Source organism: Tamandua tetradactyla, chromosome 9, assembly GCF_023851605.1.
Source record: "Tamandua tetradactyla isolate mTamTet1 chromosome 9, mTamTet1.pri, whole genome shotgun sequence".
Lineage (NCBI taxonomy): Eukaryota > Metazoa > Chordata > Mammalia > Pilosa > Myrmecophagidae > Tamandua > Tamandua tetradactyla.
Window position 1 is genome coordinate 80,575,646 of NC_135335.1, and position 288,358 is coordinate 80,864,003.

At 37.8% G+C, this 288,358-nt stretch overlaps 1 protein-coding gene, 1 long non-coding RNA gene, 1 other non-coding gene and 1 pseudogene across 4 annotated transcripts; 2 read left to right on the forward strand and 2 right to left on the reverse strand.

Moving 5' to 3' along the window:
• The first annotated feature begins 90,582 nt into the window (after positions 1–90,582).
• CDH6 (cadherin 6) lies at positions 90,583–224,406 on the forward strand. 2 transcript variants are annotated; one of them, XM_077116888.1, is made up of 12 exons: positions 90,583–90,742; positions 164,005–164,362; positions 186,912–187,206; positions 196,348–196,467; positions 199,944–200,111; positions 201,954–202,141; positions 204,110–204,363; positions 209,197–209,333; positions 210,632–210,753; positions 211,955–212,072; positions 212,195–212,446; positions 218,268–224,406. In XM_077116888.1, the coding sequence occupies exons 2-12, from the start codon at positions 164,135–164,137 to the stop codon at positions 218,756–218,758; spliced, it is 2,373 nt and encodes a 790-aa protein (XP_076973003.1). In that variant the 5' UTR covers positions 90,583–90,742; positions 164,005–164,134; the 3' UTR covers positions 218,759–224,406. The 2 variants fall into 2 exon arrangements, with proteins under 2 accessions (XP_076973003.1, XP_076973004.1); XM_077116889.1 differs by lacking the exon at positions 90,583–90,742 and adding an exon at positions 90,967–91,035.
• Positions 194,539–194,677, reverse strand: LOC143647532 (U2 spliceosomal RNA; annotated as a pseudogene).
• Positions 200,660–218,872, reverse strand: LOC143647185 (uncharacterized). Its single transcript, XR_013157900.1, has 4 exons — positions 218,684–218,872; positions 204,191–204,277; positions 202,468–202,542; positions 200,660–200,990 (listed from the first exon to the last, which is right to left on the reverse strand). It is a non-coding gene; the product is annotated as an uncharacterized LOC143647185 (long non-coding RNA).
• Positions 224,407–230,255: 5,849 nt separating the features above from the next.
• Positions 230,256–230,362, forward strand: LOC143647556 (U6 spliceosomal RNA). Its single transcript, XR_013158168.1, has one exon. It is a non-coding gene; the product is annotated as a U6 spliceosomal RNA (small nuclear RNA).
• Positions 230,363–288,358: the final 57,996 nt, after the last annotated feature.

The following is a 288,358-nucleotide window of genomic DNA, read 5'->3' on the forward strand; positions in this document are numbered from 1 at the left end:
TTGTTACAACTGAGGTAATGATATAGTTATAATTATGCAATAAAATAAAGTATATAGTTTATCTTAGGGTTTGATATTTGGTTGTACGATCCTATGTTTGTTTTTTCTAACTTTTATTCTAGTAACATATATATATATATGCAGTCATCCCCCCCTTTTTTTCATTTCCCCCTTTTAACCACATCCAAATACATAAAGCTGTGCTGTTAATTATAATCATATGTTGTGTTTTCATCACCACCATCTATTACCAAAACTTTTCCATCACTGCAAACAGAAACTCTATACCAATTAAGTATTTACTCATTATTTGCCCCAACCCTGTCCTCTGGTAACCTATATTCTAGTTTCTAATGCCAATAATTTGCTTATGCTAATTATTTTATATCACTGAGATCATGCAATATTTGTCCTTTTGTATCTGGCTTATTTTATTCAACTTGTCTTCAAAGTTCATTCATGTTGTTGCATGTATCAAAACTTCATTATCATGGCTGTATAGTGCCCTTTCCTTTCAGTCAGAAGAACTGCCTTTAACATTGTATGGCGGGTCTAATGTTGATGAACTCCCTCAGCTTTTGTCTCTCCCTCCCTCTTTTTTTTTTTTTTTTTTTTTTTGCATATGCTGTATGATGAGGGCCAAATTTCATCATTTTTGTCCATGTGACTATCCCATTATTACATCACCATTTGTTGAATTCGGGGGGAGGAGGTTGGGAATGCATGGGCCTGGAATTGGGCCTGGGTCTCCCACATGGCAGGCAAGAATTCTAACACTGAACTACCCTTGCACCCACTCTCCCTCATTTTTGAAAAATAGTTTTGGCAGATATAATTGTTTTCTTTTTTTTACTATTTTTTATTTTAATTATAACATATATGCAAAGAAAAGAAAAAAAAAGCATGGTGATTTTCAAAATACACTTCAATAAGTAGTTTAATTGTTTTCTTTAGGCACTTTAAATATTTTGTACCACTGTCTGCTTGCCTCCATAGTTTCTAATGTGCAACTGAAACTTAATCTTATTGAGACTCCTGTTTATATAACATGTTGCTTTTCTGTTGCAGTTTCCAAAACTCTTTCTTTGTCCTTTGCAATACATACTTTGACTACTATGTGCCTGATAAAAATCTCTTCGAATTTATCCTATTTTGTGTATACTGGGCTTCTTTAAAATGCACAGTCATATCTTTCACTTAATTTGAGAAATTTTCTGACATTATTTCTTTACATATTCCTTCTGCCCTTTTCTCTCTTCTCTTTTTGATACTCCAATAATACACATATTGATAGGTTTGATGGTATCCCATTGCTCTCTCAGGCTGTGTTCATTTTTTCCATTCTTTTTTCCTTTCTGCTCCTAAGCCTGAATCATTTCCATTTTTTTTGTCTTCGAGATCACTGATATTTTCTTCTGCCAATTCCAATGGACTATTGAAACCCTCTAGAAAATTTCTCAGTTACTGTGGCTGTTTTAGTTTCCCAACCTGTAAAACAACACCATTAAATAAGTTGGCTTACACAAAGAGAATTTATTGGCTCATAGTTTTGAGGCCAGGATAAATCTAAAACTAAGATGTCAGCAAGGCGATGCTTTCTCCCAGAAGACTGGAGTTCTGGGGTTGGTTGCTGGCAATCCTTGGTCCTTGGCGTTTTTGTCATAACAATGTACAGGGAAGCATCTCTACCTTTCTCTTCCAGATTCCATTTACTTTCAACTTTTGGCTGCTCTGTCTGGCTTCTCTCTCTATTTTTCACTCTACTTTTAAAGGACTCCAGTAGTCCAGACTAAAGTCCAACCTGATTCATTTTGAGCCACATCTTAGCTGATGTAACATCTTGAAGAGGTTTTATTTTTAATAAGTCAATGCCTACCAGACAGCAGATCATGATAAGAAAAGGCTTAAATGGGTCTACGATTCAGTCTGTCACTGTGGTCTTCATTTTCATATTTCTTCTTGGTTCCTTTTAAAATTTCTGTCTTTGTATTGGAATTCTCAAATTATTCATTCATTGTTTTCCTGATATCCTTTAGTCTTTCTCTGTTTTCCTTTATCTCCTTGAACATATTGGGGCTCTTCTTTTTTTTTTTAAGTGTGTGTCCAGCACGTCCAAATCCTGGGCATTTGTGTTAGTGGTTTCTTGTTCCTTTGATGGGCCATCATTTTCTGGTTCTTTCTTTGTTCTGTAATCTTTTGTTGCACACTGCACACACTAATATTTTAAAGTGTTAACTCTGGAATTTAGTTCCTGAGCTGACTTCTTAAGTTTCTGTTTAGCTAGTGATGTATGACAGAGATTTCCTTGAGTGGTGGGAGCTAACTAAACCAAGCCAATGCAAAAACAACTTTCATAGTCTTTGCAAATTGGCTTTTCACTGACTGGTGCTTCCCTGCAGAGTTTAGCCTTCTTATCAGGAAGATCAACCTGATGCAAATGTGAAGCGCAGGCTTCTCTCCCTCTTTTCTGAGCTCTGTGCTTGTGCTTGCTCCTATACTTAAGAATTCCCCTTTTACCAGAATCCAAATGCCCCCTCAACTCTCTATAAAATAAACTTTCTCCCCTGCCAAGTAGTCTATTGTCTAACTTAAAGAAAATAATCCTTTGTCCTGGGCCACTTTAACTTAATAGTTTCTTATACTGTTTTAGCAGTCTGCAAGCTGCTTCTGTCTGCAGGGCAAGTTCTTTGCAGGCAGGCCCCAGATAAGATTCCTAGATCAATCTTTCAGGCGGCCACCACATAGATTGGTACTGATATACAGGTACCCCAATATGTGCAAATGGGTTACTCTTCTCCCTCTGGTACAGGGTCAAGAAACCACAATAGAAGCACAGGATGGCGCCATAAGGCTCCGGGGAAGGAGGTGGTGGTGGGGAAGCTGCAGAAAGGGCATCACAAGTTTCTCCTTATTTTTTTAAAGCTGAATTTTCTTGATTCTGCACTGGCCTAGCTATGGCCAACCTTTTTTTGTCTCATCCATCTTCACCTGTAAGAGTTAGAGTACACAAAAGATTCCTTTTTTTTTTTTTTTTTTGGAGAATTATGATTCTTTTTTATCTAATGGTGCTGTCAGTTGCCTATAGGGAACAAACAAATGATTGGAAATGCCAGAGTTACCCATACTGCAAGCGAATTTTTTTTATTGTGATGAAATGACTTTATTTTACATGTGGAAAGAACGTGTCTTTTGGGGGTCCAGAGGGAGGAGTGTGCTGCTTTGAAGCTGTTATATACTCCAGAAAAGGCCATGTTCTTTTAATTCATTCCTGTGAGACCTATTGTAGATGGGACTTTTTTTTTTTACTTTTTTATGGTATAATATAACATATATACAAAGCAAAGAAATAAAAAAGCAATAGCTTACAAAGCACTCTTCAACAAGTAGTTACAGGACAGATTCCAGAGTTTGTCATGGGCTACCACATGGTCCTCTCATATTTTTCTTTCTAGCTGCCCCATAATATAGGAAGCTAGAGGGTTTAAATATTTTTTTATCACCACAACAACTTTTTTCTTTCTTTTTTGTGAAAAATAACATATATACAAAAAAGGCAATAAATTTCAAAGCTCAGCACTACAATTAGTTGTAGAACATATTTCAGAGTATGATATGGGTTACAATTCCACAATTTGAGGTTTTTTACTTCTAGCTGCTCTAAGATACTGGAGACTAAGAAAGATATCAATTTAATGATTCAGCATTCATATTCATTTGTTAAATCCTATCTTCTCTGCATAACTCCACCATCACCTTTGATCTTTCTATCCCTTTCTTTAGCGGTGTTTGGGCTATGGCCATTCTAACTTTTTCATATTGGAAGGGTCTGTCACTAATATGGGGTAGGGAGGTGGAACTATCTGATGATCTGGAGAGGTTGGGCACTCTAGGTTTCAGAGCTTATCTGGTCTAAGGACTCACCTGGAGGTTGGAGGTTTCTGGAAAGTTACTCAAGTTCATGGAACCCTTGTGGAATCTTATATATTGCCCTACGTGTTCTTCAGGATTGGCTGGAATAGTCCTGGTTGGGGGTTGGCAGGTTATGATAGGTAGCAAGGTCTAACTGAGGCTTGCATAAGAAAAACCTCCAGAGTAGCCTCTAGACTCTATTTGAACTCTCTCTGCCACTGATACTTTATTAATTACATTTCTTTTCCCCCTTTTGGTCAGGATAGAGTTGGTAATCCCATGGTGCCAGGGCCAGATTCATCCCTGGGAGTCATCTCTCATGTCCCCAGGAAGACTTTCACCCCTGGATGTCATGTCCCACATAGTGGGAAAGGCAATGGTTTCACTTCCACAAAGGAAATTTGACAATTAGAAGCAAGTTAATTTTTCTTTCTATAGTAAATTCATACATTGGTGCCAGGTAGAATTATCTCTGCATGCCAATCTATTCCAAAGTAGTAGAATAACCAGAGCTGACCTCAGCTGATGAACGCTCAGATGAAGAGTGTCGCTTACCTGGAGGGAGCAATTTCATCTGTCATTTTCCTAGTTTCAAATGCTATTTTATTGACAGTGGGAAAGCCTGGGACTTGTTCAATGAGGAGAATGATCCAAAGGACTGATCTACTCTGTTCATTTTGGCCCTTATCTTGTTTCCTTCAATGGAACAAATGTGGCTCGGGTTGGACTTACTGGTGCACCATATGATAGAAATAAAAGAGCTCTGGCTACTCAACTACAAAAAAATCTAGGAGCCCCATATGAGGCAGAAGCTGAGAGTTCTATAAGATATCACAAGCATCACATAAGAGGCTGCCTTAAATCAGAGAATGAGTTCATGCACTACACAGCAGTAATGGTACATACAGCCTGACATAGTCACTGCTCTTGGGCTCATCAGAGTTGAAGGAGAGGGGCATGATGTATCCTGGGTTTCCCAATCTGAGCCATCTCTGATTAAAGGACCTGCATCTGCTGTGATGGTTTGAAGCTGTATGGATTTCAGAAGATCATGGTCATAAAGCTAATCCGTTCCTGTGGGTGGAACCTTTTGATTAGGTTATTGTGGTCGAGGCATGCCCCAGATGAGTCTTAATCTTCTTACTGGAGTCCTATATGAGAGAGAAAAAAAGACACAGAAAAAGTAAGAAAAGATGAAAGAGAACAGCCAGAAAAGCTAAGAGAGAAGGGCACTCAGAAGCAGAGAAACCACAGAAACAGAGGGGAAGTCACTGAAGCCAAAAGCTGGACACAAAAAAAAACCTATGAGAGAAGGAAGAGACCACCAAACATTGCCATGTACCTTGAAGAAGAAAGCATTGCCTATTGATGCCTTGATTTGGACATTTTCACATTCTCAGAACTGTAAACTTGTAAGTTAATAATAATAATAATGGTTTGCAAAAGCCAAACCACTTCTCATACATTGTATTCCATCAGCTTTCGCAAAGTAAAACACCTGCCCAGACATAAGAGACTGAATTGAGAAAATGGGAATTATCCCATAAAGCAAAACTGCCATGATTGACCCCAACTCTCACTGACCTCCCTCAAAAAAGTGCAATACTACATCATTTAGAATTTTATGTTTTTTCAGTGGTTACAGTTATTTGATGATGTTTTGCAGAAAAAATTCCCCTATTGTTAGATAGAGAAATGAGTCCAAGGCAAGAGGCGGGACAAGATGCAACCCAATTCTGAGTACAGTTATCAGAAATGTGTAATTTTGATTCAGTTTCATTGGGAGGAAGGGAAGCCCAACATATGGAAAACAGGAATAGTGACCTTAAACATTAAATCTCTGATGGCTCTAAGGAAGTTACAATGTACAGATCTTAAAAACCCAACAGAAAAAAAAATCTCTTATCTTAGAGAAATTCTCCCTGAACTCCTTGTGGAAATAAATTAGAAAGAACATTGGGGATGTGACATATTCAGAAAGTGTCTTCTGCAAAAGCAGTGCAAATTTGCAGTGAAGGGAGCCATGAATCACAGAGTTCACATCACAACTGTTGTTATTTTAACCAGGGAGCTCAGCCCCTTTTAATTGTTCCAGTCAGAACCTTACTATTGACACTCCTAGAGTGCACCAAAATGGAAAGGAAACATGGAGATTTGCCTTGCTGCCTCCTGGTGGGTTAATTTTGGAGGCGCTGGCACAACAACTAACAATGCATTGGGACATAATAGAAACCTGGGCCCTTTTGCATAATCACACGAGTACAGAAATGTTTGATGAAACATTATTGATAATAACTCAAAACTGGTAACAGGCTAAATGTCTAATTCACTGGCCAAATGGATTGTATGAATATGCAATGGAACACAACATAGGACTCAAAATTATTAAATTTGAGTCACATGAGCCATATCCAAAATCACGATATTGAGCAAATAAAGCAATTACAGAATAGTACCTCATAAAATACCACTTGGGTCTCATCATATGCCTTATTTATGGATACATGCACTTACTAATAGTTGAAAACATACCTGGGGATGATACATAATAAATTTAAGATTGTCTTTACTTGGAAAAAGCCAGGAGGTAAATGTGAAGAGACAGCAGCAGGTACATAGGTGATTATTTTTTTTAACTGTTTTGCAGTGATTTATTCCTTCAAAATAACTGAAGCAGGTTTGGAGAAATGTCAAAATTTGATTGAACTTTGTTGGTGAACAGGCATTCACTGATATTTTCTACACCATTCTGCATGTTTGAAATATGCCATAAAAAAGTAATACCAGAAAACAGTGTATGTTAGGAGGAGAGAGAATTGCAACATACTTTAAAAATGGACGAAAAGAAACATAGCAAACTTACTTTTGATAATCAAAAGATGCTGTTTCTGGATTTTGTCACTGGGCCTGGTAAAGAGAACATCACTTTTAGAAGAAGGGACTAGAAGAACTGAAATGTCATAATAAAGAATAGTATGATTCTTTTAGTATTGCATTGTAAGATGCGTCATAAAATGTGAAAAAGAAAATAAGGGCTGAACCACCCGCAAAAAATATTGCTAATGGAATTCATTTTATAGAGCAAGCAACTTTGGAAAGGCGTCTGTAAAAGTTACAAGACTATTTCATAGGTGTATTGATCAGAGAGGAAATTTGGGTTAGAGGAGGAAAATTCATTAGAATTACTAGAAAGAGTGTGTGTGAAGTTAGTGACTTTAGATGAATGAGTTTAGGCCACTGTACCTGTTTGAAAGTATTATGTATCCCAGAAAAGCCACATTTTCATCCTGATTCAATCTTGTGGGGGCAGCCATTTCTTTTCATTCTGATTCAATACTGCAATGTGGAAACTTTGATTAGATTACCACCATAGAGATATGACAATTGGGTGTGACTTTTTGATTAGCTGGAGATGTGACTCCACCCATTCTAGGTGGGCCTTGATTAGTTTGTTGGAGTCCTTTAAAAGAGGAAACATTTTGGAGAGAGAGCTTAGAACAGAGACACTGATGTTTGGAGATGCTTGGAGCCCAGCACATGTCACCGTGAGATGATAAGCAAGCCAGAACCTGGAGAGAGCCAAGGGAAGCCGAGAGATGAAAGCCAGCCCTGGAGAAGCAAAGTGAAGAACCCTCACAGGAACAAAGGCTGAAAGCAGTGGAGCCCAAGAGCAAGGGACTAGCAGATGCCAGCCACATGCCTTCCCAGCTGAAAGAGATATTCCGAACCCATCAGTCTTTCTTGAGCCAAGGTATCTTTCCCTGGAAGTCTTCATTTGGACATTTTTGTATGGTCTTGGAGCTGTAAACTTGTAACTTATTAAATTCCCTTTTTAAAAACATTCTGTTTCTGGTATATTACATTCTGGCAGTTTAATAAACTAATACAGCCTCCAAGACCATTTAGAAAAGACAAAAAACTTCTATATATGGCAAGAAAAAGGAAGCAGAAACATACAAGTTTTGCATTTTTGCAACCAAAAAAAAGATGAGACATGAAAGCTGAACAGGAAAATAGACATTGTTTTGGTTTGCTAAAGCTGCTGGGAATACAAGAAATAGAATGGCTTTAAAAAGGAAATTTATTACATTAGAAGCTTACAGTTCTAAGGCCATAAGAATGTCCAAACTAAGGCATCCAGGGACAGACACCCTGACTCAAGAAAGGCCAATGGGTCCAGATCATTTCTTTCAGCTGAGAAGGCATGTGGCTGACATCTGCTGGTCCTTTGGTTTCTCATTTCAAACAGCTTCCCCTGGGGGCATTTTCTTTTTGCATCTTCAAATATCTGGGTCTCACGTTGGCTCTGCCAGCTCTGCCGGTTCTGTGGGCTGTTTGCAAAATAGCTCCCTCTTAAAAGCCTCCAGTAAGTGACCCCACCTTAAGTGGGAGAAACACATCTCCATAGAAGCCACCTAATTAAAAGGTCCCACCCACAATTGGGCGGGTCACATCTCCATGGAAACAATTCAATCAGAAAGATCCCACCCAGCAATACTGAATGAGGATTAAAGAACACGGTTTTTCTGGAGTGCGCAACAATTTCAAACCGGCACAGATGTTTAGCCAAATAGGTACCATTTTTCCTAAAGGCTGCACTGTGCTTCCCACCTCCTGCTTGCATTGGCTGGGCCTCTCTTCGGGTCAATGGCATTTTTCTAAGAAACCACCTGAAAGGAAGTAACTCCTACTAACTGACTCCACCAAAGAGGAAAGCTGGGGAAACAATTAGTAGGGATTGTGATGTAACAAAAGGTCTTAGGGAACAGAGAGAGGAGGAGTCCTGCTTGTGGCCCCTGGTCACCTGTTCTGCCCATCAGCGTCACTAAACGGAAAGAACCTTGACCTGGCAAACAGCCACAGTTCATCTCCTAGTGTCCTGTATAAAGCAGCTGGTGACCAGAGCAGAACAGAGAGTTGACATTCATCTTTACATGCAAACTCACACATGTACACACTCAGGAATAGCTGTTGTGGTGGTTTGAAGCTATATATACCCCCAAAATACATGTTCTTAGATGTAATCCATTACTGTGGGTGTCTTCCCATTGTAAGGAGGACATTTTGATGAGGTTCCCTCAGTTAAGGTGTGGCCCACCTCAAACAGGATGGGTCTTAATCTATTACTGGAGTCCTTTATAAGCAGAATGAAATCCAGACAGAGAGAGAGAAAGCCACAGACGGAGCAGCCAGAAGCTAAAATCAACCTGGCAGATGGGGGAGAGACCAGGAAACGCTGCCATGTGCCTTGCCTTGGGACAAGCTAAGGACCAAGGGTTGCTGGTGATCAGTCTTCAGGAAGAAAGCATGGCCTTGATGATGCTTGATTTGGACATTTTCCTGGTCTCAAAACCATGAGTGAAGAAATTCCCATTGCTTAACCCCACCCATTTCATGGTATTTTCTTTGAAGAGCCTAGGAAACTAAAACAGTTGCCTAGAGAAAAGTTTAGAAATCCTACTAGTCTCCTAAGGATCCAATTTAAGTTGTCCCTGCCTCCTTTTCAAGCCCCGTGGTTCACATGGCTCTTTTCCGAAGTAGCAGACAGAGTACAGTAGAAATAACCCCTGAGTCAGAGATGGTCAACCCAGCTCTGCCACTCTGTGACCTGAGACCCGGAAAGGCTGAGTGACTTGATCAAAATCCCACAGGCAGTTCACGGTGAGCCTCTTGTCAACATTTCTGTTTATACATCACGACCTCTGGAAAGGACATTGATTTTGTTTCGGGAATAAACTGATAATAACTGATTGTTCTCCTTCTTTTCTTTTTTTTGTTAGTTTAACTAACTAAACAAAATTTTAGTTAGATTTTTAGATTTTTGTTTGTTTGCTTGCTTATCAATCTAAGAAAGCATCTATGGGTATATTTTGCAGTTTTTTGCTCTGATGAAAAAATTCTATAACACACATACCAAAAAAAAAAAAAAACCCTATTCTAGAGCACAAATATCTACTATATTATAAATGAAAGAAAGGCTTTCCTGAAAATAGCCAAAATGTTTTAATTGCATTCAACAGAGTTCATACATAGTATGTTATCACATGGCAAAGGGCAAAAGTAATTGGGGTTGAATAAAACAGTATACTTGCTCTATTCTTTCATCAGAAGTTACATATGTTAAGAGCATTTAAAGGGCTAGAATATTTGAGTCCAATGCTCTGATAACAAAAATCTATCCTCTGGTAGAATTTGTTTACTTGTGTTTCTCAATGCTGATTATACATGGGAAACACCTAGGGAGCTTTTAAAATATTCTCATGCCGGGGTACCACTCCAGGCCAATTAAAGCAGAATCTCAGGTGGCGAGGACTAGGCATCAGCACATTTTAAAAGCTCCCTAGATAATTCTAATATGCAGTCAGGGTTGAGAACCACTGATTTAGACATTGCTATCCCAATTAATATTTAAATAGTCACAGTCTGTTGGCTCCACTAATCCAGTTGCATTACCACTGGCATATAAAAGATTATTTTTTAAAGACCATATGAAAAGGAAGATCAATGGGCTCATGAGACGTGAGTTGCTCTGTAATCCTCCTGTGTGCTGTCCATGCTGGTAGTCCTCTTGTGTTTTAACTCATCACACATGCTTTTGTAGAACTGAAAGTGTTAATCCTTTTCACAGACTCTAGGGCAAACCTTGATACTGAATAATCCACCGAGTTGTGTGTTTAAGATCTTTGCTTTATTAAGTCACCAGATATTCCTGGCAGCAAAAGAGTGGCAAGATGTCAACCTGAGCTTTGCTGAGCCAAACGAATTGGCTTTTACCGTACTTCTAAAGACGAATGTGCTCTTAGAGTATGTCCATTAGTCCCGATACTTTAACGAATGTACAGCTTGACAGACACAATAATTGGCATAGTTCAGAGTGTAAGAGAATCAATTTGATGACTCAGAATAAGGTCAAGTGAAAGAAGAAACAAGGATTTAGGTTGCACGCATTTCTAACCATAGCGATAAGAAAGATTACATTGTAAAAAAAAAAAACAAGATTAGGTAGACTTTGATAATCTATCAATGCAGGGGCCCTCTCCTCTCATTAACACTGATCAATAGAAAAGTGGTTGTGCTATAAAAGCGTCACTCAAGTTCCAGAGGAGTCACTGTGTATCCTAGCAATGTCTTTTCTCTTTAGAAATCTGGGAATCCACTCTATTGTAGCTAATCTCTGGAATTTCTGGCCTTATCTCCTGATTATTACCCAGTGAAATAGTTCACTTAGGCTAGGTTAGGGTTTTATTTTCCCAGGGTTTTGTCATCAAAATATTCCTGAGTCTTGACATTAAATGTATCAGAACTTTCTCTGTTGACTCTGGAAACATTCTTAGGGCTTAGGCATAATTCTTCTGATTGAAATGTGTTTTGCTCTTACTCTTCAGTGAGACAATAAAGGTAGATTGCAGAGAAAGCTCTTTTATTCCTCCTAAAAGACCTGCTGAGAACTACAAAAGACAAATACAAAAGTAAGTCGCTTAAAACTAATATGAGCCCTCTCCCTCATGCTGGGTCACAACTAAAAGAGACTTTCTTCTGGTCCCCCAATAACTAAGGGAAATCTAATTTTTAACCAAGCTTGACATGTGTCTTAGACAAGACTTTAGTCATGCTTGGCTTCACTTCTCAGGAATCTCTTGTTTAATTTAACTAAAGGAGTTTGGATTGTGAAGGAGGAGCTGACCCTAAACCTGATTTAGACAAAGGGAATCTAAACAGAAACCTGAAGCTATTTCTACCTCCTCTGGGTTCTGACCTTACCATAATGAAGAGAAACAAATCAAGCTAGGAGAAGGTGATATCTTTCCCTGACAGAAACACAGGTTTGAGGGTTTAAAAAGTGGAACTGATTGTGATAAGCTATTTGGAGGTTTTGATATTTGATAACTATTTTATGGCCTTTTTTGGGGCAGGGGGAGTGTATGTGCTGGGAATCAAACTCAGGTCTCCCACGTGGCAGGCGAGAATTCTACCACTGAACTACCCTCGCACCCGCTGTGGCCTCTTTTTAATAAATTCAAAGCAAATTTGACCTGAAAAGCACATGCAGATAGAAAGTCAATAAATATGTTACTACAGGAATAGTGGAAAAATGAATGCTGGGCCAGTTAAAACAATGCAACTATATTTGATCTTCTTTACCCATTTCTTTATTTTTTCAATTTTTCAGTTAGCAAAAATATTTTGTGTGTCTGCTATGTTCTCAGTATTTTAAGACACCCAGAAGAGGGATATGGCTTCTTCTACTTCAAGAGGCTAAACCTCTGATTGTGTAAATCAAAACACTATTAAACAATTTATGGATCATTAATTGTTAAAGCATTTGGGGCTGTGTAAAAAGGAATTGCAAATCATGTATTCTGATACCTTATCTTAGTACTTCAGCAGTTTTCTACTTGACAGAGTTCAGTGGCAATTTGACTTTGCCCTTATTTGGGGACTGGTCCTCTTACCCTTGAGAAAATTCTCTCTGTAAATTATTCTTCACTTTATGTTAGACAAACACAATCTAATCCAATCCAATAGTCTTTGGAGGCTTTCATGGATTTTTGACCCTGGTCACAATAAGAAATATATTTTACATCCTGATGCAACACATACTTCAGTCATATAACAGATAAAAAAGTTTGATGAAACTCTTCTAACAAAATGTGATACCCACTGATACTCCTATTTGATTCAATTCTTCTATTTTCCTTTTTTAGAAAAACTGCTGAACATGACCCACTGAATTGATTTTATAACCCACTAATGGTCATCCTGCTTCAGTTTGAAAAATATTACTCCAGAGTCTCCGGATCTTTATTTTGAATGAGCTTAGTGAAATGGGTCATGGATTTAAGGATCCCACACTCCATAAATCATTTTTTAGCCATCTCACAACTCATTTTCCAGTAGAGGCTTTAAAAGCTTGAGTTGACTTCATATGCACCTGTAAGCATGGGTGATAGATATTTGCTGGTTAGCCCCAAGAGCTCAGGGCCCTGTGCTTTCAGTTCACGTGGGTCAGAAATCTGTTTTCCCAAACTTGCCACCCTCTGCACACCACTTCCAATTTCTGACATTAAAACTGCAGCCTCATCAAACAAAATCTGTTTTGATATCTGCCCCCAACCCAGCCCTAGTGTTGGGACTTACTGTCAATATGGACAAAGTGCCCTAGCTCATGAATGATCTCTGCTGGGCATCCTCTACTGTTCAAGGGCAGACCTCTTCCATACATGGCAAAGGAAGTATGACAGTCATGAAAACATCGGGTCTTAGATTACTAAAATTGTGGCTCTCTCAGATTGGGACTAAACTCAGAGAGATGCAAGGGAACAGTCAGACAATGCTTTGATGCTGAAGATTGAATGCAACATTCAAGTTCAATGCAGAAAATTCATAATGAGCAAGATAAATTACTTTCAGTTCAAGGGAAGTAGAAACCCATTTTTTTAAATGACGAATATTATGTGCTATTACAAAAAAGACACATTTTATCTTACTTGTTACATAGGGTACACAATTAACCACCTGAATTGCTGGTAGAACCAGATTTTTCATAATTTGTTTACCTTCTTACATCCCAGGTGGAAAATGTAAAGAAGGATATTATTCATGCAATAAATATTACCGAGCACCTACCTACCATATATCAAACACTATCCTAGGCTCTGAGGAAACAGAAATTAACAAGCCAGTCAAGATCCTCATGTGTAAGGCCTTATATTTCATTGGGTGAAAGCAGTCAAAACACAAGTAAAGGATTTGAAGTTCAGAGGTGGTGAATGTATGCAAAAAATGAAGGGCTGGTGTGATGGTACTGTGTACTTCTGAAAGATTGGTTGGTTAGAATCTCTCTGCAATGCAGACGTATCTGACAGCTGAGTGGCACTGGAAGCAGCTCTGGAATGATTGGCAGAAAAAGCACTGCTCACTGAGTCACTGGCTCACTGGAAGAATAAAAGAAAGCTCATGATCCTGGAGTGTGGCATGCAAGAAGAAGGGTGGCAAGAGATGAGGTCAACCAGGAGGTGGGAACCAAATAATGTTTGAATTTTATTTTAAATAGGATAGAAAGCCTTTAAAATATTTCAGGCAAATCAGACTCATTCTTTTAAAAGACCACTCTGACTGCCATATGGATAATGAATTGCAGGGAAATAAGTAGACCAATTAGAAAGCTACCTTGAGAGCTGGAAGTGAGATGCCATTAGTTTAGTCTAGGGTGACAGTGGTGATAGGGTGACAGTTTGATTACTTGGTGATAAAGGAAATAGCCAGTTTGAGATTGAAGGTAAAAAGATTCTATATAAATAGCATTATGTGCAGCATGTCCTACTTCGTGCAAAAGCATCAAGAATAAAGCCGAAAACAAACATAGAGAGAAAGGAGATTTAACCTCTCATTCCTGTGTACATTTCCAAGTTTCAAACAATTGAAATTCAGGAATTGTCTTCACACTGAAAGTCTCAGAAACTACCACTGTTCTCAGAATCCTTTTTAAAATGGGGTATTGTACATGATGTGACTCAGAAACAATTGCAACATTAGGAGACTTTCATGAAAGAGACAATTCCATAAGAACTCACCCACAAAAAATGGAAAAAGAAGTTAAAATGCTGTGAAGAAAATGGGAAAGCCAAAGAGAGAAACAGGTAAAAACAACCAAAAGTTTCTAGAAAGTCAAGAAAAAAAGGGGGGTAGAGAGTAAAAAATTTAAAACGCATCCAAATTCTCCTTGAGCAAGTGGGAGACAATAGCTCCCCATGACTTCCACAATTCAGAATGTGGAAGGCACCCTAGATTTAATCTGACCCTTAGAAAGAATTTGTGGAATGAAATTGAATTGAACTGAATTTTATGGAGAAGGAAAGGGTTATTATGGTTATCCAACAATCTTAATGTTTCTCCTCATTAAGAACTTTATTGGCCATTTCAGGTTCATTCTAACCAAAAAATTTGAACCGTAAAAAAAAATCTGATGTCAAAAGTTGCTAGTAATAAATATCTGCCATTCGTTTCTCTATGGATTTATGCTCTGGAAATTTCTTTCTTTGTGAACTTCTTTTGTTAATCTATATTGGGGGAGTCTCTATGCCTCTACTTTTTTGTTATAAATTAAAATTCATAGAGAGTTAAATGTCCACAGCTGGAGAGTTTTGCACCTTAGGATACTTTAGAAACCATTAGTTAGATTACGTTAAAGTTTCATTACTGAGTTAAATAAATCATCCCAATTCCCTCCTCTTCTAGACTCTCGATTTTATAGTCTAAGACTGCTCTTCCTTAAAGCATCTTGCCCCTACCTTGGCTGGCTGCCTTTTACCTTCACAGTAACAGGAATTAATTTTAATCATCATTCTCCTTCTAAGAGTTGCCATAAATATCAACATTGTAGTAATAAAGCTTTTTATTCCAAGAAAGAATATGAAGATTCCTTAGGCCAGGATGTGTATAATCTCCTAAAATATGCTTTTATAAAAGGCAAGATACTCTATGTGTCTTTTGTCAGTACTTGATCAGATTTTATAATAGCTTTCAGATATAATGCCACTGATATAACCATGTATGCCTTAACTTCAACCTACTTTGTCACTCTTTGTTCCTAGGACTAAACTCAAAAGAGGCTAAACCCATAAAAACTAGTAAACTGTTGGAAAAAGCTTCTTGTAATATCAAAAGCCAATTCCTGTTTCTCCTCAATTACACCAAGATGTTCTCAAACAGGATTTAATTAATTGAATACACTAGTTATAGCTCTATCCATCTAATCATCCGTAGAAAATTTTTTCTCCACCCATTCTCTATGATTGGATCTTCAAAAGGTAAAGTTAACTAGGTAAAGGTTCATCTTACATGAGTACTTTAGAATAGAAGGGCTTTGAGACCTAAGGTTCTCCAATTAATTGTTTAATTGTTCGCTTTCAATTGAGAGGGGATAAAAGACAAAGGGGATAAAAGGGGAAATTCCTATAAATAAAACACAATTTGTTGGAAATCCTGACAGAATAGTTCCAAAAATAAATCCAAATTTCTTAACTGCTTCTACATTTTTCCAAGAGGGCAACCCCAAACAAAAACTTTTGAAAAAGATATCCTAGCTACCCCACTGCCACTCACCCCCATTTCATGGCCAATCGGATTTTATTATCTTTTCACAGTTCACCAATGCCAGGCAAAAAATAAAGTAATTGAATGAAATTAATTTAATAAACAAACAAAAATTATTGGGAAAAATCTAAGTCTCTTGTGTGCTACAGTTTCAAAGTTAGAACACATAAATGACCTTTTAACCTTTTTTTATTTTTTAAACTGAACAAGACTCTTTGCTTCTGCCATCTACAGAAGGGTAATAGATTCAGATCATGGGGGAATAACTCACCAGGGCTTCTATCACCTTACAGAGAGTAGATGAGGGGAGACTGGTGAGAACCAGAACAGAAGGTCCATTGTCAAGGGCAAGGTATCAGCAAGTTTGCTGATATGCTGACCAAGATTTCAGAGAGACCTAGATAGTTCCCCTTAATAAATTGGGAGATCTGTATTTCCAGGGGCCAAGAGGAAGGAGAGAGATTGGGTAAGAAACAGGTGGGTAAATGGCAGGCTAGAGACACAGAGAAGAATCATTAAAGTATTGTAGAGAATATATTTATTATCTAACAATCAGTTATAAGGTATTTGTGTTACAATGTCTCTTACATCTTGGTAAACCATCAGCAAAGTCCACTATATACAAATGCCTTGTTAATATGATGGGGAGGCTGGGACATAACAAGAAACCAGATCACACAGGAGACCAAGGCAGAGAGTAGGGCAGCATACTTGGAATGGTGGAACGATCACTTAAAATTCACTGCCAGAGGTGACTAAAGAAACAAAAACCAACCCTCTGGCCCCCAAATCTCCCAGGGCCTGAAAAGAATGCTAGAGTCCCATGACATGTAAAACAGGGGTCATAAAACCAATTCCACCTGAATCTATACAGAGGCAAGGGAGGTAAGCGGGGAGGGAGGGAGGGAAGATTTCCTTACTGACTTCTGGATTACATTTGTCCCTGGAATTTTAGATAAAGCTAGTTCAATTTGTAAAATATTAATTTTCTGGCATGTCCATTTTTCTAATCCTTCACACACCTTCTGTCCAGAGGTTGAGAGGTAAGGTCTTTTTTTTTTTTTTTAATTGACCACACTTTAATAAGGACGATTTAAACAGATAGTATAACTATGATTTGAAATTGTTTTCCATATGCCATTAATGCATATCTATTTCTTTTCATTGAGTCACTGGTTTCATAAATAATCTTGTTCTTGCTAGCTGATGTTTCTCACTCTTCACTAAACACTTTATTGGGCTTTATAAAATACATTAAACACAAAGTCACTTTCTTCATTCAGCTGGTTTATTGCAATAACTTATTTGAAATGACGAAAAAAATAAAATTCAGAAACACTGCTGCAGGATTATTTTAATTTTCAAGCCTAGATATACTATATACAAATGCCTTGTTAATATGATGGGGAGGCTGGGACATAACAAGAAACCAGATCACACAGGAGACCAAATAATGTTTGAATTTTATTTTAAATAGGATAGAAAGCTTTTAAAATATTTCAGGCAAATCAGACTCAATCTTTTAAAAGACCACTCTGACTGCCATATGGATAATGAATTGCAGGGAAATAAGTAGACCAATTAGAAAGCTACCTTGAGAGCTGGAAGTGAGATGCCATTAGTTTAGTCTAGGGTGACAGTGGTGATAGGGTGACAGTTTGATTACTTGGTGATACTTACTCTAATACCTAAAACAATTGAAAGCAGGGACTTGAACAGATATGTGTGTACACCAATGTTCAGATCAGCATTATTCACAATTGCCAGAATATGGAAGCAACCAAGTATCCACCAACCAATGAATGGATAAATAAAATGCTGTATATACACACAATGAAATATTACTTGACCGTAGAAAGGATTAAAGTTCTGATACCTGTGACAACATGGAGGAACTTGAAGACGTGTATTGAATGACACAGGCCAGACCCAAAGGACAAATATTCTATGATCTCACTTATATGAAATAATTAGAATAAGCAAATTCACAGGCACCAGAAGCTAGTTAGGGGATGGGGAGTTAATGGTCAAATTCTACAAACTTTCTATTTGGGACAATGGAAAAGTTTTGGTAAAGGGTGATGGTGATGGTAACATAATATTATGAATGTAATTAACAGCACTGATATATATATTTGAATATGGTTAAAAGGGAAAATTTTAGGTTGTATCTATATGTTACTAGAATAAATTTCTTTTACAAAAAAGTTCATGAAACTGTACAACACAAACAGTGAATGTTAAGGCAAACCATGAATTACAACTAACAGTACAGTTGTAAAATATGTTTTCATCAATTGTAACAAATGTCCACACTAATGCAAGATGTTAATAATAGGATGGTATATGGGAATCCTGTATTTTATGCATGATAAATTCAATTTTAAAAAGAAAGAATGGAACTTGCTCTATATTCTGGCTGGTTTGTTGGATAAATTTGTGGGGTAGGCGTGGGGAGCAAAGACTTGGCATCATTTAGTATGCAGTGTGTGGGGTTTTGTGTTTTCCTGGAGCAGAGGGATTGGCAAACTACAGCCTATGGGCAGAAAAAAAAAAGTTGTATTGGAACTCAGCTACCCTCATTCATTTGCACTACACAGAAAAGTTGTACGGTTCTGACAGAGGCCTATGGCCCACAGAGGCTAAAATATTTATTAGATAGTCCTTTACAGAAAAAGTTTGCCAAGTCACATTGCAGCACATTACTACCAGTCTGTGTAGGTGCTCAAAAACATTTCATAAAATCTCTTAATTATATAAAGGTTTATAATGGTTGAAGTGAGCAGGATATTCTTCCCTCTGCCCCCCAGATCCTCTCTCCTCTCTTCTCCACCCAGCTCTGAGCCCTAGTTGCTGACTTCTATGGATCCAGCAGCAATGGGCTCCTTGGCCTAGGGTTTCCTACTGGGTAGGAGGTAGGATATGCTTTGAGGCATTTTCTCTCCAGGTGCCTTCCTTGCCTGGCAGCTATTGAGAAGGCTATACCCCTCCATGCGCCTGTCTGGGAGACCTCCCTAAAGCAACAGCTACCCTTTCTAGGTTATGGTCCTACTTGCCCCCCTTGCTCCTCAGACCTAGCATGAGGTCTGGCAACTCTTGTTTGCATGAGGGGCTGTACTTCTCCTCATTGATTTTCCTGCCCTCCTATGTAAATATGCCCTTCATTAAGGTGTCATCCATCCTCCCATTTGGAGTGTGCCTCTTCCTGCAGGACCCTAGCTGATTCGTACTCATTATGACCTTGGCAAGTCATTTTACCTGTGGGAGCCTTCCCTGAAAAATGAGGATTAAAACACCAACTTCAAAGAGGTGCTAAAAGAATTTGATGGTATGTTGATAAATATTGTTTAGCACAATGTCTGGCACTTAACAAATCCTTACCAAATGTCAACTAGTCATGTTTTTACTTCTAAGCATATTTCAGATTCACATACCAACAAACAAATGTTTCCAGAATTAAGTAAAGGATGCATAGGAGTGTTAATGCTATTTTAATAACAAGCCAATTCTACCAACATCATTTTCTCCAAGCTTATTGTTTCAAATTGGCACACGGTGTTCTATTAGAGCAGAACCCAGGGCAATTATGCCCCCCAGAAAACATTGGCAATACCAAGACACATTTTTTATTTTACAACATGGCAGAGAGTTAGTGTGCTACCAGCCATCTACTGGGTAGAGACCAGGGATGCTGCTAAACATTGTAGAGTCCCCCTAAACAAAGAGTTTTCCAGTCCAAAACATTGCTGGTGCCAAGATTAAGGAGCCCTGCATTCGAGAATGATTTTAAACTAACATTTTGGAGGACCAAATAATTGAGGGATCTAGCCAGCCATAAGGTTGAATATAAATTCCTGCACACTCTCCAGTTTAGAATAGACATGCATGCTGTGGAGGGGGTGGAAATAAGTCTTTTCCCTACCATCTCAATGCTAACAGGAAAGATTTGCATAGATAGGCAAATCCCTAAAAAACAAGCATCGAAAGAAAAAGCCAGTAAAATCTTTAAGAGTCTCACCTCCCATTAAATATGAAAGAGGACAAATGATACTAACACCTATTTTAACAATGCAAAAGTGGAGGAGAGCAATTAGGCACTTCATAAAAATTCAACACAATACAAATGGCCTTAAGGCTTCATTTTATCTTGTTCCCCATCCTCCCCTCACTCTCAGTGGCCTCCTCTCCTAAATCCTATAACTAAGGTGATGATGCATTTCTGCTGAGCTACCTTACTCCCTACTTTGTCCTGCAACCTCACACACTGCAGATACACAGGCCCTTGTGCGGTCAAAGCAGCAGGGTTTGTTGTTGGTAGGTTTTTTTTTTTCCCCAAAGCAAGCAGATCACCCTCTTCCCACTTTCTGTGTTACATCTGTAAGTAGTAGTACCAAAACAATGCCTTAGAGAATCCCTAGTCAACCAGCTCTTTCAGTTTTATTTAAAGTCCCTCTTGCTCTCACGCTCACCCACTCTCCTTACATACACACTTCACAGAACTCAGAATCCACAGGAAGCAGTCCCCAGGGGTCTAGACTGGAAGACAAATCTGAGCTGTGAACAACAAGACTTCATGCTGAACTCAAAATCCGTGCTTCCGTCTGAAGATTAAGTCTTTGTGGCGGGTCAAGCTTAGCGGCCTCCCTCCTCCTTTCCTCAAAAGGCATTTTCTCCCCCAGGAAACTTTCTCCACTATTCATGCAAAGAGTGGGCAGTGCCTGGCAGGGTTGCAAACAGGACCAGACATATCTGCATGCAAGTGTTTGGCTCAAGCAAGACCCTCACTTGATCACTATTTACAGTACTTTCACCTGACAGGTGATAAAAATCATTCGCTGCGACTCTCCCTGACTTAGGTTAGTAGACCAACTCGTTGCTTATCCAACTCTTTGCTAACTCCAATTCTTAACAAATAATCAGTTGCATACATTTAATTTGATTTAAAAAATTAATAATAAAAGGATAGAAATCTCCGGAGTGGACATTTTCAATAGACACTATGGAAAATATACTCATAGAAACAAGTATTTGGATAAATTTGCAGGTCAGTGTCTTTATGCAAGCTAAAAATGTGTATCCAGCTTCAAGGAAAAATATAATAAAACCCTTATGAGGTGCTTTCCTATACCACCAATCCAATTATATGGTAGGACAAAATCGTATTTTGATATAAATCAAAATATATTTTATTTCTCCTTTAATGATTTAGAAAAAATATTGAGCTATTTTCCTTGCTAAGAGTGATTTGATGGTAATGAATCACACTTGATTACCTTAAAATTAATTCCTGATATATTTCATTATTTTTAAATATGTGAAATAAGTACAAAACCCTATTTTTTTGTACAGAAAAATTCCTATGGCTTATCACTGTGTTAATGTGCAGAGTGAGAGCAGTTCCTGTATTATAAATACATCTTTTTCTCTCTAGATTCATCAGAGGATATGCTAAGCTTTAGAACCTCAAATTAAAAGCCCTTTGAATAGGTTTTGAACTGCTAAAATGGAATGCAAGATTGAATATAAAGGGGTAATACTTAGGCTATTTCTTGGCTTTGTCTCATGGGAATCCCTTCCAATGGTGGCAAGCAATATACTGCACCCAAAAGCAGATAAGGGTCTATGATCATGGAATCTTTGAGAAAGTGTGTTGCCAAGGTTCAAGGAATGCAGAAAGAGGACTGTTTAATGGCTTATATTCTAAGAAAGACCGTTCCACTATATAAGTGTGAATTCAAGAAAAAGTGGTATTTTAGCAATTTTATGAAAATGAAAGGTATTTAATAAATTGAGCCCCTGTTCTTCCCAGGGTCAGTTGTCATTCCAAAAACCATTATTCTCAGTTGAGCATACATGAAGAAGTCATATTTTGTGTAAATGTACACCACAGTATGACTAGAGTTCTCTCAAGGAGATGCCTTATTGAATAACTTTTCCAACTTCACATGTTCACATTCTTGAAAGACGAATGGATCCTTCATTAAAGAGATCACAGCTTTTCACGTGTCATGCTTGAAGACACACAATGAATTGGTCATTAAGGAAGTTCAGCCACGCAGAAAGGACAGGAGAGCCACTGGATGACTCTCGTAATGACTCAGACAATGTTGGCAATGCTGCTTTCGCTTACAGGATGGTTTATAGTTGCAGAACAAGCATTAATTTTCCAGACGTAACAAATTGGTGAAGGAATCAACCACCTTAGGACCGAATGTCCACCTCCTGAAAAAAAAATAGCTTCTAACTAACGTTTTTCATCCAAATATATCTCTTCCCACAATATTGCTATCCCATCATATTTCTTTTGGCTATAAAAAATTATGCATCTTAGATATAAGTCAAGGTAGTTGTACTTAAGCAACTAATCTTTTTCTCATTAGATCATGTCCATTCAAGGGAATACACCTTTAAGATTATATGTTTTGAAATAGAAAAGCAAGTCAGACTATCTCAATTGCTTCATGTGGATTTGTTTACCATAGGCTGAGTCAGTTTTGATTTGCTTACTAGTAATGAAAGACATTTTATTTACCCATTGTGTCCAGCTAATCAGGCTTCACCATGGAACTCGAAGGAATGAATAGATCTAAATCCTTTCATTTGATAGTATCCAAATATTTGAACTCAAGATTTTTCTGTGTCCGGCTGAAATGTGTTCAAGAATTAGGGAGGAAACTCTTGTCTTCAGCAGCAGCCTCCCAATCCCCTCCCTTCCCCTTTGTCGGTGTGACAGGGGAAAAAAATCTGGCATAGGTCGTTCTTTCAAGGATAAACCGTAAATTTGTAAGCCTGTGCAAAAGCACTCTTTAGTAACTTTCTGATTAATTTTGAAACTTTTTCACCTTGTAGTGCTTCAAGGCCAAATGAGCCTTCAAGGAGGTCATAGGAACATGAGAATATAAGAGATGCCATAATAGGTCAAATTAATGAGCCAGTTAGTTTGATACACTTTCTCAGAGAGTGGCAACAAGGCACATTTTGTGCATGCTGTCAACTCAACATGTTTGAGGCCATAAGCAGGCATATATTTCTTGGATCAGCTATCTATTTCAAATGTCCATGATTTCCTGGACATTTTCCTATAATGCAGTTTCACCCATAAATTCATTTATACTGATCTGATGATATTTTAATCAAGTACTACTCTGTAAACCTGGTACCTTTAGCTTGACCTAAACTACATGTTCCACATTTCCAAAGGCATCTCGGTTAAATTAAACTGGGCGTTAGTACAGTGACTGTTTGTGAGCTTGTACACTTCATCCAATTACAATCTCTGTATTCAGAAGAGTAAATGTTATAAGCCTCCCAAACAGGTGGTTACCAATTGTCCATCTATGACTCCCAGCACTTCATGCCAGATTTTCTTATTGCCCCAGGAACAATATGCTCTTTCTAACAGTCCACTTAAATGTTTCCAGTGGTTAGCCTATTTCCTTCTCTTTACCAGAAAAAGCCAATGATCAGAAGTTTACACACAGAGGAATACACACACACACACAAACGTGCAATCTTAAGCATTGTTTGTTAAGGCTTAGCAACAGGAGCTTGACCATTTGGCAAGCAAGTTATGCGATTGACCTGGGCCCATGAACAGCCATGATAGGGATGACATTTTAAATAACCACCACAACAAAAAAATTAGCAATCCCTAAATTCATTTTATGAGTCAAGAAGGGGAACTGTAGTGTGTTATTTTATCCACAACAATAAAATAACTTTGGTACAATATCTGAGGCATGTTACACATAAACGGAAACACAATGGAACAACATGGCATTTTATCAGTTTGAGAGGAAGCAAACGTGTGATATAAAAAAAAAGGTGGGGGAAGGCAGGCCACAGTGGCTCAGAAGGCAGAGTTCTCGCCTGTCATGCCAGAGACCCTGGTTTGATTCCTGGTGCCTGCCCATGCGACAGAAAAAAGAAGGGGAATCTTCCATTTCCTGAGTTGGTCTCTCAGCTCTTGCTTCATTCCTGTAATAATTTTTGGCGGGTTTAGAAGAGAATGGTTCAATCTTAGACTCTGAAAGTTCCTTGTTTTATAGATACAGAAACTGGATCCCAGAGAGTTGGAATGGTATTTCGAAGGTCAGCCAGCTGATTTTTGGCAGAGGTAGATCTCAGAGGCAAGTGTGGTGGCCGCCAGACAGCCGTGATGAGGAGAGCATGGGCGGGGTCTCTTCTCTCTTGGGACCACTTGACGTCACTACCAGGATAATAGCTTCTTTTCAGTAAGACTTTGTTTTCTTCTAAACTCACACAACACAAGCACTTCTTTTGTGAGTAATTAAAAAGAGAAAGGCAAAACAAATACACCCAAATCCTACCCTCATTTCTCAATCTACCAAGTAATCCTATAAATTATTTACTTTAGGATGACTTGGGTTAAACAGCATTCTCTGCATACTGCATGAGGTGTCTTTGATTTTGAGCTTGTTTTAAATAAATAGTTCCATCAAAATAGAATGGCCTTAACTCCCAGCCCTGGGAATAAACAAATCGTCTCAATCAATGATGCTGAGACAATGATTTAACATTTTTCAAGAGGCTAAGAAAAGAAATATTTTCATGCCTGTAGCACTAAGTCAGAAATAGCCTTTGGCACATATTTAGTTTTGGTCTTTTCAAAGGTTGTGGGAAAATAGGGGGAAAAATTATAAACAAAATTAGCTAGGCTACCATGACAACAGCAAGTACTCAGAGGCAGAACTTAAACTCTATGGAAATCTCAGAGGAAAGGAGAGGAGGGACCCTGGGACAGTTCTTCAGAGAAGAGGCATCAACTGTAAAGAGAATGATTGCTAAGTGGACAGACACTGAAACAGATACCTATGGTAATGGATTTCTGGGGTGTGAAATGTTATCAAATGGGCATTGTTACTGGACAGAGATTATTTGCTTGAAATTGTATGTTTTGTGCTATATCGAACTCAAGGTGGAAATATATGTCCTAAATTTTTCCTACTGTTAACTGTCATTTATTTTTGCTTAAGGGATACAAGAAAAGGCTGCAGGTTTGGGAGTAAGCAAAAAATATTTGAGAATTTTCTTTTGCAAATTGAGTTTGCCAGAGTGGTTGAGTCACAACTCAGGAGTAGACATTAAGCCTCCTAGTGCTCTTTCAATCACAGCGTGATATTTTTTTCTATTTAAATTGTAAATCTTCAATATCTAAATTATTTTATCCAATCAGCAAGTAAATTCATTCAATCAGTAATATAAGTAATTACCTGGGTATTGGCCTTCTGTAACAGTTGGGAATACATTGGTGAACCGGAAAGATTATTTGTTTCATTTTAGTTGAGGGGAACAAGTAAAAGGACAATAAACAAACTGATAAATAAACCAGAATGTCTAGACAGTAAGAACAACAAGGAAAAAGGTCTTGAGTCAGTAAAGAGTTTGGCATGAGTCAAGCGCAGGAAGGAGGCAACTATGTCTAGAACATAGTGGACAAAAGGGAATGTAGTTTGAGATGATGTTTGTGGCTGAGGCTGGGAGGTGAGCATGGAAGGAGTGCATGGGAAGCTTCCACTTATGTCCCCAACTGGCTATTTTTCACACATCTCTGAGAGTGATCTAAAAGCATAAATAACCTCCTACCTGGATTGTTATAGTTCAAAGAGTCTCTATTCACATTGAGTATTGAAGGTAAAACTGATATGACACGATGATGGTTTCGATGTGGAATATACAGGAAAGGAAGCACGAGCAAATCCTAGGTTTTTAGCCTGAGGCAGTGAGTGAATGTTGTCATTTACTGAGAAGGGCATGACAAGGGGAGCCGGTTTGAAGGAAAACTGCCTTATGAATATTTTCACTTTGAGGTATCCATTAGCTATCCAAACAGCATTGCCAGATAGAGAATTGCACATATAGTCTAAGCTGCAGGGAGAAGTCTGGGCTGGTAATGTAAACTTGAGTGTCATTAACCTATAGAAGACACAAAGCAATGAACCCAACTGAGGTCACCTGAAGTACAGAGAAAAGACAACGTTCATGGCCTATTCCTGGGTCACATCAATGTAGAGGTCAGGGAGCAGAGAAGGAATCAACAAGGAGCCTGAGAAGGACATATCACCAGGAAAAGAAGCTTGCTGTGTGTCACAGAAACCAAGAAAGAAGTGTATTTCCGAAAGAATGGTGAATCATCTGGCTCATACTGAAAATGTTCAGTAAAAAGAGAAAGAAAAGTTTATGTAAGACATGGTGATGGAGAGGTCCTTGGGGATAATTTAAGACTAGATTCTTGGGTTGGTAAGGGTGATCATAGTTTTGAGGGAGTTGGGCTACGAACGAGAGATGTGAAAGTGAAACAGTGAATCTAAGCAAACATATGTTCTACACAGAAACAGAATTTTGTTCTACAAGGAAACAGAATTTTAAAAAGGTACCTACCAGAAGGAAATATAGAGAAGTGGATAAAATTTGAAATCATTAGTTGACCAAAAAAAATTTAGATGTAATCATGATCAAGTTTATGTTACCTCCCAGTCTTCTTACAAACTCTATTCAGAGATTATGTTCTCTTCTTCTTCTGGATGAAAACATGGGCAACCTCATGAGTTTTCTAATAACTCTTAGTAATTCCAAACTATTACAGTAACCTTAAGTCAAAAACATGATCTCAATTTGGTAATTAGAATGTCCAGTACCATATTAAAAGTCAAAGCTTCCAATTTCATTCTTAGCAAAAGCTTATATAATATATATACATATATATATAAGCATATATATATATGAGGGTTTATGAAAAACTTTTAGACAGATTCTTAATTTTAAACCCAACAATGCCCACAGAAATACCCTGCAGATGCCCTCATCCAAGAGTAGGTGATTTGCTTCCCTCTTTCTTATTCACCATCTCTTCCCTGGCTAGCTGCTTTTTCTCATTCCCTCTGGGACTGGAAGACAGCGGAAGCAAAAAGAAAGAGATAAGGAGAGCAGGAATGTTCTCACCTGAATGACTGTTTTGTTTAGCTGCCTTTTGTGCTCTTTGACTTGGTTGATGTTTAAAGTTGTCTCTTTCGTGGGATTTTTTTTCATAGGTTCCTTGGAGATCCCACAATGCCAGTGGCCTCTTACCTGCAATTCTCTTGACCAAATCATTATGCTCTTCTATATCAGTTTTCTTAATCTCTCTGCCTGCCATCTCCACTTTCTCCTCTGCTGAGGCCTTTTCAATCTCCAAAGATGAGCCTAATCAGGCAAATCAACAGTGACCCCCACAGTAGGACTTTCTGCCTCGTAGCTCTTAACAAATCCACCAGAAACACTCAGGCATGCTCTGCCCAAACAGACATGGGAATATAGCTAGACTTAAGGCAACATCAGTTCTTCTCCACTTTAGTTTTCAGAACCATTCCATCTCTGCCTTTTAAGTTTTTCAGAACAAGGTGAGGCACTTGCATCCATTAACCACCTTCACACTCTCCAAGGGGTCACGTTGCAGGCACTTCCACAAACCTGAGATGAGAGGCAGGCACCAAAAACTCCTCCACCTTGGGGTGGGGGAACAGTCCTCATACATGGGCTGCTCTGTTCAAAGAAATTCCCCCCCAAGTATTGTTTTAAATCTGACATTTTCAAACCCACAGTGTGTGCACAGACTTCGAGGATCATGCAACCATTTGTCTAAAACTCTTTTGGAAATTTTGCATAGAGTTTAGCACCTACTCTGTAATGCAGCATCTATTTTAGGATGATACTCAGCTGAAATTGCAAATTTATATCCTACTGCAGATTTTTTAATGGAATACTCTAGAGTAATCACATAGGTTGCTATGAGTGATCAAGAGGAAAAAATGGACCATCTGAGAAAGAAACGGAGTAATTGGAGAAGGAAAGTTCCTGGAGTAGGAAAGAAAGGATGCAACCCAGAGAACTGGAGGGGAGATGTGATTATGTGTAACTCAAGCATATCAAATGTTCAATATTTCCAGTGAAATTTTTCAAAATTTAAATTTGTAATTTGATCTCATTTTTATAACTCTGAAGCCAGTACAGATGCTTGTGTGATAAACTAGTTATCAGTAATATTTTACTGTCTTTATGTCAATAATACTATGATAGCATGTTTCCACCTATTTTGAAGCTATTGTAATCATTTTGTTAAATATTTTAAAACAATTTTACTATTCTCCATTTTCCTGATAAACATTTAAAAGTTTATCTTCTTCACAAAATCTGCCAAATCATAGTAGAAAAACAACATTAGTACAGATTCCTAATCCCTTATCCAAAATTCCAAAATCCAAAAAAGCTCTGGAAAATTTCAAGGCTTTTCATAAATTTTGGTGACAAATCTGACTTAGAGGATACTCACGGTCTCTACTTGTCCTTCTTATTATCTGTTAGCTGGAAAAAAATGTATTGATCTGTTTGATTGTGGGGTTCTGTCCCAGATCTTGCTGAAAGCATACGACCATATAGAGTAAGTGCACAATATTACTTTTTAAAATCTGGACAGGAGTGGGAGGTGGGAATCTGAATATTCTTAAGCATTTCTGGCCTCTAAGAGTTATGGATGGAAGGTTGCAAAAATTTTTAATAGAATATTTTGTGAATTTAAGACAACTGAAGCATTTGACAAAGCCCAATTTTACAGAATTCAGCAGAAAGTGTAGCTTAGAGAAATCGCAGAAAGAGCTTTTTGTAAACCTGCCTTACCTATATCACCAATAGCTTGCAAGGACTCCAAAGAGCAAATTAAAGCAAGATACAGTACATTGTCTCCAAAGAAAGCTGGCCTTTTCTGCTGGCTTCCTTATTTCACGTGGCTTACAATGTTAAGCATGTTATTAACCAGAGCACTCTTGGAAGTCTTTTGACCAAGCCAGCCTTCAAATCCCCGGAGTTTATGTAGAACTGCACAGTAAATCTATTACAGTAATTTTGAAGGGAGTATTAAATATATTACAAATACAAAGAGAAACTACATTTAATCTAGCTTTTAAAAATCGTACTTTAAAGTCATTGGGTAGGAGGATAAAGTTTATGGTGCATAATCTTATCCTCATGGAATTTTGGCAGACCATCAAAATACCTTCTGATACCACAAAACTGTTTGAAGGTTTAAGAAGTTCTGCATCAGACCAAAGAGCTTTTTGAAAGTGATAGTACTGAAACTTTGTGTGCGGTCAACCATTGTGTTTAGGCCCTACATCACTCACTAAGCTATCACCTAAGAAGAATAAAGCATTCTATCATTTGGGAATCATGACCACGCCAATGTCTGATTTCTCATGTGTTAAAGCTGACTCACAACTAAAAGAGAGTAAACATAGACATGGGTAAATACTAGATAATATTTTTCAACCTGAATTGTGGACAACAAAAAAAATTGAGAAAAACACTATTAATGCCAAATAACATATTAAAAGTGCTGAAAAATGTGTATGTTGCAAGTTAAGGCTGCATTATTCATTCCTTTGGAAGAATGACTGGTAAAAACAGGAAAAAAAATAATGTTCAGTAATTAAGATGGGGATTTAGCTCAGAAATTGATATGTCTTCTAAATTTTATTAGAACCCAGCCAAAGCATCAAACGCCCAGTGGTCAGCCTGCTTTCTGAAATGGTATAAGTACAGAGTTAAAATACAAGTTTAATAGAAGGCTATGATACAGATACTAGTTAGATTTAAAAAAGAAAGGCAGTGTCACAAAAAGAGTTTTCCATGAGAATATTTTGTGACGACTGCTTATCTCTACTGTGTCCAATATTATTTTCTTTAAAGATGATTATTATGTGTTTAGCTTTAGTTCAACTACTTTCTTTTCTGCATGAATTTCTAGTAATGATCATTATGGAGAAGAAAGAGAAAGGGGAAAAGATGGAGCAGAAGAGGCCAGGACGAAGAAAGCCAGCGCTACAAGAGACTCTGACATTTATGAGCACTAATGGACAGATGTCAAGATTAATGACTGCTGTATTCTGAGATGCTGAGGGCTTTTTGTATGATGTTCCCCTCAGCTCCACATTCTGTCTGTCTTGCGTGTGCTGTTGTTTAGTCTGTGCTTTACCTTCATTACAGACCCTCCTCTTATGGAAGGGTAAGAACCGCATCTTGTTTTTTTGCATTTCCAGTATTCAGAATCAATAAAAGTAAACATCCAAAGAGACTCTGCAAATAACTGAAACCAAACATACTTAACAAACATGGAAAAAGAAAACACTGAGTTCACGGAACAAGAGGATGTGTAGTTGGCGTTGAGTTTTTGACTTTCAAATCCCGATTCATAACAAAAAGGTCTAAAATGACCAAAGGCACAACCGTGACACAAAGAAGATAAGCAGAAGCGATTGTTTGGAGGTTTGGTTTTGTTTTTCCGGGAGATGAAATTTGCTTTTTCTAGTTCCCTTCCAACATTTTGACAAAATAATGATGTGATTTAAGAGCATAAACCTTGCAGCTCAATTGTAGCAATTTCTATTTTCATAAACCTGATGTTAGATCATAAGCTGCCCAGGCTTGCGCTGCATATTATAAAGGATAGTGCCTTGGGGTGATAGCTACTTTTACAGTTTCGCTTCCCAAATTTTTAAGTAGGAAATACTTTTTTTCAGCAGAGTTCACTAATTTTGGTTTTCAATATTCTGTACTTCCTTCCTATTTTTTTTTTTAAAGACAGAACCACTGGAAGTAACGAAAACATCTATGCAATGGTCATGTCCCTTAGACTTTGACGTGACTGTACAGAAACTTCAAGTCATTTGGAGGAACTGCACATCCACAATGGGCAAAAGGGTAAGCAACTTCACATATCCTTTCCCCTTTTTCTCTGACTATAACGCATTCCCATTTTATTTAGGAGTGCGTCTAGCTCACTTTTCCAACTCAGCCAGACTAGCACAGAGACGTTTCCTATTTCCCCTCTCCTGTGCACAGAGACACATTCTCTAGAGAGGTCCTTTTGGTGTCAACCATTACCTCCTAGGACTGAGCATGCTCAGAATCAGCCGCATGTGTCAGGGAGAAAATCTGCTCAGCTAGAAACCAGCCTTGAAAGAGCTGTAGTAAACAAGGAAGGTAACATATTCACAAAGGAGGTTAACTCCCACGCCAAGGAAGCCTAGCTTCAAAGCCCCTGAAAAATAAAGGCAGCATTATGAGGCTGTCTTGTTTGAATTTATGGGGTTTTTTTTAGACTTTTTCATGACATTTTGTAAAACAGAAGCTAGCTAAGTGCTTTTGCTTGTTGTTCAAAAATCATTATTGTTGAAATTAAAATAAATTAGAGAACAAGGTCTGTTCCTCTTTAGTAAGAAAATTTAGGCTACATCCCTTCTTGACCTCACTGCTCAATATATTTCCACTGAAGGTATTACTTTCCACTTGACATTTTTGTCACTTTAATGTTAAACTTTGGCTCAAAAAAATACCTATGTTTTATTTTTTAATTCATACTAATGACAATTATTTTATTTTTGTTTCTATTTCCTTAAATAGGTTTTGGAAATAACCTCCCTGATGTGTATTTAGGCCAATAAAACCTGAAAAGAAAATCACCATTTGATTGTCTTAACCCATGCACATCTAAATAAAAGCAAACGTTCACCTGATGTGCACAAAAAATTTGCCCTGCATGCAGTAATTCATGTCTTTCCCTGTGTTTTAATTTTCTGGCCACTAAAGCAAATACCATGCAATGGGTTGGCTTAAACAATGGCAATTTATTAGTTCACTGTTTTGAGGCTAGGAAAAGTCCAAAATCAAGTTAGCATCAAGGCAATGCATCCTCCCAGAAGACTGTGGCACTCTGGGACTGGCGGCTGGCGGTCCCTGGTTCCTGCCTTCGGCAGTGCGCATGGCAGCCTTTCCTGGCGGTCCGGGTTCCACTGGCAGTCAGCTTCTCCCTGCTCCCTCTGACTTTTTCCCTGGGACCTTCCCTATAAATAAACCCTCCAGGATAAGGGTTAAGACCCATCCTGCTGCAGTTGTATCACAACTTAACTGAAGTAATCTCATCAAAAGATCCTTTCATAGGGGGGTTCATATCCCAAGAATGGATTAAGTTCAAAAATATCTTTTTCTGGGGTACCTAGCTCCAAGCCACCACACCCTGCAAACAGAGTTCACATATGTGCACACTGCCTGAAGTACACACACAGGGGAGCCAAAGGGGTCGCTTGCAACAGCTAGCTTCTCTCAACAGTCCCCACCTGTTCCCCCCAATTGAAAACCAGTCCACAAAAGCATAAAATCAAAGAAAAAAAATTGTGTTTGACAAGCATAGCTTAGGGAAACAGCCCCTAACTTACCTTTCTATTTACATTTCCAGTTATCACTCACACGGAGCCCAGCTCTCTCTTCAGATGATGGAAAGGTTGTACTTCCAGCTAATCTGAAGTTTGTTGTGTCGTATGACTTGCTTTGGCTAGTGACATGTGAAACACAGGAAATATTTCACTTCTCGGGAGACCTTTTAAGAACTGCTTTCTCTTTTCCCTGGGAAACTCAGGTGGAGGTGGAGTCTCCATCTGCTTGGATTATGGAGAAAATGAGCAGTGCCTCCCCTCTGCCAATCTACAATGAAAATGTAGCTTGTACAAAAAAATAAACTTTTGTGGTGTCAAACCGCTGATGTGTTTGGATTTTTATTATTATTATCGTTATTATTGCAACCGAATTCAGCCTACCCTAACTAACATACCATCTCATAAGAAGCACGCATTCCCCCACAGGAGACCACAAAAGTTAGCGAACATCATAACAAGTTCATTCAAATCAACACATTCAAATGTTCTTACAAATCTACCAAAAGCCACTTGCTCTTTAATTTTAAAATCCAAGCCTTTTTATTTTAAAATATGCATTGTTTTGTGTTTTAAAAATTGTCCTTTTAACTATCATGATGGTCTCAGCAGCTATAGGAGTTTAAAATAGCATTTAATAGTAATATTAACAACATTTACATTTGCATAGCCCCCGAAAAGAGTTTAAATCCTGTTTTATGTTTATTTCATTATGATTCAGGGAGGTTTGATTAAGGGTTTCTCAGTTTTATCATGTATATTGTTTGGAGAATAATGTAGCAACTCTTATGTCACACTGAAATGTACTTACAGAAATAATAGATTAAATGAAAATATTTAATGTTTATAAGGAAATTAAATACTATTGCTATTGAAAAGAGAATATATTCTAAACACACAAATACATTATCTACATGAGGAAAAGAAAACAGCTCCATGTTTGACTACTTGTCAGTATCCTAAAAATGTCTTCAAGAAATCATTTGGAAGTTAAAGAGCATTAGCGCAAGGTCTCAGTATACACTCTCAAGAGATGACAGGGTTGCAAATCCCTGCTGAATGGTGTGGCTTCATCAGGGCTCACAGGAAAGTAAAATCACAAAGAAAGTCACCAAGCTATCACTTAGGAACTACTAGATATGACAGTGTCATAAAGTGACTGACCGAACATTCCACAAAGCAGGGAGAGCGACACTTCTGATGGTTTCAGGCAAAGCAATTAACAAAGAAATGTATGAAGTTGAGGAAATACTAAGACCCAGGGTCATTCACTACTATTTAAAAACTCAGTAGAGAAAAAGAACATACTTTTTGGCAAATACACACACATACACACATGCACAAATTTTATATATATATAAAATGCTTTAACAAAAATAATAGATTATTCAACAATGATTTTTCAACAACATTGTCTAAAAATTGTGAACTTGGCACCCTGGACAGTACAAAGATATTTGAATAACAACCCCTAGTCATCAAAATTTGCAACCTGGGCCCTACAAATCCAAACAGTCTAAGCCTTGAAGGCTTAGTAACCCAGCCCACACTTGATTATAGTAGAGATTTAAATATTTACTTGAATGAATAAATAATGGTTAAGAGTGGATATCTGTAATTTATTTCTTATACATAAACTTGCTTCTGGAAACTTGCCTTTCTTCATTTGAGGTATTCACAAGGCTCACTGCAAATTAAATTCTCTCTACCCCACAGCATGATGAATTTGTTACAAAAATATGGTAACGCTTTTATAATTTCATGATCCTATAGTTTAAGCATTAATCAATGCTCTATGTAAAACAAAAGTGAATAGTTCTTTTACAAGTAGTCAAGAACTAAGAGTTAAGGAAATAATGATTCTAGGCAAGAATATTGAAATAAAATATTGGATAAGGGAAGGGTTTTAATTTAAGTCATTTTATTCCTAATTTGGATAAATACTTGATAGTATAGTCTTTAACTGGTACAGTCTTTCTATATCTAAAAACATAATCGGGAAAAGTAATGTTTATCGAGGTTCAACCATATAACACATGGTATGTAGAGATATGTGTACATGATTATGTATATATTTTTCTCATTTATGCCTCATACCAACCTTATTAAAAATATAACACACGATCGGGATATTTTAAACTGCAAATAATTCACTAGCAGGCAAAATCTACTCAAACAATTATTAACTCACATATCAAGAAGGCTTGTTTGGTTAATTCCCATGTCCACCAATGTCTTAAAAAACCGAGGTTCTGTTCAAATTTTCTTTAAGCCATACCCAGGCTATCAGCTTTGTCATCATGGTAGCAGAGAGCATCCCTGTTGTCCATCGTCACAGGAACAACTTTGAGCAAAAAAGGAAGGTATTTTTTTACCTGCAAGAAAATCTTTTACACACTCTGCCTCCCCCCACAGGCTAGCCTGGGTCACATCCTTACCCCTAAACCTTTTACTGGCAAAGGGAAAGGTGTATCCATGATTTGGTTAGGTGATTATAAGTTAGCAAGAGCCCAGGTCATCTTCTCTGAGCACACTGCTACACAGAAAACAGTGGACACAGGCTGTTCAAAATTAGAAGTCTTCTGACACAGAAGAAGGTGACATGTAGCATGGGAAACCAAGAGTATCTGCTATGGGCATATTCTGTACATATATAACGAAGCTAAGATGCAACAAGGTCAAACCACACAGCCGTAAATAGCAGACCAGACTAAATCATATTGTCCTTGTCAAGGATTTTGGACTTCAACCTGAGTACAAAGGTAAGACAATGAAAGATTTTAAGTTAGGGGGAAACACGAAAAGATCTGCATTTCTGGAAGATCATTCTGGATGCGATCTGGAGGACGAATCAAAAAGAGGTAAGATTGGTTTCAGGAAAGGCAGATAAGAGGGCTGGTGCTGTAGTCCAGACAAGAAATGGTGACAGAGGGTGACAGTGGAGAAGGAAGCCATAGACAACGTATCATATGTTTCCCTCTGTGACAACAGAAACAGAATCCCTCAAAGATGTAAATACTGGACAGTGAGGGAGGATGAAAGAGGAATATAGAAAAATGGAATGGTGAAGTTTGAGAAGGGAAGGGTGCATTTGAAATGGTGATGGATTCACCTAATTTTTAAACATTGCTGGGTTCCACTCAATCTGGCCCCGTACCTGATTATCATCTGAAAATCTTAGCAAAAACTTAATTCACCACCTCTGTTAATATTAGAACATTAAATTTTCATAAGTGGAAAAAATGAAATTCATAAGCTTTCTCAGTTGGATCCAGTGGGGAGTTGACCAGTCATTTGTGATTTTTACACTTCTCTTGGTTGAAACAGAGTTACAAATACACAGCTGCACATTGGGATATATCATGAAAATGTGTGACTCTCCCTGGAGGACTTTCAGTCCCTAAAGAAATTACTGAATTACAAATTAGTACTCAAATTTTGAGTTATAAATATCATAGCTCTACCTGTGATCAAGATAAAAACTATTCCTGATCACATACTTAAAATAAAAATACATCCCAAATTTATAAAAGCCTGTAGAACTATTGCACTTTTGAATGTAGGTGAGCAAGATGAGAATTATGAGTTGTAATTTTTATTATCATGTAACATTTCAGTTGGAACATTTGGAATTTAGAGTCTTGTCAAGATTGCATGGAATCGTATGACAGAAGTAAAGAGATGGGAGGAGGACTGTGGGAGACAGTAAAGAAGGAAGATACAAGATTCAGTCCTTCCAGCAAAACAACTACTGAACAAGCAGGAACTGTCTTAAACAACTGTTTTGAAACTCCAGAGGCCCAGAAGAATACTGTAAAGCATCCAGGGAAGAGTGGGAGGAAGAGGCCGATACATTATCATAAAGAACAGTAAATTGCTCTCTCTACATGGTAGCTACCAGCACCCATCCTGCACCCTCACAGCAGGTTGCTTGGGGGTCTAGCCCCTGGCTAGCTTGCTGTGACAGAAAAGTGTAAAAATCCTCTTCCTTAAGAACAGGAATGGGCACTGTCAATCATCAATCATAGCTTTTGATTACCAACTTCAGATCACAGGGACCCAGCTCTGAGGGTAGCCATTGCTTCAACCTACCTCAGAAAAAAAGGTGGCGAGAGCCATTTTTTCAACCTGCCCTAGTCAAAGGTGGTGGCAGCCATTATTCCAACCCAACTGAACAAGGGCAGCTGCAGCCATTTTGCAGCCTGCCCCAGATAGGGACAGTAGCAGTAGAGACTTAAAGATGCTGCATTTCCAAAGGACTGCAGGGGACAATTAGCTGAAGGGATTCATTCCCTGGGCAGGCCAAGAAAGCAGGTTCCCCAAAGCTGGGGAACCATACAAGAAGCTCTTGGCGTCTTTCCTAACACCCTTCACAGGGCACTTTGGAGCTGGCCTGTACCCCCTTGTGGTCCTTGGCCCTGTTACAGTTGGAAAAACTGATCTGGGAAGTTCTCTCCCATGTTCCCTCATCCCAAAACTTTGGTCTCCATGCAAAAGAATCTTGAGACAAAGAAAGTAGTGTTAAAACTATAGAGGGGGAAAGTTTGGGGCAAAGGCTTGCCAGCTTCAAACACACAGGACAGAGAGGCGTGTCTCTTGGGAAACAGAGGGGACAACCAAACTCCTGTAAATGGGAACTCCAAAATAACTACCGAGCAAAATCCCAGGACAAGACACAACCCAGAATGACAGGGTTAACCCTTCATTCACCATGGACAGACCTTCCTGGCCTGGAGCTCAAGAAAATCTTTATTACCAGTTGGCTAAAAAATCAGAAAACAGACATCTCAGGGAATAAATCCCAGAGTTATCATCTGAAAATATTAAAATGTACCGTGTGCAACAAAATAGTAAAAAGCAAACAAAGAAACAGGAAATGATAGCCCATACACAGGAAGAAGATAAAAATCCACAAAATACCAATGAAGAAAACCAGAATGTGGTCCAGTAAAAAAATCTTTTAAAAAATTATCTTAAAAATGCCAAAGGGGGGGGGTATTAGGGGAAAAAAATTAATGAGCAATATGAGAATCTTAGTAAAGAGACAGAAATTTTAAAAAGGAACCAAACAAAACCACTGGAGTCAAAGACCATGATAACTGAAATGAAAAATGCCTGGAAGGATTTGAGGAGTATATTAGAGCTGAGAAGAAAGAATCAGTGAACTTGAAACCAAGGCACTCGAAATGAGTCAGGCTGAAGAGCAAAAAAGGAAAAAATTGTAAAAAGTGAAAATAGCCTAAGAAACTTCAAGTGCACCAATATATGCATTATGACAGTTTCATAAGGAGAAGAAAGAGAGAAGGGGGTAGAAAGAATATTCAAAGAAATAATGACAAAAAACTTCCCAAACTTAGCAAAAGATGTAACCTAGAGAACACCAAATAAGATAAACATGAAGAACAACACACCCCTTAATATATTTATCATGTTTTAAATGCAAAGGCCAAGGAGAGAGTTATGAAAGCTATAAGAGAAAATCAACGTGTTACGCAAAGAGAGTTCAAATAAAATGAGTATGGATTTCTAATAAAAAACTGTGGAAGCAAGAAGGCTGTGGTTGAAATATTTAAAGTGCTGACAGAAAACAGTTGCTGCCCAAGAAATATTCCCAGATAAATGAAAATTGAGGGAGTTCATCACCAGGAGAACTGCCCTATTAGCAATGCTACAGGGAATTCTTCAGACTGAAAGGAAAGAACATTACACAGTGGTTTAAAGTAGCATAAATAAATAAAAATCTATAGTAATGGTAACAATTTAGGTAATTATAAATTCTAGTACAAAAAAAAAAAGGCAGGGGAGAGAGGTATAGGGAAAGTATATGTGCATGTCATTGAAGTTGAGTTATCAAACCAAATATGATTATTATACATATGGGATGTTAAATTTTAACACCATTGTAACCACAAGGAAAATAGATGGAAAATATATCCAGAAAGAAAAGAGAAGGCATCCAATAGGGTACAACACACACAAAAATCAAATATAAAATAGACACTAGGGAAGAATTGAGGGACAAAAAGGGTATAACATACATAAAGGTTAAATAGCAAAATGGCAGAAGATAGGCCTCCATTATCAGTAGTGACTTTAAATATAAATGGATAAAATTCTCCAATCAAAAGGCAGAGATTGACAGAACAGATTAAAAAGCATGACCCAACCATATACTGTCTGCATAAGAATCACCTTAAATTCAAAGATATAAGAAGGTTGAAAGTGAAAGGATGGAAAAATATAAGCCATGAAATCGTGACCAAAAGAGAGCAGGGATAGCTATGCTAATATCAGATCAAATAGACCTTATGTTCAAAAGAGTTACAAGGGACAAAGATGGTCATTATATACTGGTAAAGAGGACAATTCAACAAGAAGTTTTAAAATTATAAACATATCTGCATATAACAGCAGAGCCCCAAATATATGAAGCTAATACTGACAGATCTGAAGAAAGAAATACGATTGTTCTACATTATAATAGACTTTAACACAACACTTTCAGTGATGGATAGAACATAAGTCAGAAGATCAATAAGGAAATACAAGACTTGAATGATACTCTAAACCAAATAGACCTTATAGACATACATAGAACACTTTGCCCAACAAAAACAGAATGCACGTTCTTCTTAAATGCACGTGGATCATTTTCCAGGATAGACCATATGTTGAGTCACAAACAAGTCTCAATAAATTCCAAAATATTGAAATCGCACATGTACATTCTTCAGCCACAAGAGAATGAAACCAGAAACCAAAAACAGAGGGAGAAATAGAAAATACACAAATATGTGGAAACTAAACAACATACTCTTAAACAACCAATGGGTTAAAGAAGAAATCAGAAATGAAATTAGGAAATATCTTGAGGCTAAAGAAAATGAAAATATAGCATACCAAAACTTCTGAGATGCAGCGAAGACAATACTAAAAGGGAAATTTATCAATTAAATGTTTACATTAAAAAGAAGAAAGACATCATATCAGAAACCAAACCTTGCTACTAGAAGAAACAGAAATAGAGAAACAAACTACACTCAAAAAGAGAAGGAAGGAAATATCAAAGATTGGACCAAAATTAAATGAAATTTAATTGAAATTTCTGTTGCGCCCACTGAAATAAAAAAAGACTATAAGTATACTATGAAGAACTATATGCCAATAAATTAGATAATCTAGATGAAATGGGCAAATTCTTAGAAACACACAAACTACCAACATTGGTTCAAAAAGAAATAGAAGATCACAATAAGCCAATTACTAGTAAAGGATTGAATCAGTTAGCAAAAGCCACCCAACAGAGAAAAGCTCAGGACCAGCTGCTTCACAGAGGAATTCTATCAAACATTCCAAGAAGACTTCATTGTATTCTGCTCAAACTCTTCTAAAAAAGTTGAAGAGGAGGGAACACTCCCTACTTCATTTTATGAAGTCAAATTACTTTCATATTAAAGCCAGTTAAGTGTACCACAAAAAAAAAGAAAAATGAAGTCCAAGATATTTTATGAATACAGATAAAAAAATAATAAATAAAATACTAGTCAACTAAATCCAACAGCATATTTTAAAAGTTATACACCATGATAAAGTGAGGCTTACTCCCAGCATGTAAGGTTGATTCAACATAAAAAAATAAAGTAATGTTATATATCTCATTAAGACAATGAAGGGGGAAAAATCACATGACCGTCTCCACTGATACAGAAAAAGCATTTGACAAAAACCTGGCACCCCTTAATAAAAGCACTTAAACACTAGGAACAGCAGTAAATTTCCTCAATAGGGACAGAAGGAAATTTCCTCAACATGATAAAAGATATATATGAAAACCCACAGCTAATATCCTACTTAATGGTGAAAGACTAAAAGCTTTACCACTAAGATCAGAAAGAAGAAAAGGATGCCCTCTGTCATCACTTTATTCAGCATTGCTCTAGAAATTCTTGCCAGAGAAATTAGGCATCCAAATTGGAAAGGAAGACATAAAACTTTTCCCTATTTGCATATGACGTTATCCTATATACAGAAAATCCTGAAAAACCTACAACAAAGCTCCTAGAGCTAATAAATGAATCAAACAAAAGTGGCGGGGTGTAAGATCAACATCCCCAAAGCAGTATTGTTTATATAGAAAGATGATAAACAGAAGAGGAAATCAAGAAAAATATACATGCACAATAGCAAATAAAAGAATCAAATATTTAAGAATAAATCTAACCAAGGATGTAAAGTATTTATACAAAGAAAACTACAAAACACCTACCAATAAAAAAATCAAGGAAGACCTAAATAAAAAGAAGAGCATTCCATGTTCACAGATCAGAAGACTAAATATCATTAAGATGTCAATCCTACCCAAAGCAATTTATAGATTCAATGCAATTCTATACAAAATTTAGCAACCTTCTTTGCAGAAGTGGAAAAGTCGGTCATCAAATTTATATGGAAGGATAAAGGATCCTAAATAGTTGAAACCATCTTGGAAATGAAGAAAGAAGTTGGAGGACTCATACTTCCCCATCTTAAAACTTATTACAAAGCCATAGTAATCAAAATAGCATGGTACTGGAACAAGACAATCAGACCAATGGAATTGAAATAAGGGCTCAGAAATAACCCCCGATATTTATGGCCAACTGATTTTTGAGAAGGGGAAAAAGACCATACAATTAGGAAAGAAGAGTCTTTTACACATGGTGCTGGGAAAAAACTGGACCTCCATTTGCAAAAAGAAAAGAAAGAGAATCTTATCCGACCCCTTATACCAAAAGAAAAAAAAAAAAACTCAGAAAGAATCAACAACCTAAATATAAGAGCCCAAACTATTGAACTCCTAGAAGAAAATGTAGGGAAGCTTCTTTAGGACCTTGTGATAAGCAGTGGTTTCTTAGACTTTATACCCAAAGCACAAACAACAAAAGAAAAAATAGATAAATGGGACCTCATCAAAATTAAAATCTTTTGTACCTTCAAGGACTTTATCATGAAAGTAAAATGACCACCTACACAATGAAAAAAAGTATTTTGAAACCACATACCCAATAAAAGTTATCCAGCATATATAAAGAAATCTTTCAACTTAACTACAAAAAGGCAAGCAATCCAATTTAAAAAGAGGCAAATAACTTCAATAAACATCTTTCCAAAGAAGATAAACAAATGGCAGGAAGCACATGAAAAGATGCTCAACATCATTAGCTATCTGGGAAGTGCAAATTAAAACCACAATAAAAAAAAAAAACCCAATGAGATACTATTTCACATCATTAGTATGGTTGCTATTTAAAAAAAAAAAGAAAGGAAAATATGTGTTAGAGGGGGACACTCACTCATTGCTGATGTCAATGTAAAATGGTGTAGCCCCTATGAAAGACGATTTGGCACTTCTCAGAAACCGAACTGTAGAACTACTCTATGACCTGGCGGTCCCACTACTAGGTGTATACCCAAAGAATTGAAAGCAGATACTCAAACAGATATTTGCACACCAATGTTCATAGCAGTATTATACACAATTGCCAAAAGATAGAAGCAACCCAAATGTGCATCAACTGATGAGTGGATAAATAAGATGTGGTATATATATATATTTTTTTTTCCAATGGAATATTATTTGCCCATAAAAAAGAATGAAGTCCTGATATATGTGACCACACAGGTGAACCCTGAAGACATCATGTTGAGTGAAATAAGCCAGACATGAAAGGATAAATATTGTGTGAGCTCACTGATTTGAAATGTTTAAAATAAACAAACTCATAGAGTTAGATACTAGTATAACGGTTACCGAGGCAAGGTGGGGATAGGGTGTGGGAAGTTAAGGCTTAAAATGCACAGGGTTCCAACTTGGAATGATGGAAACATTTTGGTAATGGATGGTGGTGATGGTAGCACCACATCGTGAACACAGTTAACAACCCTGAAATATACATATGAATATCATAAAAATGGGAAATGTTATATTGCATATATGGTAATAGGATAAAACATTTAAAAATCCTTGGAAATGGGTGGTGTGATGGTGGCTCAGTGGCAGAATTCTCTCCTGTCTTGCTGGAGACCCGGGTTCGATTCCCAGTGCCTGCCAAAAAGAAAAAAGGCCTTGGAAGCACACTGCACAGTGACCCTAAGTTAGACCATGAACTATAGTTCTTACTATGATTATAAAAATGTGCTTTCAACAATTGTAACAAATGTTCCATATCAATGCAAGGTGTTGATGATAGGATCGCATATGGGTATTTTGTGCATAATGGTTCTGTAAACCCACAACTTCTCTAATCAAGATTTTTTTAATATTTTAAAAAGCAGTAAAGAGTAAGGAGAGAGAAAAATGCTCCAGCCAAAAAATGGTAAACTTTAGAAGATTGTAGTGTTAAATTTTTTTCTTTATCAAAAGCATTGCTGTTCCTAGTTCTTATAACTTAGGAATAATCATTTTTTTCTCTTTACTTTTTATTTTGAAATAATTTCAAACCTACAGGAGACTTGAAAAAATAGTACAAAAGCCAACAGAGAACTACTGCTTACTCTCATCCCCCACCACAGATACCCAGATCTACCAATTTTAACATTTTGCCACCAGAAGAATTTTAGTTGCTCTTAATTAAGAGCTGTGCAATTTCCAAAACATTAATGCTAATATATGGCCACCAGCAAACCTTTACATGCCATGCATTTGAACGATGTGCTAGATATATTCCATTTATGATAAGTACACTCATGGATAACCCATTGTATAATAATCCTTTGAAGTAAATTGTCCTTTGAAACTCTTACCTTTTCAGACAGCTCATTAAAATCTTTCAAATAATACTATCATAAAGATGATCAGTGAAATCAGAAATAGGGGAATGATTTCAGAGTATTCTCCAAGTGGTGCAATTTAAAAGAGGCACACAGTAAGTATGTGTTCAGTTTGATTCCTCCTACCATTTACAATTCTGCCCATTGTTTGTGTTTTGTCTCATAATTAGAGTATGCTACTATTCATATTTTACTTATCAAAGTAAATGTTAGCTGCTATAGCAGAGAAGCCCCAACTCCTTTGTGGCTCACCACAATAAATGTTAACTTCTCAAATCAGAACTAATTTGGTTCTTGGTTGGGCAGTCTTCTGTATGGTCATTCAGTGCCCAGGCTCTTTCCTCCTTAAGCTCCCCTCTCCTAGGTCCTGGGAGGCCCCTTCATTCAGCTGGTAAATGTGAAAGACATAAGGAAAAAGCCCACCTCTACCTTAATTACCCTAGTCTGAGACTCCCTTCTTTTCATACTTCATTATGAAAACTAGTCATATTGCCCCACCCAACAGGGCGAGGAGTGGTTGGGAAATGCAGTTTCTGGTTGAACAGCTGCTGTCCAACAACCGCTCTATACTGACCAGGCTCAATGTCTGGTCAGTGTCAGCCAGGTGTCTCTGCCACACATGTCATTTCCATCAGTCTCTTCCCTTTAAAGATCTAAAAATAGGTTGCAGAGGGGGTCAAATCATCACATACATTCCATACACAATGAATCTTTTTTGTAGTGGAACAAAGAATATGTTATTCTTCTTCCATAATACAAATGCTAATCTTTATATTAAATGGTGCCACTAATAATAATGTTAATTTTAAATGGGAGTGACAAAATTTACAGCATATGCAGGAAAATATTCTTCCTTCATCATGTTACTCATTCCGCTTGAAAAAAATTTTTCATGACGAGACATATTTCGCTATTTCCAAACAGAAAGCACAGAAATGTTGGTGCTGCTGAAGGAATCATTCATCCATCAAGCCATCAGTTAGTATTTGTGCTGTTTTGAAACTTTTATGTACCCATGAAAAGACATGTTCTTCTTTTGTTAATGTAATTTTGTAGAGATAGATTATATATTCGCACACCATATAGTCATCCAAAGTGTACAGTCAGTGGTTCACAGTATCTGTGCATTTGTCATCACAGTTTTTTTTAACAGTTTCACTACTCCAAAAACAAGAATCCCATTTAAAATGAGACAGAGAATTTATAGAGGCATAACCGAAGAAACACGCTTTTGCACTCAAAAGAAAGTACGTCAAACTTCAATAATGGGATCAGAAAAAAAAAATACAAGAATGTTTATGATCAGATTGCCATGGCTTTAGAAAGGGTGATTAATGGACAAAATAATTATTCTTTTAGAAGTCTGATAATGCTGCATTGGAGTAACAGAATGTTTCTCGTGAGTACTTTTTAAGAGGCAGCTGTAGATGATATCATATATGGGTTCTTCTAGGGCCACTCAAATACAAATAGAAAGAAAACATAAAATGCAAGGAGAATGAAACAAATTATTTTCATCCCAGCATGAATGTTTATCTATAGTTCAAATGTCACCTTGGAAGTTAAATTTGCCAGAAGTTCAAGATCAACCTATTTTGCCTGTTTCACATTATTTCAAATTTATTTATTTAAATAATAATATTATTTAAATATTAAAAATATTTAAAATTATTTCAAACCTTAATTAGAAAATCTGAAAAATAATGTTTATGCAAAATAAAGAGTTCTCCTCTCCAATCTGTTCTTTTCAGTTTGTCCACCCCAAATTTGAGTCTCATGCTGTCCCCAACTATTGTACAACATGCATCGAATAGCGTGCTTTCAGGCTAAAAATGGCCTTTTGTTGACAAGCCTTTCTTTTCAGCTCAATTTAGCATGCATTTGTTTTTACTTTCAAATGAATTTAAATTAATTTTGCCTTAAAAATTTCATGCCCCTTTCTGGAATGACTGGAGTTACCCTGGAGGGTGATGAAACTGGGGTTGGGAACCTCAGTTTTAATCTTCAGAGAGAAAAAACAATTTCCATAATTTTAAAAAGATTTCATTAGTGCATACAATCTGAATTTTCAAATCTAGGGAGCTGACCATATGCTCCCTCTCCTCTGAAATAGTGGCAAATTGCCACCATCCAACCAAGAAAGAGTTAGAGATCTCTAGCAACAAGAAATTATAAAAATGATTATAAGGATACATCATTATGCATATCACTTAATATAAATGTCTGGTCTCTGTATTAATTGTAAAGATTTTTGTTTGTTTGTTTGTTTTCGCTAAAGTTAGAGAGTAATGGAGCCTATGCTAGAGTTGCTAACAGGTCAGCAAAAAGTTGAATACAATTCACGAGGGGATGACTGAGAAAGAAAAATGTGTTGTGAAGTCGGCACTATAATCTATTGGAGAGTTGATCTACCATAAAGTGTCATTACCTGCGATTTCCATTTTGTGGATTGCTAATAGGACATCTGGTTGCAGTGGTACTATTATTCACTGGGGACCATATTCTCTCCCTAGGTTCAAATTAACAGCACAGTCTTGCAGGCTTCTCAAGAAAGATACATAACACTGTCAAAAACACAGCATATTGTTAAATCATGTGTTAAAATAACATCCAGAAGTCACACTAAAAAATTTCAAAAGCTGTGCTATGGAAATATTATTTCTAAAAAGCATGCATTGTTTGCCAAAACAAAATATGCTGCTTAACATTTTTGTATTAAGCCATTTAGAAAGCATCCTTTCTCCAACTTCACCGAATCCAAAGCAACTTCCACACTTGATCTGAAAGTTCACAGCGTCCCTGGGAGTTCAGAAAGGCAAAATTATACTCTTTGTACCATTTTATTTAAAAAAGGAGGCAGTGAGCAGATAAATTGTGTGGGTTACCTGAAACACAAGGCAGAAAAGCAGCAGACCCAGAACCAAATTCTATCGTAGAAAGGGGCAGCCAAGCTTATGTGTGCTCTAGCATGAAGCATTGCCATCCAGCATGTCTAAAACACATTTGGTCCAGCCAAACAGAGCCCAAATTCATTCTTACACTCACAAGGTAAAATGTCTAAAATGAATTGAAAGGCATATCATGCCATGGCCTTGGGAAAAAAAAAAAAAAACATCCTCTCTCGTTGCCATTACAGAGAGAGATGAAATCATATCAAAATAAGTTAGACAGTTAAAAGGGAATAGGAAATAAAAAGCAAGTGGCCAAGCAGTGTTGGTGGCAGCTGTCTGAAAGAGAACATCAGCAGGATCAAATAAAAGAACTTTCTTAGTTGATTCTTAAAAACACAAAATAAGAAAGAAAAAAAAAGAAGTCATGGACACACCATTACACTGAATCTAAATACATAGCTATATGTTCCACATACTCTCAGTTTAGCTTTAGGAAGTATAATGGTGAGCCTCTCATGGGCAGACCAGATTAAGCTCCAAAATCAAATATCTTTGAAGCTGGCATAGCCAGTCCCTGACATAGCCTAGTTTGAGCTGAGCTGAGAGCTCGCATCTCTTCATACCTGGCATGGGGCCTGAAATCTCCTCTAATAAAACCATTTCTGAGGATTCATGCTCAAATGCAAATATGTGACAAGGGAGGGATCAGTTTAATCTAGAGCTAGCCATTATTGCAATAGTTTGTCAGGCTATCTGCAAAAGAATTGTGCATTTTAAAAAGCACAGAGAAGCAAGGGTAAGGAGAGGTCCAAAGGAATTTACTGCACCTAGAAAGGGTAAGCCCTGCTATTAGAAGGCTCAGCAAATGGCTCTATTTGGTTGAAAGCCTTTCAGTTTATGAGTCCAGGAGAGTAGCCTGCTGGGTGGTACAATAATGAATTCTAAAGATCTCAATGGGCTCCAAAGCAGCATGTTAAGTAGTTGGTCTAACCATGTGCAATTGGTAACCTGTTTAAAATCTTTTGGAGATTGTCTTCCTACGCCCATTCCACTTTATCCCGTGAAAATGCCTTGCCATGCCAATTTACAGCTGCACCCTTCCTAGCTGTGTGACTTCATCCCCCATCTCTCTCCTTTGCCCAGTGCTCTTCTCTGATACACATACACTTCACATTGCAGCTGCACTAAATTTTTGAAGGACTGTGAATATACTATGTTGTCTTATCTCTGAAACTTTCACTCATAGCTCCTTCTGCCTGGAATTCACGTGCAATGAAAAGGAAATTGTCAGGTCATAATGCCTGTTCCTGACTCAGTTCACGTCATTTCTCCAGAAAACCATCCCCAGACTCCCAGACTAGCTGAGGTGGCCCTTCTATGTGTTCCAAGTGCATCGTATGCAAACGGATCCCAATTACAGTCTTACTATGCAGAGTACTTCAGAAAATTGGACAAAATCACTGCAGTCCAGTTCTACTCTGAATCATTGCAGCAATTGACTACTATAGCTCAAAATGCACAAAGCCAACCAAAGGAAGATTCACAAATAAATCACCACAGCATCTCATAATTCACATAATCAAAGTAAAAGTGTTCAGCCTTCAAAACAGAGCCAAGGAGCTTTTAAGGATCCATGTACACAAGACCCTTCATTGATTGTTTTTTTTATCTATTTCCAGAACTCTCAATCTTGAGTTGTTAAAATAAAGTATGGTGAAGATAAAGGGGCCTTTTAATACTTCACATACCAGGACCAACGAGATTAGAAAGAACACTGCAAAAATGTACCTTAAAGTTGATAAAAAGAAAGAATTCTTCATTCATTGTGCAAAATTTTTCTTCTCTAGAAGGGCATATTTAGCCCACTAGATCCTCAAAAAGGGATGGGGAAAGGATTATTTTGATTTTTGAAATGAACACAATGGCTTTAAGCTGAGCCTCTAACTTGGAAATAAATAAACCAATGGAGTCAAGAGCAAATAGCAATTCACTTTGAAAATAATTAGTAGAGCAGCTGGACTATCAGAGTGACCCTTTCTGTAATAATAGTACAAATCAGTATAAAATATTGTAAATTGCTTAATTGGGCTTTTGTTCCTCTAAATAATTAATTGCATTTTTGTCTTCCAGTTATGCTGCTTCCATGAGCATTGCTTGATTTTCTATACTTCATAGAGCAACCTATGTACGTAGGGAAAGAAAGTTATTTGGAAATTAGTGAACAGATAATTGTGATTTGTTCATTATAATTGATTCTGATTACAGAGTGTGAGGTAGAGAGGGAAAATGAAGATAAAATGGCCTGACTTTTATTTCTGACTGTGAATTTGACTGTGAACAGTCTTTTGATAAATCTAGAGTTCTTATTAACTTGTTTTTTTGAAATATTGCTTGGATGGATCATGGACTGTAAACAACCATTGAAATAACACTGTCGAGTGTACAAAAACTTCCTGATAGTCACAATATTTGGAACACGAGAGTAAGCATTAGGTTTATCTATTATTGTGTCTATTTTATAAAGTATCAATAGAGCCTTTATTGAAATAAAACATTTTATTTCCTCTTGACTGATCATAAGTAGAACTGCCAACACATAGGAGAAGGAAAGCTTCCCCCAATTTTTTTATGCAGGCCATTGAAAGAGAGTTAAATATTGGATGACTTTCTCCCATTGGGGAATCTGAATATCCCTGCTTCTCAGGTAATATTCTGAAGCTAAAGATACCATCCAAGCTGGGATTAATAGCCTGTACTTAGGCATGATTTAATCAAAATGCCCCTGGTGCTTAGTCCAGCATTTCAATTTAAGAATTGAAATCCACTTTCTGCATTTTAAAAATCAAATTCATTCTCTATGGAAAAAAGTTTTAGAAAACATCTTGGCACCTGCAATGCCCAAAATAGATCCAGCTCTATTTAAGAGAAAGTAACAGCAAATCGGGGATTTGCACAATGGCAGTAAAATGCAGTTAAGTGTGGTAGTGCTGGGTTTTAGTCCAGAGACGGGTGGGTTTTATAGCACATTACAAACTCCTGAAATGGGAGGTTATTAGAGGATCAGTTCCCTAACTGTGTGGTTCTAGCAGGCTCCGCTCTGTTGCACTCTTTATTTTCCCGCTGGGAATTCGTTCTTCTGAGGTACAAAGCACATCCATCAGCCTTTTTCAGCTAAAGTACTTCATTTATTCTAGTGCTCCCTTCATCTCATCCCCTTATCCCTGCCCCGATGGACCTCATAGATCTACAGTTCTCTTTGGCCTCTTAACAGGCATAATAGATTACCAGCTGAACCATCATCACACATGCCTTCTGCTAGGAAATTATTTCTCTCTTGCTTCAGATGTTTTTCCCTTTCTCTTAGTGAATCCATTTGCTTTTGTTCTTGTTCTGTAGTTGCCTATATGCAAAAATATAAAACTTTGGCAGGAATGCTGACTTGCCTTTTTAAGTTGTCTCAAGTCTTGGTCCTTTGATCTTTTCCAACTGACAGAGCTTATATATAGAATCACCAACCTGAAAATGCTTGCTTAAAAATAATGATTGTTATTATTGTAGGGTCTCTATCATTTGGGCCCCAATAGATAATTTTTCAATTATTTTTGGAAAAAACTTCTATTGTCTTATTAATATTAAAGTTTTCACATGTTGAAAGGCACTTTCTTACATATGACATTGTGTTTTAGAGAAAAAGAGCGCTATTAAATTTTTTGAATAATCAGGGGGAAAAAACAGGTACCAAATTCCCAGAACTGAAACCTTAAGACTGTTTTCATCTTGTTTATACTAATGTCTATATCATTCCACACTATTTTCTTTAGCTAATAATTATATGGCTGGTCTAATATCTCGTGGAAGAACTCAGATGTGTGCTGGTGGAGAAACCACTGGGCTGGTGGACAGAAGACCTGGAATCCAGTCTCAGATCCCCATTAATTGATCTAATGGCTTTAGGCAAATCACCTAAATTCTTGGGGTCTCAGTTTCCTCATCTCTGTTAAGAGCCAGTTGGAGGAGATCACTCTGATCCAAATTTGGTAAGCTGAGTGTATATTTAAACTAGCTCTTCCTCTTTTCATCAACTCTGTCCTTTGTTTCCCTATATCCTCTGTTTTCTGTTCTTCTCTATATGTGTTCTTTCCTTTCGCTTTTGTCCTCATTTACTTCTTCCTTTTGAGTCATTGTCTTCCTCCTCTCTATTCACAGCTTATCCATTATTTTAAAGGTCCTCTTTATCAGTTCAGTTTCAGAAGAGCCTTGAGTAGAGATGTCACTTAGTTCCCAGGTAGAGATCTGTTGGCTCCCAGAGGTCCATTTTGGCATCAAATTTAACCTATCATATAGAGTGGCCTCTGTGAATTAAGATCTCAAGTTAGAAGATCCCAAGAATACCTTGAGCCTCCTAAGTTTTGTCCCTATCTGGGATTATATAATGGAAAGAAAGTTTAAAAAGAATAGTTTGCTAACTCCTATTGAAAACATGGGAACAACATAATTAATCTCCAGGAAAGATGGCTCTTTCATTTAGGAAAATACCTTAAGGTCCTTTTTGGATAAGAAGGATGAATTCCCCTCACCCAGTCCACCATTAAATAGAGAACTAAATTGTCTTTGGAAGGGAGTTTTGAGTTTCTGCCCCTGAAAGGAAGGGGTGAAATTCTCAGAAGAGGAGATAAGTTAAGGCAGCTAGAAAAAAGGGAAGATTTCTAAACACCAATTTTAAGAAATATTTAGACATTTTATTGAATGTGTCATAATGATTTACCCACTTTAACCATCTCCATCTCCTGCTGAGATATTTACTGTAACTTTACCCCTAGTAGGCTTGTGTTGGTGATACCTTAGGCAGAAAAAGAGAGATCGTGTCCAGTATGGAGTGAGATAGTAGGAAAAGGGAGGTTCAGGAGCTTCAGATTGCAGCACGTGCCAACAAAGTGTGAGTGTATGACACACAGGCTGGAGTCACTTTAATCAAATACTAAAGAATAGAGTGACCCCTGAAGTCTGAAGATGAAAGGTTTTACCATTTCCTTAACCCTTTCCAACTATCCTTCTACAATGTCTCATTTTATTCTATTTTATCAAGTACTATTCTCCTGATCCACCAAGAGTGAACATGTATCTAAGTAAATCAGTTCAATATCCAAGGATCAAAGAGATGATTAGCCAACATCGGGCTTGTGCACGTCCCTCTTCCTACTTTGTACAAATAAGCAATCTTCAGATGAGGTAGACGGAGGGAATAGCTGACTATAACCCACACCTAAATCCTGTGTGTTACCCAGAGCTGGTCCCAATCTCGTTTACAGCTTTACAGTCATCTGATATATAATATAAGAATATCATTCTCATATGCATTCTTCCCTGGCCCTCTCTCCTACAACAGTGCTGATGCTTGTGAATAGACTACTAGAACAATGACATGAGATTAAACATCTGTTTTCAGAATATTTCCTTTCTATTTGCCTTCTCCCTTTACTCTTCTCCACCCTGCGCTGTCTACCAAAAGGCTGACCTATAGTAGACTACACCAATGAACTCTCTTATCCTTTGGCTTCCAATTGAGTTCAACCAATAGAAAGGCCCAGCATGAGATGCTGTGGAGAAAGGATGGAAAGAAACTATTTATCCCCCAGCTCTCTTTAAAGGATTGCTGTTCACTGGATATCCTGCCAATGAGTTAGAGCTCCTGAAAAGCAGTCCTCTCTCTCTGAGTTGATTTGTCCCTCGGGGTCATGAAAGCATTCTGTTCTTACTAGCCCTGAGGGAACGTGTTAATTTCCCGTACTTTTCCTACACTATGTTTACACTTTTAAAAATTGTCCTATTATTGTATTCTTTCCAGATTCTCTATTTTTACTCTGCTTTCTGTTTCTTTTTGGGATCCCAATATGCAAGTAAAAGCTCCTAGTACAGTGTCTGGATTATCAGAAGGCTCCGGTGTGAATGAGTGAAAACATCAAATGTATTCCTTCCTTCCTCTCCTTTTATGTGGTAATGTAAGAGACATGTGAATGAGGTAAGAGTGAAGCTTTATGTACACCTGCATCTCTCTGGTGTTTTCAAGCAAAGGTCAGTGGAACGCTCTTCCTCCCTAGCCTGAACGCAACCAGTCTAGAAGCATGTCCCTCAAATAGAAAATTGCCCACTTTATCATGCTCAAAGGACACTTAGTGTCAAATCTCTTGAACCATTGCTCATTCCATTCAGACACACGCCAGTCAGAGTACGCACACGTACATACAAATGCCACTGCCGCCACCTTCACCTAGGACCTCCCCTTCTCTGCTCCACCCAACTCTCAAATTCAATAGGTAGCTGTTCTACCAATCAAGATCCACCTCCATTCCACCCACCAGTGCTCAGGTCTGCTTTTGTATGGCTCACAGCACTCTATGTGCAAGTTTTTGCAGACTCTTTGGAGAAGCAAACCATTCCCTTCAACCAGAATTCTGAAGATGCTACTCCTCCGTCCAGTTTTTTCTCTCAATAGATGAGTGTGAAATGCAATTAGCCATTGAAATAAAATTGATAATGAATGCTAATTACTTCATTCTATTGGGGTTTGGGGTAATGTATTCCAAGGCTTTCCTCATTACTTTGAGAAATTGAGAGGTGGCTCTATAGCGATCTATGGAAATTCTGAAAAGTACTTAAAGCCGCAGACATTAGCTGGAGTTCTGTATAATTGGATCTCTTCTGCACCCCTTGCATATAAGTTTTCTTGATGCAGAGCCCTGAATGCATAAAGAAAGGAGAAGATGGAGAGAAGAGCAGCTTCAATCTGCTTTGCTGTCATTTGGGTCTTTTGAATTCTGAATTCTTTTGGCAGCTCTAATACAGCAGAAGAGCTTTTCCTTAGGTGACTATAAAATCCCCATTTGGTATGTTTTTCTCACACATTTATGTGAACAGTGCCAATGGCTGCTTTTCTAAAAATTAATTCTCACCCTTGATAATGATTTACAGGCGTTTACTGAAGTGCTGATATTAGATACCAGGACTATAAAGCAGTTATCTTTGTCACAGAAGGAAAGTGCTTACTCTATGCATTCACGTATTTAAGAATCAAACACAGTTTCATTAGATTCTGAAATAAATTTAGAAAAAATATCATTCCTTAACTTTACCCTGTGTTATCAATGATCACCTTCCATAGTCAGAAAAAAAGTAAAATGAAATCGCTCTATGAGGACAAAAAATCCCTGTCATAAAGAGGACACTGGCTGTTGGGAAAACAAAAACTTCTTAATTTCTATCAGGAATTTTCTACAACTGAAGTAATGATTTAGGCTTTCTACTAACTGACTTAAAAAAAATCACTTGAGGGCAGGCCACGGTGGCTCAGCAGGCAAGAACACTTGCCTGCCATGCCAGAGGACCCGGGTTTGATTCCCGGTGCCTGCCCATGTATTTAAAAAAAAAAACAAAACACTTGACTTCCCTTGATCTTCATTATCTGGAAAATGAGTAAATTCACCGAAGTCATTGCAAAGAGCCCCTTCTGGCACCGTTTTTTGTAATTCCCTAGAAATTATAAATGTCCAGTAATTTCCACCAACAAAGAATCAAACTAGTCAAATTTAACCTATCCCATTCCTTAGTAGTAGTGATTTTTTGAGAATTCACTTTATTTGATGGCTCTTTTCAACTTCTAAGAAACTAATTTTGACTATGTTTAAATGTGAAAGCCCTTGTCAGAAATCAGTTTGCATCAGGCAATACGTGTTTTGCTTTTGTGCCGAGTGTCTGTTTTAGCACAGGTAAGAAAATACTTCTTAACAGATTGCAACTTCCTCCGTGATGTGCAATCTCCAGCAGGGATGGCCTGAAAATAAAGGTCACATTTTCTTAAGTCTTGTTCTGATCACAGGATGTGAAACTCAGGTTCTTGCCTCCTGCCTCAGAGCTGCAACGTTCAGATGGATCCTCCCAGAAGGGCTGCGGCATGATACCAGCATCCTCACCAGTGTCCTGCCTCCCATGACTTTGACTCTGGAGTGCCCCGGGCTGTGGATGAGAGAGTGTAGAGAACATAACATGAGCCCCTTCCACAGCGTGGGGCACCAGCACAACTAGCCACCTGCTCTGGTCTTCAGGATCGCCAGCAGATGAATAGTGCTATGTGGAGTCATAGTCTGCTCTATTCTAGTCCATTTATTTCTGATGAGCTCAGGAGCAAGTGGACTGAATGCATGAAGGTCAGCCAGCACTGTGGCAGGGAGAGCAAGATGAGAGAGCTGAACTACAGGCTCCCAGCCCTAGTGCATGGAGATAATAGACCTAGAAAAGATCAGTAACCTTTTGCAATGAATGGCCCCCCACTACAAACCACAGAAATGCTTCCATTTCATTCATTTTCAACTCCTACTATTGATGGGAGACCTTGAATGGACTCACCAATCTACTGATCTGTCTTTCTTTTTTAAGAACCAAAACATGCATAGGACAAGATTAATTTATCTTCTCTCCCTCTCTTTCCATTCTCTTTCTCTCTCAAAACAGCATCCAACAGGAGCAGTAGTGGAAAGGCAAAGGAAATTTGGTGCAGAATAAGTTGACTGTGCTGAAACATTTGTAATTAAGCATGATAACCAATTATAGAAATACCTGGGATACTTCAGTGATCCGCTGTCCCACATCAGAGGTCTTCTAATCAATTCGAAATAGCCAGACGCCTCTATGGAAAATAAGCAAGATCACAGCATTTGCTAATGAGGCTCAAAAATGGATTTCACTGAATGAAAATGTTCATTGTCAAGAGAAAAGACTGTTTTCAGAATCTTGCCAGTCATTTGCATTTGCACTGGATTGGAGAAAAGTCCTTTGTTCTCTTCTCCCTTCTCACATGCCTTACAACACTGCTGATATTTTTCTGGTGATTTAATATTATTGTATCTGTATGTTGTACCAGCCGTAAAAATACACCAAAATAAAACCATTTGTGCTGAAGTAGCTAGCATTTACTTCAATTATTACTTAATCCCACTGTGTTGAATGGGTTTCCCTGAATTTAAATTTGCAGATATATGACTTTGGGAGAAGTTGCTTGCCAGAAGTTGTAATGGTGGAACTCTGGAAGCAACATGAGAGCCAGATCATGTATCACACACAATACCATTCAAGCATTTCTCCTACGTAAAACCACAGCAACCTACCCTTCACATAGTTGGGATGTAATGAGCAAGAGTTTTGAGAACCACAAATCAAGGAAAATTGATAGAGCTTTAATAATAAGTGACACAAGCCTAATGGGGAGTTGTGATTTTCTGGAAAAGAAGCACAGGGAGAAGAGAGGCATATACCACAACCTGGGGAGAACATGACACTTTCAATTTCTTGAAGATACCTTCAATTAAGACATTGACAGGTTTGCAATGGTCAGTGATAGATCATGTCTGATACTTTCACAACTCTTTTAATAAATTTATGCTTTAATATTTATTCTTTTTGAAATCATATTACAAAGTACTCAGTTTGTTCCTCTTCTCTGCCTCCTTCTCTTCTATCCTATCCATCCTACTGTCATCTTCTCTATTGCCCCCATTTGCTCTCCCTCTATTCTCTGTTCTCATTTCTTCCTTTCCACTTAGCTGTTCTAGTTCTCTGTGTATATCTGCAAAGCCTAGATGACTGAACGTGTTTTATCTCTTCATAGCTCCCTCTGGAACACAACAAGCCAAAGACACGTGCTCCTAGTGTGCTCAGCTTGGAAATTTTCACACTGATCCTAACCATCCCCTTTTTCCTGTCACCTGTTTTAACAGAAAAAAAAAATGCCATGCTCACAAATGGAGGTATGCAAGTGTGCTGCCTTATTTACTCCTCAAAATTCTTAAATTCTAGAGTATAAGAAATTTTTATCCCAAACTAATAGTGCAACCCTTGCTTATTTTTCTAATTTGACAAAGTAATCAAACTTTTCCAGGTGAGTTAAACAACTATTCTTCACTAATAAAAGAAAAATGATCTAATTTCATTCTCATACCTTTCTAAAAATCTTTTGCAAAATTCTTGGGTCTAATCCTTTAAATAGTTTTGGTTTCTATACTTATATGTTCTTCTTTACTTTCTAATGACTTCTCTTTCCACACTTACTACCCACATAATACATACAACCGCAAAGACAACTAATAGAATACTAACGATTACATAGAAAAACGCATTATTCCTTTGGCTTTTCTTATGGCAGCTTTCTTTGTGTCTTTCAGGTGTCAGCTCAAGCGTCTCTTCCACAGAAGCCTGGCCTGAGTCCCTGGGTAAAGTTAACCTCCTCCATGAACCCTGTCACTATCCATTTCCATCACACTGATCTGCTTTATTTTCTTAATACCTCCTGTCAGTATCTAAAATTCTCCTATTTATTTGTGCTTATGTGTATATGTATATACATATATGTGTATATGTATATGTAACTATATATACAAGTGTGTGTATGTAGCATCCTCAAGAAATAATCCCCCAGTTTCCTGTTCAGGGACAAGAAATTTATGGCCAACAAGACCAGATGCCTTTGAACCAGCTGGCACAAGAGTCCTGCAACCACAACAACTTGCTATGCATTCATTTTCCATCTTGAAAGCTTTAGGCTCATATTGCCTTATACTCCACCTTGTAAACTCCTCTAGAGAATTGCAACTCCTGTCTGTGGTCTCACAATGCCCTCTGCACCTGACACTTGCTATTGCTCCTATGTTGCTAAAGTCAGCTCTCTTCCTCCAGTATAATCTATGCTGGTCTTTCCTAGATCCTACAGAAGAAACCCCAGCCCAGTGGACCCCAGCTTCTCTGCTCTACCGCATCACTAGTTCATGCAACTTTTTTTTCTTACTGGATTCCCCACCCCCCCCTCTTGGAAGGAGATTAGATCAGTCAGTGTTTTCCTGGGAAACCCACAGCTTAATTAGGAAATGACGATTGAAAGTTTTTCCCATACAGTTAGCCAAAGTTGTTCTTCCGATAACTTCCAGATACTAATGCTGGCTCAAACTTTTGAGACCATACAGTTCCAGATGAATCTCTTCTTTTCATGGCAGGACTCCCTCTATTTCAAAAACGCCAGTGTATATCCTCTGAGCTTTCACTGATCATAGCAAATTATTCCTCTCACAGAACAGATTCTTTGACTCTCCAATGTAAATACATTCCAATTTGTTGTTGTTCCTCTGAAAATGTAGAACTCAGAACTGTACACAAGATTTCAAACTCTAACCAGTGCCAAGGAAGAGACTCTTATCTCCTTCCTTCTATTCTCTAAATAAGTCTAAGGCTCCACCGGCCAGTGTGGCAGCCTGACCAGGATGACCTATCTTGAGATTTTGTTACATCTAGTAGCTAAGCAAGAATATTGTGGGGGGTGGGGGGTGGAGGGTTTGAGGTAGGACTTTGTGTCTTTACTCTATTTTCATCCTGTTAAATGAAACTTGTTAAAATGTTTTCAGATTCTGATTTTTTCATCTATTTGCTTTCCATTCTAGCCTCGGCTCATTTGCAAATGTGATGGGTATCCATTCCAGGTATTCATGCACATATGATGTATGAATTTAACAAGGCGCAGTCAAAAACATAGCTCAGCAGCCCACGGCTAGAATCACCTTCAGGTTGACATCTTTCTGTTAATCAGCATCCACTGAGTAATGCTACACAAGGCACCATGCTAGACACTGCAACAGAGCGAAGTGATCCAAGCAGTAGGGAGGTTTTGAAGGACTCTGAGCAAAGAAGAGACATAATGGAAGAAACCTTCCTAAAGAGGAACCTGATTATGGAATCTACTAAGAATTGAAGTACCAGGAATATGATTTTAGAAAACTATTGTAATATTACAAATAGGAAAGGAAAGAGCCTGGGATACAATCTTTCTTTAAGAGAAATTATGGTTCATGAAAGAGATAATTGTATACATTTATCTTCCATGTTCCTGTTTAAATTAAGCAATCTTACTAAGTTTTCAGATGAGCTTAGGAACGACTTTCATTCAATTCAACAAGCAATGGATAATAGGTGTCCTCTGTACCAAGTACTAGGCTAAATGAAGGATACACCAAAATACAAACACAACTTTCTTTTTTCCCCCCAAATTGCTCAAAGGCCAGACACATACAGAGCATATTTGCAATCAACCATAATAAGTGTGCAGTTATTCCCAGCAGTCAAAGAATACTTCTAAGAAAATATGATTATTGAATCAGATACTGGAAGGGTAAAATTTGGCTTAATGGAATTAAGATTTTGTGAGGTAGGATATACAAATCAAGCATAATTCAATAATCTCTAACATATGTGGTCTTGCCTACAGTTCCATATAGTAAAAACTTCAAGCAGATAAGCTGAACAAGTTGTTTCCCATTTAGTTTAAGGATTTTTTGCCTTAAATTTGGCCAATGCTCAAAAGCTTTAGGGAAAGAGTCAAAAGCAATTTTGTACTCACACCAAAATAAAACCCTGAATTACTAACATTCTTAGGAAGAATTAAACATGGAAATGACAGCTGCTTGGTTAAAAATAGGAACCTAATGGAAATGAGAGAGTACTCCCTTTTCCTGTATTATATGGTCTTCTTGGAATCTCTTTTTAATGCCTTGCCTTAGGCTAATTTGTCTAGAGCAAAGTTCACTTAGGATATGTACAAAAGAACAAAGGATGTGATCACCAAGCAGGAAGCTTCTGAATACATTCCCTGTGTCCATAAAGTCCAAAAGCTCTGGAATGTCTGTTAAGACATGTTGTAACTTTCACTTCCTGGGGTGTACATTCAGAAGAAATGAGAAGAAAAACAAGGGAAGGTGAGCCTTGCAGCCCAGCATTAAAGCAGTACTCAAGAGTTGAAAATTACCAAGAAAAGCATGCCATTGGGTCACCACGGATTCAGAGACAATCTTGTTATTACTGATGCCATTCATAGATTATTCACTGCTTATTCTCAACAACTCCTCTCTTCTTGTACTGCCTGAACAAAATTTCTCTAAGGTGCATCAGCATTCAAACTAGAGTACCAGAGCCCTTTACCTGCTGTAGTCCAAATTCACCACAAAGTACTTGAGCAAAGCTTTAAGAAACATTAAAAAAAATGAAAATTGTATTTCACTCTTTTGTTTATATTAACAAACTTGTCATTCATCTCAGGCAGGAACTTTGAAATTTATTCTGATTTTTTTTTTTGCTTTAATGAACCTAATTTGATAAGCATAATTAAGACCAAAAAATTAAAACAATCCAATCAAATAATTCTATAGATAGCTGCTAAATGTCAAAATATTGCTAAGTAGTTTATTGCAATGAAGAAGAAAAAAAAGAAACATACATTAAACTTCTAGACATTTATTGAATTTTTTTCTGAAGCCATAAACAATCAGAGCATTTTTGAAGAAACATGCAATATTTATCCCAAAACCTATTGTTTTCTCCACAAATAACTAATAAATAATTTCCTTTTAATCAGATTCTGTTCCTCCTTTTACACAATGAACAGTTAATTTGAGTAGTATTGTCCTTGTCCATTTTTCATCTTTGAGTCCTGGTCAAAAACTATTTTTTGAGAGCTTTCTACAGTTTCAGATACTCCTCTAGACACTAGAAAAACAAAGGCAAAAAGTTAAAATTCCTTCCCTTAAAACCTCATTATTTTATAGGAAAAAGAAACATGTAGAGAGATAGCGGCTATTCAGTATGACTAAAGAAATATAAAACATTGGCATGATACAAAGTAAGGACTAATTAACCCTGGGAACAATCAAGACCAAAGGGTAGGGGAAGTTATGTAAACTTATTTTGAAACTTCAGAATTACTCTGATCATTCCTGAGCATGATGCATCATCCTTTCCCCAACAGTAGGTCCAAGCTCATCTGGTTGGTTCAGTCTCTGGGTACAGCTCGATCAAAAGAAGTCTTAGGGAATTCAAACCCAATTCCAGCTCAGCTGCTTGTGAAATCAACATGGTCTTAAATTGTAAGTTAATAACCACTTGATTGAGTACATTATTCTCCAAGTTCTTCTACAATGGTTCAGTGGACTAAGGTTGGGACATCATGCGTCTCTGTAAATTTTATAATGATATTCTGTCCCCTTTACACCTGACCTTTCTGAATGAAATCAACTTGAATGTTAATAGGGGATGATTGGAAAAAGTTAAAGTTAAAATTATTTGAATAAAAAACACCAATTTTTTGATGGTGGAGGGAGAGCAACAACCCAGGCTTCTGAAAAGGGAATATGTGAGACCCTGAGAGGTTCAGCAAAAGGAGAGGATTCATACCTGGAACCTTCCTCACAGACGAAAATGTCCTGATGCAGCGCTCCCAAAATGTTTCCAGCTCCTTAAATCTAACTGATTACAGAATCTGCCATCCCACCAGTTGGCTCTGGTCACAATTTGAATAACATTCTCCTTAACCTCACTGAAAAGTCTATGAAGCAGGGAATTTTCCCTGCCCTCCCATGCAAAATGGCTGTTAACACCACTGAATGTCTTTCCCAAACTTCCCAGTCTTAGTCATTTGATGGAACAGAAAAAGGGTACTTGTCTGGTGGGTAGACTAAGAGGAAAGACTATGCTGACATTCCACAGTCACTTCTTCCAGAATCAAGGACGACACTCAAATATTGGAACCAAACTGGGATGTCTAAGTTCTACCAGCCCACCAAGAGGTCACATTGGCATCACTGTCAACCTGTGTTCCTGACTGATATAGATCCCTCTTGGGAGGACCAAAACAACTGGAAACAGCACTTTCTTTTCAAAGGCACTATGTACACTCCCAGGATGGTACTCGTAGGAGGCCAACTTGTCTCCCTCCTCAAAACATGTTGACCTGTACCTTAAGGGTAGGTATAAGAGACCTGGAAATAGTAAGAAACACTAGTAGATCATATAGCCCTGACATGATGGCAAAGATCTTTCCAAAATGAGGACACCTTTGGTTACCCAGGGAAAGTTCCTAGAAAATTTGTTATTTATGTGCAGATTGTGGGCAGTTGTTCCTATGATAGGATTCAACCATTAGAAAAGGTTATATGAAATTTGTCCCTGACTTAACTGAAGTGGTCAATGATACTCTATGTCAGCCATGGGAGGCATTCACATCAGCCCCAACTCACTGACCAGGGCTGTCACAAATGGCAGAATTGTCCTAGACATCTTCTGTAAGGGCTATTATGGATTGAATTCAGTCCCCCCAAAAGATGTCAAATCCTAACCCTAAGTCTGTGCATGTGAACTTCTTTTTAAATAGGATCTCTGAAGATATTATTAGTTAAGATGAGTCCAAATTGGGTGAGGGTGGTTCCTAAATCAATATGCAAGGTGTCTTTGTAAAGTGATGAAATTCGGACATATTAAGTAGGTAGGAGACAGAGGAATGATGCAGAGAGAAGGGGTGGGGAGAACCAGAGAGATGGCCATGTTACAGAGGCAGATTTTGAATTATAGATTGCCAGTAAGCCGCCAGAACCTTATAGACTTCAGAGAAAACATGCTTTGCCAACACCATGATTGTAGACAACTAGCCTCCAGAACCATGAGACAATAAATTCCTGCTGTTTAAGCCAAACAAGTCTCTGGTACAATGTTTCAGCAGACCTGCAAACTAACACAAGTGTCAAGATGGAATATGTGCAATCACTAATACATCCTGCTATATCTGGTTTATTAATTCAGGCCCAATGGTAAGTCAATACAGTAACATAAGGAGAAAGTACCTGACTTTTCTAAAATAGACTATGATGTGGGTTCTGAGCCCCAGAAGGGCAGGGGGCATTGTTAAGTCAATACTGCAAGTTGACCTCATCCTGCTATTTAGTTTTGTTGAGAAAAGCCTTAATTAAATGCCATATGAGATGAATTGAACTACTCCCTGTCAGTCATTAATTAATCAGAGAAGCCAATGCAATGGCAGACTTGTGAGAAAATTTGCCAGAAGCCAAGACAGCATAGAACCCAGATGTGGATATTGTTGGGAGAGAATATTCATGGGTTTTGTTATAGGGTACTCCAGAGAAGCATAACTGACATATATTATCTATAAATATTAAGAGATTGAGTAACAACTATTGGGATTAGCAATCCAAATTCTTTAGGCCAGGTCACAGGTTGGAAACTGATGAAGTTAAATTTGAAATCTCTTGGAGAAGCTGGCTGTCTGAGGTAAAGACAGAAATTCTCCTTTCTGACTGCTGAAATCCTCAGTTCTGGCTTTAAGACCTCCAACTGATTTGATGGGGACACTTCCCTCGTTGCTGAAGTCAATCTCATATTTTGGCTGTAGATGCAATCAGCAATAAATGCAATCAACTGACTATAACACAAATTCTTCTATGCTATACCTTCACACTAACAATCAGGCCAGAGCTTGCTTGACTAAACAACTGGACATCATAACTAGCCAAGATGATACTGAATTTAACCATCACAGATCTCTCATGTTTACGCACATTTTGTGAGTAGTGGAGCTAACAGTCTTTTCTTCTCATCTGTCTTTTCAAGAATGTCTATGTAATGAACAGCTTTGGAGAACAGAGATAGTGCTTCCCTCTGGAATAGAAGGCAGGTTTATTTGCTATCCAGTACAAAAAAAAGATAATGTTTACCTCCAAAGCAAAATTCAGACAGCCCACTATAAAAGTTTGTGGTTTCTTAAGCTTAGGGTTCCTCTTCTGTAATGCGATCCACTGTAGTGTGTGTGTGTGTGTGTGTGTGTGTGTGTGTGTGTAAGGTATTATCTGATGTTCATTATGTTGTCTTGGAATTGGGAAACTGGCACAAGAAAATGGTGGCACTCTGGCTATTGCTGTCACTGTAGTAATAAACTGTCCTTTGGATCTGACCCAGGAGTCTCATGCCTTCTGTCAACATCCTTGACTCTGTGGCAGGCTAACTTGTTATTCTGCAAGTAGGGTAAAATCTCAAGTTTTTCACAGTTCTTGACAAAGAACACTCTGGAAGGAATGTGGGAAATAAATTTCAGCAAGATAATTTTGGAGGCAAGAATAGCAATTAGGAAAGTTTCAAGATTCCATGAGTGAGAAGATAAAGACCTAAATTGGAGTAGAGATAGTGGAGAAGTGCAACAAAATGTAATACAAATTTATGAAGTAAATAGACTGGATTTTGTAATTGATTAAATTTGGGAAGAGAGTGAGAGGATGAAACTTTGGTTTCTAACCAAAAGGTTTCTAACCTTGATGCTTGGAACTGGAACTGTGAGAGAGGATTCTTGGTAGAGAATATTTAGCTCTGTTTATGTATGCTGGGTTTGGGAGTCTATGAAAGATCTAGGTGCAGATATACAAAAGTTTGTTGACTTTGAGTGAAAGGGATGGAGTTAGTTTAACATTTCTTGATACCACTCACTCTTCTACTCTACTATTCTCACTTTCTCTGAGAAAGCATTTTCCTCTTTGAATTAGTTTCCATAATTAGCTCCTTTTGTAACCCTTTTACCACTTTTACTTTATTTCTAAACTATTCAAATGTCATTGCACATGCACACCCACACATACGAAAACATACATTCATTTAATACAGTAATTCCTGTCCTTGCTACTCCAAGTGTTGTCCACAGGCCAGCAGCGTTGATATCACCTGGGACTTGGTTAGAAATGCAGAATCTCAGGCCTTACCTGGGACTCTAAATAAAGAATCTAAATAAGAATCTGCATTTTAACAAAATCCCCAGATGATTCACGTGCCCATTAAAGTTTGAAAAGCACTATCCTAGACTGTCTGTTATGATAGGCACCTAGAGTTAGCAAGTGCATATTGAAATAAATACACATTATTTAAGTGCATCTTAACCTAAATATATCCTTTCTGATACTTTTATAAAATATATACTCAATGTAATAACATAAATTAAATTCTCAAACTCAAAGAGAAGGAGACGTTTATGATGCTGTGCACATGGCTAGTGATGAATATATATTTAATAAACAGTAGTTAAGCAGATGATCTGTAAAATCCCTTCCAATTCAAAGAACTCTGTAAGTGATTATGTTACAGTAGAAAGAGCCTCTGAGTTAATGTCAGGAGCTGCGGATTGAAGTCAGGCGTTAGTCTGCTATGTGATCTTGAGAATTTCTGACCCAGTTTCCTTTGTACAGAGAAAAGTCTTCTGTATTTACCCCCATGGTGGTGTTGTCAGAATGAAAAACAATATTACAAAAAAAAATAAATAATACTACACCGCAAGACAGTAGTTGCAAATCATAAAGCGAAAGTGAGGTAGTATTGCTTTACGCTAGCTTCAATATATGTAGCTATGTAGCGACGGGCATTATTGTTCATTCATTTATCAAATACGTATTTTTAAATTCTGTATTTATATATCTAGTGGTGTTAACTGTAGATACTTCACATACTACAAATTGGTTTCAGATGAGTGGAAAATATAACAATATAATGCATTTATTGAATGCTCACTACGGAAATGCCCTAAATGCTTTACATGAATTAGTAGGTTTAATCATCAAATCAAACAGATGAGGCTGGAACTATTGTTTATCAGGCCCAGCTTACAGATAAGGAAACCAAGGAATAGAAAGTTTGTATAGCTTTCACACAGCTAGTGGGTATGGCAGAGCCAGGATTCATCTGGCCATTCTGGTTCCAGATCCCGTGTTCCTAACTCCAGTGCAGCCCTTCCTCAGCCTTCACTCATTCAACCTTAATGAAACACCTCCCATCTGTAGGCACTGTCCAAGGTACTGATGGAGAGAAATGAACAAATATATACTCATGTTATCATGGGGGATAGTCCTGATGGTAGAAGAAGAGAAGAGACAAGTATGCAAATAACTATATAATAACTTAAACCCTGTGAAGTAATCCCATGAATGGGATGTAGTGAGAAAGAAAACAGGATAGGATGGTTCTTAGATTTGGAAAGACTTTGATGAGGCAGCACTTAAGACTCAAATAATTTTTCTAATGATAAAAAAAAGCAAAATCGTATTACAAACATTGTCAAAGCAACCCTAATCAATTTGCTCATTGATAATAGGTATTAGAAGGTTCATGGATTTTAGCCTTTTCATTTTGACACAAAAGTTATGCCAAAAAACTATTATCAAACAAAACTATTATCGAGTACCCAGAAGAATTCAAAGAGGAAATCTCCCCCATCTTTCTTTAATTCTTTATCTGCCACTAAAACATGGAAAAATAATTCATTTACTTACACTGACATTTTACTCCCCATGTCTCTTACCCATCCTATCCTCTCTAAAATAACAGATCTCTGTTGGAAAAATAGGAATATGACCGTCCCTCTCTCAAGAACAAAAAGGATACTTAACATAAAGCCACTTCCTAGCAAAGAATCTTTGCCTCTTTCACAGTCATAAAGATTTTGGTTTTTAGATATGCAAAAGAGAGTCCTCCAAGCTCCTTGATGTGGGCGGTTATGGTGTCTGTGTTCATGTGGATATGGGAGAGTGAATTACGTAACCCAATTTAGCCATGTTCTTGATCTGCATTTCTGCGGAAGCGAACCCATCATAAATAAGACCTGCTGAGGATGTTATTTTTCATTAAAGTGTGGCCCAACTGAATGAGGATGGATCTTAATCCAGATTACTGGAGGCATCAAAAGAAAGAGGAGCAGGAGGAGGTCAAAGGGAACCCAGCAGAAAAAGAAGAGGACACCACCGTGTGACATGAAGCAGAGATGGAAGCCAAAAAAGGAGGACTGCAACAAGCCAGCACCAGAATGCCACAATCTTCAGAGACAAAGCAGCCTCTAGCCTCCAAAACCAGGAGACAATACATTCCTTTTGTTAAACGAACCCACTGTTTGGTAATTGTGATAACAGCTCAGGCAAACTAAAACATGTGAAATTTTAAAACTTTTAAATCAAAGATGGGTGATTGCTTTTGTCCATGGAGGCAATGATGTGTTCTTTTAAATGGTTTTAGCATAGGGATCTTTAAAATACATACACACGCAAAGAAAGACACAGATGCACAAATATCGTATGCATATGTGTGCCTGTGTCTGTGTATACTATACGTATTTATCTTTCTATAATTGTGTACATCCTGAAATAAGACCATGGACACGATGGTGCGATGGAGAAGTTAAACTTATTTCTTGTTTTATTCACTCATTTTAAAAAGCTGTTTCCCCTATATAAATGAACTTGACAGAATATTGTTGTCTCCAAAGGTGGTAAAGCTGTTGTAGCAGGAGATGCTAAGAGGGAAAAATCACCAAACAGACTGTGGGGAAAGGGGTTAGGTGGGTACAGTGGTTAATTTTGAAATCTTATTTTGAAGCAATTAGGTTTATGCATAGACATAAACATAAAATACATATACAATATATACAAAAATATACAATATATACAAAAATATAAAAGCATAAAAATGTATTTATGTACTTATATGTGTGTGTGTGTGTGTGTGTGTGTGTGTGTGTGTGTGTGTGTGATATTTGGAAGGAGCAGGGCTGCTTTCCTTTTCCAGTGGGGTGCTATATGACCAGCATTCATAGTAGCTTTAATGTTGTGAGTTGAAAGTTTCTATTTCAGACCCTCATTTTGAGAGAGAATTTTTAAGTCTCTCTCTCTAACCCTCCTATCTAAGGATCTTAGTTTTCTTGAAAAAAAAAAACACCTAATGGAAAGACCTCTAGAGTAGTGTTGTTGCTCTTATATTTTAAAAATTGGCAAAGAAAAATACCAGGAACTTTTAATAGTGACCTAGCTTTCACAGGTGCAAAAATTTATTTTAATTTTGAACTAATACTGAGAAACAAGAGTATGTTAAGCTTAATTGATTCTATCTGAATTTTATTAGCTTGCCTGAGCAACTTGTATTTCTTTCCTTCTTGGGAAATTTATAGTATGTCCATAAACTGACAAAAAAGTGTGTCATGTGTACATGGGCTCATATGTCAAATATATATGTATGTGTGTGCAGTTATTCTGTTCACTAATGGGAAAGGCATTTCCTTGAACATTCTACCTATTTGTAAAAAATAATGATAAAACATGCTTGAATTATCACACTCAGATTGCCACTTTTAATGAATTAATTAATACTATCGAATTTTGATGTTCAAGTTAACAACCCTACATCACTGGAATTTTGCTTGTAATCTATTAATAATCTCATTCTTTGTTCAAGGAAGTTCAAACTAAGACCTCATTAGTTGATAGCTGCCAATAAGTTAATGTTCTTTTATAAGTCTTCAATTTATTTTTTCTTAGCCCAATAGCAATTGTATTGAAAATACAAGTTCTATACTAAACAGACAGATCATTTTCTGCCCAATAAACATGCAAACAAGACAAGGGAAGCCTAATTACTGAATATGCATAGGAAAGTGGATGGCATGTGCCTTTGCTCCTTGTCCACAGCAGGTACCCAGCCTTCTCTGCTGGGCTTGTCATGGCTGGGGCTCTCCTCCAAACACCTGAGCCACTTGAGCTCACTGCGCAAGCCCTAGACAGCCGGCTTCGGGCTGCCCCTACACATCAGTGTTTGTCACCCCTGGCCCCACCGGGATGAGTAATTTCACTAAGCCTTCATTTGTCACAGGCCACGCCACGTGCACATCCTCTCAGCCTGGATCTAAATGCTTTCCTAAACTTTATTTTATCACCTAAAATAATATAATGTCATTTCATTGTTAACCACAGATAAATCACCTGTCCCAGATCCACGCAGTGGTGTCACTTTAATTCTATCCTGACTTCGTGCTTCTTTCCCCATCTTGCTTTCTAGCCAAATAAAGCAGTACTTCTTCAAAGCTGACATCAAGGACCTTCCCTATACCTGAACCTTGAATTTCCATTACTAAATCTCCTGAACATATCCCCAAAGTGGGTGTTTTAAAATAGCTAATTGTATTCCCATGTATAAAATTCTTATGCAAATATCCACTTATGTGTCTCTTGTCTTTGGAAATCTGCCTTGATTTTGACTTCGCTTTTGGTAGTTTTTATGTCAGTTTTTGTCCCCTCTTTTTGTTATTTTCTTTTCTTTTTTTTTTTTCCTTGTTGTGTCCCCTCTTTTGTAGAGAAAAGATTAAGAATATTATTGATGGTTGCAAAAAGTTTTCCTTGCAACTTTTTCCTGAACAAGAGGTGAGCTCTTTCAAGATCTGCTGTCCTGCCACCACGTAAGTACTACTTTCAACCACTCGCCATCACTTGCAGGTACGAAGGGATAGCTACAGATTGTAGAAAAGGTTAAAAGTGTTTTATTTTATCTTATGAAAGCCGAGAGGTACTAATGATTAAAATATTAAAGAATCTGCAATAACATATTGGCAAGTTGAAAGCAGCATTTTGGGGAAATTGATCTCCATAATTCTCTCTAGATTTTGTTACTAGCTTAGTATTGGGCAAACCCCATAATTACCCATTGCCATTCATTCCTTCAGTTAAGATTTCACTTAAGATAATCCTTTATAATAGCAACAGTGTCTCGAGAAATGACAATAGGAATCTGTGATACATATGTATGTGAAGAAAAGTTCACATGCAGTCTGGCAGTAAGTTCTCTCCCATGAGGGAGACAGATATCACTATGATATCATAACTATAAATTGAAGTACTTGCCACGGTAGAAAAAATTTTATTTAAATACAAAAATAAAAATTGGCTAATTTTGCATGTGCTGCATAAAAGCAAAGAACAAACTCGTTCCAACAGCATCTAACTGAAAAAGTGTTATATCAAAGACAGAAAAAGGAGTAAGAGTGGAAAAGAGAAAGTGATTTTAAAAGCAATCTGGTACTTTAAAAACTAATTCCTTGCTCTAAGAAATCAGAAGACAGATTTCCATACCATGTTATAAAAACACAAGTAGGGAGGACAAGTTTTACATTTTAGTAATTGGAAATTTTGCCACACTCTTTGTTTGAGGGGGCCACAGATTCTTTCCTTGATTCAAATGTCAATTGGATAACATGAACTACTAAGGCTATTTACAGAAGAAACTTGGATCTATAAAAGTACATTAAAAAAATTCACAGTGCTCCCATTTTTAAAACCTTCACGAATTATTAAAAAATTGAATTAAAAACCCAAAAGTTTAAAAAATGTTTTCCAATTGACAGTCACTTCACAAAGTTGATATTTGCTGAGAGCTTTTTTTATGGTAGATACCATATGCAAACAAGGCAAGAAGCCAAAGGCAATTAACTCTGGAATGAAGCATCAGCGACAGGAAGGCAAGCATTCTTCCAACAGACATTGAATGGTCAGCTTGCTTTTACTGAGTGAAGCATGTTGGAACTTTGAACATTCACAGCACCTTCTCAGCCAGATCTGAATTGTTGCTTTAATAAGCAGTTTAAGCCTAATGATCACTCATGCTTTGATCTTTTTGGAAAAATGGGAACAGACAAGGATACGCATGGTGCATGATCATGAGGCAAAAACGTATCTCACTGGGAAGCTCAAAATTTCAAGTCCAAACAATTACCCACATCCCCATCCTTTAAAAGAAATTATTTATAGAGTAAAAGTGCCACCTTGGCTTCTCCAATCACACTCACGCAGGAAACTCCTTTCAACAATTGGGAGCAGATATTTCTAAATATTTTCCTAAGTTTAAATAAAAATATATACAAACACATATACATATGGTAAAGAACTGTCATCACTCTACACATTTTTTCACTCTATAATTTAGCACAATATTTTTCACATTATTGCATATAACCTTATTTTATAATGGTTACATAGAATCCACCCTATAGATGTGATTTAATGTATTTTACCATTTTCTTCTTAATGGGCACTGATGTTTTTGGTGAACACAAGCATATATGTTTTTGAACACAGAGTGGTAGGTTAGATTTCTCAAAATATTTCCAGGTTATAGGGAATGTACATTTAAAATTCTAATAGCTATGGGTAAACTAATCTCCAAAGGTTTTACAAATTCACTTCATCACAGAGTATATGAGAATGGCATTTGCATCATGCCAGAACAGTCTAACATATCACAACAATGAACGTTATCAATTTTCCTTGTATTTTCACAATTTGAGCCATAAACAGGTGTCCTATTTTAACTTTAATCCCTTTAATTAGGAATGAAGATGAACAAAGTTTTATATGTTTATCGACCATTTCTAGTCTTCATCTCTGAATTATCTATTCATGTCCTTTATCCATTTGTCTACTGTGGTAAATATTTTTTCTCATTATTTTTAAACATTGAGAATATTTATTATATATATGTATATATATATATGTAATCTTTTATGTGTGATTCAAACAGTTTCTTATTAGTTACTTGTATCATAATTTTATATTTGCTGTCCTGTACTTTATAGAATTTGGAATTTTAATGTAGCCAAATCTGCCAGTGGTGTTTCATTCATAGGCTCTGGTATCCATGTCTTACATAAGAATGCTACTCAAAACATATAAACATTTTCTTCTAATACTTTTATAGTTTTCATATTTCGATTTTTTTATTCATTTATAATTTATCCTTTGTATATGGTGTGAGGGAGGGATATGATGTTATGTTTACATTTGGATGCACAACTGTCTAAATATCTCACTGACTTGATATGTTATGCTTAGCAAATATTAAGTTCCTATATATGGGCAAGTTGTTTTGGTCACTGTTCAGTTAGGCCTCACTGATATGATTGTTTATTTATCTGCCAGTCCCAGCAGATTTTTTATTTTATTGCAGATGCTCTTTTATCTCTTTCAATATCCCTGTGCATATCTCATTATTATTAATTCTCTTGAAATGTTTATTCATATGGCCTTTAATATCCATTTTCTGGATTCTAATTGGGAGTGAGTTAAGTTTTCACATTAATTTAGTGAAGATACTAATATCACACTACAATTCTTCTCATCCAGGGAAGATTCTTCTGGACGTTATTTTACGTAGGACAAAACGTTTAAAACATTCTAATGGGTCCTGAAGGACACATGTTAATGAGAATAAATTTTAAGTCAACGTTCTAAAAGAAGATATTTAATTTTGAAGAAATTTATTAATCTAATTCCATGATCTTTTCAATCTGGACTTTGCTCTAGTTGAGGAGAAGCATCTGTCATTTGAAAGGAGACTTTTTCCTTTTCTGATATGGCTTTATGCTTTTGTACCCCCAAAGGTGAAAATGTTGCACTAAATTTGGCATGTATAAAGACTTGGTCACGGAGATAATCAAGAGAATTGAAGACATGTCACTTAAGATAGGCTCAGTTTAACTCGGGTTGCAACAATGACTGGTTCCCTCCTTACTGCTTAACCGCTAGGATGACCTGCTGCACTGGGCTCCATAAATGAGCAATGGTGTAAAGACAGAGCATTTCTTCACCCTTCCTTATGACCTCTTTAACCCTATTTCTGAAACTATCAGCCAAGGAGACAATTAGTACCAGTTACATTCTGAGCTTGTGACATGGACAGCTATTCACTAGGAAAGAGACCGATTCATTTCATCCAGGTCGCTGAACAATCACTGGATCATGAAGGCTGTTAGTCACTGCCAAACTGAACTACATTTGAACCATGGGACCTAGTGGTGTGAGTCCATTTATCACTGCCAAGCCAGCTGGTCACCCATATAGACACCGCATTAAAGCTATGTCCAATAGCCTCCAAAATGATGTATAAGTTCTCCTGTAAATAAAAGTCCATGTCATGGATATGGAAAAAATTACACAGAAGGGATGCAGAGATGTTTTTGCACATTTCCTGCCTCCTTGTTCTAGCCTGTCTTGTTGACAGATCATTACTTACTACGTGCAGCTATGAAGCACAAGTCAAAGACAGTCCTTACTTTCCTCACTCTCAATTTCTCTTGGACTTTGCACTGCTAACTTCACATAAATAGGACACAGCGGAAAAAAAAAAAGGATTCAGAGTTAAAAAGCATATCACATCTGTCTTACAAAAGACAGAAGGTTGTAATGTCCAAAGGTCTAAGTTACAAACGCTTTATAACTGCCCCTTTTTCTCTTCTTCAGACCTAGATAAAAGTTCAGTGAAGTGGTTAATTGTCCATCCAGAGTGGACAGTAAAAGATGGAGGGTGTATAAAGTAACAGAAACCCAAGGAGTTTCCCACATCGGGCAGTGTTGGCAAAGAGCACACACACACACATTGGATACTGGCTATGTCGTCTAAATAAGATAGAACACCCGAATGGAATATATTTCTGAGCCATTCTGAGGAATGTCTACCAATGTTTTTCTTTCTGGCTATTGGATATTAGAAAAAAATCTTCTAATTTTCTTTTGTTTGTTTTTTTGGTAGCCAGAGTCAATCTTGAATGGAGAGTAGGTTCTCAATTAGAGAATAAACATTTATCATGTGTCTTCATTATCACATCCTCAGGTGAATTATGTGTTTTAAATCTGAATTTCATTTTCTGGTTAAATAAAAGAGATTACTCCATTTAGTACAAGTTTTAAGTGTAACCAAAATTAGCAGTGCCCTGGGCTCCCCCAGTGGATGCTATAATAGACATGGCCAAAGGGCGTGTATGTCAGATGTCCACGTACCTTCCAAAGCAGCCATACAGATGCACCCCAGAGGTTCTGATTCTGAGTCTCCTACTTAATACACAGAATTGGAACCAGTACAGTCCAGGACACAGAAAAGAAGGCGATCTTCAAGCCTCCACCAGCAAGCAAAACCCTGATGAAATTCAGTATGCAGCCATGCCTCAGGAGAGCTGATAGCATTTTCTGCATTATGGCCCTTGTCTTATAACAAATCACCCATTTAAAAATGTACAATCATGTTTATTATTTTCTCCAGAGCAGTCCTCTGAGATGACTGATATAATGCAATTAATCTTCCAAGAGAAAAAAATCATCTGCTAGGGACAAGAAAGCCCAAATTTGAGATTAGAAAGAATCATGAAAAACTAACTCAAGCATTTGATATTTTTATGTGGTGAAGTTCAAAGAAATAACTGAAAGTTACTTTGTTCAGGTAGAATATTTTTAAAGACGCTACAAATAAACAATGCCATGTATAAACCTGGGATTTTCAAGGCTTTAAAATACTGTTCCATGTTGTGGCTATGAAAGGAGAGAGGCAGGCTAATTGAAAGAAAGCTTTTGGTTTGAGTATCAAGAACATACTACCCGGGGAGTGAAAAATAGTCTCTAGTAACCATTGCTCAGTACAGGGAGCAACACCTACCGAAAAGAGCATAGAATTTATGCTATAAATAGGGTACAAAGCCCCAAATGCAAGGCTATGGGAATAAGAAAATAATTTTACCTGCTTAATGGGAAATATATTCAGGACATTTATTGTTTTTACTCTTGCTTTCTTTCTATAGAATGCATTACTCGAGCCTGTGTTCCTGTCCCAGAAGAAAGCGATGACCCTCCTCTTAGTGTGCTTTACCATTTAGTTCTCATCTTCGATAATATAAGAACAAGTGCATGAAATGGAAATGGACTTGAATATGTCACACTATTGAAAGGAATGATTGGAACTGCATGACAGAAGAAAAAATGTAATAAAACGTGAAATCATCTTTTAATGATCATTGTGGTAGGAACCATATCTAGAAAACCTCAATTTAAACACACACACACACACACAAACACACGGGGTTTTAAAAATTATGCCTAGATGAAAATAAAGCTTAAGCAATAATTCTAGTTACAAAAATGGCATGTAAGGACAGTATAACAGAAAACAAGTGGTTTTCTTTTTTCAGACAAAAACAAGCCAGAGAGTAATTTGACAAACATTTATTAGTAATCTATACCACGCAAGCCCAATCACTGTGTTAGGTGTTGTGGTACGAAGACAGTGAATCAAGGTAATCAAGGAGAGAAGGCAGGGAAAAGTTGCACTATCAGAAAGCATACAAAGAGTGGATTGGGAGACATTTTCTTTAAAAACTGTCCTGTCAATGGCACCCAACAGATTAGTACTTGAAAGCATGCTAATGATTTATTTCTCAACTGGATCATAAGCTCCTTGAAGACTGACACCATGTCTTATAGGGCCATTATTCCCAACATGGTCTTAGAAACATCGCTACTGGAAAGTAGAAGAGACTTGCATACTCGAATAATCCATGCTCACGATATGTTAAATTAAAGAAGATAACCAGGAGGAATTTCAGACATCACACTTTTAGGGTATGATTTCAATGAAATAGGACAATACACCCTGCTGAGGGCTAATTCCATTCATGAGAACACAATCACAGTGTCCTCTTGTCCCAAAGAGAACAAGAAGAGATGAGGTACTTTCCGTATTCTTAGCACTTATCATTAAAGGGAGAATGTTGTTTTAGGGCCAATTGATATTCCCTAATGGACATCTAGACTATCAGTCATAGTTATTCCATTCTACCTGATGACCATTCAACCTTCTTGTCTTCTTTGGCCATGGAGGAAATTCTGAATTCAAGCCATCAATTGAGAATTCATGCTGTCTGCAGAGAAGTGCTGCTGTGGTACCTGCTGTGGTACCTGTCATTCCACATAAATGAATTGCTACTGGTCCTTAGCTAAGTCTTTCCTGGCTCAGCAACATTTTTTTACACTGCACACAGCTATAAGGAGAACATCGTGCCAAAAAAAAACAATATTCAGTGGTGTTTTTATAGAGCTATCATTCACCAAGTGCTCATAATGTGCCAGCAGCTCTTCTAAGTACTTAGCATATATTGATCCATGCAGTCTTCGCGTTAACCCAGTTGGATGGGTCCTGCAATTACCACCCCTTTATGATGAAGAAACTGAGGGAGAGAGTCACACATACATTAGGGGACAATACTAAGAATTGGATCCGTATTGTGATGTTGCAGAGTCCAGGGTCTGAACTGTACTATACTGTATCAACCTTCAGAGGGCCCGGCCATGGCCTCACGTTTGCTAAGGACTGAACTACCCATCCCCTCTTACTTACTAGAATATCTGGCCTACCCACAAACCCCACTGTCTTAGTTTCTCATATGCTAAACAAATACTATTCAACAGGTTGGTTTAAACAATAGAAATTTATTGGCTCACCATTTTGAGGCCAAATATCCAAAATCAAGACATCAGCAAGGAGATGTTTTCTCTCCAAAGATTGTAGACTTCTGGAGCTGGTTGCTGGTGATCTTTGGGTACTTGGGACTGCTGGTACAAAGCTATGCACATGGCAGTGACTTCATTTTTTTCCAAGTCCTGTTGACTTCTACTTTCTTCCCACAGCCTTGTCTCGATGTCTGAATTTCATTCTACTTAGAAAAGACTCTGGTAATCTGATTTAAAACCCAACCTGATGCAGTTGGCCGTACCGGCACTAACAATCACAACTTCAAAAGGTCCAATTTACAATGGGTTCACACTTACAGGAATGGAATCAGATGAAAGACATGTTTTCTAGGGTACATAATTCAACCTACCACACCACTGCAGTACACAGTATTGGGGGTCCTGAGAATGGCATTTTCCCACTCTACTTTCGTATCCTAACTTCTTAAATTCTTCTTCCTTTTCATTTCACCCTGAATCTCAAGTGCCCTCCTAACCCTTGTTATACTTCCACTAGCAGATTGTACTACATACTGTGGATCCCCCTGTTTTATCCTCAAACTTCTCCTCAAGAGCATTTTTGGGGGGGTGGGCTAAAGAAGAGAACATAGAAGAAGGAAGTTTTGGAAACATGCCACAAATGAAAGTTTTGGTCTGATTAGGTGAACACAATACTCAGGAATGACTTAATTCCCTTTGCCAAGAGTACTATATTTGAAGGGATGACAGTAAAAGAATACTAATGCTATATAAGAGAGTGAAATATAAAGTGAGTCAGTAGAGAATTTTAGCACCAGAAACATCATAAAAGTGTTGTGTGGGCGTTGAGATATGGACCTTGATGCTGTTTGTGTTTGTAAGAATATGCCCCTGGTACAATGAATATCACCCCCAAATGCCACTTTGAAAATTCTGAAACTGCTTTCCAGATTCATTCCTACAGAGTGTAAAAAATTTACTCTCTACTGTTGTCTGTATCAATGACCACCAAAGGATGATAAATTCGTTCTAACGACCTCTCCAGCTAGAGATGTGGGGTGGCCTGCTAGGGGAAGATCAAAACTTAGGACAGACATAGCAGGCTGAAAGTTTTGGAATTTTAATATTTCCATGGACAGAATCCTAGGGCTTCACTTTTTCCTCCCCCCTGTTTCTCGCTAATTCACTATTGGACATCAACTCAGAAAGACAGCATTGGTTATTTCTGCATTTATCATCTGAAGTATTAGTCTTTGCCTAGTTATTAACGATTCCACAGTGAACAGAGGTGACGCCATAAAATATAAGGGCAGTAAGGGGGAGAAGGTTGAAGTTGCTGTAAGGTTTGATGTCATTTCTCTACTGGGTAGGAAACTAGCCTTATAACTGTCAGGTGTGTTTTTATTATTTCTCTTCTAAGGAAGTAAGAGGTGGTGAGAAAGGTTATCTGAAAATGATCAGTTCCAAAATGGGCTTCATATTTTCTTTTCTGTTTTACTCAGAATTAAGTAAAGAGACTGTGTAATTATTTATCGTTCATGCCCGAACACTTTTGACAGCCCTATTACTCATTACACCAGGACAACAGGCATACGCTGAGAATATCCCAGGCCAACTAGGCTGGATGATGACCCAAAACTTAAGTAACCCTCCAACAAAATGTGTTTCTACTTAGAACTGAGGTAGGTAAAGTTTACTGCGGGTGCTCTCTACAAATGAGGGGGGCTGCCTGACCAATATTTCACTTGATCTTAATTCTTCTATTGTAATAATTTCTCCTTCACCCATTCTGCAGCCCCTGGCTCTTCTTCTCTCTCATTTTTACTAACCAAAATCATGTAGGTGTGTGTTATCTGGAATTGCATATATTTATGAATTCCCTGGCTAATTTATGCAACATTGCCAATTATCCTGAAGTCTTTCTTTCATAAAACTAAATGTCATTTAATTGCAAAGTTTATTTTTCATTAACCCAGTAAGCCTGTCACATAGTCAAAAAGAGTACCAATCAATTCATAACTGCAGCTAGCACCATGGACTGAGGTTTCAAGTGCATCAAGGTCAAAAGGTTTCTATTCCCTAAAAAGGTGAAAATAAAACATGGGCTACTACTTTATAGAATTGCAATAAGCTACATGAGCTTTGCCTTCAAAATCTTTTGCTTGGTATCAGAAGTATGCAGTTATAGCTCAAGAAGGTGCGTGCTCATCTTGTGTCAAACTTTTACAGTCCCTATATGCCAAAGGAATCAAATAATTTAATATCTATGGATTGCCAAGGTACAGTTATGTGACCTATAGGAATTTAATTTTAACGGGAGGTTTGTGAAAATGAAAATGGCTTCAAGGCCCAAAGGAATAAATCTCCAATTGAAGAATTTAAGATAACGTATTTGACACACCCCACTATTCATTGAATCATTAATACACAGAGAGAGACAGTGTGTTTGATCTGATGTGATCCAATTCAAAGGCAAAGACACCTGGTGATCTGCATCACTGGGGAATGAGCTATTCCACATAAATGAATTGCCCAATAAATGAAGCACACCTATTCTCATGCCAAACTTCACCATCAACTCATTTATCAACATTTTAAAGAAACCATGACTAGTTTTCTAAAGGAGAGTGACAATAATATAACATTTTGAACACTCACAGTCACCATTGTGAAGATTCATCATTGTATTCATGCTGCAACACCCTTCAATGTCTGGTTTTTGTGTTTGTTGTTCTCTTTCCACTCAAGGTCAGCTGTCACTTCTGTTGTCATTAAACTTCCATCTAGCATCAGGCCACCTCCTGTCCGTCTAATTTATTGCTGCAAAACTGCTAAATGGTCAAAACCTAGATGTTGAATATAATTAAGGATGGTATGTTAAGAAACAGTCACTTGGACACTAACTCCCTATTTTTCTTGTTTTCGATTTGGCACCAAATTACCAAGAATTCAAGATGGATTTTCTGAAGTAGAATATCACTGCCGTTCTTCCTTCTAACCCTGTCAGTGAAAAGTTATGATTTTCTTCATCGTTTATTCATTATTCATTTTATATCTTTCTGTCGATTCTATGGCTCTCTTATTAGTTGAGTAAGTCTGCAATATAGCTGGTTTCTCCCCATCTTTCTCATATTATGTCTTAAGAATTTCACCACAATAAGAAAGTCAAAAACCAAAACAGCTGAAAAACCATTTCCAAATGTCTGGGCTATTCAAAAAACCTGCATACAGTGAATCCCATCTGCCAATGCGAGGCTTCCAGAATATTTGAGAGGTGGATGTGAAATGGGTGCCACAGCTGCCAAGCGCTCCATTTTCTCCTCTTGTCCACGTTGTAAAATTCTCGCGATCGAAGCAAGGTCATGCAAGATTCCCTCGCGCCCTAATACAGGCATTCTTGGGCTATCTTCCTTTGTGAGGTATCCTGAAAATAGCATTTACAAAGGTCCAGAACACTGACCAAAATGGGATAATGACTATCACCCCCATGGTTGAATCACACAGGCCACAGGACAGCCATTTCATCGACGTGAACTTGGCTGTAACCACCCTGTGTCCTAACGCGCACCAGCCAGATGCCATCAACAAAACAAAGCAGAGCAGAGAAGTAATTAACTGGCTAATTCAAACAGAAATAAATCTCTCTTGTTTTGGCTACATGGTTGGGGGAATCCAAGCAGAAGCGTCTCTGCTACCTGGATTATCTGAGCAATTACTTCAAAGCCTCCACTTCATTCCGAATCCTGTCAGAGAATATCCACTCTTTGGATTCATAAACAGTAGTATCTCTAAGCAAATTAGTGAGGTAGCATTTAAATCCAGCTGTCGATTCCTCCAAGGTAAAATTCATAGCATTTGATTCTAAGCAGAGAAAGGAAATGACTGAGAGAAATGCTAAAATCCTGAGCACAAATTTGCTATAGAATTAATATCACAATTTGTCATTGATAATGAAAGCATATAAAACAGGTCTTGACAGCATGTTATTTCTGTTGCATATTATTCTTTTTAAAATCCAAACGAGATTTCCCAGTGCAACTGCAGAAATTATTTTATGCCCTAAATTCACAAAGCAGAATAATATTAATACTGTGGTTAGTAGCCATCTGCTTCATGAGAATTCTGTGCAATCATTAGTCTAAACTGATGACATCGTGGCAAGCTGCCATGTCCCAAGAGGCCAGCCTCTAAAACCCATCAACCTCTTTGAATCAGTCTCAAATTCAAGAGGGCAAACCACAAACTGGGAAATGTGCTTTTGGGGAAGATCCAAATCAGTAAGCTCAGTTTTTGGATATTGGACCCCAAAATATTATCCCACCATAGGCTATATTAAAAGCCATGCTTAAAGAAGGGCAATCAAATGGCATCACCATGCAACAAGAAATAAACATGCAGAACATGAATGGAATGCCAAGTCCAGGAGACCAACTAGCAACCTGTGTCTTACTCAACAGCGGTGATTTTCACTACAGTCAGAAAAGGATCAAGCTGTGAAGAGTTCACCTTATCACAAAATCTCACTGTAGTCACCATAACTTTTTAGTTACAAAAAAAAGAAAATACTGCCACAGAGACAGTGACATGCAAGGAGATTCAAAGGAGGTGTGAACTAAGTAATATTTCTCACATGGGTTCCACCATAAAAACTTGCACCGGAAAAAAAAATCAGAATTTAAATGTTGCATTCGATAGGCTATGCACTCTCTTGTCATTTTTAATAGCCTGCTCTAATGATTTTCATTTAGAGATGCAAAAGGGTGCTGTATTTTTAATGTTTAATCAATCTTCAAGAACTCTGTATGTTTGTAATCATGGACCATGTGAATGCTAGCAGAATAAAATATGTGTCCAAAAACGGTTTTGCAAGACACACCATAACTACCTCGCTCTGCTGTCATAATCACATAATCATTTTCTTTTGAGAGTAGAAAAGAGGAGGAAGAACGAATAAGAAATGAAGGCTCAAACTAGAATGTCACAGTTAAATGGAGTCTTGTGATACTTAAGCAGATAAGCCGAACCTCACCAGACATTTTGTCTAATTTAGAATTTTATGGGGAAGCCCGGGTGCAAGAACAGGATGTGGCACTTATAAGGGTGGGGAAAACTGGCCTGACTATCCAAAAGCATAAAACAAGTCACACCTCAAGAATCTACTAGATTTCAGGGCAAAAACAATGTTTTTTTTGAAAAAAACAACATAGATCGAGGTTGCATACATTTGTAAATAAATGCAGAAATAAAAAATAACAAATGAAACTACTATTCTTAATCACACAATATAACTTACATATACTTACCCAAAACCTTCATGGAAAAACTTCATGAAAAACATGATAAAAATATATATCAACAAGGAAAAAAAAACAACACAAAAGCATGTAAAATTGTACTATTTTTTAGTCTAATTTTATATGCGACATCAGTTTTTAAAAATGAAACCTTTTGAAGAAGGTTCATCAATTTACATTTGAACTGCCATACAACCTCATCAGAAGATGTTCTCCCTTTACTAGTGATGTCTCAAAGGAGGTAAAAGGCACTAAGAAAAGGCAGGTTTGGCACTTCCTTCTCCTCCACTATTAAGCAAATAATATATATTAAATATGAACATGTATTAAAATGAACAAAAAGTGAATAAGTTTTGAAAAATTAAGTGCTGGCACTGTGGAAAACAATTTGGCTGTTCCTCAAAAAGTTAAACAGAGAATTACCATACGACCCAGCAATTGCACCTCTAGGTTTATACCTCAAAAAATTGAAAACAGAGAATCAAATGGATACTTGTACACCAATGCTCATAGCAGCATTATTCATAATAACCAAAAGGTAGAAGTAACCCAAGCGGCAGTGGACAGATGAATGGATAAACGATATGTGGTATATAGTGCAGTAGAATATTATCCAACCATAAAAGACATGAAGTTCCGCTACATACTACAACTTGGACAAACCTTAAAGACATGCTAAGTGAAATATGCCAGACAAGTATATTGGATGACTCCACTTACATGAAACATTTAGCATAGACAAATTAATAGAGGCAGAAATTAGATCATAGGTTATCAGGGGATGAAGAGTGAGGGAATTATTGCTTAATGTGTACGGAGTTTCTATTCTGGGTGATAAAAAGTTTTGATAATGGATGGTGATGATGGTAGCACAACATTGTAAATATATTTAATGCCACTGAATTGTACACTTAAAAGGCATAAAATGGCAAATTTTATGTTGTAGAAATGTTGCCACAATTGTTTTAAAACATTTAAAAATAAAGGGCTGAGCTATAAGTATGGGGGTGGGTGGCAAGAAGTTTGCACTACCTGGCACTCGTGGTGGAGTAAACACTACAAAACTAACATTATTTTCACTTCAGCAGTCAGCGTTTGGACTGCAACAGCCCCATCCTCCTCAATTCACTGCTCAGAGCCAGTCGCTCTAGGTCAACTGTCCCAAGTTGTTGGATAGCTGTGCCCTTCTTCTGGATTTAAAAAAAGATCATTTTTTGCGAAAAAACACAACAGACTAGCACAACTTTACCCTCCTCTTCCATCGCACACACTTCTTCAGCTCTTCTTAAAGCCATATTTGTATCTAAGAAGATGAAGCATCGTTTCAGCCATTTCAAACAAACTCAAGATCTGTGTGTTCAGATCTGACCACTTGGTGACTGTGGGACCTTGGCCTTCAGCAAGTTATTTAACTTCCCAGAGGTACATGTCACTCATCTGGAAAATGTGATGAATATTGACCATAGAAAGTTGTCACGGCGATCATATAAGACAACATACAAAGCACTGACTGTGGCTCCTGGCACCTGATAGGCACTCAACAAATAGAGCAACTGTTATTACAATTCACAAATGTGAAGCTCTAAGTTTTCTATGAATTTGGGGGTCTCGATTTTTAAGTTAGAGGCAACTAGATTAAAAGCATAAGCTTTTCAAAAACAAATGCTCAGGAAATATAAATATTCATCCCATCACCAGATTCTGGTTCTTTAAGTTGAAGTTAAAACACTCTTGTTTCTAAAATGCATTTGGTCTAACTTCAAACTGTAGGTCCTTGTTCAGAGCTCTTAGCCTATCTGAGTTTTTCCTGTCCTGCCTAAATTCACAAAGGCTGCTAACAAATGCACCCTCTCCCGAAAAGAACTGTAGTAAACAACCATGAACCTGAAGCATTTTATAAACTGTAAAGTGCTTTGTAAAATAAGCTATTGATGATACGCAGCTAGGCAGTTGGTAGATAAGAGTTTGTGCCACTCTGATAGGTCAGTACCTGGGATCAAAATTGCCACCCGCCAGCAATGTGACCTATCCATAGTACTCAACTCTCTAAATCTCCATTTTCTCATCTGTGAAAGGGGTATGATAAAAGTAATTAGTTCACAGAGAGAATCAAAAGAATATAAATCCTATTTTGCCTGACTTATAAATAGTATGCAAGAAATGTTAGCTACTAAGATTGTTGTTGGGTTTTTTTTGTTTTTTTTTGTATGCTGTATAGCAGAGGTCACATTTCATTCTTTTTCCATGTGAGTATCCCCTTATTACAGCACCATTTGTTGAATTTTTTGTTTGTTTCTTTGCTTTAGGAAGTGCGTGGGCTGGGAATTGAACCTGGGTCTCCTGCACAGCAGGTGAGAATTCTACCACTGAAAACCACCCATGCATCCCCCTAAGATTGTTTTTTAAAGATTATGTTTTGTAGACCTTTTCTTCAGTTAGGAAGCATATTGAGTTCCTTTTCAACTTGCAATTAGAAATTTCTCTTTTATGTCACTTTTGTCTTTTAAAAGATTAAACTTTTTAAACAATAATTTTGATAACCACTATAAAATTTCAAAATATCACATCAATATCTTTATCTTAAACCATCATGGCTTGTAATAATTTTCAAAGAAGCATCACATCCATGATGTTTAATGGATTTCTTGAAATTTCCTACATGGTAACGTTCATGGAGATACGTGATTATATTTGCAAAGTCTTACTGGTCATAGAAATAGTAAGAATCATTCTTCCTCAAATTCTCAAACTTTACAAAGAAGTGCCAGCTCATATCACAGTTTAAGTCCAGTTAACAAACAGGCATCTTAAAATATCCAATGTCTCATTAAGAAAGATTGGCTCTCCCTGGGGTGAGTTGTTTTTGAGGACCATCATTCCAAATCAATCATAGGCAGAAACGGTTTCAATAGAAAGGCCTTTCCTTTCTCCCCCTAGTGGCCACACATAAAATCGCGACACGTAGAGAAATGACTCCCAGGGGATTGCTGGAGTAGAAAACTCTCTCAATGCCTTCGTTTTACGGATAAAGTTACTGAGGTGAAAAATAAAAAATAAAAATAAAAAAATACTAAGGCCAAAAGACAAAGGCTTATCCAAACTGTACTTTCTGGTAAGCCATAAGCATATGAGATTGTGTTTTCTTCTATTCCAGTATGATACGTGGGAAAGTAATCCCAAAATAGATTTAAGTAAGGTCTTTTTAAAAATTTCCTCATCAGTTGGCACTCAGCAACTTTTTCCCCCAGTTTTCTTTTTCCTGCTAAGGGAAATAATAAATACAGTTTCCCAGGGGCAAAGAGAAGACCTCAGCTGTGACCAAGAATTTTGCCTGGGTCCTGTATGAAGGATTCCTTTTAGTGGAAGAGACTGCCCTGAGTGGTGCACAAAGATAGCTCTTCGCAGAAAAGAGGAGCGAGTCAATGCATCTTGGCAGATGGCCAAAGGCCCACAATGAATAAGAAATAGAGGTGAGGGAAAAATCACTTTTTCCTCAACTTTGAGGTACCCCCAGAGAGAGAAAGAAGAAGTAGGCACAAGTTGGATGCACACATGACAGAATTAAATTTCCTTGACTGAAAGGAAAATTATTGGGATTATGAATAAGGCTCCTGCTAGTCCTCTAACTTAACAACAATACTTAAGGTTTATAGTCTGGATTTAAATGCAGTAAAGAATGGAAACCATTATCCTGATATTTTGAGGTGAATAATAAAGAAGGTGGTAATATAAACCCAAAATACCAAAATCTCCACATCAGAAATGTTGGACTGAGGCATGTTTTGATTTTCACATCACTGCACGTGGATTCCTCAGTAAATCCTGTGAATCTGAGAGCTCCTAGCATAATGGTTAAGAGTACAGGAACTCACTTCAAAGTGTGCATTTTAATCTCAGCTCTGAGCCAAACTAAATATGTATCCTTGAACAAATTGCTTTACCTCCCATTCCTGAGTTTCTTCATCTGCAAACATGAATGATAATAATAATAAGCATATAGACTACCTGAAGGATTAAATAAGATAATGCTCATAAATAAACAGTACCCGGCACAAGGTAGGCATGTGATGAATTTTAGCTATTGTTCTTACCAAAATAGTGGATGTATCTATTTTCTCACTTTCATACTTTACACCAGAAGAGAAAACAAGGAGAAACGGTAAAATGAAAGTAACATCAAATTGGGAAATGGGAGACATAAAGATTCCATTCTCTGCTTCTACTGAGATTTATGGCTTTAGACAAAGCACTTTACCTGTGTGGGTCAAAGTTGGATGAAAATTCAAAAACCTAAAGATAGTTGAATATGTAAAGCTCATTCAATCCCACATCTGATGCTTGAGCTCATTTATAACAGGTGTTTGTTTAGTCTGTGTTTGATTGTCTCCAGGGATGGGACTCATCTCTCTCCTGAGGCTGCCGGGCACCTTTCATTTTGAACCTGCTAATAGTTTGAAAATCCTTCCATATGTTGAACTGAATTCTACCATCTGCATGTCACCAGATCTATCATGCCAATTCTAGTACGCTGCACCGTTATTTTACGTGTCACTAAGAAAGAAGAGACTGCCAATTATATCATGACGAAAACGCTTTCTTATCATGTCAACTGTAAGAGGCATCAAGTGTTCTGAGGTGTTATGCATGTCTTAGAATCAAAGAAATGTGATAGCTTCCAGTGCCTTCACCATTGGATCCTAGTTGAAGCTTCTACTCCATTAAAAACCAGCCTTATTTTCCTCTCTAAGACAATTCCTCAAGTATTTGAAGAGCACTCATGACCAAATTTAATCTTCTCTTTTCCAGACTCATCACCTTTAGCTATTAAGCATGAGCTTAAGCTGGGAACTATCTCCAATTTCTGCCTTCCGAATGCATTCTAGTTTATTCACTTATCTATCCATGCAAAGACCAAGCTCTCTTTCAAGCACACAGGATAAAATGATGAGCAAAAGAGACAAATTATCTGCCTTTCATAATTCAATGGTTTTAGAGTCTATTAAAGGAAAAGAACATGCGAACACTGAGGTCTAGTTAAAGTGCCATAAGAATTTTGCAAAGTGCAGTGGAAATACAAGAGATGGGGCAAAAAAGAAAAAGGGCTATTAACTGCGGTGGCCAAAGAGAAACACAATGTTCTTGGTGAGGTCTGGCCTATTCTAAAGAGAATACTTATACCAATTCAGAGGATAATATTAGGGTCTTGGATTGTTGCTGTTTTTTTTTTTTTTTTCTTTTCTATTCTTTTCTTTCTATCTTCATCTTCATCTTCTCCTATGTAGCCATGATTCTCGATGGAATTTTTATGTTTTCACAATCTATAATATCCCAACATTTGGGGTACATATGCTATTATATATTGTCTTCCTCACTCCAGCCTGCCACTAGTCTCATCAAATACTTCTCTAATTAGAAGAGGTGTTGGTGGGAAAAGAGAATTATTTTTCCCTCTGGTTGCAAATGTAGGGTTTTCTGTTTATGCTGGTCCTACCTGCTTGTTAGGAAACCAGGCTGATTTGTCATATACTGTTCTAATGAGACTGTTCCTTCTGTACAGGACATTCCTCTTCTTTGCCATATTACAATCTTGATTCTCAGTCTATTAAATTTCAGTTATACATATGTGATCATAGCAAATTGGTATTCTAGTACAAGGCCATGAATAAAATGTAAAAAGAATCCAGCAAAATTGAAATCGCATCTACCTACCCTGAAATGCCCAGTGTACTGAAATGTCCTGAGTAGGTCAATAAGATTTTGCTGCTGTGCATTTATCTCATTTGGAAATCTCCTGACTATTGCAATCTACCTATAGTGATGAGTCAAATATAATGATCAAGAGGGAAATGTCTTAATGCACCCTGGATCCAACTCACTTTAAATACAGCATTGGAAATTCTCCCAGGATGAGAAAACCTGGATAAGCACATAAAGTTTGTGTGAATTTATTTTAGCTTATATTGAGATGTCTATGGCTCTCACAAACGGGGAATTCCATTGAGGTTTCCTGTCTCCTTTGTTTCAATTCAATAACACCTGGAGCAGTTAACGCTTTTTCCCCCCTTAAACATTGGTGTGTGCGCGTGTGTGTGTGTGAGTGTGTGTGTGCAGGGCAGAGGCAGGTGGGAGTGGGGGCGGGTGGCCATTCATTCCTGAATGATATCTGTTCACTTGAGCACACCATGATGATTACGTAATAAGTATTGGAACATGGTACTTTTTTTCCAGCAGCAACACATTCAGACTGAATTTTAGATGCAGGATTTGAGTTGGTAGAATCAAAACCCCTCATACCAAGATTCTTAATTAGGTACATGGTTTAAAAAGTGATCTTTTTTCTTCCAATCAGGAATGATTGTTGATGATCACAAAAGAATGTTTTTGTCAGATAATTATTGTATGCAGAAGTATATTATTGAAAAGAAAGTCAGGAAACTTGTAATTATTTATTTATATGCATCCACATTTTAAGGATAAGATGGCCTCTTAATCATATGAAGAGAGATTGCGTGGAAGTTGAAAAATCTCTCATCAAAATTAATATCCCCATGAAGGAGGTTGTTTTTGTTTTTGTTTTTTGTAAATGGAAACTAGGATCTTTGAAAGTAGACAAGTACAAGTGATTTTGATTGAGGCATATGAAATCATGGAAATAGCCTAAAAACTGGTGAAATGTTTCAGTCATACAAAACAAATGAAGAAAACAAGAGATCTATGGAATGAGTCACTTTTTGGAATGTCTTCCCAGTTCCCCAGGATGTTCCCTAACTGCTGCCCTTCATTTTGCCTCTGGAGGGAGGCAGGTTGTACTGTGTGCCCGCTGCCAACTCCCTTCCCAGCCCAGCCAGAGCAGATTGGCCCAGCCCAGCTCACCTGACTGGACCAAGGCCAATCAGAGCGGCTTCTCAGGAGCCAAAGGAGAAATTCATTTTCTTTCACCAAATGCTGGAACTGTGGGTGGTATTGCTCTGCCTTTGGGACTGATGAACAGGGGAGCAGGTGTGCGGAGACATAAAACAAAAGTGATAAAACTGTGTGGAGATAAAACTAGCGCTAACGATAGGAGGCTGGAGGTTTCTCAATTCCTGCTTCTCAAACTTTCTAGAAGTCCTGCAGAATTTCCATACTTGAGTTTGTTTTTTGTTTGTTTGTTTGTTGGGTCCATGGTCCGGGAATTGAACCCGGGTGTCCGGCATAGAAGGCGAGCATTCTACCGCTAAACCACCCGTGCGCCCCTCACACTTGAGTTTTATAAGAAGACCTATACCACGTTAATGAAGACTACCCTCATTTAACTGTCTCTGGTTAGCTTCTGTTACCTGCCATCGAAATGCCCTACATTTTGATGTGCCAGTGAATGAACTGGAAACAGTATCTATGTAATAAGAGGTAATCATTTAACCTTAGCAATCTTTAATTCTTGATCTCTGAAAGGAGGGGGAAAAATTCTGGATATATACATCAATTGTTTAATCAAAATTAATGATTGTTATGGTAAATTTTGCTACGGTCTCAAAAGTCATCTGAAAATCTTTATTTGCATTGAAGTGCTACCTTTTATGTAATTTAATGCTGCCACTGGCACTATTCAGAAACAAATTGATTGTTTATCCAGTAATAATAAAAATACATGTGTGAACCACCACTGACATGGCTGAATCGAGTTTGAAGAATAGCATTTTGCAAACAATTAAACATCTCTTTTGTGCCCACTATGAAGAACATCAATTTCATCATCATCCCACTTTTAGCATAGAGATCAATTTGCACATCTGTCTGCTAAATGTAGTCTTAAAAAAACATGACTTATTTGCCAAAAGATGGATGCAACCCAATGTCCATTAACCAATGAATGGATAAGCAAAATGTGGTGCATACATACAATGGAATATTATTCAGCTGTAGAAAGCAATGAAGTCATGATACATGTAACAACATGCATGAACCTTGAAGACATCAGGCTGAGCGAAATAAGCCAGACCAAAAAAAGACCAATACTGCATAATCCCACTCATATGAAATAATGATAAAGAAGCTTGTAGGGTAAGAATTTCGAATATAGGTTACCAGGGGTTGAGGTACTGGTAAGTAATAGAGAATTAAAGCTGAAATGTACAGCATTTCTATTTAGGACAATGAAAAAAATTGGTAATAGATGGTGATGATGGCAGCACAAAATTGTCAACATAATTAACAGCACTGAATTATTTGTATGAATGTGGTTAAAAGTGGAAATTTTAGATTGTATGTATGTTACTAGAATAAAAAGTTTTAAAAATGCATGAACCCACACAAAGCATATAACAAATTGTAAGTTAAACCATGGACTACAACTAATAGCACAATTATAAAAAAATGTGCTTTCATCCATCGTAGTAAATGTATTACACCAATGCAAGACAGTAATAATGAAGTAGCATATAAGAACCTGTATTTTACGGATGATTTTTCTGTAAACTCACAATGTCTCTAAGAAAAAAAAACTATAAAAAAGGGGGAAAATATCACTTATTTTTATTGGCATGCTTATATATTATGTGCATATGCATACATTAATTTACTAGCAGACATATGTGCATATATAAATAATCTGTGGGTATCTATGTCTGCATAAACACCTGCACAGAGTTTTATCAGTAATATTTTTGCCTACTCTGTTTATCAGTCATATTGCTTTGGACATGTTATTTAACCTCTGCTGTCTCTTCAATCTGTTTTCTCTGTCCTAATAGAGGAAAATCGTATCATTCGTTGGAAGAAGAAATAAATAAAATCATCTATGAAAGTAGGCTGCAAGCAGCAAAGTACTATGCAAACATCAGGAGTTAGCATTTCATATTAAAAATATAAGAAATTTATAATCTGGGGAATGTCCTATGGAAGCAGAAACAGCTTTCTTCTCACCCATCCTGTCTCCATAAGAATTTAAACAGCTGCATGAAGAAAAACGTTCAGCCTCTTCTTTTAAGTTGGTGGCAATTCTTCATTAGGGGAAGGTCTTTTTAAGAAAGAAATTGAGCGTTTTTCCATCTTCCATATGTGGAACATCTGTGCTAAAATCATAGCCACATAAACTTCTTTGAAGCACTGACTGCCTACTGGAATTACTTTGATTTTAGCTTTATTTAAATGCCTGAACTTCTATTGGAGGAACAAAAGATTTCCTAGTAAGAGCTCACTCAGAAGACACCAACCTCCAATCAGAGAACGTAACCACTCAGAGGCCAAGTAGCCTGGAATTTTTTAGAGTACCATGTAATGGAAATCTCCTTTGGAACTTGCTGCATACACAAATAGCTGGTTTGGGATGCTATTGACCCTGAGTGCAATCACTGTGGTAATTAGATTTACTTTTCCTAATCCAACGATGTCTGGCTCCATCATGTCTACAACTCCTATATAGAAAATCATAACTCTCATTCAATAATACTTAGACATTTTTAAGATTTTTGCAACTGAATTACTTAATATTAGAAATTAGTTCTTTGTAACTGTAAATACAGACATTCAAATACCTGTGTATACCAGAGAGTTTAATCTGGAGGTTATGCTACTTCAATAACTTTCTTGAAAGATCTTCAAACATTAAGAAGAACTGGAATATCATTCTGCACCCGTGTTCTGCAAGTCTTGTATCCTTGTATCACCTCACTTAGAAAGATGGAATCAGCCATAAGTGGATGGTGAGCTTGAAGAGTTCGGGTTTTGAGTATTTCTGCAAGCCCTGGGAAGCAGGGCTTCATACTACAACATCCTGGGGTTACTGTCAACCAGGAAGAGAGATCACGAGGCCACCTAAAAACCTGTCTTCTTGGAAGGAGAGAAGGAAAGGCGTGTATGACTCTGTGCCTGCTGGCGTCTGGAGAATGCCTGCTTGTGCTGTAAAGAAAAGCCATCGGTATCGTTATCTCAGGAGACTGCATTTGCTTTATATACGTGTATGTAACGCAGATTATAACACGAAACTGGTCAACTGATAGCGCAAAGAGGTAGTGTCTTGGGAATTGTAATTGCTTGCTCGGTGAAAAAAAAAAAAAAAAAAAGGAACATCCGACCGTGGCTGAAAATAGCACAAGGTGCATTTTGATAGCATAAAGAAGGGAACAGACGGGGTCACACAAGTTCTGATTATGTCTAAACTCCCCCCCGCCTCCCCGCACCGGCCCTGAAAAAAAAAAAAAAGGAAGAAGAAGGGAAAGCCTGGGGCTGAGTGAGGGTTACAGAGAGCGAATCGCTCAGGACTTCAAACACAGGGAGTCATTCTGTCTAGAGGAGGGGGCGGGCGGGGGCAGGCACTGGGCCTCTTTAACAAAGTCCTCCTCTCTTTGCTCCCTCCCACTTAATTCACTTGCAAATCAGTGTGTGCCCACAAGAGCCAGCTCTCCCGAGCCCGTAACCTTCCCATCCCGACAGCCGCAGTTCCAGCCGCGGCAGCAGCAACCGCGGAGCCGGCGACCGCAGCGGCAGCAGCAGCCCCGGAGGGTCGCAGGGTCTCCCAGGGCGCAGGAAGACGAGCAGAGGTGGGTTCGGTCTCCGTTGGCAGTGGAGGTGGTTGTGCATGCTTTTTTTTTTTCCTTTCCTTTTCTTTCTTTCTTTCTTTTATTTTTTATTTTTTTTTAATTCTGTACCGTTGATGGAAGCCAATCAGAGCGAGAGAGAGAGCCCTCTCCGCCCGGCGGGTGCCGCGCGCTGGAGTTGGGAGGGATGCTCAGCTGCGAGCCCGGTCGGGGCGGGCGCGCGGGTGGCGCTACTGCCGCTGCCCAGGACGGGCGCCGCTTCCCGGGGAGCCTGCGTGCCGCTCCTCCGCCGGCTGGTAAGAGCGATCTTCCGTGGGGGTTGGTGGGGGCAAATGTAACGGGGCCACAGAAGAACCCTCTGCCTTTCTCCTGGCCGGTGGAGGCTGCCTGCGGGGCACCCTCATTTGCAAAGTTGGCTGGTCAATTACCAAGGGCGCTGGTGCATGGAGGACCCGAGGAGCTGTTTGGGGCATGATTTATTTCCACCTGCCCACATCATAAAGGTCTGTGCAGTGACGGCTCTGAGTTATGTCTCTTGGCGTTTTGAGTAAAGCAGAAAATTCTAGGTAGCTTGGAAACTACTGAATGCTCCCAAGAAGGAAAACTTAAGGTAAAGAGACGGTTTGGCTGAAGGAAGGAGCCAAAGAAAACTGTTAGCTTGCACGCTGGGGGCAAATCCTGCTGGCTCATGTAGGACCGGAATGCTTAGGTTGCAAGGAAAGTCCAACGTTGGACTCCGAAAATGGAGCACGCTGTCCAGGGAAAAGTCATGTGGAAGACGCAACCCGCTGGTGCTCTTCCACGGCTGGGCAGCCACAGATCCGGGGGGAGAACGCCTCCCGCGGTCTGGTTGGAGACCAAACCCAGGGCGCCTGATTTTTAGGTGCCCGGAGCAGGGAAGGTGCGATGATGCCAGGGAGCCCCCAACGCGTTTAATAAAGGGAGACGTTGCAATGTTGTGTACTGCCGCAGTTGCAGAGCTGGGTTTACTTCTTTAGTTAGATATTCTTCACCAAGAGTTACTTTATGAGATGGGAGATGCCAGAGAGGTCAGCAATGTGGTGAGATCTCCTGTGAGAACCTCAGCAGGTGAGGTTGTCCCTGCTGCAATAAAATCCATATTTTATGGGGAGGTAAATCCAGGTCTCTGTTGGTGCAAAGGGCTCTTCACCTGACTTAACTACTGAAAACGGTTCAAGAACCAAAGAGTTTAATTATCTGGAATAGCAACGCATCTCTTTTCCGCTCTCGTTTTTGTTGTTGTGATTGCTGTTTTCCTTTCTTTGTAAGGACATTTTAATTATATGTTCACACTATAGAGGTGTATCACAATGCTAAGGCTAAACCTTGTGTCCTGGCCACTGTCCACTTTTGGTACTTCTCACTGAAGTACTTAATATGGGGTAGAAAAGATTTTTCAGGCAAGAATGTTAAAGTGGCCTGTCTGTACATATATGACGGCTCTGGAAGGATGCACATGGAAAATATGGGCTTTTTGAGGGGGTGCAAAACTCCTCTATGCATTGCAAAAGAGGAAGACAGGAATACACCCTGTCCATGATATGCAACACTTCTAAAGAAGGAATAACAAATATGCTTCTACAAACTATGACCAAAGGTGCTGTTTTCCTTTCTTTTCTTGCTGATGGCTTTATCTGATAAAGAAAACCCATAGGATTCTACTTTGGAAGGAAAAAAGAAAACACTTCCAATTTAGCTTGAACATCATCCTTTGTGTTATAACACTTGCATGACTCTTTGTTTGCTATTTTAGAGTTGTGGGCAACAAGTTGTGTGAAGAAAGGGAATATGAGCAAGCAGACGTCTTCATTCTGTCATAAGTAGGAGGGCAAAGTTTATGCCAAAGGCCAGATTATCAATGCAGAGCTCAGAAACTTAAAAGGAATCCAAAGAGGTGCTCAAAATAAAATCACACAGAATTGTATCTCATCCCCTTTTGCTCTTTGGTGTGTTCTAATTAAGTATTGGGGGGAGGGTGGAATTAAAAGACAGATCAGCTTTTGAAAGTTTTTGGCATACTTTTGAAGCAGAGGAAATAATCAATTTCTTCAGAAAAAAAATGTGAGAGGCAGCAGACATTTCTGAAGGAAAATGGCAATGGTTTAGTTCTACTGTACTTCTCTACAATTATCTTTTGTTGCCATTATAAAGAAGTGACAAGCTGGTGTCTCTATAGGGACTTCTAGTCCCTTTCCTATTTAGCTTTTACACCATTTTATTGCAATTATATCTCTTAATGTTAACTCTGCAAAGACACTATATAGAAACAAAATCATTTTCTACCATGTTGCCTACTATCAAAACCGTGTGCCTTACTTCCTCCACCCACCACTTCGATCAGCTTTGCAAGTAAAAACTTACTCTGAGGCACTCTTCTTTTGTTAAGAAAAAATTTATCTTGCAAAAACAGTGTGTTCCAAGATACTTGAATCAGCTAAAGTTTCTCAAAAGCACAGCTCCAGGTACAGAATATCAAATGATACTTTTTTATTGCAAATATGTCAATAAGTTGGAACAACAAATTTTCAAGACCTAATCAGGGCTAGTTGAGTGATGGTAATACATAGTAATAAAAAAGAGATAAAATGTGACAAATGTTCTGAATAAAAGCACATGTATCTTCCTATGGAATTGAAATGTGTGATCCCCCCTTCTGGTCCCGAGTTGCTTTGCAGCCATGAATGTCAACTTATTAAGGCTGCATCCTTTGAACTATTGAAACTTGTTTTAGTTGGAAGGGACCTCTAGTGGGTTACACCATGCATTTCTTGCTGTAGTTGAGTTACAGCATGGATTTTGTTATTTAGCATAAATGAACATAACAGTTTTTTCTCCAAATATAAGCTAGTGTTCTCTAAGCACTATCTTAATATTTGTGCCAGATGAATGCTTTTTCATTGCTATTATTTGTATAGTTCCTTTTATTTAAGAAATTTGAGTATTTGCAAAGTTTTCTGGTTATGTACACTTTTGATAACTCCTCTATGATTCCAGATGAGAGCGGTGACCAATTAATGAAAAATTCACTGCCATCTGTAAAATTTCTTACTTCTGACCTTGCCGAGACAACTTCCTTATCTCTAATTTACTCAACAGCATGATTATATTGTATTGGCTATATTATTCTATAATATATCATATTATATTGATTACTGATCATCGATATGTTATGTATCAATAGTTTTTTATTATATTGCTAAATAATTATGACTCAAAAGCTTCCACACATTTAAAGAAGCCCCACCACTGAGGAAATATTTGCAGGAAAAGAAATTATCATTTTAGAGCTCCATGGAACTTCAAAAATAGTATTGAACTGGAAACTCAGGCCTAGAAAAGTTCCCTCTCACTTAAGCATACACTAAAAGTCCAAAAGTTGTTTAAAGGTACATGTCACCCTTATTCTGTGAGTTTTGAATTTCTCCCTCTGATGTGTCATGATGCAGTTCAGGTAACCTACTCCTTAAAAAACTCTGCCTGGAACTTGGAGTAAGATAAGTTCTGTGTGGTGAATCAGCCTCTTCTGCTGACAGTTTGCACGTTTCAACTTCCAATTTAAAACTCTGCTGTAAAGTTTGAAACATGTTCCCAATGAGATAACATCCGGCACAAGCCAGTTGCCTTGTGCTGCGTGCTTAGTCATGGCAGCCCATTCTTTGGGTTTGATCAAGAATTAGGGTCTCATAAAATAGCAAGCCATGAGTCAGTCTGAATTGCATTTTTAATAGTGCTTCAGCCTAGCGAATGTCTACTGAGCCTACCTTATTTGCTTCACCAAAAGGTAAAAACATACGTAATCAGTCCTTTTCTGGTTTAACTTTTTTCTGAATAATGATTCTAAATACAAGGACTCAAGTACACTATGCTGTGCTAACAGAGGAATTGCTGAAAGAAGAAAGGTGAAGCATGCCCAATCTCTCTTTCTCTCTCTCTTTCTCTCTCTCCTCTGTCACTCTCTCTCTCTCTCTCTCACACACATACACACACACGCGTGCGCACACACACAAACCCCAAGGGAATATCTCCAGTGGTGGTGTTTATAGCCCTGTTCCAGTAATATTAGAGAAGAAATATAGAAATGCGGGGAAGAACTGTAGAAATGTAGGGCTTGGGTTGGTTTTCTTTTCATTCTTTCCCTTTCTTTTGTCTCTATGTTTGGGAATTTTCTTTTCTTTTGAAGGCAAACTTTGACAAGAGGTTGAAGCACTTTCCTGGACCTGAACAATCGTAATTTTTGGTTGCAACTTCTTCTTGTAAATACTAACAGGCCTGTAGTATTTGAAGTTCTTAATCGTAGGAAAAGCTACCTTTTTTCTGCTGCAGACACAGGAAGAACTTCTGGTTCTCTCTGATTACCTCTGAACCAAATGTACATAGACTGTAACTTTGTCACCCTCAAAGAAGGGAGGCTATGGGAAGAGGAGAAAAGTACAAATAACACTTCAAAATGGTGCTGCACCTTCATTTGCTACCAAAGTAAAATAGAATCAGATTCTTCAGACCAAAATACAGGGTAAGAAGGGGCCAGTTATACTCAGCAGCCATTCAGGAAATTTTCAGCTCTTCCAACAAAGAAAACTTATGGCAGGACAAATGCTCTGAGCACACACACAGATGTAGAGCAGAAGCATCTGCAGAAGTGCTGCGTGCCCCTTCCCCGCAGATTTGGAGATTATCTCACCTTTTCTCATCTGTTTATTATCTGCACACTGACTCTTTTGGGTGCTTATTTCCTGAATTAATCAGATCACCTTGCTGAGATTTATAAGAAGAGTTTAATTAATGCCAGAATGTAACTACTAAATTTGATTTGCAGTATCAATGGGCAGCAGGTATCCATGGCTTTTCCTAATAAATGCAGTGCTATCTTGTGGAAGACAGCAACTTATGAAGAAAATGGGAAACATAAAGCTAGCCACTACAGGGTATGACTTATCTTAACTTCGTCACTTGAAAGAATCCTGTTTTTGTCTTTCCATAATTTCCTAAATTGCCCAAAAGATAGCTGAAAGACCTAATAAGTTATAGGAGTGTAAAAAGCAAAAACAAATTAAATCAAGGAGGTGCCCAAGTGAATAAAATGGACAGAGATGGGGAGGTAAATTTTTACATAAGTAGGAGGCTTTAGAATAGAAAGAAGAATGAAATCACCGTTTTTTAAAGGGTGCATTTCCCTCTTTAATAATGCCACCATTAAATGCAAGTTTTTATAAATATCATTGCACCACTGATATGTTTATAAACACTACTCCTCTTTACCATGGAATGCAAATATGAAATATCATCCTAAAAAAAAATCACCACCTAAAGGAGATGGTTCTGTATCGGTCATAAATTAGCCAGAGGGGCATAATTTTTTTAAATGGTCTGTAATCTCATCAGAATTGAAGGAAGAGTTTTCATAGTGCTTTGAAGGATATCTACACTTTTCCTTCTATCATTTTTATTGTCCCATAAGCTAAACACATACACTAAGTGTCCTTCTGAAGCTTGGAATTCAAAGTATACAACAGTGTTACAAGCCAAACATGCAATCTGTTTGAATCCTGTATGTGATATAACATGAACAAAAAGATTGAAATAGCACCCATGTCTACCCCTACCAACCCCACTGCCATACACATATGCTGAAAATAAATAAGTAAATAGTGTATATACTATATATATTCAACCAAAATAAAAAAAAATCTGACCAGTAGGCTCAGAATTTTCATAAATCCAAATAAAAATTATCACAATTATCATCATAATAATAAACTAACCTTTACTGAACGTCTTTATCTATTATACAATCTTCTTAGTGTTTTACATGTATTTTGAATAGCAATTAATTACACTGTAAGTCAAAAGGAAAATGTTATATGTGTATCCTCTTTTTTTTCAGCCCTTTTTTTTATTGTCTGAATTTCCAGGGAATCTCAGTTTGGATAAAACACTTAATGAATGTACCGTTCACAAATACTTGTGATGTCTTATAAGTAAAAGTGTGAATCTATTTGAAAAATATAGAGCAGCGGAAGGCATCGGAATGATTTGATTGTTTTGATATGTTAAGACTGAGGAAAATGTTTGCAGACTATTCATTTTTGAAAAGCTATTTGTAAGCATGACTTAAAGTTTATAATTGTAATAAAAAAAAGATTGCACAGGTCATTTGTCTCATCATACTGCCAGTGCATTTTACAAGAGAAGAAACTATCTTCTCCTGTCTTCGTGGAGTGCCTCATGTCGGAGGTGGCACTTTAGAAAAGTAGCTTACAAGGACAACTACTTATTTCACTAGCATAGGGGCATCCTGACCTCTCGATACCTTCTGAGGACATCAGTGCATTGGCATATTCAGTCCACTATCTCATTTGTGGAGAGAGCTGAGTGCGATTGTATTGATTTCTTTCTCTAGCTGATAAGTAAAAATAATTATTTCTTCTTTTATGACCACTTTTTTTTACCTCACTAATGTCGCAATTCAGTATTTGTTCTGAATGATTTCTTTACCAAGTAAAATTGAATAACCCCCCCTAAAAAAGAACCCTCCTAACAGTACAGTAATATTATATATGGTTGATATCGAAGAGCCATTTTCATTATACCCTATTTTTTCTATTGTCGCCTCTTAAAAAGTCATGTAGTTCATCTAGTTTTCAAGGGCAGTTTGTTCACTATAAATATAATCAGAGAATGTGAGATGCAAGAAGGAACTTACAGATGGTTTTGTTCAAAAGCACTTCATTTTCAGTTTGAGTGAACTGATAGCTGTTGAGATGAAGTGACTTGTCCATGGACATACTAAACTCATTTTATTCTTTATCCCTGTCTCTGTCTCCCATAGCTTGACTTCTAGTTGTTAATGTCATTGCTTTTCATCATCTCCAGTTAATTGAAGAGAAAATTTGACTACTTAATATTGTCATTTGTAAGTATTTTGTGCAAGGGCAGACACTGAAATTTATGAAGAAAATAAGGATTTAGGCTTCTCTAGGAATTTCATGTGTCCACAGCATTTTTTATTGGTCCTCTTACAAAGGAGAATTAAAATTTTCCTTTGAAATTTTGACAGCTGTTGGGGGGTGCATATGGTAAACTTTGGAGTTTTGTTTTATTTGTAATGCCTTAATGGCAGTTTTGAGTAAACTTTACCTAATCATTGATTCCCCAGACTATCTAAAGTCAAATGCCTTTCTTTGAAAAAAAAAATGTATTACTCAGTGGTTGGACATGAAAAATGAAGGTAATCTATTGGGCTTTTTATAAATCTAAACTTTTTCAACTCAGGAGGCTCAGATAATGACCTTTCTACTTCTGTAGAGTTTAAGTGCTAATTCTTTCATGAAAATGTATGGCTAGATTATATTGGGAGTTTTTTCTTAACAAAATAATTGGTAATCAACCTAATGTCAGCACATCCCCCACCTCTTTTTTTTTTTAATATAAAGGTTCCATGGAATCAAAAAGTCTGGAGACCACTGAGCTAGATAATGAAGAACAACATGTTGTGAAATTATTGAATAAGTTCTCTTCCTTCTTACTTGGATGACCAAAGAGTAAAGAGCAATTATTTTGATGTTTAAAACAGCCCCAACTACAAACTAACCAAAAATCATTCAAACAGAAGATATTCCTCAGCCCTTAATTAAAACATACAAAGAAGTACTAATGTTTAGAATACTAAGACAATTTTAATTATATTATCAAGTCCTCTAAAAAATGCGCTTTGTCAAGCTCTTGGTCAGAAAGTGTCACCAACAATTAATTTGTCCACTTGATTACACAGTCTATTATTCAGTGGAAAATAAAGTTTTAAATTAATATCTAATTGACAAATTAGAGCAAATACAGCTCACCTTCACCATACAAATTACACAAGGGGTGAGATTTATATAATGGCAGACAAACAAGAATTTTCTAAGCTGTTCATCTGTATTTTAACATATGATTTTTACTTCAAAATAACAACTGCCTTCCAGCATAAATCTCAGTTGTGAAATGAGCTTCTCATATTTTAATTGGAAAGTTTAAATTTCCTTTTGCAGGATTCAAAAAGAGTGTTTCATTAATCTACTATCATCCATTTTTGTGAAATGTTTGGAACTGCTCAATTTCACATTCAAGTAAAATATTCTAAGCTCTCCTTAGCAACAGATTCTAACTCCAATCAAAACAGTATGGTCAGACTAAGTAATCACCAATGCAAAATGTTTAAAATCTACCATGGCTATTTTCTGACTGCTGAATCCTAATTTGAACCAAGTCAGACTGCTGTATCTCCCAGCAATTATCCTTATATTGAACTACTTGTTTAAAAGTATCTAGCTGGGATTTTGTCAGTGTTTCATAATGAATTAGTTGTATGAGGGAGGCCTTCTCATTTGTATCAGTACTGCAGTTTCATTCTCTTTCAGACTCACATATATCTTTTTATCAAAAGGATATGTTTCAGACAGTTCTTGTTTAAGGTTGCAGAAGGAAAAGTCTACTTATTGTGTATTTTCCTCGAGAGAAAGTGGTCTCAAAACTCCAGCTACACAAAGCATCAGCTCTGCAATAACTTTTGCATTCCTAGATTGTATATTTACCTGCAGATAAACTGCCTCTGACATAGAAGGCCATCATGTCAAATACTATGAGTCCCATTTTTTTTTTCTTTTTTTTTTTTGCATGAGCAGGCACCGGGAATCGAACCTGGGTTTCCGGCATGGCAGGCGAGAACTCTGCCACTGAGCCACCGTGGCCTGATTTGAGTCCCATTTTTAAAAAATTGTATCACATGATACTTGCTTTTATTCCTCACATTTGCTTTTAAGTCTCAGAAGCCTCATTCTAGAATCTATCTTTCCACATAGCATCATGGTTTGTTTTTCCTAAAGAACTTTCCTCCTTGAATTTAAATGTGTGCATACTTTATGTTCTAAAATATAATAGAAGAGAAAATGCTACATCATAGAAAGCAAAATGCTACAAAATTTCTAGTGATCATGCATATAACCACTTTCTCACCAAATGAAACCCTAAATAGGACAATTATTTAAAATATGAAATTAGAAGCTACATAAGAGTAAAATGCTCTCAAGCAACTGAGTTTAATGTGATGTAGTGAAAGATTTTTATATAGTGGACAGAGAGAGGAGAAATTACTGAAATCCTCAGCTGGATCAATTAGTCACTAAAGGACAAGAAATTTACTTTGTGCCCTGAAAGTTCTGGACATTAATAGAGCTTATGTTTGCTTTCCAGTTTGTCACTAAATTAAAATGGATTTTTTAATTGCTTGTTTTTTTTCTTTTCTCTTTGCGTGACAATCTTTTAATCTTAGTTGGTTAGAGAAACCAATCACAGAAATCAAGATCCAAACTGATGACCATGTTTTGTAATTAAGAAATATGCACTAATATCCATGACATTATGAAGAAAGACTTAAAAGCAGAAGGAAGATTTGAGCTGCATGTAAAGCTCAGCAATCCAACTGCTAGGCAGTAGCTATGGAGGCTCTGGCTGCTAAGGAGAGGCAGTGCTTGTCAAATACTTTCCAATTTAGGTTTACTGGTTTGACAAGTGTTCCTAAGAAGAATATTCAGCCTAGACTTTTGGGAAATTCGTTATTTGATTCTCTGTGCAGCAAAAACCCACCTGACACAAATATAAGGCACCTTATAGAATAGACAAATCTTCGTGGGAGGAGGGGATGGGGGTAGAGAAACTGGTTTTAAAATATCACTTCTCCATCTCAAGATCAGAGTTTTAGGATGAAGGCATCACTAGCAAATGGAAGCCCATGCTAAGGACTCCACAGCGGCTTACTGAATGGAATTCTTTTCATTCAAGCTACAAAAGAGTCTCTTAAATAAATGTTTTCCTGAGTTATTTCCCTTTCAAACCCATTCATGTCAGTAAAACTGTGACTTTTCCATCCCATGCTAATAACTTACTTTTTAATAATTCAGACTCCTATAAAAGGAGCCTATTTCAAAGGAAACCCCATCAGTGGTGTCCTGAGAGCCAGAGGGTCTGAACAGTTGACAGTGTTGCCCAGTTTTTAAAATCTGGTCACCAGCCCTCTCCTTCCTGCAGGCAGACTTTTTTATTAAACCTGGAATTAAACAATGCTGCCTGAAGCCCGATGAACAATTTATGCCTTCGTAAGCAGATTTGCAGAAATCAGTCATTTTGATTTTTTAATTCTTAATTTTTGCCTGGAAAGTGAATATAACACTGAGTGTGCATTTTCAATATATTTATCTTTCGAAATTTAAGCCTAAACCAAACATTGTTCTTTCCAAGATATTTTTTTTCTTTTGCTAAGTGACTTTTTTCCCCCTCATTCAAATAATCCTATAGGTTCTTTAAAAAATATTTTGAATTTTTTCTCCTAAGGAACAAAAAGAAGATTAGGAAAACTATGAGTATAATAATAAAAACTAACACTTTCTAAAGTATTTACAATATCACTATGTGAATTTAATGTTCATAGCAATTTTATGAAATAGTCAAGCATCCCAATTTTAAAGACAAAACTGGAGAACAGAGCAATTAAGCATCTTACTCAAGATTACATAGTTGGTATTTGTCAGAGCTAATGTTAAATTTCTCAGTCTTGAGAGCCCACCGAGTTATTATTGTACTCTGTGTCTCTCTATATACTCGGTATGCAGGTATGTATTTACACATACATATATTCTTTAAATAGAAGATAAATGATAGATAGGGAGAGAGTGAGAAAGATTCAAATATGTGTATCTCAACTACAAAAAAAGTCAAAGTATAGGGACATCATATATATGCAACATCTGTAAAATTTATGTATTTTCTCAAGAGTCAAAAATACACCGTTGAAAAGAAAACACGTCTTCCGTTTTCATCCTTCAATGAATATATCAGTATATTCTCATAACAAGTTAGATCAATTAATTATAGCCCAAAGCAACAGATATTGGCCTCATAAGGGATGTTTAGCTTAAGGCCTGGCTCTTTACTTTTATTTGAGTCAGTCTTGCAATCACTTACAGGTCCCAAGGGGAACGTGGTAAAAGTGTTTGGAAGGTTTTGATTCATCATTAATTAATTTATTCATTCTATAATATTTATTGAGGGACTCCTGTGCCCAGTACTGGGGAGGTGGGTGAAAAGACAGACATACGCTAGCAATTTTGGAAAATAGATTCTTTTTTCATACTCTACATAAGATAATCCCATGCAGATTAAAAATTTATGGGTAAAGAATAAACAATTTAGACAACAATGTAATGAACAATTAGATAAATATATGAATTATCTTGGGATGGTAATGAACTCCCTGGTCATGGAGCCAGAACTTGAAAACAAAGGGAAGGAACAAGACATCATTAGAATACATGTTCTATTAATAACAGGCCAATAATACTAGCTTTGTATATAATGAATAGAACATTCTGAGTTGATTAGATTTTGTGTATTCCCCATGCTTACATGTTACATGAATACAGAAATTAGCCTTTAGTTTCAATTACATTATGATTTGTTGGATCTCTATTCACTTTCGGGTTTTCCTTTTGACCTCCTGCCCCAGCTTAGAAAGAATCCACATCTCTATGCACTATCAAAAACTTGCTGTCGTTTATATTTTGGGTAATATACCTCTGAATATTTACCTCATGTTTATTTTGCTAACCCTTACAATTTCTTAAATAAGTTTGCCATAAAACGCGTTAGTCAATAGAAATACTTTTCATTTTTTATTGAAATACTTTTCCTTTATTTGGCACTTAATATTTAGAAGACAGGATTTCAATTCAGCCCAATATCTATTTAATGAACACTTTTATACAAGGTATTATGTGGGATGCAATGGAAAGCAAAATGCTTTGACCTTAGGTTGGTTACAATATGTATTTAATGTTTAATAAATATGACTTGGACACTACCAGTTTAGAAACTTATTTGAGGAGTAAATAGATATTCTTTCTAGACTTCATCAAGTCTTTTGGTCATGAAATAGATAAGGATCTACCATGCTAAATCTAGAATTTTATGTGCTGACAGCTAGCCCCAGCTATTCAACTGGTATACATTGGTACAGCTGTCCTAGTTGCCTACCTTCAGTGTCCATCCTGATTGATTTGTACCTGGGCCATACCATTTAGTAAATATTTTGAACATCACAATTCCTCTAATCCTTTCCAGTTGGGTCAAAAATATAGGGGTTGCTCTGTCACATATGCTCATGGGTTATGACAATTAAGAGTTGATTCGTAAACCTGTCATCTTAGAAATCTCTTTATAATGAGTTTCCAACCAGAATGAAGAGAAGTGGGAAAGTTGAAGTGGGTTCTTGACATATTAATGTAAACTAATATTGCCTAGTTTGAAAAATCTCAGGGACATTTGGAGTCCTTTGTCAACACCAGAATAAACAGGAAATAAATCCTTGAGGAAGGTATCCAATTCTTATTGTGGAGAGAAGGAAAAAAAAATCAAGATTGGATGCAATTTCAGATTGTGTAACTTCCGTAAGAATGAAGCTTACATATTAATATTAAAGGAAAAGAATTTTTTCTTTGTAAAAAAATTAAAAAGTCTTACCGAGTGGCTTTAATAAGGTCTGATATAGAGAAATTAGGCAAGATAAACTTGAAAGGAAATGGCCTAAATCTGACAGCTTTGTCCTAAAAGATAAAGATTTTGGCAAAAACAGCTAGTCACCTTTTAGTTCAGAAGGGATTTGTAAGCTTCCCTGGAATACACTGGACCATCAAATGGGCCTAGAATCATGAGAAATAAACCTAGGAAAGTTTTAAGAGAACAATTCAAAAGTTTCAAGAGGAATCTGGCAGCCCACATAAGTGTATTAATCTGCAAGCTGCTGCAAAGTGATATACCAGAACTGAAACAGCTTTTTAAAAGGGGGAATTTAGTAAGTTACAAGTTTACAGTTCTAAGCCTATAAAAATGTCCAAACTAAGGCATCCATGGGAATATACCTTAATTCAAGGAAGGTCAATGGGTCAGGAACCCCTCTGTTAGCAGGGTAATCACGTGGCTGGCATCTGCTGGTCCTTTGCTCCTGGGCTCCATTGCTTTCAGGCTGTGTTCCTGTGGGGGGTTGTCACTCTGCTTCTCCAGGGCTGGCTTTCATTTCTTGGTTTCCCTTGGCTCTCTCCAGGTTCTGGCTTGCTTAATATCTCATGGCAACATCTACTGGTCTCCAAGCATCTCCAAACATCCATGTATCTTTTCTCTGACTGTCAGCTCTGCTCTGAAGTTTCTGTCATCTCTATCATTTCTGTCATTTCTCTAATTCTTTCTAGAATATTTCCTCCTTTAAAGGTCTGCAGCAAACTAATCAAGACCCACCTGGAATAGGTGAAGTCACATTTCCATCTAATCAAAGGTCACATCTGCAGTTGGGCATGCCACATCTTTGAGGAGATAATCTAATCAAAAGCTTCCAACCTACAGTATTGAATCAGGATTAAAAGAAATGGCTGTTCTCACAAGATTGGGTCAGGATGAAATCATGGTTTTTCTGGGGTGCATAATACTTTCAAACCAGCATAATAGGAAATTAATCTGGGATAGTGAATAGCGCTTTGCTGAGAGGGCTATGCTGCTATGGGCCCCAGTAGTTCAACTGCATAGATTCTGGACAGGAGGAGGCAGCAGAACAGACCATGGCAGGCAGTGAAACCTATACTAAAATGTCTGCAGAGCCCCACATGGAAACTGACATTTTTCCAGAAACCAACTCTCTCCTCCTTAGGATGCTATGACAACAACACACCTGTTTCATTTTTTCAGGTAAGGCTCCTTTTGTGAGTCATCCCTCCTCTGTCCACCTTTAAAATGTTGGGATCTCCTTCTCTCATTTCTCTTCTCTCAATCTCAGCAGTTCTCCCGGAGTGAACTCATCCATATACAGGGGTTCAGTTACCACGTATATACTGATGACTCCCAAGTCTGAAGCCACAGCCAGCATTTCCACTTTGAGATCCAGACTCAAAGACTTCATTGTCTCCTGACCATCTTAAACTCGTTGTCCCATAGGCATCTCAGCCTCCCAGAGCTGCTCTCCTCTAGTATCCTCTATCTTAGTGAAGGACAACATCTGCTTAGGTTCTGAGCCAATTCTCTCTCCCTGCCCCCAAGTCCTCAACCTCATCTCAGGCTCTTGTCTTCTCTGGCTTGGGTTATCATCAGACTCCTAACTGCCTTTATCCATTTTCAATCCATTCTTACCACTGTTGCAAGCATAATCTTTCTATCATACAAACCGGATCAGATAATCCCCCAACTAAACCTCCCAGAAAAAAAAAGGGGGGTTGCTCACACTTCTCAGCCTGGCCTACAAGGTTTTCCATGATTGTTCTGTGCCTACCATAGTGCCATTTTCCTCCCAATCTGTGCCTCAGTTGAAAAATTCCAAACCACTAATAGTTTCCCAACAGTGCAACCCTCTTTCCCTTTCTAGACATCTTCCCTACTCTTTTTCACCTGGCCAAATATTATTGGATCTTCTGGACAAGGATCAAGACTCTCCTTCTCCAAGAAGTTCCCCCTGACCCTCACCATCTTGCCCCACTCTGGGCTCAGATTCCTTATTGTGTGATCATGTAGCACACTTTTTCAAAAGTCTTTACATAGCTCACACAGTTCTCACCTATCACAACGCAGGGTGTAAAGAACAAGGCCACTGGGTTTCACTTTTACCACTAAGGCCTAGGACAGTTGTGGCAAATGGCAAGGATATATTAGATGTTTCTTGCAAGAACAAACACATTGCTCCTTTCAAAACTAGGGACTACATTTATGTGCTTTAATAGTATTCATATTGGATGTTAGTTTTCTTCTTGTAATCTGGTTTCCTTTGGATACAGAATAAAAGATCGCTAGAACCAAGAAAGTTGGTGTCAGTCCAAAGGGTTACACCCAACTGAAGGGTGATATTCCCAGGACAGCCTTGGTGCCTTTGAAATATCTGAAGCAGGATTAGAAATTCTATAAGTGGTAGGTTTCCTAACAGAATGCCTGAGTTTCTTATTTGGGATTTCTTTTTATCTAAGAGTTGACATTTCTTTGGTTACTCTACCTCAAAGCATAGGATTGTATACAGTTTTTATTTATGTTTGGAAACGCTGACTGTCTATTTTTTCTCTTTGATGTAGGCTGGTATGATAAACCCTGGCTATCTTTTTGGTTTATTATCCACCCATAGCTGTACATCAAGCTGAATCTACAAAACAATCAGTGGCATACTAACAAAATAGCAGTTATTTTGTGTATATATCTTATGTATGTGTTTTATGAACAAAAGCATTTTCTCCTAAATTCCTTCCTTGAAAATGTTTCTTGAGGTCCTGCAGTAAGTCTAAGAACAGATTCGACATACCTTGTTGTAACCTTGAACATAGCTGCATAAAATAAATTGAATTAAAGTGGACTGATTATGCATCCTGCTTCATTCCTTAAGTGGCAGTCAATGCATGGAATAGGATCTTCATGAATATTACTTGGCAGTGAAATATGCAGTTCAGCCCAGCTCTCTCTGAGCATGCCAAATACTTTATAAGGTTGTGAGATGAGTGGGAGGCATTTGGATAATAATGCATATGTCTCCTCTATTTAATATGCTATCCATCAGCCTGAAGTCAAAGGTACATAGAGAATTTTGAACTTACTAATGAATAGAATAGCCATCAGTTTTGTTTTACATAAGTAGATTTCCTACAATAGAGTACATTGTAACTTCCAAGGAAAAGGAGTAGAAACAATTCGTTCAGAAGTTGTTTTTCCAGTCCTTTGATTAACACCTTCTAATCAGTACCTTCTCTCGTTAACTCAAGTAATCTAAACTGCTAGGGGCAGTACTCTCCCATGCTGCACAGCCCCAACTTTAGAACAAGAAGTAAAGAATTAGAGGATTTTCAAGAATGATTAAGCTGGTGGCAGCAAAGGGGATGGCAAGAAATAAGTTGGATAACCGGGGAAAAGGGGGTCAGATAAGTGAACTGCAGTAATGTATGTTCAACATTCTCCAGATCTGATTACTTCTTGCTCTTTCCCACCTAGTGTTTTTAACTAGTGTATTAGACAGGATGCTTTAGACTATAGGCAACAGAAAATCCCATTTCTCAAACTGGATTAAGAAATAAATACAATTATTAGTTCATAGAAGAGACAGACCCAAGGGAAAGCAGGCTCTAAATGATCAGTAGGTCAGTGGTATACTCAAAACTTCAGTGTCTTTCTGTCTCTTCATCTTCCCATCCTCAGAATCAGGCTCATTCAACCAGTGATGACTGCCAGTGGCAATTGGGGCTACATGCTTCTTTACTCTTGTCTAACAAGAGAAAGAGAAAAACCTCTCTGACAACAAGGATTAAGAGTAGTCTTTCCGGGCAGTGCAACGGTGGCTTAGTGGCAAGAATTCTCACCTGCTGAGCCAGGATCCTGGGTTCAATTCCCGAAGATTGCCCATGCAAAAAAAAGAAAGAAATCTTTCCGAATGATTGAACTAACTAAGGTCATGTGACCACCTTCAAAACAAGATTAATTGCTGGGAAATTCCATGCACTAATTGGCTTATTAGACTGATCGAGATGTATTCCTGGGGTCAGCTTCTCTTGAATCACATGTGTGCATGTGCCAGTGCGTGTGTGTGTGTGTGTGTGTGTGTGTGCAGGAGCAAAGATACCTGAACAAAATTGGGGCTCTGTCAGGAAGAAAGAAGAGGATGAGAGAGTGTGGCGTGGGTAGCAACCAACATCCATTACAGCTTAGCCACTTAGAATCAGTATTGCTGAAAGTGAAAATAGAACTATTATGTAAGTGAGGGACCCAACAGGATTCAGTTTAATGAATGATAGCTTTGGAAATGATAGATAACAAGACCAAAATCTTCCTATTCCATTAAGTGAGAGTTATTTGAAAAATGGTAACAAAAGTAATATTTAACCATTTAAATGACCTCTGTTCATATCTTTTATTTTACTCTGTGCATAAAATGGTCCTTTGGTGTATTTGTTTTGGGAACAGACTGACTAGAAATCTATCACTGTCCTAAAAAAGAAAACATTTTTTCTCATCTAGGGATTTGAGGCTTAACTAGTCTGAAAGAAAATGTAATTTCATTTTGTTCTTGTAGTCTCATTTAGAAAATAACCTTAAAAGATTCAAAGGACACCACGTCATGTGAACTCATTCCTTGCTCTCCAAGGGCTTCGCTTGGGCTTCAACTTTTCTAGTATGTTCTGAAGTGTTTTCATAAGCAACATTTTTACATGCAGCTCAGTCTTAACCACTGGAACATTAAGAAACTCTGAAAAGGTGTACTTTAAAAATAGGATCACGAAACAATTTCCTTCTTTTTTCTTTGTTACTACAAATAAACCCATCCTCCTTCAAGAAACTTTTCATTCTTTTTGGTTTTATTTTACAGGCAATTAAGCCACAGTGAAGATATTTGTTTAAATCCAAGTCATACAGTATGAGAAATTATTAGAAAATATAAAATAAAAAAGCCACTGGAGTCCCATCTCTGGCATCTGGGTAATGTGAGTCAAAGTGAGGTTTTGTGGTTGTGTTGTATGTCACAGAAGAGGACATTCCTGAAATGAAATAAAGTTTAACTCATTTATTTTTAATCGTATTTGTATTTCCTTAGAGTATGAGTTCACCTCTCTCTGCAAATTTAACTATGACAAAACGTCTTTTTTTTGTGCCTAGCAGTTTGGGAGCAGAATTAAGGAACCAAAACCATAAAAGTTTCCTACTTAATTAGGAGATGAGTTAAAATATGAAATTTTGAAAAAAAAAAGATCTTTATCATTGATCCCATAAACTGTCATACTTTTGCATGACAAAGAGAGTCCCTGATTGACTGTGTAGGTACAATGACCCTCCAGTCAAACAGATGGCCCCGTTGGGTATTTCTGTAAGTGCAGTTTCTCTTACAAAACAAAGATAACGGTGGGCTCAACCTCATAAGGAGGTTACAGGTAGTAACTTAGGTGATGCTCAAAAGAAATTTAGCCCAGTGCCCAGCACTTAAGAAGCACCTCCCTCCAAAAAAAAAAAAAAAGTTCTATGTTGTTTCTCTTGCTGCTTCTGTGGTTGCTATCATTGTTTATTCCAAAATGTTCGGTGAACTTGGGCATCTTGGATATTTTTAGCATTCTGCAAGCTTTTAAAAAAATTTTCACTAATTGGAACATGCCACCACATTTTTATGTCACAAATGTAATGTGCCACTGGGGGCAACATGCCCATAATTTTACTCACTGAAACGTGTTTTGGCTGGCACTCTGAATGTGCCAAATGTGGCTTAAATTCTGATTTTCCTCAGAGCCTCTTCAGCACTCTTCCCCAAAAAAGCTGCTACCCGAGCTGGGCACCTCTTTTGGACTTGTGAAGGTGTGAACCAGTTGCACAGTTTTTCAGCCAAAATGAAGTAAAAATGTTAGATGTAATGCTGATCAGCACTTCATTATCTTGGCCTAAGGGTATAAATCTAACCCATTTGCCAGCTTGACCTTGCCCCTGTGGTAACGACTTTAGGAAAGTGAGAAATCACAACAGTGGCATCAGAAATCCATGGTATATGTATGCATCACACACACACACACACACACACACACACACACACACACACACACACACAGCTCTGCAACCAAGGACACATCAAACAGAATGGGGGAAATGAGTTACAATTTTAGAAGTCAAGGCTACCAGCTGGTTGAAACTGTTTTTCTAGCCCCAGCTATGCTCCCCATTAGCACTTTCTTTTGCTATTCTGTGCTCCTACTCTTCCAATAGTCATTCATTCATTCATTCATATATTCATTCATTCATTCTTATTTTCAGCAAATATGGATTAATTGGTACTATGTGCTAATTATAACAAATACAGTGATGAGCATAATTTCTGTTTCCTTCATTGAGAAATTTGTTTCCTGGCAAATACTTAGAAAAGGACTGATAGAGGGCATTTTGAATGCATTTTTGTCAAGTATGAAAAAACAGATGCAAGCTACTACACTGTCTGGATAATGAATGAAGGGAAAGGGCAGAAGAACCCAAACAACCAATCAGATACAGACTTAAGGCTACACTATACCCACTAGAAAAATTCCCAAGTAGTACAAGTTGCCTGCATTCAGATATGAGGAAGTACATTTTACTGCAAAGATGAAAGGGTTAAAATTAAAACTATGTTCCAGACTGCACAGAAGGGAAATAACAACCTAGCGGCAGTTGCTCTCTATCCCGCGCTGCTGAGCCCATGGGTGAGAGGTCTCTGGAGGGTGGGTGGTGAGTTCGTGGATAAAGGAAAACAGCAGACTTACGTGAAAGAAGAAGCCCAGTCTGACAAGTAAAATGCTGCTTTAACAGGTTTATGCAGAATGTGATTGTATGTCTTTTTAACAGCCTCTAAAAGTCTTTTTAAAAAGCCTTTTCGGACGCAGCTTCCTCTTCTCCTGTTGTACTGTCAGTTGGTGAATGCCTCTGGGAAAGGGGGATCTGCTCTCTCAAAGGCTCTTAAATAGGGTTGGTTAAAAATTACTTTTGTAGCTATTTGTTACTTATCACAGGGACCTCTTCCTTTCACCATCTCAGCACCTTTCTTTCTCCCCAGCCCCACCTGATTTGTCAGTTTACTTCCTCCAGAAACCTGTCTCTGTGCTCTGACACCTATGCTGACATAAGATCCCATTCCGACAGGCAACTGCCATTTCTCATTGAAAAATTATTGCTAAACATTTCAGCACCAGCTCGAAAGAAGAGCTCCCCGCTCTACCCACTGGCACCAAGAAACCAACATTGTCTTTCACAGTTGGGCAGCCTAAGTCTTCTCTTTTGTAACTCTCTATCGCTGTGGCCTCATGGGTTCTGAAAACAGCACAGAGGGTGGGAGAAGGGCTAGTGTTCAAAGGACCATGGCTTACCAGAGGGTGCCTTGAGGTCCAATCAATTGCTGAGCTTTTTGGGGGAATCTCTACCTTAAAAACACCAGGCAGAAGGCTAGGGAAAAAAAATTTAAAAAGCATACTGGGTAGTGCTGGCGATTTCAGAGAGGGGTCACGGGGGCACATGGAATGGCTAAGCCATTTTTCTATTTAGTGTTCTTTAGGATTAAATTCTGCAGGCCATTTTCATATATCCTAAGGGAAACAAAATACCACACATATGTTTTCAAAAGGCATTAATTAAGTTTAGCTCTGACACCCAAGAGTAACAGTCCCTGACCTGAGACCCAATCTTCAAGTAGGAATTTCAGATGAGGCTAATGGCTGTTGCACAATCAGATCTGTGTCACATATTGAATATAGGTCAAGGGATTATGGCTCCCTGCAGAAAACAAAAATAACCTTTCTAAGACACCATTTCATATTAGCATAGGCCCATATGCTCAGGATCAGAAATAAATTGTGTTGTACCTAAAATAAATCACATTGGGAGAAAATCCCATTCAAAGTTAAGGCATTTGGCAACAGAACTACATTTCTGTAAGCCTTTATTTACTGATTGCAGATAAATCTTGACCTGAAATTAACGAAAAATGTGAGCATCTCCTAGTAAAGTTTTGGGAACTCATATAAACCTTTACCATTGAATGATTTTCAATGAATGAATGAATGTCACTTTCCTCTTTCTACTTTCAAAATGTCCAGCTTCAAAAAGTTTAAACCTTTGGTGTAAGAACATTGCAGTGCATATTAGCTCATTCATGAAATCTAGTAGAAATGGATCAAATCACGCATCTATTAATAATGAATGAGTAGATTTAATTGTTTTTATCTAATGCCAACAATTGAAATTTCAGTCCTACTGAGGAGATCTTTTACTCAATTTGGGATAAGTTGGTAAAAATGGGACCCATAAACACCATTCTGCAATCATCCTCTCTGAATATTCTCTTGAATGATGTCTATCATTAACTTTAATATATTTTAAACTATAATTACAAGAAAAGCCCTTTAGTAAGCACCAATCAACTAGTCAGTGATGCTTTGTATAGCACTTTACTTTTTTTTTTAAAACACTTAATGAATTTTTAAATCCTTTAAATACATCACATACAATGAGATACTACATTTACTGAACCGTAATAAACTACTATGGGAATGAATATTGTTCAACTCATGCTTCAACACAATTCCTACATTGGATCCCTAAAATAATTTAAAACATTTAATTTGAAGTTTTAACTAACCATGACTTTAAGAATGCAGTGATAGTGATAAGTTTCCAAGTATCATGATTAACTTAGGTAATAGAAAGTATAAAACCAATTAGTTTGGAGTCAATTCAATTCTACCATGTAAAATAGCCGCTGATTGGGACAAATCAAAGCTTGGAAGATATAACCTAACAAAATATAACTTTGGAAAATCAAAAAAATTTGAGAATTCTATGTATGGTGTTCCCAAACAGTGATTTTAATATCTCCATGCCTAAACTAAAAAAAAACATTGCCTTGTGTATGCAGACTCAGGGTGGTTGTTAAGTTCAGGAGTCAAAATCTTGTTGGACATTCATTGGCAGCATACAATCTCTTTTTGTTTCAGTGTCTTCCTATCTCTTTAAATTATTGTGAGGATTAAACAAGATGTATTGTAAAGCCTTAGCACAGTGCTTGGCTCATAGAAGATGCTCAATAAATCTTGGCTTAAAAATCTATGGAAATAGGGCGGGCCGCGGTGGCTCAGCGGGCAAAGTGCTTGCCTGCTATGCCGGAGGACCTCGGTTCGATTCCCGGCCCCAGCCCATGTAACAAAAACGGAGAAACAGAATACAATAAAACAAGAAAATGTTTAAAGATGTTTCCCTTTCTTCCTTCCTTCCTTCCTTCTCTCTGTCTTTCCTTTAAAAAAAAAAAAAAAAAAAAAAAAAAAAAAAATCTATGGAAATAAAAGCCTCTCTCTCTCTCTCTCTCTCTCTCTCTCTTGCACACACACATAAGAAAACCAACCAGCTCCATTTGTAAAATCAAACCTGGATCCTCCACATTTTACAGTGGAGAAAAAAATTGCACATATGAACTAGAAGACGAATCACATAAAACCTGTTACTTCCTGACAGTAACTTTGCTGTAAAATATAGTTACCGCTGTAAAGCAGAAGATATTCATATCTTCATATACCCAAAGCAAAAGAATCTTACATTTATCTTACAAATTCTACTGGAGAATTTACTGTGTTATTTAAACCATTAATGTATTGGGTCACTTAATACATTTTTTGTACTTATAGCATACCCAACATTCTATTTCAAAAAAATGAAATACAATTTCTTGCCTTAAGAAGTTTGTTTGTAATCTAGTGCCTTGTTGATCCAATTGCACACAATCATGATAGGAAAACTCTTGGAAACAAATATGTTGTTCTAATATAGGAGTAAGCAATATACTGCCCTCAAGCCAAATCCAAACCACTGCCTGTTTTTGCATGACACACGAGCTAAGAATGGTTGTTGCATTTCTAAATGGTGGGGGGAAAAAAAGCCAAAAGAAGAATAATATTTCATGGAACATATAAAAAGCATATTTCAGTGTCTGTAAATAAAGTTTATTGGAACAATTAATTTGCATATTGTCTATGCCTGCTTTCATGCTACAATGATGGAATTGCTGAGTTGCAACAGACACCTTGTGTGCGTGCAAAGCCTAAAGTATTTATCTGGCCCTTTACAGAAAAAGTGTACTGACATGTGCTCTAAATAGTAAGCCCCTGGTAAGTGCACACACCCCCAAAATTTGTACAATAAGCATCCAACCTGGGAACAGAATTTATAACAAAATTAATTTGCAGGTGAATTGTCCATGGAAACCAAATAATAAATCAGTTTGATTCCTGGACTAGCCTACAAATGCTGATTAACTCACAGTTCAGTTTAACTGCAGCATGAATTATAAGACTTCCTGGCAAATGGGTGGCCATAAACTTTTCCTGATTGAAAGGCTGTAGCTAGATAAATGTGAGCCTCTGGGGCCTTCTCTCTGGATCCTCTGATGTTCTTTGAGCAGAGGGACATTATATTGTGCATTTTTATATTCCCTACAGTACCTTGTCCAGGATATTTAATAAGTGCACAATATATCATTGCTAAATGGGGTAGGATCTGCTTATTTCTGTTTCATGTGCTGAATGGTCAATAGGTTTCAGTTTTCCCATGTAGTCCCAGTCTATCTTTACTATTGTTCTTATTCTTATTAGGGACATTTTTTTATAAACTCTGATCCCTTTTTAAAAATACTGTCTTTTTTACTTTAAAATGAGTGATTTCAAGCTGCTTTGATTGTAAGCTGCAGCAAAAAATATGCTTTGCATCACAACCCAACGCACACATCTATTCATATTTATGATTAAAGCAAAAGATCCCTGCCCCCCAGAATGACCCTTTCATTGTGCAAAGATGCATGTTTTATTACATTTCTTACATTTATTATTTTTCAGTTCTCGTCAGACTTATTACCTTGGTTGCAAGACCCACTAATGGGTCTCTATCCATGGTTTGGAAAATCGGGTCTACCGAGTTCAAAATAAATAGCTGGATACTCACAAATGAATTGATTCAGCCAGTTGCATGTTTAAGACTATTAAATAAGCACCTTAATAAGTGCCTGGCTCAGACCCCAAGCCAGCTCTTGGATGTTGTGGTCAACGAGACACCCTTTAGGCCTCAAAGTGCTGAGTGGTGAGCCAACCAGTACACAGTTCATGATGTGAAAGATGAATCCTGCACAGGGAGGGGTATTCACAGGTCAAGGTATCAAGTCCCCAGCAACAAGCAAAGAAATCTGAGTCCCAGGTCCAGCTTTGTCTCAGTTTAACTAACATTTTAATTAACTTTGGTTTTAAGACATGGTTTCACGTTTCCCCATTTAGGTAACCCAAGTAGTCCCCAAAATGTAAACCAATTTTTGAGACTCGAGATAATTTCAAGATATATTTAACTTAAATACAAATACAAATTGAATGCATCTATAAATGTTTCTGGAGCCAGCTGTTTAGAGGTTTGTTTGCTTAAATAGAGAAGGCATTTGTTTTTTCCATTGTCAATAAATTCATTTAAGTTCATTTTAATATATCTTTACAACCAAATTACAAAATAATGTTATTATTATTATTAAACACTTGAAGTTGCTATGCATTTATAATCATGGAACTAGCTACTTAAAATATACTTGCATTATATTTTTGTAACCATTACTATTTTAAACTTAATTATAATATATTACCCAATGGAGCAATTAGACATTTTATAAGCAGAGAAATTCAGAGAAACAAAAAAAGGACACAATACTCAATTGTTGTTTTTTAAATTAAAACCAAAAAAATTCTGCCTGAAAGAGGTTTACCTCACATGTCTTAAAGATTTATAGTTAATTAGAGTAAAACATGGGTAAGTAATTCCAAATGCTCTGCAATATCATCCATTTAACAAAGAGCCTGTTTTACTGGTATAAACTGTAGATATGAGAAGGCCAGGTTGTTGTTTTTTAAATATATTATGCCCACTTTCATTTATTTCAATAGAAAATCCTTAAACGCATTCCTCCCCACTCTTCCCCATCTTACTCCAAGCTCAGAAGGAAGCACTGGGACCCCCTCTTGTTAGCCCTACATTCAGAGTCGAGGCTCCCTGCTTCCCACGTACACCCCGGATTTGTCTCATTTCCTCTCTCTCCAATGTCATAACTGAAGTCCAGACCACCGTGTCCTCTTGCACAAACTATCCCAGAAGTCTCCAACCTGGTCTCTCTGCTTTCTCTTTTGTTCTTCTGAAATCCAGGCTGAACACACAGAAACAACTATCAGCAAAATTTAAGTCAGACCATGCCACTCGTGCTCCTTCCAAAGCTTCAATGGTTTCACACTGCACCTAAGATAGCATCTTCATCCCTCACCTGATCTCATCTCCTACCACTCCTTCCCTCCCAGGCTGCACTTCAGTCATATTTAACTACTTTTTCTTTCCAAAATATACTGAGCCTTTTCTCACTCTGCAGCCCCCGCTCTTGCTGTTCCATCTCTGGAACCCCCTTTCCAGGCCTCAACATCTCACTGACCTCTTCACGTCATCCACGTCTCAGCTCAAATCAGCTCACCCCAGGTACTCTAGCACACAACCCTGTTTTATTTCCTTCATGGTACTCCTCATCCTGAAATGATCTTGGTGCATTTATTTACTCATGTATTATTTGTTTGCTCCTGACTGAATGGACTCCAAGGTCAATGTTCCCTTTTGTGTCCCCGGCAGGTAGACCAACGCCTGGAACATAGTAAGCATTCAGTAAGTATTTATTGAAGAAGTGAATAAATAAATTAATAAAGAAAACATTTTTTGGAAAGCTCGTGTTACTTCCTAAACGATATTTATCAGGGGTTCATTCTCCATCCAGAATGCATACAATGAAGTGGGAAGTCTGTTAAATATCTCATGAAAAAGTATAATTCCCTTATTAGTTTCCACACATAATTAAGCCTTAAATGGGAAAGCTCAGATAAATGCTAAAACTTTCTTAAATCCATCTCCCTTTTTATGCATAGTTTAGTCTAATGAATCTTTGATCAAATCAGAGAACATTATCCTTCCTTTGTAAACTTCCATAATTAAAAGTTCTTTTAATTTTCCTGTGGCAGATCCTTCCTGTTAGGGAACACTAAAGGGCCTTCTCAGTATATGGACCCGGGTCTACCGGTTGAACTGGTCTCTTTTCTCTTTTTTGAATCACTGAAACAATATTGCTTATATTGTCAAAATCAACATCAAATAATAGTTTTTTAAATGTGAGAATTAGAGAAGTAGGCCCAACTCCAGTGGATATGCTAAATCCAATTAAATTGGAATATTTTAACTTCATAAATACATTCTATTACATCTTGGATCTCATTATTTTCATTATTAATTTTTAGAGTTTAATACAGGTGATTCAAATAGGGGTGGCCAGATTCCATATTCATTCGTTTATTTGCTCATCTGTTCATTTCATTATGAAGCACTGCTATACATCAGATACTAAACCAAGTGAAAAGTTATAACTGGTGAATAAATATTGTCCTTAAGAAGCTTACAGTCTGGTGCAGGTGGCAAAAAGTAATAAGCAAATAAATAAGTCGATAAATAGGTATGCTAATTTTGAAACTATAATATGTGCTGTGAAGGAGATGGTAAGAGAACAACTGAAAAACTGAAAGAACGCATGCTGTTATGGGGAAGTCATAAAAGGCCTTTTTGAAACACTGATATTCTCCAACCTGAAGGATTTAAAGAAGGTGCCAACAGAGACTCTGAGGGTGAAGAGATGGAGATGGGCAGAGAATACTAAGAAGAGAAGGAAGCAGGGTCAAGCCGTGAGCGGAGGAAAAGTGCTTGATACAGTTTAAGAATTGAAGGGATCTTCCATGGGGCATGGTTCTTAAAATCTTCCATTGGATTTTTCCTTTTGGTTGATATTTGGCTCCAATCTTACACTGTCCTGCCCGAGTTCTCAGCCTTTCCTAGACAAGGAGTATGGAGCAGCCAGACATTCAAATGGAAGCCGTGTAGTTTGTCATGCAAATTGAATCTCTTGAGTAGAATTCAATTTAATAGATGTCCTGCTTGTTCATTATGCAAGCGCAGCCTGGCTGCACACTGGCCTACTCTTTTGTCAACTGCAGCAACTCAGTTTGTCCTCTCGCTCACTAGTCAAGCCCTCCAGCTCACTGCCAGACCCTTTAGAAAGTAAACACCTGATTGGAAATATTGAATCAATAACCCTTTTCCTTACATACCGATAGTGGTGATTTTGTAAGGCAAAGTCAGCGACCCTTTATTGGTCTTGCACTCAGCACACACACAAGTGGGTAGCCTGAAGTCAACTTTAATTCTATTCTGAAAGAATTAATTTATAATGTCTCTGGGTCCTAGAACCTTGGCCTTAAGTAGGGAGCAGTCCTCCAGATTTTTAGAAAATTTATCTCATTGAGGAAAATCTCACCTTTTTGAGTATTCTTTTCACTGAACTTTATTAAAGATTTTTGAAACACACCTGAGAGAAGGCTCTCATCCATGATCAATGGCTCATGGAAGGAACTAGAATTGCAAAACCTGCGTTAAAGTCATAATTGACCTTTCTGATGACTGCCTCACACCTTGCATTTGGTTTCTTTTATTCATTGTTCATCTACAAACAGGAGAAATGACATCTTTCTCTTGTGAAAATTATGAATTAACAGATTTAAGCATATTGATCAATGTGGATGCTTTTTGAGGAGATGCAGATTGTTTTAGTTTTCCAGCTACAAAATAAATACCATGCAATGGGTTGACTTAAACAACCGTGGTTGACTCACAGTTTTGGAGACCAGAATGCTCGCTTCCTCTTCCCAGGGTTAGTAGCATCTCACCCACCAGAAATCTTTAGGGTTCCTTGGCTTTTCTGTCCTATGGCAATGCACATTACAGCGTCTTTTCCTTTCTCTTCTGGGTTCTGTTGCCTTCCAGTTTCTGGATGCTCCCTGTGGTCTCTCTTTTTCTCTTTCTGAATTTCATTCTGCTTATAAAGGACTCCAGTAACCCAGATTATATTCCAACCTGATTGAGTTAGGGTTGTCACACCTTAACTGAAGCAACACCTTCAAGAGATCCTATTTATACTGGGTTCACACCCACAGGACTGGGGGTTGGAACCTGGACCTGCTTTTTGTAGGAGACATGATTCAATCCGCCATGAAGAATGTTAAAGAAAGAATGATGTGGGAGAAAAACTCCGGTGATAGGGTACTATACAAGGAACTTTGATACAATTCCAACTTGATCACTGCTAGTTATGAGTGTTTGACACAGAGAGTTCCTCAAGTTCCTTAAACCTGTTTCTTCACCTCTAAAAACAGAGATTAAAACTATTGATCCACAGCTAGATTCGCTGTCGGAGATTATATGAGAAAACATATATGAAACCATAGGGTATACTTTCTCTCCGAGAATAAGATCTCAGTATATTCTAGTCTACTTTTCATTTACTTATTAGCATTTTCAGTAAAACTATGCAATGCCTTGTTCCATTCTACATTTATGGATAGGAAAGACTCTCAACCCAGGTTTTCTATAAAACTCCTTAAAAGAGAAATAAGTCTCTAAGTGAACCAAGTAACTTATCTCTTTAGTGGATAGGAACATTCACTGCTGCTAGAGATGCTTTAATATTCTAAATATATGATTTTAACATATGCTATACAATGACCAAACTCTGACAATCAAGAGAAAAAAATTTAATACCAATTTCTCAATATTGTAAGAAAGTAATACTGGCATCTTGTAAAAGTGATGATACAGATACAAAATTTAGTCCTGTGCATAAATCAAAGAGAGTGAATCACATCTGAATAGATTAAGCCTTTTGTTTTCCTATTTGTCATACATGTGTTCATGCATTTTTATTTTTCCTTGGATAATGGTGAAAAATATTTTTAATTAATTTTTTCAAAAAGAATATATTTAATTGATCATAGCATGAAAGTATACTTTTTTTGATGACTCAGGTAGCAGCACAATCAGAACTGCCTCCTGGATGCCAGGTTCAATGCGAAGATTTGAATACACATTATCTCATTTAATCCTTTCAACATTTGCCAGATAAAAATATATAGGTTGATTCATTCTATAGATGAGAACGTTAAGATTCAGAAAAAGTCAAAAAACATAATAAAGGTGGAAATTATTTAGTGATCGTTTTACAATCTATAAATCTGTCTAATTCCCTTAATTGCACATGGCAAAAATAAAATTAAGCTAATTTAAAATAAAATTTAGTTCATTCTACTGCTTTTATGATTTCATCCATTATTTTGATTAATGCCATAATAACTATATATTTGGGAGACTATATTCTTTTACACAGTCCTCATTTTTTGAGATGATGAACTCTTTTGAATTTCTGCAATTTTCTCTCTCTCTGCTCTCTCTGATGCACAAACACATACCATAGACTTCCCTTTCACTTCCCTTTCACTTTTCACTCCCTCATTTTACCCAATATCTTTCAGCACCTGAAAAAAAAATGCCTCCCATTTTCTCTCCCAGTTGACTTATCTGCAAGTTCACTGTTAACATCTTTATCTTTTGAGTAGTAGAGATTTGTTTAGAAGCCCTTTTGAAAATGAATCAGATTTTAAGGATATGGTTTCACAGTGGGGGATAAAAATTGCTCTTTAAGGCTTGCTCGATGCATTTTCATCTCCCTTCCTTTAGACGCTTTGCTCACATTACTCTAACTTCGTATTTATTTCTCCTTGAAGAATTTGTTGTCACAAAATTAATTGCTTTGCTGCTAATAAAATTAGGATTTCAGAAAAACGGAAGCTTTGTAACGTTTTTTCCATCTTCTGGGAAACATACTTGTGCTCTCTAATGTGGAACTTAGGAGTTTTATAAATCCAGGACTTTGTTTAAACAGTTTAATGAGATTCTTATTTTATTCTTCTTTGTTTTTTTTTTTGTAATTATTCGTGGAATGTGCAACTCTCAGTGATTTAATTCTTTAAAAACTAATTAGTGTGCTATGGAATGATTTGTCTTTCATTAATTTCCATTAACATTGCATTTTGGTTTGGGTGGTGGATGTTGCATCGGGTTCCCTGTAGGCACGCTGGATGGAATGCATATTTAACTGTATCCAATATAAAGATTACTAATGAATGAAGGACTCAAAAAAAAAGGGCAATGGATATTATGATGAGTTTTCATCTAGAAGGCTGAGATTCGCAATTCCATAAAGGAGTTAAAAATGTATTTTCTCAAATTATTATTTTCTTAAAACTATATTGTAGAGAACTATCAGTGATGATGGAAATGATGATGGTGGTGATAGTGGTAGTGGTGTTAAATAGTAACGAAAGTTGCAATATGCTTTCACTGAATGTAACAAAGGCATTATGCCAAAACTAAATGTCATCAGGCAAGGGGAATGTGAACGGGGTATGGATTCTTTGTGGAAGAAAAGGAAATATCTTCAGATAGAGTATGGTGGCAAAGGCATTTCTATATACTTAGGTTGGACTGTATGATGTGTGAATAAAACTGTTTAAAAATGAACAGAGGGTGGGTGATGGTGGCGCAGTGGCAGTTCTTGCCTGCCATGACAGAGACCTGGGTTCAATTCCCAGAACTTGCCCACACCGAAAAAAAAAATGAACAAAGAGAAACAAGTGCCAAAGAAAATGCGGAGAAAGAGATAAACCCATTCAATGTTGGTAGGGAAATGAGAGACCCAGCCCCTTGGAGGGCAGTGTGGTGGTTCCACAGGAGGCTAGGACTGTGCTTGCCATATGATCCTGAAACCCCATTGCTCAGTGTATACCTGGAGGAACCGAGAATGGGGAAATGAATGAACATTTGCACACTGGTGTTGCTGGCAGCAGTGTTCTCAATCCACAAAGGATGGAGGTGGCCTATGGGTACAACTATTGAGGAATGGAAGGGGAAACTATGGTGTATATGTGCAGTGGACTTTGAGCTGCTGCCAGAAGGCATGAAGCTGTAAGGCATGCAACTAGGTGAATGAACTTTAAGGACTGTATGTTGAATGATATGTCAGGAACAAAAAGACAAATATTATCATGCTTCAATCATATGGACTAACTATAATATCCAAACTCAGTGAACCATAGTTGAGAGCATGGGTTATCAGGTTGGGGCTTATTGTAAAGGGTCTAGATTGTAAGCTCTTACAGCAGTCACGTATTCAGGAGGTGTAACTTAACTCTAAATTCTGAGATATTGAGCTGTTTGTATGTAACCTGATCGTTCCCAAAAATGTATGTGACACCTGAGACTCAGAGTTAGAGCTCTAAAGCTATGAAAGTCAACAATACCTCATACAAGAACTGTTTAAAAAGTTGAAAAAGTGATCAGACTTTGAGTAAAGATATGAATGAAACTGATCTGGATTAGACTAAGGTATATCAGAATACAGGGTAAAGGATGATATCGTCCATATATTTTAAAATTTCAACTTCTATATGAGACCAAAGAGAAAGATGTTTATTTGGTGCATAATATTTTGGGGGGATAGTGCATTACCTAATTTAACTTGTATGATCGGTTTAGTTGAACACCATAAGTTCATGGAATCTTGAATAGGGCATGAGATTTTGTTGGTTTGCCCAGGTTAGTGTGATGCCCCAATATATCCCATGGTAATTTGTACAGTGAATAAAGGAGTAGTTGCAAAGTCCCCTTTGGAGACTGAGGAGAAAGAGAAAATATTCAACTTTCCCATTTGAGAATTCCTGATATTCTCACAAGCAGTTGGAACAACCAAAGCAATAAGCAGGGTCCTCAATCTTGGGGATAGTCCCTATGAAATTTGTTCCTGTAAAGGATAGGCTAAGCCTACTTCAAATTATGCCTAAGAGTCACCCCCAGGGAACCTCTTTTGTTGTTCAGATGTGGCCTCTCTCTAAGCCAACTTGGAAGGTGAACTGACTGCTCTCCCCTCTATGTGTGACATGTCTCCCAGGGTTGCAAATCTCCCTGGCAATGAACCTGAGACCCAGCATCATGGGATTGATAAAGCCTACTTGACCAAAAGGGGAAGAAAGAAATGAGACAAAATAAAGTTTCAGTGGCTGAGAGATTTCAAACAGAGTCAAGAGGTTATCCTGGAGGTTAGTTTTATGCATTATATAGATATCCCTTTTAAGTTATGGTGTATTGGAGTAGTTGGAGAAAAGTACCTGAAACTGTTGAGCCGCATTCCAGTAGCCTTGATTCTTGAAGACGATTGTTTAAAGATCTAATGTTTACAATGTGACTGTGTGATTGTGAAAACCTTGTGTCTGATGCTCCTTTTGTTCAGGGTATGGATAGATGAGTGAAAAAATATAGATTTAAAATAAATAAATAATAGGGGGGACAGGGGATAAATAGATTGGGTGGATGGAAGTGCTTGGTGGTCAATGGGAAGGAGGGATGAGATGTACGGTATATATGAGTTTTTCTTTTTGTTTCTTTTTCTGGAGTGATGCAAATGCTCTAGGGAATGATTATGGTGATGAATACACAACTGTGTGATGATATTGTGAGCCATTGATTGTGCAACATGAATGGAATGCATATGTGTGAAGATTCCTCAATAAAAATATATTTTTTAAAATAGTAATGAAAGAATAATTATCAACCTTTATGAAATGCTACCACGGGTCCACAATCACAGCATGATCTAATTTAATCTTCATAATAATCTTCATAATAATCCCGTAAAGCATGTATGATTATCTTCCCCATGTAACAGAAAGTGAAAATTTTCACTTTTGAGAGGTTAAGTAAGCTATTTAACGTTATATGGGTAACTAGAGGCAGAATTAAATTCAGTTCCCAAAGACAAGCTGTTAACCACTCTCACTAGAGATCTTAGTCCTTTATGGAAAAAAAAAAAAAAAGCACTCTCATCATAGTCATATTTCAGTCTAGTTCAATGTATCATTTAGCTCATTACTTTAAAACAATCGTTTGCAACCAGGGGCGATTTTGTCCCCCAGAGATTATTTGGCAATATCTGGAAACATATTTGGCTCTTACAGCTGGGAAATGACACTGGTATCCAGTGTGTAGATGACAGGGATGCTGCTAAACATCTTATAATGCATAGAACAACCCCCTGCAAGAAAAAAATAATCCTGGCTCAAAATGTCAAGAGTGTTGCGCATGCAAAGCCCTGTTTTAAGAGTTGTCCAACGAATGATTTTCTGATAATCATGTCTTGATTGTCTTGATTTCTGTCCTAAATGCTCTGTTTGATGCCTGAATGACACTGGACCTTGTATTTATAAGGGAGACTGCATTAAGCTCAGAGGGCTTACATCATCCTTTAGAGAGAAAAAGAGTATAAGCAATGTATCCTTCAGGCTTGATGAGAATTTTTATCATTGCTGTAGAAACAATGCAGTGTCAGCCCATTCTAGTCATGTGCTACACCAAGTGAGTTGCATATATTAACTCGTGTTCACAACAATGCTGCATGCCAGGTATGAATTTCTCCATATTGTAGAAAAGGAACCTAAATAGTGCAGAGTTTAAATAATATTCCTGAACTTGCAAAGTTAGTAAGTAGATGAACCAGGGTTCACATCCCTAAATAACACTGAAGTACAAATTCTGTTCACCATACCCCAAATATATAACAAGAGAAATGTAGACTCCTAAGTTCTGCCCTGATCCTTTACTTCATTCTAATTAGGTTTTGTCTGAAATAAAGTCAAGCACTTGTCAGTTTAAGTATAATTAGAGTTAGTCCACTGGATGTGAGAGTTTGAGAGGAAATGTTCTCATTCCACAGAACATTATACTCTAGTACCTCATAAAGAGTATTAAAACGTTAGAACGGGCTGTCATGACAATCTCTTCTAATCATCCGCTTCCTCTTATGGAAGAAGAAACCAAGGCACAGAGAGGTGGTGTGAATGACGACGGACACAGCGAGTTAGAGGGGGTCTGTGAGCGGAGCCTGGTTCTGCTGCTGCTGACCCCTTCTGCAGCTGCCCACGGTGGGCCACCTCATCCACCTGCTTCTCGCTGCAAGGGGGAGCAATGGCAGGAAAACGCTCCATTCATCTTCCTCTTGAACTGGCGAAAGGCTTTTACAAATTCATAATCACTTTGTCATTTTCAGAGATTATTTAGGAGAATGAATAATTTCTGAAAAAAATTGTCCTTTGAAAGAAGAAAAGATGAGAATATTGAAATCCCACCATGCTCATTATTAGGCAATCTGTAAAACTAATTAAGGGTATTGGAGTATTTCTCCTCAGAACCAAATGTGAAAAATGCAATCACATGACTTTCATAAGAAAATGGGTGAGTCTCTTCTGACCAAATACTCTCAAAGCTTGAAAATTACTCTCTCGCAAGACCCTGGGTCCTGTTATGTCAGCACAGCGTGTTTCATGCGTCCACTGCCCTGAAAGCCGGGCTCCTCAAACTTCCAGGTTCACTGATTTCTCTACTTGGCTAAGGGCTAACTCAGAGAGAAAAGAGGGCATCCCTCTTCACCCTTTCCCACCTCATCCCCTTTCTTAAACTAAATAAGACAGTGTCTTAGTTTTCCAACTGCTAAAACGAATGCCATGTCATGGGTTGGCTTAGACAGCGGGAATTGATTAGCTCATAGTTTTGAGGCCAGGAGAAGTCCAGAAGCAAGGCAATGCTTTCCCCCTGCAGGCTGGGTGGCGTTCTGGAGCTGCTTGCTGGCGATCCTTGGTTCTTGGCTTTTCTACCACATGGCGGTGTATGCGGGTTGTGTTCTCCTTTCACCTCCCGGTTCCAGGTTCCCTTGACTTCCAGCTTCCTGCCTCTCCCCATGGCTTTCTTTTCATAAAGCTTCCAGAAATAAGATTAAGGCCCAACCTCACTCAGTTGGCCACACCTTAACTCAAAATAAAATCTTTAAAAATTCCTATTTAAAATGGGTTTACACCCACAGGAATAAATTAAGAACCAGTTTTTTTTTTCCTGGGGTGCATTTATTCAACCTACCACAGGCAGAAAATAGGAAAAAGAAAATATGAAGGGGGAGTACCCACCACCTATCAAATCACAGTTTCCTAAATGTCCCTCATTCTTTACATCATCCATGGTGAATGCGGAAAACAATCTATTGAAGGTTAGGAAAATATCTTGACTTCTACATACAATCTATATTTTGCCACATACACTTTCAATTAGTATCATTTGTTCAACACTATATAGTGTATATTAATAAAGAAGTGCATACATATAATAAATAAATATACAAATTTGAGGGTTATATAGTTTAAAAATTTGGCCTAAATGATCTGGAATGGGAACATTTCCTGACTCTTTCCCAGGGTTCTAGAATGTAGAACCTCCCCTCACTGGCAATGCTTCAGAGGCATACTCCCTACTTCGTTTATCTCCAAGGCCAAGGCTTTAGCCATAGCTCCTCCAGAATTTGCCTTTATGGTATCCAGCCTCACCTCTGTTTCTCTAAAAATGTAATTACAGATTCCCAGTCACAAGATGTGCCAGTGCTTCTGAGATTCTCACTGCTAGTCAACTGCCTAGTCTCTGTAATCCATCCCACCTCCTGGGCAAAGGACTCCACTGGAGCCCCCTACACCTAAAGAAGCAAAACCTTATGACCCTGGAAGAGACAAGGATTCACACTAGCTCTTATTGCTGCTATAACATATTACCACCAACTGGTGACTTAAAGCCATACGAAAATACTATTTACAGTCTTGTAGGTCAGAATTCTCACTGAGATAAAGTCAAGGCTTCTGTAGGGCTGCGTTTCTTCTAGAGACCGTAGAAGACAACCCTTTTCCTTGCCTTATCCAGCTTCCAGAGGCTGCCTACATTCCTTGATTCATGGTACCTACCTTCTGTCTTCAAAGCTGGCAGTGTAGCATCTACAAATCTCTCACTCCCTCTGACTTCTACTTGGCCACCTCAACTCTTTCTCTGACCCTCCTGCCTCCCCTTATAAGGGCCCTTTGGATTACATTAGACCCGCCTGGATAATCTTTAATAATCTCCCTGTTTGAAGATCCTTAACTTAATCATATCTGTAAAGTCCCTTTTTGGGGGCTGCTATTCTTCCTTCTCCAGATTCCCCTGTGCCAGGGCTCAGAAAATTTGGGTCAGTTAAAGAAAGAAGATTCACTTTGCTTCCAACCTTTGGAGAATGGAAAAATGTAAAATCCCAGGGTCAGACATACCTGGATTCCCATCCCAGCTTTGTCAATACTAAAGCTGCATGTGTGGTCTTGGGCATGTTATAAGTCTCTCCATGATTTTTTCCTCACCTGTAACATAGAGAAAATAGTACCTTCCTTAAAGGCATAAAGAATGTTAAAGTAATGACCAACCCTCAGTGGTGGTTCAATAAAGGTTAGTTCTTTTCTAAGACATTGCAGCTCTATTATCATGTAAGACTAACTAGCAATAGCATGGCATTTCCAAGGCTACCAACTGCTATAACCACATCCCTTTACTTAATCTACACTACAGTCCATCAACTCTACTCAAGATGACAGAAATGGAGTCTAATCAAGGTTAAGGAACTTACTCAAGTTTAGAAATTAAACATTTGTTCAAAATAGGTTGGTGCCCAGCGATTGAAGCATATTGCCCCTTTTCTTTATGAAGTTTGTAGTGAAGCAAAACAGAAAGAACCACAGGCACAGGAAAATATTTTCTTTCCAGAGCTATTAGGCATTTGTAGCAAGTAGTTAAGGCAGCTTGGCTCTTATGATTGCAAGTCTGGTGCTAATTTGGAAGCTTTTATAGGTCTCTAGTTCCCCTAATATTAATGGCTAAACCAATAAGTGTGGTTAGTCTCTTTATGTAAAAAGATTGTAACTCTGAAAACACTTGTGAGAATTAAAGAAACTTCAGCCTTCCACCGGAAATTTCCTAGTGAAAGAATTAACTATGAGAAAGAGAAATTAAATTGCCTACAATCAATATTTTCCCATTGATGTCATAGAAAATAGAAGGTTTTATTTGTTTCTGTACCTGTTGTTTTTATTTAGGATATCAAGATGTAGTTTAATTGCAGCCTCTACTCTTTGCCCTTGGTGAGACAAGGCAGTCAGTTATTCATTCTCCTGGCTGCCGATTAACAGGCCCTTAACTTGGATCCTGATATGACAACCAAAATTGAGTAGTGTCATCTGTTTCATAATTAGACTCTATCTTCCATATCCTTTGAACATTGTATTGGAGTTTAATTGGCTGATTCTAATACTGTCACCACTGTGACTTGTCACCACACCAAAGTCAAGATAACAGTGATCCCACTCATTGCGGAATACCCCAGTCAAAGAGATTTTGCTTTCTCATTTGCATGAAAAGGGCCCTGGGGTCCTCATTTAGAAGCAGTAGCTAAGAAGAACCCATGCCTGTATATTCCTCCAAGTAGCCACTCTGGAGAATTTTGAGGGTCTACTATTCCAAGTTAAGAGACAACTTAACATACATGAAGAGAGAGTCATCTCTGTCCAATTGCTGTGTTCTCTAAAAGAACAGAGAGAAAGCACTAAGGGAGGATGGGTGTTGTGTCACCAGACTGCATGCAGGCTCGTCTCTATAGTCATCCCAGAGAGAGAAAGTGTCAAAAGAGCGTGACTCATTTCTATTCACTTGCCAGAGAAACAACCTGTGTGAGTATGTATTAAACTTTTTATGCTAAGCACCATTAAAGTATGCATCACTTTATTCATTAAGAGAGAATTCGGAAGCATTAGGCTCCCTCTGCAGACCTATCTTTTTGTTTAGTCTTTAAGAAAGCAACAGAAGGTCTTTAAGACCATGAGGTATTATACTTATGAAAGGTAAGAGAGAACCTTACAGGCAAAGAAAAAAGAAACAAATGCTCCATGAAAAATTAAAATGATAAAAAAAAAAAACACTGATCAAAAAACCATCTGCAGGATGGTCCTGATTCTGATCTCAAGTGGAACAACAAATCCATTCAATTTAGTCAAAATCAGAATAATGTTGAAAGGAATTTTGAGCTGTGTACAAATGTAGCTTAACAATAAAGTAGAACACCCAGGTGGAAATATTATATGACAAATAAACATTTGTGGGGGGTTACATGAAAAGATTAACAAAATGTTAATTTTGCTTTGTGCAAAATGTTTAAAGCCATTTTTAGACAAACTGTTTAAAATATAATATTTAAGTGTATAAAGAATATGCGAGAAGCCTGATAGGCTTTTTAAAATTTTCTCCTCATCGTATGTTTCTGTTACGGTTTTCATTTGTTGAAGGTACATTGTAATGCAGAATTTTCCTTTTTTTCTGGACTGTAGTCTCTATTGTCTTATTTTAGTCTTTAGATGACTCAGCCTATAAAAGTTTAGGAGCCGAATGTCTGAACTCTTTTTAACAATTCACTCATGATGCAATTAAACTAAAATAGTTGCACAACATTGATATTTTACTCAAATCCTTGTTTATCTATGCAGTGGCTTTAGAAATAAGGAGAGCAAGTGTGGTGGCCTAGAGTCCCCAGGATTGTGTGTTTGTTGGACTTTGGGACTTCTTCCCTTTTTTCTCTCCTTTGAGATGACTCAAAGCATCAGTGTGGATGACTGTTCGTTTGGGTCAGAATTCCTGAGAATCCTATTTAAAGCAATTCCAGCTCATTTTGAATATTGTACATAGGCTAGTTTTGTAGTTCAACTACTAACATGGAAAGACAAAAGGACTTTATCATGTCCAGTTTTAGAAGGCTGCCAGAAGGGGACAAATAATCCGTTATGAAAAAGTGGTAGGAAGCCATAATTACATTTCTTTTTAAATGACCCTCATTTGTTTCTCTTGTTCTACAGGGATTCTTTTGTATATCTTCACATTTTTGACCTCTGTGTCAAATGACTGTTTTTCACAACTTCACAACTTAGGCATCACCATTTAGCTTCTACTTCTGGCCTCACACTACTTTTTTCCAACCCTTTAATTAGAAATGGTTAATTTGACTTCTTGTCTTAAGGCAAGGAGAAAATGAGTCTTAAACGGTATTAAGCGCCCATAAATATTTCACTTTATGTTAATGCCTATGCTTCCAGCTGAGCTGTTTGAAGTTCTCAAAAAAAGTGTTTCTGTTCCCCTCAATTAAATACATAACTGGAAAACAGTAAAATAATGATCAGTTTTACTACCTCACATTTTTTTCATTTCCTTCTATAATTTATGTAACCAAAGCCCAATATTGTGGGCAACATATCCTATTGCTGGATAGACAACTCTTGAGGAGGCCAGGGCTTTGGAGGATTCTCGGAGCTCCATCACGTGGATACATGTTCAATGCACCCTTCACCTCTAAGAAACACTTTAGGTGTACCTTCCATCCAGGACAGAAACATTTCATTGTTGCACGTTGGAAGCTGAAATCTCTCTAAGCTTGAAATAGTCCGAGAAGAAATGACAGTTCAAAAAAATTTGCCAAGTAAATTAATATGAGTTGCCAATGGAAAAATTACCAAGTCAGGGTTCTTGGTTATTTATTTATTTGTTTATTTTTGCCTGGAGGAATGCACATTTGGATTAGTAATTATGATATATTCTGCTTATTTGGATATAATGTTATCTGTTAAGGAAATTATAAAAGCAGTACTTATATAGTACTTACTATGTGCCAGGTGCTTTTCTAACAGTTTTACATATATTACTCCTCTAATCCTCATAACATCCCTCCAGAATAAGTGCTTTAGTAATCCCAATTGCACAAGTAAAGAAACTGAGGCACAAAGAGATTTAACCTGCCAGAGATCTAGAAAATGGGAGCACCGAGATGCAGACCCAAGCAGTCCAAAGTACACTGTGCTGTGCCACCTTGAATATATTCACATACACATACATATATACGTATATATACACATGTATACACATAAAAATACACAAATGCAGACACACATGGACATATGTATATATCACATCTATATACATAAATACACATGCACACATACATATGTGCATTTGCATGTGTGTGCAAAACATACATATATACAAATGTATGCAGGTACCTGCATAAAACATGGACATATCAAGATATTTATACAGATAGATGCATATATGCACATGCACACACATAGATTACACACATGCACACACATAGTGTATATGTTATTATAAGGAGTACGTTTTACACAAAAGAACCATCTTTTAATATATAACAGCTAAGAGAGAATAAATATAAGTTTCTTAGAAATCTAAGTATGCAAACCAAACTTTGCTTATCATATTCTCTTATTATTGTTTATTGTTACTCTTTAGTTTTGGTCCCTGTACCTCCTCTTACCCTGCTTCAGTTTCTCTGCCTTTACTCTATTTTGACCACTTAAAGTTTGTTTCCTCCATAGTCACGGCATTTGCTGCTTCTTTTTCTGGAAACTTCCACCAGTTCTTCCCAATGATGGCTCATTATCATGACAGGTTTCCACTCACTCTCTCTTGCTCAGTACCCTTTACTCCATCCGTTTTGTCTACAAAGCCTTTATCCATGATCTGAAAATAGATTACTCAGCTGTGCATTTGCTCGTTTATAAGCTATCTCCTCTACTAATACATAAAGTCCGCAAGCCAGGACTTTGTGCCTGGGGTATATGAGGAACTCAGAAATAAATGTCGTGAATGATTTATTAAATTATCAATTCTGATGGCTTTTAAATGAATGGAAAATCTGCATACTTTAGTAGTGAGAATCAATAGCTCTAATTTATTTTTCACGATGCTATTCTGCTTAAAGAGTTTTCTTAATACATATTTTGACTAAATATCATATTTTAAATTCTGGAAACATATAAACCCCTAGTTTAATGGTATTTGTGATTAAGGGGTTGTAATTTTTGTTCTTTACTAATAGTTCACTCTTGTCCAATTTGTAGCAAGAACTTATGATTACTAGATTTTTAAATGCAAGCAAAAATTATGCTAAAATGGATACCAGAATAAGAATATATGCAAATCTTTACATTTCTATAGATTGTGATAAAATTCAAAATGACTGTTTTTCTGTTTTTGTTAATAGACTCCAGGGTCTTATCACATATATTGAGCATACGCATATCTGTCCATAAAGTCATGTCTTTAGATTTAGCAAATTTGTCACAGTTTACTAGTGGTAAAAAAGTGTTCATGGAGTATTGACATTGAAAGAAAGTTACAAATAGGTGCTCTATTCCTAAGGCCTACCATTCAGAATCCTATGCAACTAAACGGAAAGGAAAAGTGGGTGAGGAGTGACACCCTCATTCCACCAGTTGATTCCTTGTCAACTTGGGTTCTCACTGTAAATCACCAAACTTCAGCATTCTTTTCTGTCCCACTTCTTTGCTTCACTTCATCTGTGACTCCTCCCCACCATATATTTAGTGAGAGTTTATAAAGAAGGCCTGTCTGCTTTTCTAGGCTCCAGGCATTCTCTTCCTACACCTCTGTTATTTATGATGATGTTTAACTCAAATTATAGATGAGTGTATGTATACATACACATACAGGTCTGCTTATATACGTGTACACACACACACATATATTCTATATGATATTAAGCCACTGCTACATATGTATTATTTTCTTCCTTTATGAGACTAAATAACTTAGAGTATCCTGTACCCAGGCATTCCATTTTCCACAGGTGTGTGGTATGAAGCCATTCTCAGCATCGCCGTGAGACGTGAGGAAACTTGCCACACTATCTGAATTATATCACTCATTGATTGCATCAATCTATTTCCAATTTTAAGATACTCAGTATTAGAAAACAACTGATGGAAGGAACCATCAAAGTAGAAGAAACTTTTCCAATCACTCATTCAATCCAAGGTCTTACTAGTTTGTAATCTCTTTCAGGTTTAAAGATATTTTCATAATAACTGTATCCCCTCTTCTTTTTTTTCTTTTTTTACTTAGTGTGTCACCATTTCAAACTCAAAGTTTGAAAAATTCTCCATTTTTTGTTGTTGAATGATATCCGAGCCAACGTCCACAGAAGAATACTTTTATGGTTTGAGTGGCTTCTCTGGACCCACATATTTACACGGAAATAGTGCCCTGTGATTTGAATTCAAAATCAACAGTTTTATTGCTGTCTATCACCATGGCACATTTAGAGTGCTCCTCCATTTGATTTTTACTCTTCATTCATAGTCTTCTGTTTCCAATTTGCTGTAATGACAATGAAAACCAACTACTCGCACAATGTCTCTGCAAGTAGCTACTGGACTAAGTGGGGGAGAAAATATCAAAGTGTATGCATGACTGATTACTTAAACCCCTCACTTTAGAGAAACAAGCCCAAAATGAGTAATTTATTTATAGCAATGAAACCAAATGAAAATGTTCCTGTTTTCAAGGCGCGAATGAAAGACAATACACTTTCCAAACATATTTTCGGTTTTTAACCCGAAATTAAAGGCCAAAAACTGATATGTTACCACACATGGAAGAAGCAAATTTCAGTCACATTCTAGGAAATTGATTTTTTAAATTATGTAATTAAAAATTATAAAATAATGTATTGCAAGATATTACAAAATAACTTGTACAGGTTTTTTATTCCTTTAATCAAGAATAGGGAATTGAGGACATTTTGAATCATTAGTTTACATTATTTGCACTAATTCATGCTTATTGTTTTTACTAACATGATTGTTATTTGCTTTTAATTGCTAAGGATTTATTCTTTTTTTATGGTACCCTTCATCTTTTGAACTATAGAAAACATTTGTCAGGTTTTTGAATGAGAAGCGGTTGTCCAAAAGTATATAACTATTTATTACGCATTACAGATTTTATTACTGGTTTTAGTATAAACAACAATTTTATATTTTGACAAATGATTTTTTGTCTTTCCTCTTTTCTATGTTAAGTTCACCAAAAGTTAAGTAATTTTGTTTAATCACAAGAGTTAATGGAAAAACTTGAAGACATCATTAAATAATGATATCCCTCACACCAATTATCCCTTTTGTACTTTATAGTTTACTAGTAACCGCCTCAATCACGGTGTCTTTCCCCGAAACAAATCATTCAACTTTATTCTCGATACAGTGTATAATTTCCCATTGAACTATCATAATGCAGACCCCTAATTAAGAAGAGATGTGAACACAGTGTGAATGAAGGTGATGTGAAGCAGCAGAAAAAGAGGCAAATTTCTGTCTGATCTATTTGGTTTTCAAAAATACACAGCCCATTCCAGGTGCAGCAATGAACTAGTTCAGCATTCATTGCCACATGTTCCATCCTGCCACAAGCACTACTAAACCCTCTGCTTTTAATCTATTGGAATACTGCAGGGGATAAAAAGGAAGGCTCATCTTGGAAAGGATCCCCCTCTCTCCCATCCCTGTCTCCCAGTGTTATTTCATCCTCTATCTGTACTTGAGTGTGCTGACCCTGAACCTGTTTTGATCAGCAGAATTTGAAAATCCGCCCCTGTGCACTGGGATTTCTGACACCAGTATTTGTGCCCAACATCTGAATGGAGGAGGGAAGGGGCTCCCAATACACTATTCTCTCCCCTGTCTTTCATCACAGTTACTGCCTGATTCGAAGTGATGTCTAATGCTCAGGGAGTACTTTGGAATCATGCTGATAAGATGGTAAAGAGCAAAATTTATCTCATTTTAGAAGAAAATCCACGTAGATTTGTGTGTTTAAGATTGCACTTGCCATTCAGCCAACTTATATTTTTGAACAGGGCGAAAAAATAGCTTTTTGGCTAGATAGTATGTTTAAGAATGAAGGAACCTGGTTTGTTTATTTAAATCCTGCCTTGTCCCAGAGAGGATTTAAGGCAGCTGAACAAAGCAGTAAGCACAAAGAATGTTTAATAAATGGTTAGCAATTGGGAAAAAATGAATCAGGCACAAGCTTTAGGGTCTCTTGCTATCACAAGGCAGAAACAAGCATGTACTCCATCTTGGACCTTACAGGAGGCATTCAAGGATGTTATATGACCTGAGAACACATGCCCCAAAAGGATGGAAGTGTCAGCAGATGGTGATAGCCACATGATTTCCCACATGCAATCAGCATCCCAGGTTATATGGCATATGCTTTGAACCACGTTCTCTGCTAGCTATTCATTTCTTGTCCTGAGAGGTCACATTTCACACTGCTCACCTCAGGGTCAAGGGAAGGTTGGAGGCAGAGAGATTCCAGTCTCTGTCTGATATAAGGATGTGAGTCCTTAAAAAAGTAATAAAGCTGGGCCTCTCTCAATATTCAATCTCCAGCCCTGAGCTCAGCATTTTTGATAGGCTGGTGCCAGGTCACCCTTACCTGCATAATTAAAAATTGACTTTTCATTCCCGAAAGAGAAATGAAAGAATAGATTTGCGCCTTTCTCCCAATATTCCTTTGAGTATGAAATGTGGTTCTCATCCTCAATTCTTTTCTGCTACACTATGTTCTTTTTATTTTTTCTGGGGCACAAAGCAGGGGGAAGCAGCAAGGTTGAATAAGCTTCTGTGTCAGACGAAACCAAATCCATTTCTGATCCTTATATTGCTCACTGTGCAAACTTGGGCAGGTTACTCAACTTATTGGAATCCCCTGAGTCCTAGCTTTCTTATCAGACAATTGAGATCAGAGTGTCTACTTTACAGCATTGTTATAATAAATAAGTACGCCAAAGATTTCCAGTTGCCTTGCACAATGCCTGATACATAGCAAATGCTACGTAAAATAGATGTTAATTCCCTTCTCTTCTTTAGGATTTCCCCCTCAACAGGAACTGGAAGGGAGAAAAAAAGAAATATATTGTAAAATTAGGACCACTTATACCTTTCTTTATGCAGATGTTATTGCATTTGGTTTTTCCATAGGTTATCATTTAAAATTGATATTTTAAATTATCTTAAACTTCACGTTTAATGATTTTTCTGTCTGTATTATAACTGTCAGATGGTGGCAGCTAGTGATAATGTTTTCAAGTTTTATTATGCCTTTTAAGCATTCTGAAAAATAATCAAATGGGAAAACTGTATATTTATTGTAGAATCCAGAAGTTCTGCAGCCTAAGAAAAAATGCCCTGTGCCCTCAGGCTGAGAACTGAAGTGTACCCATTGCAAAGCATGATTTCTGTGGAATAAAGGTCACACACAGGACTGGGTGTCGCTCTCACTGTCTCCCCACACCAACCCACACCAGAGCAGCTCCACTTTACCACAACGCCAAACCAGACTCTCTTAGTTCGGCTGCTAAACTGAGAGTGACAGAAAGAACTGACTTCCTAAATTCTCTTATCTCCCTTTTGTTTTTCCATCTGTAGTTCAAAACAATTACTATAACCTTGGCAATAAGTAAAAAGATAACCATAGGGTCACATATATCTTAAAGAGAAAGAAAACCCTATGTTGTGAAGTGAAATTAAACCCAAAATTTTCAATCTTTTTAAATGCTCCATAGTCCTCTGAAAAACCACGTCAAATGTTCCCATCTATGGGACCTCCTCAAAATTAAAAACTTTCGCATTTCAAGACATTGTCAAGAAAGTGAAAAGGCAACCTACTCAATGGAAAAAACAATTTGAAAACCACGTATCTGATAAAGGTTTAGTATCTGAATATATAAAGAAATCCTACAGGTCAATAATGAAAAGACAAGCAATCCAATTAAAAAGGAGCCAAAGATAGAGTCCTTGAAGGACTGGAGAAAAAATATGGAACTATTAAACTTGCCTACCAAGGAAACCCTTAATACTGTCTCAAACATTAGGAACTCCCAAGTTAATAAGCCAAGACCTTGATCTTGAAGCTTGCTCTTACGAAATTTATTTCCGTAGTGGAGAAGCTAAAGCCTACACATAATTATGCTTAAGAGTGACTTCCTGGAAACCTCTTTTGTTACTCAAATGTGGCCTCTCTCTCCAAGCCCAACTCTGCAAGGAAAATGATTAATCTCTTCCCTATGTAGGACATGACATCCAGGGGTGAAAGTCTCCCGGGTAATGTGTGACGGCGTCCAGGGACGAGCCATGGAGATAATCTAATCAAAATTTTTCAACCTATAGTGTTGGATTAGCATTAAAAGAAATGTCTGTCCCCACAAGATTGAATCAGGATTAAAACATGGCTTTTCTGGGGTACATAATACTTTCAAACCAGCACACCAACCCACATCATTCTGTTAAAACTAAAGAACACCTAAGGTTCTATCTGAGTTTTTACAAAAGTTTCACTCACTAAGCTTACTTTCTAGAAACCTATAACCCCCAGATGGTTTCTAGTCCAGATAAGTCCTAAAACCCAGAGGGGTCAGCATCTCCAAGAACATCAACTAGCTCCATCCCCCTCTCCTATATTATTGACACCCCCTTTTCAACATGAATAAGTTAGAATGAGCATAGCCCAAATACCCCTAAAGATTGGGAGAAGGATCACAGGTGAGGGAGGAGTTAACAGAGGAGATAGGATTTAACGTATGCATATGACTGCTGCATCATTATATTGGTCTTTTATTCTTCAGTGTCTTGGTGCAGCTAGAAGGAAAAACTTGAAATTATAACCTATACCAAACTCTGTTCTGTAACTACTTGTTAAAATGTACTTGGAAATTTATTCCTTTTTAAATATATGTTATATTTCGCAATAAAAAACGTTTAAAATGAGTTAAAGACTTGAATAGACATTTTCAAATGGCTAAAAAAAACATGAAAAGATGCTCAACATCATTAACTATTACAGAACTGCAAATCAAAACCAAAATGAAATATCACTCCACACCTACTAGAATGGCCAATGAAATTATTATTTCATTTATATTAAAACAAACAAACAAAAATTAAAAAAAAAAAAACAGAAAATGCCAAGTGTTGGAGAAGATGTGGAGAAATAAGAATACTCTATTTATTGCTGATGGGATAGTAAAATGGCGCAGCTACTGTGGAAAACAATTTGGCAGTTCCTCTGGAAGCTGAATATAGAATTGCCATATAATCCACTACTAGGTATATACCCAGAAGAACCAAAAGCTGGGAAATTTGTACACTGATGTTCATAGCAGCTTTATTCACAATTGCCAAAAGATGGAAGCAATCCAAGTATCCACCAACCCATGAATGGATAAACAAAGTGTGGTATATACATATAATGTAAGATTATCAGTTGTAAGAAGGAATGAAGCCCTGATGCATACCACAATATGGACGAAGCTTGAGGACATTATGTTCAGCAAAATAGCCAGACATGAAAGAACAAATATATGATCTTTCTGATATGAAACAAAGCAAATTTATGGCATTAGAATCTAGACTATAGGTTGCCAGGGGATAAAATGAGGGTAGAGAATGGGGAGCTGATGCTTGGGTAGAATTTAGACTGCTTGTGTTTGGAAAGGGATATTGGTGACGGTAGCACATTATTGGAAGTGTTTAAAAGCACTGAGTTATGTTTGTAAATGTGATTGAAAGACGCAGTTTTGGGTCATACATGTTGCTAGAAGGAAAGTTTGAAGATGACACATGAACTATATAACCCTATGGACACTGTGGTAGACGATGATTGGTTAATACAGCAATATAAAAATGTTCTTTCATGAATTATAGCAAATGTACATCACTGTTATAAGGTGTTAATAATAAAGTGGTAAATGGGGAAAAAATACCTGTTGTAAGCTATGGACTAGAGTTAACAGTAATATTTTAATATTCTTTCATCACTGTAACAAAGATGCCACACCAATGGAAAATGACAATAGGGAGATATATGGAAACCTGTTTTTTACATGACTTATGTAAACCTAAAACTTCTCTAACTTAAAAAAGCAATTTTTAAAGTTATGCTAAGTGAAAGAAACCAGACACAAAGTACTATATATTACAGGATTCCATTTACATAAAATATGAATCTGTAGAGACAGAATTAGTTGAGTGGTTCCTTAGTGCTGGGGAAGGCTAGAGGGTTAGAGAGGTGGCTCTAAGGGGCAGGGGGTTTTCTTTTAGAATAATGAAAATGTTCTAAAATCGATTGTGGTAATGAATGCACAACCCTGTAATTATACTAAAAGCCACTGATTGTACAGTTTGGATGGATTGTCTGATATCTGAATATATCTCAATAAAACTGCTTTAAAAATTTTCCCATCTAAGGGGGTGCGAGTGTAATTCAGTGGTAGAATTCTCTCCTGCCATGTGGAGACCTGGGTTCGATTCCTAGCCCATGCACTTTCAAAAAAAAAGCAAAAAAAAAAAAATCAACAAATGGTGCTGCAATAACAGGATACTCCCATGAAAAAATAATGAAATGTGACCCCACCAAACAGCATACCAAAAAAAAAATTTCCATCTACTTGTATTTCTCCTTTGGTCAAATATAATTCAAGCATAAATAATCGAAACAGCAAAAAAATTCGTTTCTATTTTACTTGGTTACATTGCTATCACTTAAACAGTATTGTTTATAATGTTTTCATTACTAATATACAATATTTTTATTACATTAAAGGTTAAATAGACTGTAGCTGGGAATTAACCACTCATAATATAGTTTCAGTTTAAAAACAAATTCTAACTGAGAGAGAAATAACATAAAATTTAGAACACTACCTACTTAAAAGTTAGGAACTACTTATACTACTTATATCAATTAATGCTTCAATAAGGATAAATTGTAATTGTAAAGTATCTTTATATTCATCAGCATGACGGTGCTGTCTGGTAAAAATATAATAAACATGTATAGTTTAACCATTTCTAGTAGCCACATTTAAAAGTAAAAAGAAACAAGTAGGGTTAAATTTAATAATATATTGTATTTAAAGAAACATATCCAAAATATCATCATTTCAACATGCAATCAATATTTTTCAAATTGTTATAAGATATTTTACTTTTTTAGTTTAGTAAGACTTCAAAATCTGCTGTGTATTTTATGCTTACCGCATATCTCAGTTCAGGCCAGCCGCACCGCCAGGGCGCAATAGCCACATATAACCAGTGTCTACTCTTTTAGACGGCAAAGCCCTAGGATTTTTCTCTTTTTCTCTATGCTAAGTATATATCAGCTCTTTCCTAACTCATTCTACGTTGTGCTGTAGGACATTAAGAAGTTAAAAGCTAGTCTGAATTTTAAACCCTACATTTATTTCTCCATATACATTTAAGAATAATGTAAGTAGCCATACACCCAAACACAATTTTGATTGTGGAATGATCTGGAAGAATGATACCTAGTTCATCCTTTATAAAAATAATAGGATATGATATTGCCTGTTAGATCATCTATGTCAACATACCATGGATATACGGTTCTAAAAATCATAAATGTTCTTCTACAGGGCATCACAATGACAAATTCATATTGAAATCTGTTAAATGTAGAAATTAAAAAAAAAAATAGTGTAAGAATCATAGAATTTTATAGCTTGAGACGTCCCTAGGAAATTCTGTCTCCAGGCCTCTTATTTTACGGTTGAAGAAACTGAGGCCCAGAGAAGTTAATAAATTTGTCAATGGCTACAGAACTTATTAGGAACGCAGAAGTCAGAACTAGATTGCTGGACTCCAAGGTCAGGTTTATTTACTTTTATAAATAATAAGAAGTAATTTAGCTATTGCCCAGATATACTGGATGATTACCAAATTCATTTATTTCTAATCCAGCGGATTACTATTTCAGTGGAATATTACTTCTCTATTTATGTTCAGAATTCTTAAAAGAATTAAATGGAGCTCATTAGAAAGGCTTGACATAAAAATGTGAAAGGTTACATAAAGAAGCATCCTTAGGTGTAGATGGAAATACATATTTATAAATCATCCTTAAAAACGAGGCGAATTTAGGGTGTGCCCTGATTATAACAAAATGTGCAACTTGCAAGCACTGCTTCTCTTATACAAAGAGACCATTTAAAGGAGGTACATGTGATGGAAGTGAAGAATCTGACAAGGCAAAGGCATACTATTCATTTTAAAGCTCGCTTGTGCAAAGGTTATATATTAGAAGAGTCACAGAGGAATCCATAGCTCTTTGGCGTTAAGATGAAACATGAATTCCAGTTTCACTGGCCTTCAGTTTATCAAGGGATGGTGTGCCCTCTCTCTAGTTCAGGAAAAAAGCACATAATTTTAACACAGACAATTCTTCAAATGGACTTTTAGATAAATGAATAGGCTCTTACTGTCTTTCTCTCTTTATTCACATCAATTCATTACTTGTGAATTTTTCTGCAAAAGGGAAAATGAATTGGAGCAGCAGGCCTCAAAGTCTGGGCTGATGAACACTCAATCCTCCAAGGCAATCTGGGGTGAAAAGGGGGTCCATGAACTTTGAAGTCTGTGAAATCCTACTCTCTGTATTTTTGTCATGAGATTCAGCGCACGTTTTAGTGTATTAAAAGCTGTGAGAAGTTCTACAATAAAGGAAGAACTATTCCCCTTTGTTTAATCCAGATTTACCCAGCTTATTTGACCATAGAGGTTTTTTTTTTCCTATATAGCATCTATGACCAACCCATGGAGCTAGAGTCCTGGGGAACACTCTAGGAAATGCTAACTTTGTATAATTCTTTTTCAGTAGTGGGGTGGGGGTGGGGGACAGTGAGGAAGCAACTGCTCTGTGCCAGACAAAAACATTGGCTTAGTGAGGGAGCTGAAGGGATATTACCATCAACATTAGCACTCTGAAGCCACTTATCCTACACTTAGAGACAAAGTGGGGCAGGAGACAACCTGATCATTTAAGTCACGCTTGCAGCAGAAAATATGATGCTGAATAAATTGCATTGCTATCTAATACCCCAGGAGCAGCAACTCCATCAGAGAAAGCCTTCCTCCCTGAGGGAAAACTCACTCTTCCCAGACATCCCACCAACTGCAGAGAAGAAATACAGCTTATAAAAAAAATGTAATATGAATTCGTTTTTCCCAGAATTAAATATTATAATTCATTTTGATGATTCTCCCAGCTGATCTGGCAACACAGAGTGGGAAGTAGATAAAATGAGTGTGGAACGATAGTGTCACTGTAAGTTGTGTTTAACAGAGTTGAACAGTATGAAATGGCTTTATTTTTCTTCAATTACTACATTCCTTCATGCTGTCTCACATCTCTCTTTCCCACCCTATAATGACATCTTGGGCAAATTCCATAGCTTTCTGGTTGTCTTATTTTTATCATCCAGTCTACTCCTGCCCAATTGGAAGTTCCAATTTCATGCCCAATCGAAAGCTTTTCCATCCCTCTGGCCTTAGCTGGCTTGCAGCCCCAGCTACTTGGATTGGAGAGAATGCTGTTTCCTCCTCCTCCTCCTCCTCCTCCTCCTCCTCCTCCCTGCTCTTCTAGAACTAGCTCCTCATGCTTAGTGCAAAAGGAAGGGAATGAAACAAAGCAAATATCTCTTGTTTACTGGTCATGGTATTTCTCAACCTACTCTCACTGGCCATCAGTGCTAGTTGTGTGGGAGACATTCAAGTGCCAGGACCACATGCAACTCACCTGGTGACTTTTTTAGGCATGCAACAGGGTCTCTCAACTGCAATTTCCTAAGGTGAGAGATCCAGTGCAGCTCAACCTCTCGTAAACCTTGATTCAGATCTCCTTGTGGTCTCTTGCTGTGTAGATCCCTTCACCCAGAAAGTATCTGGATGGAGTACAGAGATAAATGCCTATGGCCAAACTCTCTACTGAAGTATGCCATTGACCCATGGGAAAATCATGTTTTAAGGGTTTTTTACTAGCTGCTATGAAAGATAAATTCCAATTTCTCAGGGTTTTAACTCAGGAAAAGTTTATTTCTCTTTAGTAAAGTTCAAAGATAGTGTCATTGTCCATGTGATGATGCCCTTTAGCTACCCCAGGTTCTGTCTTACTCTGCCCTCCTCCTCCAGGGCTTTGGAGTTCTCACCATTCAGCCTCTCTGGGAAGAGAGAGTAGAGGATTACATGGGAGATGTTTATGGCTCATGCCTGAAAGTAGCCTTAAATGCTTCCCTCGCCTTCCATTGGCAGGCCTCAGTCATGTGGCCTCTCTTAGCTGGAATTATAATCAATCCATGTGCCCAGTAAGGAAAAGGAAATGTGTTTTTGGTGTGGTCTCTGCCAAAGAGTTGTTCCACTCTTCCGTTAGCTTCTACCACCTTACATGGCAGTTCTAGCTGTTATTCCAGAGGATTTTTTGGCTCATTTCGGCTCCTATTATAATGCACCAACCTTATTTCTTTTTGATAATTAGCTTTTTTCACCCAGCAGTACAGTGATATCCTGTTGGTTCAGTGATATGAAAAGCCCAATAGCCAAGTTGCAGTTTCAACATCCAACTGAATTGTCCCATTGCTCTAGCCTCTATTGGAAGCATTTTTCCTTGAAATGTAAGCAATGCCCAAATTGAGAAATACAATGTTTACAAGTGATATTTAGATGTAATAATGAGAGCTGCCATTCTACTCCACTGATGCCTGTTGTTAGAGAAACTGCACCATATGCTATTCACTAAATCAGAGCTTATAATATACCTCCTGTAGGGCAACAGTGCTCAGACCTCTCAAAGTTGTCTCAGCTGATGCTGTAACTGAGTTTTCAATAGACGAGTTCACTCTTCTTTAAGGCCAGCTGCTTCAGGGTGATGGAGTACATGGTAAAATCAGAGACTCCCATGGACATCTAGTCGCTGCTTTGCTTCTGTAAAGAAAGTTTCTTATTCAGAAGCAATGCTGAGTGGCTCACTATGACAGTGAATAATTGCAATAGGAAGTGAGTCAACAGACAGTGATAATGGTGAATCATGGTGAGCAGGGAAAACAAATCTATATCCAGGATAAGTGTTTATTCCAAAGAAGGCAAATCACTGCCTCCTCCAGGAAGAAGGAGTTCTGATAAACTTGACCTACAACCAGGTTGCTGCCTATCTCATCCCAAGACAATTCTTCGGGTTTTGGGTGCAATATATACCATATTTGGACACCATCCTCCGTTTCATTCTCTGAAGGTTTTGAAGAGATCCCAGACAAGCAAAGGCTACCTAATCACTCCAGCCTGCAGGGCAAATAGCTCTGCCTCTTGGTATCTATGAACAGGCTCAGCAGTTCCACTTAGAAAAGTCAGGTACATGGGTCCTTTAGGCCCAGTGAGAAATGGACATGGTCCAAAATTCCATTTGAACCCCATTCTGACCAGTATATCACAGTGGTACCTAAGCTACAAAATTACCCTCAGCTCAGAGTCAGTCTCCTAATCTCCCCACCCCTCAACTCAGTGATTGAGTATATGGTTAGAATAGGGTAAATCCAGGCACTGTTGGAATCTCTACTTTGGTTCCCTTAGCCAAGGAGTAAGGCCATTGTGATAGGAAGGGCCAAGTAGGAGTCAATGGAGAACACTCCGTCTAAAAAATTAAACCAAAAACAATACCACATCACCAGAGGAGTTACAGAGATAAACCACCAGGAAAAACATGAAAGATTCGGATTCTCTCCTTCCCCATAATAATAATAATTCTGGTAAATGGATGCAGGTCCCTTGCGAAGGCTGTGTCTGACCTTAAAGATACTAAACTGCTTCTTCACTCAAAGTGAAAATGATAATTTTCACAATGCTTGCCAAATTAGAGATTTTTAGCTCTACAGTCAAGGAGGACCTTAGTAGACAATCTCTCCACTTCAGTCCTAGAATCCCCATGGTCTATTAGCCACCACCGTATTTCTGTGAATCATGCCTCTCTGGTCTTCACCCTGATGCTTCTCATGATGCCACACCCACTTTGCCTCTAGAGGTTGTGCTGTACCTTGGCCACCCTGGCCACGTATAGTCACTATTACCACTAGGAAACTCACATCAGGGGTGGGATCTCCATATTCATCCCCAGCCTACAGAGAACAACTTTCTAACACTTTACAAGGATGGTGGTTTCATTTTCTCAATACATCGATGGAGGGAATATTCTCTGGGGCCTCTGGAGTAAGGGAGGGGCCTAGTGGAGAAGGCTGAACAGTCATAAAAGATAAATCCACTTCAACTCCTTATCTCATTGGTTCATTCATACCAATGAGTCTCTGGCCTCTCAACTTCATTCAACACAGGTCACTGCTGAAGCTAGTTTTGAGTCATCCAACCAAACAAACAAAACCAAAAATATCTAGTAAAGTGCATGCTACCTTATGCAAAATTGTGTTCCTTAATATCTGATATAACATCTTTAGAATCCATTCCCACACATAAACTTGCAGTTCTTTTGGCATGAAAGCCTTCTTCTCCTGGGTCTAATTTTGTAATTGACCCATGGGTCATGCTAACGTCTACTGCTAGATGCAGTCTAGAGGCAATGAGAGTTAGTAGGGTGGAGGGGTCACAAGGAGGCATACCTTGGCATCTTCTTGCAGGGTAACTATCCCTACTGGGGACACTATACCAACTTCAAGCAAGACCACAGCAGTCTTCACCAGAGAGGAGGTGAAGTTGTTTGTCCCAACAAGGGAGGCACTGGGTGTGATGGCATCTTCTTGCAGGGTAACTATCCCTACTGGGGACACTATACCAACTTCAAGCAAGACCACAGCAGTCTTCACCAGAGAGGAGGTGAAGTTGTTTGTCCCAACAAGCGAGGCACTGGGTGTGATGGAATTTAGGGGTATTCAGGTCATCTGAATCTTCAGTGTTTCAGAAGATTTTAGTGAAAATAGCTCTTTCAGTTTCTACTTTCAGTCCTGTCTTTCCCTAGGACTCAGACCTCAGTTTCTGCAGGGATAAATGTAAATGGGGCACCAAGCTGTGCTCAGAATTGTCTTTCCCACATGATGGCTGAGACTTCCTTATGGTTTCAAGCTTGTCTGCTTGACATTTTCCCTCCCTGTGGGCAGTTTATCTCCTGGGAGGCATCATGGTGTCAGGTTCAGAGACTCTAGGCAGGCTAACCCCACGAGTCTGCCACATACATCCAGACCCTGCAGAATACCAGAGGGAAACCTCAGCTCATGCTCAGTCTAGGACCCTGTTGCATTTCTTGAAAGCAAACCAGTATTTTATCCACTCTCTGTCTGTCATAATCAAAGACATAGCAAGAAAATGTGCAAAGGAAATATTTGCTTCAGATTTCACTTACGGATTTAGCACCAAAGCCTATAAATACGAATTTTAAAGGAAAAGTTCATGATGTGAATTTGATACCCTTTTAAAGTTCATTTCTTTTTATGACAATTTCAGACCAATTTTGTGCAGGCTTGTTTTTACGGTCAAATCAGACTTTAAGTGCTGGATTACCTGCCTAAGAGAAGTTAAGCGCCTTGCAGTCATTAAGTCTGAAGGTATGTTTATATTTTTTCCATTTTATTTCTTATGGAGAAGTTTGCTTATTTTTTCTAAATGGATTAAGCCATATTTGTATTTTAAAGGATGCAGAATCTTCCTAACTCATTTTCAATTGAGTTACCAATGTGTGCATAGGGGTGTGCACAACTCCCGTCACGTGTGGAATTTATAAATGGAATGAAAGACAACTTGTTCTGTGACTTTTGAATTCTACACCAGATTAAGAGCATGTGGATTTGGAGCCAAGATTAGTGAAGAAATTTTTATACAGACTCTAATGTTATTGAGCCCCCACCTTTCTTTGTAAGACAACCTGCTGCCTTCCAATCCTACATTTAGTTGCGAGTCACTCATGATTAAGGAGATGTCAATGGGAAGACCCAAAGAGCTTTGAAATGTGTTCCCTGAAGTTGGGAGATACGGGGGATAAGTGCTTCCTGACTCACACCGCAGAGCAGGAAAGCAGGTTGGGGACTGGGGTCTGACTTGCAATGGGGAAATCCAGAGAATGAGAGGTATTGACTGATGGTTTGGTTGGCAGAGTCAAGAGGTGGACTGGAGTCAGTGAGATTGGTCTGGAGTTTGTGAGGATACGATGCATGAGTGTTTTCCGTGGACCACATGTGGGTCACCAAGAAAGAACTGGCAAGGGGTTATCTTGGGTGCTAGGCAATAAGGCTGCTTGGAGAAGCAATGTGATCACAATATAAGAATCTCAAAATCCCTAAGTCCCGGGGAAGGAGCTCCCTGAATAGAACCATCTATGCCAGGGACAAGGAAACTATAGAAGGGGGACCAAAAACCAGAAAGAACTGTCCCATTGCCTCCCCTTTTCCCCCTATTACCAACCTCATCACTGAGAGGTAGAAGGAAAAGAAGCTAATGAATTGGGGTATGGGTAGGGACTAGGGCTGGGGGTGGGAAAGGAGAGAGAGCACGAGAACATATCCCTTGCCCCACTGCCAACTTCCAGAAGGAAGCAAGTCTGAGCTGTGGAGGGAAGATTTACATGGAGCTGGGTTTAGAGTTTTAAGAACCGCATGCAGTCTAATTTCGGAGTTGAGATGGTAGCCCCACCTATAAACTGAGAAGACAAAAAAAGTCGTAAGCTCCAGGAGCAAGTAAATTTTACATCCACTGAATAAAATTTCAACAGCTAGTGGGAGATAAATAAGCTTGCATTTTTATTTCAGTCCTTACTATTATAGACTACCACAGAATTTGTCTCTTTCTCTCTCTTTCTCCCTCTTCCCCTCCCACTCTTTCCTATTCACTTAATTAGCCTTTGTCCAGGATGAAATGTTCACAAATACCATCCTTCCTCTGTAATTTCCTCAACCTGTGTGTCACAGCTCACAGGGTTAGAAGAGTTGATGGTTAGCAGGAAAAGCTATGGGGCTTTTACTTCTAAGCTGAATATTTGTTTATTTAACCCATCAGAGTGACAGAACGTCGAGGGCTTATTCAACCAATGATTGTTCTTTCTCGTGAATTTTTACTTAAAAGAAATTTATTCCAACCAAGTGAAAAAAAAAAAATCAGCTCTCAGGGCATGTTTTTGTCTTCCTTCTCAATATGCAAAGCTACCCACAACTTTCCCAAGACACCTAGGACAAGATTCGCCTCTACTGAACATATACTATTATTTCTAGAGTAACTCTCCTGTTATTAGGGATATCTTTTTATCTTCTTAATTGGCACCAGAATAGGGATGTAGAGGGACAACTCAGAGTGGCAGAGGAGTTATAATTTAATATCTTCCTTACTTGTTTTCACTGAGGAGTAGAGATTTGTTTTTTCTGTCACCAACATCCCATTTCACGCCATTCTTCAACCAAATCAGGTAAAATTTTAAGTAAAAACAGTAAAGGTAACCTCTAAATGAGAGTCTATCCTGGCTGTTTCCTTTCAAAATGAGGTGGTATGGTTAGAAAGAAGAGGTCCGCCCATTACCTGTACAATGTTACCAGAAAGCAGGACTCACATGAAGGTTGAAAATTTGGTCTTTCTCCAGCAAGCCTCAGGCAGTGTTCTCATTCTCAGCTTACGCCAGAGGCAGGCAAAGCCACTGGGTAAAGCAGCACAGGAGTAGTAGACTTGCAAGAAGATTCAAGGGGCAAAAAGCGACGTTGATAACAAAAAAATTAGGTCTATTATTGAGCAGTTTGCAAAATATGCATAAGTGGTTAAGACAAAGTTGAAGACTTAATAAATTTCACATTTTGAGCTCTGCCCTCATGTTTCCCAGGACCTTTTCTTCAGACATCTTTAGGGGAAAGTTTGAGGGTCACTGGTTACCATATCTAAAACGCTGTGATAAAAAAGAAAAGAAAATGGCTTCAAAAGTTATCGATTCAACATACCTTCACACACAAAAAGGATCTAATCATAGCTATTATGTGCCTACTCACTCTTTACATCCCTGGCTGTCATTGCATCTCAATATTAATACCCTGGGAACTGTTGTTATCATCATCATTTTTAAGGTGAAAAGCTAAAACTTTTTAAAATTAAGTAAAACATCCGTAATCACGTAACTGAATCCAAAAGTTTCAACATGTATCTGGCTAACTCCAAAGTCTATTCTCTTAACTAGAATGCTTCCTCTGCCTCTATCTGGTGATATGTTAGTGTGCTGTCCCCACATCAATCAGACAGGACTGCCAGGGACCCAGAAACCATCAAGGGTGCTGAGGCAGGTAACTTGGTATCTCATAGGATTAATTGCAATGATAATCTCTCATCAAACAGGTCAAGTGCCAAAGTCATTTCTTTTTATTTCTTTCATTTGGGGGATAAATGTGGTAAGTGTTGTTGCAGACAGTAAGTAAACTTTTGAGCAATAAAAAGTGGTGATTCACTTTATTTCTTAAAAATTGTTCACTTCAATTTTCATGAAAACAATTATTTTTCAGTTTTGGCAGGAGCATTTCAAGACAGAAAATTTCAAAAAACTTGTCTTAATCAAATTTATGACTATCTTGTTAGTTTTTCAAGTTTATGTAAAGTATGCCTTACTCTAACAATAGTAACAAAATAAGGGATTCCTATAAAATTAGCCTGCAGCCTAAACAGATATAACTAGAGAAGACTCAATAACAAAGAGCTAATTTGGGGTTATTTATTTACTAAAGTCTTATTCTGGAGACTTTTCCATATGGCTTGATGTGGTTTCATTTTAAAAACTAAAAGTTCATCTTACGTAAACAAAGGTGCATAGCCAACACAATGAAATTTTTTTAAAGGCTTTTATTAAATATGTGCTCTATATATTTCTTTTTTTTTTTTTTAAAGAAATTACACTATTCACTCTGGCCAGGGGGATTTTCTTCCTAATGATATTAAAACAAGAAAAAAAGATTAATTGGCATGAATATGATATTTAACTGTTCAAATTAAAAAGCAGACCTCAAAGCAATCTTTCAAAGCAAGTATTTGAAATAATGTTTCTGTGAACTGAAGTTGGTAATGACTTGGAAAAAAATAACCACCTCTCTCTCTTTTTCCACTTATATCCAGCTACTTTAGACCAAGGTATTCACTGCTAATCATATATATTTTATTTTCTTCCAACTTGTTAGGCATCTTAATTTTTTTTTTTAATCCCATAGTAAAGTACTTACTCAACATGATGAAAGTTCCCTTGCTTGTGCGATCTCTATTTCATGACAGCCTTCCCTTTAGATCGTTCTTTTCATCTCTTTACTTTAAGGGCTTGTTATAGGCTATAATTATTTTTGAGGCTCTGAGTTAACACAACCATTAAATCTTGTACAGGTGGATGCTAAATTGGAGGCCAACAAGTTGTTCTGATCTTTTTCTCAAAGTTCTTCATGTTTGAACTCAGCCACCATAAAGCAACATGAAGAAATACCTATATTCTAACAATCTCCTAAAACACACACACACACACACACACACACACACACACACACACACAATTTTACATATACGATTATATGGCCAATAAATATTTTGAGTTGTCTCTTGAAAATAATTTTTGTTAATGACTTGGCAGGCAGCTTGAGAGGAATATTTTCCTTGAGTTCCACAGCACATAAATTTCATATCTAAATAAGATATGTCATAGTTTTCAAATTTCACGTTTTATGACTTTAACCCTTTCAAAGAGATGCCCTTCTTCCGTCTTTCCCCTCTCAGTGGGGACTCATTGATTGAGTGTTCCTTTAAAATAAAGATAACATGGAATACAAAAATATTTTTTGTTCTGAAAATAAAAATCCGAAGTGAGATTATTCATTTTCCTCTTCAAAAAGGATACTTTGGAACTTATTTAAAGTTCCAGGGCAAAAAAAAAAGTCAGGACATGCAAGATATTGTACCCAAATCTCTCTTTTCCTGTATCACTGAAGCTGCATTTTCTAGATATTTCTATCCATGCCCATCAAAAAAAAAAAATTCTGGAGCAAAAGTCTGCTATTGAGGCCTTCATGCTGATCTTTTACATCTTAATTAGGGCTTCTCCGTGACCTGGAACACCAAGTATTGCAGTTCCGGCATTATTTATAGTTGGCTGCAATTCAATTAATTGCATTTTTTTTTTTTTGCTGTGGCTAAAGAAAATGTGAAATGGTGTATTTATAGCCATGGATACCTGATTTTTATTTACAGTCACCTGAAAGAAATTCTACACAAGCGACAGAGCCACATCTTCTAAAGTCAGGATTGACTTTAGAAATGTTTGACCCCCAAAAACACCCTTAAGATGTTTGAAAAGTCGGTAGATATATAAATAGATTGACAGAGACAGATGGATAAAGATAGATAAATGATAGATAGTTAGAATATATATGTACAATATATATGGATATGTGTGGATATATATGTCTCTATATTATACACACATATATTATTTATCAGGAAAAAAAGCTCATTTTACAAAAGCTTTCTTCTATGTTGTGGAAATAAACTAGTTGCATCGAAGTCCATTAAACAGTCTTTAATCAAGTTAACAGTCCTGGTGCTCCAATGGAGCTTTAGCTGAGTTTGATATTAGTTCACAGGACTAAATTATATTTTGGCTTAGTTTTCATATTCAAGGAAACTCATTTTATAATTGGTAGGTGTGCAAATTTGCTGGCACTTCAGGTTCTTATTTTATTAGGGAAAATACATTAAGAAATTGTGTTTCCCCTGCCACTTGAATTTAAAGAGCAAGTCAATTGCATGCTTAATTATCAAAGCATGCCTTTTTCTAGGTATAAAGTTTTCTTTTTTAAAGGAAAAAATAGGTAGCAGTAAACGGTTTTGGGGGGAGAAGGGGCGGTTAAGTAAGCTGCCTTTTCTGATACTTTGCTTTATTGTTCTTTACTCATCTTAAGTGGCCCAAAGAGTGCACATTATTATATGTGCTATTTTCACCTGGCATACGATCAGCTCTTGGAAGTTAATGATAACAATAACAATGCTTGTTAATATTTGTTGTCTGCTTATGTGGCAATGTGCTAAGTTGTTTTACATGCTACTTTATCATATTTAATTTTTATAACAAACCAGGTGAGGCCTAAGAAAAACCTAACTCAATCATCTCAACTGGCCTGGCCTGACCCATCAGTGCATTTTCAATAGGATGCCTAAAGGATATCTGCTCCTAAATCAATGCCATTTGCAAGACCTGTACATATTGAGGCTCTTTGGATAGTTTAAGAAATGGGGCAACCAGTTTCAGCAATAATGGAACAAATTGTAACTGTACTGATGTCCGTTGTTAATCATTGAAATAGTTTGCAAAAAATATATATATATATCATGGAATATCTTAGCAAATAGATCTTTAAAAATAATCTGATTTTCTTTAAAAGGAAGGTAAATTCCTATTACACTGTTTAGGAGAATGATTTTCTTAATAATGGTAGTGGTCATTAATGGGGTTTGTATATATTCTTTTTCCAAAAGATTTCAAATTTATTTTGGATCATTTTACTTCTGATTTTTTCATTGAGCTACTGAGCTAACAAGGGCATATCCCAGAAAGATTGATTTAATTTTGTTTTTTAGTAGATTATCAACTATTTTCCAAAATCAATCTTTACTAACACAAATCATCATGGTTTACTTTAATAGATGGGGGAAATGAGGGATCTAAAAAAAGTACGTGTTTCAGTTTGCTAATGCTGCCAGAATCCAATATACCAAAAATACATTGGCTTTTATAAAGGGGATTTATTGAGTTACAAGTTACAATTCTAATGCCGTGAAAATGTCAAAATCAAGGCACCAACAAGAGGACATTGTTTCACAAGAAAGGCTGATCACATCTGGGGTTTTTCTATCACATGGGAAGTGACATAGCGACATCTATGTCCTTCTCTCCGGACTTCTGGGTCCAACCAGTTCTCTCAGCGATGTCCTCATCTCCAGACGTCTGTGTCTTGGTTTCACATGTCCACTTTGTGTTGGCTCTGAATGCTTTCTATGTTTTCTGTTTTTCATTCTCTTCGTAGAGAATGCCAGTGAAAGGCACTCTTGAATGGGCAGGGTCACAGTCTAATCAAAATTTCTCTGGAAACAGTCTAATCAAAAGGTCCCCACCCAAAAATAAGTCTGCCCCCACATGATTGGATTATAAGAGCATGGTTTTTCTGGGGTCTATAAAAGTTTTAAACCAGCACTGAACATGAAGTTCAACAGTTGGTTATTAGAACTGAAAACTCATCAAAAATTTTCACTTTCTACACATCATGCTCTTTCTATTGAAACGTATTTTTCTGTAGCTTTTCATAATTAGAAGGCCATATTTCTAATCTATTTAAAAAGTAGCATCTAAACCTTCTGGTATTCTATCACAGAATAAATGAATAGATGGACTAAATTGAAAACTGCTTGATTTAATCAACAGTTCTGATGTGCCTGCAGAACATCAGGCAACAATGCACAATTATTTTGAACAACTTCCAATGGGAACGAGCTTTCCACTGGCCCTCCTTGTGTGCCATTGTTCATAATTACACGTATGCTGTGACAGTGTACTTGTTAAATTAGAAATCAAACTTCTTTGACAACTGCAGTGAAACTTGACAAAAAATGAATGTGATTTTTCTGTTGTTTCCCTTCTTTTTCTTTCACTTATTTAAACACGTATTAATTAACTTGTTCTGGCAAGTGTTTAGTAAACACTGAACAAGGGCATTTCTTTAGTGGTATAATTAAAATCCTCTTTTAAAATGTTTTGCATGATATTTTATGCGCAATTTGACTCAAGTAAACAGAGGTTCTAATTAAAGTTTTTAAATGAAGGCAATCAAAATTGATAAAACATCAAGCAACCCATTCAAGCACATTTCCTTTCTGCCAAGCAGGAGTTCAATTTGATGGTCAGTTAACATTAACTCTAACCCCCTCTTCTTTAGTTAGTCTCCGGGAACAAAACTTTGAATGTTGCAGTACCCCTTTAGGCTTGCTATTTGGAAAGTTGTTATATGGTATTTGTTAAATTTAATTTCTTCTAGGCTATTAAACCACCATATTGTGAGAAGCATATAATTTAGGTTATGAATCTTCTGCAGATAAATTGTTACATAAAATGCATTGAGTGAACAAAGCTCTCCAAACAGCAAATGGGGCTTTGGTTATTTTTTTTTTCCATTTATAACTTGATAGAAAGGGTTAGTTCTCTGTAAAAAGTAAGAATAGCTATGGTAGCTTTCCAGTGCTAAGAGGCAAGTGTTTGAAGCACATAAAAAATCTGGATCATTATCCTTCTTTGCTGTATCATCATGTGTGTGTGCATGCGCGTGTGTGTGCGATGGGAAAGGTGAGGAGGAATGGAAAAGAATTAATTTTGCCCGTGATGCATGCATTGATTTGAGGGAAAACATATTTTAAAGGAAAGCTTAAGCTCCCATCTTCATATGAGTCATCATGCTTTTTCTTTTCTTTTAGTGATGCAGTACACAACTCCAAAAGGAAGAGCTTTAAACACAGAATTGTCAGCAATTTTAATAAGTGAAATACCAGCTCTCAGGATCATTTATGTCTCTAATGATCTTTTTAACCACTGAGGATTAAAACAGATTCCTCCATAACATTTTCTTCAGACTCTTAAGTTCTGTACCTGAGCCAGCCAGAGGGGGAGCAGGAAATTCTGTGGAATTGGACCCTGCTAGCCAGAGCTAGAAACCATCTCTGCTTTTGTTTAAAGAAAAAAAAAGAGTAAAATAAAATGTAACCCCAGCTCCATGGGGGTTCTACCCTAATTACTTATCAACCCTCTTAGCACTTATACTAAGCTACATTTTCAACCAGGCTTTTTTTTAGTAATAAAAGTGATATTCTGTGCTCCATCTAGCACTCCTTTGTTTATGCCTTAATTTCTTTAGAACTCAGGAGCGAAACATGGAGTGCCTCTTCAGAGACCCCAAAGCTTTATTATTCCCAATTTAAAGGTGAGGAAGTTAAGATGTATCATGTCAAGTCACTTGCCAACCTCTTAAGGCTAAACTGTATGGATGCCAGAATGCAAACTGGTAAACTCGCTCACAAGTGCACTTCTCACCCTCCTGCTGTTCTGTCCATGGGCATTAGCAAGCTTCAGAGAGTCACCAGGTTGCAAATGCAGCAACTGAATATCCATAACGATGGCCTGGAATCATTAAGAAAAGGTCCAAATTCTCCTGAGGGTTTGATTTGAGCACAAACAGCTATGCATAGTAAATATCAGCAAAATTACTGCCAAAAGTTGTTAGAGTGGTATTTAGACCAGGAATTTAAGTCTCACTTCAATGTTACCTTAGCTTGAGGTGAAAGTTTAACCATCAGTAACAGTGAGAAAGTCCACAAGTCCACTCTCACTTTGCACACCAGTGGCAGTTTGACAGGATCCCAAACCATCCTGAGGTTCGATAATTCACTGGAAGGACTCACTGAACTTACAAGAGCATTTACACTCATTTTCCCCTCTCATGGCTTTAAATACAGATTAAAATCATCCAATAGAAGAGATGCTCAAGGCAGAGTTCACATGGGTCCAAATGCAAAACCTCCAGTTCATCCTGTCCCCACAAAGCCATGGACACTGTTACCACCTCCTGGCCGTGATGTAACACTATGCACAGAGTGTTGGCAACCAGGGAAGACTACCGAAGTCCAGTGTTCAGAGGCTCAATCACATACTCTCTGCATGGCTGACCTTAGTCTCTAGCCCCTCTAGAGGTAAAATAGGATGGCCCAAAGTCCCCATCATGGATCACTTTGTGAGACTTCCTGGGCCAAAGTTCCCAGGCAAGCAAAGACACTCCTATCAGAAGGATCACTTTGGGTAAGGGTAATCTTCACTCTGCTCTTTCCCAAGTAACATGGCAGGAAGAGAGATAGTGAGACCTAAATCTCTGGTCTACTAAATACTGCTACAACAATGCCTAATTTTGTTGATATTTATAATACATGTCCATACGTTCTCAAGCCAAACATTCGAGAGAACCTGGACCTTTACTTAACGATTCTAGGCCCTCAGTATGAATATTCGTGTGTTGTATTTGCAACATGGGGATTCTCCCAGGGCAGTCACGTATTCCTATGTCCATTCTTATAGTCATTATTCATACAGTCATGAATTCATGCATTTAGTCATTCTTATGTTTGGTCATTCGTGCATTCATCCATCCATTCATTTATTTTACAAATGTTAATCTGCTCTTGCGCTATGCCAGGCAAGGTTCTCGACCCAGCAATGAGCAGGCATTTCCATTGTCCCAAGGACCAGTCCCTCATCCCTTCTGTCTTCAGTTTTTCCATCTGCCCTTTGTAGCCACTCTCTCCAGGTGGTCCATGCCTAGTCTTTCATCTGCCCCTTCCCAGTCCTGCCTTCAGCACTTCTTGCCCGCCCCCCCTCCTTTCAATTTGCTGGGGGCATTTCAAAACCTGGTCTTAGGTTTGTTCAACTTTTATCAGAAATGAGAGTGAATAAAACCTAGAAGCTGTTTTCATGAGCAAAGTACAAAGGAGATAGCTGGTGGCATGAAGAAGGAGCTTCCAGAGCACTGCAACTTGAGCTGTGGAGGCTGTGTCACCCCTCCCAACATGGCTTCTGGAACCACCCCTTCGGGACACCTGACTTCTGGAGAACCGCCCCTTCGGGACACCTGACTTCCGGAGAACCACCCCTTCCAGAAGTCACCTGACCCCCTTGCTTAAAAACCGCCCACACCATCACCCAGGTGCTGACTCACCTCCCTCCATCTTGGATTTGGTGATCTCAGCCCGAGAGCACAGAAACACACCTGCCCACTTTAAATTTTCCGGTCTACCATCCTTCTTTCTCACCCTTTCGCCTCCTAAACCTTTCAGAAATAAACCTTCCTAAGTTCCACCACCAAAAAAAAAAAAAAGGAGCTTCCACATGGGCTACCTCTTATCCAAATTCTGCCACACGCTAGCTGAGTGCCCTGGGACACAGCATTCAGTCTCCTTAAGCCTGTGTTTCTCATCTTTTAAATAGGGCATAACAATGAGGTCCCCATCGCAAAGGATTGTTGTTAGACTTACATGTTCGTAGACTATTTATCCCATTACCTGGCACAAAGAGAACGTCTGTTTGCTCTTCTGATTTAGCTTATAAAGCTTTGGGACCACTATTCCTACCTCTTGGTAAAAATTGGAGTTATTTCGCCGGGAAAGTCCTGAAGGCTCAGTTTTAAGGTCACAGTTACATGGAGTGCTTATCATGGGCAGCGGTCTGGCCTGATCTGTAGGACAGGAAGACTCAGAGTAAGGATTCCTGAGTTTGAAGTCCTGGAGGATTCTGGCTTCCCCAGGTTCCCATTGCATGATGTTGGGCAAGTTATTCAACCTCCCTAAATTTCAGTTTCTCATCTGCGCGTGGTGAAAGAATGTCATCCACCTCCCAGGGTTGCCATGAAAATTAAATGAAAACGTGGCTGAAACATGCTTAGCATAGTGCCTAGCACACAAAGTTCAGTGTCTGCAACATAGCAAACATTAAGTCATGTTAATTTGTGAATTAGCCCTTGTTTAGTTGATAAAAGGTTTAGATATTATATTGGTAAAAATAAAAGTCTCCACTCCTTGTATCACTTTGCATAAGTCTGCACCTTTAAAAATTGCCTGTGATGGACCAAGCTCACAATTAGTAAATGGTTAAGCCAACCATGTGAATCCTTTTGCAATTTAATAAAGTCAAATCTTCCCCCACTAAGGTGCCCTTCTCTCCTGCCTGCTCATGTCTCCCAGCTAATATTCTCAAGCAGCCCTTTCATTGAGCCATTAGAAGAGGAGCAAATTCATTGAAATCATTCACACTAACATTTAAATGAGTTTTGACATCTTCCAGTCTTGTTCAAGCCTCATTGTCTTAAAAGGCTGAGTCGGAAAAAAATCACTGTAGCTGCCTGAGAATCTATCAGATCAGGCGAGTGATAGGAAATCAAGTTTCATATATTTCTGCAACCTAAAAAGTCTGTTACAAAAATTATTAAAATTCATACTAATTTTAGTTGAAAGTATAAAGTGCTTCCTGTCTCTTCTTTGTTCCCATGTGTAAATCTTTGGAAAAAAGGCAGGGTCCATGAGCTCAAAAGCCCTCAGGAACCAGGCAGAATGCACAAAGGAATGAAGCAAACCGGTCTAAGTAAAACTCAGTGAAAGTGAGGGGTTTAAGTAGAAGTGAAAGTGAGATGGCAAATGGCAATTGAACCCAAGGCCCCAGCGTGGAGATGGGTAAGGAGTAGTGGGGATAAATACAAGTCAGTGAGTGCCTGTGCTGCTTCCAAGCAGGACCTCCTCTAACCACTCCCTGAGTGTAAGTCAGCAGAACCCCTAAGGTTTCAAGATAATCCACAGTCATGGACCTGTTGACTTGTAAAGATGAGCAGTTCAGGGGTTTTCTGTTGTTGTTTTACAAGGCACTGGAAGCCAAATACAGCCAATGTTTTACCTCTGTTGGGACGCTCTTTGCCAGTTTACTGTGCAGTAGCCATCCTAATAGATGATATATTACATAGATGAATTCGTTTAATCCTCCCGCCACCCTGTGGGGTGGGGAGGGCTCTGTTTGCCATCCCACTTAACAGAAACAGAAACTGAAATACAAATGAGTACCCCGAAATTGCCCAACCAAAGCTGGGCAGTGGTGAGATTCTAACTCAGACATGTGGTGTGCCTGGGCCTGCCCCAGGACTGCTCCCCATGTTAAAACCATTTGCACTCCTCTCCATGTTTGAGGAACTTCATTTTTGTCTTGCTATTCAAGTTTGAGGTTTCTGTTGTTTTTCCAGGTGAGTATTTCAATTCAGCAAACATTTCTTAAGCCTCGACTATCTATAAAACACCATTTTATGCATTTGATTTTATCTTCATTAATGCAATGCATGGAATAAGATTTCAGAATGAGGGTAATACTGTTGAAATAGCTTCATCCGGAAATACATCAGTTTGCAAACAGACTCTCATATTATCCACAAATATAAACATTTACCAAAAAAAATCAGACATCATTTGATGGTTGTTGCCATAATGATTCACTGGCACAAGAAAAGTGCTACGTGGGGAGAAGTGCCAAAGCTATCTGACACATTTCAATGGAGATCATTACACATGCCAAATTGCACCAATTTTACCCAACAGTGACTTTGACATTTACAGAAACATGGAATGGAGGTTTAAAAAATGAAGACTTCATGCAACATCCTGACCCAAGATTTTAAATGGTTCTATCCTTATCCCGAACCACAGCCTATACTATTTGTATTCACAGCAGGTGGCCACCTATATAAAACAAAGGTTCTCAGGTGATCAGAAAATTGATCTTGGGCAAACTTAATTGGCTGTAAAATTCTTCTCTTGGAATAAATAACATGTATTTTTAAAGATTTATTTGTAGGAAGACATATTTCCCTTCGACTTCACTCTGTTAATTCATCCTGATATCACAATTCTGTCTCTAATTGGCTAGGTTTTAATGGAGTAAATACATCTCTACTCCTACTTCACCTCAAGATAATGTAATGCTAGAGAGATTTCAGTTGCATAGTTAGAGTGCAAGAAGGTCGAGGGGGATATCGAACAGTCATAAATAACTAGCTATTGTCCATTTCATTGACGATAAAATGTAAAGAAATGAAAGGAAAATGAATGAGGGATTTATGAGGTATGTGCTAAAAAGAGTACCATGCTAATGAGTTATGCCAATGAGTTAGGACAACTTAAGTCTAGACGATATTTACAGAAATGTTTTCTGTGAGTAACATCATGCAAAGAATTATTCTATATGCAGTAGCATTTATTTGAAGAAACAATTTCATAATTGATTTTGAAACATTCTTTTACTATGGTAAATGGTTAAAATATATTAATAATGTTGCTTGACTAAATGCTTACTGTACTTTCAATGCCAAAAGGCAAGCTCTGTATACCAAAGAATGAATGTGCTTGGCTTAATCTGCAAGTCTAGATAACATTATAGTAATAGTGCACTGATTAAATTAATCAAGAACACCGGAAAAGTTATGCCGAGTTTGAATCCTAAAACTTTAAAGCAATTATATTGCTTTCAAATCTATTATTTACCTATTTGTTTATCTGTAAACATTGTAATAGAATCAGTACCTCAAAACCAGCGGGTATAGTTGAGTCATTCAAACTGTCATCAAACATAAGCCACTGGAGAAGCAATTCAATCAATAGAGAAATTTTCTAATTAACATATTAATTATTTGTAAATAAAAAATGATTGGAAAATACTTGAGGGAACTCGAAGATACTGGTTTGTCTTCTCATTCTATATATCCCTATGAAATAGTTTTACACTATTAATTTCCAATAATCTCAGGGGGAAAGTTTTTACTAATCAAAGGAAACTTCAACCCAGATTCTGCATTAATTATCATAGATTATAAATTTGTAGAATGTGAATTAATGAGACCCCATCTTCTCCTAAAAGGCATGCATTAAATAAAAGCCAGACTTGACTATGTATTTCTATACATATTTTAAATCTCCTCTAAAGATTGAAGTAACTGCTTACTGGCTACCAGGCAAATAATTTTTCAAAGTATTTCATTTTCAGTGTTGTGTGGACCTTGGCCAGCTATTCATAAACCTCTTAATTACCTTCTACACATCATTGAAATAAGGCTTCTGTAAAGAGTCAAACTATTTTTCTGGATCAACCAGTTTTGCATATCAAATTCCAGAGCCTACGAATGATTATCTATAGGAAACACAAACTTCCCATACAAATGCAGATCTCAACAAATAGAAAAGAAAAAGGAAAGACGTAGTGTATTAAATCATCTTTTAAATCCATTGCAAAACTGTAATCAAGCTGTAATTAAGCAGTCCGATTTTTACTTTTATTGAGTTTTTTTATGTTTCTGACTAATTTGCTCCTAGGCTCCCTTGATGGGAGGGGAGAAAAGATTTATTTTGTTTTGTTTTCTTTCCCTTCCCGCTAGCCTTCTGGGTTGTTTTTTTTTTTTCTCTGACTGAATGCCCTTGGTGTGCTATTTTAAAATTCACTATCTACATTTTGCCCTTGCTTTTTTGTCCTGTTGGATTTACTTCCTGACATCTACAAAATGAGCCACCACATCTGATTACAACTTGCCTCGTGGTTCTCTTGTACTGTGACTGATCAGAATTCAACAGCCTTCCCACATTTCTTGAAGACGTGCAGTTCCTGAACCCTTTCCTTTCTTTGCTTCAACTCATAGCCATTCGGCATCTTAAGAATTCTGCTTTCTGCCTTTAATACCATGCTTGGAGGGTCTGATTTTTTCACATTTCATGTCTTTACATCAAGGGATATCTAAAATGTGTGTATCAGTCATTTCAAGCACATAAAATTTGCATCCAATAGAACATTAGAAAACTGTCAGTGCGTTAATTATAAAAGACATGTGTTGGTCCAGTATAATTTCTCCAAAGACAAAATTACTAAGTTTAAGCTAGTTCTGTTTTTTTTCTTATCTCAATAAAGTAAAGATTGTTAAACCATAACACACAAAAAATGCTATGGGAAAAAAATCCACATCTTCTATAAATGAGTCCGTTTATCCTCCAGGGACATTCTTTTCACCGATTTCATCTTCTTCATAAAAGCAGTAATGATAAAGCATAAGGTATCAGCTGCTTTCTCTTTTCTACTCTATTGCTATTAAATGCTGAAGTCCACACAAAGGAAAATAATTAATTCTGACTTTTAAATGTTTACATTTAAGAGAAAAAAAATGTGTTTACATTTAAAAGAACGTTGACTTCCTTGGAAATGCTTCTTGAAATGTTAGGGGAAGAAAGTATTTGAGTCTAATAGGGTACTGTTTTCAGGCTGCTGAAACAAAAACCACACCATGGGTTGCTTAAGCAATGGGAATTTGTTGGCTCACGATTTTAACGCTAGGTGAAGTCCCAAATCAAACCATCAGCAAGACCATGCTTTCTCCTGGAAAAACCATAACATCCTGAGGCTGGCTGCTGGCACTCCTTAATCCTTGGCTTTTCTGTCACATGGCAGTGCACTTGGACACGTATTCTTTCTCTTCTGGGTTCTGCTGACTTCTGGCTTCTGGCTGCTCTCTATGGCTTCTCTTTCTGTGTCTAATTTCCTTGGTTTTTAAGGACTTCAGCCACATTGGCTTAAGGACTGCTCTCTTTCAGTTAGGGCGTACCTTAACCAATAGCATCTTCCAAGTTCTATTTACAAATGGGTTCACACCCACAGGACCAGGGGTGGAGACTTGAACATGCTTTTGTAGAGGACATGATTCAATTCCCAGAGGAACTCTGCAGCGTTTGCGGTATTCTCTAGATGGATTCTATACATGCAACACAAACAAAACAGTGATAATAATAGCTAGCATGCATTAAGCCTTCACTGAGGGTCAAGCACTGTTCTAACTGCTTTACATGTAATAACTCATTTAGTCCTCACATCCTCTGATGTAGACGCTGTAATTATCCCGATGTAGACACTACAATTATCTTCATTTACAGAAGAATAAACTAAGGTACGGTCAGATTAAACAACTTGCCCAAGGTCAGAGCAACTAAGTGGCAGAGCCTGAATGGAAACCCAAGTAGTCTGGCTCCAATGTTGATGGCCTTAATCACAAAAAAATCCCACCTATTAAATCATTAAATGAAAATTGATAAGATATATATTCAACAGTGTAAAGTTTTTTGGGGTTTTTTTTTTAACTACAAAATTTCACAGAGAAATCTATCCCTCTAAAAAGCTAATAGCAAATATAAGTGGATCATAGGAATTCAATTTTGCATATTGAGTTTTTAACAAGGACACACCCTGCCAAGTTGACACACAAAGTGCTGGATTATAGCAAAACTTGATGTTATAGCACACTTGGAGATATTGCTTGAATTTGCATCACTTTAAAAGCTCATTACCAACTAAACGAAAAAAAAAAAGAATTATGAACTACTTGACATTTTGGTATCTGTGATATTTAAGGGAACTAATATTTAATATTCAAGTGACAACAGCTTGTAGAGTTTGCACACAACACCCAGAGGGATCGATTTTTCTTTACAATGGCCTTTAGGAGTCTGCCTTTTAAAGAGCTGACACCTCCATTCCCTGCATGCCTCTTTCCTGCCACCACCATGGGGCACACACAGAGCACAGCAGCAGACGTGTAATTCTTCACTGCAGGATTTGTCTGTGCAAATAATGGAGAATGTGGGAAATCAAGAAAAATGTAATTTCCACTGAATAAGCCTCACTGTAATCTTTACTACTGAAAATGATTAGCTGTCTTTTGAGGGTTTTGCTCCATATGTTCTCTCAGTTCCCTTTATATCCCATCCAGGAAGAGAGAGAAGCATTGTCCTTACCTAACTGATCATCAGTCACCCCACACCTGTACCAACGCCACGAAATGACGCGTCTACTTGTTCCTGGCATTTTCCCAGCACGACTAATTGTCACAGTACTAATTTACTCACCTGTGGAATTTTCAACTTTCCCAGCCTGCTGTCAAGAAGATACATAATAATGAAATAAAGGTTTAAACCTGCTGAACACTATGAAATATGTCACATTTTCCAACCGAACCCTTTCGCTAAGCCACGTGTTAGGTGGCTATAATTACTCATGGCTAGAAAATTTTTTAAAAAACAGTCACATGTACTTTTCCCTGGTGGAATAATAGAAGCCAAGTGAACAGACCTTTTCTGACCTAGAGAAAAATATTAAACTGATCATATTGCCTCAAATGTATTTCTTTGTTTGCATTGTTTAAAGTAAGTATAATTGGTCGGTTACTATTGTGTTCATCATTAGAAAGCACTTGATTCTTTTTTTAATTAGTATCATTTAAGAAAATATTTCCTTATAGCAAATAATAAGATACAGAAGCAAATAATTTGTTGATTTGTTTTTTAGAAATGTGGGAAAGTTTAGGAAGGGGATAGAAACATATATTACTTAAATTGCATAAACTAGTAAACCAATTTGGCACCACTTTGCCAAGCATTCTGGCCCTAGGATTTTTTTTCAATGCTAGGTTGTGTTCTTGAAAATAAAGATTTTCATGCCAAATTATTACCTACAAGTAATATAGCTAGCTTTTTTGATGTTCCTGCAGCCCATTTTCCTGACTGTCATTACTGATATGTTTGACGGGCTTGGGAAAATAACATAGAACCTGTTTGACCAATTTTAATATGTATACTTGAATGCTTGTGCCACAAGTCAATTTTAGAGGTAAAAGTTGAGTATTTTCCCTACGGAAGTTGAATGGAATTGTCCATTTAATTCTTGCATCTTGTTGAATGTGAATTCTACAGGTTGTTCATTAATCCATCCTTTAGTGTTTTTTCAGTTGAATAAGCAAAAGAAAGTTTGGGAAATGCTGGGTTAATATAGGCTTCTCCTCCTCCTCTTATTCCTCCTCTTTTTCCACATCATCATCATCATCATCATGGCAAAATGGTGCGGAGACTTCAATATGCTAATACGCATTCTGAAGAGAAGGCATGTGGTCTTTTCCCACCTTATTTGATGCCATATCATTCCCTCATAGCACATTTTAGAGACCAAAACTGCACAGAATAGGCTCGCTGCCTTGATTCCGATCTGACACATCACACGTACTCAATGCGTTCTAGTGAAATTGCAACATTATCCACTTTCAGTGGAACTGAAGTTGTGATATTCTTTGCCTTAGACTTGCTCGTGAAAATCCATATGCAAATGGAATCAGACGAGCATCCTCGTTTCTTCTAATCACATCTCAGCCCCCATATTCAGAAGTAAAGCCTTAGTGGAAGGGGCTCCCTGGCACGATGACCCCACAGTACCGCTATTACTTAAAATAGGAATTTTAAGTGCTAAGAAAGAAAGGAAACAGCAGCTTCCTACTCAGCACGCACCACATCCAAAAGACCGTTCTCCTCATCTCAAAATTGATAGCCAACTTTTTTTTTTTTTTGCTGTTCAAATTTCTGTCCTCTTCTGCCAGCTTATTTGCTCTAACACTGAATTTTAAGCGTCTCTAAAAATGCTTGATATGTTATTATTCTTTCCAGATATCCTCTGAGAGCCAAGCAAAGAACACTAAGGAAGAAAAGGGGAATGAGCCTGGATATAAAGCCGTGATAAAAGGCACTTCAAGGAGAGGGGGGACGTGTTCTGGAGAGTGTCAACTGTGTCATCAGAATGAGAACTTACCGGTACTTCTTGCTGCTCTTTTGGGTTGGTCAGCCCTACCCAACCTTCTCAACTCCATTATCTCAGAGGACTAGTGGTTTCCCAGCAAAGAGAAGGGCCCCGGAGCTCTCTGGAAGCAGCAAAAATGAGCTGAGCCGTTCGAAAAGGAGCTGGATGTGGAATCAGTTCTTTCTCCTGGAGGAATACACAGGATCCGATTATCAGTACGTGGGCAAGGTAGGAGTCCTTTGGGTGACCTGACATTCTGGTTTTAAAAGCCTGAAGAAGTTACTTCTAATAAATAGATGGGGAGTATGTGAACTATTCCCCCTCACAGTAAGAATTGTTGCTTATCTGTAAGACTTTCTTTTTTTTTTTTTTTTTTTTGCTTGAGTAGTTTCGGTAAGAAGACTGTAGGAAAAAAGCTGAGAAATGTTAGCACTGCAACAAAGCATGAGAAAATGCTTTCAGTTGAAAATGAAACGCCCACAACCATTGCATAGGATTATCATAAATCCTTTAATTTTTACTTTAGCTTGAAAAACGTGGTCCCGCTATTTTATAAAGTGGAGTGTATAAAAAAAAATGGGAGTAGAGTGATTAGACTTAAAAGTAAGTGCCTTTTTCTCGTTCTGAAAACCGATGTGTGAGCTTTTAGTGCCTTGGCCAAGTTCAAATGAACTATTTCATGACTCTGCTCCTACCGTCCCATTCATTCTCTAACAGGTGGGGCTCTTTGTTCCCTCAGCCCACCACTGCCTTAGATTCGGTGGTTGGTGCTGCCACCACCGCTGCTGATTGCTGTTTTGTTGTCTCAGATAGTTGGAAAGATCCAGGCAGATTTCAAAATTTCATGATGTAATTGCAGCAGAGCTTGCACAAGAGATCACTGGTTATGTAAAGGTCCCATTTCCAAATCTCATCTGACCATTTTATTGACTGCAGAAGGTAAAGTGAGGAAGCTTGGCTTTTGACAGCTGATTACTGGAGTTGAATCAGGGAAACAGAGCTTGGTTATACTGTCATCGTGAGTTTCACTGAAATTTTATCATCAGCTACCTTCTTGTTATCATCTGCATGCAGCAGAGATATAAAAGAAAAAGCAGGCATATGGGTTTGTAGGTTTTAGGTTCTGTTTCGTAATACGATATCGATAGGAAAAACAATTGTCACACGTTCTTGACATAAACAAAGCCGGAATGAAGTAATGAGATAGACGGTTAATTGCTTAGGATGACAGCTATGATTTTAAAACAGCTATATTAGGATATCCTGTGAATAACATAAATTTCGCAAATTCCAGGGGCTGCGTGTTCACACTTCAATGTGCAATCAAATATCCCTGAATAATCAAGTGCCATTATTCTCTTTAAGTAAGGAAGGAAAGCCACCTCATCCGTGGCTTAGTCCGAGGTAACCAGGCATTGTTCCAATGAAGTGAATTATTAATGCGGAATGAAGTAGGGAAGGAAGTAGTCAGTGAAGGGGTGAGCATCAGAATACATCCCCAAAGACCTGGCCATGTATTCGCTGTGAAATTCACGTGGTGGGATGACTGAAGAAAGACACTTCTCTTGTACTCCACTCTAATTTCTTTGTGAAATCTGATTAACGCTAACTTAATAGGGTGATGATTGTAAAAAAAAAAAAAAAGTAATCTCGTAATCTTTAAAGCACTTCTTACAACACAAATAGCATTATCGTTATAGAAGATTAAGTTTTAAAAAGTGCAATGTCTAAATGATTACCACCACCACCTCTTTTTTCTTTTTCTGTTCCTCTTCTCAAAGAGTGATGCCATTTGACATCAAAAATACCATATATTTCTAAAGGGCCTGAATACAGAATATCATGAGCAGCAATGGATAAAACCACCAAAGCATCAGTTTTCCGATTATAATTGTGGGTGGTAATATCGCCAGCAGGAGAAGTTGTGAGCTATGGGCTCAAGCATATCTGAGACTGCGTCGCAGTGCTGCCAGTTGCTGGTTCTATGGCCCAGGGAAAGTTATTAACCTTTCAGGCTTTAGATTCTTTGTCTAGAAAATGCACATGCAATGCCTACCTCATGCAATTGCAAGTGTGGGCTGAGACAGGCACCAGTGGCTGGCGCATAATAGCATGAAGAAGTTATTATTATTGATCAAAAATCCACTGTATACATTCTTTGAAATCTACTGACAATGCTTTAAATTGGAATATTGATTTTCATATCAATGCAAAAGTAAAATGGCATAATTAACGAATCTCTCAGTAAGTGGAAAATGTAGAAAACAGCAGCCAAATTCCTTCAGAATCACAGCCTTCGACTTGATTAGTTGGATTTGAATATCTTATTGGCAACTGGCTAAATTTCCCTCCCTGCTGTCTTCCTCCATGCTTTGAAATCTAACACATAAGAGACTACCGACTAGAGAAAAATGTCCAGGGCAATCACTGAAGATGTGATAGTCGTCATGGAGATATCAGACATAGAGAAAATGTCTTCTTGCTCTGCTGATACAGCATTTTTCCAAGCCAGTCTTTAGAGTTATATGTCATCAGTGGACAAAAAGATTAGCCCATAAACAGAGGTTCTAAAACTTTCTGGGCTCACGATTAGTGCTCAGCAATTTTTTCACAGAGCCTTTAGACCAAAAGAAATACCTAACAGTTCCATGTATGAAGTAGTTAGGTCCAAGCAATAAGTATTTATGTTCTAACAACTTCACAGCCATTTGAAAAAATAATGCATAAGTTGACAGGGAAAGAGAATACTTTTACTTCATTCTTACATAACTACAATTACTAATAGGTGTGCGTGCCTATGGGGCACTTCACAACTTTGCAGACTAGACATCATTCCCCTCAATTTCGTTTTCCAAATTGATGCTTGTGCTGTACTTGCCTTGTATCACAGCGACTGTGAAATAGCCAGATCAAAACATAGGAGGGAAATGAATGTGGCGCCACCTACTGTTGCAGCTGTGAACTACCCCGGGCTAGTAGTTCATGTGGTGTTGGACAGATGTGGTGCTGCACTTCCCTGGAAATTTAAAATTATTTCATGGTTGAAAAATAACAACAGCGTCTCCGCTTTTAGACAGTGCCCGTGCTCACTTTCCTTTGAGCATGTACATTCACTATGCGTTAAAGTTTTGAGCTGTAAAAAATAACAGCATAGGACTGTACAACACAAACAGGGAACCCTAATGTAAACTATGGACTATAGTTAATAGTGTAATTACAATAATATTGTTTTCATTCATTGTAACAAATTTTCCATAAAACTATATATATATATATATATATATATTCATAATGCTCCTCTGGGTTGCCTGCTGCATGACACGGTGTCCGTGCCCAGACTGGGATCCACGGGATTGGAGTCAGGTTGACATATAAAGATGTGCAAGGCTAATGAAACTTTTAATCATGCTATCGGCCCTATTAAATAATAATTATTTACAGCCTATCCTTGGGCTCTGAGACTAGAAAGATTGATCCAGTACCTCTAATGGATAAAACATTAATTGAAGAAAAAGAATGCGCAGATTTAAAAAAAAAAACATTGCTGTTGAGCAAATACCACTTGAAGTAGAAGGAAGAGTTTTCTGTGATTTGAACTACTATGCATATTTGTATTTATGTAGATTTGTTCTAACTATTTTAGAGGAAGCCAATGGGGATGGCAGTGTTAGTGGAGGAGCAAGGAAAATGTGCAAATGCGTATGTGGAGCAAAGAACTATCGGTTGTAGGAATAAGAAAAATAGAGGGTTACATGTATCCAAGAATCAGCAGAAGATGGAGTCTGGAGGCTAGAATGGCAGTGAAGTGAATAGAAAGGCTCATTGTTTAAAACAGAAGCATAAACGATGGCAGCAAAACTTGACTCTCTTCCCGTTGTAGAGCTCCTGGGCATTCGACTGTGTTCTATTGCCTGAAAGACCGTCCCAGCTCCCCCCACGCTCCAGTCCTACTTCCCAACACCCTCAGGTCTAGTCCTAAAACTGCACTTTTGAGAATACGGCTTTTATTCACAGACTGCAGCCTCTGCTGTCTCATTTTAGAAGAAATTATTATTTTATGTGATCATTTAAAAAGTCATGGTTTGTTGAGAAGTGTGAATCTAGCAGCAGAAATGGAGGGGAGAAAGATGTGGATGAAGTTAGACACGACGTCAAACATTTTATGAAGGTCTAATATCAAACAGAAATGAAACAATAGAGCGTAATGCATCGTGCTGCCACCATCTGTAACTCCACTACTGAATAGAAACTCTACCTTTAAAAGCAGAAATATGAACAAGTCAGGGTTGGGAAGAGAATAAAAATAGTGAAGGCCTGTTGGAGCTGAAATATTGACAAACCAAATTGCAATTTATGACAAAATTTTAACACCTCTATTCCCCTAAAATGGTGAGGTAGTAGGGTGGGGTGAGAAGAAGTAGTCATGTGTTTGTAAAGAGTTTGTGAGCTTAAGCTATAGATTTAGGTGTACACGTGCATCTACATAAACTTACACATGAAGATATAGATATGATTTTTTTTTCTAAAAACATGACAATTTGGAGGCAACTTTTAGCTGCTTTAGCATAACCAGCATCTGCCTCACCTGGGAGCTCATTAAACTATGCAAAATCTTGAATCTAACCTCAGATCTAGAAAATCAGAACCTGCATTTTAACAAGACCCCCAGGTGAATTGTACACACATTAACACCTGAGAAGCACTTCTTTTTAAAAATACCTGGCCTAGGTCTCCTCTCCCCAAAGATTCTGATTTGATTGGTTTTTAATTGAGTGTTTATGAGTCTAATAGGTAGCAAAGTTTGACAACCACTGCCTGAGGAGAATATAACTATCAGTGGTTATTAACAAAACATGGCCAGTTCCAGGATAAAATGGGCATCCACAAAGTGTTAATGGAAATTCTAAGAACCTCCAACTGGGCTTGGAGGTTCAGCAAAGCTTCCCAGAAGAGGTGATGTAATATTTGAACCACATCTTAAAGGAAGAGAAGGTATCTCAGATGGCAGAGGCAGAACTGTCCAGGACTTGCCAATTAATTGTATACAGAGGCCAAAGGAGAGCAAGGGGGAAGTTCAGAATAAGAGATTTAAAAACTGAAAACAAGGAGAGTGGAAATGTCAGTAGGGCAGACACACGAAAGAGGAAGAAGGTATGTTTTCTTATCAAGGACTAAAGGACAGAGTATTTGATTTGGCACAGAATCCACTTAGGTTATGTTTAGCTTCCGTAAACTTAGTAGAAAAATAAGAGAAAAGCATTGTCGCTCCACATTTTCAGATATCCCCATGCCCCTCCTGCAGCTTTATATAAGGTAGCAATTCCTTGATGGTGATTGGTATATAGTCTAAGAGTGCTCAGGAAGAAAAGAACATAGTTTCTGAAGACGCAGGCATTAATATTAATGGAACGATGTCTAGACATAAAATCTCAAGCCTAACCTTTGGCGAAAGACTCACCCTTTATCTTTAAACAGCCCACAGCAACTCTTCACTGCCTTGTGTTCTCCACTTTATTTTTCACATCCTTATCCCCTCCTTCCACACAATGTACACATAAAACTCATCTCCTTTAGAAGCATTAGAGATTTTTATTGGTACATCGAGAGATCTATTTTTATGGAATTTGATAAGCTATAGTTTCATAGATATTTCTGGTCTTAGCTTTTCAGAAGTCGCCAATGGTTTTTTTTTTTTTTTTTTTTTTTTGCAGGTGCTCCCCAAAATTGATATGCTGTGTCTTTTAAAATATCATGAAAATTTGGGTTATATTTGAGGCTCTACTACACACATCTTCTAAATATGCCTTTTTCTTGAGTCTTTGAAATAAGTGTCTACCCAATTCAACAGAGCCACTATTCTCAAGATAATTAAACATAAGGGTTTTAAAGGCCCATAAAAATTAAAATATTTGACCATATACACCTTTAAAATTATGGATGAGCAATTATTTGTTCCTATAATTACATGATTCAAATTCAGGAAACTTAAAGCAATATTTTATTCGTTCTGAAAGATCATTTAAATGCTGCTATTGTTAAAATACTGCTTTTTTTTTTACTCCTATTATTATTGCTTTTCTGATAATGACATAGGCTAAAGAGTAGAAACATTCCAGCACTAATTTGATGAGTGATTCATTAATCATTTCATCTTTGAGCCCCCACTGTGTGTCAGGCATGGAGCTTCAAAGAGACACTTAACCACTCATTTGCTTCAAATTGCAGCATCAGTTTAAAACGTCACCACAGCTAACATTTACTGATCATTACTTTGGCCCAGAGTGTGAAGTACTCCAAGTGTGTTAACTCATTAGATCCTCACAAAAACCCTAATGTACAGATACTGTTTATAGCCCTGTTTTACAGAGGAAAAAAATGAAGCTCAGAGTAGTTGAACATTTAGCTCAAGTTCACACACTGCTGGGACCCTGGCAGTCTGACTCCACTATTTGACCACCCATTTTAGTTTCCTGGCATCTAAAACAAAAAACATACCATGGGTTCATTTAAATGGCAGAAATTTATTGGCCCACAGCTCTGAGGCGAGGGAAAGTCCAAAACTGAGGCTATGCTTTCTCCCTAAAGGCTGTGGCATTCGAGGGCCAGCTTTCACTGGTCCTTGACTTTTGCATCATGCTGCAATGCACTTAGTGGCCTCTTCTTTCTCTTCCTGGTACTGTTAAATTCCAGACTCTGGCTGTTACCTGTATCTCCTCTCTCTGCAGCCTTCTCCATAAGTCCTCCAATAGCAGGATTAAAACCCAGTCTGAGTCAGAAGGGCCACACCTTCCCTGAAGTAACCTCTTCAAAAGGTCCTGTTTACAATGGGTTCGCGCCCACAGGAATGGACTAAGAACATTTTTTTCTGGAGTCCTTAACTCCAAGCCACCTCACCACCTAACTACTCAATTACAACCTTTCCAATGCATATCCCACACCTTGCAGAGCCATTATGGGGCACAAATAAATAACAGTAGCAGAACATGCTTTGCACATTTAACAATCGTATTCTACCCAAACACACAAATATCTATTGAGAGCCCATATTTGAAATCCTAGGGAAAAAACATTTGTAAGCACTGCTTTTAAAGCGCTATAAAATATCTTTGCATTATTATTATTCACGTTCCTTTGACTTTCTTCTTGATTTTCATTTCCATAATACATCAGATGTTCAAAATAGTTATCTATGAGCATTTTAGAATTAGATATGCAATTAGGGATCTTTTTGGTCATCATGATGAAAAAAAAGTGCCTTTTCTTTTCATTTCCCTTGATAACGTCTTCTAAACTATTCTGGTTGACTGACCTGCAATAGTCTTTTCTCCCTGAGTCAGGACAAGTGCCTTGGGCACATTTTTCTTCTTCATCATTTAAATTTAATGCTTAGCCGTTTAACATTTTTATCTTTCTGCTGGGTAGAGTATTGTAGAAAGCCTGCATGCACTTGCTCATTGAATGTGTTCTAAAAAAAATGTTTTGAGAAGCAACTTCCCAACTGCTATTGCTGGCAGTAATCTTCATTTTGTTTCCACTATCGACCAACTGATTTCACTTTCTTAATGAGAAAAACTTCAATTTGCCATTTGATGCTAAGAAAATGTCCTGTGTAACAGCGGTTCACTTTCTGACTCTTAGATTTCCCTCTATGCACAGTGGCATATGTGGAGAACAGGAAAGCTAGCATGTCTGTCCTTGGTCATAAACCCAAAGGCAGCTCTTCTGCTGGCCACATCACACCAAGAGAGTAAAATATAGAAAGCCAAACAGTGATCCAGCCTTGAATCTTCCAACTTCCATCTCATTATGCCTGTGAAATACTATATCCTTCTGCTTGAAATGCAATCTGTTGAACAAAATAGAAGGGCTGAGGTGAATTAAAAAAAGAGTTAAGGGTTCAGATCCTTTTGGTTCCCATTGTAGCTATTTACTTTCCAGCTCCACAATAAGTTAGACAGAACTGGAGATTGTCAGAAGGTTATAGAGGAGCCGCCTGCTCAATTGTAAGCACATCCCTTCGAATCTATTCTGTAGACTTGGTCAATTGTTGATTGATTGATTCCCTTTACTCATTTGTACTAAACCAGGAAACTGGTAACAAATGGATTTGTGCCAAAGCTCTTCATCTTTTGCCAGGTTATGGATGCTGAGTGTACTGAGTACATAAATATGTATAAGGCAAACATCCCAGCTTATGTTTCTTCTGAAATCAAAATCTCTATCATTTTAGCTGGATTTTATTTCAAAAACCAGAAAATAAATCCTTGACATATTGGTAATCATTGGTCAAAAGATACTTAAACCACTGAATTTTTTCATGTCCATTGATATGACCAATAAAACTAGTATATTACTTTAAATGTGAGAAGTCAAGAATATATTATAATCAGAATTAAAGTTTAATGTTTGGAACCCTTTCCTCTCCAATCAAAATCAAGATGTTTGGGGGAGATGTCCTTTCTTTGATAGCCTTCATGAAATCTGGATTGTTTTTAGATTCCAATGTGCTATCAGAACCTCAAGGAAGCAAGTCTTTTTGTGTGGCTGCAGACTGCTAGTAGCAAACTCCACCTTCCTACAAGTCTTATGTCGTCAGTTATTAAAATTACAACGAAATGGTATCCTCATCAGCATGTTAAATGTATCAATATTCTTTGCAAACCTATATTTCCATCTGGAATTGAGCAAGAGATTGAAAGAAAGTACAGAATTCCCCATAAGAGAAATAAGAAAGAGATTTTTTTTGTTGCTGTTATTGATAAATAAGTAAGCATAACAGGTATTTCCAAAAGCTGATGTAAAGAATCAGAGTTGAAATTATGATACCTGGAATAAGAAGAAAAGCAGCATGCCAAAATATTTCACAGTGAAAATATTACTAGTTTCTTCCAGTTTTCAGTTCACGAAAAAGAGAGGCATTTTTAAAGATTAAAATGTAGCCGCATGTGAAATATATGAATATGTATTTCAGGTGGATTTGTGTGTTTCAGAGGATTTGAGGGTAGTAATGGAGCCATAAGAAAAAGCTTGAAATATCACTCTGGATGTGAAATTTAATGGTGACTAGAGGAAATGGGGATTGGAGTTAAGAAAGCAATTCAAAAAGTTATCTGGGCTACACATTTCTTAATAGACTTGGGGAGAAAATGCTTTTCATTCATGCAACAATTAGTCACTAGAGAGCATGAAGTCAATAGCACAGTAGATTGCCTGTGGGTGGTGCCCACTCCCTGCATAATACTGGGAAAGTTATTTAACCTCTCTCCACCTCTCATTACCTCAATCGGTAAAATGAAGGGAATAATAATATTATTGAGGGGAAGGTTAAATAGATGAATAAATAGAAAGGGGTTAGAAAAGGATCCTGGACAAAGTATTTGTTATGGAAGACCCCAATTTAAAGCACAGGATCTAGTGCTGCCTTGACATCTAATGAAACCAGGAGGGCCTCCAATGTCCTAACCCCAGGCTCCCCTCCCCACCCTGCTCCCATAGACCAGGTCCCATAGCCAAACACCCTCCTTATCAAATGGACCAGGCCCAGGACCCTCTTATCCCGAAGTGGCAGGAGTCAGTTTCCCGCCACTTTACAGAGTTACTCAAACAAAACAATAGCATCCTCCTATGGGAATCAAGGGCCACCCCTCCCTCTTGTTACTACAGAGCCCACTTCCCTCAGCTCCTGGTGGCTCATTCTGTTCCCAAGTGCAATCCCCTGTGTCCCTGCAGGCTGTGTGCTGTCCTCCCCTGGGCTGGGAATAGATATATATGACTAATAAATTGCTGTTGAGCTCATCTGTCCAGTGTTGGCTGCCATATGTATGGACATCCCCATAAAGCAAAAAGGCAAACAGGTGATTAAAACAGTGCTTATATAGTGTTTGCAAGGAACTGAGCCAGTAAGGTATGAAAGGAAGACCAGGATAAGAAGGGAAAGTGCCCTGTTATGAAGTGTTGCCTTCAAGGAACAGAAGAGTGAAGAGGAAGAAAAATCAAAGGTGCCCAGGTAATAATGCCTCATATTTTTCTGTGAAGTCAACTATCATGGGTCAGAAGATAATACCAAGGTAGCTAAGGTGACTGCAAATATGACTCCTCAACAGCAATTCCAACTGTGAAGATTATGTAAAAATATAAGGTTTTCTTTATTATCCTAACAAAAATTAAAATAAAATGAACACTACACTTAGACATTGTTTGATGATTCTGGTAACTTTCATAAACCTTCTGCCATTGTTTCAATTTAAAACATCACCACTTTGCACCACAATTTGGTGTTTCTGTTATTTAAATTGCCTTGAAATTTTATAGTCTGGTTATCTCTTGTTTCTTTTCAATAAAAAAAGTTCAATTCATTTAACCATTTTTAAAAATTACTCTTCCATTTGGGGTATAATTATGTTTTAAATTGGAATTGCAGGGGCTTTTTTTTTTTTAATTTCATACTCCTTTCTTAACTGAACCAAAGCTTTATCGTAAGAGAATTACTTGTGACTTAATTGTTTAATTAACCTGACTTTTTCAACCTCTTATGAGAAAAATAACTTCTTTGTTTAAGGTTGAACTTTAACCTTCAATATATTGAATATTGTTTTATATTGAGTCCCAAGACTTCTTTCAATTAGTATTTTAGATAATTAATTTTAACCTTTAAAAACTTATAGTCCTGCAAGATCCTAAACTACATGTCTTACTTATCTTTGTATTCCCAGAGGTGTCTAGCACAGAATTTGCCCAAGGAAACAGGCAAATATTATTTGAATTAAGACGCATAATCAAAAAAGACTTTTTTAAAAACTGCCTTTCAATTTATTGATGCATATGATTTCATACGGATATCACTGATGGTGTTTTATGTCTTTGTGTTGACAACTGAAAATTTGAAGTCTTTAAAGTTCAAGAATGTATTAGAGAATAAGCTAATACACTAAATTTGTCCCAAATGTCTTTCCACGACATCCACCTTTGAAAACTTCACATCAAAATGACACAATTACTTTACAATAATATAGAAGAAAACTCAAGCTTCCTTAATGCAAGCCAGAGAAACTAAAGAAACAGATTTCTGCAGGCATAAAGCTAACAAGAAAATTAAAAAGAGAATATATAAAAATAATAATATCATATTCATAAAAGTTGATTCCTTTAAGACTTTTGACAATGAAAATCAGGCATTATTTAGAGTCTCAGTATAAAAAAGAAACGAAATGGGAAAAAGTCAAGGAGAGTTGGAAGAAAGAAAGCAAATTCTTTTTTAAAAAAATTCTTAAGAAGCCATGTTAGGCAGATAATTCAGTGTTCAGTAAAGGAAATCTTTCAAAAACTGAAAATGTTGATTGCAATGATTTAAAAAAACTATAAGAAGAATGTGATAATACAGGAAGAGAAAAAAACCTGTATAATGACCTTTTCTTTTTACCTACCACATCTTATATCAAGATATTTGGAGTTCTTGTAGGAAAAATAATCATATCTTGAAAATAATGTCACCTTAGCTACTTCCACTATTTATGCTATGAGTGCAATTCAGAAGAGAAATATGAATGGAGAAATGCAAATGCTTTAAAATACAGCTAGCAAAACTTTAGCATGTTTTGTTTACTTGTCATACATTGTGAGGCATAAGGTTCTAGCTTATTTCCTTGTTTGTCCTATAATGCTGGGCTTTTTTTTTTTTTTTTTTTTCTTTTTCCAAAGAAGGGAAATACCTGCCCAGAAGCCAACTACTCTTTAGGGATCCGGTACAGCAAAGTGGATTATAAACAATTGCTTTCTTAGCACATTTATACTCCCAACCACATGTATTGTATAAAAAGAATAGAAGGGAGATGATATGTATTAAAGTATGACCTTGGTGATTTGCAATCCACTTTCCTCTTTAAAGGAAATATAGTTTTCAAGTCAAATCAGGAAAATTAAGTGACTTGGGCAAACTCAAGTGGCAATACTTCATTGGGTTTTATTTCCCTTTGAACACTCTAGACTTCACTTGTTTGAGTTCTAAAAGGAAAATGTGACCGTCAGAATTGTTCCTGCCATACAAATCACCAGTAACATCTAAAGGCGAGGACAGTGCAGGATGGCAAGAGATAGAACAAAAGAGCAATCATCCCCTGGCAGGACTAAAAGGCATCACAGATGATTTTTTAATGTATTTTCATTGCAGAAAATTCATAACGAGATAAGGAGCAATGAAAATATTTCCTCACATTTGATAAGGCTTCACTCATGCTTTATAAAGGGCTCTCACACGCATCGCGGGACCCACAGAACCACTCTTAAGATTGAGCTCAATTGTATCCTTTTGTACGTGAAGAAAGAGAGTCTCAAAAGGATTTTAAGATCGTGGCCCCACTGCTAGGAGAATACCAAACTTGGGGCTGGAGTCCTGTTTTTTGACTTGATTCAGTTTAGCACTTTTCCCTTCTACCACATTAAGATATTTAAAGTGACGGTGGATTTCTGATATGGTGGGCAAGATGGGACAGTGACGGGAATGCTTAGGAGCACCTGGTGCTCAAAGAGATACTCAAGTTCAAGGGACTAACATCACAGACAGGAGACTTTCCCTCGCAGGCCATCCGGAAATTATGCACATCTTCACTGAGCGTCTCATGGTTGTTTCTCTTCGAGACAAAAAAATAGGAGCTTTTCAAATAAGTTAAGAATTTATAAATTGGTTCCCAAACCAGAAAAACTAATAAACGGGCCCATACTTTTTTTTCCTAGAATCACTCACCTTTATTTCTTTGAATGTAAGAGTAGGTTACTGAATTCAATTTACTCAGTATTTATTTAGCACATGTAGGAAGTTTGAGGGTTAAGAATAAGATTGTTCTCTCCCTCCAGCAATCTGCTTGGTTTTAAAGGGTATTATTTTCTTTGCAGATCCTAAGTAAGGGTCAAAATAAGAATATTGGATCCAATATATTTTAACCTTTGGAGAAAAACAAAATTTGGAAGAGGTCCATTAGTTGTTGGGGAACACATGCAAAAAAAAAAAAAAATATATATATATATATATATATATATATATATGTCATTCGAATCATGTCTCAAATGTCTGCATTTATCTGTTGAAATCGTTTTCCAAGATGTGTATGTTAGAGAAAAAGAGAGAAAGGGAGAGAGTGGAGAGAGAGAGACAGAGAAGAGAGAGAGAGAGAGGAAAAAAAGTGTATTTGTGTGTGTACGTGTGTGTGCTGGGATTTGGCAGTTGCTGACGAGATTACACTGTAAGGCAATAAAGCAGGATTATATCTGGTGAGTTACAGCGCCTTACTAAATCAATTCTTGACTGAGTATCTGGCTCTCAGCTTGATTTACCACTGGCTTTTTGAAAATGAAAATGTTAGACTAAGCAGGAACCGAGACGAAAGTTGCAGTCTGCCAAGGCAAGAAGGACCTTGCGTTTCAAAAGCCAAACAAAAGGCAGTAAATAATCCCTTTTTGGGGATATAACTTCACGCAGTTAATAAACTAAAATGCATTTGTTTAATTGATAAATTCCAAATGAATAACGTACGTCTATTACATTTTGTATAACTTATGTCAGTAGAAATCATAAATAACTTTGCCTGGGGTCTAATGTGATAACCACAATTAATCCAGAAACAGTTAAAAATCAGTGTGGAAATGTTGGTTTGGCAATATGCTCTGATGTGAAAGTGTGCAGTTTCAGTGCACCTTGAATTCCAGAGAAAAGGAACTACTTTAACTGCCTTAATTTCCTATTGCTGCTGTTACAGTTTAGTATTTCATAATGGCATAAAGCAACATTATTTTGCAGTTTGTAGATGAGAAGATCAAAGTAGGTTTTATGAGGTGAGGTGTCTGCAGGGCTCTGGAAGCTTTAAGGGAGAATTTGCTTCTTTGCCTTTTCCAGCTTCTAGAGGGGGCCTGCATGCTTAGCCCGCGGCCTCCTCCTCCATCTTCAAACCCAGCAGTACAGCCTCTTCAAATCTCTTTCCCACTTACCTCTGCTTGCGACTCTACATATCCTCTGGCTCTGATTCCCTGCCCTCCCTTCTCCCTTATAAGGACCTTGTGATCATGCTAGGCTCGTCTGTACAATCTGGGATAGCATTGCAATCCCAAGATTTTTATTTTAAACATGTCTGCAGAATCCTATTTGCCACATAAAGTGACATAGTCACAGGTTTCAGGGATTAGGATATGGACAGCTTGGGTTCAGGGAGGACATTAGTCTACCCACCTCGACTACTACAGCACTAAAGCTTTGCTCATTTAATAGTAATTCCGGTACTTTTGACATTAAAATCAAGGTATCGAGTGTAAATGATAAATGTCAAGGTAACTAAAGAATTTCTCCTGTATTTAGATTTTAAATTCTTTAGCTTTTAGCACTTCATCAGAAAATTCCCTTCTATGTTACACAAGGTTTCTTTCATGGTTATGAAATCTAAGCAACAAAGATAAAAGATTTAAGTGTGGTTGTTTGGAAAGTCTACAAATACAAAACCATTTATGGTATTATTTGAATGCATTTTAGAAGCTTCAAGATACACATTGAGGATAAAGTTGGAAAGATGGAAAAAACAGATGTATGGATGGATGGATGGATGAGAGATGAAGGAAGGAAGGAAGGAAGGAAGGAAGGAAGGGAGGGAGGGAGGGAGGGAGGGAGGGAGGGAGGAAGGAAGGAAGGAAGGAAGGAAGGAAGGAAGGAAGGAAGGAAGGAAGGAAGGAAAGAAGGAAGGAAGGAAGAAAAGAAAAAATATCATTCAGTGGCTCTCAACTAGGGGCAATTTTGCCCCTCAGGGACAATGTCTGGAGACATTCTTACTTGTCACCACTTGAGCAGGTGCGACTGGCATCTAGGGGGGCAGGGACTCAGGGATGCTGCCAAATATCCTGTAATGCATGGGACGGTCCTTCCATCCATCAACAAAGAATTGTCCAGAACAATATGTTAATAGTGCCAAGATAGAGAAACCCTGAATTATATCGATTTTTGTACCTCAGCATGTAAAACACTGTACAGAATAGGCCTTTAGTGAATGTCCACTGAACTGAATATAGACATTCTGGAGAAAGAAAATGTATTTTGGTTAATAGAATAGACTGTGGTGAGACTGCCTGGTCAGGCTGCCTGGACCCAAATCCTACTCCTGTTAATTGTGTGCTGCTGAGCAGTTACTTAACTCCTATCATGCCTCAGTTGCCTTTTCTGTTCAGGGGGTACAGGAATAGAGTCACGAGGAATATTAAATTATATAATCTATGTTCAGCACACTTCCTAACCCATGGTATGGGCTTAATAAATGTGTGCTGTAATTATTGTTAAAATCCCCACCAAATTGTCAAATGGCAAATCATAGAGAAGAATGCTTTAAAGATAATATTTCCACTATTATAAAAATTAATTTATTTATATTGAATATAAATATGTATTTTTAGCTCATTATAAGAGGCAGAATGGTGTAACAGAAAAAAGAATATGAAATGAAAGCATCCCAAACTCAGGTTTTTGTCAGAGAAAAAAAAGATTTTTCTAGATTCTTTTAGAACCCATTCAGTGTACCAAGAAATGGATCTGGCCAACTAGAATGAAGTTTGCTAAACCCATTTCTACACATCGTCATGAGATATTATTTGGGCTAGGCTATGGGCTGCAGGCCATGTTTCCATCTCACCCCAGCCTCCTCCATTGCCTTCTCGGGTCTTACAATGGAAATCAGCAATTCCTTCCAACAAAACTCGGGTGGTGTGGTGTTCCTGAAACCAGGGAAGGATTTCTCAGTCCTGGCTGTCAAGTACTCAAACACTCATGCTCCTTTCTACTGCCCCGAGACACGTACTTCTGGCATCTCAGAAGGGAGCATTGGAAGGTGTGGGTAAAGGGGGAAGCAGAGCAGCTTTTTGCCAATTTCCCCTCAGGGCAATCACATGTGAGTTGGGTTTCTCACAATTAACTCCCAGGGGGCCTTCTTGGGCTTCTCCAATAAAAGAAGAGGAAGGAGAAGATGCCACAAATGCTTCCTACCAAGGACAAAGTAACCCCATGGTAAGGATGACACGGACCTGGGACAATAGGGGCATCACAGCCAGATTCAGGGGAAAGTGGTGCCAGCTGGGGAGAGAGGATGATGCCAGTGACCTTGGGCCCTGGAGTGCTGACATCATGATATCACCTGCAAAACCACAGATGCCCTAAGACCAGAAGAGCCAGAGAGCAGAACGAGGGCTGTCCTTGGCTCTAAGAACACCGAGTTCCCCTTTTGCCACAGGCCATGTGGGTCTTCCTCCTTCATGCACCCAGGTGTCATTTTGGACTGTGTCAGGGGCAGCGGGAGAATACAGATGGCAGAAAGGCAGGTATTCTTCTCAAAGGGTTATCTAAAAAGATTGTATTATTGACTTAGGCAGACTTTATCGATTGGACTAAATTATTTACTCGCTATTCAACCTAAAATCAAGTTCCTAATACTCAATGGGATTAGGGCTTGAAGGATAAGCTATCAATAATAATGAAAATAATAAGGAAGTAGCATCTCCCCTTGCACATGAGAGCGCAGTGTGAGGGAACGGTGACCCTGCAGTTCTAGGGGAGAAGTGTTTCTATTCCAGCTGATTTTATTGCTCTTATTACCCCAGGTACATATTCAAGGCCTCCTCAGATTTGCTCTCATTTTGAACCCTGAAACCATGTCATGGCAGATACTACTTCCTAAATTGTTTTTCTCCCATCAGTAATCTCAGCTTCTCTAAGAAGTCTTCCTAAACCATCAAAGATCTTACAAATTCCCTGGTTCCACCTTGTCCAATGTATCATTTCCTTCTCTGCTGAATCCAACTTTTCACTTACCCTGTTATTCCTAACCAATACTTCATAATAATATTTGATTGTTTATTTTTCCTTTTATTTTGTATCAAATGATATATATGTGTGTGTGTGTGTGTGTGTGTGTGTGTGTGTGTGTCAGTATTTTCAAGCCTGAATTGCAAACTTGTAGAAGGCAAGTATTAGATGTTTGTTATTCATTGCTTTATGCAACTCTACAGACCAATAAATATTTCCAAATGTTCTTGGTTGGTAAAGTTAAAGTATTGCATTGTGCAACAGTGTTTTATTGAAATGTAGGATTTTTCTGTTAGTTCCTGTAATGAGGATGACACATGAGATATGATTCAGTGAAATCTTGCAACTCGTTCGCCCTTGACAAGTGACTTCTGACCCAGCACTCAATGTGCCTATAATTTCACTGGTCTCATCTTTTCAAGAAATACAAAACAAGCTGATTTTATTCATTAAGGCCTAATTAGTCATTAAGGAAAGTTTCTCGGATCTGAAGCAATAACTTGAATTCCCCCCTCAGATTGTTGTTGCTCCCAAGTTCAACCACAAGCCTGGTGTTTGTTGTAATTGCTAAATTATTTGACAACTTTAGGAATATATATTCCTGACATACAGGGTTATCATAAAATCAAGCAGAAAGAGGATAGAAGACAATGCATTATATTGATTGCCTGTGCGCTTGAAACCTTAACTGATTATTGATACTTACGTAATTGAACCCTTAAGCATTCACTCCATTCATTCATTTTTTGCAATCATTAATTATTAAGTACTTACAATATGCCAGCATATTGGGTCCTGAGGGCTTCTTAAAACGCAGGTTGCTGGGCCACATCCCCTGAGTTTCTGATTCTGCAGATGGGTGGAACCCAAGAATTTGTACTCCTAACTAGTTTCCAAATGCTGCCAACGCTACTGAGCCAGGGACCGCAGAGAGCCACTGAATGAAAGAAAAGGCAGAACGACTTTAACAAAAAAAAAGCTCAAAAAATTATGGCTGAAGTAAGATATAATTTATTCCCTATCACATTAAAGACTGGTCATGGGCAGATGACAGTGGCTCAGTGGCAGAGTTCTCACCTGCCATGCCAGAGACCCAGGTTCGATTCCTGGTGCCTGCCCATGCGAAATAAAAAAGACTGGTCAGAGGTGAGGTTACCCTGGAACCTCGATCCCTTCCATTTTGTGGCTTTGCCATTCACTAGGTCACTGACTTGTCAGCCTGGTGGAAGTCATGCCACTGCCTCAATTTTCATTGCAGCCTGTGGGAACAGAAAAGAGAGAAGCCCAAAGCAAGCCAATTCCTTCTAAGCAAGTGACATTGGAGCTGCACCTTTCACATTCAAACGTGTTAGACTGAATAGCCATGTGCTCCGCTAAATCACTATCATGAAAGAACGGGTTTGGGGTGAAAAATTAGCAGCTTGCCACAAATAATGTGCTGCATTCAACTTTTCTAGTTGTAAAATAGAAAATCAGGTACAAATTAGTTAACTCATAATAAACCATCAACAGGCAGATACAGTATATTATAATATGTATAGAGGAATTTTATTTGAAAATGTTTTTATTTGCCCACTCCTATAAATGCTCAAACAGAGGCTATTTCTTATCCCTGCTAAGTAATTCAAGGACGGTTCTATTTCTTCCTGACATAAACTCTACCCAACAAGCTCTTTACAGTCTTCACAAAATTAAATATATTTATTAGCTTTGTGTATACATGCATTATATAGAGATATAGATGTGTGCATATAATATACATATATACATACATATGCATATATATTACAGTTAAGGTTTAATTTAGCATGACTTGATTATAAATTATTTTCCTAATTTAAAATAATATTCACTGTATTAAGCATGGTATTCTCTCTCGGCTGTCACTGCCATTTTTCCACTTCAATCCCAACAGACTTTTCACCACAACTGTGCTCTGATTGTCCTATGACATCTCAGATTAGAAATCATTACATTTCTTTAAAAGATATATTATATTTGCACTACGTTGTACATTATATTTATCCTTGGGTGTAAAACACTATACAAGCGTTTCAGCCATAATGCAATTTTTCACTTCGAATAAAAAGAAAACGCCCCCATTTTCTTCTCTAGGCGCCTTTCAGGCTGTCATAGCGTGTCTCTCCTGGGTGTGCCATGAAGGTAAGTTTTTGTTTAGACCCTGTTTTCTATCTTAGCAATTCACATACTTAAAGATGCAGTTTGGGTATCGACACAGATAGCGTCAGCGACACATAGGTAAGGAATGGAATAGGGTAGCATTAATTAGTTTCATAAACCATTAAAAATCTGCACAGTTAGTGTCGTACCTGAATCTGACTCAAAATCATGTTGGTAGTCAGCACATGTGGAAGGTAAAAGATACCATGTCCCCAGTGGCACCCAGCACCCAGCAGGAAAATATGCTGGCACTACGTTGGTGATACCTTCCATGGGGCCAGATCCACAGCTGCAAATTCCTGTTTTTATCTGCCAAGGTGCATAAAAAAAAAAAAAATAGAGAAACAATCAAAGAGTTCCTGCTGAAATGAAATGCTTGCAGGTACAGTATAAAAAGTCCTGCCAGCCACAGATGAGATGTGACTTTCTGAGGGAAGTGGATAATTTTTACTTGATGGGGAACCATTAAAAGTGAACCAGATGATTAAACTTAATGGAACAGCCACATTAAACCGAAATTAGTAAAAACATGCCTCGGGCAGCCTCCAACCTTTTATTTGTTGTTGTTTAACTTCTGTCTTTTACAGTGGCCATGATGAATGACATCACAAAAGAAAAAATCCAATTAAAATCTAAGTGCTCAATAAACTCCTAATGTCTGGTTGTCACCACAGCTTTCCCTGGCACTGATGGCTTATCATTTTCTCTTTTCCCCAAGAACAGAGAAAAGAACTGGCCCCAGGAGAGTTCAGCAGAAGTGGGGGAGGTGAGGGGAAGAAAACACACTGACTTCTGGAAAACCCAGATATTGCGCTTTTGGGGGATGAGGTTAAATTGTTTTATTATCAGACAAAGTCTGAGTGAAGAGATGCATTCTCCCACTTGTTTCCAAATATTGATAAATGAGAAATGGGATCTGCAGAGCAACCCCTGTTCACACTGTTATTTGGCATCTCTTCTGCCCTTTTATATTGTCTCGGGTGTTTGTTCTATAAGTCATTGAAATGGTCTCTCCTGACAGCTGAAAATAAGTTTCTGATTACTTTCACCTGAATAAATCTTTTGGCCAGATGTGGTATTCACCTACTAAGTGTGCAACAATTACATATTGAAAGTGATGAAAGAAGTGGCCAAGGAGAATCTATAATCTAGTGGAATGCAGAATATAATAAATTACATGTAAAGACAGCAATTGCCACCCAGTAGAAAAAAACTGGCTTTGGATAACAGATTTTACCTAAGAGATATCGGGAGTTTGTAAAATTGCATTTTCAGAGTCCTCAAAACAGTTCTCAAAGTCAAAATAAGAGCACAAAAATATCATTATTATGAACTAAGAGCTAATAATAATATCTTAAATTTGGAAAGGGCTTTCTAACTGATAAAATGCCTACTGTGCTTTTATTGCATCTTTATGTAACGATTAATACACTATTTGTATAGTCTTTTAATTAGGTGTTTACGACAGCCTTGTCACGTAGCTGTTATTATCCTTGTTTTACTGATAAGTATCCTGGCACAGAGGTTAATTGACTCTGTTTCAGTCTTTCGTTTGGTAAAGTGAAAGAATGCAAACAATTATGCTTATGACTCTGGGTGCTGCCTCCTGCCAAGCTGCTGACCACGGGCTGTTCTGGAAGAAGTCATTGACTGGTGGTGATGTTTGGTTGTTCGCGTTACTCATAAGTTAATGAAACAGGTTTTTAAGAGTGCTCCTCAGTCATTAGAATTTGACCATAGAGAGTTCAACTTTCCCCGGTGGCTCTTTCTGTGTAATCATGGTTTCAGCGTTTCCTTAGCGTATCACATTGCACAAATTATGCCATGCTCTTGTTTTACATTTCTTACTGAGTTTGTATCACTTCTAAGCGATTTCTTCCCCATTCACATCTATCTTCCAATATTTCAGGCAGATTGCTTTCAAGACTATGACTACTAATTGTAAGACTAATATTCTTTGCACTGAACTCTGCTATTAACTAGATTTTGTTGGGTGGCATCAGACACAGTTTCCCTAGCTCTAAAAACAAAACCTCTTTAGTTGCTTAAATTCTAATCTTCTGATTATTTCACACAATCTGTGTGACTGGAAGCACTATATAAACTGGAGCCCCTTGGTTTTCTTGACTCTAATGATGGATTAAATTAGCTCATGTTTCCCATGGTGTGTTTCTTATAAAACTAATTGAGGGGGATCTCAATATGGATCACATCCAAAAAGGATTCATTAGATAAAAGGGCTGGGGAAACCTAGATTAAACAAAGTCAAGTATGGTTTCTAACTCGTCTTCCAAAGTCTTTGATATGTTAATGGACTCTCCGTGATGCCAAATGTGGGCAGTACAGGAAATATTTCCCAAACCTATTGGACCATAGAAGACTTTTCCCTTCGTATTCTGTGTATGTGACATTTCATGGAATACAAGTTTTGAATGGCTGGGTTATATTATTTTAAGAGTGTCTTTTTGCCCTGCTATTGTATTTTCAAATCTGCAGACTCATCTCTGAGTATTGCCTACAGAATAAATCAAGAACGTGCAGGTTTGGTTTATCTTTTTCTGTTGTTGTCATAACATAGCCCATTCTCTGGAGCTGAAATAAGGTAGAGAGCAGCAGCCTTCTAACTACAATGCCCTTATCTGGTGGTAGCTGATGTTTACGACTGTCGGAGTTTATATATAGGTTTCCTTAATGAAAAGCACTTTCTGAAAATGTGTGGATAGAGTCCAGTTATGTGAAGAAGCTATGAGAGACTGTTTAAAACTTTTGCTGGGCAGAGAAAAGGGGGAGAAAGGAAACAATAAGAACTCAACACTGTGGAAATACTCTTTAGGACAGGCAACACAGGGTATTAATTCAAGTTAGGGATCATCGTCTCCCATTGCAGAGATGGCTTAGCATTCATTTAATTCAACCCTGGACCCAGAAACGTTTCACTGTCAATTAGCCATCAGAGCTCTGTTTAATTACCTTCAGGAGCAGGGAACACACTACCTAGTAAGGGAGGCTTCAATTGTAGGCCTAGCTCTAATATAAGAAGGTTCTTTTCCTACATTAAACTAAAATTAAACTACTTTAAGTGTTATTGCTCCAGGTGACCCTGTAAATTATCTAGTCAGGTAGTATTCAAGGTGTTTTCCATGGCATCACTTCAGATGTTTCTCAAAAATACTGATTTGAATTTCATAAATAAATAAATATCATGTCTTCCCAGAAAAGGAATTATAATCTCCATCATATTAGACTCAAGGAGATTAACTAGCTTCCCTCTATTCCCCAAGATATTAAGTATAGAAGCAGAACATGCCCAGGTCTTTCTCCCAGAAAAGTTCTTTTCTCAATAGTTTATTAGTTTCTCAAATATGTCTAGACATAAAAATGAGGAGCAGAGTGTAATAGTAAAATCTGAAGCCATTCAACTAAGAAAATGTCATGGTGTAGTAAAAATAGGAGTTTCATTCCAGCCAGGCTAATATGTCCTTGGGGATCTTGCTATTAAGTTGGCCCTTAGTTTGCCCTTCTTCGAAGTAAGGATTGCTAAATTATCCTCAAGCTCTGTTCCTGTTCTGAAAAATTCTATGATTATAAGGAAGCATGTTCGTTAATGAATGGCATGCACCATTAAGGATTTACGTCAATAGTAAAAAGGAAATGACCTGCATCATTTCTATAGGATTGAATGAAAGTTAACACAGCATGCATCATAAAGACAAAAACAATTTAGGATCACCTGCTTGACTTTTATTTTCTTTAATTTTTGTTTTTCTACACTAGTTACATTCAGACCAGGATAGAGGAGATGGATCACTTAAATATATCCTTTCAGGAGATGGAGCAGGAGATATCTTCATTATCAATGAAAACACAGGTGACATCCAGGCCACCAAGAGACTAGACAGGGAAGAAAAACACTTTTACATCCTTCGCGCTCAAGCTATAAACAGAAGGACAGGGAGACCCGTGGAGCCTGAGTCAGAATTCATCATCAAGATCCATGACATCAATGACAACGAACCAATATTCACCAAGGAGGTTTACACAGCCACTGTCCCCGAGATGTCCGATGTCGGTGAGTGAGATGCAAATCTTCAGCCAAAAACAATTTCTCCGCTAGCACATCAACTGCGTAAAGACTCCTATGAGTGAAAGGTATTGAGTTTTAATGAATTTCATTGCTCAATTCTAAGAGTGCCATCTTTTAAACAATGCAATTGTATGCTTTTGTAAGTACTCCCCTGCTTCCAAATATTACTGTAGTCTTGTCTTATTATTTTTAAGAAAGCAGCATTTCTTCTAATGATGTGGAGTTATGAAAAGTGGTAGGGTGACAGTGAAAGATAAAAAGGGAGATCTTCTCATCTACGTCTCCCACTTTCAACTCCCAAAACACAGACTTTGCCCTCTTACTTTTGACCGCTTTATTTCTCGGCTGAAACACAGCAGCCTTCTCCATTCCTCTTGGCCTATATTGGTGTTAGGCTCCAGATAAAATAGAAGACTGAATGTATAGTCAGGACAGTTGCTTTAAGTGATTGCATATTTAGCAAACAAACTCAAAGAGAACTTTTTTTTAAGATCCATAAACAATATGCAGATGGTGTCTAGAGGACATATCCTTTACTAATTGGTGGAAATTAAGAGACTTCCATGACAGGTAAAATCGTGAATTAATATTTTATGCATAATTCTACTACCAATTTAAAATTTAATATATGTGGATTTACTTTGTTTAATTTGGGAGATGGTAAACAAGATTTAAATTGAGAAAAAAAATCCTACTGACTTCATGCTTAGCCACATTTAAATACTTTCTGGGACATAGTGATGGATTCTAAACCACTTGTGTTAAAAATTTATTTTTATTTTCACTCCGTGTCAAATTCAAAAGGCTTCAATTACATAATAAGAACTTTCCTGTCATTCTGTGAGTCAGATATCAGAGATGTTCTGGTTCACATTTTCATAGCTGGAAAATATCCAGTCCACAATATAGTTGTAAAACATCTAGATTTTTCTTACGTGGAAATTGCTCAAGTCATTACTTGAAATCATTTTGTTTTGTTAGAAAAATTACAAACTGTTATCAAAACACAAAGGAGGACTAAAATTCCCTTAAGAGGAAGATTTGTTAGGGAAAAAATAATTTTCCTTTAGCTGGATGAATTAATCAAGGGTAGGTTGGCCCTCAGCATCACCCTAGGCTGCTATGACCAGATATGCAAGTCATGAACTGCACAAGCCTAGGAGATGCCTTTCATTTCTGAAATCATTACAGAACGGAATATTTATTGTAAAAGTATGGGGTTGGCTAGTCTTAATGTGTCCTGAAGAAGGGAAGTTTTATTTCAAATTTGCTTCCAGGCACAGTTATGTCTACATTTATCATGATCAAAAATTTTAAAATGGCATTATTGTGATAAATAAAGGCATCTTTAAAAATTACACAAAGATAGTGGGAAAACAGCAGAGTGGTATAAATGAACTTTGGTGTCAAACAGACCTAAATTTGAAACATATCTCTAGTAATAACCAGCAGATGGCCTTGGGCAAGTTACTTCATTTCTCTAATCCTCCCATTCCTTATCTATGAAAAATAGATCATAAATGACAACTCATAAGAGTTATCATGAGGATTAAAAGGGAAAACAGGTATAGAGTCCCTAGTAAAATATCAGCATTGGGAGCTCAAAACATCCAGATAATCATATCTTAAAAGCAATCAAATTTTGTATTCATGTAAGTGAGGACATGGTTATTTGTTGATTTCTACTAGTTCTCACTATAAAATCATATGATCTCTCATTCTCTCCACCTCCCTTGTAAATGATAAGAGTTGGTGTTCTGTCTCATACATCAACATGATGCATTCAGAACATACAACACCTATCATCGTACAAACTATTGATTCAATAAATGAAATGATGATTAGATATTGCAAAAGGAATGTAAAAAGTCTAGTATTCCTTAAATGTAACTTCCCTGCCCCTTTTATGGACAGGAGAACTTTAATATATACTTAAGGCTTATTTGATATGAATAGCAAAAGTCGGCCATAAAATGACCTTAATCAATCATGCCTATTTTGGAAGTCACAGACCCTTATGAGAATCAGATAAAATCTATGGACTTTCTCTTCAGTGAAATATGCATAGAAACATACACATAAAAGTTTGCATGGAAATTTCAGAGGGTTATAGTTACTTTGAAGTCTATTAGCTGACGGCAGTACCTAGAAGAAAAACAATGATCTAAAATGCTTCCTTTGTATATTTAATTTATAATCGCCTTTTAGAATTAAAGGCTCCAGATGTTTATGTTCTGCTGTTCAATTAATTCTTTTTTATTAGAGAAGTTGTAGATTTACAGAACAATCGTGCATAAAATACAGGATTCCCATATACCACCCTATTGTGAGCACCTTGTGGTACATTTGTTACAATTGATAAAAGTACACTTTTGGAATTGTACTTTAACCATAGTCTATGATTTAACTTAGGATTCACTGTTTATGTTGTGCAGTACCATGGATTTTTTTAAATTTTCATTCTAGTACTGTATTAGTCAGGGTTCTCCAGGGAACCACAACCATTAGGATATATATATACATGTATATATATGTATATATATGATGAAATTTTTATAAGAATTGTCTCACACGACTGTGAGTATGGGCAAGTCCAAATTCTGTAGGACAGGTTGCAAGCTGAGAACTCTGATGAAGGCTTTTGATGAATTCCCCAGGAAAAGCTGGCTGGCTGAAGTACAGATGGAAATTCTCTCTTCTGTCTTCTGACTGCTGAAATCATCATTTCTCCTTTTAAAGCCTTCAACTGATTGGATGAGACATTTCTCATTGTTGAAGGCAATCTTCTCAATTGATTGTAGATGTAATCAGCCATAGATGTAATCAACTTATTGATGATTTAAGCCCATGAAATATCTTCCTAGTAACAAACAGGCCAGTGTTTGAAACAACTGGACTTCATAATCTGGGCCAAGTTGACACATGAACTTATCCATCACAATCTACCCCCTGTCAACTTGGCACCCATGTGCATCTCCTTAAACCATATTTAATCTCTAAATAAAAACAATAAAAGTCATATTTTCACCTAACAATACTCAACTGTCCTGCATAGAATCAGAAACACACTAACTCTTCCAAGAATTGGGTGCACTCTTAAAGTGATATCTTGATATAAAGCTAAACAACTAAGGGAATAAAACTGGAAATAAAACAAAGATATTTGTTGTATGTATATATAAAAACATACAACAAAACAAGGAAGAAATTCTCATAACCATTACAGTCCTCACGTGGTCGTAGCTTGTATTCATCACTACCTTGTTCTACTACCCATTTCATATTTCTTTTACCCTCAGCAAGCACCTCAACTAGTTATGGTTCTTTTGCTTGATGAGGTGACCCAAACCATCATTCCTGAAGTTTCTGGGCCATTCATAGTCCTGCCTGGATTGGGTTGTTGCAGTTTTCCATTCACTTTAATCACAGGGCATGGTAGTACCAAGAGATGCCTTGGGGGATCTCCTGTATACCAAGAAAACTCCACTGTGTAATTGCAGTCCTATTTCTCCTTGATAGTCAGGATCAATCACCCCAGCCAGCATAGTAATCCCTTCTTTGACTGTTGATTCAAAGGCATGAGTTGTCCCAAATGACCAGCTGGCAGCCTTAACTTCCAGTTCAATGAAATCATTACTGTATCTCACAGTGGAAGCACTTCTGCTTTTGTAACTAAGACCTAAAGATCATCAGAACCAAAGGTTGAAGGGACAAGAAGAAGAATTTTCCAAGTGGTTCACTAGGATTAATAGTGAGTAATGCCACTCCCATTTCCACCCCTTGATTCCTGGACATGTGAATCCTGATTATAAGCGAAATAGCACCATAGAGGAGCTGCTGCTTTAAAGCATATATAGTATCTTGTAAAAAACACTAGCCTCATCCCTGAATTGTATTGCCACCCAGTTGATGCCATAATTGATTTTTCAAAAGGGCATCCCACCATTCTATCAATCCAACTACTTCCTGATGATGGGGAATATGATAAACCCAGTGAATTCCATGAGCATGTTCCCATTCTTGTACTTCATTTGCCATGAGGTGGATTCCTTAATCAGATGCAATACCGTGATGGTGGATAAGGTTTTCTGCAAGTCTAGAGATGGCTGTTTTGGCAAAAGCATTGTATGCAGGGAAGGCAAAACTATATCCAGAGTATACTCTATTCCACTTAGGACAAATATTGCCCTCTCCATGAAAGAAGTGGTCCAATGTAATCAACCTGCCACCAGATTGCACACTGGGGAATGGTGCCATATCAGAAATTGAGTATTGATCTCTCCTGCTAGCAGATTGAGCACAGCAGTGGCTATCACCAGGTTGGCCTTGCTGAGTGGAAGTGCACATTGCTGAGCCCATACATAACCTCCATCCCTAACACCATAGGCACTTTGCTCATCAGCCCTTTGGGCAATGACAGAAGTGACTGGGGAAAGAGGCCAGCTGGTATCCAGAGAACAGGTCATCTTATCCACTTGACTGTTAAAATCTTCCTCCGTTGAAGTCACCCTTTGGTGATCATTCATGTGGGACATAAATATCTTCATGTTTACCCACTCAGAAAGAACTATGCACATACCTCTTCCCCAGACCTCTTTGTTACCAGTTTTCTAATCGTGTTCCTTCCAAGTTCCTGACCATTCAGCCAAACCATTGATGGAAAATTCATGTATCAGGATACAAATACATCACCAGCCATTTCTTTCTCCAAGCAAAATGAACAACCAGTTGTACTTCTCAACGTTTTTACCACTGGGAAGATTTCCCTTCACCACTCTCTTCAGGGATGTTTCAGAAAAGAACTATAGTGCTGCAGCTCTCCACTTTCAGGTGGTACCTGCAAACTAGACCCAAGTTTTTTCTTCCTCAGTCAACTGATTGTAAGTAACTCCCCAAGAGGCCATAGCTGTGGGCTGGGAAAGAGAATACAATGTGGCAAGAGTAAGGGCCATGGGCATTTGGGGCACTTCCTCATGTGACTTACTTTTGCCTTCGGGAATTACTTGAGCCCTGTCTCATATATACCACTTTCATTTCATACAGAGTGCTGTTGTGCATGCCCAACTTTATAGTTTGGCAGGTCAGATAACACCTAGCTCATGATAGGTCCTCTCATCTCATAGTAACTTAGCAGCCTATGATTAAGTGCTTAGTCTCTACTAAGACCCAGTAGCAGGACAAAAGCTGTTTCTCAAATGGAGAGTAGTTATTTCCAGAGGATGGAAAGGTTTTGTTCCCAAATCCTAAGGGTCTGCTTTGTAATTCTGTAATAGGGTCTTGCCAAAGGCTCTAGACATCATCTCTTATTCACTACTTACACTTCCATAATCACAGGATCTGCTGTATCATATGGTTCAAGTGGCAGAGCAACTTGCACAGCAGCCTGGACCTGTCACAAAGCCTCCTCTTGTTCCAGTGCTCAGTCAAAAATAGCAACTTTCCAAGTTGCTCAGAACCTGAATAGCAAACCCAAATGAGGAATATGTTGTTGTCAAAATCCAAAGAGGCCAACTAGGCATCGTGCATCTTTTTTGGTCCTAGGAGAGGGCAGATGTTTATCCTTCACCTTAGTTGGAATATCTTGATGTGTCCCACACCCCTGGACCCTTAGAAATTTCATTGAGGTAGAAGGCCCCTGAATTTTTGTTGGATTTATCTCTCATCCTCTGATATGCAAATGCCTTACCAATAAGTCTACTTAGTAGTAGTTGCTACTACTACCTAGTAGTAGTTGCTACTACTACTACAAAAGTAGCAGTTGCTACTTTTACTACTAATAACAATTAAGAAAAAAACATTTGCCAGATCAATAGCTGCATACCAGGTACCAGGGGATATGTTGATTTCCTCAAGGAATTCAGATACCACATCTGGAGCAGAGCTGCAATTGGGGTCACCACCAGGTTAAGTTTATAATAATCCACTATCATCCTCCAAGGTGAATGGAGATGTGATTGGAATCCTCATTCCTGCATCCTTCAAGTCCTTGATGGTGGCACTAATCCCTACAGTCCCTCTAAGAATTTGATATTGTTTCTGATTTACTATTTTGCTAAGTAGGGGCAGTTCTTGTGGCTCCCACTTGGCCTTCCCTACCATCAAAGCCTTCAATCCATAAGTCAGGGAATCACTGTGGTGATTCTGCCAGTTGCTGGAATGCCAATTATGCATTCCAGACTGGAGAAATAACCACCGAATGGGTCCAGGGACCAACTAGACCCACTATGAGATGGACCTGAGATAAAACGCCACTGATCACCTGATGTCCATATGCCCGAACTCTAACTGGTAGATTCACAGTGACGTTCTGGGTCTCCTGGAATTAGTCACTTCTGCACCAAAGTTTAATAATCCCTGAAATGTCTGGTCATTTCCCTTTCCCCATTCTGCTTTTTCAAGATGGCTTGAAAGTTAGAGGAATCACAATTTCTGAGCTTAAAAACTTACTACAAAGCTGCAGTAATTAAAACAGCATGGCACAAGTACAGACATGGACCAATGGAATTGAACTGAGAGCTCAGAAATCAACCCTCGTATTTATGGCCAACTGATTTTTGATGAGGGGGCAAAGATCACTCAATTGGGAAATAATAGTCTCTTCAACAAATGGTGCTGGGAAAATTGGACCTCCATTTACAAAAGAATATAGACCCTTTCCTCAAATCATATGCAAAATAAGCTCAAAATAGATCAGAGGCCTAAATATAAAAGCCAAACTAAAAAACTCCTAGAACAAAATGTAGGAAAGCATCTTTGGAACCTAATGCTAGGTAATGGTATATTAGATTTTACACTGAAAGGACAAGCCATAAAAGTAAAAATACAAAAAATAGGATCCATCAAAATTAAAACCTTTTGTGTCTCAAAGGATTTTATCATGAAAGCAAAAAGACAACCTACTAAGGGGAGAAAATATTTGGACACCACATATCTGATAAGGGTTTAATATCCAGAATATATAAAGAAATACTTAAACTCAACAATTAGAAGATAAACAATTCAATTAAAAAATGAGCAAAAGACTCTCATAGACATTTCTCCAAAGAAGATATAGAAATGGCCAAAATGCACATAAAAAAGAAATGTTTAACATTACTAGCCATCAAGCAAATGTGAATCAAAGCCACAATATTGCTGTGGAAATAGCAAAGCTCCTGGAGCTAATACATGAATTTAGCAAGATGATGGGGTACAAGATCAACATCCCAAATTCAGTTGTGTTTCTAAACACTAGCAATGAACAATTGGAAGGAAAAACATCAAGAAAAAATTCCATTTACAATAGCAACTATTTGTTTTCATTTTTTTTTCCCCCAGAGGGGGTGCACCATTCCTGGAAGTACTGCGATACCAGGTCGATGCGTGGAGTGGACGGAGCAAGCTCCTATTCCATCTCCCTGCTCCAAAAATCCATTTAATATATTGTCCTCAGATAGCCAAAAGGCTGAGAAGTGATACAATAGCAACTATTGATGTAAAAGAATCAAATATCTAGGAATATATCTAACAAAGGATGTAAATGACTTGTACACAGAAAACTCTATAACATTGCTGAAGGAAATAAAAGAGAAGGTAAAAAAAAAAATGGAAGGGCACAATGTTCATGGATCTGAGAACTAAGTATTGGTAAGATGTCAATTCTACCCAAATGATGCAAGATTTGATACAATACCAATACAGGATTTTCTGTATGTAGGATCATGCCGTCTGCAAATAGAGGACATTTTACTTCTTCCTCTCAAATTTGAATGTCTTTTGTTTCTTTTTCTTGCCTCATTCTTCTGGCTAGAGCTTATAGCACAGTGTTGAAAAACAGTAGTCATAGTGGGCATCCTTATCTCATTCCTGATTTTAGAGTGAAAGCTTTCAGTCTTTTACCATTAAATAGGGTGCTTACCTATGGTTTTTTCCATATACACTGTTTATCGTGTTGAAGAAGTTTCCTTCTACTACTAGTTATCAAAATGCTTTTGTCAAGAAGGGGATCTGGATAATGTCAAATATCTTTTTGTGTCAATTAAGTTGTCCATATGGCTTTGTCTTTCATCCTGTTAACATACCATATTACGTTAACTGGTTTTCTCAGGTTGAACCAACCTGGCATACCAGGGATAAATCCCACAAATTATCATGGTGTGTTAATTATTTTAATGTGATGTTGAAAACGGTTTCCTAGTACTATGTTGAAGATTTCTGCATTTTTGATTCATAAGGGATATTGTCCTGTAATTTCCTTTTCCTGTGGTATCATTATCTGGCTTTGATAGGAGATTGATGTTGACTTTGTAGAATGAGTTGGTGAGTGTTCCCTCCTCTTCAACTTTTTTGAGAGAGTTTGAGCTGGATTGGTGTTAATTCTTCTTGGAATATTTGGTAAAATTCTCCTGTGAAGCCATCTGGTCATGGACCATTAAATTCTTTAATCCAAAACTACCTTTATTTAAGACTTTATCACTTAAAATCTAACTTTCAAGTCAGAGAAAACCCAATCCAAACTAGTTTAAAAATAGAGTATGTTTTGGTCATATTACTTAAGTCCAAAAATAAAGTGAGCTTTAGATATGGTTTAATCTGGGTTCTAGCTGTTTCTCTGTAATTTCCTGTCTTTTTCATTGGGTCAGCTTTGTCCTCAGGCTGACATTTCCAAAATCACAAAATAACTGCTACATTTTACAGACATCACAGTACAGAAGAAGGGAATCTGTGAAATAGAATTTCTAGCAAAATCATGAGTATCCCCATGATTTGGACAACCCCTGAACTAATACTTGTGAACAAAGAAATAGAAGCTGCTGATTGACCTTGGTCTGTATAACTTTAAAGATTAACTGTTGCAAGAGTCCAACCAAATTCCCTTTTAGAGATGTGCTGGAATCATTCTTGCTCAAAGTCATGATCATTCTCATGCTAATCTTTAACTTAATCCTTAAGATATTTATAAATGTTGATCATATTCCTTCTTAGTACAGAACCCAAGATGTTTAATCTAGCATTCTAGTGAAGTACTATACTCCCTTGCCACAGTAGTTTTGTGTAAATTAAGATTATGTTTCTCTTTGTGTGCATGTATCAAGGATCACTAATGGACCCTTAATTTAGTTTAAATTTATGTTTCTCTCCTTCCAGGTACATTTGTTGTCCAAGTCACTGCAACTGATGCTGATGATCCAACATATGGCAACAGTGCTAAAGTTGTCTATAGTATTCTACAAGGACAGCCCTACTTTTCAGTTGAATCAGAAACAGGTTGGAATTTTTTTTTGATCTTTTATTTTAATGCAATTTCACTGAGATATATTTACATACCATATAATTATCCAAAGTGTACAATCAGTAGTTCACAGGAACATCATATAGTCCTGCATTCATCACCACAATCAATTTTTGAACTTTCATTACTCAAAAATATATAAGAATAAAAACAAAAATGAAAAAGAACACCCAAACATCCCTACCCTTTATTCCCCCTATTATTTACTTAATAATAGGATTTTTTCAATCCCATGATACCAGGACCAGGCTCATCCAAGAGAGTCATGTCCCATGTTGCCAAGGAGATTTACACCCATGGAAGTCATGTTCCACATCAGGAGGTGTTCTAGTTTGCTAGCTGCCAGAATGCAATATACCAGAAACGGAATGGCTTTTTAAAGTGGAGAATTTAATGAGTTGCTAGTTTACAGTTCTAAGGCCAAGAAAACGTCCCAATCAAAACAAGTCTATAGAAATGTCCAATTTAAGGCATCCAGGGAAAGATACCTTGACTCAAGAAGGCCAATGATGTTCAGGGTTTCTCTCTCAAGTGAGAAGGCACATGGCCAACACAGTCAGGGTTTCTCTCTCAGCTGGAAGGGCACATGGCGAATACAGCGTCATCTGCTAGCGTCTTTTCCTGGCTTCCTGTTTCATGAAGCTCCCCGGGAGGCATTTTCCTTCTTCATCTCCAAAGGTTGCTGGCTCGTGGACTCTCTGCATCTCATGGCTACATCGTTCTGCTCTCTCTGAGTCTCTCATTCTCAAAAAATATTTCCTCTTTTATAAGACTCCAATAAACCAATCAAGGCCCACCCAAATGGGTGGAGACATGTTGTCCCTTAATCCAGTTTAACAACCACTCTTGACTAAATCAGATCAACCAGGGAGATGATCTCATTACAGTTTCAAACATACAGTATTGAATAGAGATTATTCTACCTTTATGAAATGGGATTTATATTAAAACATGGCTTTTCTTAGGGGGCATACTTCCTTTCAAACCAGCACAAGAGGAGAGCTGAGTTTGCCTACAGAGGTGATTTAGAGAGAGAGGTCACATCTGAGCAACAAAAGAGGTTCTCTGGGGGTGACTCTTAGGCATCATTATAAGTAAGTTTAGCAAGAATAAATTTCATAAGGGCAAGGTCTCAGCCTACTAAATTGGTAGCCCCCAATGCTTGCAAGAATGTCAGGAATTCCCCCAATGGGGAAATTTAATGTTTCCACATTTTCCCCAGCCCCTCAAGGGCATTTTACAAATACTTTTTTATTCTCTGCCCAAATTATTCTGGGATATATTGAGGCATCACACTAACTTGTATAAACCAACAAGATCTCACTCCTTATTCAAGGTTCCATGTAATTACAGTGTCAAGTAAACTAACCATACAAGTTAAATTAGAGAGTGTGCTATAGAAAATATAAAATTTGCACCAAATAAACATGTCTTCTTTTTGTATCACACAAAAGTTGAAGTTTAAAACACAGTCAATATCATTTTTATCTGTAATTTTGATTGACATGCTCAGTTGAGCTAGCAGACTTTTAATAAAAACCATCAGTGTGATTGCACTTCCATTAAGTTTATCTGCCAAACACCAACGATGCATTTTTAAACATGACATTCAGATCATTTTAATCAAGACATGTGACAATGAATCTTCCATCCACCATGTTTATGAAAGGTCGATTCAGAAAAATTATATTTGGCTTTATTTTTCCTTTCAGTTTTGGGTGAAGTTAAGAGGCCAACCACTTCTGATTGCCATTAAGGCTGTTGACAGATAATCTTATTCTTTTCTGGTTACTCGGTAGGATTGCAACTCCCCATCCTGCTACAAACCAGGATGTAGCTGGATGATTTACTGAGGCCAATAAAATGAGAATGACAGTGACCTGAGTTACTTCCAGGCAGACATTTTGGAGCTGGTGCACAATCCTTTCTGTTTACTGCAATGATCATGGAAACTTATGTTGAGGTGGGATCTGAAGCCTGACTGCTGAATCATGATAAGCAAAGCTTCCTGCTGGCCCCACTGTCAGCATGAGCAAGAAATAAACTTTAGTCGTGTTCAACCACTGAGATTCTGCATTGTTTATCACATCATTGTCTAGTCTACGCTGTTACAGCCCTAATCAGACAACATGGATTGCCTTAATGGAATTCTTTTGCCAACATATCACTTTTCTGTACTTTCTCCACAAAGTAGTACACTATCTTATAGCGATTTGTGTTCTAATCAATAGTGTTTGCATTGCATAGCAAATTTGACACATATTTTTATTATAACAATAGGAGCCGAGATTCTTTTATACATTTTTCAAATATCTATTTTTGTCAGTAGAAATAAAAACCTGTCCAGGTAACTACACCCAGTTGGAAATCGATGTGTTAAGAGGTGCAATGAACTTGGAAAGAATCCCAAGGAGAAAGAAAATGTTGAGTTGAAAAACAATGAGGAGGAGAAATTAGAATTATTCAACTTAAAGGACAAAAGGCTAAGGAGATTTCTTGTATTTAAATAGAAAAGTACTATTATTTGGAGAACAGAAAGCAGCTGCACTTTCACTGAAGCCAGGAATACAGGAATAAAATCGAACTGTTGTCTGAGGCATTCTTGTTAAAAATAAAAAAAGATATTTTCAGCTTCATTAGTTGTTAAGCACTGGACTGTGGTACCAGAGAAGGTTATAAAGCCTTCTCCAATGATTTTCAAAGAATGTTGTTAATGTAAGCAAAAACCATGTATAGTGAATAGGCAAACTTTTAGACGTTCTTTCAACTAATTACGTGATAACTACTAAGAATAGAGGTAAATTTACCTAACTTAAAAATGTTCATGGCTGGGACCAGTTGAACTAGGATTCACTTTTTCCTAAAGCTTTAGGAAAACCTGAGTTCTCAATTACCATAGAAGGCGATAATTATGAGAGAAGTGATGCTGTGCTCTCTTAAGACCATCATTTTGTAATTTAGAAAATCCTCAGAACATTCATTATGGAAGATATATGTGAGGTACAATTAGCCAATTCAGTTGTAAACTCAAGAATCAGTTCAAGTATATAGCCTTCTTAACCATTTCCTCATAATATACCTAAATGTCTTTTACCAAGCAGCAACTGTCATATACCATTATACCACATGCCAACTCAGTTATATTTTGCTGTCACCTTATAACACTTAATATTCATACTACTTGCAGTCTATATTAATGCAGGATTTGACTTGTAATTATTTTCAATCTCCTTGTAGTATAATCCTGTTTTGTTTTAATATACCTATCTCCCCCACATGGCTGTAATTTCCTTCAATAAAAGGACTTTGTATAATCAACTTCATGTCGACCATGACATTTCCACAGTGCCTTGCATATGGTGGGTGGCAATCCTTGTTTGTTTGCATAAGTAGATGATTCCATAATGAATTTTAATCAATCCCTTCCCACTCCTGAATTCCACATCCATAGGTATCATCAAGACGGCTTTGCTCAACATGGATCGAGAAAACAGGGAGCAGTACCAAGTAGTGATTCAAGCCAAGGACATGGGCGGCCAGATGGGGGGACTATCAGGGACCACCACAGTGAACATCACGCTGACCGACGTCAACGACAATCCGCCTCGATTTCCCCAGAGTAGGAACACTTGGTTGAATGCATTTTTCTGGTGCAGTTTTATAAACTTCTAACTTTAAGAATGGCATTGGCTGTCCATTGTTGTTATTGTCAAAGCTAATGAACTTAGTAAGAACCAGCACTTTTTTTAAAAAAATGAGATTAAGACAATGCCTATGCTCAGTAAATGTGAACATTAATGTTCTCGTATTGGTAATTTAGCTGAGCTCTCTCTGGTGTGGTGGTTGTTCTGCAGGCAACACCATTGCTTTCTTTTTCCTTATTAAAAAAACTACTACAGACATAAATGTGCAGAACATATGTATGCAAGCCTGCTGCTATTTGTTAGGAAAATCTGACTTACTGTTTTGTGAATTTAATCAGGCATGTAATCTCTTTTAAATCTTCACAAAGCTTTATAAATAGATGGTTTATCATGTTACTATTTCCAAAAATACAAGTGCAGAAATGGCAATGTACTTAGCTCATTAGTAATCATAAATGATTTTCTGTATTATGGTTAATTGATATACAAAAGTCATTTCTAAAAATATTAACTTTCACGGTTAGATAGGAAGGAATTAAAAAGGGGGAAAGCTTTCATGAATGGCCATTTTGAATTAAGCACTACACTGGGCCATTTCACGTGGAAAAGCCAAAGTTGGAAATGGTTTTAGTATGATTTTTCTTCTAGGAATAAAATCTCTTTCCTGACCATGATCTCCTGAGAAAGTTACCTCGATTGTGTCTTCCAAGAAAGATGAGCTGGCCATAATTAAATAGAAGACCCTCCCAGTGATGATATTTTTAAGAGATAGTCAGCCAAGGGTGGTGTGACAGTGGCTCAGCAGGCAGAGTTCTCGCCTGCCATGTCAGAGACCAGGGTTCGATTCCCAGCACCTGCCCATGAAAAAAAAAAAAAAAATAGTCAGCTAAAATGGGCCTTTTTTAGAATGGATATGCATGTGATCAGTAGGAAATAGTTTTATTTTAAGGTTGGAAAATAACGTTTTTTTCCAAAATTATTTACATCAATGTTTGGCAAAATGTAATGGATGAGAGTAGAAGAAATTGTATTTTCCCTGTTTCAGTTTTTGGTTCAAGGTACACATTGGCCAAGCCAATCTAAATTGAAACCCACATGGAATCTCCTTAAACTAATTTTGCAACATGAGGACATAAGAAATATATATATATATTCAATATACGTCTGCGTTTGTGATGTTGATACAAATACAGGAGAAACCTACGCATAGAAAAATTTTGTAATAAAATTTGACAGAAAGAATCAGCCAAAAGAAACCAAAATGAGGAGCTTTATCACTCAATGCATTTATTTATGTCCCTAACTCTACAATTAGATCCAGCTCTGCGAATGGGTAAAAGAATGCCTGCTTGGGTGCCTTCTCCAAACTGCAGTAACTTATTTCTGCTTTCACTTGTTATTAGCAGGGAAAGAAAGAACTCCTTTAAAGAATACCTAATAATTGGCTTATAGTCACGGTGGAGGTTAAATGCTTTTCTTCCTTCTGTTAGGAAGGTTTGAAACTTAACAGGAAGGTTTGAAGCTTCCTTTGCCTTCCTCTAGCCATTCAGTCATGCCCACAATCACACCGTACGCTTTGAAGCTTCTTTACAGGACAGGAAAAGCATGCAGAGAGACGGGTCATGAGATGGAAAAAATATTCCTAACACTCATGAAAGCAAAGATGTTAGGAGAATGGGGTACCAGTCATTATTTTGAGACAAGCATGTTTCTGCCTGCACACCTAGTAATATCTGAAAAAACTGTAGGAAAAAATGCTTTTGTTATGTTGGAATATGAGTAGTCTATCATTGGATTGTATCTGTGCTGATAAATAGGTACATACCAGTTTAAAACCCCTGAATCTTCTCCACCGGCTACACCAATTGGGAGAATCAAAGCCAGCGACGCTGATGTGGGAGAAAACGCGGAAATTGAATACAGCATCACAGATGGAGAGGGATTGGACATGTTTGATGTCATCACCGACCAACAAACCCAGGAAGGGATCATAACTGTCAAAAAGGTGATGCTGCTTCTTACATACCATACAAATGAGTGCATTTATTTTTCTCTGATTCCCAAGCTACCAAAGGCAATTACATCTAACAGGAACATTCCATTATATTCTTATCTTTCTAGTTATTAAAGGAAAACATTGATTCTAATTACATAGAGATCTCTTTGGTTGGCTTTTCTAGGTCCAAAATAATTGTATAGGTTAGTTAATTCCATATTTTCAATAAATGTGTGTTAAGAACCCCCTAAGGAAATAAATAATATAAACAAATGATATACATACAGATATCTAAAGTAAATACTAAAAATGAATGATAAATAAGTAAGCAGTACCAGACAGTATACTCCGTGCTGGGAGTGCAACGGCTCATATATGAGGATGGTTTCAGCCTTCATGGAAACTCTAATCTAGTGGAGAAAAGAGAGAAAGAAACAAGTAAATACGAAAATAAATGTATAGCTACATTGTGTGATACATGCAATAATCAAAATGAACTGAAGTAGAGAAAGAGGACATGTAAAGACTGAATTTATCAATACTCACAAAAATAAAGTAACACAAATTTCTAACAACCTCTATAACTATTTTTGGGACACACAGTAATGATAAATTTATTGTGTTCTGAATTCCTATTTTTCCCCTTCTGTACTTATTCATTGTTTACTATATCCCTCTCAAATTGACTAGAGTCTCAGAGCACTATACAAAACATGGCAAAAATTTAAAAGCAATAATTATTGTCCATCCAGGCCAAACATGATATTCATGTTGGTTAAATTTTTTAATGATTTTCCTTTCATCATGTAATATTTTCCCTCTCCTTTCACACACTATTTTGTCTGTTGGTAAATATGAGCAAGTCTGGATGTCAATATCAATAATTTTCTTCTCTTAGGCTTTGGGTTACATGTCTTAATATCTGGAAATACAATAAAACATGTTTAAGTGACACTGAGGCCAGTGTTTTATACTATAATATAATTAGGAAGCCCATTAGTGTACATTAACCTTTTTAATTTTCCCAGTGTCTGATCAGATTCAAGCTGAAATTTTGCCTAGCAGACAAAATCACATTCACTAACATCCTGATTAATTGTGTTTCTAGTGAGTCTTGTCATATTATCATCTAAAACTAAAAGTCAGCAATAAGCATTTGCATTTGCTGTGTCTCCAGAAGCAGAGATACTTTTTCTAAAGACCTTTGACAGAAATGATCATTACTTTCTTTGGCAAATAATTAGCCCAATGCCCTTATCAGGATAACATTTGGGATACTTTCTCTTCTCATGCAAAAAAAAAAAAACATCTTTTTTTCTATTATATTTGAATGAAGGAAAGGAAATGATGATGCAAACCTATGGTTCTCAGTTCTGGCTACACATTAGGATGACTGGGGGCGGGGGGAGGGAAAAGTAAAGGCTCACATCCCACCCTAGATATTCCGGTTTCATGGTTTAGAAACCAGGGACTGGTTTAGAAATCAGGACTGACATTGGCAAGTTTTGAACACTTCTTACGTGGTTCCTGTCCAGGTTGAATGGGAGAACATCTGACATCATGTAATAATGTACTGCACATTTGCTGCATTGCTCTGGCACAACCCCCATCATCAAATACAAGGCTTTAAAAACAACCAAAAAAAAAAAAGGTCTGTAACAGGCTTCCCTCTCCTGCTCTGTCCAGTGCCCTGCCTGAGCCCTTGCTTCAAGTCAAAAGGGGCCATAGAGCCATTCGCATCAGGGCCATGTGCCAACTGAACTCCTTTGCAGACTCCATCTAAGCTCCCTTATTGTTAAGGTGTGGAAAGAAATGGTTACCTTATCTTTTATACCTGTCCCCAATTTCACCCTAATTTCTCTGAGCAAAATGATCGCATTCACTAATCAGTGATTTGCACTAAAAAAAAAGTTCATGTCTTGACTAACGTCTTCCTGCTGTCTTGGCTGCTTTAAATATATCCCTTTTCCCTATAAGCTTTTGGATTTTGAAAAGAAGAAAGTGTACACCCTCAAAGTGGAAGCTTCCAATCCTCACGTCGAACCCCGTTTTCTCTACCTGGGCCCATTCAAAGACGCAGCCACGGTTAGAATTACGGTGGAGGATGTGGACGAGCCTCCTGTCTTCAGCAAACTGGCCTACGTCCTACAAATAAGAGAAGATGCTCAGATAAACACGACAATAGGCTCTGTCACAGCCCAAGATCCAGACGCCGCCAGGAATCCTGTCAAGTAAGAACATATCTGTGACATGGCTTATTTATAGGCTTCAGTCGATTTATATTCAAAGATCACTCTGCAAGTTTGAAATGCTGAATCTCTTTTTTTCCAATTAGTTCTGTTTTCCTGAAAAATATGCTAAAAAGCACCTAAATTGTCCTTGCTCACTACATGAATATTATTTCAGAAGGAACACAATCCTAAAAAAGCACAAAATGCAAATTAAAATAAAAATGAGCTGTAAGGAGTTTACTGCTTACATAGAAATAGCATAAGGTAAAACAGATGAATGGCCTGGGATTTTTTTTAATTTGTCAAAGAGTGGTGTGGAGGAAATGTCAAGGTTTTTAACAAGCAAGGCACTAGGCATGAAAGTCTGTATTTCAAGGTGGAGGAACTTTCATGTAACATTTAGAGGCAGAATTATGTTCCATTTGGGTACATAATTTTTTTGTATTGCAGTCTTGGATAAAAACAAGAGTTGTCTCACCATATATGTCTATGAAATCCTGGGGAAATTAATAGAACTACATCAAAATTTATACTCTGAAAGGAAACTCTATTTTCCTTATGCTGTCTTTGCACCTTAGTTGTAAATCATATTGCAATAAGCCTCATGACTCTTTAGGACCAATGATACTTCAGTATTCTAGAATCTTATCATAAAAACACCAGAGTCACCCAACCTCCAGCCTTCAGCCAGGGGTTTGATTTGCTAAATGAGAAAAATGCTAAGCCAGAATATCATTATGTAAATTATTCCCTATAAATAAAGTAAACAGCTTGAGAAACTTCCAGAACTCTTGTCAGGCCATCGACACATATATTCTGGGCATCTTGCATGTGCAATGAATGTTCTAGGCACTAGGGTTATTGCAGAGAATAATACGAAGTCTTGAATTCAAGGGCCTTATATTATAAACAGGGCAGACAGATAATAAACATACAAATATATATATAATATAATATGTCAAGTGTCAATAAATTCTAAGCATAAAAATAAAACAAAGTATGGGAACAAAGAATATTAAGATGCTATTTCAGATGCTATGGTCATACATGGCTGGCTTATCCTCAGTGGTGGGGAGTCAAGCAGAGATTTGAATGAAATGAGGCAGTAAACTGAGCCTGGTATCACTGCACCCTATATCTGGGAAGAACATTCCAAGAAGAGGGAAAAGCAAGAGTAATGTCCAAAAGCAGAGCATGCTTGGCATTCTCAGGGAGCAGCAGGGAAGCTGGTGAAGCTCCAGAAAGTAAGTGAGGGAGAGTGGTAAATTATGAGACAAGTAGGTTTGGTGTGGATTTTGAGATGGCAGCTCATACTGAGTTTTGTTGGGCTTAGTAAAGACTGGATTCTATTCTGATTGAGATGAGAAGACTTTGGGGAGCCTCGAGTGGAAGAGCTATATAATCCAAAGCTATATTTAAAAGGATCACACTGGCTGCTGCATGGAGAATATTATTGCAGATAAAAGAATTTGGCACTGTAAAGCAGTCATTTTCTAACCTTTTCACCATTGAGCTCTATGTTCAACTGAAACCTTATGACAAGCCCCACATATAAAATGCAAAAATGCCTGACTTACTTACAGGGAATAATTTTTAGTCATTGGAAAAATGGAGGCTGTTATTTTACCATTCTACTGAAATATCTATCCATGGATACCTTCAACTGGACTTTGGTAAACCCAAGGTAGCAACATGTGAGCGCCACAGATTAAGTGCCCTTCCATGTACACTTAGTATCATTAATAAGAAAAATGAATGATGGCTTTCACTTATATGGCACAAATAGCTCTCAGTACTTTCACAACTCTTCTCTGATACGGAGTTTGTTCTAACTGCACAAAGAAACTATCTCAACAAGTCAGTGTCATGTCTAACTCATAAGCATTAATACTAGAAATTTACAAATATGAACATTTGAATCCTTTTTGGATAGTTCAACACATTTTTTCATAAAAGAAGTAATGTTTTCTGGGAATTTAGGCTCTATTTCTACATTTATATTAATTTTCAATAAAGAATACCATTTTTACCATCGACATTATTGTTACTTTTAATAAAGGGAAGCAGTTTTCTGATCAGCCCGGGTTGGCTGTCCACTAATTTTGAAGTTATTTCTGCAAGCCTTCCCTTCACCCATCTTGATTTGCTATATAAATACAGATTTAGGGATAGAAATAGACATAGATATATTGATGTATAAATGTACATTTCAGTAATACGTTTTATAGGATAATATTGATTCTTACCTTAGAAAAGTATATCCATACCCAGTTTTTGTTTATTCAAGGCATAATTATTGAGCAACTTAAGTGCCTAACAGTATGCTAGATGCACAATTAAACCTAGAGAATTCTTACCCCAAACACTGATGTAGTATCATGCAGGCACAAATCTAATTTTTTAATCACATAAAATAATTTTCTTACAATAACTTTAGCACAAATGCTTGATTTCCATGAAGAGTTTCATAAAATGCTGCTATCAACACACATTATGAAACATTCACCTCCAAATACCCTCCTTTCCTAACTCACAAATCTTCCTCATTTGAACATACATTAGAAGACAGATTATTAAATCACAGAATACATAAAAGTCCTGGGGAAAAAAAAGACAGTTACCTAGCAGAATGATCTGCTAATCATCACGAGATTGATCATCTTCCTTCTCAGTGATGTCTTCTACAATTAAGGTAACTGGAAGGTAGGTAGCCATGAAATAAATTGAAATTACTTTGGAGAGATCAAAAACAAAAACAATAAGGTTTAGGGTACAAGCATCTTTCCTGAGCAACATAGCCCTTTTAGGGTTTCTACTAATTTTTAAATCTCCCAATTAAAGGGAAAAAATACAGTTTCATATTTCCTAGATAGTCGCTTTTTCTTTAAAATAAAAAACTGCCTTCAACTAAAATTCCTTACTCTTTGCCTATATTTTGATGCTTGATGAGAATATATGATTACTTGTAAAACTTAAAACTATGGCAGGAGGAAAAGAGCCAAAGAACAAGAAAAGTTTACTGTCATATATAATTGTAACAGATTAAAAAAGCAATAAGCAGCATGTCTTAAGCTTGACATTTTTCATGAGGAAAAAATGTGTTTGTAGATAATTATTGAATTTCTTATAAAGTCTCTGAATCTTGAGAATTTCCTTTTGGTAATTAATTTTATGCTTTAAATATTTATCATTGTCAAATTAAAAATAAAGGATGATGGTCAAGTAAGTTCAAAGTTGTTGCCCAAATTCTTAATAAATGTGGATTTATGACACAAATGGAGTAACAATAACTATTTCATTTATTTCAACCATTTTGATAATAAAAATATCAGGTTTATATAAGCTGAAACTAAAAATCAAACCTTACTTTATATACATATATATGTATATAACTCTCAGTACTTTTATATATATATATATCCTTTGCAAATGTCATTAATTCTCTTTAAAGTCAGTTTTAAATAACCTGAAATAATTGACTGACTATGTTATTTTGGGCCCCACTAAATGACAAAAAATAATTCTATGAAGATAAAATATACTGTTCATTATAATTCACTAATTATATTTTAAATCACCATAATTAATTGAAATAGAATCTTGGGCATGATACACTATTGCAAGTTAGCAACAAGGGTTTACTTTTCTTAGAGCATCCAACTACAATATAAATTTTGAGAATCAGCTTGCCATGGGTAATTTTTTGTTCCTAATGGCAAAAATTCCTCTGAATTTTCTTTTAATGCATCACGCCCCCAAAACAGTGTGCATATATACACATACTGCTTCCCCTATGCAACTATTCCAATAACTAGCAATAAATTTATAAATAAGATAACATTTCCCCAAATATAGTAATCTTCCATCAATTTTAGTGTTGAAGTCTCTCCTTTGATTTCTGCAATGCACTCTGGGTGTTCTTTGACTTTCTCCAAATGTCCTTTCCTATACGTTTACTGAATTTCTATTCTATACTAAGTACTATTTTAGAAATTAGAATTTCTATTCTTTCATTATTCCTTAGTGTTTTTCTCCCTTCCTAGGCAGTTAAGTGGGAAATCTTGGTTTCAAGTCCACATCATTATCTTGAGCTTCAAATTGAAGCTTCAGACTTCCTCCTGGACTTAACTCCTAGTCACCTCAGCCTTAACATGTCAAAAATGGAATTTATGATTTTCCTCAATCTTGAGTACAAATCCTGTTGTCAATCCTCCACTGTCAGTTGGTGATAGCATTGTCCAACCCTTTTTCTCCATGCAACTTCAGTGATCTTTGGTAAACATGATTTACATTGGGACACTCCCTGATTAAAACCCTTCAATAGATTTATACTGCACTTCGAATAAATCCCAACTCCTTACCATGGGCAGCCCATCCTTCTACAGTCTGGACTATGGATGCTTCCCCAATCTCATCTCCTATCTGCCTCTCCTATCACTCTATCCTCAAACCACGTTAGCCATCTTTAATATCCTTTAGCATAGCTATTTTTAAAATAAAATGGATGGTAGAAAAATGACACACATATTAAAGTTCTGAGGTTCTAAAAACTTGAGTTAAAATGCAACACTTACTATACACATATATCCAAATTCGCTATAAAAAAGAAACTTTAGTGGTGATTCTCAAAATCATGTACCTGTCTGGTGGGCCCACAATTACGACCTAATTGTAAAGAACCAATTTCTCAGAATATTTTGTCTAATGTTGTTATAGTTATACAAATATGCACTATAGGTAGAAAAAAATCATGTAAGAGGTATTCTGTGAATAGTTTTGGGATATGAGAATAACAGATAAAAATCTTTTCTAAATTCTATTCTGCAATTTCAGGTATTCTGTCGATCGACACACAGATATGGACAGAATATTCAATATCGATTCTGGAAATGGTTCAATTTTTACATCAAAACTTCTTGACCGAGAAACGCTGCTGTGGCACAACATTACGGTGATAGCAACAGAGATCAGTAAGTCCTACCTGATTCCACTGCTGTCCCTGATTGATGAAGTCAGAGTCCCAGCAAGGCCTGATGAAGCACAACTGAAACTCATCACCACGCGGTTATGATGCCACTCCACACACACACTGAGGGAGAGAGCCCTGTAACGATTTGCGATAATGTTTCTTCCAGATATGTGTTGGCTCATTCATAAATGAAGAGGCAACTGCAGAAGTTCTTCAGTTTGGAAATAATAAAATGGGAATGCATCTCTCAAATGAGATTGAATGGGTACTTGTAGGATTTTATTCCAAAACTCGTATAAATAAGAACATCACAGAAGCAGCCAAAAGAAAAGGGACTCACAATCGTGTTAGAAATTGTGTGTGTGTGTTGGGGGAAATCAAGAATATTTTAAAATGTAGAATTGTTTAGAAATTTTTTTGGATATTCATCCTTCAGATTTCTTTAGAATTTCTGTTTTGAAATCTTTAGGATTGAAAGATACAAATTTCCACTTTTTTTTGTGGTAAAGGAAAGTAAGCAATACAAACCACCAAGTGATCAATAAACTGACTTACTATAGCAGTTTTGTTGAAATATAAGGCAGAACAAACTAGTGCCAAAAGAGTACTTAACTTAAAATTACTACACGTAATGAAAATTGTGAAGTGTTCACAAAGTGTAGACTGAAGTACATAAAGAAGATGATCTTTAAAATAATATCTAAAAGTTAAAAGCAATCTTCTAGATTATATCTCATTTTGAGTTCATGTTTTTCATTTTAAAAGTCCTAAACATTTTTAGCTCAGTTTGGATATCTTACAGATGGTATGTTTCAGCTGCATTCTTTGCCAACATAACTCATGAGATATGAAATAGCCAAAGGATATTGGGTGGAATAATAAATAACTAATATGGGCAAAGTGAAGCATTAATTTTTAATAGTGATAAGATACCTTATTATAAATTTGTTAGGTAAGAATTTGCCCTTCAAAATTTATGTGAAGTAACAGATGTGGATGCCAATGACACAGACACTTAAGGTTTTAAAATTATAAAATAATTTCCCACTGAAAAAGTACATTTTTTATAACACGATGAAATTTATTTAATTTTTTTGTGAAGGATCTCATTCCAATTTATGTTTACTGAAGTAGTTAATCCATAATATTTTAACTTTTTCTGATCACCTTAGTGTTTAGTGTCCTGTGGTACAGTAGCATTAGGGAATTTGTGCATGAATGAGAATGAAAAAGCATAATCTAAAGGTGATTGGTGCTCAAAATATGAATGCAGGGTTCTCTCTCTTTGGCATGTTGCAGATAATCCAAAGCAAAGCAGCCGAGTACCTCTATATATAAAAGTTCTAGATGTCAATGACAATGCCCCAGAATTTGCTGAATTCTATGAAACCTTTGTTTGTGAAAAAGTGAAAGCAGAGCAGGTGAGTTTCTTAAGAAAATACATTCAAATTTAGAATGTCAGATAAATTTAGATCTTCTAATAATTAAGTTGATACACAGAGCTGAGGGCTAGTGTTGAATTATCTATGAAGTGAATGCTAAGGAAATTAATACTATAAACAAGAACCAGGGTGAACGTTTAACTTGTAAAAGAGAACAAACAGTTTTTAAGAACTTGGAAGTTCATTCCCTAAAAGACTGACACTGACTGCAAATCAGTCTTAGGTTTTCTTTGAAATAGATTAGTCACAGCTTTATTGGGGAAAGATAGTTTTAATTACCATGTATACTTGAAAGTCATAACTAGTATATATTTTACAATAACTATAATCCATATTTACTTGTTTATATTGTGAATAATATGAATACTATGTGAATAATATAAATCCATAAAGGTTTTTTGCTGTTTTTCACATTTGTCCCCATTGGAAATAGGTCTTTGCTGCCAGTGATACAAAAATTATGTGACAGTTTGTCATAATGGAAGTATCTCGTTAAAGTACATGTTAAAGTGGGTAGCTAAAGTTGCTGCTTTTTTTTTTTTTTTTACATGGGCAGGCACCCGGAATCGAACCCGGGTCCTCTGGCATGGCAGGTGAGCATTCTTGCTTGCTGAGCCACAGTGGCCCGCCCAAGTTACTGCATTTTATATACTCATTTTCTTAACATTTTTCAAAGTAAATAGCTTACACATACGCCAAGACTGCATTTCTTAACAGGCTGTCCAAAGTGTGCTTCCATTTTAAGTTGTACTGTTGTCACAGACCATTGATATGTACAGTTTTGTATCATTCCTAGGGCAGTGCTTCTCATCCATGGGTAATTTTGTCCTTCGGAGGGCATTTGGCCATGTCTGAACACACTTTCAATTGTCACAACTGGGAGAGAGCTACTGGTATCTAGAGGGTAGAGGCCAAGGGCGCTGCTAACAATCCCACAATGCATGGGCCAGCCCTCCCAACAAAGAATTATCCCCTACTCTAAGGGGTCTAACACCAGATCTCTGAATAGGTTGGATTCGTTGAAATTTTTTAAAGGCTGTCTTGTCTTTTTTTTATTAGTAGTATTTAAAATTAAAAAATCATTTAGTCGAGAACTGTACTGCAAAAATGTAAGAAACACTTTTGAGGTAGCAAAATGTTAGAGCCTTTATGTTTTGTTTTGTTTTGTTTTTAATTTTAGTTGATACAGACCCTCCGTGCCATTGACAAAGACGATCCTTACAGCGGGCACCAATTCTCATTCTCTTTGGCCCCCGAAGCAGCCAGTGGCTCAAACTTTACCATTCAAGACAACAGAGGTAAATGAGCCCAAGTTACCTTCTGTGTCTATAGCTCCGCATCCGTCTTTTCCCTTTTCCCCTTCCCATCCGTTACCACCGGCGTGTTCACATCCATTCACCGCTTTGCTTTCCGCTTCCAGACAACACCGCAGGAATCTTAACACGGAAAAATGGCTACAACAGGCACGAGATGAGCACCTACCTCCTGCCTGTGGTTATTTCGGACAACGACTACCCAGTCCAAAGTAGCACTGGGACAGTGACCGTCCGGGTCTGTGCATGTGACCCCCACGGGAACATGCAGTCCTGCAACGCCGAGGCCCTCATCCACCCCACGGGACTGAGCACGGGGGCTCTGATCGCCATTCTTCTGTGCATCGTGACCCTACTAGGTAAACTGGTTCTCCCTGCGTCCTATCTCCCCACGGTGAGGGGCTCACACTGTCACTGTGACACTGTAGATTTATCCGCCTCCCCGGGTAAGGCATACAGCCTGATCTAGGTGAGTAGAGACCGTATCTGCTGAGATTCCGTGTTGTCCGACCAGGAACTACTTTCTGCTTGAATGACTTCAGCGACTGAGCAGATGTGAAACTTGCCCCTGTCTAATGATTCCTACCCAGGGAATCATTTTCTTTTGTCGATCAGACCCGGAATGAATCTCGGGGGCATGTGAGGGTGATATGTGTGCCCTTTTTTGTTTCATCTGTTGTTTAATATTTAACCTGGCAAACCTTGTTAAATTTTAAAGAGATGAATGCTATCTAGCATGGAGTAGGTGACCAGAGCTCTTTCTACAGAGGTGAAGTCTAAAGATCAGTGGAAAAAGCAGTATGATGACCTTTTCTCCCTCTTTCACACAGCAAAATAAATGCTAAGAAATTTTCTTTTACCAGCAAATTTATTGTGATCTACCTATTTAAATGACTGCCTTATTAACATTAACCTGTGGTTGCCACATACCTAATGTCTATTATTTCACAGGTTCTCTGTAATATCTAACATCTGTGACAAAAGAAATAAATCTGGGACCCGCAAGAAATAAATGTAATAATAGAGGAAATCAATAATGATTCAAGTGAAATTTTTATTCTAATTTAAGCACACGAGTAGAGCTCAAATTTCTGAAAAGTTCTGTCCATGATTCTTCATGAACTAAGGAATCAAATGTTAACTATTACAGCCCTTACAAAAGTAAAAGCAAGATTTGAAAAACTTACCTACATAATGAAAGGTAAATATATATATATATATAAGAAAAGTAAGGAGCCAGAGTTAACCCGGATTACATGGGGCCGGGGTGGGGATAACATATAATGGCTTTGAGGAGAGCAAAGATCCTACATCTCTCCAGGAACAGAATACCTAGGGATCCCTGCTGAAGACCTTCCAAATCAAGTCTGCTAATTATAACAGAAGCTTCGAAAGTGAACTACAGAACTGTGATTCTCTTTGTCAACTAAGATTTGGAGAAAGTATTTTAAGCTATGAGGATAAATAAAAACTGACAGTGTGCAAAGACAAATCAGTGTTTCTAATGGTGTGAGTCTGTAAAAATTATTTTGGAAGAAAGGGATATGAAAATTCCTTTTGATCAAAAAAGTTAATTTTAGAAGCTCTGGGTTGGCAGAGCTGGTCTCAGGTAGTATTCCAAGGGTTTTCATGGCATTCTACTTCTTTTCTTCCCTCATCATCTACTCAGTCCTCCTCCTCCTTTCCTTCCTTCCAACTCTCTTACTTCATCTGCCCTTTTTGTTTCCCTTCTCCAGTGAATTTGCTGTCTCCTCAGCACTCCTAATTTGCCTTGCTGCCTCCCACATTTTGTCTCATCTCTTTGGAGTTCTGTACCTAATAAAGAAGAAAAAATGGTATTTAACCTTTACTAGGCTCACACTGTGAGCTAGACACCATGCAAAGTGCTTAACAGATGTTTTTCTTGCCCCTCAAAATCATCTGGTATATATTTACCTGCATCTTAAGTGTGAAAACTGAGGCCCCACCATGTTTAATCATATACCCAATATATTACAAACATGGTAAGCTTAAAGTTCCAAACCCATGTCTTCACTCCCAAGAAGCTTGGCGCTTCCACACCCTACCTTACCTCCTTTATGAGCTTGTAGAATGTTGGGCAATTCCCAGGCTGAAAGAGAACCCAAGCTCAAGAGACAATCAAAGAAAGTTGGGGCAAAACTGAGAGCTTTTTTTTTCAAAAGGAAAGCCACATTGATAAAGGAGAAAATCTGGAATCAAGATAGTGGATCATATAATACCTGGTATTTTACAAAATAAAGCAACACTAAAAGCAACTGCTACATCTCTTCTCTCTATGGTGCTGTTTTAGTTTTGTAGCTGCTAAAACAAATATCATACAATTGGGTTGCCCTAACACAGGCATTTATTTGTTCATAAGTTTCAGTGACAAGAAGGCTTGGTTCCTCTAGGGGTTGGTATCTGGTATCTTCTGGCTGGCTACCAACTTTGGGGTTCCTTGGCTTTTCCATCACATGACAATGCACATGGTGGTGTCTTCTCTTTTTCTCTTCTATGTCCCACTGACCTCCAGCTTCTGGCTGCCTCCCATGGTTTTTCCCTCTACATGTCCAATTTTCTTTGCTTATAAAGACCTCAGCCATATTGGATTAAGGCCCATCTCCATTCAGTTTGGGCACACCTTAATTAATAAGGTCCTGTTTGCAAATGGGTTCATGCCCACAGAACCAGGGGTTAGAACCTAAACATGCTGTTTTAGTTTGCTAATGCTGCCGGAAATGCAATATGCCAGAAATGGTTGACTTTTATAAAGGGAATTTATTAAGTTACAAGTTCACAGTTCTAAGGCCATAAAAGTGTCCAAAGTAAGGCATCCAGAGAAAGATACCTTGACTCAAGAAAGGGTCGATGACCTCCAGAGTTTCTCTGTCAGCTGGGAAGGTACTTCGCGGACATCTGTTAGCTTTCTCTCCTGATTTCTCAAATGACTTCCTTGTAGATATTTTCTTTCTGCATCTCTAAACATTTCTCTCTGTATCGAATCTGAAACTTTTCCAAAAATGGTTCCCTCTTAAAGAACTCTGGTAAGTGGATTAAGACCCATCTTAAATGGGTGGAGAAACATCTCCATGGAAACCACCTAATCAAAAGGCCTCACCCACAATTGGGTCAGCCGCATCTCCATGGAAACAACTTAATCAAAAAGATCCTGCCCAAACAATAAATCTGCCCCTGCAAGATTGGCCTGGGAAGAAGAACATGGCTTTTCTGATGTGCACAATAGCCTCAAACAAGCACTCACGCCTTTTGTGGGTGCATGATTCAGTTTCCAATAGGCGCCTTAGCATTTACAAAGCTTTCACATTTATTAACTCATTCCTGAAAACACTAGGCACTAAATGGTTAGTTCTCTTTACAGATAAGGAAACAGATTTACAAGGGTCAAATCACTTAAATTAACCTAAGTTTTCTCATTTCAATGCCCTGTTACCTTCTAGACTTACGATGACATTTGCACACCAATTTGTCCAAGTTTTTTCTCTCCCTTCCCTGCTCTAGTCCAAAAAAAAAAAAAAAGGAGCAAACCCTCTACTGCCCTTTAAGGGTAGAGGAAAAAGAGGAGGCTCTATTACTGGTAAGAGCATCTCATCAGAGGTTTACTTTCTCAGAATGGTTTTCCTCCATGTAATCATGTTTTCAGTTTATAGAAGTTAGCATTGAGAAAGATCCCCTTTTCAGACAATTGTATTCTCAAGACATTCTGTTCAGATATTCCTGGAGCTAAATAAAAGGAAAAGATAAAGGCAGTTTTAACTGTGGAAGAATTAAGACATGAATAAATGTCTCCAAATTACTGTGAACTCTCTTTTCTAGACAAATGTACTTTCAAGAAATCTCTTCAGATGTTCAGAGGACAAATATAATAGATATAAGTAATTTAAGCTGTGGAAGAATTAGGATGTGACAAATGCCTGCTATCTTGCCTTAAATTACTGAATGAACCCATGTTCATCAGAATTTAATCCCTTGAGAGTTGACTCGAATCTGTTAGGTAATCCGAAAGGCTGCCCTTAGTTACGGCCATGTGTTTTGTGAAACCACATCCGCGGTCACGCTGGAAACAGCAGGAAGGGTAGATCATGGGTAGCCCTCTGCCCTCACCCTGCTCACTTAGGGAAAAGGTGAAAAGCTTAGGGAAACCTTCAAGGTTCTGAAGAATTGCTATGCCTCTTTTCCTCTGGTCTGGCCGCAGGGTCCACCTGGCTATTCCTCAAACACTCAAGGCACACTCCACCCAAGGGCCTTTCCTCTAGCTCTGTCCTCTGCTGTGAACACACTTTGCCAGACAGCACCTTGGATACTTCCTCATGTCTTTGCTCAAATGTCAATCCTCGATGATGCAAACCAACCCCCTACAAAACATGCACAGTCCCCTAAACATACACAGAGGCACTTCCCATCCTCCTTACTCTGCCCTACTTTTTCCTATCTATATAGCATTTATCAGCTTCTGAGAATCATCTTATTATACTCATTGTTTATTTTCTGTGTCCATTTCTCCTGACTCTATTAGTACAGAACTCCTTTTTTTTTTCATTGATAAATCTCAAGCACAGAGAAGGCACTCAAGTATTTATTGAATGAATGAGTAGCCCAAATGAACATGACAACCGAGGCATCAAAATACTCTCTGGCAGCAAAAGAGAGTGTGTAAAATTATACAACAATGCACTTGAAAATGGCAAATTGCACTTCCTTTAGAAATATTCTATAATAGCAACCCTGCTTCAGAGCATGGTAACTAAGAGTTTGGGTTTTTTAGTCTGATGAACCCAGACTTGAATTCTTATCCTTGTGGTATCGCTAAACCTCACTTCTCTCTTACATAAAATAGGATTGTAATAACGGTGTCTACTTTGTAGAGTTATTAACATAACTAAATAAGATTCAGTATGTAAAGTGCTTAGCACAGTGTCTGGCACACAGAAAGTTCTCATGAGATATAATAAATTATTATTACGAATACTGTTAATGCCTGAAATTTTAATATACAGACTCATGGACGTGTGCATATCCATTATTACTAAAGTAGATATACAAACCCAATGAAAAGCCATTATTCTTCTAACTCTTCGAATTCAATTTTCACAGCTCATAAAAACTGAACCATGCTCTGGATGAGAGAGTAAAGAGATATAATTGGTACTGCTTGTACAAACCCACTGAAGCCCCACATTTAGTTGCCTGGATGCTTGCTTTCTCTCTGAAATGTCCCTGTCTTTATTTTTCTACCCATATGTCCATTCGTAAATATCTTTCCCTACAGGTAGCCAGCTGTGTCCTACCTAAGCATCAAGAAACAAGATAAGCCATTTAAATACTATTCTTTCTTTGTCCCTAATATGAATCAGAAGGGAAAAATCAAAAGAATGCACATTCTGGGTACCGAATTTAGAGATCATGAACCTTTGAAAAATAACAGAAATTCTCACTTCAATGTGTTTTTCCTCTTTTACTCAAAACAGAAACAATTTGGTACATGTATAATAACCTGCCCCCTTCAAATTAGCTCATCTTGAGGTCCCAAGTGGTTTTTAAAAATTTTATCTAGGTGTCTCCAGGTATTATCTGTAATAATACTCATTTCTTTATAGAAAAATATGCACACATTCAAATGTCTCCTTTGGGTTTGAAACTAATTTTGCACTTTTCTTGGCAGGGGCTGGGGGGGTGGTTAGGAAGAAGGCATAGTGCAAAAGTTATTTTAGATGTGTAGTTATGCAAACCTTTCAACACATCCGCAAAGGTGCCAGCCTTGTCCTTATACCCAGTTTCAGAGCATTTTAGGTGTTCGGCATAATTTGCACTCTTGCTGCAGTACTTTCACTGAAGTTGAGCTTAAAAAAAAAAAAAAAATGTTTTCCTTACCCTGAAACTAGTTCGCCATTTCAAAGCAAAAAGGAACTACTGACAAAAATCTGATGGTGTTTTATCCTCAACTTAAATAGTAACCCTCTTTCAAATATTTACTCCGTCTGGGGGGTTCTGGTTTGAGCGTGTATAGAGGCAAGTATACCCCCTTAAGGAGATAAAATTTCAAGTCTGCAGTTTCCTGGACAAACTTTTAAAACTTCATATTGGAGCGCTGTATCTCTTCCCGGCGTTCCCTGGGAGGCAAATTAACTTTCCCTTCCCTTTCTGTTTTGTCTCTGCTTCCAGTGACAGTGGTGCTGTTTGCAGCTCTGAGGCGGCAGCGGAAAAAAGAGCCTTTGATCATTTCCAAAGAGGACATCCGAGATAACATCGTCAGTTACAACGATGAGGGTGGCGGAGAGGAGGACACGCAGGCCTTTGATATCGGCACCCTCAGAAATCCTGAAGCCATAGAGGACAGCAAATTACGGAGGGACATTGTGCCCGAAGCCCTTTTCCTACCCCGGCGGACTCCACCAGCTCGCGACAACACTGACGTCAGAGATTTCATTAACCAAAGGTTAAAGGAAAATGACACGGACCCCACTGCCCCGCCGTATGACTCCTTGGCCACCTACGCTTACGAAGGCACTGGCTCGGTCGCAGATTCCTTGAGCTCGCTGGAGTCAGTGACCACGGAAGGAGACCAAAACTATGATTACCTTAGCGAATGGGGCCCTCGATTCAAAAAGCTGGCAGATATGTACGGAGGGGAGGACAGTGATAAAGACTCCTAATCCGCTGCCTTTCTGATTTTCCGATGCCACGCTGAAAGATCTGTGAAGCGGCGATTTCTTTATATCCACTGCTCCGTGAAGGGTCCTTCTGCCCGGCCCATTCTAAGAGTCAATGGCTGCGGTTGTGTGGGTCAAATGTTAGAGACTTTTTTCTAGGACACTTTTATGAGCTTCCAAGGGGCAAAGTTTTATTTTCTAGTGCATCCAGTTTAACCAAGTCAGTCCAACAGGTACCGTGCTAAAGGAGAGGATAAGGAGCAGAATTTTCACCTGTTCTCTTAGGGCAAGTGTGGGAAAACGCTCCTTTCCACTGGCCTGGTCTCTTTACCATGGTTCACTGAGTCAGGCCAGATGGCTGCCCCAACTGTACATTTCACATGCTAATGGGGTAAGAAATTGTGCTTTAATGGTAAAATATATATAATTTTAGTAAAAGAGACGAGGGAGCAATAACCGTGAGACCGTTGTTCCCAGCATATCAGCTCACAAGGAGATAATAAAACTAAATATGGGTGTGTATTTCTGTCACAAGGAATTTCAAATGACATTTACCCATTCTGTTTGGTCTTCAAGAATTTTTCTAGCACCAACCACTATTCAAAACATGGAATCTACCAGTGGATTCTCTTCCTCTTAAGGAATGGAAGCAAATTATATTACAGCATTCAAAAACCACAACAGTTTAGTGAGACTTCATTCCTTGACACCTGTTCAAAATGTATTATACATAAGACGTGCATCACATAAGGGGAGAGGGGAAATGGCTAATAATGTTAAGGAAGGAACTATTTAGCATATTTAAAGTTGTGGTCACCAATTGTATCACAGATCACTTGAAATTATTTCAGCCATCAGTAGGCTAATCGCAAATAAGTCTAATTGTTGGAAAAGTTCCAGAATGAGCTTTTCTAAAACAAATTTTACCTCCTTGCTTGTAGTTTTCACCAGTATTATTCTTATATACTTGAAAGTAGAAATTTGAACTACAATAATTCATATTCTTCAGATACTTTACACAAGATTATTATAAATAAGTTAGATTAAATAAAGCTCAAATCCTGCTCTCAAAGTTTGATGGAGAGGTAAAAGCCAGCCTCATTTAAATCTAATATCCCACCCTTCATGTCTGGGAACATCTATACATTTATGTAACATGAAAGATATAGATGGATGACATTGTGATTGCAGTAAAAATCTACATATTACATGTTTGGAAGATGCTTACAAAAGGAAAACGTGGATCCCTTCAACAAAAGTGGTTAAGATCAAAATTAAAATGATAGATGACTTTCAGAAGCATTCATATGTTTTCATTGTTTTTAACTTTGTTTCCATGACAACTCTGCCATCTTTGTCATTGAACTAGTGATAAAGTAATGGTCTCAAACTACAACAGAAAAGGAACGTAGAATCCATCCAGTCTGTTATTTCTCTAATTATGCAATTAGCATCCTAGTCAGTTATTATCCAGAGGACCCAACAGAACTGAACCAATCCTTTTGGCAGGTTCAAACCCTTCCTTTTATCAGGCTTTTCTAATGATCATTGTCATTAGAGTCTTACACTGTTCAGTGATCAGAAATTTCCAAAGTTACTGTAATGAAAGCAACCTTTTTGTTTTTTGAAAACTTTAAAAGCAGACTGTGTATATAGAATATGTATTTAAAATATGCTGCCTTCATTTGTTAGTCCTAAGGATTTATTTTCAATTAATGTTAATTTTCTACAGATAACCTTAGTGCATTGCCATTTGAGGATAATGTCACATCAGCCATGTTTCCTATTTGGAAACACACTGTTGTTTAGTTAAATTTCAAAATAGGCATATTAGCTAGGAAGTAAAGACAGGACCTTTAAAACAAAAGAAATGCAGTATTTTTAGCTACCTATATTATTCCTTGTGTTGTCCTGAATGATTTTCTATTTTGTAATAGACTGCCCTGTATACTAAGAAGGTTTTTGTGCTTGGGCTATTTCCTGCTTATAAGATTTTCTTTTTCTAGTCCTACACACACACACACACACACACACACACAGGAATGCAAACTAAATGCCACATGAGGGCTTCACTGTAATGAATTGATATGTATCATAGTCACTGGTAAGTTTTGAAAAAAAAAAAGATAACTTAGTAGAGTTAAGTAATAAGAATTAGTTATTTATAGCAATAGAACAGCATCTTAACCACATGATTAATTGTAAAATTAGTGTTCTCTATCCTTATGTGGCATGTCGTTGTAACAAATTGAACTAAGAAAGATAGCCCTGGTTTTTGTTTTTGTTTTTGTTTTGTTTTGTTTCCAAAGGCATCCTCAAAAGGCTTCCTTTTGAACCTTTGGCATTAATTGGAATTTCTGACGGTTGGCTATGGCTGCTTCCAGTATTTAAGGATGTTTTCTTTTTCCTTATGAATGAAAGTAAGTCATACTAGAAAAGAATATTTGAGTTGTGAATAGCAGGGTATTCTATCCTACCCTGGAAATGCCACATTGTATTCAGAACAAGTTACTATGACTACAGAAATAACTGTTTATTATCTTACCGCAAAAGCTGATGATAAGGTTATTTTCCAAGAACTTGGATACTTTTTGAGACTCAGGGTGAATATTTAGCACTAAGGTCCTTCAAATTATCAAATTTGACTCTGATGTCTTCAAAACAATAAGAGCCACCCACAAGGTCTCACTTCCTTCCCACCAATGTATCAACTCAAACACCATTCCTTGTGCATACTTGTCCTTTTATTTTTTTTACATGCTAGAACCCAGACCAAGATTGCTGAAAGAGTGTTGGAGAAAACTAGTTTTCATCTCAGCTGTCACACTGTCTCTTTCTTGATATTAGCTGTTGGTGATGAGAATGATGAAAAGAGAGGGGCGCAAAGTAACATATTACTATTCGCCTGAAGTGCTGAAAAACAAAAATTTGTGGAATACAAGCAGATCGTTTTGTGGGTTGTTTCAAGGATGCGGAGACCTTTCTGAAAATTTTTGTTGCACTCTATTCAAGAAGGAAAATTTTCTTCAAACGACAAAGATGTGTTCAACAATAAGCTGAAAGTCAAAAAACTTTTAGTCATTGGCCATAAAAGATTAAAGCGGGCAGGCCATGGTGGCTCAGCAGGCAAGAATGCTTGCCTGCCATGCCAGAGGACCTGGGTTCAATTCCGGGTGCCTGTCCATGTAAGAAAAAAAAAAAGGGATTAAAGCACCTTGGCCTCATGTCCACTTTCTGTTAAAAGGCCTGGAAACATTCATACTCTAGTAAGTAAAAAAATCAAATGAAAGGGAAAGATAGTTCCACAGAATTATAAGAAAAGGAATCTGGGCATGGCAAATATATATCTGCTTTGTTTTGTCTTTCCTGAAATTTTCTAGCTTTATTGTACGGGTGCATAAAGGGAGGTTCAAATTCAAACTGACTGCATTTTCAGATGGAACAAAACCTGGTAATTCAATTTTAACTCCATATTTCCAAAAGTGTGGCTCACTTTTCATTTTCAGCTCCCAAACAGTGATGCAAAAAGTTTAAAAAAAAAAATAAATCCCCATCTTAGAGGCATCCAAATTTTATGGATCCAAGTTAACTGTAGAATGTTTCCATTACTTACATACTATTGAAGTACGTAAAATTTAGGTGCCCTGATTTGCTGAGCTTTGCCTTTAAAATGACCATTTCAGTGAGATTATTGATATAAAAACTTTGAGTTGGGCACTCCTGGATTCTGTATACTTGAGGTCCATAAAATCCTATGCAGTTGAAAGGAGAGAAAAGAATTGATTCCTGAGAACAAACTAAATGTTTAAATTAGGTGCTCTGTCAGCTAAATTCATTTTCCCCAGGACCAGAACCATCAAATAAGTTCTTTTATCCCTAGTCAGTATATTTGAAGTGATGGAATTACTTTGGAAGAACTCTTTAGAAAGTCATGATTCCCACTATTTTGAAAGGTACTCTCTGTAAAGGATCGTTTTAGTGTAATTTTATTTTTTATATTTTTATCTAGATGACATCTTTTTTGGGTGTGATATTGTGGCAGGGGATTCAAAAATCCAAGCTGCCCATTGTGTTTAAATTAACACTACAACTTGACCTTCTTTATCAGATTATAAGAGTAAAAAGCTTTATCACTTAGTAAATTGGTCTCAGGAAGATGAACTATTTCCTAAGCTCTGACAAGCAGCTTTTTTTTCCGAAGAATATAGAATTCGAGTCTGGTCTCCTTAAAAAATTCAATGACTATTATGGTTGCAGCGTTTTTAATCTCCCTTTGGCATCTTTATGGAATAATTTTCTAAGGGGATAATGCTCTGCTAAATATAAAATACCAGACCTCAACCACGTTTAACATGGAGGCCAATACCCTCTTAGAAAGCAAATACATGGACTCACACACTTACTCAAAGTTAATAAAGAAATAGCTCATTTTTAAAGCCAGAAGTTTATGGTCTCTGCATCGTCAATTTAATTTAAGCATTGCTGAGACAATCTTTAATCTACTCCCCATTTTGTAATACCTGACTTATGAAGCATTTTCATTTTTAAATTGGGGGTGGGGGGAACGTTAGCTCAACAGAGCCAGTAGGAAGATGAAAGTGCCGAAAGGAGGTCAAATGGAAACAAAGGCTATTACCCGCTGTATTTCAGACTGGACTGAGGCACTTAGCCGGAGAGCCACTGGGTTATTAGATTAATTTCAAAAGAGCTTTTACAAGTTGCTTAATTTCATTTTTTTTTTTAAAAACCCACGGACCACGAACTCAAATTTCACCTCAAATGGGGTTAATTTGACAAATGAGGCCTGGACCCAGCCTTGCAGAAAAAGCATTCCACATTTATAATGAGCTCTTGGCCTTCCTTGTGAGACTACATACACTATTTATGTAAATACGTCTGGAGGCACTTCCTGTACGCCTTTAGTTTTCTATGATCTATTCATTTAGTGTTTATTAAAGAATCCCATGTATAGAATTAGTAGGCATTCCGGGGGCATGTTGTGTGGCAAACGTAAAGTCCATCTGCTCGCAAGGGACGTTTCAAACTCACTGTTTTGTTCCGTTGCGATTCTTCTCATTGCTTTGGAAGTAAACAGCGTTATAATAGGCCTTATTAAAAAATGCTATGTGCGTCTTCGGTAGTAGCAGGCTAAGACAATTTGGCATTCTCCTGCTGTGATTTGTGATTTTTAAAGCCAGAAAATAAAAGTTTTGGTATTGTTTGTTTTTAATTAAAAGTACTCGCAGGTATAAATTCAAGCTGCTGCCACCCTTGAAGTTTCACTGGCTGAAGTACTCAGTTCATGTCATTTTCCTCAGTCACATTCGTGTCTCCAGCAACAAGAACGCCTGCTGGAAACAATCACTGCTCAGCATTCATCAACATACCTTGTTAGGGAGATTCTCATAACCTCACAGTTTACATCAGACGGTCTTCTCTGTATTAAAGAACAGGATTGAGACAGTTACCTTTAGCTCAGTGTTGGCCGGGCTTTTTGTTGTAGTCAGATGGCAAATACACACCCCTGGAAATGGTTTCTTTTCTTTTGTTTTGTTTTCTTAGACTTATGAATTTGAAAAGAATGCAATTTAAAAAGTGACTTCTCACAAAGAGTAAATATGCCTTTTGCAAACCAATTTTTGTAACGTTATTTATACGATATTACTTAATAAACTGTTTTTTTCTAACTTGTTTTTATTTTTTTCAATTCTCTCAAACTATTGTTTGTAATTACAGAGACAGACAAATACACCTGCTGAGGCACACGTTATCTTTCTGGATCTGCTGTTTTAATCGCTCAGATAGTTAACTAAAGCCACTTGCTATATAATAATTAGCATGTAAACAATAGCTTCTCCCAGCCAGCAGTATATAATGTTGGCACTGCCCTGCAGGCTTCTTACTGCTGGGACATCAAGAATTATATTGTTATTTATGGAATTGCTGTGTTAAGAAGAAAGCTGTCTAGCCTCATGGTAATTGCTTTGGATAAAACGGGCAGTTCTATATTTTTGCCCATCCCAAATCACCATCCATTATTTCTCTCCCATAAAAAAAACTGTCTATGGATTTCTGATTTAAGAAAGAAAAAACAAGAGCCAGACCAGAGGGAATTAAGAATAAAATCCTTCTAGCATTCTGATTCTATGAGTAAATAAAGAGTTCTTAGTGTATCCAGACCTATAATATTTCACATGCTTGTTCTTTTTTAAGCTGCCTCTTATTTCTACAGAGGGCATTTCATAATTTTTTAACTGGGAGAATTCATAGCTTTGCAAATGAGATTTTCATTTATTCACTCATTTGTTCAAAATATATTAGACACTCCACTGCATTCAATAGTAAGCTAGCTTGTTATATTTTCTCTTCTCCCCAGAAGCTCATGGTCCAGAAGATGGCATGCAAATGTCTTAAGAAATGAAGATAGAAGTGTTCTCAGAGTTTATAGGAAGGAAAACCTGTGTGGGAGGCTTAGGAATTAGTGGGATTGAGATAAAAGAAATTAAAAAAAAAAAAAAAGGCATTCCAGAAAGGATAGCATGGAAAACAGAAAAGAGACAGTTATCTAAGCAATACAATGGATCTGAGCTGAAGTCCCTAGAAGTACCCGGTTTGGAAAAGTCAGGTGACACCAAAACATGGAAGAACACAAATGCCAGATCAGTTGTTTTTATTGTTGTTGTTGTTTAGCTTTTGTTCTTTGCCATTCAGTCTAAAGTTAACTTGGTAGGAAACAGAAACCCATGGAAGGGAATGCTGCAATTAGACATGTACTTTTTGAAGGATATGCACACTGTATAGTATTGTACACAATTGTTCTAGTTTGCTAGCTGCCAGAATGCAATATACCAAAAGCAGAATGGCTTTCAAAAAGCAAAATTTAATAAGTTGCTAGTTTACAGTTCTAAGGCTGAGAAAATGTCCCAATTAAAGCAAGTCTGTAGAAATGGCATCTGGAGAAAGATACCTTGGTTCAAGAAGGCCAACGACGTTCAACATTTCTTTCTCAGCTGGAAGTGCACATGGCAAACATGGCGGCATTTGCGGGCTTTCTCGTGGCTCTACCAAAAAGGGACTCTCTCCAAAATGTTTCCTCTTTTAAAGGATTCCAGTAAGCAACTCCACCTTCAGTGGGTGGAGACACACCTGCATGGAAATCATCTAATCAAAAGTTACCACCCACAATTGGGTGGGTCACATCTTCATGGAAACAATCAAAATGCTCCCACTCAGCAATACTGAATGAGGATCAAAGCGCATGGCTTTTCTGAGGTCCACCACAGATTCAGACCAGCACATTCCACCCTTTGGACCCCAAAAAGACATGTTCTTTCCAAATGCAAATTACATTCATTCCATAACAATATCAGAAAACCTTAAACCTTTCAGTAGCAATACAAATGAAGTACCAAATTAGAGACAGTATAAAATCTCATCGAGTCAGTTACAGGCATGGTCTGTCCTAAGGCAAAATTCTCTCCATTTGCTCTGGACCTTTGAAAACACATAACAAGTTATTTGTTGCCAACATACAAAGGAGGAACATTCATAGGATACATATACACATTTCCATAGGGAGGAAGGAACACAGGGGTCACCGGACACATACAGTTTCGAAAACCTGCAAGGCAAAGTCCATTAGATTTCAAAGTCTGAGAGTCATTTATCCTCAGGGCTTCTGAAAGTGGCAGTCCCACCCTTTCCAAGGGCCTACACAGAGGCTTCCCTCTCTCCGAATACAATCTTGGAGGACACTGGGGAGACCACCTTTTTCTCGGCTCCATCCTCTCCTTGCATTGGGGCTGTACCCGGGCTCGCTGTCATCTCTGGGGCACACACTCAACCCCTCCATGTGGTGGCAGCCAGGCTCTCTCTAAACCCCAAGGAAGGTGCTTCACCCTCTCCAAGGCCTGAGGTGGCATGACTCTTCCACTGCAATGAGGTAGATGGCCCATCCTCTGCCTTCGGGGCAAACTCACCCTCTCCACAGGCTTGGGTAGGTCCACTCTCCTGGCCCCAGGCTTCTTGACTTCAGACCTCAGCCTCCACGATTTTGCCTCTGAAGTTATTTTTCCTCCAATGTGTCCCTTCTCTGAACCCCTCCATCCAGACTAGCAGCAGCTCTATTTATACAGGTCCCACAGCACTCTAGTTGGCTTTCTATGGAGTAGCCTTGGATCATGTCCATCAGACATAAGGCTTTTCCACAAATCCTTCCTGGAAAACTCCATTTCCAATCCTGGCTCTCTCTGGTTGAGATGAGATGGTTGACTGGTTCCACATCTGGTCAAACCCTCACATGGAGCACTGTTCTCCGGGGTCTGCCTTTCTGGAGGCCCATAATTTTCCAAGACATCAATTTCTGGTTTCCTTGTAAGTTCAGTTTCCAGCTTTTCGCTCTCCTGTCACATTTCACTATAAGCTGCAAGGAGAAACCAAGCTGCATTTTCGACATTTAATGTGGAGATCTCCTCTGCTAAATATCTAAGTTCATGGCTTTTAATATCTGCCTTCCAGCTAAAGCCAATAGTCAATTTTGCCAGATTATCTACCACTTTAAAACAAGGGTCACCTTCCTTCCAGTTTGCGAAAACACGTGCTTCGTTTCTGTCTAAGGCCTCATCAGAGGTATCTTCAGAGTCTACATTTCAACCAACAGTCTCTTCAAAACATTTTAGGTCTTCTCCATTAAGCTTCTCACAACCCTTCCAGAATCTTCCCCTCATTCATTTAAAAAGCATGCCAACATGTTTGGCAAACAGCAGCAGCACCCCACTCTCAGTACCAAAATCTGTTCTAGTTTGCTAGCTGCCAGAATGCAATATACCAAAAACAGAATGGCTTTTAAAAAGTGAAATTTAATAAGTTGCTAGTTTAAAGTTCTAAGGCTGAGAAAATGTCCCAATTAAAGCAAGTCTATAGAAATGTCCATTCAAACGCATCTGGAGAAAGATACCTTGGTTCAAGAAGGCCAACGACGTTCAATGTTTCTCTCTCAGCTGGAAGGGCACATGGCAAACATGGCGGCATCTGCTGGCTTTCTCGTGGCTCTACCAAAAAGGGACTCTCTCCAAAATGTTTCCCCTTTCAAAGGATTCCAGTAAGCAACTCCACCTTCAGTGGGTGGAGACACACCTCCATGGAAATCATCTAATCAAAGTTACCACCCACAATTGGGTGGGTCACATCTTCATGGAAACAATCAAAATGCTCCCACCCAGCAATATTGAATGAGGATCAATGGGCATGGCTTTTCTGGGGTCCACCATAAATTCAGACCAGCACAACAATGAAATATGTCCCTAGAGCCATATACCACCTCCCTGCCCCCCCCCGACTCAGCACACACACACACACACACACACCTGCCAGGGCTGTGGCATGCCTGAGGTGAAGACAGAATAAGCAGAGTCTGCAGAATGCTAGAAAACTTTCCTGACCCTTTGGGAACATAGGCAGTGGGCAATGCAATGTCTAAGGACCTAGTTCAGAGAAGTGGTCTTCTGCAAACATCTAGACAGGTTAAACTGCCCTTTCCCATCGCCATAATAAACAACCTCCCATAATGATTATTGGGATTTGAGTAATTAACCTTAGCTGCTGCAATAGACAGTCTGTCTTGCAAAGTCCAAGGTGGTTTCTGGGTCTTTCTTCCTCTTGTGACTCGGGCGTTTGGAATACACTGCCTCAAAGGTTATTGTCACAGGAAAGAAGAAGGAGCCAAATTCCCACAAGCAATGTGTATGTGCAGTAGTTAGGTTCAGGTCCCAAACTGGCCAGGTGATGGTGCCAAGTTAAGTCATCAGCACGTGAATTTCATCCATGGCTGATTATATCTGCAGTCACCTAAAAGGACTGCCTTCCACAATGAGTGAGGTTTAAAAAGAAAGCTCAGCAGAGCTGGGCACAACCCAGCACACATCAGCTCAGCACTTGGAGCCAACTCAGACCCAGATGTTTGGAAATGCAGAAAGGAAATTTCCTGGGAAAAGCCATTTGAACCCAGAAGCAGGGAGAGAAGCCCAGGAGGCATTACTATGTGCCTTATCAAATCAGTAAATTTGTAGCTAAGTAAATCCCTTTCTAAAAGCCAGCCCATTTCTGGTGTATTGCATTCCAAGAGCCTAAACAGATTAAAACAGTTTTGGTACCAAAGAAGTGGGGTCCTGCTGCGTTTGTAAATACCAAACATGTTGAAATGGCTTTTTAAAAGGATAAGGGGAGAATTCTGGAAGAATTCTGAGCAGCTTGACAGAGAAAACCTAGATTGCTTTGAAAAGACTGTTGGTGGAAATATGGACTCTAAAGATACTACCATTGTAGATTGGAAGGAGGGTGAACCATTATTTTGAAGTAGCAGGAAGTTTGGCAAAATGGAATCCTGGTGCTAGATGGAAGGGAGAATTTAAATGTGGTGATCTGGGATACCAGGGGGGAGAAATTTCCAAGCTAAATGTGAAGGAAGTAGCCTGATTTCTCCTTGTAGCTTATAGTAGAATGCAACAAGAAAGGGATAGGATGAGGACTGACCTTTTGGGTGCAAAAAAAAGCAGAAATTGGTGGTTTTCTTTCATTCCAAGTGTAGTTGAGTGTTCACCACTGAGATTTGGGAACAGCATTCTGGTCTTGGGATTGTCAAAAGTTAAGAATAATTAAGGAAAACATCTCAGTCTGCCAATATAATTAACTTACATCTTAGTTATCAATCTGAATCAGCAAGCATATACGTCTTTGAAAATTTCAGGTATTAATATCAGCTTGGCTGAATGATCTCCTCTCAGTGATAATTCTGAACCTTTACATTCATTCTGCAAATACTGTTTGAGAAGCCAGGCATGGATCAAGATGATGGGGATACAGAGGTAATCAGCCTGATCTGTGTGTAAACTTCCATCAAGGCCTGCCAAAATTTAACCTCCCATTATTAATATAAGTGAACTAAATATTTTGTATTGAATGACACCTTGATTCTTTACATCACTTTCCTAGGAAAAAAACTCAATACTTTCCCAAATATACCATGAATAGATATGACTTTTTTAAAGAAGTAGATTGTCTCCCACCTCTCTATATAGTATACTTATTCCTTTTGTAAAATGTCTCCCTTGACACATTAGATCATCTTTATTGCTTCCTGAGCAATTTAGTCTCAAAAATTTAACTTTTAAAGGCAAGTATGTCTTGTTTGTACATTGGTAAGAAAATGTCTCCTTATAGTTGTAAAGGATAGGTTTTATTAAAGCTTTTAACTTTGCTTAGCTGCCTGATAATAATGCCTTACTTTATACAGCACTTAAGAAATAATTATCATATGTATTACTTAATTCTCACAATGGCCCTGCATAATCAGCTGGGTCCTGCCCATTTCACAAACAAGGAAAGTGGAGTTATTTGCTTATTAACCAAATTATTATTTTCTCAAGTGATTCCTATTATAAAGTTATTTTTTTAAAAAAACAGTATTTCCAAGTAAAAAATATCCTCAAGAAACATAAAATTTGTGCTCGCTTCGGCAGCACTTATACTAAAATTGGAACTATACAGAGAAGATTAGCATGGCCCTTGCACAAGGATGATACGCAAATTCGTGAAGCATTCCATATTTAAAAAAAAAAGAAACAAAATTCCACCCAAGACTGCAAAAGCTCTAAGTGATTATATAAAAATAATCTTAACAATATTGATACTTCAAACATCAAATTTTGGTAAGCCATCTGGAAGGTGGCAAAGCCTTATAAGAAGAGGAGAAGAGAATTAGGACTTCCTATTACTCTGTAGGAGATTCAGATTCCCTGACTGAAGGAGAAAGAAGACTTACCCTGGCTGTAAGCACCATCAAATCCAGTTCTCCACCCTCACAGTCTGGTATACCTGGTGCCCCAGTGAAACCCGCTGCCCAGTTAGGCGGAAGCCTACGTGACAGAGCACAACCACGCACCTTTGGTTACATGCTAAAAGGAATAGATCTTTCCTTGTGTCTCTCTAACAGAACTTAATTTCTGGTTTTGAACCCTGATTCCTGTAGGCAACAGAAACTCAACTTTGGTCATGGTATGATTTCTTTCCACAACCTTTTGCTAATATCACAGCTTAAGTTCTCGGGGGGCCAAAATAGTGTCAAGATTTGGGGTTGGAGGAAGACAAGGCAGAGTCAGAACTTAAAGCTGACCTGTTGAAGGAACTGGGAGGAGTAGAAAAACGGGCCACCTTATATTCCAGAAAATACAGTCATTCTCTGTCTTAAGAGATTTCCACCCATCACAAAATGGGAAGACTGATGTTTATTGATCGGAAATATTTTTTATATTATTGTAATTATTTCCCATTCACAGAAACTCAAGATCAAAAGCTTAAGAAAGAAATCTAATTCTTCCTTAGCTTATGGTTTTGGCAGAGATTCAAAAAGAGCCGAAAGTTACCTCTGAATGTCAATATTTCAAATTTAATGCTGATTTATTAGTTTTCCTATGTTTTACTATCTCTGAGCATTATAAAAATGTATTCATTTATAGTATTAAATAATATATTAAGATTGAGCCTGTCTGCAACTATTACTGAACAGCTAGCTCTTAAGTGAAGACTACTTTACTACCTACTTTATATGTAAAATACAATTTTTCTTTATCATAAATCAAGAAGATTATGGCAAAATATTTTCTGATTTGTGAACACGTGTATAAGAAAAAGCCTGTAAGGTTCTAGAAATTAAGTCACAATTGAATATATATTTCACAAACAGTTTGTACTGAAAACAATAAATATGTTAGATAAAGATTTCCACCTCCCTTTGGATCCAAAGAAATAAATCTACCTTAAAAGAACTTGGCAAAATAATACCAAGAATTGAATACAAAGCAAGTGAGAAAAGGCTGAAGAGCAGATTTATCGTGACATTAGGACTTAAGCTGGACCTCCGAAGAAGTGCTAGAACCTACTGCAAAAGTCACTGAATGCCTCTCTAAAATGCGAATGTCTTGGTACTACTCCAGAAAGCATCAGGGCTATTTTATGTACTTTACAGGCATCACGCTTTCCTAATGTTAAAGGCCCAGCCACATCAAATCAAATATGTTAAAATACACCCACACTTTCCCTAGAATACATGAATTAAGTTGCAGTTTGCTAATTTACATAATATTTTTGCACACACCATTAAACTTTCATTAATTTTATTTTTGCAATTTTCTTTTCGTAGTTTGAAGTCATTTTTTTTTAATTTATGTGTTGTTAGGATGCAAATCATCTGAAAGTGACTTCATACTACATGGATTGTGCCTAACATTTTAAAAGACATCATGGAAAAAGTGAGGATGGAATTTGGGATATCTGCATTTATTAATAAATTAAATCTGCCGTGATTCTTATGCACACCAGGATTGAAATGGAGGCCAAGCTGTTGAGGTAGGAAAGCCAAAGGCATGCTCATAAAACTGTGGGTAGTTCAGTCTGATTAGCAAAGGTTTTCAAAGGGATAAGGGAGGGAAGTTCTAATATTTTTGCACATCCCTTTCAACTTTCATGTACCTATTGGATGCAAAGCATGTACTTGTCCAGCTAATGATAAAGGGATTAAAACAGGTGCTTTCTCTTGAAAAGGTTGCAAGTTTCCAATTAAAATTCCAAGAGTAGTTCATACGCATTTATTTAAAAACCTCAGGTGAGGCTCCCTCCAACCCCCACCTTTTTTTTTCCGGACCTTTTCTGGCTACTTTCCCTGTATGTGTCAGTCAATAAGAAAATAATTGAAATCCCTCTAGAGTTGATTCACTAGTCTTCTTAAGCATTTGCTTCTATTTCTCTCTTTTAAAAAACAGCTCTTATTCTATGAGCCTCAGCTGGGGAACTCCTCCTCTCCCAGGGCCCAATCAACGTTCCACTTCCAATTAGCTTAATTGGAAGAAGACAACCAAATTTCCAATTAAAGTTCTAAACAAGCTATTAGAGCAGACTATTCTTTTTTTTTTTTTTTGCCTTTTCAGTAAGAGCTCTCCTAATAGTCATTTTTTAAAAGGTAAAGATCCTTAAAGGAGAAAAGGTGAGCACAATCAGATCAATTACAGCTGCAAATCATTCCTCCTAATAAAGCTAGGTCTTTAACTTATGTGTTAGGAAGCAAGCCATATAATCATTCTTTTTTATTTTTATTTTTATTTTTACTAAATTAATATGTATATTGTTTAGAATGTCAAAGAGCACGTCAAAGCGTAGACAAAGATGGCAATTCCCATTCCATCCCCATTTCCTTTCCCCGAAGGCAATTCCTTTAAGCTCCTCTAGATATTTCTTCTAATATTTACTTCCATATTTATAAGTAACATGCTTCTATTTGGTTGAATCGTAAGAGATGGCCAATATGTGGGTGAAAAGCAATCGACAAAAAAGTTAGAATGGGTATAGCCCAAAATACCCCTAAAGAGTGGGGGGAAAGATCAAAGATGATGGTGGAGTTATACAGAGAAGGTAGGGTTAATAAATGAGTATGAGTGCTAAATCATTATACTGATATTTCTTTTAGTCTCCAGTATATTAAAGTAGCTAAAGGTAAAAACCCAAAATTGTGGAATTGTAACCCATACCAAACTTTGAAATCTATTCTACAATTAATTGTTGCAAAATCATTTTAAATTTATTGCTTTTTTGTATATATGTTTATGCTGGTTTGAAAGTATTATGTACCTTAGAAAAGCCATGTTTTAATACTGACCCAATCTTGTCAGAGCAACTGTTTCTTTTATTCCTGATTCAATACTGTAGAATGGAAAGTTTCGATCAGATTATCTCCATGGAGATGTGACACGCCCAACTGTGGGTGTAATATTTTGATTAGGTAGAGATATGACTCCACCCATTCTACATGAGTCTTGATTAAATTACTAGAGTCTTTAAAAGGGGAAACATTTTGCAGAAATGACAGAGATGGCAGAAGTCTCAAAACTGACAGAAACTTTACAGCAGAGCTGACATAGAAGTGGATATGTGGAGAACAGAGACACAGATGTTTGGAGATGCTTGGATCCCGGCAGATGTTGTATGAGATGTTAGACAAGCCAGAACCTAGAGAGAGCCAAAAGAAGCCAAGAGATGAAAACCAATTCCAGAGAAGCAAAATGAGGAACCCCGACAGGAACAGAGGCTGACGTTAACAGAGCCCAGGAGCAAGGCACCAGCAGATGCCAGCCACGTGACTACCCAGATGACAGAGGGGTTCCACACCCATCAGCCTTCCTTGAATTAAGGTATCTTTCCCTGGATGCCTTAGTTGAACATTTTTATAGGCTTAGAACTGTGAACTTGCAACGTTATTACATTCCCCCTTTTAAAAGCCATTCCAGTTCTGGTATATCACATTCTGGCAGCTTCCAAACTAAAACAATATTAATTTTCACAAAAAAGAAAAAAAAAGTCAATTGTGATGATACATGCACAGCTACATGATGATATTGTGAGCCATTGATTGTACACTTTGGATGATTACATGGTATGTGAATATATAATATATATCAATAAAAAATTATTACTGATACATGACAAAAAAAGCAGTCAACATCAGCAATTTCAGATGGTTCAGCCTAACACTACTATTTCTTTGGTTTATGTTTTTGAATATTTTCTGTGAACGTCCCACTATGGAAAGTAAAGATTTAGATTTATCACAATATGCCATACACACGTGCATGCTTCTTCTTTTCCCTGATTCTTCCCATATAGTTACAGCACCATTTTTGGCTTCATATTCAGAGTTTAGATTATTATCCCTGTGTAGATATTGTCCATAACTGAGCCTTATAGTGTACTATAATTTCACTTCTTTTCTTGTACAACTTCATTTTTTGCCACTTCTTTAAAATTGCTTAGTTTTCTATATACTTTGCATAATTCAATTCCAAACTTCCTAGCTTCCCAATCATGTAAAATAATCTATCAGTTTCTCTTTTGCTTGCAATAGCACTCAGAAACTCCCCACTTCTTTGATGTCATGAATAATTTTATTTACATTTTCTTCTGTTGCCTGCTGCTTGTATCTATTTTTTCTGAGTTTCTTTTCTAGGTTTGTTTTTTCTTGCACATTAGAAATCTTCCTTAAATGTTTGGTGATCCTTAGCTGTCTATTCATATTCAATAATGAGGTACTGAAAAGTTAATTAGGTGACTGAAGGACACTGGTGGTGTTATTGGGGCAAACAAAATGTCAGCCTTTGCAAATCTTTTGTCATGAGTTAGTCACCTTTCACTGAAAGGATTCCTCCAATCTCCTTCCTGAGGATATAATCCTGACTACCGACATTTAGCACAGGGAAGGAGGAGGGATCTTTTTTTTTTTATTAATTAAAAAAAAATTAACTAACACAACATTTAGAAATCATTCCATTCTACATATGCAATCAGTAATTCTTAATATCATCACATAGATGTACGATCATCATTTCTTAGTACATTTGCATCGATTTAGAAAAAGAAATAAAATGATAATATAGAGAAAAAAATAAAAAATACAAAAAATATATATAAAAAAACTATAGCTCAGATGCAGCTTCATTCAGTATTTTAACATAATTACATTACAATTAGGTAGTATTGTGCTGTCCATTTTTGAGTTTTTGTATCTAGTCCTGTTGCACAGTCTGTATCCCTTCAGCTCCAATTACCCATTGAGGAGGGATCTTAATGTTCCAAAATTGATTTTCACTTACTCTATACTCTGTGCTCATCTGCACCTGTTTTTCCTGAAACCTGTCTGATTCAGCTTTGCCAGAGTAAACCTCCTGCCTTATGCTAGGGAAAAAGTAACCTGACTATGAAGGGTCAGGGTAGGGAAGAGAACTTGGGTTCTAACTGCTCCTGAAACAGATTTAGGGCCAATTTTAGCCATACCCCACACCCTGGTGATCAGACGTACCTGACACCTCTAATTCTTCACCTTGTCTGAATTTTACATTATTAAACAGCTTGTTTCTTATTGAAGTTCCACCCCTTTGATGGAAATTAAATTTCAGTTTCTGTTCTGCTATGTAGGTTGCCATTCATTTATCCCACTTTGGCTTTATGGACTTTTATTGAAGTCACTCAACTGGAATTCATCTCCTTATCCATTCTCATTGTTCTGTGGACTTTTAGTAGAGTTTCAGGAGGGAGGATGTGAAGGCATGCATTCCATCCAACATGTTATCCAGAATTTATATGTTCCTATATTCATTCAGTTAATGGTTATCAATAAATATTAATTGTGGTAGATACATGGAACAGTTGGCCCTGGCCTTATCTGGCCAGGAGTCCTGGTCTTTGACTTGCCAAGACAAAGAATTGAAGCTAGAGTTAAAGTTGGGAGAGCAAGGTGATTTGTTAAAAGCAGCAGAATGTTGAAAATAGGTGGTCATTCATATTTTAAAACTTCTAACTTCTGTGTGAGACTAAAGCAAGAAATGTTTATTTTGTGCAAAATTTATATTTTGACTAGTAAGTACATCTCCTAGTTTAACTTATATGGACAATTTAATTGAATACCATAAGTACATGGAAGCTTGAATAAGGCATGAGATTTTGTGGGTTTGTCCAGGTTAGTATGATGCTGCGATAAGTCCCATTGTGATTTGAACACTGAATAAAGAAGTATTTGCAAAGTTCCTGAGGGGGAATGGGGAGAAAGGGGGAAAAATTCAACTTACCCATTTGGAGAATTCCTGATATTCTCCCAACCAGTGAGGACAACCAAATCAATAGGCTGAGCCCTCACTCTTGGAGTTTGCCCTCTCAAACTTATCCTGCAAAGGATAGGCTAAGCCTACTTCAAATTAGGCCTAAGAGTCTAATTTGAAAGCCTCTTTTGTTGCTCAGATGTGGACTCCCTCTCTCTCAGCCAACATGACAAGTGAACTCACTGCCCTCCCGGCTCTACGTGGGACATGACTCCCAGGAGTGTAAACCTCCCTGGCAACATGGGACAGAAATCCTAGGATAAGCTGGGACTCGGCATCAAGGGATTGAGAAAATCTTCTTGACCGAAAGGAGGAAGAGAGAAATAAGAAAAAATAAAGTGTCAGTGGCTGAGAGATTTCAAACAGTGGACAGGTTGTCCCGTAAGTTATTCTTACACATTATACAGATATTCCCTTTTTAGTTTATAGTGTATTAGAGTGACTAGAGGGAAGTACCTGAAACTGTAGAGCTGTGTTCCAGTAGTCATGTTTCTTGAAGATGACTATATAATGATAGAGCTTTTGCAATGTGACTGCGTGATTGTGAAACCTTGTGTCTGATGCTCCTTTTATCTATGGTATGGACAGATGAGTAAAAAATATGGATAAGAAATAAATAATAGGGGGAACAAAAGTTAAAATAAATTGAGTGGATTGAAATACTAGTGGTCCATAAGATGGAGGGATAAGGGGTATGGCATGTATGAGTTTTTTCTTTTTACCTTTTTATTTCTTTTGCTGGAGAGATGCACATGTTCAAACAAATGATTGTGGTGATGAATACACAACCATGTAATGATATTGTGAACCTTTGATTGTAACCATGTCAAGAATGTTGTTGTTTACAATAAAAATTAAAAAAAAAAAAAAAAAGCAGCAAGTAAAGACAGTAAGAAATACATCCAGAAGAAGGACAGGCTCAGTTGGTGAAGAACCAGGCTGGCCCCAGTTACAGTTTAGCTCAGGGTTTTATGGGACCAGCTCATGGTAGTATTGCACACATGTTTACTAGGAGCCTTTCTTGGGGTTTTTCCTTTGTGGTTTTGCTTCTTTCTTTAACAGCGTGTTCTGACACACTTAGCTTAATTTAACCATTTAACCATCCGTTAAAGGTGGAATGTTCTGACTGCAGTTTGCTCAAGTTAACCATCCATTAAAGGTGGTTTTATCCAGATGGGTCCCTGGTCCAGATAAGTCCTGGAACCTGGCCCAACCTCTCCAGAACATCAGACAGTTCCACCCGCCACTCCATATTAGTGACAGACCCTTCCAATATGAAAAATTTAGAATCGCCATAGCCCAGACACCCCTAAAGAGAGGGATGGAAAGATCAAAGGTCATGGTAGAGTTATATAGTGAAGATAGGATTTAACAAATGAGTTTGAATGCTGAATCATTAAACTGATATCTCTTTTAGACTCCAGTATTTTAGAACAACTAGAAGTAAAAACCTAAAATTGTGAGATTGTAACCCAGGTCAAATTCTGAAATATGTTCTACTACTAATTGTGGTGCTGTGCTTTGAAATTTATAGCTTTCTTGTGTATACATTATTGTCCACAAAAAAAAAAAAGGAAGGAAAAAAGTCGACTGTGATGATAAAAAAAAAAAGTATTTAAGCCCTCTGGTTCCCTATATTCTAGAGCAGCTAGAAGGGAAAATATGAGAAGATCGTATGGTAACCCATGACAAACTCTGGGATCTGTCCTGTAACTACTTGTTGAAGAGTACTTTGAAAACTATTGTTTTTTTACTTCCTTGCTTTGTATATATGTTATACTATACAAGAAAAATGTTAAAAAGTAAAAAAAAAAGGTGGTTTTAGCCTCCTGGGGGTGGCTCTGAGGTGGTCCCCTTTTTCCCATGTGATGGACTCATAACTTTCTAACTACCTAACAGGACTACAACTTTGAACAAGATAGACGACATGGGATTCACAGCCTAGCAGGAAAAACAGATAATTAGATAAGGAGCTATAATTAAGTGCGATGATAGAAGTATGGGGGGTATGAACACATATCAAGGCTTCTGAGCAGAATAGTGGTTATGCTAAAATGCGAAAAAGCATCAGCAGGAGGTGAGGGAAGGAACATCAAACAAAATGCACAGTCTGTGAAAAGACCCAAAATTAATTGAGACCGTGGTACATTTAGAGAATTATAAAATATAATATATAAGAGCATACCAGATAGTGGAAGGAAGCAGAAATGAGAATGCAGAGGAAAGTACACGAAAGGTCACGAAGAGCAATATAAGACATTTTAAGAGCCTGGACTTTATTCTAAGATGGAAACCATTGTAAAATGAAGAAGAGGAGTGGCATTCTAAGATTTTCTTTTGAAAGATAACTCCCTTCCAAATTATAAGCAGAGGGACATGTTAAGAGCTTGTACAATAATTCAGAAAGGAAATGGGAACAGTTGAGACTAGGGCAGCCATAACGAAGGGTATTTTTGTGTCTATAGATTCATGAGAGATTTAGAATTATTTTGGAAATTGACTGGATTGGGGACAATTCTTACAGGTTTCTGGACTGAGCATTTGTGTGGTTTGTGGTACTATCATAGAGAGGATCCAGGAAGAGAGAAAGATTCGAAGGAAAGAATGGGTTCAATCTGAGCATGCTAATTTTGAAGTATTTGTGTCACATTAAAGAGAAGACAACAGCAGTTGAATGTATAGATCTAAAGTTCAAGATAAGCAATTTGGTCTATAGATTTAAGCTTTGTGAGTCAGCAATGTATAGATAATTTTAGACATAAGAATGGATGAGATCATATAGGAAGAGTTTGTAGAGTGTGAAGGAAAGACGGACAAAACAAACTCTATCAGAATACTAGTATATAAGTAATAAAGAGAAGGAAAAAAAATCTGCTATATAGACTTAGAAAGATTTTCTCCAGAGCTAGGATGAAAGCTGGGAACATCAGTATCACCAACACTAGGGAGAAGTTGTAATAAGGAAAGAGAGAACAACTGTATGAAATGTGACCCACAGTCAACTAAGATAGGTACTGAAAAGTTTTCAAAGGATGAAGAGACAGGAGGTGTTCTGGTTTGAAAGGATTTATGTACCCTAGAAAAGCCCCCAAAAAAGGAAAAAAATATCTTTTAAATCCTATTCCGGACTGTAGTTTGGAAAATTGATTAGATTATGTCCCCAGAGATGTGGCTCCATCCACTCCAGGTGGGTCTTGATTACTTTACTGGAATCCCTTAAAACAGAAAGCATTTTAGAGAGAGTCCATTTTTAGAGCCACAAGAGAGCCACAAGAACCATGGGGGCCCATGCAGCCAGACGCATTTGGAGCAGAAGAAGGAAAATGTCCCTGGGGGAGCTTCATGAAACGAGAAGCCTGGAGAGAAAGCTAGCAGATGTCGCCATGTTCGCCATGTGCTTTCACAGTTGAGAGACAAACCCTAGACTTCATCTTTCTTGAGTAAAAGTAACCTCTTGTTGGTGCCTTAATTTGGACATTTTTATAGACTTGCTTTAATTGGGACAGTTTCACCGCCTTAGAACTGCAAACTAGCAACTTAATAAATTCCCCCTTTAAAAGTTGTCTCATTCTGGTATATTGCATTCCAGCAGCTAGAACAGAAGGCAACTGGTAACCTTGGCTACAGGATTTTCATAGGGAGACGGGGCATAAGCCAGGTTGTAAAGGGTAAGATTTTCCCAGTGGCATTAATGTAATGCAGCATAAAGTGATTTATCTTTCCATCAAATTTATAAGCCATGTAGAGAATTTAGGAAAGTCATATATTATAAGGAACAATTCAGTAATATATTCATTACTGCTAAAAATTCAGTCTTCTTGAAATTCAATTCACAGTTTAGAAGATCTTGTTTGTTCATAGAAAAAAAAAGGCTTGAAATACACCTTTTTAAAGAACCTATTTGATTATTCTCATCCCTAAGTTTCAAAGGCTGTTCAGTAGGTTCTTAGAGAGTGAGCAGTTTCCTATACTGTGCAAAATCCCCCCTTCTAATCATGAGACCCAAAAGTTCCACTGACACATTTTGCTTGAAAGCTGCATAATTATCTACAAAACTGATGACCTGTAATCAAGTCAGGCTTACTCATTTCACAGTTCTAACTGTGGGTAGTCAGGTTTTCTATCCTCAATCAAATTTAGTCTAGGTTTAGTTCTTGCATAAAAGCAAGTCTCATTAAAATTCTCTAGGGTTATCTCTGAGTAATTTGTAATGTATCTGTTGGAGGATAAAGTTGTTAAAGGGATGCCTGCTACGTTACTACTCTACACAGAACTAATTTTCATCACTACTTACTATAGAGAATGGGACGCTTTACTTCTGCAATGTTGCTAATGCCCTCTAGGAAATGATACATTCTGTATGTCAATAAGGTACTTTGTACATCTTTGTTATTTGTAACTACCGTGTTATATACACAGTGGATTCCCAATGAATATTTATTGCATGAATGCATTTTTCTATTTTTAAAAAGTAGTTATTCTTTAATATCTGTTCTTCTGGAATATCAAGCTATGTCTAAAATAATCGAGTATGACAATTGTAATATTTCTAAGCTTCTATACCTTAAATTTTACAGGAGTTCACATTCACTTTCAGAGACTGAGTACATCAGGCATCTTATTCAGTTTTGCACATATGACAGATTTCCAGTGCCTGGCAATCACACACACTGACCCGAACTCACTGGGTTCAATATTGGAAGTGTGACTCAGGAACAGACATGAGTTGCTGTTGTTTTTTAAGTGTTGAATATTGCCGGAGGGCTTCTTAATCAGGAAAAAGAGGTTGACTACCCAGGGGAAAAGTGTTATACACACATTAAAAGGCAACGTTCATCTCTTCTGAACACATGATAATGGCATGATGCCGAGCAAGCAGAGCGCTCGTGGCATTAGAGTGGACCATGGCAAAATGCTGCACAATCAAAACTGATGGCAAAATACTCATCCAGCAACTTTGAAAATATGAAAAAAAAAATTTCCAAAATCTGTGTTGGTTTGGAAACTGCCAGCATGTGATATATCAGAACTGGAACAGCTTTTACAAAGGGAGAATTTAATACTTTACAAGTTTACAGCTCTAAGGAAATGAGTGTCAAAATTAAGGCATCCTACAAAAAGGAACAATGTCGTGAGGCATGCAATGATGTGAATGAACATGTGGGACATTTGGGGAGACAAAATAAGCCAGAAAAAAAAAGAACAGCAATGGTACGGTCACCTTTAGAAAATACTTACAAGAAAACAGGAGCCTAGATTGTAAACTTTTAGAGCAGACACATTAAATTTGGAGTGTGATTATTATTTCTGGATTTTGAGAGGCTATTTTATATATGTAGTCTGATATTTAGAGATGAGAATGAAACCGAACAGTTGGGGTTAAAGTAATTCAGAACATATGGGTAAGGAAGACAGTGTCTATATTTTAGAACCACACATACTCTTTGAGACCAATGAAAGAAAGGTTTATTTGGTCTGGAACTGAAATTTTATGTAGTGAATAATCTAACTCAACCTATTGTATAGCTCAATTGAACAACTGAAACACAGGGAGCACAGAATAAGAAAGAGGTCCTTTAATCTTGTATAGATTATTGTAATGCCTGGAAACATCCTAGAGTATATTAACCAGATAATCAAAAAGTATTGGCAAAGTCCCCTGAGGGAGGGGAGAAAGAATATGGAACTATTAAACCTTACCATCAGGGAATCCCCTGATACTGTGTCAAAATTTAGGGATATCCAAAAATAAGCCATGCCCTCGATCATGAGGCTTACTCTTGTGACGCTTATGGAGGTAGCAGAGAAGCTTAGACTACCTATAGGCATGCCTAAGAGTTACTTCTGGAGGACCTCTTTTGTTGCTCAGATGTGGCCCCAGTCTCTGTAAGCCCAACTCTGCAAGGGAAATCATTGCCCTCCACCTACGTGGGACATGACATCCAGGGGTGAAAGTCTCCCTGATGACGTGGGAGATGATTCCCAGGGATTAATCCAGACCTGGCATCATGGGATCAACAATTCCATCCTGACCAAAAGGGGGAAAAGAAGTATAATTAATAAAGTATCAGTGGCAGAGAGAGTTCAAATAGAGTCGAAAGGCTACTCTGGAGGTCGCTCTTATGCAAGCTGCAGGTAGACCTTGCTACCTATCATAACCCGCCAACCCCAACCAGGACCATTTCAACCAATCCTAAAGAACACCGAGGGCAATATATAAGATTCCACAAGGCTTCCAGGCACTAGAGTACCCTTACAGAAACCTGCAACCTCCCTGGTCCAGATAAATCCTGAAACTTAGCCCAGCCTCTCCAGAACATCAGACAGTTCCATATCCCTAACCATTATTAGTGACAGACCCTTCCAATATCAAAAATTTAGAATTGCCATAGCCCAAACAACCCTAAAGAGAGGTATGGAAAGATCAAAGGTGATAGTGGAATTATACACAGAAGATAGGACTTAACAAATAAACATAACTGCTGAATCAATAAACTGATGTCTCTTTTAGTCTCCATTATTTTAGAGCAGCTGGAAGTAAAACCCTAAAATTGTGAAATTGTGATCATGTCAAAGTCTGAAATATGTTCTACAACTAATTGTGGTGCTGTGCTTGGAAATTTATAGCTTTTTTTGTATATACGTTATTTTTCACAAGAGAAGAAGGACAAAAGTCGACTGTGGTGATAAAATAAAAAGTGTTTAAGCCCTCTAGCCTCCTATATTCTGTAGCAGCTCAAAGGAAAAGTATGAGAGGATCGTATGGTAGCCCATGACAAACTCTGGGATCTGTCCTGTAACCACTTCTTGAAGAGTGCTTTGAAAACTATTTCTTTTTTATTTCTTTGCTTTGTATATATGTTATACTATACAATAAAAATAGTTTAAAAAAATTAAGACACCAATAAAGGTTACCTACACTCAAAAAAGTGAACCAGGGACCCCTCTATCAGCTGGCAAATTACGGGGTGGCATCTGCTGGTTCCCTGCTCCTGGGCTCTGTTGCTTTCAGCCTCTGTTCTTGCAGGGATTCCTCATTTTGATTCTCCAGGGCTGGCTTTCACATCTTGGCTTCCCTTGGCTCTCTCCAGGTTCTGGCTCACTTAACTTCTCATGGCAATGTCTGTTGGGCTCCGAGCATCTCCAAACATCTGTATCTCTGTTCTCCATGTGTTTGCATCTGTGTCAACTCTGCTGAGAAGTTTCTGTCAGCTCTGAGGCTTCTCTCATTTCTGTCAGCCCTAAAGTCTCTCTCCAAAATGTTTCCTCTTTTAAAGGATTCCAGTAAACTAATCAAAACCCACCTGGAATGGGTGGAGTCACATCTCCACGTAATCAAAAGATCACACCCACAATTGAGCATGTCACATTCCCATGGAGATAATCTAATCAAAGTTTTCAATTTACAGTATTGAATCAAGACTAAAAGTAAGGGATGCTCCCACAAGATTGGATCAGGATTAAAATATGGCTTTTCTGCTGTATGTAATACTTTCAAACTGGCATATATGGCATTTTTTTAAAAAAGATTTGGGATTAAGATTACTTTCCAAATTTTTTCCCTCTTTGTAAAAAGGAAAACAGATGACCTGTCAAGGAGAAAAGGTTGAAGTACAGCACTAGAAAGTTCCAGCCAGAAAGAAAAAAATGTAAAACACTGGTTTAGATGGAAATAAGGATTTTCCAAATGACGGTTAATGAACTGTATAACTTTTTACATGTAAAACTATTTTGTTTTAAAGGTACTCTCAACTTCCCAAACACCCAAGGCATTTAATGTAAGCTTCACCTTCACACTCTGACACTAACTTCTTTGTTTCCATGTCCATTTATTCAATTGTTTTTAAAAACATTTGTTGTGAACCTGCTTCTTTATAAAGCTATGTCAGGGATAGGAAGAAAAGAGAATTCTTGCTTGTCATGCTGGGAATGGCTCAGCATTAATCAGAGAAAAAATATTTAAAAATTCAACATTTCAGTATTTGTATGGTTGTAAAAAGTAGTATTTGATGCAGCTAAATATGTAAACTCATTTGAGATGTGCTTTTTTGATTGTTAACTTCTTGTTTCTATATTTTCTTTGGGTAGAATTCTATTTTTAGCTCATTTTAAAATTTGGAGAAAACAGTATACCTTATATGTATGTGTTGCTAGAACAGTGATTTTTTAAATGACTTTTTACAGTATTCATTTGATTATGTGATGAACAAGTGTGCATCAAATGTTTTTCTCAAGTATCAAAATAACTTGCAATTAAGCAGCATACTTAATTATCAGAGTTCATTGTAATTTGAAAACGCAGATTATGTCTATAAAACCAAGTCTGATTAATAACATAAATGCTCAACAATTATTGAATTGCTTATCATGAGTGAGGTCCTTATTACAAACAGAAAAATGAGCAGGCGTCAAAGTGTTTATAAGCTGTTTGGAGAACCGAGTAGGTGAACCTATAAATACAATACATTGTCATCGTAGGCAGCTCTTACCCGGTGTGTTTTGGCTAGACAAATGCTTTCGGTCGCTCAAGTTTTTGTTCCTTTTACTTATACCCAAACAAAACTTTGCTAAGAAAACCCATGACAAGTGACAAGTGTGACACCAACAACGGGCAGTAGTCAGGTCCCAGAGCACTGCTCCATCACCCGTATGCTAGCAGTAGAAAGAAGTCCATTCCATCCTCCCGCCTCCCGCAAGGAGAGGCTCTCCCTGACCACCACAAACAGACTGTGGCAAATCGTGTCCAAAGTACCACGGGAGGAGTGAAGTTCCCATACTACTGGCCTCCAATGGAATATCGCTGCTTCTCATGACTCGCAGTAGTTATGTTGCAGAAAGTTGCCGTGAACACTGAATTAGCAAATACCGAACCGTTTCTCGGGGAGAAATACAAAGTTGGGTTCCCATGAGCCTCTGGTCATCACATTTCTGATCAATACATAACCTTGTTTCACGTGTGTTTTTGTTTAAAGACACTTTGTTTAGTATGTATGGTTGCTCGTGACCATTGAACTCATGGCCAACGGCACTTTAACTCATGCCTGAATGACTAACACACACGTTTTCTTGTAAGGCACATCACAGGGTTGTTGAGCTTAGGAATCCCAGTCAGCACCTCAGCACTATGCTCGGGGCCATTTTAAAGAGTGAAATTCCCAACGAAAAGCACAAAAATGTGAAAAACGTAGCACTAAAATATAGCACAACAAGGATACTTATTTACAAAATGAGACTCCAAACAAGAAAAGTATTGCTTTGTTTGACCTCAGCTGGGAGAGTGTGTGGGGTAATTCAAATTCCCACCCCACCCCCACACTCTGTGCGCATTCCCAGAAGGCTTTAAAGTACTGCGAGTAGTGGAGGTTGCAAATAAATTTTAGCAAGCAGATGAATTCGCAAATACAGGCTCTGTGAATAATAAGGATCGACTAGCAGTTCCACGAGGGGTATGCCACTCCCCAGTTTTCCCTCAGTAAGGGGCAAACCAGCCTGGGCTCATGGGTCAAATCCTTTCTTTCCCTTACTCAGCCATTTTATCAGTGGAAGACTATACTGCTTGAGGTACAGCCAGGTAGAGTTCTGGTGTCCTTCATCTCACAGGCTGTAGATGGCACATAGTGGCTGGGAGTGAAAAATAAATGCTTCAGGCAGAAGGACCATCCCAGGAGTAAAAATGTAAAGGGTAGCTAAGCTCCCTCACACAGTCTTGTATTGCCAAGTCCATTATCCCATGGTGCTTGTGAGGATGTGCTTCAAGGAAAGGTGTCCATTGCATCACAAGGGTCATGCTCTACTAAGCCTGACTTACCAGACCTTTCACATCTCACACAGCCACTTCCTATAATAAGAGTAGACCCAAGATGAACCTGTTCAAGCCCATGTTGGTATCCATCACCTAACAGACCCAGAATCACCATCCCACGGGGCTAGTCTTCTACATCTTTCTCTGGATTTATACAAACGTCTTGTGAAAGATCTCATTACCCTTCTCTGTCATTACACTTTCATCAGGTCAAACCTGTAAACCCTAGAGTCTCTACAAACTCAAATTTCAATGGAAAGAATTAGAAGAATAACTAGCCCAGCCTTCCAGACAACTCAGTTTCTTATACAAATTGCCTCAACTCCACACCAAACTCATCAGACTATAAGACAACCAGAAAGATTCACTTCTACTTCTGCACCTGACTGGACCCTGCCTGAGACACATCTGCATGAGCAAAGGCAGCTCTGAATCCAGGGTGAATTTCTCTGCCTATTGCAAAATGGGTGCCAGTTTCTTTCAGTAATGGAGGTTTTAAAAAAAAAGAAAGAAAGAAAGAAAGCCTCTATTAAGGCACCCACATATCTAAAAATAAAGAGGACTGTTGGAGAGAAGTGTCAGTATGTAACTCATAGAACGCTTTCTGAAAGGGTTGCTATTCAAATTGAGTATTAAAGATGAATCGGAACTTTCTAGTCAGATTTGCAGAGTAGTCTTTCAAGCATAGAATGGTGAAAAATATGCTTTGTTCTAGTAAAGGCAAGTAAATTTAATGTGAATAAAGCCAAAGATAAGTGTGAAAGAACTTGAAGCTGGAAATATTAAGCTAAGGAATTTGAATTATCTTCTGAAGGCTCTAGGATGCCCTTGAAGGAGTTAAAGTGGGAAAGAGATGTAACCAAATAAAGGATTCAGAACATTTAAAACAAGAGCAATATAGAAAACTGAGTAAAGTCCTGAGTTATTATGGTATTTAATTATATTTAAAGCATGGTAATTCAGTCTAAAAACAATGAAAGTTTCTAAATAACAACAGTAAGTGAGAATCAAAAAAAGGAGAGATATTTCAGAACTTGTTGACTGAGTAAGTAGAAGAGGGAGAAAGGGAGGCTAGGGTGACCAGCAGCTTTATGGTCTGGTAACTGAGGTTGGTGGGCAGGCATGAAAAAAAGAGTTAATGTTATATTTTGGTTTAGCCACTTCGCACAAATCTGTTGCAATATTCTCTGCCCTCTTTCCATCCAGAATTGAGTTTTCTCTGGAACTTATTAAACTAGTGAGCAATGTCTTCTGTATTAACTTCCCATTGCTGTGTAATAAATTACCACAAATTGAGTTGTTTTAAACAACACCCACTTATTAGCTCACAGTTCTATAGGTTGGAAGTATGGGATGATATGACTGGGTTTTCCATTTATGGTATTATAAAGGTGAAATCAATGTATCAGCCAGTTTGGGATCTTATCTAGAAACTCTGAGGAAGGACCCAATTCCAAGTTCATTCAGGTTGTTGGCAGAACCCAGTTCCTTGCAGCTATAGGACTGAAGTTTCTGTGTCCTTCCTGGCTGTTGGCTTCTAGTAGGCATCTACAATCCTTGCATGTGGTCCCCTCCATCTTCAGAGTCAGCCACAGCACATGGAAGTTCAAATAGTTCAGACTTCCTCTGCCACCAACCAGAGAAAACTCTGTTTTTAAAGGGTGTGTGTGATTAGATTAGATTAGACTGTGGTAAATTGGATTATTACCCTAACAAAAGACATGTTCTTAAATCTTAATTCATGTTGCTGAGGATGTAAACTCATTTGTAAATAAGACACTTTAAAATGTTATCTTTTCAAAGCACTCTTCAACAAGCAGTTACAGGACAGAGCCCAGGGTGCTTTGAAAACTATTGTTTTTTTAGTTCTTTGCTTTGTATATATGTTCTACTATACAATAAAAAAGTTAAAAACAAAATGATGGTTATATTGCTAGTTCTTCTAAACCGATGCAAATGTACTAAGAAACGATGATCATGCATCTATGTGATGATGTTAAGAATTACTGATTGCATATGTAGAATGGTATGATTTCTAAAAAAAAAAAAATGGACAGCACAATAAAAAAAAAAAAAAAAAAAAATGAAACTCCCACCAAAAATGTTGGATTTAATTAAAGTGTGGCCAACTAAATCAAGGTGAACCTTAACCCCTATTGCTGGAGTATACTATAAGCAGAAGAAATTCAATTGCTGTTTGTCAAAGAAGGCTACACAGGAAGAAACCAAGAGTCAGTGGAAATCAGAAGAGCAGATGCAAAGGAAAATCATTATTGGACTGGAAGCAGAGATGCAAGCCTAGAAACCCCAAAGATTGGGGCAAGTCAGCACAAGAATGTTATAGCATTTGGATAGAAAGTGTCATCTTGATGGCACCTTGATTTTGTACTTCTAACCTCAGAAACCATGAGTCAATAAACTCCTGTTGTTAGGCCAAACCACTATGTGGTGTGTGTCATAGAAGCCCAGCAAACAAAGACAAGCCCACTCAGATGCTCTCCCTTTTGCAGTATAACTCAGCAAAATCATGGGAGTCAAGGGGACAAAGGTCATGGGGGCCAACATAAAATTCTGCATATCATGCCTTACAAGGATAGAGCTAAATGAAGTGAATTTCCTCCAAGTCATGGTAGGGTGAGGAGAAACATTAGGATCAGAATAGAGAGTTAAATAAAAAGCCAGAACCAGAGAGCTGAATACGAAGTCCTTGGGTCTCCAAAGAGAAGATACAAAAGCAGAAACTGAAAACAGGACATAGACCCACAATAACAAAAGCCAGGAGTATAAAAGCATAATTAGTTTTTTAAAAAAAAGAGAGAGAGAAGGAGCTTTAGGTAAAATGGTGGCATATGAGTAAAAGTTTCAAACTTCTCTCCCAGACCATTATTAGAGTGACAAAACGATTATGAAAAAGTCCTATCAACACTTAAACTAAGGAACTTTCCTCCACATATAACTTCGAAGAGATGCAGTAGAGATGAAACCAGATTAAAGTAAGTGGAGGAGGTCTTGTAAAAAAATGCCAGCAACATCCTCCAATTTTAAAGATTAGGAATTGAAGGAAAGGATGGACCATGGAGCAAGCAGGAAATATGTCACAAGGGAACAATGAACTTCCGAACAAGAGCTGGATGGCAGCTGGGTGGGATGGCACCACGGCTGGAAGAAAGAAGGAAGGCACAGCCACAGCTTGTGCCTGAAACAGAAGCTGAGTTACGCCAAAAACTAAATAGAGATATTTGACCACTGCAAGACAAGTAGCAGAGACACAACATATAAATAAATGGAATTTCTGCAAGAGAGACCAGAGCAAATGGGAAGAGGCAAAGTGGAGATGAATAATAGAACAGCTAACATTTATTGAGAATATACTGTGTCCCAGGCACTATGCTAAGCACTGAACATGTATCATGTCTACCTGTGTGCTTCTCTTTTTCTTGGGGAAAATCAGAACCTTTTTGGTGACTAACCCAACATCCTGCCTTCTGATTTCTTAATGTAGTCCCTTCTCTGAGCACCAGTTGCTTTACCTAACATCTCCACTTCTATTGCTCATTACCATCTCAAACACAGCATATCCAAACATTAAACCTCCCCACCACAGACACTCTAACCCTAACCCTCGTGTCCTTCTGGAGACCTCAAAGAAGGCATCCACCATCCTTTCTGTCTGTGAAAACTTGAAACCCAGGTGTCATCTGCAAGACATCCTTTTCTCTCAATGCCATAGCCAAGGCATCACCCAAGTTCTAGTACGTTGATCTAGTACATTGATTGGCAAATATCTTCATAAGCCATGTACTTCTCTCCATATTCCTCTGCACATCCGGATCCAGCTATCACTGCCCCTCTCTTGGAGTGCCTACCCGACAGGTCTCCCTAAAGTTGCTCTGGTCCATTCGCTAAACTGCAACCAAATAAAAAATCTTTCAAATCGTAAATCTGATCATTTCGCTACCTCCGCCTAAAGCTATTCAATGTTTTCCCATTATTCTTAGGGTGAAGTGAAAGTTCCCTAACATTGGCTACAAAGCTCTGCCTAGCCTGGTCTCTGCCCTGCAGCCTGCCCACTCCCACTGCACTGGCCTTTTTCAGTCCCTCCCCTCCAAAGGTCTCTGTGCATGCTGCTCGCATTCTTGGAAAATCTCCTGCCCCATCCCTATCCTGCCTTATCTTATGGTAGTGAGATGTTTATTTCTAGGCTGTTGCAGTTTATAGCCTAACATTCTCTTCTAATACCGCTCATTCTTCAGGTCTTAGCTCAGGAATGATACCAACTTGGTTTGACCCAGTCCCTTTCTTTAACTCATGCCTTTCCTTTATGCATCATGTTGCAATTATATACTTTCATGCTGACTTAATTTCTGACCCCAATAGATTATAAGCTTCTTGGGGTAGGGGCATTATATATTTTTGCCCACATTTTATCCCCATCATCTAACATAGTATGTGGCAGTGCTCAGTAAATATTGTGCTAGTTCAATGAGTGAATGACTTACTAAATCAATGTATACTTTCTCTATCTAGCAACCTTGGAAGCAGGCTAGTGTTGACTCCACCACACTTGAGTTTTATTATATTCTTCTTACATTTCATACAGTTCTTGCTTTGGGAGTTTTGATCTTATCATATTTAGCATTTAACAATCAATAACAGATTATCAATGTGGATTGTAAACTTTAGCATTGCAAAGCACCTTTCTTATTTTCACTTAATTGGTTTGACTCTCATTTCAATTTTGGGTAATATTAGCAATGCAACCCCTGCCTCCTTTTTATTTGATTTGCCTTGCTTGTTTGGGTTTTTTCAAAAGATTTTCAACCTTTCTGAATCATGTCATTTGAGATGTCTCTTTAATGTTTTGTTGTGGAGTTTTGTTTTAAAACAGGTGAAGTATGAGAAGTTTTATTTTCTTTCTCTCAATAGATAACTTTCTCCATTTACGTTTATTAATCTGATAATATCTTTGGTCTTAGTATTATGATTTACGTTATGGTCTACATTTTTAGTACTTCCATTTTTCTATATTTTGCTATATGATCTGGGTTTCTCTATTTTTGTTTCCATGTGATTTACTGTTTATAATAAAATTTAGGTTTTAAATTTTTTACTTTTGAATAATATATTTAAATAACTTTTGAAATTTATTCATCAATCTTAAACAGCATCTATAAGCTCCTGCCAGAAAGATGAGGAAATTACCATATATGTATATCCTCCCAAATTTACACACTCCTCCACAGATTGATTTGGTTGGTTATACTTCTATTTTAAGTTAATCTAGTGTTATCTTTATGCATTAAAATAATACACTTAAACTTTCATAATAATGATGAATTATCAGCATTAATTTGAATTTCTCAAACTCCATAGTTAAATAAGAGGATGTGGGAAATTGATACTTCCTCCGGACTACCCCATTATTGTGCTGAGATGTTTATTTCTAGGCTGTTAAAATTTATAGCCTAAACATTCTCTTCTAATGCCATAATTCCCAGTTATTTAGGTTCGGTGCTATATCTAAAGAATTTCAGCACTCACATTTTTCTATTCCTGAGCTCTCTATTTTCATTTATCTCTTGTCTCCCTTGGTTGGCTGGATTTCATAATCAAGGATAATTTTTTTTAGCCAGAAAAAGCTAACAAATACCATATTCCCTGAGTTTTTCCATGTGTCATAATAATGTTTGCTTTCTATATATTTGAATGACATTTAACTGGGTAAAAAATCTCAGCGCATACTTTATTTCCTTGGAGACTTTGTGGTGATTGCCTCACCATTTTCTAACATTGCAAGTATGATGTTTAATGCCAGTGTGATTGACCCTTCATTTAGGTGAATTACTTTATTTGGAGGAACTTGATTTTACTTGTTTATTCTACCAGTATTAATTAAATGTCTTCTATTTAATAGGTTCTATTGTAGCTGGTAGATCCATATCAGGTTCTTTATTCTTGACAGCCAGTAACTACCATTATCAATTGTCCTAGGATGTGACAACAGATGTGCCCTTCCAATCCACAGGGTCAAGTTTTCATTTATGGCAGAATTTTTAATTCTTTTTACCATTATATAACCACTTGAGGGTTCCATTTACTCTACACTTTTCTTCTTTGTGTAAAAGTATTTGTTTGAAATGATATCCACTTTATGATTTACTTCATCTCTTGCGATGTGTTAACCATTTGTCTTTTTGTTTCCATTCAGCCCTCCTGCATTTTTTCTTTTTGCTTTTCTCTCTTCTTTTTTTAATTTGTGCATTAGTCCATACTATTTCTTTTCTAATTGTTACTCATTTTTAAATGAAGGCAGTTCGATCTTGTCTCGCTTTTTGCTCAAGAGTTGTATAAGGAAGGAGAGTGGGAGAGCTAAGGGAACAGCAGCCTCCTTGACTTTCCTATCAATTCTGCTGTGTCTGTGCTCCAAGGGTCTGTCTTCTTACAGTGATCCACATTCCCTTTTTTGGAGGGAGCAGAAGATTTTTGAGGCACACAAAAATTCACAGTGAAGCCCCACAACACTCAAGTTGCGTGGTGACTTGACCCTCAATTTCATTCTCCTCAACCGACTTTGGTGCGTTCATGACTGATGCAGTGATCGGGGCACGCCATAGGAAGGCGGGAGGGCACAGGGGTTAAGAGCACAGGTTCTGCGTTTGAATCCAGGCTCTATCACTGACTAAGTATATGAAGTTGAGCAAATGGTCTAAGCGCTTTGTGTCTGAGTTTCCCCATCTGTAAAACTGAGAGAGTAACAGTACCCTCTTCAGAGGGTTACTATGAGGTTTCCATGAATCAGGATATGGAAATCATTTAAAGCAGTGCCCCGCCATGCTAAGCACACAGATATTGGCTATTGCAATTGTCAATATTGTTGTTGTTATTCCCATCTCATGCCGCCTACTTATTTCCTGCACTTAATGCTTTTTTTCTCCTTCCAATCCCATCTCGCCTGCAGTTCCTCACTGTGAGATGTGGAGATAACGGCTCCCTGGTGAAGGACAACCAATGAAACCCTTCAGAGCTATGCCTTCTACCACTAGAGAACTCTGCCAGTGTGTGTGTGGACTGTAGAGTATGAATCTGCTTTTAGCAGCCTCCTGAAATTGGGGCCAAATGTCCCTATATTTAGAAGCAATTATTCCAGTTTGGGATTGTGTCTACCTCCTGGTTTCAGTAAGGATGGACTCTTCTCTTTTGTTAGAATTTCTGTTGCTTTCTGTTGGTATTAAAGAGTGGAGGTTAGTAGAATTATGTTCATGCTGCCATCTTCAAACAGCAGAACAGCAGCTCTTAATATTTTTAAATCCAGGAATATTTTTAAATAATTGAGAGCATGGTGAGTGCCTCTTTTTCTCTACTGAAGTTTAAGAAGAAAGATTTTATAAGAAGGATTTAAGAGTTAATACAGTGTTCATAAAAGGGCAGCTTAAACCTTAAAATCAGTTCCTAGGGGAGATTATTAAATCTTATTCCAATTTTGTACTTGTGACTAAATTTTTTTTATTTAAAAGATGGTTTTGCAACAAAAATGGAATATAGTTGTACTATAAAATCTTGGTAAATACAGTGAAATTTCAACTGAGTATAAAAAAGCATTTTATATTTCTATATAAGCTTATATCTCTATATAAGTATATATGTGTGTGTGATCGTTATTCAAATGATCTATACCTCAAATAACTATCTGATTTCAACCTATCTTGCCTAAGGGAGAGTTTTAATTTTTTGGATTCTCCTTTCCCTTGGAGTCCATGTCTTACTTATTTATATTAAGGGAGGTAATATAATTAAGTCAGTTAATGGTTATTTGTTTATTGTTGTTGTGGTGTTGGTGATGATGATGATATGATGATGATAATAATGGCTCATATTTATACTGAGCCAGCCACTATGTACATAAATTATTTCATTTCTCTTTCAAAATAACAGCATGAGGTATGAACAATGCTTATTTTATGCCTACTTCATAGATAAAGAAACTGAGTACACCAAGGGGCAGATTTACAAGCCTGACTGACTTAAGCCCATGGTCACAAATAATGTACAAAAATACCACCCCCATCCTCCAGTATTGCTTGTCCAGTGATATGGACAGCATGATACTCATTTACAGGGGAAGAAAGCAAATTTTCAGTTCAATAATTAGCTCAAGCTTACCCAATTCAAAAGAGAATACATTTTAACATATGCCAGTTCTCTTTTCATTGCAGCTTTTAAAAATTAGAAAGGCAAAGTATGTGCCCTAAAGTATAGAGCAAGTGAGAAACTTTTAACCAATATTTTAAAATTCATCTATAATTCTTTTAAGACCCATTTTCCCTGTCCTAAGGCAGTGGGACAGTGGGGAATGCTCAAGAATGCTCTTTTCCATCAATGGTCAAATCTTCCAAAGCATGAAAGAATCTCCAAAACAAGGAACCACTTGGCTATTGTAGGTAACGGAAAAGAAATTTCTCTGAACAATTGTACATATAAACTGAATTTTTAGTATAATAAATATGATTCCCCTTGAAGGTGATTTTTAAAAAATTCTGGTTGCTGAAGTCAAAAGAGACAAATATATCTCTTTGCCTCTATATGTGGAGATGAATCATAAAATGCATCTTTGTTTTAAAATCCCATGAATGTCGGAATAGGAACCATCTAGTGTCAGTTCATAAATGGACCATTCTGTTTGAAACTTTGACAAATGGCTCCCTGGCTTTTCTTCTCCCTGTTAAGGGAAGTAGTGGCCTTCTGGGGCAGTTCCTTAAAGATATTTCTACAAGATTTATGTGGCACAAAGCGCTCTCAAAGACAAATCAATATATCCAAGTAAAGCATTCTAATATAATCACACTGATCAAGAAAAGTGCTTCATTGCCTCAGATCTGTCACTTCTTCCTTTCATTGTGTGGTGCCAACTAAAGCTTTTATGTCCCTGAAACAAAGGTCTGAATGACAATCTTCAATCGTGTAGGACATTAACAGAATTCCATAAAATCAGTCACCACTCTGGGTGCATAATTTCCCTTAGGAAAACCACTCAAGCTCAAACTTGGGGGGAAAACATCAGAGAACAAAACTACTGAAGAAACACGGATCTGAATTATTGTCTTAGAGCTATTTCTGAACCTCAACTTACACACAAAGTCGAACTTGGATATTTGGCAAATTGTAAAATACAAACCTCAAAGTAGCGTGCAAGAATATATTTAAGAAGGAAGATAGGGGAGGGCTATCATAGGCATTTCAGACTGTCAGTAAATACCATCCTGTCTCCTCCAAAGTTCTGAACCAACTGATACATAAGACACAGCATACAAAAAAAAAAAACAACAACCAAATAAATACACTCCTAAGTGTCAGCTTTACTATTGATAAAATTGACTTGAGGATGTGCCTTTAGATCAGCAGTCAATAGTGCTTAAACTGAATTTACCCCCTCCAAACAAAATGCTTGCTTTCATGAAGCCAAGGAAGCACTAGCTGGGTGTGGCAGATATATGTGAATGAAAGAGGATTAGAAAGAAAGAGAGCTTCCCGGGAAGAATGAGTGAGCGGGTTGAGAGAGGCTGAGGAGTTTCTCCTGTATTTTCCCCCCACTGGATTGTGCAGTGGAAATCCTTTCCCTGTAGAAAAGTGTAGGGTAGGAAATCAGTGCCTCCCTGTCCCCATCCCCATAAAGAGAGGAAGTCATCTCCTGGCATCTACACTTGGAAGTGCTGTATGCAACCAAAATGGTACAATTTCACTTTTCGCCCTCCAACGTGTTCATCTTTCTCTACTTCTTACCTGGGAAGAACAGGTCATTGACCCCCATGAGCCCAAGGCAGTCATCTGGAGTCATCCTAGCTTTTCCTTGCACTCTGTACACATTGAACCAGTTACCTGTAGTCTTGTGGATTCTTCCTCTTAAATATCTCAAAAATCCATCTGCCCTTCTCCAGCCCCACGTCACCTTCCCCCTGAATACCAGCACAGTGCTCCCAATTGGCCACTACAGCATCTGCCATTCTGCACACAATCACCAGAGGGAGCCATCGAAGACCCAATCTGATCAAAATATCCCATAATTAGAATCTTTCAAGACCCAGTAACCACTAGGAAAGCTTCCTGATCTGGCTTCCTCTGCCTGTTTTTCTAACCAGATCATGGGAGAGCCAAAGTCTAGGAGACCACCACAAATCAAAGACTCCAGGCTTTGGTAAAGAATAAAGTGAAGACAAGGTCTTCATGAAGTCTTGTGGAGTACCCATTTTTCAGTGAGAAATATTTGTCTCCCATACCATTTGGAGAAATATCCATGAGAAGAAAAACCCAGGCCTCTTTCTGCCCTACTCACCCGCTCTTCCCCAAGGGAGAGGAAGTAGCTATAAGTAAAGAAGAAAGTAGGCCAGTATCCCTCTCTTCCCTCAGAGACCTGCCTGCCCAAAGAGAAGGTGCTATTCTCTTAGGTGTGATGTAAATTTTGGGAATGGCTCTGTCCTTGCAGGAGGATGCCTGCATTCCAAGCACTGACTCTAAATCAGTGAGTGATTTTAATTCTTAGGGACAACTGAAGGAAGGCCATTTGACCCTCATACTAAGCCTCCTTCTTCTACAGTTTTATAAGCTATAAAGATAATATTTTTATCTCCATGTGCCTGACTTGCTTAGAGGAAAATGGATATCATTCTAACCCACTCAAGCCTCAACACATTTGAAGGCCCAAGATTATGCCCTTGGGTTATGGTTCTGTGATGTTAAGAATTTATTTAGAAAAGGTCATAGTTTAAATAGTTTTGCTTATAAAAGAGGTAAGCTATAGCAGAGGGATTCCCTTCACTTTTCAGGCAATTAAAGATCAGCTGCCACAGGGGCAAGGTAGTTTTTAATGCTCCCTACACTAGTTTCTCTGTATTTCCATAAATGATATCACCTTTTTAATTACCCAGATATCAAAGCTCTGTATCCTTCTCTTTTAACCCTTTAATAACTAACTGATTAGCAAGCCATACAGATTCTACCACCTCAAATCTCTCATACTCTCCACATCCTCCCACTTCCTTAGTTGCCACCTATGTCATTACTTTTCATCTCTATACTATAATAGCCTCCTAATTGGTCTCCCTGAATTTTATCTGTGATGCAATTCATTCAATTCGCTGCAGGCAGATTAACATTTTCAAAAGGCATCTTTGACTATGTCTTACCCCTATTAAAAAAACTGTCAATGGCTGCCCACTGGCTTCAAAGAATGCTCTTCACAATAGGTTTCCACTTGTCTTTTCAGTTCTGTTCCCCAACATTTTGTATTAGAGTTATGCTAAATCAATTAGTGTCACCATAATAACAGCCTTATCCATTTATGCTTTCTTGCTTTTGTCGATACGTTCCTACTTCTCAGAATGTCTTTTTTTCCTTCTTAGACAGACCTTGAAGGATAAGTAGGAATTAATAGGTAACCACAACTATTTCATGAAATCTTTTCTTATCTATCCTTACTATTTTAGTTTCCCAGGCTGTACAAGCAAACACTATGAGATGGTTCTACATATACTATGGGAATTTATTCCCTCACAGTTTTGAGGCCAGGAAAATGTCTACGTCAATACATCACTGACTTCCGGGAAGATGGCCAACTAGAGTATATCAAGATTAGCCCTGCTCCGTGGAAAAGTTAGAGAAGGGTCAGGAGGGTGACTGATGTGGCAATTTGGGAGTGTGGCTGACCTAGGAGAGCCTTCTGCACAACATGAAGTAGCCCTGGTTGCAGAGGAACTGAGAGGCAGAAAGTTGGAGCCTGGCATGGAGGTATGGAGGCATGGAGCCACAGGAGTGCATGGATGGGAACACGGGACAAGGAAGTAAGCCAGGCCACACTCCTTGGGCACACTACCCTCACCAGTGCAGCCCTGTGACCAGTAACTTACCCCATACACCATGCACCTGAACCCCATCACCCACTCCTTACTCCCTGCCCTCCAGGTGTCCCCACCCCACCAGCCCCCAGTGCACATACCTGCCCTACACCCCCATCCCAAGTGCAACCCAACCCACCTCTCTTGCACCCATCCTGAGCACTACCTCCTCCTCCCTGATCTCTGCAGACTGTTGCCAGCACATAAAAGTTGCGGGCACTAACTTCCATACCTAGGCTACCCCCGCCCTCCCTCCCCCACCCCTACCCACCCTTCCCCTCAACCCCTATTCACTCCCCACTTCCCCACCCCCACCCAGCCCCACCAATACTGTCACACAGCCTCACCTCAACCCCTCCCTGAGCTTGGCACATCTGTTTACGGCACTCCCAGACCCAGGCATGCACACAGGCCCCCAGTCAAATCATTCAGCTCTGGGAACCACACTTTACAGCCATCCTAGAACTGCGCATGCTCACAGACATTAGCCTCACTTCCCAGCTCTGAGAAAGTGCTGACATGCACAGCCGGTCACAGCTGCCGCCAGTCCAGAAAGCATAACACTGACCAGTTGCCACAGCTCTACACATGTGCACAAAGGGCCCTGTGCCTTAGACCAATGCATAGAAGGGTTATGCCCTCCAGACTTGTGCACCCTCAAAGCTACATCTTTCCTGGCCACTGGGTGCCCACATTCACAAGCATCAGTGTAATATCCTAAACCTGTGCCCATACCTGACCTGAAACAAATCACCATACTGAGTGCTCCAACCCATGTACTGATACCTGGAGTACAACCACCCTGCAAATACACGGCCTTAGACTACTGAAAGAAATCAACTCCCAAAGTTAATCAATCAAGATGTTTATATGCCATGAAGACAGCAGAAGATCACTAAGCATTTCAAAAGACACACAGATATAGCCCTACCTAATGATCAAATTAAAATACCAGAGGAGACACAGATGCTGGAACAACTAATCAAAGATGTTCATACAATTCTACTTAATAAAATAAGTGGGATAGCAAATGATGTAAAGAAGCTCAAGAAGACAATAGAAGAGCACAAAGAGGAATTTGAAAGAATAAATAGAAAAATATTGGTAATCACTGAGATTAAAGACTCTGTTGACCAAATTAAAAACATATTAGAGGCACACAACACCAGATTTGAAGAGACAGAAGAAAGAAGAAATGATATAGAAGACAGGATAATTGACATCGAAGACTCAAAAGAGCAAATGGCAAAAAAAAAAAAAAAAAAAAAAGATGGAAAAAAATGAATGGGAACTCAGGGAAATGATAGACAAAACAAAGCACACAAATATGAGAATCATTGGTGTCCCAGAAGGAGAAGAGAGAAGTAAAGGGCTGGGAAGAGTAGTTGAGGATATAATGGGGGGGAAATACCCAACCCTCATAAAAGACATAAATATATAAGTCAAAGAAGCCCAAAGAACTCCAAGTAGAATAAATCCAAATAGGCCTTCCTCAAGGCACATTCTAATCAGTCTGTCAAATGCTGAAGAGAAGCAGAAAATCCTGAAAGCAGCAAGAGAAAAACAATTTACTACACAACAGAAATCAAATAAGACTGAGGTCAGACTACTCAACTAGCACCCTAGAGAAGGCCGAGTAAGATATATTCAAGATCCTGAAAGAGAAATATTTCCAGCCAAGAATTCTGTACCTAGCCAAACTGTCCTTCAAAATTGAGGGAAAGATTGAAGTTTTCACAGGCAAAGAAGTTCTGAAAGAATTTGTCAACAAGAGACCAGCCTTACAAGAAATACTAAAAAGGTTCTGCTGGCTTAAATAAAAAAGACAGGAGAAGGAGGTCTGAAAGAGGGCACAGAACTAAAGAGTACCATTAAAGGTAATTTAAAGAATACAAAGAGAAAGAGGGAAAAGAATATATGGATCTGACAAATAAATTAGAAAAGATAAGATGGTGGAATCAAGAAACATCTTTTCAGTAATAACTTTGAATGTTAATGGACTAAACTTACCAATTAAAAGATACAGATTGGCAGAATAGATTAAGAAACATAATCCAGTCATATGCTGCTTACATGAGGCTCATCTTATACACAAGGATATAGATAGCTTGAAAGTGAAAAGATGGAAAAAGATTTTCCATGCAAGTTGTAGCCAAAAGAAAGCAGGAGTAGCTGTATTAATATCAGAAAAAAATAGACTTTAAATGTAAAGTCATCATAAGAGACAAAGAAATACACTATCTACTAATTAAAGTGTCAATTCACCAAGAAGATAAAACAATCATTTTAGTTTATGCTCCCAATCAAGGAGCTCCCAAGTACATGAGACAGACATTGGCAAAACTGAAGTGAGTGATAGATGTTTCAACAATAATAGTAGTAGACTTCAGTACACCACTCTCCTCTATAACTAGAACAACAAGAAAGAAGATCAACAAGGAAATAGAGAAGTTAAATACTTGATAAATGAATTAGATCTAACAGACATATATAAGTCATTGCACCCCAAAGTCCAAGGTTATACATTCTTCTGTAGTGCTCATGGAACATTCTCCAGGATAAATCATATGCTGGGGCACAAAACAAGTCCTTATAAATTTAAAAATATTGAAATTATTCAAAGCATTTTCTCCGACCACAATGGATGAAGATGGATCTCAATAACCAACAAAGAATGAGAACATTCACAAATATATGGAGATTAAATAAAACACTTTTAAACAACCAGTGGGTCAAAGAAGAAATTGCTAGAGAAATCAGTAGCTATCTGGAGATGATAGAAAATGAGAATACAACTTAACAGAACTTATGGAATGTGGCAAAGGCAGTGCTGAGAGGGAAATTTTTTGCCCTAAATGCTTATATTAAAAAACAAGGAAGATCCAAGATGGCGTCTTAGTAAGGTACATGCGTCTTAGTTCCTCCGACTCCAGGTCAGCTAGTAGGTGAACAGAGACAGTACAGGACAACTCCCGGGGCTACAGCAGGGAATGGACACACAGCGTAACCAAGTCTGGGCTGGCTGGTCTGACTGCGAAACTCAGCTGCGGTGAGTGAGATCCCCGAGCGGCGGGCGATTTCCCGAGCAGCCGCAGCTGCGGCGGTCCGAGCTAGTCCCTCCCTCCTTCCGGGGCTGGCTGAGAGACTCGGAGAGACGGGCTTCCCAGCCAGGGCGGCCGGCGCCACACTTTTGCGGGCGGCTTCGAGTCCGCGACTGCAGGTCTCGGATCAGAGGGCTATCCAAAGTCTGGGCTGGCAAGTCTGATTCCGAGTCTTGGCTGCGGCGAGACCCCCGAGCGGCCGCAGCTGCGGCGGTCCGAGCTAACCCCTCCCTCCTTCCGGGGCTGGCTGAGAGACTCGGAGAGACAAGCTTCCCAGCCAAGGCGGCCGGCACCACACTTTTGCGGGCGGCTTCGAGTCCGCGACTACAAGTCTCGGATCAGAGGGCTATCCAAAGTCTGGGCTGGCAAGTCTGATTCCGAGTCATGGCTGCGGCGAGACCCCCGAGCGGCCGCAGCTGCGGCGGTCCGAGCTAATCCCTCCCTCCTTCCGGGGCTGGCTGAGAGACTCGGAGAGACAAGCTTCCCAGCCAAGGCGGCCGGCGCCACACTTTTGCGGGCGGCTTCGAGTCCGCGACTACAAGTCTCGGATCAGAGGGCTATCCAAAGTCTGGGCTGGCAAGTCTGATTGCGAGACTTGGCTGCGGCGAGACCCCCGAGCGGCCGCAGCTGCGGCGGTCCGAGCTAATCCCTCCCTCCTTCCCGGGCCGGCTGAGAGTATCGGAGAAGTAAGTTCCCCAAGCCGAGGCAGGCGGCGCCCTTCTTTTGCGGGCGGCTTCGAGTCTCGGCTTTAAGTTCGCGGCTACGAGTCCCGGATCAGAGGGCTATCCAAAGTCTGGGCTGGCTAGACTGACTGCGAGACTCGGCTGCAGTGAGACCCCCGAGCGGCGTGCGATCTCCCGATCAGCGGCAGCTGCGGTGGTCCGAGCTACTCCCTCCCCCCTTTCTGGGCCAGCTGAGAGTATTGGAGAAGCAAGTTTCCCAAGCCGAGGCAGGTGGCACCCCTCTTTTGCGGGCGGCTTCGAGTCTCTGCTTTGAGTCCACGGATACGAGTCTCAGATAGGAGGGCTATCCAAGCCGTGGAAGCCACCCCCCCATGGGAGGCTTCCTGGTCCAGTGGGGAATCCCCCAGGCCCGCTGCAGCCCGCAACCAGCCACAGGGTCCCTTCAAGCCGCGGCAGCTGACGCCCCCACCACGCGCGGCCCCTGAACCAACGGAGAGATTTGGATCCGAAAGCCCCAGGCCACGGAGATCGGTGACTGGGGGAGACCCATTCCAAACACTTGAGACAAACGTGTGCCACGTGTGCCACGTACTGGGCAAGATAAGAAAAACAGATCCCAGAGATTTCACAGAAAAATCTTACAACCTTGCTGGGTCCAACACCCAGAGAAATCTGAATAAATGCCCAGACGCCAGCAGCAGAAGATAACTGTCCACGCTCAAAAGATTGAGAATATGGCCCAGTCAAAGGAACAAACCAATAGCTCAAATGAGACACAAGAGCTGAGACAACTAATCCTGAATATACGAACAGAAATGGAAAACCTCTTCAAAAATGAAATCGATAAATTGAGGGAGGACATGAAGAGGACATGGGCTGAACATAAAGAAGAAATAGAAAAACTGAAAAAACAAATCGCAGAACTTATGGAAGTGAAGGATAAAGTAGCAAACATAGAAAAAATAATGGATAGTTACAATGATAGATTTAAAGAGACAGAAGATAGAATTAGTGATTTGGAGGATGGAGCATCTGAATTCCAAAAAGAAACAGAAACTATCGGGAAAAGAATGGAGAAATTTGAACAGGGTATCAGGGAACTCAAGGACAATATGAACCGCACAAATATACGTGTTGTGGGTGTCCCAGAAGGAGAACAGAAGGGAAAAGGAGGAGAAAAACTAATGGAAGAAATTATCACTGAAAATTTCCCAACTCTTATGAAAGACCTAAAATTACAGATCCAAGAAGTGCAGCGCACCCCAAAGAGATTAGACCCAAATAGGCATTCTCCAAGACACTTACTAGTTACAATGTCAGAGGTCAAAGAGAAAGAGAAGATCTTGAAAGCAGCAAGAGAAAAACAATCCATCACATACAAGGGAAACCCAATAAGATTATGTGTAGATTTCTCAGCTGAAACCATGGAAGCTAGAAGACAGTGGGATGATATATTTAAATTACTAAAAGAGAAAAACTGCCAACCAAGACTCCTATATCCAGCAAAATTATCCTTCAAAAATGAGGGAGAAATTAAAACATTCTCAGACAAAAAGTCACTGAAAGAATTCGTGACCAAGAGACCAGTTCTGCAAGAAATACTAAAGGGAGCATTAGAGTCAGATACAAAAAGACAGAAGAGAGAGATATGGAAAAGAGTGTAGAAAGAAGGAAAATCAGATATGATATATATAATACAAAAGGCAAAATGTTAGAGGAAAATATTATCCAAACAGTAATAACACTAAATGTCAATGGACTGAATTCCCCAATCAAAAGACATAGATTGGCAGAATGGATTAAAAAACAGGATCCTTCTATATGCTGTCTACAGGAAACACATCTTAGACCCAAAGATAAACATAGGTTGAAAGTGAAAGGTTGGGAAAAGATATTTCATGCAAATAACAACCAGAAAAGAGCAGGAGTGGCTATACTAATATCCAACAAATTAGACTTCAAATGTAAAGCAGTTAAAAGAGACAAAGAAGGACACTATATACTAATAAAAGGAACAATTAAACATGAAGACATAACAATCATAAATATTTATGCACCGAACCAGATGCCCCAAAATACGTGAGGAATACACTGCAAACACTGAAAAGGGAAATAGACTCATATACTATAATAGTTGGAGACTTCAACTCACCACTCTCATCAAGGGACAGAACATCTAGACAGAAGATCAACAAAGAAATAAAGAATCTGAATATTACTATAAATGAACTAGACTTAATAGACATTTATAGGACATTACATCCCACAACAGCAGGATACACCTTTTTCTCAAGTGCTCATGGATCATTCTCAAAAATAGACCATATGCTGGGTCACAAAGCAAGTCTTAACAAATTTAAAAAGATTGAAATCTTACACAACACTTTCTCGGACCATAAAGGAATAATGTTGGAAATCAATAATAGGCAGAGTGCCAGAAAATTCACAAATACGTGGAGGCTCAACAACACACTCCTAAACAACGACTGGGTCAAAGAAGAAATTGCTAGAGAAATTAGCAAATACCTCGAGGCGAATGAAAATGAAAACACAACATATCAAAACTTATGGGACGCAGCAAAGGCAGTGCTAAGAGGGAAATTTATTGCTCTAAATGCCTATATCAGAAAAGAAGAAAAGGCAAAAATTCAGGAATTAACTATCCATTTGGAAGAACTGGAGAAAGAACAGCAAGCTAACCCCAAAGCAAGCAAAAGGAAAGAAATAACAAAGATTAGAGCACAAATAAATGAAATTGAAAACATGAAAACAATAGAGAAAATCAATAAGGCCAGAAGTTGGTTCTATGAGAAAATCAATAAGATTGATGGGCCCTTAGCAAGATTGACAAAAAGAAGAAGAGAGAGGATGCAAATAAATAAGATCAGAAATGGAAGAGGAGACATAACTACTGACCTCACAGAAATAAAGGAGGTAATAACAGGATACTATGAACAACTTTACGCTAATAAATACAACAATTTAGAGGAAATGGATGGGTTCCTGGAAAGACATGAACAACCAACTTTGACTCAAGAAGAGATAGATGATCTCAACAAACCAATCACAAGTAAAGAAATCGAAGCAGTCATTCAAAAGCTTCCTAAAAAGAAAAGTCCAGGACCAGACTGCTTCACATGTGAATTCTATCAAACATTCCAGAAAGAATTAGTACCAACTCTCCTCAAACTCTTCAAAAAAATCGAAGTGGAGGGAAAACTACCTAACTCATTCTATGAAGCCAACATTACCCTCATACCAAAACCAGGCAAAGATATTACAAGAAAAGAAAACTACAGGCCGATCTCTCTAATGAATATTGATGCAAAAATCCTCAATAAAATTCTAGCAAATCGTATCCAACAACACATTAAAAGAATTATTCATCATGACCAAGTAGGATCCATCCCAGGTATGCAAGGATGGTTCAACATAAGAAAATCAATTAATGTAATACACCATATCAACAAATCAAAGCAGAAAAATCACATGATCATCTCAATTGATGCAGAGAAGGCATTTGACAAGATTCAACATCCTTTCCTGTTGAAAACACTTCAAAGGATAGGAATACAAGGGAACGTCCTTAAAATGATAGAGGGAATATATGAAAAACCCACAGCTAATATCATCCTTAATGGGGAAAAATTGAAAACGTTCCCCCTAAGATCAGGAACAAGACAAGGATGTCCACTATCACCACTATTATTCAACATTGTGTTGGAGGTTCTAGCCAGAGCAATTAGACAAGAAAAAGAAATACAAGGCATCAAAATTGGAAAGGAAGAAGTAAAACTATCACTGTTTGCAGACGATATGATACTATACGTCGAAAACCCGGAAAAATCCACAACAAAACTACTAGAACTAATAAATGAGTACAGCAAAGTAGCAGGTTACAAGATCAACATTCAAAAATCTGTAGCATTTCTATACACTAGCAATGAACAAGTGGAGGGGGAAATCAAGAAACGAATCCCATTTACAATTGCAACTAAAAGAATAAAATACCTAGGAATAAATTTAACTAAAGAGACAAAAGACCTATACAAAGAAAACTACAAAAAACTGCTAAAAGAAATCACAGAAGACCTAAACAGATGGAAGGGCATACCGTGTTCATGGATTGGAAGACTAAATATAGTTAAGATGTCAAGCCTACCTAAATTGATTTACAGATTCAATGCAATACCAATCAAAATCCCAACAACTTATTTTTCAGAAATAGAAAAACCAATAAGCAAATTTATCTGGAAGGGCAGGGTGCCCTGAATTGCTAAAAACATCTTGAGGAAAAAAAACGAAGCTGGAGGTCTTGCGCTGCCAGACTTTAAGGCATATTATGAAGCCACAGTGGTCAAAACAGCATGGTATTGGCATAAAGATAGATATATCGACCAATGGAATCGAATAGAGTGCTCAGATATAGACCCTCTCATCTATGGTCATTTGATCTTTGATAAGGGAGTCAAGCCAACTCACCTGGGACAGAACAGTCTCTTCAATAAATGGTGCCTAGAGAACTGGATATCCTTATGCAAAAGAATGAAAGAAGACCCATATCTCACACCCTATACAAAAGTTAACTCAAAATGGATCAAAGATCTAAACATTAGGTCTAAGACCATAGAACAGTTAGAGGAAAATGTAGGGAGATATCTTATGAATCTTACAATTGGAGGCGGTTTTATGGACCTTACACCTAAAGCAAGAGCACTGAAGAAGGAAATAAATAAATGGGAACTCCTCAAAATTAAACACTTTTGTGCATCAAAGAACTTCATCAAGAAAGTAGAAAGACAGCCTACACAATGGGAATCAATATTTGGAAACGACATATCAGATAAAGGTCTAGTATCCAGAATTTATAATGAGATTGTTCAACTCAACAACAAAAAGATAGCCAACCCAATTACAAAATGGGAAAAAGACTTGAATAAACACCTCTCAGAGGAGGAAATACAAATGGCCAAAAGACACATGAAGAGATGCTCAATGTCCCTGGCCATTAGAGAAATGCAAATCAAAACCACAATGAGATATCATCTCACACCCACCAGAATGGCCATTATCAACAAAACAGAAAATGACAAGTGCTGGAGAGGATGCGGAGAAAGAGGCACACTTATCCACTGTTGGTGGGAATGTCAAATGGTGCAACCACTGTGGAAAGCAGTTTGGCGGTTCCTCAAAAAGCTGAATATAGAATTGCCATACGATCCAGCAATACCATTGCTGGGAATCTACTTAAAGGAATTAAGGGCAAAAACTCAAACAGACATTTGCACACCAATGTTTATAGCAGCGTTATTTACAATTGCAAAGAGATGGAAACAGCCAAAATGTCCATCAACAGACGAGTGACTAAACAAACTGTGGTATATACGTACGATGGAATATTATGCAGCGTTAAGACAGGATAAACTTATGAAGCATGTAATAACATGGATGGACCTAGAAAACATTATGCTGAGTGAGTCTAGCCAAAAGTTAAAAGACAAATACTGTATGGTCCCAATGATGTGAATCGACACTCGAGAATAAACTTGGACTATGTCATTGGTAACAGAGTTCAGCAGGAGTTAGAAACAGGGTAAGATAATGGGTAATCGGAGCTGATGGAATACAGACGGTGCAATATGACTAGATACAAAAACTCAAAAATGGACAGTACAATAATACCTAATTGTAAAGTAATCATGTTAAAATACTGAACGAAGCTGCATCCGAGCTATAGGTTTTTGTTTTGTTTTGTTTTGTTTGTTTTGTTCTTATTATTATTACTTTTATTTTTTTTCTCTATATTAACATTCTACATCTTTTTCTGTTATAATGCTAGTTCTTCTAAACCGATGCAAATGTACTAAGAAACGATGATCATGCATCTATGTGATGATGTTAAGAATTTTGATTGCATATGTAGAATGGTATGACGTCTAAAAAAAAAAATGGTCAGCACAATACTGCCTAATTGTAATGTAATTATCTTGGAACGCTGAATGAAGCTGCATCTGATCTATAGTTTTTTTTTTTGTTTGTTTTGTTTTTTTTTCTCTTATATATTTTTGTACTTTTTATTTTTATTTGTGTTTTCTCTCTGTGTTATCACTTTATTTCTTTTTCTGTTGTAGTGCTATTTCTTTCTCTATTCGATGCATATGTACTGAGAAATGATGACCATACACCTATGTGATGATATTAAGAATTACTGATTGCATATGTAGAATGGATTGATTTCTATTGTTGTGTTGGTTAATTTTTTTAATTAATAAAAAAAAAAAAAAACAAGGAAGAGCAAAAATTGAGGACTTAACAGCAAACCTGGAGGAACTTGAGAAAGTACAGCAAACTAACCCCAAATAAAATAGGAGAAGAGAAATAACAAAGATTGAAGCAGAGATAAATGAATGGAAGAACAAAAGAATAATAGAGTCAATAAAACCAAAAGTTGGTTCTTTAAGAAAATCAATAAAATTAATGGGCCACTAGCAAGACTGACAAAGAAAAAAAGAGAGAGGATGCAAATAAACCAAATCAGAAATGAGAAGGGGTACGTTACCACAGAGTCTGAAGAAATCATAAGAGGCAATGAACAACTTTACACCAACAAACTAGACAACTCAGATGAAATGAAAAAATTCTTGGAGACACACCAACAAGCTGCACTGATTCAGGAAGAAATAGAAGATCTTAACAAACCAATCACAAATAAAGAGACTCAATCAGTCATCAAACATCTTCCTACAATGTAAAGCCCAGGGTCAGATGGCTTCACAGCAGAACTTTATCAAACATTCCAGAAAAAACTAACACCAATCCTGCTCAAACTTTTCCAAAAATTTGAGGGAAAAGGAACTCTACCTAACTCATTTTATGAAACTAATATAATTTTAATACCCAAACTAGATAAAGATGCTATAAGAAAGAAAAACTACAGACCAATCTCTCCAATGAACATAGATACAAAAATTCTCAATTAAGTATTAGCGAATCGAATCCAAAAGCACATTAAAAGAATTATACACCATGACCAAGTAGTGTTTATACCAGGAATGCAAGGATGGTTCAACACAAGAAAATCAATTAATGTAATACAGCACATTAACAAATCAAAAGGGAAAAACCACATGATCACCTCAATTGATGCCAAAAAAGCATTCTATAAAATTTAGCCTCCTTTTCTGATAAAAACATGCCAAAAGATAGGAATTAAAGGTAACTACCTCATGCGCGGCCCCCCGGACCAACTGAGAGAATTGGATTGGAAATCCCCAGGCTGTGGAGAACGGTGACGGGGGAGGGGCCCCTTTCAAACCTGTGACTCCCCGGGAACGTGCACTCTCCTGGGCGGGCCGCTGCGGCTGGCGCCCTCCCGCCACGCTTGGTGCCCCGGGCCGACTAGGAAATTCGGACGGGCGCTTTTCCGGGCTGCGGCGGCCAGCGACCTTCCCCGCGTTCGGACCCCGGGCCGGCTGGCACTCTTCCAAGCCGCTTCGGCTAGCGAACCTCCCGGACGGCGAGAGTTTTCCAAAGTTAAAGGACCCACAGCACCTTTTACTGGTGGGACCTGCAGACAAACGTGTACCATGAGCGCAACCTACTGGGCAGGATAAGAAAAACAGAACCCAGAGATTTCACAGAAAAATCTTACAACCTTGTTGGGTCCGACACCCAGGGAAATCTGACTAAATGCCCAGATGCCAGCAGCAGAAGATAACTGTCCACGCTTAGAAGATTGAAAATATGGCCCAGTCAAAGGAACAAACCAATAGTTCAAATGAGATACAAGAGCTGAGACAACTAATGCTGAATATACGAACAGAAATGGAAAACCTCTTCAAAAATGAAATCGATAAATTGAGGGAGGACATGAAGAGGACATGGGCTGAACATAAAGAAGAAATAGAAAAATTGAAAAAACAAATCATAGAACTTATGGAAGTGAAGGATAAAGTAGAAAAGATGGAAAAAACAATGGATACGTACAATGATAGATTTAAAGAGATAGAAGATAGAATTAGTGATTTGGAGGATGGAACATCTGAATTCCAAAAAGAAACAGAAACTATCGGGAAAAGAATGGAAAAATTTGAACAGGGTATCAGGGAACTCAAGGACAATATGAACCGCACAAATGTACATGTTGTGGGTGTCCCAGAAGGAGAAGAGAAGGGAAAAGGAGGAGAAAAACTAATGGAAGAAATTATCACTGAAAATTTCCCAACTCTTATGAAAGACCTAAAATTACAGATCCAAGGAGTGCAGCGCACCCCAAAGAGATTAGACCCAAATAGGCGTTCTCCAAGACACTTACTAGTTACAATGTCAAAGGTCAAAGAGAAAGAGAGGATCTTGAAAGCAGCAAGAGAAAAACAATCCATCACATACAAGGGAAACCCAATAAGATTATGTGTAGATTTCTCAGCAGAAACCATAGAAGCTAGAAGACAGTGGGATGATATATTTAAATTACTAAAAGAGAAAAACTGCCAACCAAAACTCCTATATCCAGCAAAATTGTCCTTCAAAAATGAGGGAGAAATTAAAACATTCTCAGACAAAAAGTCACTGAGAGAATTTGTGACCAAGAGACCATCTCTGCAAGAAATACTAAAGGGAGCACTAGAGTCACATACAAAGAGACAGAAGAGAGAGGTATGGAAAAGAGTGTAGAAAGAAGGAAAATCAGATATGATATATATAATACAAAAGGCAAAATGTTGGAGGAAAATATTATCCAAACAGTAATAACACTAAATGTCAATGGACTGAATTCCCCAATCAAAAGACATAGATTGGCAGAATGGATTAAAAAACAGGATCCTTCGATATGCTGTCTACAGGAAACACATCTTAGACCCAAAGATAAACATAGGTTGAAAGTGAAAGGTTGGGAAAAGATATTTCATGCAAATAACAACCAGAAAAGAGCAGGAGTGGCTACACTAAAGGTAACTACCTCAATATGATAAAGGGAACATATGAAAAAATGATAGCCTGAATTATACTCAATGGAGAGAGACTGAAAGCCTTCCCCCTAAAATCAAATACAAGACAAGGATGCCCACTGTCATCACTATTATTCAACATTGTACTGGAAGTTCTAGCAAGAGCAATCAGGCAGGACAAAGAATAAAGCATCCAAATTGGAAAGGAAGAAGTAAAACTCTCATTATTTGCAGACAATATGATACTATACTTGGAAGATCCTGAGAAATCTACAGCAAAGTTACTTGAGCTAATAAACAAATTCAGCAAGGTGGTGGGATATACAATTAATGTGCAAAAATCAGTAACATTTCTATATATAAGCAGTGACCTAGGTCAGTTAAGGAAAAAATCCATTCAAAATAGCAACTAAAAGAGTCAAATACTTGGCAAGGAACTTAACTAGGGACATGAAGGATTTGTACACAGAAAACTACATAACATTGCTAAAAGAAATAAAAGGAAATCTAAATATGTGGAAAGACATTCCCTGCTCATGGATAGGAAGGCTAAATATAGTTTAAGATGTCAGTTCTCCCCAAATTGATTTACAGATTCAGCACAGTACCAATCAAAATTCCAACAACCTACTTTGAAGATTTGGAAAAACTAACTATCAAATTCATCTGGAAGGGAAAGAGACCCTGAATAGCTAAAGGCATCTGAAAAAAAAAAAAAAAGAAGAGAGAACCGGGAGGATTAACACTCCCTGAATTTAAAACCTATTATAAAGCCTCAGTGGTCAAAACATCATGGTACTGACACAAAGACAGAAGCATTGAACAATGGGACTGAATCAAGAAGGCAGAAATATACCACCATATCTATGGTCAACTGATTTTTGACAAGGCCCCCAAATCCTCTAACTGGGACAAAATAGTCTTTTCAATCATTGGACCTGGAAGAATGGAATATCAATAACCAAGAAAATAAAAGAGGATGCCTATCTTACATCCTACACAAAAATTAACTCAAAGTGGATCTAAATATAAGAACTAGCACCATAAAGCTTCTAGAAGAAAATGTAAGGAAATATCTCCAAAATCTAGCAATAGGAGGTAGCTTTCTAAACTTTACAGCCAAAGCACAAGCAACAAAACAAAAAATAGATAAATGGGAACACCTCAAAATCAAATGCTTCTGTGCCTCTAAAAACTTTGTCAAAAAAGGGGAAAAGGCAGCCAACTCAATGGGAGAAAATATTTGGAAATCACATATCAGACAAAGGTTTGATTTCCTGTATATAGAAAAAAATCATACAACTCAACAACAAAAGAATGAACAACCCAATTATAAAATGGACTAAAGATATGAATAGGCATTTTTCTGAAGAGCAAATACAGATGGCTCAAAAGCACATGAAAAGATGCTCCTTTTCACTGGCTATAAGGGAATGCAGATCAAGACTACAATGAGATACCACCTCACACCTATAAGAATGGCTGCTATTAAACAAACAAGAATCTATAAATGTTGGAGAGGATGTGGAGAAACTGGGACACTAATGCACTGTTGATGGGAATGTATAATGGTGCAGTTACTGTGGAAGGCTGTTTGGCGGTTCCTTAGGAAACTAAATATCGAGTTGCCCTATGACCCAGCAATAGCACTACTTGGTATATACACAGAAGAGCTGAAAGCAATGACACAAATGGACATTTGCACATCGATATTCATAGAAGCATTATTCACAATTGCCAAAAGATGGAAACAAACCAAATGCCCATCAACAGAAGAATGGATCAACAAAATGCGATATATACATATGATGGAATATCATACAGCAGTAAGACAAAATGACATCCTGAAGCACATGACAAAATGGATGAGCCTTGAGAACATAATGCTGAGTGAAATTAGCCAGACACAAAAATATAGATACTGTATGATTCCACTTTTATGACGTGCATAAAGGTATAATAAAGGCTTATAAAACAGAATATAGGGAACATAGAAGCTAGAAATGGTTGAACCATTAGCTAATGAGGTTGATTTCTAATGACAGGGAATAGATAGGGGTGAAGATGATTCTCTAGTGGTTCTAGAAGTAATATTACCATATTGAAGATGAATAAGATTGAAAGGGGTTATATAGACCTATGTGTCCCACTGATTCACACTAGAAATATGAATGAGTTCTTGTAAGGATTACTTCAAAGATATGATTCTTGTATAAAGAGTGTTTAAGTCCAGGGTACAGGGGAAAAACTGCTATTGCATGCTATGAGCTATGCTCAAAAGGAAACCATCAGCACTACCACAGCAAAGCAGAGGTAAATAATGGGATGAGGGATAAGAGTTAAGGGGAGGTTTAGATTTCCTATTTGGCAAGGGTGTGCTCATTGGTTTTCTGTCTCTTGGGAATAATGAAGTTAACTAAAATTGAGAATGTTGATGGACTGTGGACTTTGAACCTTCTACATGATGCCCGATGAATGCAGGTGGCTGAAGGATGCACTGACAGAGAAGTAGATTGGCAAATGATGGTTTATATTTATAAATGAAGGTTGTGCTGCTACAAAAGGAACACAGTCATGAGGTACACAATGATGTGAATGAACACATGGGATGTTTGGGGAGAAAAAATAAGCCAGAAACAAAAGAACAACAATGGTATAGTCACCTTTAGAAAATGCTTATAAGAAAGCAGGGGCCAAGATTGTAAGCTTTTAGAACAGACACATTAAGTCTGGATTTTGAGAGGCTGTTTTATATATGTAACCTGATATTTAGAAATAAAAACGAAGCCACACAGGTTGGGGTATAAGTAATTCAGAATTTAGGGTTAAGGAAGACAATGTCTATATTTTAGAATCACACATACTCTTTGACACCAATGGAAGAAAGGTTTATTTGATCTGGAACTGAAATTTTCTGCAGTGAATAATTTAATTCAACCTATCTGTATAGCTCATTTGAACAATTAAAACACAGGTAGCACAGAATAAGAAAGAGGTCCTTTAATCCTGTGTAGATTATTGTAATGCCTGGAAACATCCTAGAGTATATTAAGCAGATAATAAAAAAATATTGGCAAAGTCCCCTGAGGGAGGGGAGAAAAAATATGGAGCTATTAAACCTTATCATTAGGGAATCCCCTTTAAGGATAACCAAATCAATAGGCCATACCCTTTGTCATGAGGCTTACTCTTGTGAAGTTTACGGAGGTAGCAGAGAAGCTTAGGCTATCTATAGGCATGCCTAAGAATTACTTCTGTAAGACTTCTGTTGTAGCTCAGATGTGGCCTCAGTCTCTCTAAACCCAGTTCTGCAAGTGAAATCATTACCCTCCGCCCTACATGGGACATGACAGGGTGAAAGTCCCCCTGGTGACATGGGAGGTGACTCCCAGGGATGAATCCAGATCTAGCACCATGGGATCAACAATTCTATCCTGACCAAAAGGGGGGGAAAGAAGTGTAATTAATAAAGTATCAGTGGCAGAGAGAGTTCATATAGAGTCAAGAGTCTACTCTGGAGGATGCTTTTATGCAAGCTTCAGATAGACCTTGCTACCTATCATAACCTACCAAGCCCCAACCATTCCAGCCAATCCTAAAGAACATCTAGGGTGATATATAAGATTCCACAAAGGTTTCAGGCACTAGAGTAACTTTACAGAAACCTACAACCTCCCTGGTCCAGGTAAGTCCTGAAACCTAGCCCAGCTTCTCCAGAACCCCATGTTAGTGATAGACCCTTCCAATATAAAAAATTTAGAATTGCCATAGCCCAAACAACCCCAAAGAGAGGTATGGAAAGATCAAAGGTGATGGTGGCATTATACGTAGAAGATAGGACCTAACAGGTGAATATGACTGCTGAATCATTAAATTGATATCTTTCAGTCTCCAGTATTTTAGAGCAGCTAGAAGTAGAAGCCTAAAATTGTGAAATTTTAACCCATGTCAAAGTTTGAAATATGTTCTACAACTAATTGTGGTACTGCACTTTAAAATTTATAGCTTTTATGCATATATGTTATTTTTCACAAAAAAAAGAAGGAAAAAAAGTCAATTGTGATTATAAAAAAGTATTTAAGCCCTCTAGCCTCCTATATTCTGGGGCAACTAGAAGGAAAAATATGAGAGGATCGTATGGTAGCCCATGGCAAACTCTCAGTTCTGTCCTATAGCCACTTGTTGAAAAGTGCTTTGAAAACTATTGCTTTTTTATTTATTTGCTTTGTATATATGTTATACTACAGAATTAAAAAAAATTTTTTTAAATAAATGACATCATCAAGGCAGCGCTTTCTCACTGAAGATGGTGGCATTCTGGAACCGGTTGCTAGTGATTCTTGGTTCCTCTGTCACATGACAAGGTACCTGATGGATCTCCTGGTCTCTTCCTTCTCTTCTGTATTCCATTTCAGCTTCTTGCTTCCTGTGGCTTTCCCTTCTTTTTCTGAATTTCATTATCTTCTAAAGAGCTCTGCTAACAGAATTAAGACTCTTTCCGATAGATGTGGGCTATACCTTAACTGAAGAAACCTCAACAGAATTCTTGCTGACAATAGATTCACACCCACAGAAATGGATTAACTTTAAGGATATGTTTTTCTGGGGTTCATATTGATTCAAATCACCACATTCACCCTGACAAGTTTCAGTATTTCTTTTTTAATGCTACAGTATTATAGTACTTTGAGTTTTTTTTTTTCTACAACAATTATTTTATTCTACTATTGGAGATACATATTGACTCTCCTTTCGCATCCAACAGCAATTAAATATTTCCTTAGACAACTGCTCCTTTCCTATTCTCAGTCTCAGATTTGAGTGGAATTTATTCCTCCTTTGTTTTCAAGTGGAACACATAAACCAATGAATTCCTCTCAAACCTCAGCCATAGGATTTTGTTTAGGGAAGACAATATGAAGGTGCATGAATCCTAAGGGATGCTTTTTGGGGCTTGGAGAATAGAAGCTTCCTTTGTCTTCCAAAGAAATTCCAAAAAAAGCATATTCTCTCTTACTTGGGATGATGTGGTGAGGGTGTAAGTTTTAGAATTGCAGAAGGCATTTTACCAGCTCAAGGTGACCCAGGCTAAAGATAAATCAGGCACAAAGAGGAGGGAACCAGCTAAAAGAATAATGGAAAAGTGTTATTTTGAGCCTGTGAAACAAACAGTACTTCGAGTCAGTCCTAATTTTGAACTTTTCAGTTACTTAAATCAATACATTTCTAATTTTATTTAAGACAATCTGAGTAAGGTTTTCTGACTCCAGCAACAGTTTTCTCTGCTCAAGGTATCACAGGCTGAAAGCAAGGTGTTATCTGGGCTAAGTTCTTGTCTAGAGGCATTGCCCTGGAGAAAAATCCATGTCCAAGCCACTCAGTTGGCAGAACTCAGTTCCTTGTGGTTGTAGACCTGAGATCACTCTTTCTTAGGTGGCTAACATCCAGGGACTTCTTTCAGCATCTCAAGTTCATCCACACTGCTTAGCATGTGGCCCCCTCCATCTTCCAGCTAGCAATAGTGGGTCAAATCCTTCTTGCGCTTCAACTTCTGGCTTTCTCTGCCTCTGATCCAGATTTAAAGGACTCATATGATTGGGTCAAGCCCACCCAAATAATCTCCCTGTCTATCTAAGGTCAATTGATGTAGGACTTTAATTACATCTGCAAAATCCCTTCACACCCAGAGTACCCCTTATGTTGCTTAGATGTGGCCTCTCTCTCTAAGTCAGCTTGGTAGGTGAACTCACTGCCCTCCCCTCTATGTGGGACATGACTGCCAGGGGTGTAAATCTCCCTGGCAACGTGGGACAGGACTCCTGGGGATGAGCCAGGACCCAGCATCATGAGACTGAGAAAGCCTACTTAATCAAAAGAGGGAAGAGAGAAATGAGATAAAATAAAGTCTTCAGTGGCAGAGAGATTTTAAAAAGTGTCAAGAGGTTATCCTGAAGGTTATTCTTATGCATTATATAGATATCTCTTTTTAGTTTATGGTGTATTGGAGAGACTAGAGAGAAGTACCTGGAACTGATGAATTATGTTCCAGTAGCCTTGGTTCTTGAAGAAGACGTTTGACTATAAAGCTTTTACAATGTGATTGTGTGATTGTGAAAATCTTGTTCTGATGCTCCTTTATCCAGGATATGGACAGACAAGAATAAAAATAAATAAATAATAGGGGGAGATAAAGGGTAAAAATGGGGTATATTAAAATACTTGGGGTCAATGGGGGGGGCAGGGGGTATGAGATGTATGAGTTATTTTTTTCTCTTTTTATTTCTTTTTCTGGACTGATACCCATGTTCTAAAAATGATCATGGTGATGAATATACAACTATGTGATGATGTTGTGAGTCATTGATTGTACAATATGTTTATTTCTTAATAAAAATATATTTTTAAAAAATCCCTTCACATCAGCACCTAGTGTTTGATCGAACAGAAGATGTGTTTCCATCAGGAGCTGGGAATTCTGACGTGTTAGAACTCTGCCTACTACATCTGTAGGAATAAACACCAGCTCCTCCCCTCAAGAGTCCCCTTGGAATGTTTAAGGAACTAACAACTCCTCTGAATCTTGGATCTTCCCGCTCAATTCTGATTGGTCTAGGTTACTTTTACTTTCCTCCCATCATGGTGATTAGAAATCAAGCCCTGCACTTCTTCCATTCATTTCCTCTAAATAGCAAAGAAGCAACAACAACGAAAACTCCTCCCATCACCACAGGGACGATTGACACTTTAGGAACAGTGCCATCTCAGTTCATACAGAGGGAAAAAATATTTCTTTCCATCAGCCCACCCCACAGTGTTGCCCACAAACAGCAATGGCCAAGTTTCAGGTGACACATTTCTATTTAAGCTGTAATCAAAAGTGTATGCTATTACATCATTGTGTGAATAATTAACACTACTGAATGACATGTGAATGTGGTGGAAAGGAGAAATTTAGAGTCATGTATGTCATCAGAAGGAAAGTAGGAGGTTAAAACACAGGAATTATAACACAGTGAATCTTGTGGTGGACAATGACTGTGATTAACTATACAAAAATCAAAAGTTCTTTTATGAACTAGAACAAATGTATGACACTATTACAGGAGCTAATAATAGAGGGGTGTATGGGAAAAATATACCTATGGAAAACCATGGACTATAATTAACAGTAATATCTTAATATTGTTCCATCAATAATAATACTAAGGGTCAGTAATAAGGGGGTACACAGGGTATAGGATGATTTGGGTTTTCTTTTTTATTTTTATTTCTTTTCTGGATTAATGAAAGTGTTCTAAAATTGATCATGGGGACGTAAGAACAACTATGTGATGATGCTGTGGGCCAATAATTGTATTCTTTGGGTAGTTTGTATGGTGTGTGATTGACTATATCGCAATAAAATTGCATTTTTTTAATGTATGCTGCTAAAACAGACGTTTAGATCCTCAGTCTCTAACATTTGCATTCAGGTTAATATTGACTTCACCCTGGTCATCTAGAACAAAGGGCAGCTACAGAGTTACATCTCATAGAGACTGTCAAGTCAACATGTCTGCCATTATGGCTCTTGAAAATGACACTGCTTTTCAAAGAATGATTCCTGTATTAGTTATCTGTTGCTGGTGTAACAAATTACCACAAATTTCATGATTTAAAACAATACAAATTGGGTGCACAGGTGGGTGGTTCAGTGGTAGAATGCTGGCCTTATATGCGGGAGACCCGGGTTCGATTTCCAGATCAAGAACCCCCCCAAAAACAAAACAAAACAAAAAACACAAATTTATAATCGTAGCATTCTGGGGGTGAGAAGTCTGAATTGGGTCAGGAGGACTGCATCCCTTCTAGAGGCTCTTGGAGAGAGTTCACTTCCTTGCCTCTGCCAGCTTCTGGAGGCCACCCATATTTCTTTGTTCATGGCCCCTTCTTCCCGTTACTCTGACCTCTGCTACTGTCATCACATCTCCCTCCTAGTACTCCTACCACTGCCTCTGCCTCAGATGGAGGTTTGTGATTACATTGAGGTCATCTGGTAAACCAGGACGGTCTTCCCCACCTCAAGATCCTTAACTTAATTACATCTGCAAAGTCTCTTTTGCTTTGAAAGATAACATATTCATAAGCTTGGGGTATTAGGATGTGGACATCTTTGGGAAGTGGGGGAAATTTTCAGCCTACCGCCCTCCTTATTTTCAATATAATGATTTTTTCACCCAAAAACATACCAAATAAATGAGCTATAAAAAGTGATATTCTGAAATTATGCTTTCAGAGGAAGATACATTCACTCACCAATTTACTCAGACCTGCATTTTCTACTCAGAGAATATTATCTGGAACAAATTTGAATTGCACAGGCTAGGATGTCTTGCTTGTGTACCTATGCAAAGTTGGAGAAATGAATAAGTTGCCTCTTCTACTAATCTTCAGCCTCTCATAACCCTGCACTGTTTCCATGTTTTTCAAAATTCTCTGTGTTAAATTATTTTTAGGTACAGTTTATGTACAAGATAATGATGAGCCCCAAAATGGTTGAAAAATTGGTGAAGAAACCAGTGGAGAAGAAAAATAGTACAATTAAACTCCATTACATTGCATTGTATGTGCAAATCCTATACTTTTCCATTGTTATTAACTGTTTAAACTTGTTTTCATCATCTAGTTGATATATTTCTCTCTCTGAGAAAATGGTTTGATTACTTTGGGTGAGGTCAGAATTCACTGCAATTAATGAAAAGAGTTTTCATGTAACAGCTTTTTACTTCAAGGCAGGGTTTCCGGAAAAGAATTTAAATTATTAGAAGAAGGAGAAGTATTCCTGCTCCTAGACCCTTTCAGGTGGTTCACCCAGAACAAAGGAACCATGTTCTTCAAAAAGAAGTCTGACACCACTAATGACTTAGACAATTGCAAGCAGTTTTAAATGACAGGTTTCCCAACTCCTACACATCAAGCCCTCAAAAATCCTAGGGCTGAATTTCCACCAGAGCAGCCTGTTGAAGGTAAAAAATATGTGCATGGAGCTTGACGCGTACGAGCTTGATTTTGATTAAACCTCTTTCTGTCTTGTCTGCTGCGAATAAGCTCTCTCCTAGGGCCAGATGAATGGCCTGAAAGCAAAGGCCAGTTTTCAGGTATTGCATTCCAGCGAAAGCAGTCTACCCCCAAGGCTTCCAGGATGCTGTTACTGGGAAAGTAAAATTGCACTATTAGAGGTCAGAAGGACCTATTTATCTCTCTGTAGCTACTTGGTTGAAATCAAATTTAAAAAATAAATCTGCCTATTCTATGTTTTTCAAGAGTTTTGCGAATACTGTCAAAAATTAGCCTGAAAAATGTAAATATTCCCATTCATTGTTTCTACCAATCCTAAACCAGTTAGAACTGATTGGAGATGCAGAATATGGATTTCCCTTACTTGCCTCTTCAGAGTTTTCTGAAAATGCGTTTGGTAGAACACTGAAAGTGCTACTTAGCATATATAGGCTGAAGCACCAATTAAGGTTGCCATTCATATCACTAATTCACATGTCCCAGAATGCATCTCTGCTCTTGTTGCTTCATCAGCCCGCAAAGATAATGAAGGCTGTTGGCTGGAGGTGCTGGTACAAAGGCCATTCAGAGCAAAATAAGGGGCAGGGGGTTTCAGTGATATTGCGTGGGGGTCATGTGCTCAACAATGCTTCAAGGACTTGCTGAGATTTTTCCTAGACTCAAATGAAGCCACAGTTCTTTGTTGCAGGTACCATATGTTTAGGCATGAGTCAATTGACCTCTGATTTCAGTAATAACCACCAACCCTCTCTGTCACCTCCCTGCCTATGAGGGAACATGGGTGAGGTCAGGTGGTAGAGACTGTCACAGACTTATTTCTGGAACCTTTAATGTACTCCTAACATCCAAGTTTACATAAGAAAAAGATAATGAATTAGTGGGTTAGAGCTCAAGCCAAACCAAATGTGTGTGTGTGTGCATGTATTTACGTATGTTCAAGCCTTAAGAACCACTTCCAGTCCATTTTATAAAAGACAATTCAAATTTCATATATATCATCCCAGACTCCAGCTGCTATGATAAAATCCCATCCACAATAACCGAAAAGACCTTCTATTTAAGCTTTGCAAGTTTTTTAATCCTTTCCTGCCTCTTCTCTCATTTGCTATTGGTCTGGAGATTGCCATAATCTCCCAGAGTCTGGGAAATCTTGCAGTGGTTTGCAAAGTCATCTCACCTTGTGGTGCCCAGTATTCCATATTCTCAGAACACTGAGGTATACTTCTACCTTTAGTATACATATTTTGTCTGCATATACCACTACAGCATATAGCACAAATAGAAACACACAGGTTCATGATTATTTTTGCTGGCTCAATTTATATCAAAGTAACACAGGTAAATTATAAAAAAATCAAGTCATAAAGAATAATTTATGATGGAAATAAACCCCCAGTCCATCTTCCAAAGTACAAACTCTTAACTTATTTCTGCTTTTTAATTCTGATGGTGTTACCCTCAAAATGCTAAATAACATGCATATGAAATTTCTGAATGTATCAGATTTATATTTAGCTATTGTCTCCAAAAAATGAAAGATGAGGATTTAATTAAATTATGTATCCACTATTTTCTCTCCTACCTCGCCCCTCTTATAATGTTTGATGTTATCATTTTATTTCTTTGCTTGTTTACCTTTAATCACTTTGAATAAAACACTCATGCTTCAATTTCTTATGCAGCAGGTTCAATTTTCTCATGCCATGTTCTTGGACATAAAAAGAATTAACTTTATCTTCTATAAGTAAAAGACCCCATTCCATAACCTGATAGAAATCTTAATCTTGCCAATTCCAAGCTAACTCAGTCATTTTCCATTTAAATGCTATAAATTTTGACTTAATTCCTCTTATTCCATTTTCTTTTGATAGGAGGGCAGGTCATTTCTGGGAGGTTTATAGGGTCCCAAAGCAGTGGGTGTAGGTAGGCTTCTATTCTATGGTTGACCTGATCCTACTTGAGCATTTCCTGAGGTGTAACTCATACCCTCCAATTTTCCAGCTTCAGCATCTCTGTTGATATCCTCTGAGCTGTTCAGTCCACATGGCTCATAACGTTCATGTTCTTACCTGAGATCCCCTACAGGTCACGAGTCAGTCATCTTATTCCTTCTGTGATCCTTCTCAAGGGCCTTGTATTGGTCTTGGTTCTCCAAAGAAACAGAGCCAATGTGATATATGTGTACATATAAAGAGATTTCTTTTAAGGAATTGGCTCATGCAGTCGTAGGGTCTGAATTTCATAGGGCAGGTTGGCAGGCTGGAAATTCTGGTAAGAGTTGATATTGAAGTGTGAAGGCAGAGTCTTGGAACCATCAATTCTCGCCCTTAGACCTCCAAACAATAGGAAGACACCCATCCTTTACATGACGTCGGCTGGTCATAAATGCTAATCCTACCTATGAAATACTTTGACAGAAACAATTAGGCCAGTGTTTTACCAAACCATTGAACATTATAACCTGGCCAAGCGGACACACAAAATTAACCATCACAAGCATGAAAATTATTTTTGGTTTCTTCTATGAGTATGGCCCCCAGGAGACTCAGTAGGGCTGTCTCAGGGTCCCTGTGCCTTGGCCTGTCCCACTACAATTCCCATTTTGTGGAAATTTAAAAATTCTTTTAGGAGATGGAGATACTTCTGTGAGGCTTGCTGTTTTACCTCCTAGTGATTTACATGTGGAGAGCTGTACACTGCTTCTTTCTGCCCTTGTATTTTCAAACTTATGCCCTCCTACCCCAAAATTGGGGGTTGGGAATGAGGGCAGAGCACAGGTACCCTCCCAAGTACTTTCTTTCCCTCTAATAAGCTAAACCTCTAACCTCCTTCCTTTTAGCTTCCTCTAATAAGCTAAAAAGAACTTATCTTTTTGCTCAGGGATTTTTCTTTGGCTCTTCAAAACAAAGTTTATGAAATTCAATGATATATTCTGTTTCAAATAGTCTAGCTCTTGGTAATCAAAAACCTTTGAATCTCAAGAGGATAATGAATTTCATTATCTTGATTGATGCATGTGGCTCTGCCAACCCCCTGTAGGTAATAAGCCCAGAATGCCTCAGCCTAATACACTATATTTAATGGATGGAAGGTTTCTAGATTCAAAACTAAACAAAGGTGGTGGGAAGGAGAATTACCAAATGTTACCCCACTATTTGTTCCATAGATCAAAGTCAATATCTCAATTCTCTTCTATAGAAAGTGAGGCTAATAGCACCCCTAATCTTTACTCCACCCTTTCTCCTCTACTGCACCTACTGATAGCCCTATCATTTCTTTTTTGTTGCTGTTAGTCAGTTGCTTTTCAGTTTCAAGTGAGAGATTACCTAACTTAGAATGCCCCAAACAAATATGAATTTAATTTACTCAAGTAATAATAAGTTCAGAGATAGTCAATTCAGAGCTGGTACAGCAGATAAAGGTCTTATGGGATAAAGGTCTTATGGAAGACCCAAGCTCTATTTTTCCACTCAGCATCATTGACATATTGGCTTGTAGCCCAATGGTCGCAAGATGACTGTAGGGTTACACCTCTGATGGGAAGTAGACAAGGGAATAGAGGGTTGGAGCACATTGTACCTTTTCCTTCATCAATATAGCAAATGTTTTCCTAGGATAGTCCCCTCTATAAACTTCTATTCATATCTTACTAGGTGGAACTATGTCCTTTGCTAACCCCTATGGGTGGTATGGGTTACTGTCTAAGTATTTACCTGGATGATAGCTAAATGTTTCCATGAAGGAGGTTAGAAATGGGTGTTGAATAATCCGGTTTAGGATGTCTGCCAAACTCCAACCTTTGACTGCTCAATATACATATATTCTTAATGTGAAATACACTAACTCCTTCACCAAGGAGGACAGCTCCAGAGTCTCATTCAGTTACTGCATCAAGCGAGAAGCCCTCTCTTCCAGGTGCAAATGGTTCTCCGCGGGGGTCAGATGATCTATGTTTAAGAAACAATACACCTGATGTACAATAGAGGAAAAGAAATAGAATAATTGAAGAGCAAAGTAAAACAGAACATCTATTTGGCAAATGGCAGAATGGGAAATTCACAGAGATCACTGTTCAATTGTATACATCAAATCCCACGTTAGCAAAGTAAATGTTTGGCTCTGTTCTCTGTATGAAGCTTCCTTGTTCTTTCCCCTGTCTTTGGTTCTGCCCTCTAGAAGAATCATTCTTAACCATTGTTTTTCATGACCCACTTGATATTGATCATTCGAGAGGATATCCCCCCGGAATGATGTATGGCTTTGCAGTTCATTTCCTATTGGTGAAAAATTAGGGAGCTGGGAGTTGCCGTAGGGTGATGGATTCTAATAAGAGCAATTTTCTTCTCAGAGGACATTTGGAAATACTTGGGGACATTTTTGGTTATTGCAACTGGATTGGAGAGATGCTACTAGCCTGTAGAGGGGAAGATGGCCCCACACAATAAAGAATTATCTGGTCCAAATGTCAATAGTGCCAAGGTTGAGAAATCCTGGTCTACGTAAATCACAATCGTCTCATTCCCATTTCCTGTGTTCTATAGGCAAAGACCTGAGACCCAATTCTGGTCAAAGTGGCTCTGAGAAAAATCTCCTGGGACACTTATGAGAAAAATACTCTCACCAATATGAGACATGTGACATGAAAGAAAAAATAGCACTTTCTTCATGTAACACCTGCTGTCATCATGTAGCTAAGAAGAAGTAAATCCCTTACATGCTGAGAATAGTAGAACAGAAAGATGAAAAGCTCCAAGTCCTCGATAACATTGCTAAGCTGTTCAGTTTAGTAACTCTCTTATCTCCAGATTTTTCTTTATATGAGATAATAAATATTCTCCTTGCTGAAGTCTATTTTAGTTGGGTTTTCTATTACTTAAAGTTGAATGTATCTTAGCTGATGGAGGTTATCTTGGTCTCTCTTTTTCCATGTAGCTGAGTTTCAGCCTATGGCTGATAATTCTTCATATTTTGTCCAATGAATGATGATGTTCATTTATATTTATAAGTAAAAATTTGGATGGCTGGTATGATTTTGCTCTGTAATTGCATAAGTAGATCTGGATCCCAAAAAGTCTTCTGCTAAAGTGAAATTTGGACTCGGAAGCCTTCCAACACGGATGAGGCACTTTACAGGCAGTTCTGCCTTAGAATGAGTGGGGGTGAAACTCTATCAGGCTGCAGGTGCATAAGGGCTGAATGAAGAGTGATTTACTCTGTGCACCAAAACACAGCTGGGAACTTAATTTTTTCTCAGAGTTCTTTCTTTATAATTTTAAGGAAACATACCTCTGATTTTGAGTCTCTGTTAATTAGCTGGTTATTAGTTAGTAGGGTGTTTGGCTCATTGCTTGACTTACAGAGAAGTCCTAGGGTTCTTGCTTTTCTACATCTAGAGCTGCAGGACCCACCTGTGCATTTGTTCCTTAAACATATCTTCAATGAGTGCCTTTTCCCAAGGTTTAATATAGAATCAGGAACCTGTTCAAGGTTCTTAGCTTCCATTTCTACTGCTACCCACCATAGCATACTCTGGGCTTCTGTCCTTCAATACAATCCCATTTTCTTTTCATCTTTCAGAAATTCATTGAATTCTCTGATCTATTGGGACCCACCTCTCCTTGCTGCTAAGCCTCATCTTCTCATTGTAGATTAATTCCTTTTTTCTATTTCTGTTTATCTCCCTTTGGTTTGGGGGAAGAATCAAAAGTCAAATGTGGACTTGATGAGCCATCTTAACACTGAAGCAGATAACTTACAGGCTATACCCCATTACATCTGCACATTATATCCCATTACCCACCTGCACATCACTCCTGAAAGAATGCATCACGCACTAAGTAGTAACCTCAAACCGAGGCTAGCATCAAGGTCAAAATCTAGGGCTGGAATTTGATTTACCAAACTCCAGAATTTTGAACATATTTGTTTTCTGAGTTGGACTGTTTTAGTTTCCTATCTGCTAAAACAAATACCATAAAATGGGTTGCCTTAAACAACTGAATTTATCGGCTTGAAGTTTTAAGGCTAAGAGAAGTCCAAAACTGAGGGATCAGTAAGATGGTGCTTACTCTCCAAAGACTGTCTGTGATTTCTGGGGTTCGCTGCTAGTGATCCTTTGTCCTTGGTTTTTGCATCACATGACAATGCACATAGCAATATCTTCTCCTTTCTCTAATGGGTCCCGTTCATTTTCAGCTTCTGACTGTTCCCGTGGTTTCTCTCTCTCTGGGGCCTTCTCTATAAGGTTTCCAGTAGCATGACTGACACTCATCGTGATTCAGTTTAACCATGCTTTAACCGAAATAACCTTATCAATAGGTTATTTAGAATGAGTTCACAGCCACATGAATGGATTAAGATTAAAAATGTATTTTCCTCAGGTACATAACTCCAAGCCACAGAGAGAGTCGGAATATATTTGTCCTATATCATGGCATTCACAATATTGTAAAAAGTTTTGCTACTAAAGCTTGTGTGAATTTAGGAAAGATACCACTGGCTATATACAAGAATGACCATGATCTCTTTAATTTGTTTCAAATAGCTAGCCTATCAACCACAGTATTTTCATTATTTTTTAGTACAGTTACTTCCTCTGATGCCTGCCTGTAGAATAACACATAAATCAGTAAAGGTAGTGCTGGTGACTGAATCATGCCCCCCACAAAATATATGTTCAGGTCCCAAACCCTGACCCACCAGTGTGTGAAGCCCTTTATATATAAGACTTTGAAAATGTTATTAGTTAAGATGTGCTCAAACTGAAGGAGGGTAGGTCTTACTCCCATAGTGCAGAAGTCCTTTTAATCAAAGGAAAGTGGACTAGGAGCGAGAGAAGCCATGGGTAGCAGTCAGAATCTAGAAGTCGGTGCAACTCAGAAGAGAAAGGAGAAGATATGACCATGTGCATTGCCAAGTGACAGAAAAGCCAAGGGACCTCCAAGATTGTCTGCCAGCTAACAGACACCAAGCCTAGAAGGAAGGAAATTTTTTAACTTCTGAAACCATGAGCCCATAAATACCTGTTATTAAGCCAATTCATTGCCTGGTGGTTATTCAAGCAGCCAAGAAACTAATCCAGTTTTTGGTATCAGAGAGTAGGGTTCTACTATGACAAATACGTAAAATAGTAAAATGACTTTAGAATGGGGTTGCGAACAAGGGCTGGAAGAATTGTGAGGCTCTTGATAGAAAAAGCCTAAATTGCTTTGAAGAGACTGTTGGTAGAAATATGGATGTTAAAGGTACTTTCTATGAGGTTTTAGAAGGAAATGATGAATATGTTATTTGAAATTGGAAGAAAAGGAATCTTTGTTATAAAGTGGCAGAAAATGGCAAAAATGTGTTCTGATCTTGGATTGAACATGGAATTTGTAAGCAATGAACTTGGCTATTTAGAGGAGGAGACTTCCAAGCTAGATTTGGAAGGTGCAATTTGGCTTCTCCTTGCAGATTTTAGTAAAATGCAAGAGGAAAGGAATAAGCTGAGAATTAAACTCTTAAACACAAAGAAACCAGCAATTGATGATTTTGAAGACCCTCATCCTTTCTAGATAGTGTATTCTGAGACTAAGGCTAATGCAGTTCTATCCAGAACCACATATTGGTCCCCATAACCATTTTTTTTTTCAATTTAAAAACATTTATTGCATTTCTATCACACACAAAACCCTATAGTAGATTTTATGGGAATAAAAGATCTATGCCCTTAAAGAATTCACAATCAAGTGAAGACATTAATTATAGTCATGAATTTGTGATTCTAGTTATCAGCTAAGTGTCCCTTTTCCAACAAAGTGACTGCTTTCTGGCTTTTTGTGATGCTTTTATCAATAGTATGTTGGTTACAATGTTTTGGTATTAACCCAGATCATCGGTTAACGTCTCCATGTTGCAGGAATGCATGAAAAGCAAAATGGAAAGGGTGGGGGGATGTGAGAGAGGATCTACATTGCTTGATTCCTACCTATGCTGGCCACTATACTATCTAATAAATTCACAAAAGAATCCAGCAAGTAGTTATCCTATTCCTCTATTTTTAACAGATGACAAAAATAATGCTTAAAAATGCTAAAACATTTCCTTAAATCCAGACATAAAATGGCAGCACTGGGATTTAAGCCAGGTCTGTTTGACTCCAAAGCCCAGGCCTTTTCTCCTATACTATTCTTACCACCTTCTAAAAGGGTGGTATTCTGCTTGTTTGTTAGAAGCAATCCCAGCTAACCTATTGCATGGTGTTTGTTTTGGCAGCCAAAAAATGAATCCAGATAGGATGGAGTAAAAACAGTCTATGGAATTTATAAATCCAGCTGTTGTGAATGGGTCTCATGGAAACTCCCTCTTTCATAAGTGATGTTACTCTGGCAACATGAACGTTAGCCCTGATTTAGGAGAAAATAATCTCTAAATTTGATTTCTTATGATACTCAGA

Bases quoted from the DNA above. Each gene is read 5' to 3' on its own strand.
- CDH6 (XM_077116888.1), top strand. From the start codon at position 164,135: ATGAGAACTTACCGGTACTTCTTGCTGCTCTTTTGGGTTGGTCAGCCC. The intron at 202,142-204,109 runs GTGATGCTGCTT...TTTCCCTATAAG, and splicing joins GGATCATAACTGTCAAAAAG to CTTTTGGATTTTGAAAAGAA. The intron at 210,754-211,954 runs GTGAGTTTCTTA...TTTTAATTTTAG, and splicing joins AAAAAGTGAAAGCAGAGCAG to TTGATACAGACCCTCCGTGC.